This window comes from Bubalus kerabau, chromosome 10 (genome assembly GCF_029407905.1).
Source record: "Bubalus kerabau isolate K-KA32 ecotype Philippines breed swamp buffalo chromosome 10, PCC_UOA_SB_1v2, whole genome shotgun sequence".
In the NCBI taxonomy this organism is placed as follows: domain Eukaryota; kingdom Metazoa; phylum Chordata; class Mammalia; order Artiodactyla; family Bovidae; genus Bubalus; species Bubalus kerabau.
Window position 1 is genome coordinate 36,496,214 of NC_073633.1, and position 288,358 is coordinate 36,784,571.

General features: G+C 37.6%; 2 long non-coding RNA genes across 35 annotated transcripts; one reads left to right on the top strand and one right to left on the bottom strand.

Annotated features, from left to right (window-relative positions):
- Nucleotides 1–27,525: 27,525 nt before the first annotated feature.
- LOC129621181 (uncharacterized) lies at nucleotides 27,526–187,761 on the bottom strand. 33 transcript variants are annotated; one of them, XR_008699049.1, is made up of 6 exons: nucleotides 187,614–187,760; nucleotides 187,324–187,395; nucleotides 186,642–186,717; nucleotides 185,018–185,104; nucleotides 182,728–182,855; nucleotides 73,235–73,252 (listed from the first exon to the last, which is right to left on the bottom strand). It is a non-coding gene; the product is annotated as an uncharacterized LOC129621181 (long non-coding RNA). The 33 variants fall into 33 exon arrangements; XR_008699061.1 differs by lacking the exons at nucleotides 73,235–73,252; nucleotides 182,728–182,855 and adding exons at nucleotides 77,404–78,266; nucleotides 99,021–99,141 and having other exon boundaries at nucleotides 187,614–187,761; XR_008699045.1 differs by lacking the exon at nucleotides 73,235–73,252 and adding an exon at nucleotides 77,408–78,266.
- A 40-nt stretch (nucleotides 187,762–187,801) lies between these two features.
- On the top strand, nucleotides 187,802–203,412 carry LOC129621182 (uncharacterized). 2 transcript variants are annotated; one of them, XR_008699073.1, is made up of 3 exons: nucleotides 187,857–187,947; nucleotides 189,699–189,850; nucleotides 203,082–203,412. It is a non-coding gene; the product is annotated as an uncharacterized LOC129621182 (long non-coding RNA). The 2 variants fall into 2 exon arrangements; XR_008699074.1 differs by lacking the exon at nucleotides 189,699–189,850 and having other exon boundaries at nucleotides 187,802–187,947.
- Nucleotides 203,413–288,358: the final 84,946 nt, after the last annotated feature.

Below are 288,358 nucleotides of genomic sequence, written 5' to 3' on the forward strand. Positions count from 1 at the left end.
CCGAGGGATTCACAGGGGTTGATTTTGGAAGTGATGTATAGAGCACAATAGCACTAAAGAACCTGTTTTTGACCTGTTAAGCAATTAAGTTGTTAGAGTTTTGTAATATTCATGTTTATAAAATCATGCCTTTGTTTATAATACATTTATTTGTAAAATATTACTCTTCATTTCTCTTGCATATTTGCTGCAAATTGAGGGGAAAATGGCAATCATTTTACTGGCAGCATCATAGACTTTCATTACTATTGTAAACATCACTGTTGAGAACGAATATATCATTACTAATTATTGAAGATGCATGTTTCACTGAATGTTACACAGTAGTTAGCTGCAAAAATAATGAAAACCTAAGTCTTCCTTCCAGCAAAATACCCTAGTATAAATTATTTGACCTTCAACTGATTGGTAATCTGAAAGCTGTAAAGAAATCTGTAAGTGTTTTATAGAATTGTTTCCAAATAGAAAAAATAACAATCAGGAATCAGAACTTAGTAAAATTCTCCACACTGCCTGCTAACTCAGTTTTTTTATCTGCTTTACAGTTATTTCAGGTTTCTCCTACTTTCTTCAAGTTCATACTCCAGCCTCTCAAAGAACATGTTCAATTTATAATTCTGCCAAGGCATCTTCACCTCTCGCATCTTCACCTCTCCAATCTTGATCTAAGATTATATCCTCTTACTCAAGGCAGAAAATAGCTACCTACTCCTCAGATCCCATGTCTAACCCCAAGCCAGTCCCTAATTTCCTCAAAGACTTCTGTCATAGTTCACATTTATCTTCAGCCTCAGCTTTCACCAGCACATTGATGTTTTTATTTCTTTCTTATTTTAAAATTTCTCTACCTTCTGCATCACCACTTCACTTACCTTCACAGATTAAGTTTTTGAAAGAACAATGTCTATTACATCCCTTACATTACCATCTCTTTATTCCTAATACACATTGCGTTATGGTTTCTGACACCATTAGTCCTAAAACATTAGCTTCACCACCATAGTAAGGACATTGTATGCTTTTCAATTGTTGCCCTGGCTATAATAGAACTGGAAAAAGTCACTCAGTTCTTGGAGATCATGCTTACTTTGGGCTATATGATTAGTGCTGACATTCTTTCCCAGTTTTTCTCTTACTTCAATGTCCTATGACCTCCTCTACTCATCTTTAAATGCTCTTCAGTCTCTATTTTTACCTTTTTTCTTACTACATAAGTTACCCTTCAATGAACCCATCCATTTCTGAGATTAATGGACTAATTGACTTCACAGATATATTTGTTGAGTACTCTCTGTATGCCAGTAAGCTACATACCTCCATCGCTAGTCCTGACCTCATTTCTGACCTCCAAACCCATTTCATATTGCAGTCATCCTATTTCATAACAACATAAAAAAAGCCAACAGGTACCTCAAGTTAGTAAGCCCTTAATGAATGCAGGCACAGAATAAAGATTCAACGATTGCTTACTGCTGCTACTGCTAAGTCGCTTCAGATCAGATCAGTCGCTCAGTCATGTCCGACTCTTTGCGACCCCATGAATTGCAGCACGCCAGGCCTCCTGTCCATCACCAACTCCCGGAGTTCACTGAGACTCACATCCATCGAATCAGTGATGCCATCCAGCCATCTCATCCTCTGTTGTCCCCTTCTCCTCTTGCCCCCAATCTCTCCCAGCATCAGAGTCTTTTCCAATGACTCAACTCTTCGCATGAGGTGGCCAGAGTACTGGAGTTTCAGCTTCAGCATCATTCCTTCCAAAGAAATCCCAGGGCAGATATCTTTCAGAATGGACTGGTTGGATCTCTTTGCAGTCCAAGGGACTCTCAAGAGTCTTCTCCAACACCACAGTTCAAAAGCATCAATTCTTCAATGCTCAGCCTTCTTCACAGTCCAACTCTCACATCCATACATGACCACTGGAAAAACCATAGCCTTGACTAGACAGACCTTTGTTGGCAAAGTAATATCTCTGCTTTTCAATGTGCTATCTAGGTTGGCGATAACTTTCCTTCCAAGGAGTAAGCGTCTTTTAATTTCATGGCTGCAGTCACCATCTGTAGTGATTTTGGAGCCCCCCAAAATAAAGTCTGACACTGTTTCCACTGTTTCCCCATCTATTTCCCATGAAGTGATGGGACCGGATGCCATGATCTTCGTTTTCTGAATGTTGAGCTTTAAGCCAACTTTTTCACTCTCCACTTTCACTTTCATCAAGAGGCTTTTGAGTTCCTCTTCACTTTCTGCCATAAGGGTGGTGTCATCTGCATATCTGAGGTTATTGATATTTCTCCCAGCAATCTTGACTCCAGCTTGTGTTTCTTCCAGTCCAGCATTTCTCATGATGTACTCTGCATATAAGTTAAATAAACAGGGTGACAATATACAGCTTAGACATACTCCTTTTCCTATTTGGAACCAGTCTGTTGTTCCATGTCCAGTTCTAACTGTTGCTTCCTGACCTGCATACAAATTTCTCAAGAGGCAGATCAGGTGGTGTGGTATTCCCATCTCTTTCAGAATTTTCCACAGTTTATTGTGATCCACACAGTCAAAGGCTTTGGCATAGTCAATAAAGCAGAAATAAATGCTTTTCTGGAACTCTCTTGCTTTTTCCATGATCCAGCGGATGTTGGCAATTTGATCTCTGGTTCCTCTCCCTTTTCTAAAACCAGCTTGAACATCAGGAAGTTCACAGTTCACATATTGCTGAAGCCTGGCTTGGAGAATTTTGAGCATTACTTTACTAGTGTGTGAGATGAGCCCAATTGTGCAGTAGTTTGAGCATTTTTTGGCATTGCCTTTCTTTGGGATTGGAATGAAAACTGACCTTTTCCAGTCCTGTGGCCACTGCTGAGTTTTCCAAATTTGCTGTCATATTGAGTGCAGCACTTTCACAGCATCATCTTTCAGGATTTGGAATAGCTCAACTGGAATTCCATCACCTCCACTGGCTTTGTTCGTAGTGATGCTTTCTAAGGCCCACTTTACTTCACATTCCAGGATGTCTGGCTCTAGGTCAGTGATTATCTGGGTCGTGAAGATCTTTTTTGTATAGTTCTTCTGTGTATTCTGCCATCTCTTCTTAATATCTTCTGCTTCTGTTACATCCATACCATTTCTGTCCTTTATCGAGCTCATCTTTGCATGAAATGTTCCTTTGGTATCTCTGATTTTCTTGGAGAGATCCCTAGTCTTTCCCATTCTGTTGTTTTCTTCTATTTATTTGCATTGATTGCTGAAGAAGGCTTTCTTATCTCTTCTTGCTATTCTTTGGAACTCTGCATTCAGATGCTTATATCTTTCCTTTGCTCCTTTGCTTTTCGCTTCTCTTCTTTTCACAGCTATTTGTAAGGCCTCCCCAGACAGCCATTTTGCCTTTTTGCATTTCTTTTCCATGGGGATGGTCTTGATCCCTGTCTCCTGTACAATGTCATGAACCTCAGTCCATAGTTCATCAGGCACTCTATCAGATGTAGGCCCTTAATCTATTTCTCACTTCCACTGTATAATCATAAGGGATTTGATTTAGGTCATATCTGAATGGTCTAGTGGTTTTCCCTACTTTCTTCAATTTAAGTCTGAATTTGGCAATAAGGAGTTCATGGTCTGAGCCACAGTCAGCTTCTGGTCTTGTTTTTGCTGACTGTATAGAGCTTCTCCATCTTTGGCTGCAAAGAATATAATCAATCTGATTTCAGTGTTGACCATCTGGTGATGTCCATGTGTAGAGTCTTCTCTTGTGTTGTTGGAAGAGAGTGTTTGCTGTGACCAGTGCATTTTCTTGGCAAAACTCTATTAGTCTTTGCCCTGCTTCATTCCGTATTCCAAGGCCAAATTTGCCTGTTACTCCAGGTGTTTCTTGACTTCCTACTTTTGCATTCCAGTCCCCTATAATGAAAAGGACATCTATTTTGGGTGTTAGTTCTAAAAGGTCTTGTAGGTCTTCATAGAACCGTTCAACTTCAGCTTCTTCAGCGTTACTGGTTGGGGCATAGACTTGGATTACTGTGATATTGAATGGTTTGCCTTGGAAACGAACAGAGATCATTCTGTCATTCTTGAGATTGCATCCAAGTACTGCATTTCGGACTCTTTTGTTGACCATGATGGCCACTCCATTTCTTCTGAGGGATGCCTGCCCGCAGTAGTAGATATAACGGTCATCTGAGTTAAATTCACCCATTCCAGTCCATTTCAGAGTCGTGTCCAACTCTGTGTGACCCCACAGATGGCAGCCCACCAGGCTCTGCCGTCCCTGGGATTCTCCAGGCAAGAACACTGGAGTGGGTTGCCATTTCCTTCTCCAATGCGTGAAAGTGAAAATGAAAGTGAAGTCACTCAGTCATGTCCGACTCTTCATGACCTCATGGACTACAGCCTACCAGGCTCCTCCGTCCATGGGATTTTCCAGGCAAGAGTACTGGAGTGGGTTGCCATTGGTTCTCCAGAATGATTGCTTACTGAAGGAATTAGTAAATTTCCCCTGACTCATCCCAGGAATTTTAGAATACTCAGAATCACAAGACTCAATATTAATGAAAGAGAAAGGGTCAAAGTATATAAACACATGTTTAGTTATTTAACTTATATGCAGAGTACATCATGAGAAACACTGGGCTGGAAGAAGCACAAGCTGGAATCAAGATTGCTGGGAGAAATATCAAAAACCTCAGATATGCACATGACACCACCCTTACAGCAGAAAGTGAAGAGGAACTAAAAAGCCTCTTGATGAAAGTGAAAGAGGAGAGTGAAAAAGTTGGCTTAAAATTCAACATTCAGAAAATGAAGATCATGGCATCTGGTCCCATCACTTCATGGGAAATAGATGGGGAAACAGTGTCAGACTTTATTTTGGGGGGCTCCAAAATCACTACAGATGGTGACTGCAGCCATGAAATTAAAAGATGCTTACTCCTTGGAAGAAAAGTTATGACCAACCTAGACAGCATATTGAAAAGTAGAGACATTACTTTGCCAACAAAGGTCCGTCTCGTCAAGGCTATGGTTTTTCCTGTGGTCATGTATGGATGTGAGAGTTGGACTGTGAAGAAAGCTGAGCGCCGAAGAATTGATGCCTTTGAACTGTGGTGTTGGAGAAGACTCATGAGAGTCCCTTGGACTGCAAGGAGATCCAACCAGTCCATTCAGAAGGAGATCAGCCCTGGGATTTCTTTGGAAGGAATGGTGCTAAAGCTGAAACTCCAGTACTTTGGCCACCTCATGCGAAGAGTTGAGTCATTGGAAAAGACTCTGATGCTGGGAGGGGTTGAGTGCAGGAGGAGAAGGGGACGACAGAGGATGAAATGGCTGGATGGCATCACTGACTCGATGGACGTGAGTCTGAGTGAACTCCGGGAGTTGGTGATGGACAAGGAGGCCTGGCGTGCTGCGATTCATGAGGTCGCAAAGAGTCGGACATGACCGAGCGACTGAACTGAACTGAAATAAGCCTCAGATGAGCACAAGGTGCATATTTTATGGCCTTGCAATTTAAACATATGTCAGTTTCTAGTTCCACCTCTTGCCAACTAGGTAACCATAGATAAAGTACTTGATTCATTCATTCAACAACAAAATGGATTATAATACCGACCTTACAGAGTTTTGTGAATATAAAACAAGAATATGTGGGGTTCACCTAATACATAGTGCCTATAATTAAGCAGGTTCTCAGTAAATGGCATCTATGACTATTTCACTTATGTAAAATATTCACCTGTGCAATTCTGACTTTGGCTCTAAAAGACAAATATGTACTATACTAGGTCCTTGAAAGCTTCAGAATGGAGTAAATATTATTAAACTTTTGGGAGTTACCATTGGATTTTGTTGGTTATTTGAGAATTGTTGGCTGCCTATTTATTATATTATTATAATCTCTATTATTTACTCTGTAAAAATTTAAATAACAGTAATGGTAGTAGTAATACAAATGATAATACCTTCTACTTATTGTAAATATCCCATGGGTCTTTCTTCATGTTTAGATTATCTCTAATGCATGATAGAAACTACAAGGAGGTATTGTTGCTTAGTATTTTATGAAAGAGAAAAGAGGTTCAAAGAGATAAGTGAGTTGATGTCACATTTAATAAATACGGGATAAGATTTTAGTCTGGCTGTTTTGACTCAGAGCCTGTGCTTTTTCCAACAATATATCGCATTGTCTCGGTGACTATTATGCTTCTCTCATACATCTTTACTCTAACTGAAGGGCCTGATTCTGATAACTCTATTTTAAGCTATGTATGAGCTAATGGATTGTAGCCAGGGGGCCAAGATTCAGGTGGGTCAAGGTCTAATGGAATCTGTCCTCTAATCTGTTTCCAAACCCTTCTAACAACCCAAGGCTGGATTGTTCCATTGGTTTGAATGTTTTCTTGTGGGTTTCCAAATCTTGTGCCTTAGTAGCTCTGATTAACTAGGCCATGGGAATTCAAGGAAAGAGGCCCTTTATCTTTTTCTCCATGACCAGTTCAAGCCTTTTCGGGGACAGAAAGCACCATGCTAGAGGGAGTGGTTTAGGATTACAACATTAATCTCTGATCTGGGCCAGGACTGGTGCAATAACCTGGCCCCTAGCTCCAAGCAGGGTTTTTATACCTTGCTTCCTTGAAATTCTCCAGGGCATGTTCCTCTATGTCCCCAGATCACTGAACGCTTAATTTCCCTGATCTTTGACTTCACTAGGGTATGACCTATCTGAACTATGGTGTCCTGAACTTACTTCCTGGCTGTAGTGTGCCAGGACACACACAGCTTAACCCTTTCACTCCTAATCCATCACTCACTGAGTACAAAGGTCACTAGTCTGACAATTGAAACATCTCATTCAGAGTCCCAAGTCTTTCATGGTTATGAAAAATTTTCTAATTTCTTTGTGAAAACTAGAATTAAAATAATTATAAAACTGTATATAGTGATCAAACTCTATATATTAAAAAAAATCTAACCAAATTGTAGATAAGTAACACATTTATTTTTATAAGGTAAGTTATACATGTTTGATATTCATTTTCACCATTTATGATAGCTAGAGTATAAAAACTGCTTGCATTTTTCCTACAAGATTCTCATATACATTTTCCATGCTAAGTACAGAAAGATACTTATTTACAAAGTACACAATTATTAGTCCCCTCTGTGTAAATTTAATAAGCATATTTGAAAAGTTAATTAAAATATACTTTATAAACATATTTCATAACGGCATTTACTGCAATGCATGCTTTTAAAACTTGACTTCTTTAGATAATCTTGTTTTAGATAACAAGACCTATGAATGTGTAAACTAATTTTTGAGAAATCCCTGTCTTCTGAGAAATCCCTGTGGGTATAGAAATTTGATGACAAATGGTTGAAGATATGTTTTCTGTTTTAAATCCCAAGTAACAGCTACTTATATTAAAGAATATTCATTATTGTTTAGTTTGTAACAGTAAAACAGAAAATAGTCTAAATGTCTAACACATAGGACATTTTATGTTTTCAAAGAAAATTTAGTGTCAGTGATTTTTGTTTTTTGCATTTTCCAAGTTTTATGTGAATAGCATAAAAACACTGTGGGTAGATATTAAAGCACGGTACCTAGTAATGATTTTTTTTTTTTTGCTTTATGATTTGATTTTTTTCAGTTTTGAGGATAAAGGGATATTAAAAGTCTGTATAGCTATGATCTTGTTTAGGAAGTCAAACCCAAACCAAAACAAAATTAATCAAATGAAGACTAGGATTTGTTAAAAATCATCTCCATTTGTGCAACAAATGTTTCATCTAAAATTTCTCTACATACATATTTCAATTCCACCTAGTTATCTGGAATTTAGTCTGAAGTTAGCCAAAATTTAGAAGAAAGTTCTGAGATAAGTCTCCATTGAGTGACAAAATAGGCGAATTCTGACATGACTTAAAAGGAGCACAAGAACAAAAAAAAAGTCCAGAAGTAGTAACGAGGATGCATTATGTAAAGTGTTGAAAAAACAACCAGATGGTGTGGAGGTTGGCAGAATTCACTTGTTTTAAGTATAGTGTATAACCTGAAATGTCAGTGGCTCTGGGGAGCTCCATATTGGCAGGACAAGGTTGACTTGAATTTATGAAAAGGTTCCTTTCCTATTGTTTCCAGGAATGAGTATGATTTAAGTGCTAATAATATTATAAGCATCAAACTACAGATCAACTGTAAATTTTATAAGCAGCATGATTCACTGAAAGAATGCATATCCTGAGGAGCCTAGATCTTAAAAAATAAAAAAAAAGTAACCGGAAATAAAAAAATAAAACAGAACATTTGTTAAAATCATTTACGTATACTTTTATAGAGGTTCTAAATCGGCACCAACCTCCTTGACTTTGAAGTACATATGATGTGGAACAACATTCTATATAGTATCCTGCTTGAATTAAAGTTTAGGATTCAAATCTTAGCAATTATGTGTCTTAAATGCCTAGTACCTAGAGCATAATGTGCATACATCTGTTTTGTACACATGTACAGTATTAGCACATTTTGAACACATATTTTCATCTGGAAATTTAATAGGCTTCAGGAAAAATCTGGGTGTATAGGACAAAGAATGAGTGGAGAGGAAAGAGAGAGTTGAGAGCTAAGAAGGAACATATTTTTTTCTGGGAATTTTCACATGGAAGGTATAATATTATTTCCCTGCTGAGATCTTGTCATCCTTTCTTTTTACTCCATAAATTCTTCAGTCTATTCTGGTTGAGTTTCCCTTTGAAGGCCACCCAGAAGCTCTGACCTGACTGGCAATGGGGAGAACAGCTGACTTAAAGGCTCTCTCAGAGAAATGTAAAACAACGTGGTTTATACTGCAGCACTCGGGACTCGGGTCCTTTAAATGGTAAAGATTACCAGACACAAGTCTGGAGTGTAAATAAGCTTTCAGACCTTTGTTTGCCTCTTAGCTCACCTTCTCTCTCTGTATTCATGGGATGCTGCTTCTAATACAGAAAAATGTTTTTAATGGCTTGATATAAGTTGATACATTTCTGAACACAATGATAGAGGCAATATTGAGAAATACTTCAAAGTGCAGCCTCCAGGGCCAGATGACCTGGGTTCAAATCCTGGCTTGGCCACTGCTTAGTTCAGGAAAAAAAAAAAAAAATTGTCTCTCCATCTCTCAGTTTATTTATGGAAGTAAGAATTACAAGGCAAGTACATGTTTCACAGAGGAGTTTTGCAAATAAGCTATTAAATATAAAAGATCTGGAATATAGAGAGTCCTCAATAAACAGAGGTGTTTATCCTGTTACTGTGTTTTCTATCTCTTCTCTGTTCACTTTCATGGACATATCATTCTGAGGTTAGAAATTCAGTCTGTGGCCACAAGTTTTACCTCTCTAGAAAGCATCTTGCAATAGTCACTTTCTTTTCATAATTGATTTGAGCACCAGATAACCTGAGACCGTTTCGATAGTTAATATTTTCATGCTGGTTTGCTTTGTCCAGAGACAAATAGATATTTTAGAGGGGTGAGAAAAAAAAGAACACTTGATCAGAATGTCCCAAGGAAATATAGCATTTGCATTGCTGTGACTTCAGGGCAAGCTGGCAGCCGTTTTGGAGCCAGATCCAACTTTTCCAGAAGGCATTAGGTCTTAGGAAAGCCAATGCTGCTGCCAGCGCACAGCTAGCTCTATCGGGAAGCCTCTTTGATGACTCATACCTGTACGGTTGCAGCTATTACTACTGAGAATCCACAATTTGGGTCAAAAAAAGTGGTTTCTAGAATTTATCTGGATAATCTAATATTACCTTTTAGTTTTTTATGACATGCATTATTTTTTTCATTACTTGTCTCAGAATTTATTTTTAAAATTTCTGTTTATCATTGAGAGCAGTCACAAGATAAAAGGATCTGTGTCATTATCTCAGAACTATTTCTAGTATGTTTGGAATGTAAAGGAGGGATTAAGAGATAGAAGCTAATGTTTTTGTGAGGTGACTATATTCCATCCAATCCTTTTAATCTTCATAACAAATTGATGAGGGAACTCTGAGGGTCAGAGAGATGAACTGACTTGCCTAAAGTCTTCCAATTCATAATAGTCAAGTACATTCAGGTCTGCAGGACACTAAATGCTCTTTTCATCTCACCTTCCATGCCACCAGCCAACCCATCAAAAAGTCCTGAGTCCTAGATCTTCAAAAGTCACAAATCCAACTACATTTCACCAGCCCTATACTATACTCATCTAAACCTTTATCATCTCTTGCTTGGGTTACTGCAAGAGATTCTTGGCTGGTCTCTGCTCTACCTGTGCTCTGTCAGCGTCTATTCAACATAGAGCTCCAGTAGAACCTTATCTTGATCAGAACAAAACCCAAAGCCTTTCTTCTGGCATGGAATAGCCTACATAATTCAGCTCTTGATAAGTCCCTGACTTCATATTCTGCAACTCTCTCTCTCAAATAGTTGACCTCTTTGTGTTCTTTCTATCATATTCTTTTTTTACAATAAATATTTTGATTTGCTGCTATGGGCTAAATTTATTAAAAATGTTACAAACTTACTTTCTGATGTCAGATGAAGACAGAGGATAGGAATGATAAATTTGAGTGTGCTGGGGTAGAGAGAGAAACATTTTCCCTCTACCTTAAAAGATAGAGGCTATGGAGAACGGTAGGAATGGATTCTGCTAGCCTTGAGACAGAGAAAAACAGAAAGATGTAACATTTTAATCTTTGTATTCTATAGCCAATGAGTCTACTATAAAAATGCATGACATTTTTCTCACTCAATTTTTTAATCAAATATCATCATTAGAGAGGACTTTTCTTACCATTCTGTCTTAATAAGTATGACTTGCCATTACTCTCAAACCTCCTACGTGCTTCATTTTTACCCCAGTTTTACTTGATATTGCTTTAACTTGCTTACGTGCTCATCTGTCTCAGCCACTAGAATGTCAGCTCCATGAGGACAGGGACTTGTCTGTCTTGCTCATAACGGATCCCAAGTGTTTATAAGAGTTCCTAGCACCTGGAGGTGATCAGTTATATGAGTAAATGATCTGAAAGGAATTTGGAGTGAGAAATGGGGACAACAAATGGGAACCAAATACTTAATTTCATCTAGATGAGTTAAGGGAGTTGCTCAAGCTCAATGTCTTATTTATGGGCAGAACTAAGACTAAAACCTTCTCAGTTCATAGTGCACTGATCTCTATACTGTAACAAGATACTGTCTTTATAATAACTTAGTATATTAATAGCATACAAGATAAAAATTTCAAAAGTCTCTTCTGCAGTAAAAATGTCATCCTTATTTTTAATAATATTTAAATTTGGAGTTCATACTTTAATATTTAGGGTACTTAGGATGGCTTCATCACAGAATATGTCACAGAAAAAGGAAATAGAAAATTCATGGCCCTCCTCAAACATATAATCGGAGAAGGCAATGACACCCCACTCCAGTACTCATGCCTGGAAAATCCCATGGACGGAGAAGCCTGGTGGGTTGTAGTCCATGGGGTCGCTAAGAGTCGGACATGACTGAGTGACTTCCCTTTCACTTTTCACTTTCATGCATTGGAGAAGGAAATGGCAACCCACTCCAGTGTTCTTGCCTGGAGAATCCCAGGGACGGGGGAGCCTGGTGGGCTGCCGTCTATGGGTTCGCACAGAGTCGGACATGACTGAAGCGACTTAGCAGCAGCAGCAGCAATGTGAATAATATATAATGTTATGCCCTCTCTATAATGACAAGAGAATATGAAAGCGGATATAGGGATAAATGAGTTTTTTATTGGTCTGGATTTTCTCTAGAGAGCAACTATAAACTACTTTGATTATCGTCATCATCATCATCACTACCATCTATTGAACACTTGTTCAGCACTGAGCATTGTACTAGATATCTGACAAGTATTTGAATCTTTAATTCTCACAATAATTCCACATGCTCAATTTATTGGTATAGAAACTAAGGCTCAGAAAGGACACATTACGTAGCCAGGAGGTGACAGAACCGTATTCAGATTCAGTATCTGACTGCAAAGCTTTAATGCATCCCACTATTTCATAAGATAAAAAATAATTTCTTCTTACGTGTCCTCCCAAGCACTTCAGTGATAGCTATATCATAGATGCTTAAAATATTAAAAATAAAATTTAGAGTTCAAAAGACCTCTAGAGATCATCTTTCCAGGAAGGAATCTGTGACTCACCCTTTGGAGTACAACTTTGAGGAATATCGTATTTCTTTAGAAACAAAATTGTCCAGAGGATCAAGACCTCTTCACTGTTTGTTGTTTTTCACTTATACCATGGCCCTTTTGTGTTGACTGGTATGAATAAGATGCTCATAAACATGTTAAATTATAAATATAGTTGAAAATATTGGATTGTATCTTGAATGTCTAGGTCATTTTCATTTAGTAGAATTCCAGTTCACATCCTTCTATCTTCCACACAGAGTAACCCAGAAAGCTTAATCTCAATCAGAAAAAAAAAAAAACATTACTATAAAATTGTACCCTCACCTCAAAGACTCACCCTTTGTAATGGGTCAAATGATGCCAAAAAGTCTACTTATGTGTTGTATATCTATTTACCCATATATTATACATAAGCACATACACATAATATGACAATACATCCTATGTGATACAACGACTATGTAAATCAGAATGGTGAAAATAAATCCACTTAAAATCTTAGGCAAAATTAACATTACAAGAGAATTGTGGTGACATTCATAAGTTCATATTTGCTTTCCAAAAATATTCATCCTGTAAATTGTAAAAAGCACTGGTCCAACCAAAAGATTATGTACCAGGTAGGGATGCCAAATGCAGTTCACTCAAAGCAATTACAGTAAAAGTTGTGAGTTTTACTACTGCTTGGGGAATACTTTACACATTTACTCTTCCTCTATGAAAGAAACTTGTGCTATGAAACCACTGGCTTCTCTATGCAAATGGAAAATGTAGGATACCTGAGGAAAGGGTAAAAATTCAGTTTAATTTCTATGTGAGCCTGGTCAAGTAATTTTAAAAGTCAAGCAGATGTGGGATAAAAGTAAAATAAAAGGCTTCTCATTTCTGAACAGGCTTTCCTTAGCATTTTCTTCTTAGGGTATAATCTGATTCATAGCGGGAACATACAGTACAGTTAACATTCAACTTTAATTGCAATGAGGTGACAACAGACTGGGTAATGAGTTGTTTATGAGTTGTAGATGTGTTTACAATGAGTTGACAATGTGTTGGATAAAGTGTTCTTCTAAAGTTGTAGATCTATTTACAGTGAGCGGTGGGGGATGTTCATTAGTTGTCGATTTGTTTGTTTACATTGTTTTCGATTTGCAATTGCTATGAAACAAATTGCACACTGATGAAGGATGATTGTTTGTGCGCCTTAATGATTTACTGGAGTAGCTTGTCTGAAAAAGTACTTAACTCGGCCTCATCTGTCAGTTTCTACTGCAAAAGCTCCGAGTCACAATAGTTTTATTAGCATAGCATGGGCCATTTGTAAGAACATTATGCATCTGAGAGATCTCAGGACTTTGCTATTCAGCCCATTGTATTTGGGCCAGCAGACCTGAACTGAATTCTTTATGCTCAGCAAACATTTATATCTTTCGTAGTTATAACATGATTAATAGTTGGTTCTCAAACTCCCAGCTACAGAAAGAGTTTTACAAATTTTTTGTAACTTAAGGTACTGCTAATTTTTAATCTTATCTTTGATTCCACTAACTTCTGTAAAAAACCTGTTTTAAAAAGACCAGATTGATTCGAGGGTTGCAATACAATTTAATAAAATGTATTTTAACATATTGAGGGACAAAAGAGTAATTATGGCCCCTATATTTAAAAATTCACAAGTTTCCAGTTCAATCTGCATCAATATGTATTATTTTTACATTTTATGTGTTTAATAGCTTTTATTGATAGAAGGGAAGAAAAAAGAAAGTGAACTTTATCCATGTCTTTATCATCTCAAAATTCACTCCATGTCCCCTTATACATGAGTAGACCTATGTGTATTCATATATGGGAGCTGATGTACCCTGAGCCTCATTTATATTCCTTTCATACATTACAATAAATAAAGTCATCTTTTAATAATTTGAGTGGAAGAAGTTATGAGTCAGATTTCATGGGTCAAGCCCAACTAAACTGTAGTCTTCAAAGCATCAAGAATAAAATATTATGGTTAAATCCTGGAATTATAAGAAGAAAAATAGAGCTAAAATAGAGACAAAAGAAGCTACTAAAATCAAGAATAATATGAATTTAATAAATGGTAAATAATATTAATTTCAAATTTTCAAAATATATATACCTTATTCACTCTATATAAAGGACACAAAAGTAGATTATTTTTATCCCCATTTTACATATAAAGCAACTGAGACCATAAATCTATGTTTTTATGCAGAAATTGATTTTTAAATGCTGGCTTTAATTTTTTTAAATATATGGAGCAACTTCTTATGGAATATCTTCATTTTATATGTAAAGTATGTCATATTATAGAAGCCCAGTGCCTTTTTGAAACTGTAGATAGTACAGGACTGGATTGTAAACCCAAATATTTTGATTCCAATCTGATGTGTTTTTGTCACCCCCTGTTCTATTTTGTTTTTATTATTCAAGAAGTAAAATCTCAAAACATGAGCCAACACTTTTTCTTGTTTAAGTCATAGATAGGGATCTAGTGTTTTCTTTCTCCTCCTGCTGCTGCTGCTGCTGCGTCGCTTCGGTCGTGTCCGACTCTGTGCGACCCCATAGACGGCAGCCCACCAGGCTCCCCCGTCCCTGGGATTCTCCAGGCAAGAACACTGGAGTGGGTTGCCATTCCCTTCTCCAACTAGTATGTTATTTTGTTATATTTCATTGGCCTCTATTTGAGAGTATTTACTTAAAGAAAAATTAGGAAACTTGATGAAATTCCACAAAATTGATGTTCTTCCAAACTCTGGACCCTCACTTTTAAGGTACCCCAAACAGAAGGACATATTAAGTCTAGTTTTTATGTTTCATATGAGGGTCATGTTTTGCTTCCATACCTGAAGTCAGGTTCATCGACATCGTTTTCCATGTTTAATAAGGAAAATGAAGACATTTTAATTGCCTAAAAACTTTAGTAGGTATACCAATCAATTATTTCAAAAGATAAAATCCAAAAGGTCCTACATGCTAAATTGGACTTTTGATTTCCATATTGGGGTCCTCATTTACTAGCATCAGTGGTGCCAAAGAAAACAGAGGAGACGACATTTTCCTCTCTCAATGTGCCATTTACCACTGTGAGCCTGAAGAAATAAATTCTTACTGCTTTGCAACATGCTGACCCTAAAACAAATCTGTCATTGGAAACTAAAGAAAAGGCACTGGACGAAGTGCTGAGGTGTTGCTTCCAGGGACTCATGTTAGCATATTCATGTAGGAAAAGATTTCATCTTGGAGGCTTCTGTTCATCTATCCAGATACTTTGCAAGTAAAAATGCATGAAATTTAAACCAGCTTTTCACATGGCCATTTTTTATGGCAGGCCATTTCAGCAGTGTAACAGGGGTAGACACCTATAAATGTATAATGTGATGGATTCAATTGTAATGCAGCCTGGATACATATGGAGGTAGTGTTCGCCCTTCAGTGCAAATCCATTTTTATGTCAAAAGGAATCCATTGAAATTAATAGGGCATTATCCAAGCAATAAGTAACACTGTATATACAATGCAAAAATTTTTAGCAGAAAGACAAGTTTTCTCTAAATAATGTGAAAAATTTACTGTGCAAAGAAATAGTAAGTTCATGCATAAAGAATAATGCATTAAGAAACAGTAAAGCTTTTAATATACTTAGAAAAAAACAGGCAGATAGATGACCAATATCTTTAACCTTTATTGGAAAAATATCAACTAGCAAAATGTATTTCCTAAACCCACATTTATTTTGGATACAACGTTCAGGTTATTTTTTAAAATATTAGCGAATGCACCAATGTCACTGTGTATACTTTCACTGCATAATGCAGTTTACTTTGCTGACTGAGAAATTATTTCATTCATTCATTAAAGAAATATTTTGGTGTTCCTATCATGTGTCAAAAAATATGTTAAGAGAATAGACTAATAAACAAGAGAGACATGAGTATTACATTCATTGTTTAAAGGGTGAACATTTCAATTTCTGAATATGATTTCTGAACTTTCCTCTGAAGCATTATTTTTTAATGTTGAATTATTCCTGTGTGTCTCTTGACTATTTTCATATTTCACCTTCTTATACACAGTTTTTCTTTAAAATGATATGCTCTCATACTTTGTTCTTAAAGTAATTTTTATCACTTTATCTACTGTTCAATGTGCTCTATTTTCCTTTTCCCATTACCAAGAAGTGTTTTCTTACCATAAGGAAGATAACATGTCCAATCCTCAGCAAGCATTCCATACATATTAATTTCTCCACCCCACCCCCAATATGAACTACTTGTTCCTTAATTCCTCTTGTGCTTTATGTAATTCAGTGAAAAATCATTAAAGGGATTTGAGAACTGGGTTATATTCACATACAATCAGTAATTTTTACTTTTGCTGTCAGTATAAAGTCATGACAGCCAGTGGCCACGTACCAGATCCAGGAGTCACTTGGTTAGGAAAACTTGGCAAATATTATCTATAGCAAGCAAGTGCTCAGGAAAAGGAAGGCTACAGACACTCAAGAATGGGAAAGGCCAGTGGCTTTGGCTAAGTACTGAATCTAGCTCTTAGATAGGGTCAAGTAGGAAGCCCAGTCTTTATCAGGCGATCCAAACCATATGAGGAAAAACACAAAATATTAATTGTCACAAATAAGCCAGTTTGGCACAGGATCCTGAACCTGAAGAACCAAAGAAATGATAAATTCTCCCAATGTAGATTGATTAAATATCCAGTATCTCAGAGCTAATGGTGCATAGGAAGGAGGGACCCTAGGAGGAAGGAATATGTTCTAGGCAGCAGGACAATAGATTATAGCTGAAGCTCGCTAAACATTCCTTTTAAACAAACTATACAGATTGATGGGTGTGATCTGAGTGAGGATAGACATATATGCCTCACTTTCCTTCTCAAAGCTAAATAAAGACTCATAAGATGTGTGAAGTGTCCATCACCTGGGCCTCGCATGTATTAGGATCTTACCAGCTATTTAACCATTGAGCTCCAGGGCAGGTGCTTTTAGGAATAAGGAGACTGGGCATGAACACGTTCCAGCCTTGTTAACCTCTTGCAATTTGTTGGTGTTGTTTGGTTGCTAAGTCATGTCCAACTCTTTGTGACCCCCTGGACTATAGCCTATCAGGCTCCTCTAGCCTTGAGATTTCCCAGGCAAGAATACTGGAGTGGGTTGCCATTTTCTCCTCCAGGGGATTTTCCTGACCCAGGGATCGAACCTGCATCTCCTGAATTGACAGGCAGATTCTTTACCACTGAGCCACCAGGGAAGCCCTTGATTTGACTAACATGCAATGTATTTTCAACTATTTTGTTGTCGGGAGATTGGTTTTTGGAACCCTTTAACTACATTTGTTGACCTAAATATCAAATATTATTTAGAATGAATAAAACTTATTATGTACTGGGTAAAGGATAAAATGGATACAGCCTTACTTCTTTGAAAGAGCAGTTATGCCACCTGCACTCCTGTGGGCCACGGGCTGAACAATGGGACCACTGGCTGATTCAACCAATTCATGCTCAGCAAAGCCCTGATAGGGCTCTGCTCATGAACAGACATGTATTTGCTCTAGCTCTCAGACCTTTCTAGCAAAGCTATAAAAGAAGTTTATGTGACATTTCCTACACTACATAGGACAATTGAAAAGAAAAATTATCCACTCCTAATAAAATGATATTATACACAGCCCCAAAATGTCCATGAGGGATACACAATGTGCAAGACAGATCCTTTGCAACAGTCTGGATAAAAAGTCAAAGATGCATCATTTTAGAAAAAGGCAACTTGTTTTTTCATTTTAAAGCTGTGTTAGATAGAAGTGGTTTCCCTGCTGGATGAGATGTGAGAAGTTTAATACGTATGAAGGAAGAGAGACAGAATTTAGTTCTAAGTCCCCCATTTGCACAGAGCTGTGTTGTTCAAAGTAAGTTTAAGAATTACCTGGATATCTTATTTAAAGAAAAAAAAAAATAGGCATTTTCAGCTCCACCTTCAGTGATTCTGATTCAGTTGTTCTGGACTTTAACTCAAGTATCTGCATTTTTGATAAAGCACTTTTCAGATGCTATTTTAAGGTAGATGGTTTGTGGGGTCATATTGTAAGAAATTTCCCTGGTGGCTCAGATGGTAAAGTGTCTGCCTAAATGCGGAGGACCCGGGTTCAGTCCCTAGGTTGGGAAGATCTCCTAGAGAAGGAAATGGCAACCCACTCCAGTATTCTTGCTTGGAAAATCCCATGGACGGAGGAGCCTGTGGGCTACAGTGCATGGGGTCGCAAAGAGTCAGACACTACTGAGCAACTTCACTTTCTTTCTTTTTATTGTGAGAAACACCAGCCTAGAGTCTTGGTGGGGTTGATTCCCATCTGTGAACAGTGCAGGGCACACTCCTCACAGTGGTTTGAAGAGGCTTCCTAAAAGTCTCACTAATGGGTATTGTTCTAGAAATATTTTTAGTTCTATCTTAGGAAGGGAAGCACTTGTAACCACACAAATTTTCCCAAATGAGTCAACGTTAAATTCTTTATTGAAAATATAGAGTGAGGTTTCAAGTGACAGCAAATCGGAATTAGAGAAAAAAAAGATATATCATCATCCCATTCTAATAATGGAGACCTCAATAAGTACAATATTAATAATAAAAAAGGAAGTAGATTTTCAGGGATTTTACTGCAAGAAGAAAGATCTAGAAGTAGAACAGACTATTTATTTGAATTTTCCTATACCCTTTAAATATCAGCTATCTTGATGTTACAGAGACTGACCTTTTAAGAAGTGAAAAGGCACCAAAATGCTATACACTATATTGAAGCAGTTTATCAAAATGTCACCCAACAGTTGATGCCAATTGCTAACAAGATATTGTGTTTCCTTATTTAATTGGCCAGCTTACCTAATTATGGCTGTCTTTGGATATCTATTGATGGGCTCTTTAAGAGAAAAGAGAAAGCATCATTTGAGGCAATTTCATGTAAATACATGAAAAAGGGAGGTAAAGTAAAAGAATACTTCCAATGAGAATTATTATTAGATAATAAAATTTACCTGTTTGCATGGATTCCTAATTTACAGAAACACTTCCATAACATATCTAACACAAAACTGGATAGCTGCCAATTACCCATGTGGCTATACCTTCCAAAAGTTATCTTGGCATATAACTCAGCAGAAAAATAGGAAGTACCCTGGAAATTACTCACAAAATGTGAATTCCACATGTCAGAGTCAGTGAGCTTTGGATGAACTATAAAGAGTTTTCATTATTTAGGTCTATGAAAGCAAAGGAAACAGAAATATATCCAATAATGTAATGCAACGGAACCAGGAAATTTATAAGAAGGTTTAATCTGTGGATTTAATTTAAAATATTGGGCCATGTTCAAACTGCAATGTTAAAAACATTATTCCTAGCTATAGTGGTGATCATTTAGAGGTCAGGAAGAGTAAGATGTCAAACTTCCCGAGTTTTTTAGACAAAGGACTTTTAATGAGTCCTTTCCCTTAAGCTTTCCTTGTTCTTCTCTTATGTGGACATGAAAGTCAAAACCTTAACACATTCCACAATCCACGGAGAGACTGCCCCATGCCACTTATCTTAAATACTGTATTAATTTTATTTATTACCCCTATGCTGAAGCTTTAGTTAATTAATTGGGATTAGGTCAACACATGCTCTGTAAAAATGCTAATAAAATATTTCAAATCACAGAGAATTAGACATAATTATATCAAAACTCTGCCCTGGATGCTATCACCATCACAGTATTCAGCTTTGGGAGATAACAGAAAACATCTTAGAACATTTCTTAGAAGCCTCATATTTCAAATACTCTTTGGATCACAAATTACTTGAGCTTTTGTGGAGAAAATACTGAGTGAATACACTGTGTTCTTCTAGCTTGCTGACATGCAGACTGTACCACTGATTGGTTCTTTGATTTGTCTGACTGTTTTAGAGCAGTCAGAAGCTCAGGTGGGATAATGGAATTTCATGTTGGGTTTGTAAACACATGACCAAAAGTCAGAAGATAAACACGCCAAAGCTACTTGAAAATACTGTAAAACTGACAAAGAAGGTATCCATGGGTTGATATCTCAGATTATTAAGGATAAAGAATTTAATCAAAGTAGCATTTCTTAATCACTGTAAAGCATCTGCCTACAATGCGGGAGATCTGGGTTCAATCCCTGGGTTGGGAAGATCCCCTGGAGAAGGAAATGGCAACCCACTCCAGTACTCCTGCCTGGAAAATCCCATGGACTGAGGAGCCTGGTAGGCTACAGTCTACGGGGTCGCAAAGAGTCAGACATGACTGAGCGACTTCACTTCACTTCATTTCAGTACTTTTTCTTGAAAAGTCACAATGAGAAAAAACACTCAAGTAACACTTTAAAACCAGTTACCAAAATTCTGATTAGAAGGATACATTTGCTCTAGTGTTCCCTGAATATTAACATCTTAAGATAAAATTATTTAAAATGAAAACACAAAACAAAATACAAAACCCATGACGTGCTGTGGTCAACTCCAGCAGCCAAGATGCATTTGGGCCATGACCTGAATGAGCTGAGCAGCTGCAGTGATCCAGTTTATTTCATTTCTGAAAAATGTGTAGTACTAAACCTCAAGAGGAAATTAATGACATAAACAAAACCAGTTAAAATTGTGTAGGCTGCTAAATTAGCAATGTAACAAAAACAGCAACTGCCTGAGGACATCCTTAGAGAGTATGGAGGCTTAAAGCTTGGACCCAACACCATCGTCTGGAAGGCATGATAGACTAAGAATTTACACTGAGACTTTTCTCTAAAACTACCTAAGAATGCCAACTGCTACTGGAAAAGGTCAGTTTTCATTCCAATCCCAAAGAAAGGCAATGCCAAAGAATGCTCAAAACTACCGCACAATTGCACTCATCTCACATGCTAGCAAAGTAATGTTTAAAATTCTCCAAGCCAGGCTTCAGCAATATGTGTACAGTGAACTTCCAGATGTTCAAGCTGGTTTTAGAAAAGGCAGAGGAACCAAAGATTAAATTGCCAACATCCTCTGGATCATCGAAAAAGCAAGAGAGTTCCAGAAAAACATCTATTTCTGCTTTATTGACTATGCCAAAGCCTTTGACTGTGTGGATCACAATAAATTATGGATAATTCTTCAAGAGATGGGAATACCAGACCATCTGACCTGCCTCTTGAGAAACCTGTATGCAGGTCAGAAAGCAACAGTTAGAACTGGACATGGAACAACAGACTGGTTCCAAATAGGAAAAGGAGTACGTCAAGGCTTTATATTGTCACCCTGCTTATTTAACATGAGTATATCATGAGAAATGCTGGGCTGGAGGAAGCACAAGCTGGAATCAAGATTGCTGGGAGAAATATCAATAACCTCTGATACGTAGATGACACCACCCTTATGGCAGAAAGTGAAGAAGAACTAAAGAGCCTCTTGATGAAAGTGAAAGAGGAGAGTGAAAAAGTTGGCTTAAAGCTCAACATTCAGAAAACAAAGATCATGGCATCCGGTCCCATCACTTCATGGCAAATAGATGGGGAAACAGTGGAAACAATGGCTGACTTTATTTTTCTGGGCTCCAAAATCACTGCAGATGGTGACTGCAGCCGTGAAATTAAAAGATGCTTACTCCTTGGAAGGAAAGTTATGACCAACCTAGACAACATATTAAAAAGCAGAGACATTACTTTGCCAACAAAGTTTCGTCTAGTCAAGGCTATGGTTTTTCCAGTGGTCATGTATGGATGTGAGAGTTGGACTATAAAGAAAACTGAGAGCCAAAAAATTGATTCTTTTGAACTGTGGTGTTGGAGAAGACTCTTGAGAGTCCCTTGGACTGCAGGGAGATCCAACCAATCCATCCTAAAGGAGATCAGTCCTGGGTGTTCATTGGAAGGACTGATGCTAAAATTGAAACTCCAATACTTTGGCTGCCTGATGCGAAGAACTGACTCATTTGAAAGACCCTGATGCTAGGAAAGATTGAGGGCAGGAGGAGAAGGGGACGACAGAGGATGAGATGGTTGGATGGCATCACCGACTCGATGGACATGGGTTTGTGTGAACTCCAGGAGTTTTGATGGACAGGGAGGCCTGGTGTGCTGCGGTTCATGGGGTCTCAAAAAGTTGGACATGACTGAGAGACTGAACTGAGACTGAGACTTTGGAAATCAGCATTTTGCTTGAACCTAAAATTATTTTCTTTGTTTCCCCCATAAGTATAACCACATATAGGTTGCATTGTAAAAAAGAAATATTCATTCATTCATAGATAAAACTTTTCAAGTTTTATAAATTATTTTATATAGTTAAAATGAGATCATTTACACATTGTGGTTCTAAAAATGGTGAATTTATTCAAACTAGTTCTTTGAACATTGTCTGGGTGCAAAAATGATATTTCTATCTGTCTTTAGTAGTAAGATTCTGTATGTTGCTGCTACTTTTCTAAAAAATTAAAAAGAGCTAGTAGCTTACTTAATAGTTTTCAAATATTCAAATTAACCATGAAAGCAGCTTCAAGATGAGCTAGCAAAATATAATATGATTTAAAAAGAGTTAACCCAGTTTACGCAGTAGAATTCCAACCTCCTGAAGACCCTGGGTGTGGCTGGGGGGGCATATAAATAATACAGTTTTTTATAGAATAGGTGTGGAATGGTGTTATGGACTAAACTGTGATGCCTCAAAATTCTTATGTTGATACCATAACCCCCAGTGTGACTATTTGGAGATAAGATCTTTGAAGGAAGCAATTGAGGTTCAAAAGATGTCATAAGAGTGGACCCTAATCTGATATGACTGGTATCCTTATAAAAAGAAAGACATCAAGGATGCGCAGGACATGTGAGGACACAGATAAGTTGGCTATCTATAAGCTAAGGAGAGAGGTGTCAGGAGAAATAAAAACTGACTTAGCTTGATCTTGGACTTCCAATCTCCAGAACTGTGAGAAGAACAGTTACATTTAAGCCACCCACTTTGTGGCAGCTAAAGCCCACTAGGATGGATTTCATGGGTGATTCCCATGTAGTCACAAATGGCCATTTTCCCCCCTTTTATCCAGTATGCGGTGCCTCTTGTCATGCCTTCCATGCCGTGTCTTTCACAATGTGGTTGGTTGCATTTTTATGGCCATGTGATAGCAGCTGGTGCTTTTGTCTTGTCGCCTGTTGTCTCCACATTGACGATTTGAGTACCAAACTCCTAAGCAGCTACAGTGATGGCCTGGGCTGCTTCCGCAGCCGTGACCCTGAGGAGATGGAAAATGTCTTCTATTTTATGGAATGCAATTTGACACCAAGTCCATAGTGGGGCTTCCTGGTGCTCTGTTTGTTTGTTTTGAGACACTGAAGTGAGACATGATTTTTTATTTGCCTTATTCTAGCTGAACTCTCCCTAGAACTCTGCCCCCAAAATCTGAGTAAAACCGGAATTTTATGTTTCCAACTTAAGATCCATCTCAGCACTGTGTTATAACCAAACCAAATGCTACTCCAAAGCATTAAAAATATTTCAGATCTTTAAAAAAAAATCAAGATTGAAATATAACATAGGTACAATATAATTCGATATTTTTATGTATTGCAAAATGATCACCACAATAAGTCTAGTTAATATGTCACCAGAGAGTTACAAAATCTATTTTTCTTGTGATAAGTATTTTTAAAGTCTGCTCTTGTAACAAATTTCACACATGCAATAGAGCCTTATTAACTATATTCACCATGCTGTGCATTATAATCCCAAGTCATTTATTTTTTATCTGGAAATTTGTACCTTTTTACCCATTTGCTCAAGCCCCCTTTTTTTAGATTCCCCAGGTAAGTGAAATTATGCAGTACTTGTCTTTATCTGACTTACTTCACGTGGCATAATGTCCTTAAGGTCCATCTGTGTTGTCCAAATGGGCAGATTTCATTTTTTATTGCTGAGTAATGTTTCTTTGTGTGTATGCATGCCTCATTTTCGGTATGCATTTATCCACTGATGGACACTTAGGTTGTTTTCACATCTTGGCTATGGTAAGAAATGCTGCAGTAAACATGGGGGCTGCATTTTTTTTTTCAAATTAGTGTTTTTTGTTTTCTTTGGATTAAATATCCAGAAGAATTGCTGGATCATATAGTACTTTAATTTCTGAGGCACTTCTGTGCTGTTTTCCATGGAGGCTGCAGCAATTGACAGTCCCACCAACAGTGCATTGGGGTTCCTTTTTAATCTGTATCCTCTCAGTGCTTGTCATTGCTTTACTTTTTGATAATAGCCATTCTGACAGGCGTGAGGTGATATCTCACCTTGCTTTTTGATTAACATTTCCCTGATGATTAGTGATGTTGAGCATCTTTTCGTGTACCTGTTGGCCATCTGTATGGCTTCTTTGGAAAATGTCTGTTTGTATTCTCTGTCCTATTTTTCAGTTGGGTAGTTTGGATTTTGTCTGTTGAGCTGTATGAGTTCTCTATATTTTGGATATATACCTCCTAGCAGATACAATTTTCTAATAATTTTTCCTATCTGGTAAATTGCCTTTTCATTTTGTTGATGGTTTTCTTTGTTGTGCAGAAGTCTTCTAGTTTGATATAGTCCCACATGCTTATTTTTGCTTTTGTGGCCTTTGCTTTGGTGTCAAATCCCAAAAAATTCATTTCCATAGACCAATATGGTTTCAGGTCTTACCTTCTAATTAATATTTAATTCATTTGAATTAATTTCATGTGTAGTGTGAGAGATTGGTTCAGTTTTATTCTTTTGTATGTGGCTGTTCAATTTTCCCAGTGCCATTTATTGAAAAGACTGTCCTTCCCCTATTGTAAATTCTTGGATCACTTGTCATAAAGTAACTAACTGTGTATGTGTAAGTTTATTTCTTCTGGGCTCTCTGTTTCACTGCTCTGTGTGTTTGTTTTTATGCTAACACCATACTGTTTTGATGATCATAGCTTGCAATATAGTTTGAAATATGAGCCTATAAAGACTCTAACTTTATTTGCTTTGGCTATGTGGAGTCTTTTGTGAATTCTAACAAACTTTTGAATTGTTCATTCGATTTCTGTGAAAGACGACAATGGAATTTTGATAAGGGTTGGTTAAAACTGTAGATTGCTTTGGGTAGTTTAGACATTTTAACAATATTATTACAAGCCATGAACACATAATATCTTTTAATTTATTTGTGACTTCACTATTTTTTTAAATACATATTTTATAGTTTTCAGAGTACAGGTGTTTCACCTTCTTAATTAAATTTATTCCTAGGTTTTTATTCTTTTTGATGCAATTGTCAATTGGATAATATTTTGAATTTTTATTCTGAGAGTTTATTAGCATATAGAAATGCAATAGAGTTTATATATTGGTTTTGTATTTTACAATTTCACTGAACTTGTTGATTTGTTCTAACCGTTTTTGGTAGGATCTTTCTGTGTTAGTTGCTCAATCCTGTTTGACTCTTTGCAACCCCATGGACTATCACCAGGCTCCTCTGTGGATGGAGTTCTCCAGGCAAGAATACTGCAGTGGGTTGCCATTTCCTTCTTCAGGGTTTTTAATATTTAATATGAAATCATTTGCAAATAGTAGCAGTTTCACTTCTTCCTTTCCAATTTGGATGCCTTTTATTTATTTTAATTTTTTGTCTAATTGTTCTGGGTAGGACTTCCAATATTATGTTGAATAAAAATTTCAAGACTGAGCATCCTTCTTTGTTCCTGATCTTAAATGAAAAGCTTTTAACTTTTCACTTTGGAGTATGATATTAGCTGTATGATTGTCATGTGCAATCTTTATGCTGAGGTACGTTCTCTCTATACCAACTTTGGTGAGAGTTTTTAATACATGGTTTTGAATATTTTCAAATGCTTTTCTGCATCCACTGAGATGATCATATTACTTTTATCCTCTGTTTTGTTAATGTGGTGCACCACACTGTTTTTGCAGATGTTAAACCATTCTTGCATCCCAGGAATAAATCCCACTTGATCATGGCATGTGATTCTTTTAATGTATTGTTGAATTTTGTTTGCTAATCTTTTGTTGAGGGTTTTTGCATCTATGTTTTCTATGTTGATAAGGGATATTGGCTTGTAATTTTGTTTTCCTGTCTAGTTTCGATCACAAGGTAATGCTGGCCTCATAAAAAGAGCTTGAAAGTGTTCTTTCCTTTTCTATATTTGGGAAGATTTTGAGAAGGATTGGATTAATCTTCCTTTAAATGTGTGGTAGAATTCACCAGTGAAGTTGGTTCTGGACTTTTGTTATGGTTTGTTTTTGATTAATAATTCAGTTTCCTTACTAATAGTATGTCCATATTTTCTATTCATGATTTAGTCATGGTAGGTTGTGTGATTCTGGGAATGCATCCATATCTTACAGGGTGTGTAGTCCCTCAGTATCAGTGATAAATCTCTTAATTGATTTCTGATTTTACTTGTCTTCTCTCTCTCTCTCTTATTGAGTCTTGCTTGTCAATTTTATCTTTTCAAAAACCCAACCCTTAGTTTATCTTACGTATTTCTACTCTTATCTCTGTTTCCTTCCTTTTACTCACTTTCTCACTTTGAGCTTAATTTATTCTTCTTTTTCTAGTTCTTTACGATGTTAAGTTAGGTTGTTTACTTGAGATTTTTCTTGTGTCTTTGAGGTTACCATTTATTGCTATGAACTTCCCTTTTGGAACTATTTTTTACTACATCCCATAAGATTTTGCATGTGTATTTCCATTTTAATTGTTTTAAGATTTTTTAATTCTTTTGAATTATTTGACCCATTGATCAGAAACATGATTAATTTCCACATATTTGTGAAATTTCCAAATTTTCTCTTATAACTCATTTCTAATTTCATGCCATTGTGGTTGAAAAAGATACTTGATATGATTTCAATCTTAAATATATTAAGACTTGTTTGTGGCCTAACTTAAGATCTATGCTGAAGAATGTTATGTGCATTTGAGAAGAATGTATATTTTGTTACTTTTGGATGGAATGTTCTATATTCATCTGTTAAAAACAATCTGGCCTAATGTGTTGTGTAAGGCTGATGTTGTTTTGTTGATTTTCTATCCAGATGATATATCCACTGATGAAAATAGGGTATTAAAATTTCCTGCTATTATTGTATTGTAGTTTATTTCTCTCCCTATTTAGGCCTATTGATTTGCTTTACATATTAGGAGCTCCTGTGTTGCACATCCTCATATCAAATTGACCCCTTTATCAGTATGTATGTCCTTCATTGTCTCTTATATAAGTATTTATTTGAAAGTCCATTTGATCTGATATAAGTATAGCTACCTCAACTTTCTTTTTGTTTTCATTTTCATGAAATAATTTTTTCTTCCCTTCACTTTGTGTGTGTCCTTACATTTGAATTAAATCTCTTGTAGGCAACATATAGTTCTTTTCCTTTTTTAACCATTCAGCCACACTGTCTTTTGGTTAGAAAACTTAGTTCATTTACATTTAAAATAATTATTGATAGATATTTACTTATTACCCTTTTGTTAACTGTCTTCTGTTTTGTAGTTCCTTTGTTCCATTCCTCATTTGCTCTCTTCCTTTGTGATTTGATGATTTTCTGAGGTGGTATGCTTAGAATTCTTCCCCTTTTCATGTATCTACTACAGGTTTTTGCTTGTGGTTACTATGAGATTGAAAGTCTTTCTTGGCATCTGCTAAAAAAAAAAAAAAAAAGATTAAAGGGGAAAAGTATATCACAAAGTACACTATAAACCTTCCTAAAAATCTTTTCCACTCACTTATGTACCAGAGTTTAATACCATGTGGTAAGTGCCCTGTTTAATAAAGAGTTTACATAGTATCCTGAGACTACTGTCTTAGAAAGAGCAGCTTCGAGGTTGGCTGATATCTATGACCTTGGATTTCAGAAAAGTTCCCATTACTCTTACTGATAAGAGTGATGGCTCACTACATTTAAACTGTTTCTATAAACAATGTTGTTTGTGCCAAACACCTGGGTTCTTTTGGGGAGTCTGTAATTTTTTTGTTTTACAAGTTAGGCAGAGAGTACCTACATGACTCAGTTCAGTTCAGTCACTCAGTCATGTCTGACTCTTTGTGACCCCATGAATCACAGCACGCCAGGCCTCCCCATCCATCACCAACTCCTGGAGTTCACTCAAACTCATGTCCATCGAGTCAGTGATGCCATCCAGCCATCTCGTCCTCTGTCGTCCCCTTCTCCTCCTGCCCCCAATCCCTCCCAGCATCAGAGTCTTTCCCAATGAGTCAACTCTTCACATGAGGTGGCCAAAGTATTGGAGTTTGAGCTTTAACATCAGTCCTTCCAATGAACATCAAGGACTGATTTCCTTTAGAATGGACTGGTTGGATCTTCTTGCAGTCCAAGGGACTCTCAAGAGTCTTCTCCAACACCACAGTTCAAAAGCATCAATTCTTCAGCACTCAGCTTTCTTCACAGTCCAATTCTCGCATCCATACGTGACCACTGGAAAAACCATAGCCTTGACTAGACGGACCTTTGTTGGCAAAGTAATGTCTCTGCTGTTGAATATGCCATCTAGGTTAGTCATAACTTGCCTTCCAAGAAGTAAGTGTCTTTTAATTTCATGGCTGCAATCACCATCTTCAGTGATTTTGGAGCCCCCCGAAAATAAAGACTATCCCCCAGTAAAAACTCTGGGCACTGACTTTCTAATGGGTTTGTCACTATTGATGTTGCAGTTTGTTGCTGGAGGAATTAAGTGCACTCTGCTTGACTCCATTCAAAGAGGACTCATTAGAGATTGTGGATGGTTTCCTCTGGACTTTGCCTCATGTGTGTTTTCTTTTTCCTTGTTTTGCTTCGTGTATTTTCACTGTAAAAGAGCACTGTCATGAGTACAACTATATGCCTAATTCTTCTAACAATCATCAAGCCTGGGAGTAGCCTTGGGGACACCAAACACATGTTCTAGTCTCTCTTCTTCTATACCTGTTGAAACTTGAGCTGTGTTCTTCCAATTCTACAGTCCTTTTAAAACAAATCAACTGATTAAATGACATCAGCAAAAATGGAGTAGAAAACTCAAAACTCTTCTTCTACAAAAGCAATGATTGGGTTTATGGAATCTAATCAAAATATAACTCAATGAGGAGAATGCCCAGTGAACAAAGAATAGCTATGTTTCAGTAAGACAGTTTTGCAGTCTTTAACTTAGTTGTTCCCATCATCTATTCTCCTTCAGAATGGATTAAAAAAAATGATCCAACTACATGTGTGTTAGTCACTCAGTCATGTCTGACTCTTTGTGACCTCATGAACTTTAGCCCAGCAGGCTCCTCTGACCATGGAATTCTCCAGGCAAGAATACTGGACTGGGTTGCCATTTTCTTCTCCAAGGAATCTTCCCGACCCAAGGATGAAACCCAGTCTCCCATGTTGCAGGCAGATTCTTTACCATGTAAGCCACCAGGAAAGCCCACCAGGGAAGTGAAAGAAATATGTGATTCCATTGTGTATCTGTGCATGCACATGTGCATAAAGCCATTACAATTACATAGCTCCAGAACATTTTAATTACCCTAAATGAAAGTCATACCTATTAAGCAGTCAGTTCCCGTTCTTCTCCTAACCCTAATCTCATAGAAACCACTGATTTTCATTTTTTCTCTACAGATATATCTAATTCTGTACATTTCATTTAGATGGAACCATATAATATATAGCCTTTTTGTTCTGGCTTCTTAGCATAATGTTTTTAAGGTTTGTTTCTGTTGTATGTATTCTTTTTCAATGGCTTCATTCCCTTTTATGGCCAAATAATATTCCATTGTATAGACACATGATATTTTGTTTACCCATTAATCAGTTGATGGACATTGGGTTGTTTCATAGATATACTAAAAGTCATCAAATTGAACATTTAAAGCTGGTTAAAATAATAAAATTTATTTTTTATGTATTTTATCCCTACATAAATAAGTCAATTTAGTTTCTCTTAGCTTCTTTCAGTTATTTTCTTCTTCTAATCAGGATTCAATAATCACCATAGATTTTTAGAAATCTAATAATAATAGTAATATTACTGCTAACATTTTGGATACAAATTCTGAGATATGCATTCTTTTTATTTTAATCCAATCAAAATAAACCTCAATAAAGTAGTAATGTCATCCACACTGAGGCAAGACCACATGCCAAGTAAGCAGCAGAACTGGGATGCAAACTAAGGAAAACCTGCATTCTGAATCGTTTTGTTTATAGTTCTCTCTTCCTGGGCAAGGGAATAGTGGTGAAACTTTGTGTATGTTTAATACTTCTTCACACTGTCATGCTACAAAGGCCTAAGATTTGGGTCAGAGAATAATCTGAAGGATCACCTCAGAGATTTGGTAAAATTGATCATTCCTTTTTGATACCAAACGTCTCTGGAGCAAGTTTGTGTACAAAATGTCTATCATCCCTTAGAGCGAACTCCTTCACTTGGTATAAACCTTGGAGGTGAGAGTCATTTGACCAATGGATTTAGGTTCTAAATTGTCTTAATTTAGGAGGCTATGGTCAGAAATATTACACCGAACTGCTGTCAGGGATCCTATTGTTTTACCTTTGAAGTTCCCAGAATCACTAGGCAGGAATTTCAGAATTTTTTTTAAGTATAAAAATGCCCAACCACATGTATATCAGAGAGAGAGAGATTGTGTGGTGGGGGTAGGGATTTAGGGAAAACGTTGAGACATGGGCTAAGCAGAGGGAGAATTTAGCCTACTGTACTTAAAAGGTATACTTAGACATGCATTCTATATGAAGAAATTATTCTGTTTTTTTAAGATAAATGGTCAAATAAGAAAAATGTAGGGAAAATATCAGGGCACAGTAAAAGCAAGTAAGATATAAACGCTGGTGTGACTGGGATGCTTCCCTGGTGGCTCAGGTAGGGACTGGGATAGAGGGCAGGCACAGACATTTCTACAATGCATGACCTTGAGTAACTTATATGAATTCTAAGTTCCCTGATTTATAAACAATGAAGATATGAGAAATATGTATGCATATGAGAAATAACAAACTTGCATTCAAACACAATGCCTGGCATAAAGAAGATACTGCCCCTCGAAATGCACAGTATAAAAATCAAACTTGAGAAGGGGAGGCATCACTAACCTACACCCAAGTTAGACACTTTCTCAGACCACGAGGGCCTAAGTATGATGCTCTTTAATGAATACTTATCATGGGAGACACAGTGATACAAAGAGTGTGAGGGACACTTAATACAAAATACACAAAAGTAACTCATGTTAAGAAAAGTGGGAGATGTATGCTACAAAACCTGCATATCCAATAAGTGCTTTAGAGGAGAAAGCTATTATGTCCAGTTGGGGAATCGGGAAAGGCTTTCTAGAAAAAGTGGAGAATATAAATAGGCCCAAAGTAGTGAGTATTGCAATTGAGGCCACTACTTGTACAAATAAATGGTGAAAAGCAAGAGTCTTGAGTAGTTGATTTTGGCCAGAGCTGGAAATTTTTAAATGGAAGATAAAGAGGCAAGGAAGAAATGCATCTCAGGGCAAAATTCTGGAGAGTCTTTCCTGCTTGGCAAGTGTTCAGGCTTTATCAAGAAAGCAGGGCTGAGAGCTTGAGCTTCAAGTATCAGCGAGTTGAGAAAAATGGTAAAATGGACAAAGACTTAGCACATGGGATACCCTTTCATAAACTCAATATTCTATACATCTGACCTTGCTCAATTAGGATCCCATGAATCGGATTTCTGCAGTCACAAGAATTATTTTTAAACCTGCAATGCTCGACTAAGAGTATACTTGGGTTACAATTGAATATATAAATTGGATGCTGAATTAGACATAATCTCTTCCATTCCTGAGATTTTTTTTCTCCTATGAAGCAAATATTTATAATTGATCTTTCCTTATTTTTATTCACGAGCTCCATTTGGCACCCGTGTGAAATTCTGGTGATGTTTCTGTCACTTTTAATGATGCAGCTGAAGTGAAACATTTACTTGGTAAAATCTGTAATTAACCTCTCCTCACTGCTCTGCCTCCTGAAAGTGTGTCCACAGGGCAAGAGTGTGGTTCTAGAAGGCTGAAGTAAACTATGTAATAAAGTTTAGAATTAAAATCTGCCTCTTAACTAATTAAAATGGTTGTGTTTTCTGTTTGTTTTCTGCCCATGCATCTCTCTTCACTTATGCTGACTGTCATTATTACTAATTTCAGTTTCTGTAATCTTTCTTCTCTCTTATACACAGTTTATAAACCAGCTCCCCTGTTTTCATGTCAATGGGAGAAAATACAAGTACAAATAATACAAAGGTCATTTGCTTTTAGTTTGGGAATATTTTGTTAAAAGAAGACTTACTGCTTAATTTTATTTTGCTTAGAAACATGTAAATATTTATTAGCATTGTCAAAAAAAATATCAGCTGAATCGTGGGACAGTGTAACAAGTACATAGATTAGGTACTCTGCTGTGAGGCAAGGTGGACTGCTGCTGCTGCTAAGTTGCTTCAATTGTGTCCAACCCTGTGTGACCCCATAGACAGCAGCCCACCAGGCTCCTCTGTTCCTGTGATTCTCCAGGCAAGAATACTAGAGTGGGTTGCTATTTCCTTCTCCAATGCATGAGAATGAAAAGTGAAAGTGAAGTCACTCAGTTGTGCCCCACTCTTCGCGACCCCATGGACTGCAGCCTACGAGGCTTCTCCGTCCATGGGATTTTCCAGGCAAGAGCACTGGAGTGGGGTGCCATTGCCTTCTCCACAAGGTGGACTAGCCATAGACTAATAACCTATAGAAAAGTCACTAAGTAGGTAGATATTTAAGAGCTAATCAGAAATTTATGTGCCAAGACATAATATTACTTTATTTGGATGACTTTTTTTAAACATGTAGTTAACATATATTTGACATTCCCCTCTCTAAATAGAATATGATAGACCTCCAGTTCTGAACCATCAGGTATGGGAAAGTACTGAGAGTAGACATCCACTTGCATCTGCCCAACTACCTAAGAGATACTGTCACATGAATATTATCTTATTATCTCTAAATCATCTTGTCTGAAACTGAGCAAAAAAGTCTTCCTAAAAGCTACTGGCAGTTTCCATCTCCTGGGTATCCAAACTTCAGATCACTTTGCATTATTTTCCCTTTTCATCAATCTGTGCTGAAGAGGCACTCCTTTTGCATCTAAACTTGAATTCAGAATCAACAAATGTTGTACTATGAAGTATAGATGAGGACAGGGTTTCCAGTTCCACATGTAGGGAGTTTAGACATTGCTACTCCACCCTAACAAGTAAAAAGCTGAACAGACTGAAAAATCAACAACTCTTCTAGCATCTGCAAAAGATGAGAACAAAGGGAAAACAGCTCCCCCCAAAATTGGAGATACCAACAGGTGAATATATAGACTACAACTTAATCAAAGCAGACACTCATAAGTAGAAACCACTGAGGTAATGAGAGCCAGGTAGGAAAAGCTGAACTGTAATTTACAAATTCTGAAAGAGATGGAAACACCAGACCACCTGACCTGCCTCTTGAGAAACCTGTATGCAGGTCAGGAAGCAACAGTTAGAACTGGACATGGAACAACAGACTGGTTCCAAATAGGAAAAGGAATATGTCAAGGCTGTATATTGTCACCCTATTTAGTTATGTGCAGAGTACGTCATGAGAAATGCTGGGCCTGGAGGAAGCACAAGCTGGAATCAAGATTGCTGGGAGAAATATCAATAACCTCAGATATGCAGATGACACCACCCTTATGGCAGAAAGTGAAGAAGAACTAAAGAGCCTCTTGATGAAAGTGAAAGAAGAGAGTGAAAAAGTTGGCTTAAAGCTCAGCATTCAGAAAATTAAGATCATGGCATCCAGTCCCAACACTTCATAGCAAAACAATGGAGAAACAGTAGAAAGAAACATTGGCAGACCTTATTTTTGGGGGCTCCAAAATCACTGCAGATGGTGATTGCAGCCATGAAATTAAAAGACGCTTACTCCTTGGAAGGAAAGTTATGACCAACCTAGACAGAATATTAAAAAGCAGAGACACTACTTTGCCAACAAAGGTCCATCTAGTCAAGGCTATGATTTTTCCAGTAGTCATGTATGTATGTGAGAGTTGGACTGTGAAGAAAGCTGAGTGCTGAAGAATTTATGCTTTTTAATTGTGGTATTAAAGAAGACTCTTGAGAGTCCCTTGGATTGAAAGGAGATTCAACCAGTCCATCCTAAAGGAAATCAGTCCTGAATATTCATTGGAAGGACTGATGTTGAAGCTGAAACTCCAATATTTTGGCCACCTGATGCAAACAGCTGAGTCATTTGAAAAAACCCTGATGCTGGGAAAGATTGAAGGCAGGACGAGAAGGGGACAACAGAGAATGAGATGGTCAGATGGTATCACCAACTCAATGGAGATGAGTTTTAGTAAACTATGGGAGTTGGTGATTGACAGAGAGGCCTGGTGTGCTGCAGTCCATGGGGTCACAAAGAGTAGAACATGACTGAGTGACTGAACTTACTGAATTTACAAATTACTAGAAGTTCAGTATAATAACTCTGAGTTAAAAACTCCATGGGAGACTCCCACAATTTTGTGAGATCTACCTCCAGGAGCTTGACCAGGTTCCCACAGTGAATACTAGAGAAAAATCCTCTCATGCTTCTGTAGAAGGGGAAAGGAAACCATTTGGAAATGTATATTATAAATATAAATATATGAGATTGTTTATCAGGGAAATACAGATGGTCAGCCAAATGAGAAAACATAAATTATATCATTTCTTATATAAGTGATACAAAGTAACCTATAATCTTGGATATGTGATGTTGTATGTATATGGAGCCTAAGAAATGAAGGTCCAAGTATAAGAACTAGATATTAATTTTCCACCACACACATATAATCTCCACAAGCATCTCTATTTTGTTGAATGCTGTATCCCCAGTCCTTGGTGCAACGTCTGATGCAGAATAAACACTCCTGAATTGTTGTCTGACTAACTTTCATGAATAAATCACTGTCTGGTAGGAGCACAGACCACTCTTCATGGTTCAGTCATTATGGTTGACAGCAAAATCCATGAAAACTGAGATGGAAAATCTAGAGACCTAGAGTAACACAGTGAGAGTGAGATTGGTGAATTCTGTAGTACACTGGAGAAAAGTCTTGAGTATATAATTTACTTGACCCAAGATAAACGTTACTTTCTATGTTATAGACACAGTGTTACCAGATATTTTGAATCTTTAGTAAAAGTTGGCCTTAAGGATTGCTGTTTAAAATATCCTAAAACCTTAAGTACTGACAACTAATTTTTAAAATATTTAAATATGCTGCAGGCCCATAGTATTTCTAACAGTATGAATTTTGTTGACTGCTTCCCATGGTGTCATTTAGTGTACTTCTCTTCTCTGTTCTCTGTATTTCCTGATTAGTGGTAGTTAGGTCTGGAGGTTTGATTGAATTCAGGTTTGACTGTTTTTCCCCCGGTAAGAATACTTTTGGTAATGTGCATTTCTGTCAGAAACCGCATCATATCTGATATATATATTTTTTAATCTGATGTTTGCATTAAGAGTTGAAAATGGTGATATTCTAAATCTATCCTTCCTTCTTCTATTGGTTGAAACATCTCTATCAGGGAAAACTTTCCTTGTCAACTCAAATAACTTTGTACCGGACATACAAGATAAATGCTTCCTTTCCATTTTTTTTTTATCAGTTTCTAAAATAAAAAGTTATTTCCCTGGAATGTTTCTAATATTAGAAAAGACAAGTTAGCTGTTTTAATATTATCATGGTCTCATGGATTTAAGTATAGATTTATGCATTAGTTGTCTTTGCATGATGCTCCTTATTGATGCTCAAAATGTTCTATGTAGGAAAATGGGAGACTTTTTCAGTTGGTTTCTGAAATTTTTGTTTTGTTTTAACATGACTCTAATAATGATGAGGAATTTTATTTTCTAGTGATGAAATATTTCACTCAGATTGTCAATTTTCTCACTTATCACTATGACCTCTTTTATGAGTAAATTTGAGCATCTTTTCATATTGTTGAACACTGTTTGCATGTCATTTATGTTTATTGTCTCTTTATATATAAAGCTTTCCTTTCTCTATGGTTGTTGATCTTTTGCTAATCTCTTTTTAGAAAATTAAAGAGTTGTTTTCATCATGTTTAGGCAGGCCATCAAAATGCAACAACATGGCCCCAAGCTGAAAGATAATATTTCCATTACATATCTTAAATGACTCAGTATTTGAAAAGTACATAGAGATCATGTAACATATTCCAGTATAAGACTGCTTCAGGAATTCTGCTCCATAGAAGAAACCAAATTTGGCCCAACTCTACCATAAAACTACTACTATATGATTAAAATCTGAACGAGCTTCTGTCTTCAATGGCTTCAACTCTGACATTTTCCTAAAAATTCTCAAAATAGGTAAGATACCTGTGCCTGTTTCTCAATCAGTCTGAAGTTCTGTAATGCCCAGTGGCCCCACATTTCAAGTTTGTCAGTGTATCCAAAGTAGCACATGTTCTCAAAGATTGATTCAGGCAAGCCAAACCCTTTAGAGGTTTTTTTGTTTGTTTGTTTTTAAATTTCCTTTCTTTCTTTCTTTTTTTTTAATTTTATTTTATTTTTATACTTTACAAAATTGTATTAGTTTTGCCAAATATCAAAATGAATCCGCCACAGGTATACATGTATCCCCCATCCTGAACCCTACTCCCTCCTCCCTCCCCATACCATCCCTCTGGGTTGTCCCAGTGCACTAGCCCCAAGCATCCAGTATCGTGCATCGAACCTGGACTGGCAACTCGTTTCATACATGATATTTTACATGTTTCAATGCCATTCTCCCAAATCTTCCCACCCTCTCCCTCTCCCACAGAGTCCATAAGACTGTTCTATACATCAGTGTCTCTTTTGCTGTCTCATACACAGGGTTATTGTTACCATCTTTCTAAATTCTATATATATGTGTTAGTATACTGTATTGGTGTTTTTCTTTCTGGCTTACTTCACTCTGTATAATAGGCTCCAGTTTCATCCACCTCATTAGAACTGATTCAAATGTATTCTTTTTAATGGCTGAGTAATACTCCATTGTGTATATGTACCATAGATTTCTTATCCATTCATCTGCCGAGGGACATCTAGGTTGCTTCCATATCCTGGCTATTATAAAGAGTGCTGCGATGAACATTGGGCTACACGTGTCTCTTTCCCTTCTGGTTTCCTCAGTGTGTATGCCCAGCAGTGGGATTGCTGGATCACTTTAGAGGTTTTTAAGCTAGAATGAAAGCTCATTCTTTTACAATGAGGGGGGCATATAAACACACATGCACACAAATTATATATACACACATACATATGTATTTAAAACCATTGACCAGAATATACTTCTTTCTATCCCCTATTTCAGTAACAGAGTTCTAAAGGGTCCCAGATCAGATCAGATGAGTCACTCAGTCATGTCCGACTCTTTGCGACCCCATGAATCGCAACACGCCAGGCCTCCCTGTCCATCACCAACTCCCAGAGTTCACTCAGTCTTATGTCCATCAAGTCAGTGATGCCATCCAGCCATCTCATCCTCTGTCATCCCCTTCTCCTCCTGCCCCCAATCCTTCCCAGCATCAGAGTCTTTTCCAATGAGGCAACTCTTCGCATGAGGTGGCCAAGGTACTGGAGTTTCAGCTTTAGTATCATTCCTTCCAAAGAAATCCCAGGGCTGATCTTCAGAATGGACTGGTTGGATCTCCTCGCAGTCCAAGGGACTCTCAAGAGTCTTATCCAACACCACAGTTCAAAAGCATCAATTCTTCGGTGCTCAGCTTTCTTCACAGTCCAACTCTCACATCCATACATGACCACAGGAAAAACCATAGCCTTGACTAGATGAACCTTTGTTGGCAAAGTAATGTCTCTGCTTTTGAATATGCTATCTAGGTTGGTCATAACTTTCCTTCCAAGGAGCAAGCGTCTTTTAATTTCATGGCTGCAGTCACCATCTGCAGTGATTTTGGAGCCCCCCAAAATAAAGTCTGACACTGTTTCCACTGTTTCCCCATCTATTTCCCATGAAGTGGTGAGACCGGATGCCATGATCTTCGTTTTCTGAATGTTGAGCTTTAAGCCAACTTTTTCACTCTCCTCTTTCACTTTCATCAAGAGGCTTTTTAGTTCCTCTTCACTTTCTGCTGTAAGGGTGGTGTCATGTGCATATCTGAGGTTATTGATATTTCTCCCAGCAATCTTGATTCCAGCTTGTGTTTCTTCCAGTCCAGTGTTTCTCATGATGTACTCTGCATATAAGTTAAATAAACAGGATGACAATATACAGCCTTGATGAACTCCTTTTCCTATTTGGAACTAAAAGGTCCCAGGAGGAAGCAAAGGACATACATAAAGTGGGTACTTGAAGAACATATAGTTGGAAGTCTCTTTAAGTAAATGTGATCAGGACTTAGGGATGATGAGCTGAAGAAGAATCCAAGAAGTATCTCAGCATAATGGTCAGTATTCCTGTATTGGCCAGGAAGGTCAAAGGGAGCTAGCTGTGACCAAAACCTGGCACGATCTGTAGCCTTTGAAGAGAGGCCACCTGACAGGAACTACAGCTTTAGGTCAAGGACTGCACCTTGACTTCTCCTCCTGACTCCCTTCACCACCTGGAACACTTCCACCTCTATCCCACTGAGACCAAGAAGAAGTTTGAATTACACAGAAGTCCTCATATACAGGCTGAGGAAGGTAGCATCCTGGGAAACAGAGCAAGGCAGAGAAGAATGGAACCTGGATCTGGAGGGGCAAATAAAGTTTGTTCAGTTCATTGAGGCTGAGCCCATGGAAATCCTAAGTGAATATTTATTGATGACATGGAAAGGCATAGAGAATGCTTCCTTTCTCAGAAGGCTCCTGTCCTTCCACATTCAATATCCCTCTCTCTGACACTGTTCTTAAATGTTTGTAGTCTCCAGCTCATCTGTTTTCCAGACTTCTTTCAGACCAACCCATCTATGCTCACACCTTTCTTTAGGTCTCAATATGACTGATTCTTTTCTGGTTTCTAAGTTCATTACATTAGAATGAACTTAGTTAAACCTCATCAGCTAAAGTTGAGGTTGCATTCTCATTACATAAATTGGGCATAGGCATTCTTGAGAATTTTTGGCCATGTATCCCAGTGTCTTGGGTGATTTTCTGCAAATAGCTATTACAAACATTTGAACATTTCTCTTAATCTTAGATTTCTATGTTCTTGTAGGGGAGAAGAGGCCCCCTTATAGATTCTAATATTCTTCTGATACTGTCAAAGACTTAAAGACCACCCTCTCCCCATTAACAATAGATGTTTATATCTGTATATTTATCCCATGGCATAGTTTAGTAAACAAAAATATTGACATAATAAAGAGTAGGTGCTGAGCCTGGCAAGCTCTGCTCTAACTTTGTATGAAAGAAACAAAAGAGTTAGTAGTCTAATTACAGTGTCAGAATGCTGAATGCACCTGAAAATTATACAAACCACAAATGGAAAGGATTTATTTGAAAATAGGTTTGGGAAGAAGGAAGAAAATTATATTTTCAAAAGAATCACACAAGTTTTATGTATTGAACAAAACTTACCTGAAAGACAGTAAAAACATTTTGGCAAGACAGACAGTGATTTAGATTTAATATTTCAAGCACAAATAAGTCCTAGGAACAAGGAAGTTCAGGGAAGCTTTTCTAAAGTTAAAATCTGTGTGATTATCCATGTTTCAGAAATGATTAGGGCATAACTTGTAGTGGGTAATATGGAGATGGGAAAAAAATATGGGTCTCTTTGTTGTATCTCATACAAAGGTGCTGATAAGAAAGAGGTAACAAGAAATGACTGCAGGTGTCAAAGGAAAACAAAAAAGATGGTAACGATGTAGAAAATAATGAAAAATTAAGGAGTGGCAGATTGTGGAGGAGAAGTGCCAACTTTAATTTCTGACATATCCACCTTTAAGTTTTGGTATTTAATCTAATTGATGTTTTTCAGGACAAAACTAAAGCTTCATAACTGCAAAACAATACATTATCAAACTGAAAGCAGACACAATTAAGTTGGTAAAGTGTTTCTTTTGAGTATATGAATTCCCTAAAGTGAAAAAGAGAAACAAGTCTGTAAATATGCTTAGGAGTTACCAACCCTTATGGCAAAGAGTAATCAGAGAATAGCAGTCAGAGAACTAAGGTCAAGAGAGTAATTTATCATGGAAGTCAGGAATGGGAATGCAATGTCAAATGCCCAGAAGAAAAAATCATTGGTTTCCAAACAACAGACCATAAATATAATGCAGGCTTCCATTTCTGAAGCTTTGTTTCCTGTACTAAATGCAACATTAAGATTTATTAAATACGTTGCATGCACATAAAATAATTAAGTCCACCCAATAATTACTTGGATGATAAATCAATCACCACAACATTCAGTATGGATTTTGCATTGTAAAGTCTATGAAGTATTACATGTAAGCAATCAAATTCTCCTGAATCCTGATCAATTAATATATTTGTTTTTTTCTGAAAAAATTTAAGCAATTTGATATGTTACATTTTGAGAACATTCAATGTAAATAATGGTCAACAAATGAGAGCTACACCTGGATAATTTGTTTTGCTGTGGTGATTATATGATATGCTTCACATATTTTAGCTTTTGAAAAGGCAGTTTTGACTACAATTTTGTGTATGTATGAAAGTGTGATGTGAGTGTGTGTTAGATCATAAAATGAAATATGTTAAATTTCTCTTTTGGTAAAAAGATCTTGAAGATAAACAGTTGAGATTCTGTTCCTAGTCATTATTCAAAGAATGCTTGTTTAGAACTCAATTCTCTACATATATGTTTCTGTGTGTGTATTTAAAGGAAGAGTGTTCTTCAATAAGGTTTTCCAGAACTATGTTGTCATAAATAGCAATATAGATGTAAGTGGGATCAAGCTTCATTTGAGAACATCAAAGACTATATCAGGAAGCCAAGTGCTGTTAGATTATTATTCAGCATACTAAATAAGCATCCATTGTAAAGTACATACACTGACTAGAATTGCTGCTTCAATGAAAACAGTATGGAAAAGTTAATGAATATCACAGTCTTCAATATGGAAAATATTCCAAAGCAAGATTGGAATAAAACTCATTTCCAGTCAGGTTGAATTAAGGATAAATGTATGTACTCAAATATAAGTTATATAATTTAGCCCATGTACATGCTTCTGAGCTTATTAGCCTATGAATGTCAGTCTATTAGTTTAAAAAAATAGATTTGAGGAAGTTAGATCATAAGCTAAAAAGGAAGGAGAGATTCACATACAATATTATTGTGTGTGTCTCTCTCTCTCTTTTTTTTTTTTTTTTTTTACAAATAAAACTATGCTTTTAGAAGCATGGTTCCAGTTCTTCACCTAAAGGTATTCTACTTTACAGATATTTGCATTCTTTATTATACACTAAAAATGATTTTTTTGTTTTTATAAGTTCAAAAATAAAACACATTTAAAAGGAAGTTCAAAAATTTAAACACATTTAAAATTTGGCATCTGAAAGACTGAGGAAAAATTTTTTTTATCTTGAAAGGAATGTGTGAAATTAAAAGTCAGTTTCTGATGCCCTGTGTTAAGATTTTATTGCCATCTACCATTTTTATTTGTGTTGTCTACAATGAAAGTGGGAAGTTTCATTTATAAAGTCAAATTGTTATCTTGCTGCTGGTAACATACATTGATACAGTCAGTTTGTAAAGCAATTTGGCAATATATACAAATGACCTTAAAAATGTTCTTGACCCAGTAATTTTAATTCTGATAAACAGTTCTAAGGAAATAATCCCAAACATGCAAAATGCTTTATATGCAGATGTTTATTGCTCTACAGTTGTGGAAACCTCCAAAAATAACAAAGAGAGCAAACAATAGAATGATTAAGAAAATGTTTACATAGAGTCGGTAGAATTATATTGGTCATTAATTACTATAGGTTTAAATACCAGGCAGTAGCTTAGAAATTCTTATGATTTAATAAATTTAAATGATAAAAGCACTATAAACCAGCATCAAAAATAGTGATTTAATAGATATGTGTTGATGAATGAATGAATGAATGATCAAATGAAATGACTGCAGACATATCAGGCACACTATTGTTTCTAGGCACTTCTATCAGTAGAGGTAGAAAAATTAACCGCTAACTTATTGTATAGTAAATTCACTACAAGTTGGGGACAAACACCAAAATGAAATTTGCAGAAATAGAGAAAAGAATAATTAAATATATTTTTTCAGTCTTTAATAAAGTTTTGGTACTATTTTTTACTGCTAACATAAAATTCTAAAACAGTTTAAAAGTTTTATACACACATCATTGTCAACAAAAAGTCATTGATGGCCTTATACTAAAATGAAAAATTCTTTTTCATATGTATTTTTCTTTTATTATTGTGGCATAATTGACATATAACACCACATTAGTTTCAGACATACAACGTTTATGTATATTGCAAAATATACACAAATCATAGTAAGTCTAGTTATAGCGATCATCACTGTTGTTTAGTTACTAAGTTATGTACAACTCTTTGTCATCTCATGGACTGCACCATGCCAGGCTTCCATGTCCTTCACTGTCTCCCAGAGTTACCTCAAACTCATGTCCATTGCGTTGGTGATGCTATCCAACTATCTCATTCTCTGTTGCTCCATTCTTTTCCTGCCCTCAATCTTTCTCAGCATCAGGACCTTTGCTAATGAGTCAGCTCTTCTCATCAGCTGGCCAAAATATCAGAGTTCTTCAGCTTCAGTATCAGTAATTCCAATGAATATTGTGTTGATTTCCCTTAGGATTGACTTGTTTAATCTCCTTGCTGTCCAAGGGACTCTCAAGAGTCTTTCCCAGAAACACAGTTTTACAGCATCAGTTTTTCAGTGCTTAGCCTTCTTTATGGTCCATCTCTCACATTCATACATGACTACTGGAAAAACGAATAGCTTTGACCATATAAATCTTTGTCGGCAAATGGTGTCTCTGCTTTTTAATATACTGTCTAGGTTTGTTATAGCTTTTCGTCCAAGGAGCAAGCGTCTTAATTTCATCACTGTAGTCACTGTCCACAGTGATTTTGGAGCCCAAGAAAATAAAATCTGTCACTGTTTCCACATTTTCACCATCTATTTGCCATGAAGTGATGGAGCTGGATGGCAGGATCTAGTTTTTTGAACATTAAATTTTCAGCCAGCTTTTTCACTGTCCTCTTTCACCCTCATCAAGAGGCTCCTTAGTTCCTCTTTGCTTTCTGCCTTTAAGTGGTATCATCTGCAAATCTGTGTGTGTGTGTGTGTGTGTGTGTGTGTTAGTCACTCAGTCGTATCTGTCTCTTTGCGACCCCATGTACTGTAGCCTGCCAGGCTCCTCTGTCCATGGGATTTTTAGGCAAGAATAATAGAGTGGGTTACCATTTCCTTCTTCAGGGGATCGTCCCAACCCAGTGATTGAACCCAGGTCTCCCACATTACAGGCAGACTTTTTACCATTTGAGCCACCAGGGAAACCCTTTCTGATATTTATCCCAGCAATCTTGATTTCAGCTTGTGATTCATCCAGCCTAGCGTTTCACACAATGTACTCCGCCTATAAGTTAAACAAGCAGGGTGAAAATATACAGCCTTGACGTGCTTATTTCCCAATTTGGAATCAGTCCGTTGTTCCACATCCAGTTTATACATACTAAAATTGTTTTTCTTGTGATGAGAAGTTTTAAGATTTACTCTCTTAGCTCTTTTAAATACATAGGTTTTATTAGCTACAATCACTGTGCTGTACATTATATCCTTATAACTGGAAGTTTGTACATTTTGACTGTCTTCACAATATCTCCACTCCCTAACTCCCCAGCCCTCACTTCTGGCAACCTCCTATCTGTTCTCTGTATCCACGAGCTTGCTTTTTTGTATGTTATTTGGGTTTGTTTGTAGACACCAAATATAATTAAGATCATACAGTAATGTCTTTTCCCATCTCAGTAGCATAATACTCTTACCTTCAGTGGACACTTAGGTTATTTCTATATCTTGGCTATTATAAACAATGTTGCAATAAACATAGTAGTGCATAAATCTTTTTCACTTAGCATTTTGCGTTCTTCAGATGAATACCCAGAAGTTGAATTTCTGAATAATATGGTAGTTTATTTTCATTTTTGAGAGAACTTCATATATTCTTTTTCATAATGGACACAATTTATATTCCTACCAGTACTGCTCAAGCGTTTACTATTTAATACATCCTTTGCAACACTTTTCATTTCTTGGCCTTTTGACAATAGCCATTCTAAGTAATGTGAGATGATATCTCATCAGGTTTTGCCTTGTATTTCTCTGATGAAAGTGAAAGTGAAGTCACTCAGTCATGTCCAACTCTTTGCAACCCTATGGACTGTAGCCCATCAGGCTTCTCCTCCATCAATGGGATTCTCCAGGCAAGAATACTGGAGTAGGTTGCCATTTTCTTCTCTAGGGGATCTTCCTGACCCAGGGATCGAACTCAGGTCTCCCACATTGCAGGCAGACTCTTTACCCTCTGAGCTACCAGGGAATCCCTGATGATGGTGATATTAAACATCTTTTCATGCACTTGTGGCCATCTGCATGTCTTCAATGGAAAAATGTCTACTCAGATCCTCTGCCCAATTTTTATTCATATTGTGTGTTTTGTTAGCAATTAAGTTGCTTTTATATTTTGGATATTAACCCCTTATACATGATTTGCAAATATTTTTAGTAGATTGTCTTTTTTATTTTATTGATGGCTTTCTTTACTATGTAGAAGCTCTCTAGTTTGTAGTCCCATTTGCTTATTTTTGCATTTCTTGCCTTTGTCAAGTCCAAATAATCATCAGAAAGATCAATGTCAGAGAGCTTACTGTCTATATTTTTTCTAAGAATTTTAGGCTTTCAGGTCTTACATTCAAGGAGTTATTTTTGTGTATACTGTAAGATAATGGTCTAGATTTATTCTTTTTCATGTGACTGTCCAGTTTTCCCAACACCATTTATTGAAAAGACTGTTTTCCCATTTTATAGTAATGGCAGCTTTGTCATGACCTCTAATTTTTTCTATCTTAAGATTGCTTTGACCGTCCAGAGTCTTTTTTGATTCCTACAAACTTCAGATTGTTTGTTCTATTTCTATGAAAATGTCACTGGAATTTTGATAGGGGTTGCATTGAATCTGCAGATTGCTTTGGGTAGTATGGACATTTTAATAATATAAAGTTCATCCCATCCTTTACCAATGAATAGCTTTCAATTTATTGGTATCTTTTTCAAATTCTTTCATGAATGTCTTCTAATCTTCAGTGTATAGGTCTTTTACCTCTTTGGTTAAAATTATTCTTGGATATTTTTTTGGATGCAATTATAAATTAGATTTTTTTAAATTTTTCTTTCTGAAAGTTCATTATTAGTGTATAAAAATCCAAGAGATTTTGTACATTGATTTACTATCATTCAACTTCACAGAATTTGCTGAATCTAATAGTTTTATGGTTAATTCTTGAGTTTTCTATATATATATTATCACATCATCCACAAATAGTGACAGTTTTACTTTTTCCTTTTCAATTTAGATATCTTTTGTTTTCCTTCTTTTATTGCAGAGGCTAGAACTTTGAATATTATGTTGATTTAAAGTAGTGAAAGTGGGCATCCTTGTCTTGATCATGACATTACTGCAAAAGTTTGTAGCTTTACATCATTGAGAATGATATTATCTAAAGACTTGTCATATATGTCCTTTATTGAGGTTGTTCCCTATAGTCCTACTTTGTTGACTGCTTTTATCATAAATGGATGTTGAATTTTGTAGAATCCTTTTTCTTCCTCTATTGAGATGATCATTTGCTTTTGATCTTTCATTTTAACGTGGTATATTATCTTGATTGACTTTTGCATATTGAAGTATTCTCACATCCCTAGAATAAATTCCTCTTGATCATGGTGTGGGTTCCTCTTAATGTATTGCTGAATTCAGTTGGCTAATATTTTATTGAGGATTTTTGCCTCTCTCTTTATCAGGGACATTGACTTTTTTTTTTTTCCCCCTTGTAGTAGTCTTATCTGGTTCTGGTATCAAGGTAATGCTGACCTCATAAAATGAGTTTGAAAATGTTCTTTCCTCTGCTATTTTTGGGGATGAGTTGGGAAATGATAGCATTAATTCTTATTTAAATGTTTGGTAGAATTTATTGGGTGGTCCTGGGCTTTTGTTTGTGAGAAGAATTTGAGTACTGATTTAATCTCCTTGCTAATAATCCATCTGTTGAAGTTTTCTATTTATTCATGATTTAATCTTGGTAGTTTGTATGTCTCTAAGAATTTATCCATATCTTTAAGGTCGTCCAATTTATTGGTGTATAACTGTTTATAGAAGTCTCCCCTGTTCCTTTGTATTTTTGTGGTAACATCTTTTCTTCCATTTCTGATACTGAGTCCTCTTTTTTTTCTTGGTGAATCTAGATAATAGTTTGTCCTTTTTATTTATCTGTTTACAGAACCAGCTTTTAGTTTCATTGATATTTTCTGATTATTTTTAGTTTCTTTTTTTGGGTCTACTCTTATTTTTTTTACTTATACTAATGCAGGGCTTTGTTTTTCTTTTTCTAGTTCCTTATTGTTCTAGGTTGTTCATTTGAGATTTTTTATTTCTGGAGGTAGGGGTTTACCTGTAGGAACTTCCCTCTTAGAACTATTTTGATGCACCATGTAAGTTTTGGTATGGTGTATTTCCATTTTTAATTTTTGAAGGTATTTTTAAAAAATTCTCTTTTGATTTCTTGACCAGCTGGTTGTTTAGTGACATGTCATTTGTAATCTCCACTTATTTATGAGTTTTTTAAAATTTCCTCTTTTAATGATTTCTAGTTTGGAAAAGATGCCTGATTCCTTGATATAATTTTAATTTTAAATTTTCTAAGGCTTGCTTTGTGGCCTAACATGATCTATCCTAGAAATATACCATGATTACTTGAGAAGAATGTATATTCTGTTCCTTTTAGATGGAATGTTCTCTGTCTGTTAAGTTGCTCTGATCTAATTTTTTTAAGGACAAAGTGCCTTGGTATGTTTCTGTCTGGATGATCTATCCTTTTATGAGATGGGGTATTAAAAGCTCCCTACTTATTACATTGCTGTCTACTTCTCCTTTGTTAATATTTGCTTTATATATTTAAGCACATAAATATTTACAAATGTTATATCATTTTGTTGAATTGATCCCTATATCATTATGTAATGTCTTTTTTGTTTCTTATTTCAATATTTATTTTAAACTCTATTTTGTTTGATATAAGTATAGCTATCCCAACTTTCTTATGGTTTCTATTTGCACAAAATACTCTTTTCATTCCTTCACTTTGTCTTTGTGTGTCTTTACATCTGAATGAGTCTATTGTAGGCGTCATAGAGAAGGGTCTTGTTTTCTTACCCATTCCGTTACTCTGTCTTTGGACACTTTACATTTACATTTAAAGTAATCATTGATAGGTAAGAGTGTGTGTTTGTATGTGTGTGAGTGAGCGTGTAAGCATGCAGTCGTGTCCGACACTTTGCTTGCCCTATGTTAATTGTTTCATGGTTGTTTTGTAGTCTCTTGTGTTCCTTTCTTCATGTTCTCTTCCTTTGTAGTTCGGTAATTTTATTTTGTGTATTTGCTATAGGTTTTTGATTTGTGGTTACTGAGAGTCTTACATATAAAAACTTAAGTGAAAGCATGCTGAACTATACATTTCAGTCCCCTCCCATGATTTATGTTTTTGATGTCACATTTTACATCTTTAAAATTTGTGTATCTCTTTACTAATTATTGTAGTTACAGTTATTTTTTAGCTACTTTTAAAGTGTCTTTTAACTTTTATACTAGCTTTCTAAGGGATTAATTCCCTGACTTTACTATGTATTTAACTTTATCAGTGAGATTTACACTTTTATATGTTTTTTGTTAGTAATTAGCATCCTTTCTTTTCATCTTAAGAAGTCTCTTTAACATTTCTTGTAAAGCCAGCTTAGTGGTGATGAACTGCTTTAGCTTTTGCTTATCTTGAAGCTCTCTATCTCCTTCAATTCTGAAAGTCAGGTATTCCTGGCAGAGTATTTTTTTTTTTTAATAAGATTTATTTGAGTGTAGTTGCTTTACAATGTTGTTAATTTCTATTGTATAGCAAAGTGAATTGGCTATACATATATCCCCGCTTGGAGAAGGCAATGGCACCCCACTCCAGTACTCTTGCCTGGAAAATCCCATGGACGGAGGAGCCTGGTAGGCTGCAGTCTATGTGGTCACTAGGAGTCGGACACGACTGAGCGACTTCACTTTCACTTTTCACCTTCATGCATTGGAGAAGGAAATGGCAACCTACTCCAGTGTTCTTGCCTGGAGAATCCCAGGGGCGGGGGAGCCTGGTGGACTGCCGTCTATGGGGTCGCACAGAGTCGGACAAGACTGAAGTGACTTAGCATAGCATATCCCCGCTTTGTTGAATATCCTTCATATTTAGGTCACCACAGAGCATTGAGTAGAGTTCTGTGTGCTATACAGTAGAGTCTCATTAGTTATCTATTTTAAACATAGTATCAATAGTGTATGTATTCTACTTGGAAGTTTTTTCTTTTAGCACTTTGAATATATTGTGTAACTCCTTTTTGGCCTGCACAGTTTCTACTGAAAATCTGCTTATTATCTTATGGGGATTCCCTTGTACATAACAATATGTCTTCTCTTGCTGCTTTTAGGATTCTGTCTTTAAATGTTTACATTTCAATTGTAATACGCCTTGATGTGGATGCCTTTTGTATTCTTTAGCTCTGTGACTTCTGTTTAGTACTTTCTTATATTTTATGGCTCTTTATTTAACTTCTCCTTGTGCTTATCTATTCTTCTCCCAAGTTTAGTGGACACCTTTATGACCATTATTTTTAACTCTGTATCAATAAATTATTTCCAATTCATTAGGAAGTTTTTTTTTTTATATATTTTGATATTTTCTTTCATTCTGTGTTGGTTTCTCTACACTAAATAAAACAGCCACCTCTCCCACTCTTGAAGGACTCCTATTCCTCAAGTAGGAGATGAACCTTGTTCTTTAACCCTGCTGCTGCTGCTGCTAGTCGTGTCTGACTCTGTGCGACCCCATAGACAGTAGCCCACCAGGCTCCCCCATCCCTGGGATTCTCCAGGCAAGAACACTGGAGTGGGTTGCCATTTCCTTCTCCAGTGCATGAAAGTGAAAAGTGAAAGTGAAGTCACTCAGTCGTGTCCAACTCAGCGACCCCATGGACTGCAGCCTTCCAGGCTCCTCCATCCATGGGATTTTCCAGGCAAGAGTACTGGAATGGGGTGCCATTGCCTTCTCTGTCTTTAACCCTACCCTATAAAATATGTGTGTGTGTTAGTCACTTAGTCGTGTCCGACTCTTTGCAACCCCATGGACTCTTTGCCAGCCCACCAGGCTCCTCTGTCCATGGAATTATCCAGGCAAGAATACTGGAGTGGGTCGCCATGATCTTCTCCAGGGGATCTTCCCAACCCAGGGGACAAATCTGGGTCTCCTGCACTGTGGGCAGATTCATTACTGCCTGAGCTACTAGGGAAGTCTCCCTACATCTTGCTTGTCTCAAAACATTGAGATTGTCCAGAAGTCTATTTTATTTTAAATGGCTCCCAGTATTTGAGGGTATGCCAAGACCTGCATGTGTCCCAAAGGGGAGAATCTCAGTCAGCACCTATATTCAGACTGATTGGAAGTCACACTCTCAGGCAGTAACTTTTGAAGAATGTATTAATATATATGTCTGTGTTCAGTTGATCAATCTTGTGTAGCTCTTCATGACTCCATGAACTGCAGCATGCCAGGCTTCCCTGTCCTTCATTATCTCCCAGAGTTTCCTCAAACTCATGTCTATTGAGTTGGTGATGCCATCCAACCATCTCATCCTCTGTCACCCCCTTCTCTCCTGCCCTCAATCTTCCCCAGCATTAGTGTCTTCTCCAATGAGTTGGCTCTTTGCATCAGGTGGCCAAACAATCAGAGCTTTTCAGTTTCAGCATCAGTCTTTCCAATGAATCTTTAGGGTTGATTTCCTTTGGGATTGACTGGTTTGATCTCCCTTCTAGCCAAGAAACTCTCAAGAGTCTTCTCCAGCACTACAGTTTGAAAGCATCATTTCTTCAGTGCTCAGACTTCTTTATGGCCCAGCTTTCACATCTGTACATGAATACTGGAAAAAACATAGATTTGACTATATGGACCTTTGTCAGTAAAGTGATGTCTCTGCTTTTTAATATGGTGTTTAGGTTTGTCATAGCCTTTCTTCCAAGAAACAGGCATATTTTAATTTTATGGCTGCAGTCACCATCCATAGTGATTTTGGAGCCCCATTGACTCCCCACATATTTGCCATGAAGTGATGCATCATGAAGTGATGGGACTAGATGCCATAATCTTAGTTTCTTGAATGTTAAGTTTTAAGCCAGCTTTTTCACTCTCCTCTTTCACCTTCATCAAGAGGTTCTTTAGTTCTTCTTCACATTCTGCAGAGGGTAGTATCATCTGTATATCTGAGGTTGTTGATACTTCTCCTGGAATTGACTCCAGCTGGAGTTTCATCCAGTCTGGCATTCACATGATGTACTCTCCATATAAGTTAAATAAGCAGGGTGACAGTATACAGCCTTGACATACTCCTTTTCCAATATTGAACCAATCTGTTATTCCATGTCTGGTTCTAACTGTTGCTTCTTGACTTGCATACAGGTTTCTCAGGAGGCAGGTAAGATGGTCTGGGACTTCCATTTCTTTAAGGATTCTCCACATTTTGTTGTGATCTACACAGTCAAAGGCTTTAGCGTAGTCAATGAAGCAGAAGTAGATGTTTTTCTGGAACTCCCTTGATTTTTCTATGATCAAAATGATATTGGCAATTTGATGTCTGGCTCCTCTGCCTTTTCTAAGTCCAGCTTGTACATCTGGAAGTTCTTGGATGAGCTACTACTGAAGCCTAGCTTGAAGGATTTTGAACATTTCCTTGCTAGCATGTGAAATGAGTGCCATTGTGTGGTTTGAACATTCTTTGGCATTGCCCTTCTTTGGGATTGGAATGAGAACTGACCTTTTTCCAGTCCTGTGGCCACTGCTGAGTTTTCCAAATTTGCAGGTATATTGAGTGCAGCACTTTCACAGAATCATCTTTTAGGATTTGAAATAGCTTAGCTGGAATTTCATCACCTCCACCAGCTTTGTTCATAGTAACTTCCTAAGGCCCACTTGACTTTACACTCCAGGATGTCTGGTTCTAGGTAAGTGATCATACCATGGTGGCTATCTGGGTCATTAAGTCCTTTTTTGTATAGTTCTTCTATGTGTTCTTCTCACCTCTTCTTAATATCTTCTGCTTCTGTTAGGTCCATACCATTTCTGTCCTTTATTGTTTCCTTCTTTGCATGAAATGTTCCCTTGGTATCTCCAGTTTTCTCCAAGAGATCGCTAGTTTTTCCAATTCTATTGTTTTCCTCTATTTCTTTGCATTGTTCACTTAAGACGGCTTTCTTAGCTCCCCTTACTATTCTTTAGAACTCTGCATTCAGATGGATATATCTTTCCTTTTCTCCTTTTTCTTTTGCTTCTCTTCTTTCCTCAGCTATTTGTAAGGCCTCCTCAGATAACTATTTTGCCTTGCTACATTTCTTGTTTTTGGTGATGGTTTTGGTCACTGCCTCCTATACAATGTTATGAACTTCCGTCCATATTTCTTCAGGCATTCTATCTATTCAATCTAATCCTTTGAATCCATTTGTCACTTCCACTGTATAATCATAAAGGATTTGATTTAGGTCATACTTAAATGGTCTAATGATTTTCCCTAATTTCTTCAATTTAAGTCTGAATTTTATCATAAGGAGTTCATGATCTGAACTACAATCAGCTCCCAGTTTTGTTTTTGCTGACTGTATCAAACTTCTCCATCTTCAGCTGCAAAGAATATGATTACTATGATTTTGGTATGACCATCTGGTGTAGAGTCATCTCTTGTGTTGTTGGAAGAGGGTGTTTGCTATGACCAGTGCATTCTCTTGGCAAAACTCGGTTAACCTTTGCCCTGCTTCATTTTGTGCCCCAAGGCCAAGGTCTTGTATGTCTTCACAGAACCATTCAACTTCATATACAACCATTCAACTTGTGTGTGTGTGTATATATGTACACACACACACACACACACACACAATTCTGTGACACCATAAGTATAAGCTCACTAGCCACCAGAGTTGGCATTCTATAGGTGTTTACTGGCTATAAACAGAAAAATTAAGGCACCAGACAAGGGCATAATCTGCTTTCTTGAAGATATTGGTGAGCTGGAATAAGGCAGAGGGAGAGCACCAAGATAACATCACTGGTCTTTATTCCCTGAGAATATCTCCTCCAGTTTCCAGATGTAGACCAAAGTAGAAACCTTCCCTTTAAGCTAAAGCAGTTGGACAAAAAAAAGGCCTCTCACTGAACGATGGGCTGTGTTTCAGTCTGCTGTGCATGCAGTGTCCTGGGGGTGTTACTCAGTCAAGAACTCTCTCCCTGATTGTCACAGTCCTTGGGGACCTGGGAATGGCCAACACACCCATGTGACCAAGAGCAGTCCCGTGTGCAGCACCCACTAAATCTGGGTCACCAGATCTAAAAACTGGGGCTGCAAATGCATGTAAAAGTTTTTCTCCAGGAGATACTTGCACTCTGGAGAATGACAGAAAGACTGTAAAGATCGTACCCATCTTCTGAGATCTGAGGAGACCCCTTGTGTTACAGCTATGAATATATGCTAATAGGTCTCTTTCTCAGAAAGACTAGGTTTCTCAGACTGTTTCCTCTTGCTGTGTCCTGGAGATGGTAGTCATTAATATTTAAAACTCTTTCTCGGTTGACTAGAGTCCTGTGGGACCCTCATGTGTAATCCCTATGGCCCACAAGAATCAGAAGATCTAGATGTGTCCTGAGGGTGTCAGCTACAAAAATTGGGTCCCCATAAGAGGGTACAAGTTCCTTTCTGGGAGTGTCAGCAAGATAGACAAAGGCAGAGGGAGAGTATAATGACGGCGCCTGCCAGCTTGTATCCCCAGAGATTACTGCAATTGGCCCTTAGATGTGTGTTAAATTAGATGCCTGCCCCTCAGGCCAACACTTGAAGATAATCATATCAACCCCTTTCACATAAAGTCTGGGTGCCTCAATTGGCTGCTTCTGCACTGGGCCCTGGGGGAGTGAATCTGAGCTTGTGAGCCCTTTAAAAGCCAATTCTCAGTTCACTATAGCCTTTTGTGTCTTCGGGACTTGAGCCTTGCTGGTTTTCAAAGCTAGACGTTTTGAATGATCCTCTTTCAGATGCAGTCCTTAAATCTGGGAGTGCTGATGTGGAGTTCAAATCCAGCTCTTGACTTTGAGTTTCCTCCCAGCTGTGGCTGGCTGTGCTAGGAGTAGGCTTTATAGCGTGTCAACCTCTTTATATGTGTCAACCTCTCCTTCCCACTTTGATGTGGATTTTTTCTCATTTACCTGATGTGTAGAGAAGACATTCAGCTAGTTTTTAGGTTTTTTCCCAGAGAAAATTGCTCCACATGTACCTGTAGATTCATTGTGTTAATGGGAGGAGATGAGTTCATGATCTTCCTAAGGCACGTCCTAAACCAGAATCCTATGAATGAAGATAATTTCTTTTAATTTCCAGAGTATTTTCAAAATATGTCTCTTGTACATCTTTTGCCTATAAGAGAGGGAACTAGTGAAATTTTTTTTGTATATAAATCTAGTGATAAACTGAACTATCTTCATTCAAGTCATTTGTAACCTCATAACTAAACTATGAGATATCTAATTAGGTAGACAGGTCTATAGAGATCATTAGTGTAAGAGGTACGTGTCCCGTTAGAGTTCTCCATCACTGACTTTTGTACTATGGATGATATCTTGTCTTTATGTTATTTATGTTTGTTAAAAGCCCTGATAGTCACTGGATGATATTTTATTGGCCTATTGTAAATAACATCTTGTCCAAGTGATTCTCTCTTCCAATGAGAAACATGAACACATTTAGGAAACCACTGTGTATCTAAGGACCCAAACATTGCCTGAATATTCTAGATGCTACTAATATTATGTCTGAAATTATAATATAGTTTCTATCAATAATCATTTTTGTTTTTTGGCATACTCAATATTCTAATTAGAATTAAACAATCATAAAAGAAGTTATTCATGTAATCAACCTTGAGCTTCTCTTTCATTTGCAATTATAACTAGAATGACTATATAACTTTTTAGGCAAAATGAAATACTTTTTAGAGTAAATGGAGAAACTGGTCATAATTATTTGGGGCCAGCAAATATAAATTGGGAATGTCCCAGGTAAGTCCGTATGATCACCTTAATCGTAATGGTTAATATAAATAAACTTACAAAAACTCATTAACTTAGTAATTTTAAAAGTCTTTGGTTATATTAATTAAACTACAATGAAAATGTTTTCTAAGCATATTTATGATTTAATTACATACTCTTTTTATTATTATCATGATGATTCTATAGGATGGTCTATGACAATATATCAAATTCTACTTATAAACCAATAAAAGTGTTCAAATCATGAGAATATAAGCTCATAGAATCAGAGAGCATACCTTAGAACTTACCTAATGTTTTTAATTTTCAGATAGGAAAACAAAGATGTAGGAAATCAAAGTAAATAGCCCAATGATATATATAGTTTATTAATTGCAGAGCCAGAGATCTATCCCATGTTCCCTAATTCTTAGTTAAAAAATCAAGTTTTTGATCACACTATGGTTGAACTTTGAACAACTTGGGGGTTAATCCACATACATCTTATATATAGATGGTCCTCCATATCAACATTTCCTCTACATTCATGGATTCAACCAACCACAGACCATGTTCAGTTCAGTTCAGTCATTTAGTCATGTCTGACTCTTTGCAACCCCATGAACCAGAGCACGCCAGGCCTCCCTGTCCATCACCAACTCCAGGAGTCCACCCAAACCCATGTCCATTGAGTCAGTGATGCCATCCAATGATCTCATCCTCTGTCATCCCCTTCTCCTCCTGCCCTCAATCTTTCCCAGCATCAGGGTCTTTTCAAATGAGTCAGCTCTTCGCATCAGGTGGCCAAAGGATTGGAGTTTCAGCTTCAACATCAGTCCTTCCAGTGAACACCCAGGACTCATCTCCTTTAGGATGGACTGGTTGGATCTCCTTGCAGTCCAAGAGTCTTCTCCAACACCACAGATCAAAAGCATCAATTCTTTGACAGTCAGCTTTCTTTATAGTCCAACTCTCACATGCATATGTGACTGCTGGGAAAACCATAGCTTTGACTAGACTGATCTTTGCTGCAAAGTAATGTCTCTGCTTTTTAATATGCTGTCTAAGTTGGTCACAAGTTTCCTTCCAAGGAGTAAGCATCTTTTAATTTCATGGCTGCAGTCACCATCTGCAGTGATTTTGGAGCCCAAGAAAATAAAATCTGACACTGTTTCCATATATTTGCCATGAAGTGATGGGACCAGATGTCATGATCTTAGTTTTCTGAATGTTGAGTTTTAAACCAACTTATTATAATTATGTCGGAGAAGGCAATGGCACCCCATGCCAGTACTTTTGCCTAGAAAATCCCATGGACAGAGGGGCCTGGTAGGCTGCAGTCCATGGGGTCACTAGAGTCAGACACAACTGAGCGACTTCACTTTCACTTTTCACTTTCATGCATTGGAGAAGGAAATGGCAACCCACTCCAGTGTTCTTGCCTGGAGAATCCCAGGGATGGGAAGCCTGGTGGGCTGCCGTCTATGGGGTCACACAGAGTCAGACACAACTGAAGTAACACAGCAGCAGCAGCAGCAGCAGCATTATAATTATATAATTGTAACCAATATAATTATATTGGTTAGAATATATCTAAAGAACAAAGAGAAACAATAATGTAAAGATTAAGGAACATAAGAAACACATAGGACACACTGAAAAATAAAGAACATATTATAATTGGAGTCCAAATAGGATAAATGAGAAAGGAACATATACAGTATTTGATGAAACAGTACATGGGACATTTTAAAGTAATTTTCTTTTTTTTTAATTTTTATTTATTTTTTAACTTTTTTTAAATTTAAATTTATTTGTTTTAATTAGAGGCTAATTACTTTACAATATTGTATTGGTTTTGCCATACATCAACATGAATCCGCCATGGGTGTACACGTGTTTCCAATCCTGAACCCCCCTCCCACCTCCCTCAGCTAGTAACAGCTTGTATGTATGTGAGGAAAAGCAGTAGATCACCTGAAATGTCCGACTCTTTGCAACACAATGGACTATACGGTCCTTAGAACTCTCCAGGCCAGAATACTGGAGTGGGTAGCCTTTCCCTGCACCAGGGGATCTTCTCAACCCAGGGATTGAACCCAGGTCTCCCGCATTGCGGGCGGATTCTTTACCAGCTGGCCACAAGGGAAGATCACCTAGGGGAAGATTAATTCTAACCATCCTAGGCGCTTCGTGGGTGGTGCTAGTAGTAAAGAATCCACCTGCCAATGCAGGGGATGCAAGACACATGGGTTTGATCGCTGGGTTGGGAAGATACCCAGGGGCACAAGATGGCAACATACTTCATGATTCTGGCCTGGAAAATTCCATGGATGGAAGAGCCTGGCAGGCTACATTACGTGGGGTCACAAAGAGACATGACTGCATGTCTGCGCACACACACACACACACCACACACACACACCCATCCTAGAAAGCTGAACAACATTTAACTTTGTAAGCCAAAGCTCTTTCCTGAAGTCTCTTGTTTCTCATGTGAGAACTTTTTCAACAGGCTGCCTCTTCTTAACTGACAATCTATGGCAACCCATTTTTAACATTACTATTTCTATACCCACATGTGTAAAGGATATATTTGGTGGTGAGATTTTAGAGTCCAAAGTCACTTATGAGAGTTAAAACAATGTTTCAGAAAGCTCATGTTAAAAAAAAAAAGCAACAAAACAAATTAGTATTTTCATATTCAAAAATATCTAGTTTTCCAGGAATATGCCTTTTTAAATTGAATTTTTATTGGACTTTTATGGTGGTTCAGTCACTAAGTGGTGTCAGACTCTGCAACTGCATGGACTGCAACACACGAGGCTTCCCAGTCTTTCAGTATCTCCCGGAGTTTGCTCAAACTCATGTTCATTGAGTCTGTGATGCCATCCAACCATCTCATCCTCTGTTGCCCTTTTCTTCCTGCCCTCAATCTTTCCCAGCATCAGGGACTTTTCCAATGAGTCACCTCTTCTTATGAGGTGGCCTAAGTATTAGAGCTTCAGCACAAGCTGACTATTCAGGGTTGATTTCTTTTAGGATTGAATGGTTTGATCTTGCTGTCAAAGGCATTCTCAAGAGTCTTCTCCAGCACCACATTTTGAAAACATCAATTCTTCAGCACTCAGCCTTCTTTATCGTCCACTTCTCACATCAGTATATGATTATTGGAAAAACCATAGCTTTGACTATACAAATTTTTGTCAGCAAAGTGACGTCTCTGCTTTTTAATATGCTGTCTAGGTTGGTCATAGCTTTTCTCCCAAGGAGCAAGTGTCTTTTTAATTTTGTGATTACAGTCACTATCCACAGTGATTTTGGAGCCAAAGGAAATATAATCTGTCACTCTTTCCACTTTTTCCCCATCTATTTGCTATGAAGTGATAACACCAATGCCATGATCTTAATTTTTTGAATGTTGAGTTTTAAGCCAGCTTTTTCACTTTCCTCTTTCACATTCATCAAGAGACTCTTTAGTTCCTCTTTGCTTTCTGCCATTAGAATGGTATCATCTGCATATCTGAGGTTGTTGATATTTCTCCTGGCAATCTTGATTCCAGCTCATGACTCATCCAGCTCAGCATTTCCCATGATGTACTCTGCATCTAAGTTAAATAAGCAGGATGACAATATACAGCCCTGATATACTCCTTTCCCAATTTTGAACCAGTCCCTTGTTCCATGTCTGGTTCTAACTGTAGTTTCTGACCTGCATACAGGTTTCTCAGGATGCAGGTAAGGTGGTCTGGTATTTGATCTCTTGTTCCTCTGCCTTTTCTAAATGCAGTTTGTATATCTGGAAGTTCTCAATTCACATACTGTTGAAGGATTTTTTCAAATCCTAGTTTGAAGGATTTTGAGGATTACCTTGCTAGCATGTGAAATGAGCACAATTATATGGTAGTCTGTACATTCTTTGGCGTAGCCTTTCTTTGGGATTGGAGTGAAAACTGACCTTTTACAGTCCTGTGACCACTGCTGAGTTTTCCAAATTTGCTGGCATATTGAGTGAAGCACTTTCACAGCATCATCTTTTAGGATTTGAAATAGCTCAGCTGGAATTTCATTACCCTTAGTAGCTTTGTTCTTAGTAACGCTTGCTAAGGCCCACTTGATTTCAAATTCCTAGATGTCTGGCTGCAGATGAATGACCACATCATTGTGATAATCTGGGTCATTAAACCCGGTTTTTTTTGTTTTTTTTGTTTTTGTTTTTTTTTTACAGTTCTTCTATGGATTCTTGCCACTTCTTCTCAATCTCTTCTGCTTCTGTTAGATCCTTTCCATTTCTGTCCTTTATTGTGCCTGTCTTTGCATGAAATATTCCCTTAGTATCTCCAATTTTCCTGATGTGAACTTTAGTCTTTCTCATTCTATTGTTTTCCTCTATTTCTTTGTATTGTTCGCTTAAGAAGACTTTCGTATCTCTTCTTGCTAGTCTCTGGAACTCTGCAGTCAGTTAGGTATATCTTTCCCTTTCTCCTTTGCCTTCCAGTTCGCTTCTTTTCTCAGCTATTTATAAGCCCTTCCTCAGTCAACTACTTTGCTTTCTTGTATTTCTTTATCTTGGGGATTATTTTGGTCATCACATCATATACAGTGTTATGAACCTCTATCATAGTTCTTCAGACACTACAACACAGTTCTTCAGACACTGTCTACCACATCTAATCCTTTGAATCTATTCGTCACGTCCACTATATAATCATAAGGGATTTGATTTAGGTTAAACCTGAATGGTCTAGTGATTTTCCCTACTTTCTTCAATTTAAGCCCGAATTTTGCAACAAGGAGCTCATGATCTGAACCACAGTCAACTCCAGTTCTTGTTTTTGCTAACTGTTATAGATCTTCTCCGTCTTTGGCTGCAAAGAATATAATCAATCTGATTTTGGTGTTGATTGTTTGGTTATGTCCATGTGTAGAGTCTTCTCTTGTATTGTTGGAAGAGGGTGTTTTCTTCGACCAGTGCATTCTTTTGGCAAACCCTGTTAGCCTTTGCCCTATTTCATTTTGTACTCTGAGGTCAAACTTGCCTGTTACTCCAGGTGTCTCTTGACTTCCTATTTTTGCATTCCAATACCCTATGTTGAAAAGGGCATCTTTTTTGTTGTTGTTGTTGTTAGTTCTAGAAGCTATTAGAGGTCTTCATAGAACCATTCAGCTTCAGCATTAGTAGTTGGGGCATAGACTTGGATTACTGTGATGTTGAATGGTTTGCCTTGAAAATGAACAGAGATCATTCTGTTTTTCTTTTTTTAATTGAGGGAAAACTGCTTTACAGAATTTTGTTGTTTCTGTCAAACCTCACTATGAATCATCCACAGGTATATATATGTCCTGACATTGTACTCAAGTGCTATATTTCAGAATCTTTTGGTGACAGTGAGGGCTACTCCATTTCTTCTAAGGGATTCTTGCCCACAGTAGTAGGTACAATGGTCATCTAAATTACATTCACCCATTCTCATACATTTTAGTTCATTGATTCCAAAAATGCCAATGTTCACTCTTGCTATCTCCTCTTCAACCATGTCCAGTTTACCTTGATTTATGAACCTAGCATTTCAGGTTCCTATGCAATATTATTCTTTACAGTATTGGGCTTTACTTTCACACCAGACACATCTACAACTGAGCATCATTTCTGCTTTGGCCCTGCTTCTTCATTCTCTCTGGAGCTATTTCTCTACTCTTTTTCTATTAATTTCAGTTATATAGAAAACCATTCAGTTATACATATACATATTCCAGTTTTTCCAGGTTCTTTTCCCATATGGGTTATTATAAAATATTGAGTAGAGTTCATTTTATATTTTATATATAGTAGTGTATATGGGAAAATAAAAAGATCTTCACGACCCAGATAATCACAATGGTGTGATCACTGACCTAGAGCCAGACATCCTGGAATGTGAAGTCAAGTGGGCCTTAGAAAGCATCACTACGAACAAAGCTAGTGGAGGTGATGGAATTCCAGTTGAGCTATTCCAAATCCTGAAAGATGATGCTGTGAAAGTGCTGCACTCAATATGCCAGCAAATTTGGAAAACTCAGCAGTGGCCACAGGACTGGAAAAGGTCAGTTTTCATTCCAATCCCAAAGAAAGGCAATGCCAAAGAATGCTCAAACTACCACACAATTGCACTCATCTCACACGCTAGTAAAGTAATGCTCAAAATTCTCCAAGCCAGGCTTCAGCAATGTGTGAACCGTGAACTTCCTGATGTTCAAGCTGGTTTTAGAAAAGGCAGAGGAACCAGAGATGAAATTGCCAACATCTGCTGGATCATAGAAAAAGGAAGAGAGTTCCAGAAAAACATCTACTTCTGCTTTATTGACTATGCCAAAGCCTTTGACTGTGTGGATTACAGTAAACTGTGGAAAATTCTGAAAGAGATGGGAATCCCAGATCACCTGATCTGCCTCTTGAGAAATTTGTATGCAGGTCAGGAAGCAACAGTTAGAACTGGACATGGAACAACAGACTGGTTCCAAATAGGAAAAGCAGTTCATCAAGGCTGTGTATTGTCACCCTGCTTATTTAACTTATATGTAGAGTACATCATGAGAAACGCTGGACTGGAAGAAACACAAACTGGAATCAAGATTGCCGGGAGAAATATCAATAACCTCACATATGCAGATGACACCACCCTAATGGCAGAAAGTGAAGAGGAACTCAAAAGCCTCTTGATGAAAGTGAAAGTGGAGAGTGAAAAAGTTGGCTTAAAGCTCAACATTCAGAAAATGAAGATCATGGCATCTGGTCCCACCACTTCATGGGAAATAGATGGGGAAACAGTGTCAGACTATTTTGGGGGGCTCCAAAATCACTACAGATGGTGACTGCAGCCGTGAAATTAAAAGACACTTACTTCTTGGGAGGAAAGTTATGACCAACCTAGATAGCATATTCAAAAGCAGAGACATTACTTTGCCAACACAGGTCCGTCTAGTCAAGGCTATGGTTTTTCCAGTGGTCGTGTATGGATGTGAGAGTTGGACTGTGAAGAAGGCTGAGTGCCAAAGTATTGATGCTTTTGAACTGTGGTGTTGGAGAAGACTCTCGAGGGTCCCTTGGACTTAAAGGAGATCCAACCAGTCCATCCTAAAAGAGCTCAGTCCTGGGTGTTCATTGGAAGGACTGATGTTGAAGCTGAAACTCCAATACTTTGGCCATCTCATGTGAAGAGTTGACTCATTGGAAAAGACCCTGATGCTGGGAGGAATTGCGGGCAGGAGAAGAAGGGGATGACAGAGGATGAGATAGTTGGATGGCATCACCGACTTGATGGACATGAGTTTGAGTGAACTCTGGGAGTTGGTGATGGACAGGGAGGCCTGGTGTGCTGTGATTCATGGGGTTGCAAAGAGTCAGACATGACTGAGCGACTGAATTGAACTGAACTGAGTGTGTATTTATCAATCTCAATTCATCCCACGCCTCTTCCCCACTTGGTAACCATGTTTGTTTTCTACATCTTTTTACTCTATTTATGCTTTTCAAATAAGTTCATCTGTACCATTTTTCTAGTTTGTACATATTAGTAGTATTATATGATATTTGTTTTTTCTCTATGACTTACTTTACTCTGATAATCTCCAGGCCTATCCATGTTGCTAAAAATGGCATGGCATTACTTCTTTCTGTTTTATGGATGATTAATATTCCACCATATTATACAGGAATCCCTCAGAAAAAATGGAGTAGCTATCATGGTCAACAAAAGAGTCTGAAATGCAGTACTTGGATGCAATCTCAAAAACGACAGAATGATCTCTCTTCATTTCCAAGGCAAACCATTCAATATCACAGTAATCCAAGTCTATGCCCCAACCAGTAACACTGAAGAAGGTGAAGTTGAACAGTCCTATGAAGACCTACAAGACCTTTTAGAACTAACACCCAAAAAAGATGTCCTTTTCATTATAGGGGACTGGAATGCAAAAGTAGGAAGTCAAGAAACACCTGGAGTAACAGGCAAAATGGCCTTGGAATACGGAATGAAGCAGGGCAAAGACTAATAGAGTTTTGCCAAGAATGCACTGGTCATAACAAACACCCTCTTCCAACAACACAAGAGAAGACTCTATACATGGACATCACCAGATGGTCAACACCGAAATCAGATTGATTACATTCTTTGCAGCCAAAGATGGAGAAGCTCTATACAGTCAGCAAAAACAAGACCAGAAGCTGACTGTGGCTCAGACCATGAACTCCTTATTGCCAAATTCGGACTTAAATTGAAGAAAGTGGGGAAAACCACTAGACCATTCAGGTATGACCTAAATCAAATCCCTTATGATTATACAGTGGACGTGAGAAATAGATTTAAGGACCTAGATCTGATAGATAGAGTGCCTGATGAACTACGGAATTAGGTTCATGACATTGTACAGGAGACAAGGATCAAGACCATCCCCATGGAAAAGAAATGCAAAAAAGCAAAATGGCTGTCTGGTGAGGCCTTACAAATAGCTGTGAAAAGAAGAGAAGCGAAAAGCAAAGGAGAAAAGAAAAGATATAAACATGTGAATGCAGAGTTCCAAAGTATAGCGAGAAGAGATAAGAAAGCCTTCTTCAGCGATCAATGCAAAGAAATAGAGGAAACAACAGAATGGAAAAGACTAGGGATCTCTTCAAGAAAATCAGAGATACCAAAGGAACATTTCATGCAAAGATGGGCTCGATTAAGGACAGAAATGGTGTGGACTTAACAGAAGCAGAAGATATTAAGAAGAGATGGCAAGAATACACAGAGGAACTGTACAAAAAAGATCTTCATGACCCAGATAATCACGATGGTGTGATCACTGACCTAGAGCCAGACATCCTGGAATGTGAAGTCAAGTGGGCCTTAGAAAGCATCACTACAAACAAAGCTAGTGGAGGTGATGGAATTCCAGTTGAGCTATTCCAAATCCTGAAAGATGATGCTGTGAAAGTGCTGCACTCAATATGCCAGCAAATTTGGAAAACTCAGCAGTGGCCACAGGACTGGAAAAGGTCAGTTTTCATTCCAATCCCAAAGAAAGGCAATGCCAAAGAATGCTCAAACTACCACACAATTGCACTCATCTCACACGCTAGTAAAGTAATGCTCAAAATTCTCCAAGCCAGGCTTCAGCAATGTGTGAACCGTGAACTTCCTGATGTTCAAGCTGGTTTTAGAAAAGGCAGAGGAACCAGAGATGAAATTGCCAACATCTGCTGGATCATAGAAAAAGGAAGAGAGTTCCAGAAAAACATCTACTTCTGCTTTATTGACTATGCCAAAGCCTTTGACTGTGTGGATTACAGTAAACTGTGGAAAATTCTGAAAGAGATGGGAATCCCAGATCACCTGATCTGCCTCTTGAGAAATTTGTATGCAGGTCAGGAAGCAACAGTTAGAACTGGACATGGAACAACAGACTGGTTCCAAATAGGAAAAGCAGTTCATCAAGGCTGTGTATTGTCACCCTGCTTATTTAACTTATATGTAGAGTACATCATGAGAAACGCTGGACTGGAAGAAACACAAACTGGAATCAAGATTGCCGGGAGAAATATCAATAACCTCACATATGCAGATGACACCACCCTAATGGCAGAAAGTGAAGAGGAACTCAAAAGCCTCTTGATGAAAGTGAAAGTGGAGAGTGAAAAAGTTGGCTTAAAGCTCAACATTCAGAAAATGAAGATCATGGCATCTGGTCCCACCACTTCATGGGAAATAGATGGGGAAACAGTGTCAGACTATTTTGGGGGGCTCCAAAATCACTACAGATGGTGACTGCAGCCGTGAAATTAAAAGACACTTACTTCTTGGGAGGAAAGTTATGACCAACCTAGATAGCATATTCAAAAGCAGAGACATTACTTTGCCAACACAGGTCCGTCTAGTCAAGGCTATGGTTTTTCCAGTGGTCGTGTATGGATGTGAGAGTTGGACTGTGAAGAAGGCTGAGTGCCAAAGTATTGATGCTTTTGAACTGTGGTGTTGGAGAAGACTCTCGAGGGTCCCTTGGACTTAAAGGAGATCCAACCAGTCCATCCTAAAAGAGCTCAGTCCTGGGTGTTCATTGGAAGGACTGATGTTGAAGCTGAAACTCCAATACTTTGGCCATCTCATGTGAAGAGTTGACTCATTGGAAAAGACCCTGATGCTGGGAGGAATTGCGGGCAGGAGAAGAAGGGGATGACAGAGGATGAGATAGTTGGATGGCATCACCGACTTGATGGACATGAGTTTGAGTGAACTCTGGGAGTTGGTGATGGACAGGGAGGCCTGGTGTGCTGTGATTCATGGGGTTGCAAAGAGTCAGACATGACTGAGCGACTGAATTGAACTGAACTGAGTGTGTATTTATCAATCTCAATTCATCCCACGCCTCTTCCCCACTTGGTAACCATGTTTGTTTTCTACATCTTTTTACTCTATTTATGCTTTTCAAATAAGTTCATCTGTACCATTTTTCTAGTTTGTACATATTAGTAGTATTATATGATATTTGTTTTTTCTCTATGACTTACTTTACTCTGATAATCTCCAGGCCTATCCATGTTGCTAAAAATGGCATGGCATTACTTCTTTCTGTTTTATGGATGATTAATATTCCACCATATTATACAGGAATCCCTCAGAAAAAATGGAGTAGCTATCATGGTCAACAAAAGAGTCTGAAATGCAGTACTTGGATGCAATCTCAAAAACGACAGAATGATCTCTCTTCATTTCCAAGGCAAACCATTCAATATCACAGTAATCCAAGTCTATGCCCCAACCAGTAACACTGAAGAAGGTGAAGTTGAACAGTCCTATGAAGACCTACAAGACCTTTTAGAACTAACACCCAAAAAAGATGTCCTTTTCATTATAGGGGACTGGAATGCAAAAGTAGGAAGTCAAGAAACACCTGGAGTAACAGGCAAAATGGCCTTGGAATACGGAATGAAGCAGGGCAAAGACTAATAGAGTTTTGCCAAGAATGCACTGGTCATAACAAACACCCTCTTCCAACAACACAAGAGAAGACTCTATACATGGACATCACCAGATGGTCAACACCGAAATCAGATTGATTACATTCTTTGCAGCCAAAGATGGAGAAGCTCTATACAGTCAGCAAAAACAAGACCAGAAGCTGACTGTGGCTCAGACCATGAACTCCTTATTGCCAAATTCGGACTTAAATTGAAGAAAGTGGGGAAAACCACTAGACCATTCAGGTATGACCTAAATCAAATCCCTTATGATTATACAGTGGACGTGAGAAATAGATTTAAGGACCTAGATCTGATAGATAGAGTGCCTGATGAACTACGGAATTAGGTTCATGACATTGTACAGGAGACAAGGATCAAGACCATCCCCATGGAAAAGAAATGCAAAAAAGCAAAATGGCTGTCTGGTGAGGCCTTACAAATAGCTGTGAAAAGAAGAGAAGCGAAAAGCAAAGGAGAAAAGAAAAGATATAAACATGTGAATGCAGAGTTCCAAAGTATAGCGAGAAGAGATAAGAAAGCCTTCTTCAGCGATCAATGCAAAGAAATAGAGGAAACAACAGAATGGAAAAGACTAGGGATCTCTTCAAGAAAATCAGAGATACCAAAGGAACATTTCATGCAAAGATGGGCTCGATTAAGGACAGAAATGGTGTGGACTTAACAGAAGCAGAAGATATTAAGAAGAGATGGCAAGAATACACAGAGGAACTGTACAAAAAAGATCTTCATGACCCAGATAATCACGATGGTGTGATCACTGACCTAGAGCCAGACATCCTGGAATGTGAAGTCAAGTGGGCCTTAGAAAGCATCACTACAAACAAAGCTAGTGGAGGTGATGGAATTCCAGTTGAGCTATTCCAAATCCTGAAAGATGATGCTGTGAAAGTGCTGCACTCAATATGCCAGCAAATTTGGAAAACTCAGCAGTGGCCACAGGACTGGAAAAGGTCAGTTTTCATTCCAATCCCAAAGAAAGGCAATGCCAAAGAATGCTCAAACTACCACACAATTGCACTCATCTCACACGCTAGTAAAGTAATGCTCAAAATTCTCCAAGCCAGGCTTCAGCAATGTGTGAACCGTGAACTTCCTGATGTTCAAGCTGGTTTTAGAAAAGGCAGAGGAACCAGAGATGAAATTGCCAATATCTGCTGGATCATGGAGAAGCAAGAGAGTTCCAGAAAAACATCTACTTCTGCTTTATTGACTATGCCAAAGCCTTTGACTGTGTGGATCACAATACACTGTGGAAAATTCTGAAAGAGATGGGAATACCAGACCACCTGATCTCCCTCTTGAGAAATTTGTATTACTCAAATACAAATTTGAGAATGCAGGTCAGGAAGCAACAGTTAGAACTGGATATGGAACAACAGACTAGTTCCAAATAGGAAAAGGAGTACACCAGTCTGTATATTGTCACCCTGCTTATTTAACTTATATGCAGAGTACATCATGAGAAACGCTGGACTGGAAGAAACACAAACTGGAATCAAGATTGCCGGGAGAAATATCAATAACCTCACATATGCAGATGACACCACCCTTATGGCAGAAAGTGAAGAGGAACTCAAAAGCCTCTTGATGAAAGTGAAAGTGGAGAGTGAAAAAGTTGGCTTAAAGCTCAACATTCAGAAAACGAGGAGCATGGCATCTGGTCCCATCACTTCATGGGAAATAGATGGGGAAACAGTGGAAACAGTGTCAGACTTTATTTTGGGGGGCACCAAAATCACTGCAGATGTTGACTGCAGCCATGAAATTAAAAGATGCTTACTCCTTGGAAGGAAAGTTATGACCAACCTAGATAGCATATTCAAAAGCAGAGACATTACTTTGCCAACAAAGGTCCGTCTAGTCAAGGCTATGGTTTTTCCTGTGATCATGTATGGATGTGAGAGTTGGACTGTGAAGAAGGCTGAGCACCGAAGAATTGATGCTTTTGAACTGTGGTGTTGGAGAAGACTCTTGAGAGTCCCTTGGACTGCAAGGAGATCCAACCAGTCCATTCTGAAGGAGATCAGCCCTGGGATTTCTTTGGAAGGAATGATGCTAAAGCTGAAACTCCAGTACTTTGGCCACCTCATGCGAAGAGTTGCCTTATTGGAAAAGACTCTGATGCTGGGAGGGATTGGGGGCAGGAGAAGAAGGGGATGACAGAGGATGAGATGGCTGGGTGACGTCACTGACTCGATGGACGTGAGTCTGGGTGAACTCCGGGAGTTGGTGATGGACAGGGAGGCCTGGCGTGCTGCGATTCATGGGTTTGCAAAGAGTCAGACACGACTGAGCGACTGAACTGAACTGACAGGTTGGTCATAACTTTCCTGCCAAGGAGTAAGCATCTTTTAATGGCTGCAGTCACCATCTGCAGTGATTTTGGAGCCCAGAAAAATAAAGTCAGCCACTGTTTCCCCATCTATTTGCCATGAAGTGATGGGACCAGATGCTTTGATCTTAGTTCTCTGAATATTGAGCTTTAAGCCAACTTTTTCACTCTTCTCTTTCACTTCATTAAGAGGCTCTTTAGTGCTGCTCTTTCTGCCATAAGTGTGGTATCATTTGCATATCTGAGGTTATTGATATTTCTCCCAGCAATCTTGATTCCAGCTTGTGCTTCTTCCAGCCCAACGTTTCTCATGATGTACTCTGCGTATAAGTTAAATAAGCAGGGTGACAGTATACAGTCTTGATGTACTCCTTTTCCTATTTGGAACCGGTCTGTTGTTCCATGACCAGTTCTGTTGTTTCTTGACCTGCACACAGGTTTCTTAAGAGGCAGGTCAGGTGATCAGGTATTCCCATCTCTTTCAGAATTTTCCACAGTTTATTGTGATCCACACAGTCAAAGGCTTTGGCATAGTCATTAAAGCAGAAATAGATGTTTTTGTGGAACTCTCTTGCTTTTTTGATGATCCAGCAGATATTGGCAATTTAATCTCTGGTTCCTCTGCCTTTTCTAAAACCAGCTTGAACATCTGGAAGTTCACGGTTCACATATTGCTGAAGCTTGGCTTGGAGAATTTTAAGCATTATTTTACTAGGGTCTGAGATGAGGGAGTATTCTTTGGCATTGTCTTTCTTTGAGATTGAAATGAAAACTGACATTTTCCAGTCCTGTGGCCACTGATGAGTTTTCCAAATTTGTTGGCATATTGAGTGCTGCACTTTCACAGCATTATCTTTTAGGATTTGAAATAGCTCAACTGGAATTCTATCACCTCCACTAGCTTTGTTTGTAGTGATGCTTTCTAAGGCCCACTTGACTTCACTTTCCAGGATGTCTAGCTCTAAGTGAGTGATCACACCATCGTGATTATCTGGGTCGTGAAGATCTTTTTTGTACTGTTCTTCTATGTATTCTTGCCACCTCTTCTTAATATCTTCTGCTTCTGTTAGGTCTCTCCAATTTCTGTCCGTTATTGAGCCCATCTCTGCATGAAATGTTCCCTTGGTATCTCTAATTTTCTTGATGAGATCTCTAGTCTTTCCCATTCTATTGTTTTTGTCTATATCTTTGCATTGATAGCTTAGGAAGGCTTTCTTATCTCTCCTTGCTATTCTTTGGAACGCTTCATTCAAATGGGTATACCTTTCCTTTTCTCCTTTGCTTCTCACTTCCCTTCTTTTCACAGCTATTTGTAAGGCCTCCTCAGACAACCATTTTGCTTTTTTTGCATTTCTTTTTCTTGGAGATGGTCTTGATTCCTGTCTCCTGTACAGTGTCACGAACCTCCATCCATAGTTCATCAGGCACTCTATCAGATCTAGTCCCTTAAATCTATTTCTCACTTCCACTGCATAGTCATAAAGGATATTATTTAGGTCATACCTGAATGGTCTATATGGTTTTCTCCACTTTCTTCAATTTCAGTCTGTTTTTGGCAATAAGGAGTTCATGAACTGAGCCACAGTTAGCTCCTGGTCTTGTTTTTGCTGACTGAATAGAGCTACTCCATCTTTGGCTACAAAGAATATACTCAATCTGATTTCAGTATAGACCATCTGGTGATGTCCATGTGTAGATTCTTCTCTTGTGTTGTTGGAAGAGGGTGTTTGCTATGACCAGTGCATTCCCTTGGCAGAACTCTATTAGCCTTTGCCCTGCTTCATTTTGTACTCCAAGCCCAATTTTGCCTGTTACTCCAGGTGTTTCTTGACTTCCTACTTTTGCATTCCAGTCCTATGAGCTCAGTAAAGCTGTTTTCTCCCTTGCTCCTTAAGCAGTAGGGTGTTAATTGTTTCTTCTGTTGCTAGTTTCTGGGTTCCTCACTATTCTTCATTTTTTTCTTTTGGCCATGCCTGTGCCTCTAAAAGTTTGCCTTTCATGAGTGTCTTCATTTGAATGATCTGGGGAAAATTCTGTTTTGTATGGAACCAGACTTACCCAATGAAACACTAATGGGTAAATAAGAGGTTTATAGAAAATAAACCAAATTAAAGAAAGCTGAGCACCAAAGAATTGATGCTTTGAACTGTGGTGTTGGAGAAGACTCTTGAGAGTCCCTTGGATTGCGAAGAGATCCAAGCAGTCCATCCTAAAGGAGATCACTCCTGGGTGTTCATTGGAAGGACTGATGTTGAAACTGAAACTCCAATCCTTTGACCACCTGATGCAAAGAGCTGACTCATTTGAAAAGACGCTGATGCTGGGAAAGATTGAGGGCAGGAGGAGAAGGGGATGACAGAGGATGAGATGATTGGATGGCATCACTGACTCAATGGACATGGGTTTGGGTGGACTCCGGGAGTTGGCCTGGTGTGCTGTGGTTCATGGGGTCGCAAAGAGTCGGATACAACTGAGCGACTGAACTGTACTGTACTGTATTATCTAATATGTGTTTATTTACTTTTAAACATACTGATATTTTTTGAGGACAAAAACCTTTTGTGGTCATCTTTACTCTTATTTTTAAGTGTAAGGCCTACACCTGGGATTGGAGGTGACTTGGTAAAGAGACATGAACAAGGGTGGGACAATAAGAGAGGATAGGCATCAAAGCAAATTTGTGCCTACTTCATATTGTTCTTCAGTGCCATTTTTTACCTTGAGTTTGAGTTGTTGATTTTAGAAGAGACCGAGGGAGAAAATCAGGAAAACCTGGCTGGAGTGCAGGACTAGTGACTGCCTGATACTCCATGGATTCTGTACTATGTAATGCACTAAGCAGACGATTCTCTTTGATGGAGCAACACGCACTTCCTTACTTGTTTGCTTTGTGTAATTTTTAGGACTCATGTCTTTTGTGAAAAAAAGTCACTTAGCATTAAATAAGAACTCAGAAGTTCCATACGTTTTCAAGAGACCTATTTTAGCTTGTTATATAACCCTGTCAGACTTTCCTGCTTATGGCAGTTTGAGGACCTGGTGGCATTTTTTGGTCCCTTTTAACATTTTATCTACATCTTACATTCTGTAGCAAGTTTCTGAACTTGGGAAACCTCTTTAATAATTCAGACTGATTAGCAAAGGCCTAGCATCCTGGTTCCTGTCCTGTCACTGAGAGAGGTCACTTCAGACACCTGGGAAGCCTAGAAACTCATGATGGAAGTAATGAGGCCCCCAAGAAACCCTGGAATGAGACTATAGCCTCTGGCATTTTGGAGTGAGGGGTAAATTCCTGCTCAAGGCTTCTTCGATACACACTTGCAGCTCTGAGGGCATCCCAGGCTCCCAGAAACCTCTTGAGTTATCTCTGGCCTCAGACTGTAGCCCTGGGAGCAATAGTTGTCCTTAAGTGACTGAATAAAAGTGTGTTCTCTCTCATCTCTCCTCTGCTGCAAACCAGGAATGGGCAAGCCATCCTTCCTTCAGTCTCTCTAGTGGCTCGAGTCTGTGTGTTTCTTTCTCTATGATCAGTCTGGATTTGATCAAGTCTGAAAACCCTACATAATGTATGCCAAGCACATTCGTAATCATTTGCATGTAAATCATCACAGATGATGCTTTATAAAGATCTCTAAGATGCCTCTTAATAAGCGTTTTCAAACCTCTTTTATTTTTCTGTAAGCACTCTCTTTAATCTCAAGCTCTGGAAGGTTTGAATTTGGTTTGAAATGGCAAGCCCAGGAATTTTGAGTAGGTTCTGACAGTCCCGAGTTCTCCAAGTCCCACTTTTCGTCTGTCAGAGATTGACTCAGAATCCCTCGGCCAGACGGATGCAGAGTCCCAGCTGTCAACTCACGTCTCCCACTGGTACTTTATACTCATTGGCTTTAAAAACAGAAGTGTTTTCTTGTTTTAAATGTTCATTTACAAACCATTTCTCCTCTCTTGAGTCTCTGCAATGTTCCCGCTGAGGCCTCTATGCTCCCAGGGGAATTTTCCCTGGTTTAGGGATAAATAAGGGGGGTGGAAGAACAACCCTCTTCTGAAAAGCTGTCTCCGCTGACAAGCCCTTCCCCTCAGACCCATCCATTTAGATCAATGAACATTTCACAGGCTTAACCAGTTATCTTCAACAGAAGACAAGGGCATTATGTAACCACACATACAAAGAGGTATGCAACATTAAAAAATGCTTCCCACAAATTTTAAGTAGGAAAAAAATGTGTTTCGTATCTTATGCAATTCCATAGGAATACCCTTATCTCATTCAATTCTTCTTTAAACCAGTCATTCACTTTGTTTTTGTTTCCTTACAATTAAAAAATAATAATTCTACTAACCAACTCGTTTAAGCCTTGTCCTCATTTGTCCTGTATAGTTTTCTATGTGCATATATTCTATATTCATAAACACAAATCAAATATGCAACTGGAAATTTTCTCATTAGAAACATTTTAGGATGTTGTGTGAGTATTTATCTGAATTCAAACATATATGAAACTTGAGTTTTTGTAGCGTCACTGTTACAGTGGTGGTCTGTTATATTTGTGGTCCACAAATATATGCTGAATGAATGAAATGATTGAAACATACCATTTTATGATTTTTTAAAAGTATAGTTTAAATGCTAGTAGAAATATGTTCTGTTTAGGTCTCTGAACTGGCTAGAACACAAGTAACAATGATTATATCAGTAAAAATAATTTAAATTATTAATCATTAATAATTATTATGTAGCTAATACTTAATAGCCCACAAAATTCTTACATATACAATTTTATATAGTTTCATTTTTCATCTTGAGATAGTGGTTCAATTTTTTGCAAGCTGTATTTGTTTTCATGTTAAAGGTATCCAGTTATCTTTTACTACCATTTCCAAGATGTAATTGTGGAATTATTGTTCCCTAAGCCTACTTCCAAAATATCAAAGAAAGCTGATTGAGTTCACTAATTTACTGCACTTTCTGATATATGATAAAATACATGTAGAATATCCCCTTTCTCTTTCAACCCTAGTATATTGGTTCAAATACAGATCAGAATGCTGTAATAAAGAGACTCAACAATTGAGTGGAACAAACGAACTAGAAATCTATTGCCCTTTTGCGTTACAACTCAGAGCTAAACAGTCCAGAGCTGGAGGCTTCCCTTTCTCCACAGGAAATGCAGTGCTCAGGCTGCAGGATTCACCTGGTCATCCTCAGCTGACCCAAGGCAGCTTATCCTGCTGTTGCTATCTCCTAGTCAGGAGAAAGAAAGAATGCATGTAGGGCAGTGTTTAAGGTCAAAACCTCAAAAGACCATTTCTTGACAAACCTACTACAAGCACATAGTCATTAAGTTACATGCTACCTTAAGGCAGACTGGGAAATATGGTGTCTAGCTGACTTGCTACATGCCATGCTGAGACCCAGGTATGGTGGGGAGGTTCTGTAACTAAAATGAACAAGGGGCAAATGGACACTGGAAGAAAATTAGTAGTGTCTGTCACAGTTTGGCCCAACTATCAGTGTATTTGCGGTATATTTTCTTGTTTGGGAGTCAGGATGAGCAGGGGAGGAATCTGGAGAAAAACAAACAAACAAACAAATCCTAAGAGGAAACCAAAGGTAAGAGCTTTGTCCTTAGTGTTCGTTCCATTGTTGAAGGAAAGGAGCAGGGCTGAGGATTACATGGGGAAGGCCACTTGCACATATATCTGAGTCCTCGGGAAAGAGACAGCTAAAAAGTTTTTAACAAGAAATAACACTTTTCACCCAAAGTCAGTTCAGAAAGAGCAATGCAGAGTTAGTTGGATGCAACCTTCCAGGGTCTCGAGATAAGGCACTATTGAGAGGTAGTTCCAATGGTAACACCTGCCTCAGTGGTGCTGGGGCAGCATAAATGGCTTCAGGACTAGATTGTTGGGCTGGACTTGGCATTAGCAGTCATGGGGCAGGGGCCACCTGGAGTCCTGCCTCAGGAGAGGAAAGTAGTAGAGGAAATGAATAGGCACTGTAGATGTTAGTCGCTCAGTCATGTCCAACTCTTTGCGACCTCATGGACTGTAGCCTGCCAGGCTCATCTGTCCATGGAATTCTCCAGGCAAGAATACTAGAGTGGGTTGCCATTCCCTTCTTCAGGGGATCTTCCTGACCCAGGAATTGATCTGGTCTCAGCTCCAATTCCCAGAACCACCATGTTGGAAGATGGTTGATTAGAAGGAATCCCTGGGAGAGAAAGTCAACTCTCAGCTATGAATAACAGTAAAAAGTTACTGTGATGTCATTGGAAAAGTCCTGTTTGTTTTTTATTTACTATAAAAACAGTAAAACAAATTTACACCTCTGTCTACCTCCCTGCAGCAATGTTGACATATGATATAGTTTCTGCTTATCTTATGCCTAGGTGTTTAGTTTCACAAATTCAACAGTCTATAGTAATTGCGTACAGAAAAGTTAAAAGAATAGCATTTACTCATGACTATTTTCATTATTTAATGGACAATGTACAAAATAACCCAAAGGGTAAATGCATTCCTCAAATATATTAACCAGCAGTTTTTCTCTAAATTACAAATATAGGACTCAAAACTATCCCCTTTCTAAAACTGTTAAACAAGCCAAACAAGAGCTACTTCCCCTCTTCATATATTTATAAAATGTCAATTTCTGTCTCTCAGTCCACAGTAACCCTATCTTCAAAGTGACAAGAGAGGCATCTTTATGTAAATGCTTTGAATTATATGTAGTGCAGACTTCCATGTAAGAGTTAAGTTAAAATTCATTCCACGTGTTCTAAAAGTACAGTACTCTAACAGATGAGTTTGGGTGGAAGCAAAATGGTTCAGCACATTTGATTTTCCACTGACTTGATATTTATGTTGTGTATTCAGTTGTTTTAAAGCATGACTAAAGAGTGTGAAAACACTATAGGAATCCATGGGTCCTGAAGAATTCTCTGCTTGGCTGAATTCCCTGAGCTACATCTATATGAATTTTCTAGACCTATTATTTTTTTTTCTCCAAGCCTTTTGAGTGTTTTGGGATTGCAGTGATTGAGGAAAGTGGTCATTGTAAATGACAATTTTCTATTTAAAAACCTTTCAGCAAAAAAGCTTCTTTCTTTCATACAGGTACAGGCTTCCCCAAAAATTTCAAGAAAAAGAAATGAAAAGGAAAATGATTTTTCCATAGGGCAGAAAGATGGCTCAAGGATATATTAGTTGACTTTTATATTTTTATTTCTCTCCTTAAAGCCAAGGATGATTTCTAAATCTTGACAGTACACAGGGAGGGGGCCAGAGGCGGGGGAAAGTAAGCTTGGGCAGTGTGGAATAGATTGTTAGAACTAATTGGCTTTACTTAGGATCAAACTCTGAGCGAAAATGCTGCAGGAGGCTCAAGTCTTATTGCCATTATTTTTACTTAGTATTGGCTTTACCAATTTCCCTGGTGGCCCAGGAGTTTAAGAGTTTGCCTACAATGTGGGAGACACAGGTTTGATCTCTGGGTCAGGAAGATCCCCTAGAGAAGGAAATGGCAACCCACTCCAGTGTTCTTTCCTGGAAAATCCCATGGACCGAGGAGCCTGGCCCTTAGAATATTTAGCATCTTTCACTTGCTGTGATTCTTCCCAGCAAACATTGAACATTGCTGATCATGTGGTCAGCCTTGGATAAGACTAAGTATTAGATTTTCACTCTCCTCTCCCCTTCACCTCCCGCTAACACTCTGATGTTCTCACATTATAATTTCAAGATTTCTCCCTTTTCCCTTTTTTATGCTGGCAAAACCTGCTTTTCACTTGTATTAAAACTGTCAAAACTGCCCAAAGGGAAAAAGTATATGTTTTCCCACTGGTACTGAAAAGAGTGAAGAAGCATATTTTGGCAGTTTCAGTGTAGGTGTGAAATTTTCACACAGCTCTACTAGGGAGGTACACAAGTCTGGCCCTGTTGGAGCATCTGATATTTTGTGGATGGCAGTTTCTTTGAAAGGTATGGCCTAGGGCTAAATTAAAAGATGAGGATTTAGACTAGAAATGATAGCATTCCGTTGAAACAATTGTCATTTATGTGAAAGATGCCGTTGCATATTTAGAAAACAAACGGTGCCCCTTTAAATTTTCCCGATGGCAAGTTTTATTGTAAAATAAAGATCTGGAGTTCTGCATCAAAAATGTAGTTTAACCCATAGAACCCATACCATGATGATGCAAAATATATTAGATTGTGAGGTATTGATTTTACATGAAAGCATATCAGTTAGTGAAATGCAGAAACCAATAAAGCATCACCATGGCTGGTAGGAGATCTCTAGATACAGTTTATTTTTACACTTAAACCAATTATTGGTTTTGCTTCATTTTTTTAAAATGTGACATATATTCTTAGGTTTCTAAATAAATTCAATCAAATCAATTACATCAACTTTATATCCCATATTAAGCAACAGTCTTATATTAGAGTTGACACATTTTGATTAGCACTGTGAAAGTACCAAAACTGGGCTAAAATCTCTGAAGTTTTTCCCAAGGATTTGGTTGCCTGTACAAGAATATAAATATTGATTTTTTATTTTACACACAATTTACAGATTGGCTCATTGCTGATTTTACCTCACAATTGAACAATAGAAATTTATTGAAATGTTTACTGCCCATCTTGATTTCAACACAGTTTTAGAATATTAGGTTAACAATCAAATTCATAGAAAAATGAGCTGTAACTTTTAAATCAAATAGGATATATGTAGTCAATCCTCTATACTTACACACAAGAGTATCTCAATACAATTGAATCCTATTTTAATATATTTAGTATACCTAAAAATTCATGATACATATAAGAACTAGCTATTTCTATTCCTAACAGAAAATATCTAAGAAATACTTTAGATTCAGTCTCTTTTCAGTTCTTACATATTAGGTGATGTTGAATCTTCTCAGATTTATTTATATATATCCATAACTTTTTTTTTATTATAGAATCAATTTTTAAGATATGGGAAATCTCTAATGGAGCAATCTCTCAATATAACACTCAGCCTTTGCTGAATTTTTTTTTTTAAGGAAAAACAGGTATATTTTATAACCACTCAAATTTTAGAAGTGGGTTCTTATGGGAAAATGAAATTCCCCTATGATTTTTTAAGTTAATTCTGTCTCTGGAGCCATAGAGAATGAATCCAGTCCGTATGATTATAATGCAGGTATTTATTGATGTATAACATTCTTTCCCTTGACTTTCTTTAGGCTTAAAGCCCTAGGTTTCTTTAGGCTATTGACCTCGTTTGTAATGTCTTATGGGACATTCATTAACTCTCTTCTCAGAATTTTGAGTTCATTTCAGTCTTCATGTTTCCACCCTAGTGATTTCTCTCTCTTACCAATGTTTCTGTTATCAGATGCTGTTTCCTCAAGAAATTTAAGCCATTTATTCAGATCAAGAAACCAGATAAAACTATGGTCCAGAATTTTGACAGTTCCCTGAACCACTATTTGGGTTCTCAGAACACTGTGTAGATTCTCTTGTCATTGTGCATCTCAGCATTCACCTAATGCAACCATCAAACCAACAACTTAAAAACAAGGCAGGGAATTTCTCAAATGCTCCAAATACCTGCACATCACTACAGATTATGACTGCTTGGATTTAGGGAACATTTTTTTTGGCTGGGGAAACATTCCAATGGGATAGATTAATCTATGTACACCACATAGCTCAGCTGAAACTGCTGTTCAGCATTCTAAATTGCCAGCTCCATCTCCTTTCTGCACAAAAATGCACATTTCTTCCTATAATAAAGATATTTTATAATAGCAATAAGGCAACTCCAGGGTGTATGGTTATCACGAGATAATCATACCCTAGAGGGATTACAGACACTTGGCTGTGCCTCATAACACCCCATGTGTGTGTTTATCTCATGATAACCACACTCGCTTTTGTATCTTATTGCCTAATTATCCATTTCTAATGCAAAATACTAATTTTTTGTCTGAAACAATGTGTGCAAGGATGTATCACTAACAATCACATGAAGATATTGACAAACAATGCTGCTGTTACTCAATATTAACTTCTTATAAGAAAATTGATATACAAGAACATTCTGAGAGTGAGAGAACATTCCAATCCATTTTTGAATGAGCTGCTGCTTAAAAGGACTATGTAGAGGCTTCTGTTTTATCCATTAATACTATAAGATGAATTACACAGTATTTTTCATCTTTTAGACTTGAAAACTAGAGAATAAGCAGGAATTTTAAACCCTGAAAAAGTAAAAAGACACTAAGTTAATTTACTTCCAAAAAATTAGTGGCAGAGATTGATTTTGACTTATTGAGTTATCTAATTTAATTCCTTATGCTGCTTAGTCATTCCTTCACATATATTTCAAATGTCAACCTTTCAAGTTGAAAAATATATGTTAAATTTTATACTCTACAGTAGTATGATTCATACAAGTCTATCAATCTTGAATCCTTTTAAACTAACTTTTATAAAGTGAAATTATTGCCTATGTGATTATTTCCATTCTGCATAGGAATATTTATTATTTGTACATTATATTATTATGTAACAATTAAAGCCAATAGTGGTTACATGTACAGATTTCCTATGAATCTGATCTCAGGAATGAACATTTTCAAATTGTATTTTCTAAAGTTTTATTTATAGATCTTTGACTATATTTGAGACCCCACAAAGATCATTAAGGACTCTTGTATTTCAGTATTTGAGTTAAATCCAAACTATTCTGAGTAAAATAAAGTCTCATTTTTGAGGACTTTTACAGAGGAAGTAATGGTATATTCTTAAAAGTTTATTTCATTTGTGTGTGTGTGTGTGTGTGAATTCATGTGGGCTTCTCTGGTAGCTCAGATAGTAAAAGAACCAGCAATGCAGGAGAACTTCATTCGATCTCTGGGTCAGGAAGATCTCCTGGAGAAGAGAATGGCTACTCACTCCAGTGTTCTTGCCTGGAGAATCCCATGGACAGAGGAGTCTGGTGGGCTACAGTCCACTGGGTCACAAAGTCAGACATGACTGAGTGACTAACACTTTCACTTTCACATATACATACTACCTGTATTTTTAATAAATATTCTTTCAGTACTTGTTTTCACAGAACATGACCATTGTTCTCAAAGCCACTCATATTTTCTTACAAACTCGGTTTCTTAGTTCGTAAATATCACTGGGTCAAATTTGCCTAAGTTTAATAAGCCTGTTTTTTTTATGTTTTGAACTCTCTGGTTCTGGGCTGTGAGACAAGCTGTTGCTCTGTCCCTGGAGTCCTGTTCCAAGGGCACATACTTGAACTTTGATTACTTTGATTTTAGGGATGGATTACGCATCTGCATTTACTAACAAAGACTGCACTAGATCTCAATTCATAAAGAACAGGTAAATACAGCAACAATGATTAGTTACTTGAAGGCAACATTAGATTGATTGTAAGGACTACAGGGTGAAAAGATACTTTAGAAGTTACTACTCTGTTAATAGATGGAAAATGCAATGTTTACTTAACTCTCAATTATTCACTGGCACATAATTAACAGGAAACACTATTTTATTGTTTTAGACACAGGAATATTTTTTAGAACTGAAGGGCATCTTCAGTTCAGGCATCTTAGAGCACATCTATTCCAATCACCTTTATATATAGTCAAGAAAATTTGACATTATCTGTTCTATTTACTTGCTTTTTACTAAGAGCCAGAGAGGGAGATCTTTTAACTCAATAGACATAATTACGTACACCAGAAATCATGTGAGCCTGAAATTAAGCACACTTATCTAAAGCAAACCTTTTTTTAGATTACTAGTTCTGTTTCTTATTCTATCTTTCCTCGGCATGCAACTGGGGAACCATAAAGAGTTGAGTATTCTGAATAGGTGAAAATATAGGACAACATTCCAGGCTTTTGAATGACCTATATTTTCGTTTCATTTAGTGAGTAAAAATTGCCAACATGTAGTTGGAGAAGATTCTTAGAGTTACTAGGTGTTAACCAGGGCTTCACTATTAGACACTAACTGCATTCTGGATACACTAGCATAATTATGCTTTAATGAATTGCCAAAATCATGCCAAAATCATGCGTAAGAAACCAAAACTTTCCTAGAAACCAATAAACACATAAAAAGAACAGTGATCTAAAAGTGAAATAAGACTAGCAAGATAAAAGCAATAAGAAAGTAAATTCTACCTGTGGGGTAAATGCTAATATTAGTACTGGGATAAGAAAAGGAAACTATGCCTTAGGCCCATGAAATAATACAAATAAAATTTTTAAAAAAATAAGTGCAAAAGACTATCTACAAAGAAATGCTTCTTTGAAGAAAACCTAATGTAAAATTGATTTTAAAAATATAAAAATGGAGATGATGCATAAATAGTAATAAAATGGAAAATATTAAATTTAATAGATTAAATAACTGAGAACTGTGAATTTCTTAATAAATTTGAAAATTAGAAAAGTGACATATTTCTAGAAAAATCTAACTTATTACAAATGACTTGAAAAGACATTGAAAAACTACATATTCTATGTTCATTAAAAGATTTGAAAACCAGAACCAGATGATTTTCCTGGAAAATTCTACCATTCAAGGAACATACCATTTCAATCTTATATAAATTTTTTCAGAGGACATAAAAATAAAAGGTACTATAAATCACAGTATAAGACTAGTATAATTCTGAAATAAAAAAGGGAGTTCAAAGTAGGAAAATCACAAGCCTGCTTCATTCATGGATTTATATGAAAATTTCCACAAAAACATAAAAAAAAGTGTGATTACATTTATTACAGGAATTTCAGTGTGATTTAATGCTATTAAATTTACAACTATAATTTACCATATAGGCAGATTAAAGGAAAAAGGTTTATTTATTTTATATTGGAGTGTATTTGATTTACAATGTTGTTAGATTTAGGTGCACAGAAAAGTGATTTAGTTATATATATTGCTGCTGTTGTTTAGTTGCTAAGTCTTGTCTCTTTGTGACCCCATGCACTGTAGCCCACAGGGCTCCTCTGTCCATGGGTTTCCCAGGCAAGAATATTGGAGTGGGATGCCATTTCCTTCTCCAAATTATACACATACATAAATCGATTCTTTTTTAGATAAGTTATTATAGAGCATTAAATAGAGCTCCCTGTGCTATACAGTAGGTCCATGTTGATTATCAATTTTACATATTTAGAAGAGTGTATATATTAATCTCAATCTCTTAATTTATCCCCTCATCACTACCCTTTGGTAACCATAAGTTAACCATAAGTTTGTTTTCCAAGAGTGTGAATCTGTTTTGTAAATAAGTTCATTTGTATCTTTTTTTAGATTCCACATATAAATGATGATATCATATAATTGTCTCTATCTAACTTACTATGATAATCTCTTGATCCATCCATTTTGATGCAAATGGTATATATGTATCCCATCTTTATCCATTCATTCCTCCATAGATATTTAGGCAGCTCAGACTAACTGAGGCAGCCAGGTGTACAGAAAAGTGATTTAGTTGTACATATTGTAAATAGTGCTTCAGTGAAAATTGGGGAGCATGCATCTTTTCAAATAATGGTTGTCTCCAGATATATGCCAAGGAGTGGGACTGCTGGATCATATTTTTAATTTTTTAAGGAATCTCCATTATGTTCTCCACAGTGGATGTGCCAATTTACATTCCCACCAACAGTATAGGAGGGTTCCATTTGGTCCACATTCTCTCTAGCATTTACAGTTTTCAGATGTTTTGATGGCCATTCTGACCAGTGAGGTGATACCTCACTGTAGTTTTTATTTGCATTTTCTAATAATTAGCAATGTTGAACATATTTTTATGTGCTTTCTGGCCATCTGAATTCTATAGATAGAGGAGCCTGGCGGGCTACAGTCCATGGGGTCACAAAGAATCAGACAGAACTGAAGTGACTTAGTAAGCATAGCATGCCTTATTTGGGGAAATGTCTATTTAGATCTTCTGCCCATTTTTTAATTGGGCTGTTATTTTGATATTGAGCTGCCTGAGCTGTTTACATAGTTTGGAGATGAATCCTTTGTCAGTTGCTTTATTTGCATTTTCTTCCATTCTGTGGGATGTCTTTTCATTTTGTTTATTTCCTTTGCTGTGCAAAGCTTTTAAGTTTAGTTAGGTCCCATCTGTTTATTTTTGTTTATATTTTCATTGTTCTAGGAAGTGGAATCAAAAAGATATGGCCAACATTTATGTCAGAGAGTTCTGCCTATTTTCCTCCATCTTATAATATCCAGTCTTACATTTTGGATTTTAATACATTTTGAGTTAATTTTTGCATACAGTATTAGAGAATGTTCTAATTTCATTCTTTTACATGTAGCTGTCCAGTTTTCCCAGCACCATTTACTGAAGACATTGTCTTTTCTCCATCATATATTCTTGCCGCCTTTGTTATAAATTGACCATAGGTGTATGGGTTTATTTCTAGGCTTTCTATACAGTTTCATTGACCTATATTTCTGTTTTGTGCCAGTAACTGTAATGCTTTGATTACTGTGTCTTTTTTCTTTGTTCTGTGGCAATGATGTCTACCATTCTGTTTTCAGGTTACTTATTTGTTCTTCTGCCTCAGTTATTCTGCTATTGGTTCCTTCTACTTTATTTTTCATTTCAGTTATTGTACAGTTCATCTCTGTTCTTTAAATCTTCTCTTTGTTAAATATTTCTTGTATCTTCTTGGTCTTTATCTTCATTGTTTTTCTGAATTAGCTCATCCTTAGTATCATTTGTGTGAATTATTTTTCAGGTAGATTGCCTGTCTCCATCCACTTCACTCAGTTGTTCTTCTGGGGTTTTATGTTGTTCCTTCGTCTGGAACACACTTCACTGCCAACTCATTTTTTCTAACTTTCTGTGTTTGTGGCCCTGAATAGGCTCAAGATTATAGTTCTTCTTGCTTCTGGTGCCTGCCCCCTGGTGGTCAGGACTGTTTAGAGATGGCTGTGGGCTCAGACGTACTTGAAGCAGTCTGTCTGCTTGCTGGTGGGGGGCAGGTGTTCCCATCCTGTTGGTTGTTTTGCCTGAGGCTTCACAGCACTAGAACATTTGGGCTGTTGGCTGGGGCCAGGTGTTGGTGCGATGTGAAAATGGCAGTTTCCAGGACAGCTCACACTAATGAGTACTTCCCAGAACCTCTGCCTCCAGTGTACTCGTCCCTGCAGTGAGCCAGCCACCCTCACCTCCCCAGGACAACCTCCAAGACCAGAAGGTAGGTTTTTCCCAGGTTCGCATGAAGTAACTGCTTCAGATCTTATATTCACCATCCAAGAGTGGCATTTCTGTTTCCCCCAGTCCTGAGGAGTTACTGAGATCAAGCTCCAGTGGCTTTCAAAGTCAAATGCTCTGGAGGCCCCCTCCCTGATGCCAAACCCACAGACTGGGGGATCCTGACATAGGGCTCAGAGCTCTCACTCCTGTAGGAGAACCTCTGTGATAAAATTACTTTCCAGTTTGTGAGACACCCACTCGGTATCTATGGGATTTGACTGTATCGTAAATGTGTCCTTTCTACCATCTTGTGGCTTCTTTATCTTTGGAAGTATTGTCTTTCAGTAGGTTTTCTGTCAATAGTTGTTCAGTTGTTCAGTTAATTGTGATTTTGCATGAGAGGATGAACTCAAGTCCTTCTACTTTGCCATCTTGTCTGGGGATTGATTCTGAGAAAATGATTTTATTAGTTGGTAAAATGAAGCTTATGAAAATCAATATTAATATTTTAATAAAATCTTTTCGCAAACTAGGCAAATAATACCTTAATGGTGAAACATAATCATAACTTACTATGAGGATGGATAAACACTAACATTGATTTTTACCAACATTGTCCTAGAGTTTCTGGCCCACATAATAAGAGGTGGAAAAAAATTACAAGGTTTGGAAAAGAAGAAACAGAACGGTCAATAAACAACTGATTTAAAAGTTTCTCAATATAGACAACTACAGAGGATGTGCAAAACAAAACAATTTTTGGAAGATTAGATGGATTAGTAAGGTTGCTAGATATAAGATTATATAAAGACTCAGTAAGTTTGTACACAGTAGCAAAAAGTAGAATAGTTACAAAGTACAGCAAAAAACAGATGGTAACTAGAAGTCTTTAAAATGGATGACTTTTATGAAAAATACACACAGATAGAAAATCTCAATAATAAAGGGTACTGGTGGGAATGTAAATAAGATACAGCCGCTATGGAGAACAGTATGGAAATGCCTTAGAAAACTAGGAATAGAACTAGTATATGACCCAACAATCCCACTACTGGGCATAAACCCTGAGAAAATCATAATTGAAAGAGATATATGTACCCCAGTGTTCACTGCAGCACTTTTTACAACAGCTAGGGCACAGAAGGGAGAAGGCAATGGCACCCCACTCCAGTACTCTTGCCTGGAAAATCCCATGGACGGAGGAGCCTGGTAGGCTGCAGTCCATGGGGTTGCTGAGAGTCGGACACGACTGAGCGACTTCACTTCCATGCATTGGAGAAGGAAATGGCAACCCACTCCAGTGTTCTTGCCTGGAGAATCCCAGGGACAGGGAGCCTGTTGGGCTGCTGTCTATGGGGTCACACAGAGTCGGACATGACTGAAGTGACTTAGCATAGCATAGCATAGGGCACAGAAGCAACCTAGATGTTCATTGACAAATGAAGGGATACAGAAATTGTGGTATATATGTGCAATGGGATATTACTCAACTATAAAAAGAATGCATTTGAGTCTGTCCTAATAAGGTGGATGAACCTAGAGCCTATTATACAAAGTGGAGCAAGTCAGAAAGAGACACATATTGTTATTACTGCATGCGTATGGAATCTAGAAAGATGGTACTGATGAACCTATGTGCAGGGCAGCAATGGAGATGTAGACATAAAGAACAGACTAAAGGACACAGTGGGGGAAGAAGAGGGTGGGACAAATTGAGATAATAACATGGAAACATACATTACCATATGTAAAGTAGATAGCAAGTGGGAATTTGCTGTGTGCCACAGGGAGCTCAACCCAACTCTGGAGGGGATGGGATGGGAAAGGGGTCTAGGAAGGAGAGGACATATATATATCTGTGGCCGATTCATGTTTATGTATGGCAGAGGCCAGTACAATATTGGAAAGCAATTATCCTCCAAGGGAAAAAAAGAAAAATAAGAGAAGCAGAGGAATCAGTGATCAAATTGCCCTCATTCTCCAGATCATAGAGAAAGCAAGAGAATTCCAGAAAAACATCTACTTCTGCTTCTTTGATTAAACAAAAGCCAAAAAAAATAGTAAAGGGGAGTACCATATTCATGGTTTATAAAAACTCAAAATTACTAAAAAGTATATGATTTTGATCATAATCCCAACAGATATTTTTTAATAGGATAGTGACAAAGAGATACTAAAATGTACAGGAAGGGACTAAGACTGAAGAAAGGGAAACTCCTCCTGAAGAAATGATGAGAGCTTACGCTGCCTGACACCATAAAGCTGTGGCAACTAGGGCAGCATGGTACTAGCGCAGGAATAGATAAATGTGAGAGAAGAACAACCATAAACAGATATATGCATCTGTGGAAACATGATGTACCACAAAGGTGATTTTACAGATCATGGGCAAATGAGCAACTCTGACAATTGTTAATCCATATAGAAATAGCAGCATAGAGGCTTACACAGTAAAATATAAGAAAAGAAGCTCCAAGTAGATTAGAATTAAATGTGCAATTCAAAACTTTGTAGTTTTAGAATAAACTTTAGGAAATATCTTTAAAGACTCAGAATTACAAAAGTTTTCTCTTCAGAAAAATACACACAGATGCTAACTAAAAAATAAATCTTGATAAATATACTTTGATTTTAAGTTTGCTTATTAAAATACAAACATGAAAAGATAAACCACAGACTTGGAGAATACGTAATCAAGGATTCATATCAGTATATCACAAAATCTACTACAAATAAAATATCCCAATAGAATAATGCTGGTAAAATTCACCAAAATGTTAAATTTCAGAAGGGAAATTAGTTTTAAGAGGAAAATGAGGCTTGGGGTCCTGCTGAGTTTCAAGGTAAGAAGTAGACATTATCAATCAGTCTGACCAATAGACCACAAATTGTGGAGATGAAGGTTGCAGGAGGGGACATTTGCTAAGCTTTCTAACCTGGGGATGGGAAAGTGTCAGGGAGCTGAACAGTTTCTAAATCAGTCTTCTTGTTTTGGCCTTGTCTTGTATCTTGGCTCACAACTCTGTTGCCTCCACCTACTCCCAAACTCCTACACACCCAACCCCATTTTGCAGCATGAATTGGCTTGCTTCTCACTGACCTTGCCTTTCCTCATCCCTAGTGGATAATAAGAGTTCAACTTTATAATGTTTTGCTTTGTCAAATGCTATCTTTTTCTCTCCCATTAGCTGGAAATAATTTTTATCCTTTGTGGTTGATTTGGTAAAGGGTTAAGATAAATTCATGTCTAATAGGCCATAATTTCCTTGAAACCCTCTACTTGAAAGTTGTATCTGAATTATCACTAGCCCTATCAGCTGAGGTCTTTAGGCTCTCTGGGCCCCAGTTTTGTGCTATTACTGCAAACAGTGGTCTCTGTGTGCAAGTTTTGGCTCTAGCACTTACTAGTTATTTTAGGCAAGACAAGCTATTTAATTTCTTAGCTGACATGCTCTTATCTACTAAATGAGGCTCTTGCTGTATAACCCACAAAAATATTTTAAGAACAAATAACATAAGTAAGTAAAATTACTGAGCTCTGTAGCGTGTGTGTATTATCTTCCCATTCCCACCAGGTAGAGTAGTAGTAGCACCTAAAGCATGAAGACACCTTGACATTAATTGGCTATATGATTTTCCTGAATTTTCTGGGCTGCTTTCAATTAGAGATTGAATGTCCTTCCCTAAGAGACACAAGACAGAGAATTTGGAAGACTGAGATACTTGCCTCTTGAGATTATGAATCCACCTTTCTTTTTTCTTTGAGGATTATCAACAGCAGCTTTTAACATAACTGAGAAAAGCTTAAATCAAATGAAACGATCATCTATTTTTTTGGACCCCTCTTCGGGACTGCCATACAATATCTACTGAATTTGGCACTGGGGCCTGGATGACCAACAGTTTGGTGATCTGATCTCTGTCTCATTTCCAATATGCTAAATGTTATATTCTCAATCCCAGTGCACTGCTTTAGTTTATTTATAGGGAAAAAGAAGGGGTGAGATTGGTCCAGCCATGAATGAATATGAAATCTTGGGAGGCTGGACTCATAGTGAGAAAATAATGCTGGCATTAATCCACTTAGAATTGCACAGTGCTCCACCCACCCCAATGTGGATTGGTTTAACACCCTTTGTTGGTGTTATTTGGCCATTCCCTTCAAATGCTAATGACCAGCTAGTTTAACATCCTTTATTGGTGTTATTCTGACAGTCCCTTCAACTGTGAATGAATAGCTTGCTTTGTTTCCATAGACAGGGAAGCCAAATAACTTCAGGGCCTAGAAGCAAATTATTTTTCTGGTATAGACTGACCCTGAATGATGAATTGGGCTCTATGGTGGCTGTTTCACTGAAGACTGGGATTTCCCTACCCATCGCAAACCAGGCCAAAAGGAGCTAAACCATTTTCTCCTCATTATCACCTCATTAAGCTCCCCAAGCCAGTGCAGGGTTGGGGTAGAGGCCTGCTACAGGTAGCTTAATGAGTTTCTTATTTATAGGCCCCTGTGCTGTTATGCAAAAGCTTGTTATTCCCAGGCCTAGAGTATGGCGCTTTCTAAAGGGAGTTGAGAAATGCAATTATCAAGCATGTTAGTATGGGCCTCACACCACTTCTTGGCCACTTCATCAACAGTAAATAAATATATTTGATCTGTAAAATTTGATATTGTGCTGTGGTGTTTATCCCAATTTTCCTGTCTTTTTTTCTTCTATCAACACAGAACAGATGCTGCCCCAGATGTGGAAGATGCAGATGTTTGCCAGTTTCAGAATAACTCCAAATTCATAACTGTATATGGCATTCTACAGACTCCTCAGTTTGAGTTTGAGGAGAAATGTTGTCTCCCTCCCAAAAACGTTTAAATGTTTTTCTCCTGCCTTATATATGACTTGAAAGTCACATTTAATTAAGTGAAAAGCAGTTGCATTTTTAGTTACCACAGAAAGACACACAAAAAAAGCCTTGCATAATTAATATGCAAATATACAAATCAATGCTCCATATTTTGAGTCTTCAAAAAAAATTTACTAAACATTCAGGCATTGGACATTTACTTAGCGCTATGGCGTGCTGCGATTCATGGGGTCGCAAAGAGTTGGACACGACCGAACGACTGATCTGATCTGATGTGTCTGGTATTGAGCAAGATACTGACAGGATGTAAAAAGTTAAAACACAAGTCATTGTCACAGATTAAAGAAATGTATCATCTGAAGAGGTCCTAGCAGTTGTAACTTAAATGTATATAGAGACATATGTTTATTCAGGTATATTCATATAAATGTGTACGTATATATATTTATCCACAAAAATATTAAAGAAAGCAGAAATTAATTTTAAAGGAAAATAAAACTTGACCAATAGAAAATAGGTCAAACAACAGGTATGGCATCTGTTGTCATATAAAAATATAGACCTCTGATGTCAGAGCAAATGCCACATGCTGCTGCTGCTAAGTCGCTTCAGTCGTGTCCTACTCTGTGCGACCCTGTAGATGATGGCAGCCCACCAGGTTCCTCCGTCCATGGGATTCTCCAGGCAAGAACACTGGAGTAGGGTGCCATTGCCTTCTCCGAAATGCCACATAAATGGACCCAATTAAAAGGGGGGAGAATCTGGCTGTATTCAAACGATTATAAACAGTTAGTTAAGCAGACACAAATAGTTCAAATATATGAATGCCTGTTATGGATAATATGGAGTATACAGAAATGCATACTATAAACCTTTTCATCTTGTCTGGGACTAAGCAGGGGTAAGGTAGGTACATAAAAGCAAATAACACTGTACAGAAAATAGCTCATTAGAGAAGTTAAAGAAAATGCTAAAATAAGTGCCAGGAGAAATTCTTCCAACTTAACACACAAATGAAAAAAAGGAATGGATATGTTAAAATTTGAGTTTAGATTTAATAGGATGGGAAGGTTTCAACAGAGTGGTTGTTTTAATATTTCTACACAGGACAGACTTAGCAGCAACATGTGGTTGTTAGGAGCTTCAGTGATAGAGACTTGTCTTGAAATTATCTTTTCAGTGCCAGTTCCGTATTCTCACTTGGGTTTGAAAATGTGAGTGACTACATTGGGTTAGAAAACTTAAGGTGACTAACTGGCCAGAGGACATGGTTAAGAAAGTGGTTAAAACTCATTGAACTCTGTACTACTGCTACAAACAAAATCAAAGGTGCAAGATTTCAGGTCACATTCAGAAAATACAGATTAAATTTTCCTAGTCAGAACTTGAAGTATATGTATAATAGTGCAAGATACACATTAAAAAATAGATTAAAGAATGAGAAAATGAGGACTAAAGAAAAGATGGATCAGTAAAGCAGGTGAGAAATTTCAGGCTTTGGTCTCTAGGCAGTATAAAAGCATTTTTTCTTCCTCTGTTTGTTTGTTTATTTTCCCCTAAGCAATAGGACAGAATGACCAGATGGTTACTATAGAAGTGACTTGATGGATAGCTGGAAAATGGAAAAACTGAAAGCAAGGAGGTCATTTAGGGGCCTATTCAGTAGTCCAAGTTTAGGTGAAAAAATGAATTTATAGGTAAGGTAAAAAGACAATGAATTCAAGACGAATTCATCAGAGTTTAGAGTTAGAACATTAAGTTGGTAACTTAGTTTGAACACTGTCATGCTGAAAGTTAGTGCGATCAAAGAATAACTAAAATTTCAAACTTGGATAATTATGAGAATGTTGTCCTTGATTAACAGTGACAGAACTGTGAAAAACTACAGGTGTTTTGCTTCAGAATTTAGTAGTGAGAATGATGATAATTCTTTGGACAATTAAGGTTGGAAGTTCAGATATCTTTTATAAGAGAACACTTTCTAACACCATACACAAAAATAAACTCAAAATGGATTAAAGATCTCAACGTAAGACCAGAAACTATAAAACTCCTAGAGGAGAACATAGGCAAAACACTCTCTGACATACATCACAGCAGGATCCTCTATGACCCACCTCCCAGAATATTGGAAATAAAAGCAAAAATAAACAAATGGGACCTAATTAACCTTAAAAGCTTCTGCACAACAAAGGAAACTATTAGCAAGGTGAAAAGGCAGCCTTCAGAATGGGAGAAGATAATAGCAAAAGAAGCAACTGACAAACAACTAATCTCAAAAATATACAAGCAACTCCTACAGCTCAACTCCAGAAAAATAAATGACCCAATCAAAAAATGGGCCAAAGAACTAAATAGACATTTCTCCAAAGAAGACATCCAGATGGCTAACAAACACATGAAAAGATGCTCAACATCACTCATTATCAGAGAAATGCAAATCAAAACCACTATGAGGTACCATTTCATGCCAGTCAGAATGGCTGCGATCCAAAAGTCTACAAGCAATAAATGCTGGAGAGGGTGTGGAGAAAAGGGAACCCTCTTACACTGTTGGTGGGAATGCAAACTAGTACAGCCACTATGGAGAACAGTGTGGAGATTCCTTAAAAAACTGGAAATAGAACTGCCTTATGATCCAGCAATCCCACTGCTGGGCATACACACTGAGGAAACCAGAAGGGAAAGAGACACATGTACCCCAATGTTCATGCCAGCACTGTTTATAATTGCCAGGACAGGAAAGCAACCTAGATGTCCATCAGCAGACGAATGGATAAGAAAGCTGTGGTATGTATACACAAAGGAATATTACTCAGCCATTAAAAAGAATACATTTGAATCAGTTCTAATGAGGTGGATGAAACTGGAGCCTATTATACAGAGTGAAGTAAGCCAGAAAGAAAAACACCAATACAGTATACTAACACATATATATGGAATTTAGAAAGATGGTAACAATAACCCTGTGTACGAGACAGCAAAAGAGACACTGATGTATAGATCAGTCTTATGGACTCTGTGGGAGAGGGAGAGGGTGGGAAGATTTGGGAGAATGGCATTGAAACATGTAAAATATCATGTATGAAAGGAGTCACCAGTCCAGGTTCGATGCACGATACTGGATGCTTGGGGCTGGTGCACTGGGACGACCCAGAGGGAGGGTATGGGGAGAGAGGAGGAAGGAGGGTTCAGGATGGGGAGCACAGGTATACCTGTGGCGGATTCATTTCGATGTTTGGCAAAACTAATACAATATTGTAAAGTTTAAAAATAAAATGAAAAAGAAAAGAATATCCAGCAGGCAACAGAAAATTGTAAATGTAGTTTTACAAATAATTGCTGCAATTAGAATAAATAAGATTACTAAGACAATATAGAAAGAAAATGGAAAGTGGAAAAATCAATTAGGTACATTGTATGTGGGGAGGAAAGAGAAATTTGAAAAAATACGAAGAATCAGGATTGTGAGAACGACAGTGGATTAGTTCATTTTTGCAGTAGTTTATGTAAGAGGAATATTCAAGAAATAGATGGTAAGCAGTGTCAAACATTCTAAAAAAAGTCAGGCTTAAGAATTGAGAAAAATAATCAGGGATTTGTTGAATAAGTGGTGAGAAACAGATGGTAAGAATTGAACAGCTTAATATTAACTTTTCTCTATATATGTAAATATATGTTTATTTACATATATAGACCATTTCATCCCAAAGCAATAGAATGCATTCTTTTCAAATGCACATGGAACAGTCCTTAAGGTAGATCATATTTAAGACCATAAATTATGCCTTAATAAATTTAAGAAGATTGAAATTATATCAGGCCTCTTTTCCCAACCATAATAGTATGAGACTAAAAATAAATTATGAGGTGAAAACTGGAAAATATACAAATATGTGGAGATTAAAATTCACTGATAACCACTGGGTCAAAGAATTAAAAGACAAGGTATTTCTTGGTTTAAGATGAATAAAAATAAAAATACAACATACCAAAACATATGGGATTCAAAAGAAAGCAATTCTAAGAGGGAAGTTCATAGTGATAAATGCCTTCATTAAGAAATAAGAGACATCTCAAATAACATAACTTAATGGCTCAAGAACTAGTGAAACAAGAACAAATTAAGTGCAAGGTTAATAGAAGGAAGGAAATAAAGATCAGAATGGAAGTAAATAGAGATTGAAAAGACATTAAAAAGATCAATGAAACTAAGAGCTGTTTCTTTGAAATGAGCATCAAAATTGACACCATTAACTAGACTCACCAAACAAAATAAAGGACTCAGAATCAGAAATGAAAGGATATATTACACCAAAACCACAGAAATACAAAGGATGAGAGAGAATAAATAATTATACATCAACAAGTTGGACAATCTACAAGAAATAGCTAAATTTCTAGATGCATACAACCTGGCAAGACTGAGTCATCAAGAAAGAAAAAATATGAACTGACTGATTACTAGCAAGAAGATTTAATCAAATTAAAAAAAAAAAACTTCCCAGCAAATGAAAGCTCAGGACCAGATGACTTCACTGGTTAAATGTTTGGTAGAATTCAAACAATTAATAGAGAGTCTCTTTAAACTCTTCCAAACAATGTAAGAGGAAAACAACACTTTCAACCTCATTTTACAAGACTAGATTACCCTCATACAAAACCAGACAAGGATGAAACACACACACACAAATTATAGGCTAATATCCCTGTGAAGTATAGGGGGAAAAATATCCTCAACAACTATTAGCAAATCAATTCAATAATACATTTAAAAGATCATACACCATAATCAAGTGGGATTTATCCCAAGGATGAAAGAATGGTTCAACATCCATGAATTAATCAGTGTTATTTACCCCCATTAACAAAATGAAGGATAAAAATTACATGGTCATCTCAATAGATGCAGAAAAAGCAACTAAGTTCAACATCCATTTATGATAAAACCTCTCAACAAAGTGTGTATGGAGGGAATGTAACAACATAATAAAGCCCATATATGATAAGCCCCCAGCTAACATCATACTCAACTATGAAAAGCTAAAAAGGTGTCCTCTAAAATTAGAATCAAGACAAGGATGCCAACTCTCACCACTTCCATTCAACTGAATGTTGGAAGTACTAGCTAGAGCAATTAGGCTAGGGAGGAAAAAAAAAAAAAAAAAGCATCCAAGTTGGAAAGGAAGAAGTGAAACTGTTGATTTTGCAAATGACATGATATATATTCAAAACCCTGAAGACTTCACCAAAATAACTGTTAGAACTAATCAACACATTAAATTCATAGGATATAAAAGCAATATATGGAAATCTGTGTTATGTCTATATACTAAAAATGAATTATCAGAAAGAAATTAAATTGCATCAAAAATCATGAATATATAAGAATAATTTAGCCCAGGAGGTATAAGATCTGCACACAAATTGTAAGAGGAAATTATAGGGAAAAAAATGGGAAGATATTCAGAGTTCATGGATTGAAGGTTTAATATTGTTAAAATCAGCCAGGAATATATAGTGGGGGAAACGGAGAGTCTCTTCAATTAATGGTGTTTGGAAAATTGGACAACCATGTACAAACGAATAAAACTAGACCATTATCTTATATCATTACACAAAAATCAATACAAAATGTATCAAAGATTTGAATTTAATACCTGAAACCATAAAATTCCTAGAAGAAAAATAGGTGGTAATCTTCTTGACATTGATCTTGAGAATGATTTCATGAATTTGACACCAAAAGGCAAAAAACGCAAACTAAACAAGTAGGACTATAACAAACTAAAAACTTGCACAGCAAAAGGAACTATCAACAATGAAAAGGGAAACTTCTGAATGGGTGAAAATATTTGCGAATCATATATCTGATAAAGGGTTACTATGCAAAATATGTAACAGACGGATAGAACTGAATACTAAGAAAACAATTTAAAAAGTGGGCAGAAAATCAAAACAATGAAGTAACACCTAACAGTGGACAGAATGGCCATCATTAAAAGTGTACAAAAAACAAATGTTGGAGAGGTTATGGGGAAAAGAGAACCCAAGCACTAGTGGGAATGAAAATTGGTGCAGCCAGTATAGAAAAGAATATGGATGTTCCTTAAAAAATACAAATAGCGTTGTCATATGACCCAGCAATCTCACTCCCAGCTGTATCCAGAGGAAACTCGAATCTGAAAAGATATATGCACTTCCCTGGTGGTTCAGAGAGTAAAGAATCTGCCTGCAATGCAGGAGACCTGCGTTTGATCCTTGGGTTAGGAAGGTCCCCTGGATAAGAGAATGGCTACCCATTCCAGTATTCTTACGTGGAAAATTCCATGGACAGAGGAATCTGGTGGGTTATAATCCATGGAGTTGCAAAGAGTCTGACACAATTTAGTGACTAACACTTTCACTTTTCACATTCATAGCAGCGCTGTTTACAATAACCAAGACATAGAAACAATCTAAATGTTTATCAACTGAGGAATGGATAAAAATAGATGTGGTTATATACACACATACACACACAGGTACAATATTACTACTGAGCCATTAAAAAAAATAATAATGTCATTTGCAGCAACATGGATGGACCTAGAGATTATCAAACTAAGTGAAATATGTCAGAAAAAGACAAATAGCATATGATACCACTTATATTTGGAATCTAAAATATGACACAAATGAATTTATCTACAAAATAGAAACAGACTCATCGAGAATCAACTGGTAGTTGCCGAGGGGGAGAGGGGTGGAGGAGGGAAGGTATGGGAGTTTGGGTAGCAGACGCAAACTATTATATACTGAATGGATAAACAAGAAGCTCCTACTGTATAGCATATGGAGCTATGTTTAATATCCTGTGATAAACCATAATGGAAGAGAATATGAAAAAGAATGTATGCAATGTGAAGTCAAGTGGGCCTTAGGAAGTATCACTACGAACAAAGCTAGTGGAGGTGATGGAATTCCAGTTGAGCTATTTCAAATTCTAAAAGATGATGCTGTTCAAGGGCTGCACTCAATATACCAGCAAATCTGGAAAACTCAGCAGACTGGAAAAGGTCAGTTTTCATTCCAATCCTAAAGAAAGGCAATGCCAAAGAATGTTCAAACTACCGCACAATTGCACTCATCTCACACACTAGCAAAGAAATTGCCAAAATTCTCCAATCCAGGATTCAAGAGTATGTGAACCATGAACTTTCAGATGTTCAAGCTGGATTTAGAAAAGGCAGAGGAACCAGAGATCAAATTGCCAACATCTGTCGGATCATCGAAAAAGCAAGTGAGTTCCAGAAAAAACATCTACTTCTGCTTTATTGAGTATGCCAAAGCCTTTGACTGTGTGGATCACAATAAACTGTGGAAAATTCTGAAAGAGTTGGGAATACCAGACCACCTCACCTGCCTCTTGAGAAACCTGTATGCAAGTCAGGAAGCAACAGTTAGAACTGGACATGGAACAACAGACTGGTTCCAAATAGGAAAAGGAGTACATCAAGGCTGTGTTTGTCTTATTTAATTTATATGCACCCTGCTTATTTAACTTATATGCAGAGTATATCATGAGAAACGCTGGGCTGGAGGAGGCACAAGCTAGAATCAAGATTGCCGGGAGAAATATCAATAACCTCAGATATGCAGGTGACACCACCCTTATGGCAGAAAGTGAAGAAGGACTAAAGAGCCTCTTGATGAAAGTGAAAGAGGAGAGTGAAAAAGTTGGCTTAAAGCTCAACATTCAGAAAATTAAGATCATGGCATCTGGTCCCATCACTGCATGGCAAATAGAAGGGGAAACAGTAGAAACAGTGGCTGACTTTATTTTGGGGGGCTCCAAAATTACTGCAGATGGTGATTGCAGCCATGAAATTAAAAGACACTCCTTGGAAGGAAAGTTATGATCAACTTAGCATATTAAAAAGCAGAAACATTACTTTGCCTACAAAGGTCTGTCTAGTCAAGGCTATGGTTTTACCAGCAGTCATGTATGGGTGTAAGAGTTGGAGTATAAAGAAAGCTGACTGCTGAAGAATTGATGCTTTCCAACTGTGGTGTTGGAGAAGACTCTTGAGAGTCCCTTGGACTGCAAGGAGATCCAACCAGTCCATCCTAAAGATCAGTCCTGAGTGTTCATAGGAAGGATTGATGTTGAAGCTGAAACTCCAATACTTTGGCCACCTGATGTGAAGAACTGACTCATTTGAAAAGGTCTGATGCTGGGAAAGACTGAAGGCAGGAGGAGAAGGGGACGAGAGAGGATGAGATGGCTGGATGGCACACGGACTCAATGGACATGAGTTTGAGTAAACTTCGGGAGTTGGTGATGGACAAGGAGGCCTGGTGTACTGCAATCCAAGGGGGTCAAAAGAGTCGGACACCACTGAGCGACTGAACTGAAATGAATTACTGAATTGTTTTGCTGTATGTTAGAAGTTAACACAATATTGTATATCAGCTATATGTCAGTAAAGTAAAAATAAAAAGTGAGCAGAGAGTCTAAATGGATATTTTTATAAAGTAAATGTGCAGATGCCAACAGTTACGTGAAAAGATTCTAAACATCACTAATCATGCAGGAAGTGCAAATCAAAGCCACAGTAACATGTCTCACATCATATCTACTAGAACTAGACTATCATGAAAAAGAGAAAAATACGAAGTGTCAAGCAGGCCTTAGGAAGTATCACTATGAACAAAGCTAGTGGAGGTGATGGAATTCCAGTTGAGCTATTTCAAATCCTGGAAGATGATGCTGTGAAAGTGCTGCACTCAATACATCAGCAAATGGGAAAACTCAGCAGTGGCCACAGGTAAAGGTCAGTTTTCATTCCAATCCCAAAGAAAGGCAATGCCAAAGAATGTTCAAACTACCGCACAATTGCACTCATCTCACATGCTAGTAATGCTCAAAATTCTCCAAAGCAGGCTTCAGCAATATGTGAATCGTGCACTTTCAGATGTTCAAGTTGGTTTTAGAAAAGGCAGAGGAACCAGAAATCAAATGGTCAACATTCACTGGATCATCAAAAAAGCAAGAGAGTTCCAGAAAAACATCTATTTCTGCTTTATTGACTATGCCAAAGCCTTTGACAGTGTAGATCACAATATACTGTGGATAATTCTGAAAGAGATGGGAATACCAGACTACCTGACTTGTTCTTGAGAAACCTGTATGCAGGTCAGGAAGCAACAGTTAGAACTGGACATGGAACAACAGACTGGTTCCAAAAGGGAAAAGGAGTACATCAAGGCTGTATATTGTCACCCTGCTTATTTAACTTATATGCAGAGTACATCATGAGAAACGCCGGGCTGGATGAAGGACAAGCTGGAGTCAAGTTTACCAGGAGAAATATCAATAACCTCAGTTATGCAGATGACACCACCCTAATGGCAGAACGTCAGGAAGAACTAAAGACCCTCTTGATGAAAGTGAAAGAGGAAGTGAAAAAGTTGGCTTAAAGCTCAGCACTCAGAAAACTAAGATCATGGCATCTGGTCCCATCACTTCATGACAAATAGATGGGGAAACAGTGGATACAGTGGCTGACTTTATTTTTCTGGGCTCCAAAATCACTACAGATGGTGACTGCAGCCAGGAAATTAAAAGACGCTTATTCCTTGGCAGGAAAGTTATGATCAACCTAGACAGCATATTAAAAAGCAGAGACATTACTTTGTCAACAAAGGTCCGTCTAGTCAAGGCTATGGTTTTACCAGCAGTCATGTATTGATGCGAGAGTTGGACTATAAAGAAAGCTGAGCACCAAAGAATTGATGCTTTTGAACTGTGGTGTTGGAGAAGACTTGAGAGTCCCTTGGACTGCAAGGAGATCCATCCAGTCCATCCTAAAGGAAATCAGTCCTGAATGTTCGTTGGAAGGACTGATGCTGAAGCTGAAACTCCAATACTTTGGCCACCTGATGCGAAGAGCTGACTCATTTGAAAAGACCCTGATGTTGGGAAAGATTGACGGCAGGAGGAGAAGGGGACAACAGAAGATGAGATGGTTAGATGGCATCACTGACTCGATGGACGTGAGTCTCAGTGAACTCCAGGAGTTGGTGATGGACAGGGAGGCCTGGCGTGCTGCCGTTCATGGTATCGCAGGGAGTCAGACACGACTGAGTGACTGAATTGAACTGAACCAAGTGTTGGCAAGAAAAGGAAACCCTTATGCACTGTTTGCGGTACTGTAAGTTGGTGCAGCCACAGTGGAAAACAGTTGGATGTTCCTCAAAAAATTAAAAATAAAACCACCATATAATCCAACAGAAGTATACCTAATAGGTCTTAATGACTGCTGCTGCTGCTGCTAAGTCGCTTCAGTCGTGTCCAACTCTGAGAACCCAGAGATGGCAGCCCACCAGGCTCCCCCGTCCCTAGGATTCTCCAGGAAAGAACACTGGAGTGATCTTGCCATTTCCTTCTCCAATGCATGAAAGTGAAAGTGAAGTCACTCAGCTTGTCTACTTGAAAGTTACACAATCGTGTCTGACTCCTAGCGACCCCATGGACTGCAGCCTACCAGGATCCTCCGTCCATGGGATTTTCCAGGCAAGAGTACTAGAGTGGGGTGCCATTGCCTTCTCTGCTTAATGACTGAGGTATTCACAATGGTGTGGTCAGTCACCTAGAGCCAGACATCCTGGACTGTGAAGTCAGTGGGCCTTAGGAAGCATTACTACAAAGAAAGCTAGTGGAGGTGATAGAATTCTAGCTGAGCTATTTCAAATCCTGAATGATGCTGCTGTTAGTGTTCCATTCAATATGTCAGCAAATTTGGAAATCTCAGCAGTGGCTATAGGACTGGAAAAGGTTGGGTTTCATTCCAATCCCAAAGAAGGGTAGCGTTGAAAAATGTTCAAACTACTATACAATTTCACTCATTTCACATACCAGCAAAGTTATGTGCAAAATCCTCCAAGCTCAGCTTCAGCTGTATGTGAACCAAGAACTTCCAGATGTACAAGCTGGGTTTTAGAAAAGGCAGAGGAACCAGAGATCAAATTGGCAACATCTGTTGGATCATAAGAAAGAAAGGGAATTCCTGCTTCATTGATTATGTTAAAGCATTTGACTTTGTGGATCACAACAACTGTGGAAAACTATTAAGAGATGGGAATACCAGACCACCTTATATATCTCCTGAGAAATCTGCATGCAGGTCAAGAAGCAACAGTTAGAACCTTACATGGAACAACCAACTGGTTCAAAAATGAGAAAAGAGTACAACAAGGCTGTATATTCTCACCCTGTTTATTTAACTTATATGCAGAATACATCATGCAAAATGCTGGGATGGATGAATCACAAGCTGGAATCGAGATTACCAGGAGAAATATCAACAACCTCAGACATGCGGACAATATCACTCTTTACGGCAGAAAGTGAAGAGAAACTAAAGAGCCTCTTGATAAGGGTGAAAGAGGAGCATGAAAAAGCTGGTTGAAACTCAATAAAAAGGGGGGAAAAAAAAAAAAACAAAACTAAGATCATGGCAAATATGCTATGCTATGCTACGCTAAGTCACTTCAGTCGTGTCCGACTCTGCGTGACCCCATAGACGGTAGCCTATCAGGCTCCCCCATCCCTGGGATTCTCCAGGCAAGAACACTGGAGTGGGTTGCCATTTCCTTCTCCAATGCAGGAAAGTGAAAAGTAAAAGTGAAGTCGCCTAGTCGTGTCCAACTCCTAGCGACCCCGTGGACTGCAGCCTACCAGGCTCCTCCATCCATGGGATTTTCCAGGCAAGAGTACTGGAGTGGGGTGCCATTGCCTTCTCTGTCATGGCAAATAGAAGGAGAAAAAGTAGAAGCAGTGACAGATTTTCTTTTCCTGGGCTCCAAAATCACTGTGGATGGTGATTGCAGCCATGAAATTAAAAGATGCTTGCTTCTTAGAAGGAAATCTATGACAAACGTAGACAGCATATTAAAAGGCAGAGATATCACTTTGCCAATAAAGGTCTGTATAGTAACAGCTATGACTTTTCCAGTAGTCATGTATGGATGTGAGAGTTGGACTATAAAAAGGCTGAGGGCTGGAGAATTGATGCTTTTGAACTGTAGTCCTGGAGAAGATTCAAGAGTCCCTTGCACTGCAAGAGATCAAACCAGTCAATCCTAAAGGCAATCAGCCCTGAATATTCATAGGAAGGACTGATGCTGAAGCTCCAATGCTTTGGCTACCTCAGTGGCCAACTCATTGCAAAAGACCTTGATGCTGGGAAATATTGAAGGCAAAAGGAGAAGAGAGTGGCAGAGGGTAAGATGGTTTCATAGCATCACCAACTCAACAGACATGGATTTGAGCAAACTCTGGGAGATAGTGAAGGATAGGGAAGCCTGGAATGCTGAAGTTCGTGGAGTTGCCAAGATGTGGACATGACTTAGTAACCAAACAACAACAACATAATCTAGCTATTCCACCCCTGGATGCTTATTCAAAGAAAATGAAAAACACTTACTCAAAAAGCCTTATGCTTGCCTATGTTCCCTGTAGAATTATTTACAATAGCCAATGTATGGAAATAACCTAAAGCCTATCAATGAATAAATAGATAAAGCAAGCATGACATATGCAAGTAGTGGAATATTATTTGGCCATAAAAGAAGGAAAAGTTGGCAACTGTGACATCATGGATGTTGTCTCAGGAGAGAGTATGGCATGTAAAATTAAGTCAGAGAAGGACATATGCCATATGATCTTAATTTTATGTCAATTTTGAAAAGAAAACCCATAGAAACAGAACAGATTGGTGGTTTGAGGGGACAGAGTGGGGGCAGAGTGTAGATATGTTGAAATGAGTAAAGGAGATCAAAAGGTATAAACTTCCTGTTGTAAAATAAGTCACAGGGATATAACGTACACTATGGTGATTCAAGTTAACAATGTATTACATATTTACAAGTTGCTACGGGATTTAATTAAAACAGGAAAAAATGAAAAATATAGTTAGATAATTCAATTCACAAATATTACTAATTGCCTTTCATGTAACTACTAAACATTACACTCGAAAACCAAATTCTGTCACACTGCAAGTTAACAATACACTAATCACAAGAAACATACCTTAAATTTTAACATAGAGAACAGTTAAAAGGATAAAAAAATTACCAAACATTTTCTTTTGGAAAGTTGGTATAACTACACAATTTAGTATCATTTTAAGTAGAATTTAAGACAAGATATAGTACAAAAGGAGCATTTAATAACAATGAGGGGTCCTAGATAATCTAGGATGATATAATAATTCTATATTATACACGAATAATATAGACTTAAAAAGCAAAAACTGATAAGAAAAAACAATCCACAACCTTAATAGGAAATTTTAAAACATCTTTCTCAATAAGTGATAGAGCATGAAAGGAGAAAATAAATACAAATTTTGAATACCAAGATTTGTTCTAATTGATAGATATAGAATCCTATATCCAATAGCTTACAAGATACACATTATTTTCAGGAGTAAACAGAACATATACCAATACAAAATATTCAAATTATATAGAGCATATTCTTTGATCATAATTATAATCAGTAGCAAAATGTCAATGTCAAAATAACCAAAATATTTTGTTTAAAAAAAAGCATACATTAATGAAGAAATTTTTTAAAAAAGTTTTTTTGAAAGATGAATAAAAGTAATAATCATCTGAAATACAGGTTTTATTGCAAAGGGGAAAAAGTACAAACAGCTTTAATAAGAAAGAAAAATGGAGTATTCCTCTTGAAGTACAGACATAACAAAGATTATTCAAGGATATGATGAGCAACTTATCAATAAATTTGAAAAATTAGATGAATAATTCCCTTGAAAAACATATTGCCAAAATGGACAAAAGATAAAAGGAGAAAACTTCATAGTTTGATATCTTTTAAAGAAACAGAATATTGAATTTACAATCTTTCCACAAGGAAAATGGGCCCAAATATCTTCATAGATAAATAATTTCAAATATCTAAAGGAAAAATAGCATCAAACACAATTCTTCCCAAGGATAGAAAAAGAATGCTTTCCAACTCATGAGAAGAGTATAACAGGGTAACCAAAACCTGACAGAACATTAAAAAACTTGCATATAACCATGTTAACATATTACGGGGAAAAAATCCTACAGTTTCAATAGATCCAGAAAAGTCTGCGACAAAATCCAAGACCCCTTCATTATTTAAACACACATACATCAACCAACTCAGCAAACTAAGAAATCATAAGGAACTTCTTTTACAATTAAAAAAAAAAACCTAGAAACATAATGCTTCTATTAAATGCTATACTAGAGGTCCTAGTCAAGAAATAGAAATGAAAGGTATAGGGAGGGCAAAACTTTCATTTAAAAGTTTGAGTTGTAATATAACAGTAATGTATTGCTAAGAAAGTAGATCTTAAATGTTCTCACTACAGAAAAAAATAGTAATTATATAAGGTGATATAGGTGTTACTAACCCTACCACCATGATCATTTCACAACATATAAAGATATCAAATCATGCTCTACACCTTAAACTTATACAGTGTTATATGTCAATTACATCTCAATAAAGCTGGAAAAAAATAAAGGGATATGGAATGGACATGTGGAAATAAAACAGCAATTATTTACACACAAAAAAAATGTTTGTTTTCTTGAATATCAAAACAAAACAAAACACGAAAACCAACAGGATTAAAATCAAGTGAATTTACCAAGATCCCTGGCCACAAGGTACATTTCTCTTATGTACCAGTTGCAGACATTTAGAAAATGGAATTTAAAAGCAACACTGCTTCCAAGAGCATAAAATAAAATACTAGGAATAAACCCACATGAAAAACATGAAACTAAAAAGACATGCAAGTCTTCTGCACAGAAGATAAAAAATTTCTTAGAAAAATTAAAGAGGACTAAACAAGTGGGAAATATGAAGCATTTATAGATGGAGATTATAATTTGGGAAAACTGATACCCAATCATAATCTTAGAAAATTTTATTTTGTGGATACTGACATTCTAAAATTTTTATGGAAGCATAAAGGACCAAAATAACTAAAATAAACTCAAGAACATATTCAGAAGATTTGCATTACAATTTCTACTACCACATATAAGACTTCTAAATCTACATAAATTAGAAGGTTCACTAGATGGTCACTACCAAAATCAGATTAATATATTCTTTGTAGCCGAGGATGGAGAAGCTATATACAGGCAGCAAAAATTAGACCAGGAGCTGAATGTGGCTCAGACCATGATCTCCGTATTACAAAATTCAGACTTAAATTGAAGAAAGTAGAGAAAATTACTAGGCCATTAGGTATGACTTAAATCAAATCTGCTATGATTATGCAGTGGAATTGACAAATAGATTCAAGGGATTACATCTGACAGATTGCTTGAAGAACTATGGATGAAGTTCATAACATTGTACAGGAGGTAGTGATCAAAACCATCCCTAAGACAAAGAAATGCAAAAAGGCAACAGTCGTCTGAGGAGGCCTTACAAATAGCTGAGAAAAGAAGAGAAGTAAAAGGCGAAGGAGAAAAGGAAAGATATACCCATCTGAATGCAGAGTTCCAAATAGCAACGATGGATAAGACAGCATTCCTAAGTGAACAAGGCAAAGAAATAGGGGTGGGGAGGGGGAGTAGAATGAGAAAGACTAGAGATCTCATCAAGAAAGTTAGAGATACCAAGGGAACATTTCTTGCAAAGATAAACACAATAAAGGACAGAAACAGTATAGACCTAACAGAAGCTGAAAAGTGAAAGTGAAAAATCACTCCGTTGTATCCTACTCTTTGCAATTCCATGGACTATACAGTCCATGAAATTCTCTAGGCCAGAATACTGGAGTGGGTAACCTTTCCCTTCTCCAGGGGATCTTCCCAACCCAGGGATCAAACCCAGGTCTCCTGCAAAATTAGACCACGAGGGGTTTATATCTGATTACATCTGATAGATTGGATTGCAGGTGGATTCTTTACCAGCTGAACCATAAGGGAAGCCCAAGAATACTGGAGTGGGTAGCCTATCCCTTCTTACTGACCAGGGATCGAACCAGGGGTCTCCTGCATTGCAGGCAGATTCTTTACCAACTGAGCTATCAGGAAGACCTAACAAAAGCAGAAGATATTAAGAAGTGGTGACAAGAATACACAGAAGAACTACACAAAAAAGATCTTCATGAGCTGGATAACCACAATGATGTGATCACACACCTAAAGCCAGATATCCTGGCGTGTGGAGTCAAGTGAGTCTTTGGAAGTTACTACAAACAAAGCTAGTGGAGGTGATAGAATTCCAGCTGAGTTATTTCAAATCTTAAAAGATGATGCTGGTAAAGGGCTGCACTCAATATGCCAGTAAATTTGGAAAACTCAGCAATGGCCATAGGACTGTAAATGTCAGTTTTCATTCCAATCCCAAAGAAAGGCGATGACAAAGAATATTCAAACTACCACACAATTGCACTCATTTCACATGCTAGCAAAGCAAAGTTCAAAATTCTCCAAGCTAGGCTTCAACAGTATGTAACCAAGAACTTCCAGATGTAGAAAAGGATTTAGAAAAGGCAGAAGAACCAGAGATCAAATTGCCTGTTGGATCATAGAAAAACCAAGAGAATTACAGAAAAACATTTACTTCTGCTTCATTGTCTATGCTAAAGCCTTTGACTGTGTGAATCACAACAAAGTATGTAAAATTCTTAAGGAGATGGGACTATCAGACCACCTTACCTGCCTCCTGAGAAACCTGTATGCAGGTCAAGAAGCAACAGTTAGAACCAGACACGGAACAAAGGACTGGTTCAAAACTGGGAAAGGAGTATGTCAAGGCTGTACATTGTCACTGTGCTTACTTAATTTATATACAGAGTACATCATGCTAAATGCCAAGCTGGATGAAGCACAAGCTGGAATCAAGATTGCTGGGAGAAATATCAATAACTTCAGATATGCAGATGATATTACCCTTATGGTAGAAAGCATAGGAGAACTAAAGAGTCTCTTGATGAAGGTGAAAGACGAGAGTGAAAAATCTGGCTTAAAACTCAGCATTCAAAAAACTAAGATCGTGGCATCCAGCCCCATCACTTCATGGCAAATAGATGGGGAAGCAATAGAAACAGTGACAGATTTTATTTTCTTGGGCTCCAAAATCACTGTGAACAGTGACTGCACCCATGAAATTAAAAGATACTTGCTCCTTGGAAGAAAAAATTCTGACAAACATAGACAGCATATTAAAAAACAGGGACATTACTTTGCCAACAAAGGTCTGTCTAGTCAAAGCTATGGTTTTTCCAGGAGTCATGTATGAATGTGAGAACTGGACAATAAAAAATGCTGAGCACCAGAGAACTGATGCCTTTGAACTGTGGTGCTGGAGAAGACTCTTGAGAGTCCCTTGTACAGGAAGGAGATGAAACCAATCAATCATAAAGGAAATCAACCCTGAATATTCATTGGAAGAACTGAAGCTGAAGCTCCAATAGTTTGGCCATGTGATGTGAAGAACTGACTCATTTGAAAAGACCTTGATGCTGGAAAAGATTGAAGGCAGGAGGAGAAAGGGGCGACAGAGGACAAGATGATTGGATGGCATCTCCGACTCAGTGGACATGAGTTTCAGTAAACTCTAGGAAATAGCAAAGGACAGGGAAGCCTGGCATTCTGCAGTCCATGGTGTCACAAAGAGTTGGACACAAATGAGTGACTGAACAACAACAACAATTGGTAAAAGGATAAACAGACCAATGGGACGGAATAGAGTCCAGATAGACTTGCAAATATGTAAGCACTTGATTTATAAAGTTACTGCTGAAAAGTTTCTAAACCAATGTCTGTAAAATTGCCATTGTCTTAAAGGTTTCCCTCATAACTCCACTGGTAAAGAATCCGCCTGCAATGAGGGAGACCTGGTTTCAATCCCTTGGTTGGGAAGATCCCCTGTAGAAGGGAATGGCAACCCACTCCAGTATTCTGGCCTGGAGAATTCCATGGACCATATAGTCCATGGGGTCACAAAGAGTTGGACATGACTGAGCCACTTTCACTCTAAATGCTAATATATCTAATATTCATATTAGTTTGAAAGATATTGTCATACCATTTTACAAACAAGAAAAATACAAATTTTATCTCATTTTAAAGTAAATTCTCTATTTTTCTAAATATTGAGAGGACTTTACAATATTCTCACAACAAATCAATTTTGACATTTTTTTAAAATTTTCATTCAATAAATTGACAATTGATTATCACATTAGTCCCTAAATATATGTTAAGTGAGATTTACTGGCATATTATAATAACTTTAAAGAGATTATATGGACATAACTGAATTGATATTTAATTTCTAAGACATTGCAAAATCTCATTATATTAATTTCTATATTCACATAAGAACATCAAAATGTTAAACTTATTTACCTCCAGAGAAAGTCTAAGAGGTTGGATCTTCCTAAATATACAGTTTTCATACATAATACCATCTTGAAAACATTTGAACTTCCTAGAAACCACAGGGAAAGGAATAGTCCTCCAACATCTAAACCAACCACATTCCCTTTAGAGTAAAATAATTTTCTAAGAAAATGTTTCTTTCTGTAACTACAATTAAAATATAAACATATCAGCCTTGCTCTTAGTGTAGCTATCTGATCTTTCTATACTTTTGTGGGAGGTTGAGGCAAACATTCTCTGAAGAGTCAAAATTGCTTCGACCTAGAGATAGAATCTCCGGGAGATGTAATAGGCTGACGAGAGAGACAATCTTTTGGTAGCATATAGATATAGCTGAATATCAATTACTGCAGATGGTGATTGCAGCAATGAAATTAAAAGACGCTTACTCCTTGGAAGGAAAGTTATGACCAACCTAGGTAGCATATTCAAAAGCAGAGACATTACTTTGCCAACAAAGGTTCATCTAGTCAAGGCTATGGTTTTTCCAGTGGTCATGTATGGATGTGAGAGTTGGACTGTGAAGAAAGCTGAGCACCGAAAAATTGATGCTTTTGAACTGTGGTGTTGGAGAAGACTCTTGAGAGTCCCTTGGACTACAAGGAGATCCAATCAGTCCATTCTAAAGTAGATCAGTCCCTAGGTGTTCATTGGAAGGAATGATGCTAAAGCTGAAACTCCAATACTTTGGCCACCTCATGTGAAGAGTTGACTCATTGGAAAAGTCTCTGATGCTGGGAAGGATTGGGGGCAGGAGGAGAAGGGGACGACAGAGGATGAGATGGCTGAATGGCATCACCAACTCAATGGACATGAGTTTGAGTGAACTCCAGGAGTTGGTGATGGATAGGGAGGCCTGGCATACCGCAATTCATGGAGTCGCAAAGAGTTGGACACTACTGAGCAACTGAACTGAACTGAATGTCAATGAAAATTTAGAAAATAGAACAGGTTTCTTTTCAGTTGAGAGTTACAAACAGTATTCTCTTGTATCTTCCTGGTGTATCACAGTAAAAAGGAGATAATTTTGAAATTTCTTCAGCCAATAAAACATAGAAAGTATACAGTAATATTACAGGAACAAATGAAAAAAGCTTGTATGATTTTTAAAAAAATCAAAGAATTACTAAAACAAAGAAATCACTATAATTATACAGTATTTGATTATTATTATCAGAAATAATATTTTGAAACATTTTTGTAAGCAAATCTCAGAAAAGTTTGAAAGCAGATTTTGTGGAGGCATTTTTCCATAAGCAATTTGTCATCTTATGTTGTTTTGCCTACACTGTGGTCTCAGGCTCATATCCTAAGGGAAACATGTAGTGCTACATCTTCAGCTTGATATGAGCTCTAGTGCCTCACCATGGGGCTTCCTTGGTGGCTCAGCTGGTAAAGAATCCTACAATGCCGAAGATCTGCATTTGATCCCTGGGTTGAGAAGATGCCCTGGAGAAGGGAACGGCTACCCATCCCAGTATTCTGGCCTGGAGAATTCCATGGACTGTAATAGTCCATGGGGTCGCAGAGTCTGACACAACTGAGTGACTTTCACTTTCACCTCCCCACAGAGATGGGTATTTTCTGCCTGCCAAAGGAGTCTAGGGAGAGATGTCAGAGCAAAGGACTGATTCAGCACATCTGTAGAAACTGAGGCTAGAGTTTCCCATTCAAAATTGAATCAGGACTCGATGATAAGAAATTCACAAAGCTAAAGTTTGAAGAGAACTGACCTCGAAACAGATGCTGGGCAACAGATGTCACCGGGGCACTTCTAATCCTGGGGCTTGCTGCCACTGGGCTGCTGATACACATTATCCCTGTCAACTCAGTAGGATTCAGCTATTCAGGCAGGAATCTTGACTTGAGCTCTCACTCCACCATTTATTATAGGATCTTGGGTGAGCCACTTTCCTTCCCTCTAAACCTCAGTTTCTTTAAATCCAGAATCAGGATTAAAACAGCTGTCATAATTATCTTGGGGGATTGTTCTGAAACAAAATATATAATGAGGAGCATTCCTCAGGACTTCTCTATAAACATGATCTTTATCTTTGTACATCAGCTACTGTGGAACAGGTCTTGAGGTGGGGAAGAAATTGAGTCAAAACACCTGGGTTTAAGTTTTGAATCAATTACTAATACTCTGGGTCAGATGGAGTGATAGGCATTTAGGATAAAGAGGTGAGAAATTACTGGGGCTTCTTCAAGGTGAAAAGTATAGACTACATAATACCCATGAGTTTCCAGAGTCACTCCATGCAAAAGCATGTATGCACGTCTACCTTGTTGAGTCAGAGCTGAACCCATGTGGTTTGCTTTGGACAATAAAATATGAATGGAGATTGTATTATTTCTTCCTTGCAGAAATGTTAAGTTTCAGCCTGTAGGTTGCCTCTCACTCTCTTACTTTTTCCACGCTTCTCACATTATGGAAAAATGTAGAGATCCCTCAAAATAACACCCAGTATATACATGGCTTGATCAAGGAATGCATTTTAAGGGCTCTAAGGTTTTAGGATTTTTTTCTACAGAATAATCAAACTTAACTGATATAACAATGAAATGATATTTTCATGAAGCTAAATTTGTTCAATTTAAAGAACTGGACTTTATTCTGAGTTTATATTCTTCCTACATTTTTTTTTCTGTGATAAAATATCATTTCCTGTATGAAATGATTATCACTCTGTTAGGGGTAGAATTCCAAAATGTTGGAATTATGCAAATATTAATACAAAAATAAATAGATACAATAAAAATATACCATATGACTGCCAGTTTAGGAGAGATTAATCCCAGTTACTGCCAAAGTATGCCTTCAAAAGATTTGCTCATTAAGCCTATGTCATAGCACTTCAGATTTTCTATATGAGAATACAACTCAATTGGGTTTTGCATTGGGAATCATGGTAGCTTTAGAAACACAGTCTCTGAATATTGAGAATATTACTGAGAGGATCTTCTATGGATGGAAGAGGTTATCAGATGGTGTGTACTAGGTGGCTGCCTTATTATGTAAAGGGATTTCAAGGCCATATTACAATTCACTACCTTCAAACACGTGCTCAAGGATTGTAAATGGTATAAAAACTGGTCTGTAATTCCTATATAATTAAAAGGCTTCTGATCGAATACCTGGGGAATCCCAGGGACGGGGGAGCCTGGTGGGCTGCCGTCTATGGAGTCCCACAGAGTCGGACACGACTGAAGCGACTTAGCAGCAGCAGCAGATCAAATACCAAACAGTCCAAGACTCTTTGAAAGAGGTTTTGGACCAGAAGACTCAATTTTGAGAAAACTAAGATAAATTCTATATGTACATCACAGACTGTTATGACATCAACAGTTTCCCATAATGAGTGGATTAGACTGAAGGTGAGGAATGAAGAGAGGGAATAAGAAGGTTGAAAATTGTCAGAGTGGGTGCACCTTGTCATTTGCCAGTTCAGAATTATGAAGGCCTCCCTACAACCCTGCTGAGTCTTTGCGCTGCTAATTCCTTGAGTTTTATTTTTCTTTTAGCCTTTCTTAGGTAGCTAATCAAAAACAAAACAAAACGCTCTCCAACATGCTAAACAACTGTTTCTGACATCAGAAAGCATCAGAAAAGACCCTAAACAGTTGTCTAATCCCAGAGGAAGATCTTGCTTAAGTGGAGAAGTGCTTATAGCAGAAACCTTGGAAATTTCAGGGAGTGGTGTTTTATTGTCAGAACTTTCGATCAAAGTGCAGCCAAGATCCTGGGAGCATTAAATAAAAATTACCAACAAGCTGTCTTCAGTTCACTCCACTGAAAGGAAGGGCAAATGCGAGCAAGTGGTGTTTGTACATCAGTCAAAACTCTGACAGCTACCCTGTGAAGTCTGACGGGCTGCCATGTGCTCAACTACCTAAGATACTCTTAACTGAACCATAAAAAGACAAATAAATTAGTAATTGTATCCCTCCTGTCATTGTCCTTTTTCATGAACTTCTCAAGCTGTTGGTTAACATTGTCTGGAATGATTTATCAATAACTTCTTCACTTTATTATATAAGACAGAGACACTTGATTTTTTTTTTTCCAATTTCTTTTTTGAATTGATTTAAGAAAATGATACAGATACTGCCAGTTTCTGGACCTCTCCTTTGACTTCCTGCTCTGCCTCCTCCCATTAGGAAATCAAACTGGTAAGATTAACATAATCTTTCTTGGAATTGACTGATCTTTTTAAATAGATCCCATGATAGACATGTGTAAAAATCAATAACAGACTCCTCATTTGTCAAAGCTAATGACTAAACTCATTTTGAAGTTCAATAGTGGTTACTGAAGAGTGGCCACACATTATATATCTAATCCTGTAGGTCCCTCCACTCATTCTGCCAAATGGAAAAAAGGAAGCTTTGTTACTTGAGGCACAATATAAAAAGCTCGTGTTTCCATTTTATTTGAATACGTTCATTTTTCCTCCAAAGCATGACCACTTCTTGATTGTTCAAGCTAATAAGTTAGAGAAAGAAAATGAAGAATCAATCTTAACCATTTGTAATGCCTCCTCCATTTTAAAACCAATTTGATTGTAAGTTCCTTCAATTATAATCTTAACTCCTTGAGGTTATGGGCCATGTCTTACATATTTTTAATATCCCCAGAGAGATGAACACAGCAGTTGGGTCACAGGTTAGCACAAAATAAAGATTTGGTTGAATTAAACAGAATGAATTATCCAATATCTTGGTCCATGGCATAGCCGTTATCTCAGACCAGACAGTCATATCTACTATGAGAGCAAAAGAGGCAGATTTCTAGCAGACCCTTCTTTTGATAGATGCCCTGCATCACAGGGTCGTTTAACCAGTGTTTGTTTCTGAGGTGGTGTTACCTCCCACAAAACTTTCCCTCAATTTGCAAAAGGGTGAAAACGGACAAGTTTTAATATAATGCCCTCCTCCCTTTTAAGCATCATCTGATTACAGGTGTATGCCAGCAACAAAATATCCTAAAATCCAGAAGAGAGATGTGGATGAAACACATGTAGCCCCTAATGAACTAAGATTAGATTTTCTAGTTATTAATAAAGGCAACATCTTATATCTGCATAATGCTTTCCATAGATTCTTTACATATACCATTTCATTTCCCAACTCCATCTCAGGATACTTAATAAATATTTCTTTCATTTCCCTAGAAATTCCAAATTGTGGTTTACTGTTTTTATTCCTTATTTCATCAGTGAGTTGCCTTTTCCTGGGCTCCAAGCTGTATATTGCATTGCATGCCCATTGGACACGGCCATCTCATGGAATCAATAGGTCAGATACAATTTGAAACTCCCTAGGTAATGGATTTTTAAAACTGCTTGAGGGTGGGGGAGAGAGACAGGAGGAAAAGGAATCCACAGAAACAATAACTGAAGTGGAGTGATACATTCATGATGGGAGCTGGAGAACTCCTGTTCTTTATAATAGCTTCTCAGGGGAGAAGCAGCCCTTTTCCAGAAGGAGGTGTCCTGGGAATAGCAGAGCCACTGCCATTCCATTCTTTTGATGAACAGAAACCTTATCAGTGCAATTCCCCTTGAGAGTTGAAGGGAGAAGGAAGGAGTTTAAAGACTTTTGAAAAATGTGGGTTGCAAGCAGAGGAAAGCCCAGCATTTGGCTGGTTCATTTGGAATATCTCTTGCAAAGGGGGGGATATCCTGCCAAATTTAGGGCCCTTTCAGAGCTCACAGATACTGACAGCTGATCTGAGCTCTGTGCATGAGTTTGTTCTTGCCAAGGGAGAGAGGGAGCAATGAAGTGAAAAGGTTGTTGAATGAATTAAATACAAAGTATAAAAACAAAAATGCTTGCCTTCAACAATATAAATATCACAATGTGATATTTTTCAATTGCAGGTGTGAAATGAGGATGTCAAAGCATCAGTCATTAAATAATAAGTAGCATAAATTATTTTGACTTTAGAGTAAGACACAGACACCTTGCAGCTTCTAATTATTTTTCGAAGCTCAAAGTATTGCATGGCCCGCTCGCTCTCATTGCCATGAGACTCAGAGATTGGAAAAATCAAGGAAGCAGGTGAAACTTATGTCTCACATCCTGGGATAGTGGCATTTATGAGACAAAATAGGCGTTTCCCCCCATTCATGGAATCCTCAAAGCCTTAATTAACTGATGGCATAGGAGGAGCAGTCTAAAGCCATTTCATGTCCAACAACAGGCTGTTTATATGGTACCAAAAAATCTGAGTTTTTAATGAAAAGCATTGTGGTGTTATTAATACCTCTCATTTTATTCTGTGTATTTTTAATATATATATATATATATATATATATATATATATGTGTGTGTGTGTGTGTGTGTGTGTATAAACCACAGTGGCTTTATCAAATGAAGGGTCTGTTTCCTGCTCATGGCCATGTTCACCATGGGGTGGTGGGGGTTCTGTTCTTTGTCACCACACAGAGAGCAGGGCAGGCCTGATGGAAGCTCTACTGAAACATTTACCCCATGGTTACTGAATCAGAGGAAAGAGATGATAAGACTCATGTGCAGGCTGTCGATGTTTCACCTTAAAGTGACATGTTCAATTTACTCACGTTTTGGTGACCAAAGCACAAATCATACCTACTTTTTTTTTTTTTTTTACAAAGGCTTATTACGGTATAATTGATACACCATAAAACTTACCCATTTTAAGCATGCAGTGATTTTTAGTAAGTTTACAGAGCTGCATGCCCTTTACCTCAATCCCATTTTAGAACATATTTCTCATCCCCAAAAGATTCTGCACATTCATTTGCCAATTCTCCATTCCTACTCTAGGCCCAGGCAACCAATGGTCTCCTTCCAATCTCCATAGATTTTCTTTCTCTAGGCATTAAAGATAAATAGAATAAAATAAATGGCCTTTTTCATCTGGCTTTTTTTCAGTTAGTATAATGTTTTTAAAGTGCATTCACAACACGATGTGTATTAGTAACTGTTCCTTTTTAATTGCTGAGTAGTATTCTACTGTACTAATATTTTACATTTTGTGTATCCTTTCACCCACAGATTGACATTTAGAATGTTTCCACTTTTTAGCTATAACAAGTAATACTGCTATCTTTGTATACAAATTATTGTGTGGAAATATTTCCCTTTTATTAATACAAAGGAGCATTTAATAGTGTAATAAGATGGGCAAATTTTTATTCTCCATTAATTCCTTTTAAGGCGACTGTAGTTTTTGAGAGACATGTGAATAAGAGTTAGGGTAGAGGTTTATTCGAACTTCCAACCTTAAATCCACTGCTGCCTGGCATCAAGACTTCCCCAAAAGAAAAGAAATCAGAGAATCTGGACACTTCCTCCGGGAAGAATGTAAGGGACAGGTAAGGGACAGTTGAGACACCAGATAAGGGATGGCTGAAAAGAAAATTGGGAAAGGAAGGCAGCCATAGCTAAGATGGAAATTTGTAAATAAATTATGCACTGTGATATGTATATTAAACAACTAACTTTGTCGCTCAGAAACTCTGGTAACACCTACATTTTTCAGTAAGATTTGTGTGTAGGCAGTTCCTTTGGAAGGAACTCCAGTGGGAACTGACTTTTATGTCAGTGGATATAGTGGCCATTTTTGCTTATGTACCAAAAATCAGTAGTCTCTTGTTCTCCTTTCTTAACAAAATCCAGATTTCATTCTGGCGTCCATCCTTCAATCACAGTTCCTGTGCTTGTGGAAGAATAACTCCATACAGTACCTTCTGTTTTCCTGCCCATAGTTGGGGCTTCATAGTGGGCATGTAATCTTGGTAGCACTAGTGATAAAGAATCCACCTGCTAAGGCAGAAGATACAAGAGACGTGGTTTCAATCCCTGGTTCTGGAAGATCCCCTGGAGTAAAAAATGGCAACCCACTCCAGTATTTTTGCTTGAACATTCCATGGACAGAGGAGCCTGGTGGGCTAGTCCACGGGGTTGCTAAGAGTCGGACACAACTGAGCATGTGCTGTTCCTCCTCCTCCTCCTCCTAAACTTATCTGGTGCAGTCAGAATGAGGGTTAGGAACTTTGCTGGAATTCTAAGAGGAAAATCCTCTCACATGGGCTTGAACAAATGATAATGCAGCTCTGGTTGTGTCCTATAACCCTGAAGGAGTCAGGCTTAGATGAAGCTTATACTTGAATAGCAGAGCACAGAGGTAATGATGTGCAGATGTTGGGTTAACTAACCTTCACTTCTCAATTCAGTTTTCCAGATAGGTAATTCAGGAAAGCACCTTTAATATTTAAGCCTCTTATAGTTTGAGTTGGAATTCTTATTATTTGCAACATAAAGATCCCAAACTGACATATGTTTAGAGTAAAACTATACACAGTACAAGGTTGTAGTAGGCAGAAGCCATGGGGCCTTGAAATTATAAATTTTCAAAATTAGCAGATAATGTAAGCTGTGGAAATTTTCTGGATTCCAGGTCAATTTATACCCTGAAATCCAAAGGGCAGGAAGGCCCCAGCTGATATATAGGTTACATTCATTTCTTTCTCACAGTGTTTTTGAAACCAATCTGGAGTGGACAGTGAAGAGCTAAAAATACTTTGACCCATCTCTGTGTTACCTGGAGAGCTGTACTCTTTGATCCTATATAGCAGTAGGCACCTTCTAAATGGAGAAAATCAGAATGTGCCAAAGTGACAAGATTTGTTTCCCTCCCCAGCTGTCTGACTAAATGAGTCTCCTTGTCCTGTTTATTGGAGAATCCTGTGCACCTATCTTAAGACCGCACTTAACACCTGTACTCATCATGTGTTTACCTTCTTATCACCCAACCGAACTGAGAATCCTTGAGGATGAAGACTGTGCTACTACTCTATTTTTAGCAACTAGCAAAGCATCAGAACAGTACTGGGACACTCAGTAAATTTGCAGAACTAAATGAGTTTACACACCTATATTACTTCTTCAAAACCATAGTCTCTCTTATAAGAGACAGCCTCATTTGAGAGTGGAAAGAGAAACAATGCAAAAAGCTGTGATTGGTAAAGTTAATGTATTTCTCAGAGAAGGCGATGGCACCCCACTCCAGTACTCTTGCCTGGAAAACCCCATGGACGGAGGAGCCTGGTGGGCTGCAGTCCATGGGGTTGCTCAGAGTCAGACATGACTGAGCGACTTCACTTTCACTTTTCACTTTCACTTTTCACTTTCATGCATTGGAGAAGGAAATGGCAACCCACTCCAGTGTTCTTGCCTGGAGAATCCCAGGGACGGGGGAGCCTGGTGGGCTACAGTCTATGGGGTCGCACAGAGTCAGACATGACTGAAGCGACTTAGCAGCAGCAGCAATGTATTTCTACGTCAGCTAGTAACTAGAAAATCTGAATAAAATTTGGGGAAAAAAATTGTTTGAAGTCAGCAGGGAGCTTCTGGGGAGTTCACAACTTGAGGGAACAAAATTCTAGAGTTCACTGAGGTGATCCCTACAGTCTGCTTACTACTTTTCTCCTTGAGACATACGACAATTCTTAAGCAGTACAGGATAGAAGGCTGAGAAGCCAGGAAAAAAAGTAACTGCTAGGAGGAGAAGTATAAACAAAGTTTTAATGACCTCATGGCATTAAGGAGACAAAAATTAGAATTAGGATTTAAGATAACCAGGATTTGAGAGACTAGCATCTTGGAGAAAAGAGAGGTATAGGGAAGTAAGCTTGACACTCCACGCTAGTTTCCCTTTTGAATAATTGGATAATTCTTAGTTGTGTGGTACAAAAGGCAACCAAAAAAACTCAGTAAAACTTGTGATTGTTCTCAGTGCTTCAAAGAGAAAAATGTGAGTTCAGGGCCCAGCAAATATGAAAGGCCCTAATAAACACTCTAGAATCTCATTTGGGGCCCCTGGGGGCCTTCACCCTAGGAGTTGAGGTGAAATAGAGGTAGGATTGATATTAGGAGCTCTGAGACTCAGTCTGAAATCAAATCATTTTCCCACTGTATTTAGATGTCTACTCTACTCTAGTTGCTTACCAGAAAAAAAGGGAATCTTCCATACTGAGAGATAACACCCATTGTCTGTAATTTCTCAAATACAAAGTCTGTCATTCAACAAAGATTACCTAACATACCAGTAAAGAGGACCCAAAAAAAACATTGACAGTAGAAACAGACCTACAACTAACTAAGACACTAGTTCAAAATGACTGTGGTTAATTCGTTCAATAAAAATGGATAAAATGATGAAGAATTTCACTATATATATTTGTATATATATAATCTGTAAAAATATTTCAGTGAAAATTCTGAAACTGAAAAATGCAGTCACTGAAACTACAAATTTAACATTTTCTTTGTCCAATCTGATATTAAAGCCAAAAGAGATGAGTATAAAGTATCCAAATTCACACATCGAGAGTAAAAAAGAAAGAAGGTACAGAAAGTATCAATGGAGATAGATGGAACATGTAAGAAAAGGTCTAACTTATCAATATATGCAATTATAGTCCCAAAAATGTAGGAGACAGAAAATGGAGAGAATCAATTTTTAAAGAGAATGGGCAAGAATTTTTCAGACCTAACAGAAGTCATTATGTGAAAGATTCAGAAGTCCATGACCATATATATAAATATATATATGTATATATATATATGTATGAAAGTCATTCAATCATGTCTGACTCTTTGCAACCCCATGGGCTATACAATCCATGGAATTCTCCAGGCCAGAATACTGGAGCCTTTCCCTTCTCTAGGGAATCTTCCCAACCCAGGGATCTAACCCAGGTCTCCCACACTGGAGGCGGATTCTTTACCAGCTGAGCCACAAGATTTGGACAGAGGAACTGGTGGGCTGCCGTCTATGGGGTCGCACAGAGTCGGACATGACTGAAGTGACTTAGCAGCAGCAGCAGAGGGAAAAGTGCACAATGCCTTCAGAGGAGCAACATTAAGACTTATAGCTGGTTTCTCAACAGCAATGATATGATACAGAAGACAACAGAGTACTATCTTCAAAGTACTGGAACAAATTAAAACTTCAAGTTTAGGATTTTATATCTGGTGATGATAATCTTCAATAGGAAGACAAAAATAAATTTCTAGGCACACATGTACAGAGAGAGCTTATCTCCAATATATCCCAGTTGAAGTAAATACTAAAGGGAATTCTTTAAGTAAAAGGAAAAAATGTTCCTATATTAAAACTCCAAGATGCAGGAAGGGATGACAATAAACAGATATGATTAAAATGTGGTATAATGACTGCAAAACAATTATAATGATGTCTTGTGAGATCTGAGATGTATTTATAATAGAATTGAAGTGCATGACAAAAAAAGCGATGAGAGGAGTGCCCTAAAGGTTTTAGCATTACCTGAAAAGTGGCTAAAAATTACTAATTTACAAAGCAGGTGAGATAAGCAGAAAACTAATATAAGATGATAGATTAAAAATTAATAACTACATCAAATGTAACTGGACAATAAATGGTAAAGTAGATTTTATTAAAAAAAATATATATATATGGCCCATGTGAGAGGTGCATCTTAAGTACAAGGATGAAAGTAGGGTGTTGAAAACAAGAACATCATTAAAACAATATCCAAAAGAAAGCTGAATCAGACAAATATCCTAGGTAAGATTCAATATCAAAATTAAAGGGGAATATTTCATAATGATTAAGTTAAACCTATTTTTTAAAAAAACAGCTAAACCTATAAGAAAAACATAACAATTCTAAATTTTTATGTACCTAATAATGTAGCTCCCAAATATTTAGGCAAGATTCAACAGTAAAATAAAAGCAGGCATATTTTATAATGATTAGGAGTTTGATTTACAAGGAGAAGATACATATTCTAAGTTATGTATTTTAATAATACAATTTCAAAACATATAGGGCAAAAAACAAAAGAAGAAATAGAAAAATCTGCAATCCTATTAGAAGACTATCAGTACTGAAAACATGCGACAATAAGCAGACAAACAATTCATGTGAAAATAGAAAATAACAAATAACAAAATTAACCTTACTGACACCCAGAAGGCACTCCTGAACAATGGCAGGGTATTCATTCTTTTCAAGTGCACATGGAATTTTTTTTACCAAAATGGATCGTACTCTGGGCTATGAAACAAGTCTTTCAAAAATTCTGAGAATTAAAATTATAAAGAGCATGTTCTCCAACCACAGAACAATACGATTGTTTTGGGGGGAAATGACTGGAGCCCACTCACTGTTGGTCACCACGGAGTGGCTGAAACTAGATATGGTTGAAGCATAGAGTCTGAAAAGGTGCCTAAGGATGCATCCAATAGGCTTGGGTTTTTCTGTGCACAAGTATTTTTAGGTGTTGGGGTGAATATTCATCATCTATTAACACTATCAGTTAATGGAAAAGGATAGAATAGCTGGACTAATCAAGGAGAACATGAGATTCATGCATAACACACACACTGCTCTTAGAATAGTGGGAGAGCAGGTAGAGTTTGGAATGGCTCACCAAAGCATATGTAATTCTATCACTCAGGTTAACCCTTTATTACTCTACCTTGTCTACTTGAGTGACTGTAAATGAGACACCAGCACCTAAGCTCTGCTGGATATAAACAGAACTGGACTGGTTCCTTTTACTCCCTCTTGCCTTTTTAAAAGGGGTTCCCTGGTAGCTCAGATGGTAAAGAATCTGCCTGCAATGCAGGAGATCTGGGTTTAATCCCTAGGTAGGGAAGATTGCTTGGAGAAGGGAATGGATAATGACTTCATTATTCTTACCTGGAGAATTCCATGGATAGAGGAGCCTGGTGGACTACAGTCTATGAAGTCACAATTAAGTTTGCCCTTTCAACGTTGGAGGCTTAGAAGGTATTTTTTGAAAGGTAGGGAAAGAAGTCTAAATGTTACTAATTCAGAGTGTGGGCTATGCAAGTTTTCATTCTATTACATTTAATCAAATAATTTAGGGTTAATTTATGGAGACCTGACTCTTCCCACAAAGCCCATTTAATCTGTTTCCCAACTACCAGTTATTAATAAAAAATGAATAATTAAAATGTAATTTGAAAGGGTTGAAATAAAGGAATGTTTAACATGAAGGGAAGCAGAGAGAAGCTGGTGAGAAATTCCTTGAGGCTGTGGGAGCTGTCAGGGAAACTTTCATTTGAACTGAGTCCCAGAAATTGATTAGGACTTTATAGATGGGTCTGAGCTTGTAAAGGAAAAGCAGCTGGCTACAAACAAGGGCACAGGCATTTGGACATCATGAAACATTCAAGGAATGGTGAGTCAGGGACTTGTCCACTGTGGGTACAGCATAAAGTGAATAATGGTAAGGAAGTGAGCAGAAAGAGATGTTGAGTGTAGATATGGAGAGTCTCACATAACTCGTTAGCATATTTGCATGTTACTCTCCCTGTAAATAGAGTCAATAGAGGTTTCTAGGTGGGGAAGAATCATGATTGAAGCAAAATTTTCCAATAATAATTCTAGTTACAGTAAGGAGGATAGAGTGAGGAAAAATTAGAATCATGATTTATAGGCAAATTTCAGAAAGAGACAAGAATTTAAATCTTAGCAGTGACAGTGGAAATAAGCAGAATGAAGGCTATTTGGGATCATTTTGAAGGCAGGATTAAAGAACTTGGTAACTAAATAGGGTGAGTGAGTGAAGAAAGTCAAGAAAAGTGTAGCATGGCCTCCAGAGTGGATAGAGATACTATTTGCCCACATGGAGAATCCAAGAAAAGGGTGAACTGGCAAAGGAGGTACCAGAAAGAGGTCTTGTGTCACAAAAGCTATACAGGTTACAACAGAGGTATTTTTTAGAAAGTGATGGAGTGATCTCTTCTAGGTAATTTATCCCCTAAGCTTAAGCATCATTAGAATGACTTTAATATGAAGTTTATATTGGGATATACATAGAGATTTTAAAAGATAGGGATGGTAGAATTGAAAAGTCATTAGATTGTAAATCAGAACTCATAGTCTTCATCAGCCATTTGGTTGACCTTGGAAAAATAACCTGATCTCCACAAGCAACTATTTTGTAATTTACGGAAAGAGTAAAAATGTTCTCTCTTCCCTTCTCCCACTGTGTGTGAGGATAATGGTGAACTTTTAGTGAAAACTACAAGTTGTAGAAAAGAGTCAGACACATCTGAGCATGTACTGAGAGAGATAAGGTGTAGAACAACTGATTCGGATAATATTTTGTCATTTGTTAGTTTGATAATTAAAAACAAAGACTTGAAACACATAGAACTCTGCTCAATGTTATGTGGCAGACTAGATGGGAGGAGAGTTGGGGGAGAATGGATACATGTATATGTATGGCTGAATCCCTTTGCTGCTCACCTGAAATTATTACAATATTGTTTGTAAATCTGCTATAGCCCAATGCTTTGCCAACAAAGGTTCATATAGTCAAAACTATGGATTTTCCTATAGTCATGTACAGATATGAGAGTTGGACCACCAAGAAAGCTGAGCGCCAAAAATTGATGCTTTTGAACTGTGGTGCTGGAGAAGAATCCTGAGAGTCCCTTAGACAGCAAGGAGATCAATCCTAAAGGAAAACAACTCTGAATATTCATTGGAAGGATTGATGCTGAAGCTGAAGCTCTAATACTTTGGCCACCTGATGTGAAGAGCTGACTCATTGGAAAAGACCCTGATGCTGGGAAAGATTGAGGGCAGGAGGAGAAGGAGGCGACAGAGGATGAGACGGTTGGATGGCATCACCGACTCAACGGACATGGGTTTGAGCAAGCTTGGGGAGATGGTGAAGCACAGGGAGTCCTGGTGTGCTGCAGTCCATGGCGTCACAGAGTCAGACACCACTTAGCAACTAAACAACAACAATACCTCCATACAAAATAAAAAGCTTTAAAAAATTTAAAACAAAAGACTTGATTGAAAACTTCTCAAAACATTTGCAGGGAAAGGGATTTAAATTCTATCGACGCTTTAGTCACAGTGGGGGTTTTCTCTCTGTAATTTCTGAATACAGCAAATCTTTCCTTTGCTCAAATATTAAATCTATGAGGCTACAAAAGTAACATTACACATGGTATACATTATAAAAACAAACTCTGAAACATTTGTCTGGGGCAAAATAAAAGAAACTGAAAAATTGAAGATGTCAAGCATTTTTACTTAATGCGAGATATCCCCATTATTTCTTTTCCTTTTAATAAAGTTCACACTTAGTTGCTCTCTTGAAAACCAATTCCTCCTAAAGCTTCTCTCTTCATCTTTAATATGACTTTTCTCTGAAGCTCTCATTTCTATCCAGGCAGCATTATTACATATCTTACAAAATCGAACATTAGAGATTAATTACATATGAAGTATATCTGATGGCTCTGGGGTTTCTCTGGGTACCAGTGAGCGCTACCCACTGGTGTCATAAAAGCTGTGTAAATTTAATTAAAATGTAGCTATTTTATTGGGTTTACTATGCAAGTAGGGCCTCTGGTCTATAAAGAAAAAAATAATTTAAAGGAACAAAATACTTTGTGGTGAGGGACAGGCAGCTAAGAGCAGCTGAAAAGAGAGAGGAAAAGGCTTACAAAGAGAGGAAGAACGTTCCCTGTGGAATAGTCACTCCTTCCAAATTCACCAAGCCTCTTTCCAAGCACTTCAAGTCAGAGAAAATCCCAAGTGCATTTTTCAGCCCTTCTTGGTTGTTTATTCAGAAAGCCCCAGGGAATCCTAAGCAGATACTTGTCTACTCCGTGGTGATTCATTTGGCATTTCATTCTCCCAAATAGCTAACTGATCCATTCTACCCTTACTTCTCAACCTCATGGACTGTAGCCTGCCAGGCTCCTCTGTGCATGGGATTCTCCAGGCAAGAATACTGGAGTGGGTGGCCATTCCCTTCTCCAAGGGATCGTCCCCATCCAGGGATTGAACCCGGGCCTCCTATATTGCAGGAAGATTCTTTACCATCTGAGCCATCAGAGAAGCACTTTTCCCTGGTACTTCTCTAATACTGAGTAAACTTGAAGAGCTGACAGTGCCAAATTCAACATTGAGAGTCTAACCAGGAGACCCATTCACAACTTCTAAGCTTCACTGTATACAGCTATGAGGAGTGGGTCAGGGGTTTTGAGTCTCTGGAGGGATAACTTTCTCTGAACTCCCCAGCAAATTAGGCTGTCTCTATTTTGCATACAAATATGCAAAATACTTTGCCTGACAAAAATTCATATACTCAAAGCTATGGTTTCTCCAGTAGTCATGTATGGATCTGAGAGTTGGACATAAAGTCTGAACATTGAAGAATTGATGCTTTTGTGCTGTGGTGTTGGAGAAGACTGTTGCGAGTCCTTTGGACTGCAAGGAGATCCAACCAGTCAATCCTAGCTATTTCATTGAGTTTACTATGCAAGTAGGTCCTCTGGTCTTCTGAATAAAATACTCTATGGCAAAGGGATAGGCAGCTAAAAATAGCTGAAAAGAGAGGAAAAGGCTGACAAAGAGAGGGAGAAAGTTCCCTGTGGAATAGTTTCTCCTTCCACTTTTGTCAAGCCTCTTTCCAACCGCTTCAAGTCAGAGCAAATCCCAAGTGAAATTCCTGACTATTCACTGGAAGGACTGATGCTGAAGCTGAAGCTCCAATACTTTGGCCACCTGATGCAAAGAGCCAACTTAATCAAAAAGACCCTGATGCTGGGAACGATTGAAAGTAGCAGGAGAAGGGGACGACAGAGGACGAGATAGTTGGATGGCATCATGGACTCAAAGGACATGAGTTTGAGCAAGCTCCAGGAGATGGTGAACGACAGGGAAGCCTGGAATGTTGCAGTCCATGAGGTCTCAGAGTCAGACATGACTGAATGACTGAACAATGACTATTTTGTATTCAAGTAGATAGTGGCCACAATGTGTTCTAAAAGTGGGAAGCAAACATTCTGTAAAATACCTCTATAAAAGTAGCACAGGACCTGTGCTAATCCATTTGGAGGAAGTGTGTAATAACAGTAATGATGACTAACATTTATTTCACGTTCAGTTCAGTTCAGTTCAGTCGCTCAGTCGTGTCCGACTCTTTGCAACCCCATGACTTGCAGCATGCTAGGCCTCCCTGTCCATCACCAACTCCGGGAGTTCACCCAAACTCATGCCCATCAAGTCGGTGATGCTATCCAACCTTCTCGTCCTCTGTCGTCCCCTTCTCCTACTGCCCCCAATCCCTCCTATCATCAGAGTCTTTTCCAATGAGTCAACTCTTTGCATGAGGTGGCCAAAGTACTGGAGTTTCAGCTTTAGCATCAGTCCTTCCATACTATGTGCATATTTAGCATACTATGTGCTAAATATGCACATAGTATGTCTAGCCCTTACACTGTACCACCACACTGTAGCATAGAGAGTATACGTTTTTAAATGAGATGGAAATGATTTGAATGCTGGCTCAGTTCCTTTCTGGCTCTCTGAATCTGTTTCTTTCTAAACTTAATATTTGGCTGGCAAGTTCTAAGTAATGCTTAAGGATTGAGCACACGCACATAAACATCATATATTCTCACACACACACACCCCTCTGTAACACATTATCTGGCACAAAGTAGTGATGGGAGTTCCACAATATTAGTTTTAGTCTTCAGGAAGACTATTTGGATCTTAATATTATTTTGAACAAAATTCTCTAAGGATGGGAATTTTGGGATTTGGGGATTTCTCCACTGGTTCATGCTGCTGCTGCTAAGTCGCTTCAGTCGTGTCCGACTCTGTGCGACCCCATAGATGGCAGCCCACCAGGACCCCGCGTCCCTGGGATTCTCCAGGCAAGAACACTGGAGTGGGTTGCCGTTTCCTTCTCCAAAGCATGAAAGTGAAAAGTGAAAGTGAAGCCGCTCAGTTGTGTCCGACTCCTAGTGACCCCATGGACTGCAGCCACCAGGCTCCTCCATCCATGGGATTTTCCAGGCAAGAGTACTGGAGTGGGGTGCCATTGCCTTCTCTGGTAGTAGTTACTCAGATCAGATCAGATCAGTCACGCAGTCGTGTCCGACTCTTTGCGACCCCATGAATTGCAGCACTCCAGGCCTCCCTGTCTATCACCAACTCCCGGAGTTCACTCAGACTCATGTCCATCAAGTCAGTGATGCCATCCAGCCATCTCATCCTCTGTTGTCCTCTTCTCCTCTTGCCCCCAATCCCTCCCAGCATTACAGTCTTTTCCAATGAGTCAATTCTTCGCATGAGGTGGCCAAAGTACTGGAGTTTCAGCTTTAGCATCATTCCTTCCAAAGAAATCCCAGGGCTGATCTCCTTCAGAATGGACTGGTTGGATCTCCTTGCAGTCCAAGGGACTCAGAAGAATCTTCTCCAACACCACAGTTCCAAAGCATCAATTCTTTGGTGCTCAGCCTTCTTCACAGTCGAACTCTCACATCCATATATGACCACAGGAAAAAGCATAGCCTTGACTAGATGAACCTTTGTTCGCAAAGTAATGTCTCTGCTTTTGAATATGCTATCTAGGTTGGTCATAACTTTCAGTTCCTACCAGTGTTTAATTAATTTTATATTATAGTTATTTGTTCTATCCAATACAAAAATATGGATCATGTGAAAGAAATCATTGTATTTTGTTAAGAAAGTCAGCATTTCTCTCATTTGGAATGCACCAGGATACCCTGAATTAGAACACCTCTTAATCCAGTTACCGTGGTGTGTGAGTAAAAAGAGGGAATGGGTAAAAGAAGTGTATTTCAACATTAACTCGATGTAGGGGTTCCAAGTCAGGGTGTGATGTAGAAAGATCCTGAACCTACCTCCTCCTATAGACACACTGAATCCAGAGCTACATGTGGAAAATGTTTCTCTGGGGAAAAAACTATAAAAACCAGCTAAGAAGGTCCCACCCAGAGTTTCTCTCTGAGGACTGAGGGATTTGAAACCCACACTGGGCACCCCAGCTTTTAGGACCTGCACCTGAGAGATGAGATCCCCAAACATCCAGCTTTGAAAACCGAAGGAGCTCATGACCCAAGGCTATAGGGAACTGGAGAAATGACTGTTACAGGGGCGATGTGCTCAGGCTCTCTCCTCCAGAGCTCAGCACAGGAGCAGCCTATTGAGAGGTACCCAGACTTGTGTCAGAGGCTTATTTGCTTGATCTAATCTAGCACACACCTAGGGGCCTCCTGGGGTACCCTCTGGGGAAGGAGGCTGGCAGGCACCATTTTTGTCCTCTTTGCTCACCAGTACCACCAGAAAGGAGCTTGTGCCCACCTCTGCTGCCCCAACTTTTGTGTCTTCCACTGGTGATACCTCTAGACCACTTGGTTCTGAAGGCCAGTGGAGACTATGCTCGTGGGTCCCACAGGAGAATAACCAACAGAGAAAGATTCTTAAGTGACGACTACCCTCAGAGCACCCCAGGAGGAAACAGACTCAGGACCCTAGTCTCTCTGTAAAGGGACTTCTAATAGCTTATCTCCATAGTGGCAGGCTTCTGATTAAACACAGGTGGGGCTTCCCTGGTGGCTCAGATGGTAAAGAGTCTGCCTGCAATGCAGGAGACCTGGGTGAAATTTCTGGGTTGGTAAGATCCCCTGGAGAAGGAAATAGCAACCCACTCAAGTATTCTTGCCTGGAGAATTCCATGGTCAGAGGAGCCTGGCAGGCTGCAGTCTGTGGGGTCACAAAGGGTCCGACGTTTCTGAGTGACTTCCACTTTACTTTGGCTGACTTAATCCTTTGCAGAAATCTCCAAGTGCGGGTGATTTGTTTTGTTTTGGTTTGTTTGCATCTCCCTTCGCTGTGATCCAGAGAATGTATATCTGATATCTCTGGAGGGTGCTTTACATGCCTCTAGGTAAGCTTGCCTTCCTGCGTCCCATGGGGCTGTAACAATTAGACAGCGAGTCTCAGCCAGCTATCAGTCCTGGGGCCCTGCACAGACAGCACACTGAAACACATCCTCAGTATTTTTGCAAAAGAGGCCTTTTGCTTGTCCAAGAGCTTTGGCTTGAGAGGAAGGCTTCTGTTTGGCGCACAGCTTGGGGCCTGCACGGGTGCACGCTGGGGCCAGGGGAGCCAAGCTCTGCATGCTCTCTCAGCTGCCCTCAGGTCTTTTCCCCTCCCTGAAAAGAACTCAACAAACATACACCAACATACACAAATGTCTAATCATTGTGTTCTATATCTGGAACTAATATGTCAATTAGACATCAATAAAAAATAAATGGGTTTCCCAGGTGGTGCTAGTGGTAAAGAGCCCATCTGCCAATTCAGGAGACATAAGAGACTCAAGTTCAATCCCTGGGTTGGGAAGGTCCCCAGGAGAAGGGAATGGCAACCCACCCCAGTATTCTTGCCTGCAGAATTTCACAGAGAGAGAAGCCTGGTGGGCTACAGTCCATAGGGTCACAGAGTTGGACACAACCAAAGCAACTTAGCATACACGCACACACACACACAAAAGAAATAAAATTTTAAAAAATGTAATTAGGTCTTACTATGACATTCTTTTTTGATCAGAATTACTTTTGTCCAGGATATTTTTTTCTTTTGTTCTTATAGCTGTCATCCCCAATGCTGGAAAGTCTGTGTAGTCTCCTCTGTCCTTTTTTCACACATGTAATACACAGCAGTCACAAGGAACTCTTATCCCGTGTGAGGTCAGGAACTGTCCCAACTCGGAAGGCTCTGGAGTAAGGACTGAGGGGTGTGGGTGTGGGCAAGACTGGAGAGAGGAACTGAGGTAGGGTCTTTCTGCTCATACTACAGATGTTGATGTAGTTGGAGAAAGTGGTCAAGTCCCTCTGAATTATTCTCTGCAATTCGTAATTCTCCATTCTTGGATATTTAATTTCTCAAACTTTTACTAGTCTCATTTACTCTATTGAGGCCATTTCTAAGTTATCTATACCTTAAATATTGGGGAAGTTATTATTTTTAGCACATCTAAGTCAACAGTGACTCTCAGAAGCTTTGATTTATTTTTAGGAGGACATATTTAGGACACAGAAAAGATTACAGTTATAACTTTTTCTAAATGAATTTGAAAACTCCAAACTAAGACTCTCTCATTGCAATTTAGTGTTCGTAAGTAAGTGTTAGTCGTTCAGTTGTGCCCAACTCTTTGCGACCCCATGGACTGCAGACCACCAGGCTCCTGTGTCTATGAGATTTTCCAGGCAAGGATACTGGAGTGGGTTGCCATTCCCTTCTCCAGGGGATCTTCCCAACCCAGGGATCAAACCCGGGTCTCCTGCACTGCAGACAGATTCTTTACCGACTGAGCTACAAGAGGGTACAAAAAAGCAGATCTTCCCTTCTCCCCGCCTAAAAAACTCACATATAAAAAAATTAATTAAAAACACACAAAGTAAAGTGTTAGAAGAAAATGGTTTCCATGAGCTTTGTGTAACTACTATTTTCCACTAGGCACCATTCCTTTAATTTAGATACGAATTCAAGAACACATCATCTAAATTTTAAAAATTATATGATTTTATCTGAAATAAAAAGCAGTAAGCATCTAGCCACTATAGCACAATAAAATTACATTTTGTTGTATTTCTCTGCCCAAATACATATATAAATTATCAATAAAATATAAATATAGAGCACCAAAATACACAGCCAGATTAAAAAGGAAAATAACTTTGCAAAGTAAAAGCTTAAAAAATGCAAATCAACGAGAGTCTGAACTCCCAGTCTTGCTCTGCTCCAAGGTAAGAAGCAAGTGATGATGAGCATTCTAACATTCTGCGTTGTAAACAAGACTGCTTAGAGACAAGGCTTTCTGGATAAAATAGGACTGAAAAAAAGTTGCTGGACATTAGCTAGAGCTAAGGCTTTTTAACAAGGCAGGCTGGGAGTGAGAAGGTAGATACATTCTTGCAACAAGGCAGTGGTCAGAGAAGCCTAGATACCAGCCTACTGACGGAAGCTATATTATCCTCAGTGAGGGAGATAGGAGCTGCATTAGGTCATCACATAGTCTTGGACACATATGGGCTGAGGATGGAAGGCTGGGTAAATGCTATGCTAAACCATCTGCGACATAGATAAAGGGACAGAACAAAATACAAGGGAAATTTCTCTCACAAACCAAATTCCAAAACAGGAAAAGACCTAACCCTGCAATAGATGTCCTGGTGCCTTGCCTCCATCTCCGTCCTCTCACTGCCTGAGTGTCCATTGGTGTGACTTTTCTTTTTTTCTTATTCTTTTTTAAATTTTATTTTTAAACTTTACATAATTGTATTAGTTTTGCCAAATATCAAAATGAATCCGCCACAGGTATACATGTGTTCCCCACCCTGAACCCTCCTCCCTCCTCCCTCCCCATACCATCCCTCTGGGTCATCCCAGTGCACCAGCCCCAAGCATCCAGTATCGTGCATCGAACCTGGACTGGCAACTCATTTCATACATGATATTTTATATGTTTCAATGCCATTTTCCCAAATCTTCCCACCCTCTCCCTCTCCCAGAGTCCATAAGACTGTTCTATACATCAGTGTCTCTTTTGCTGTCTCGTACACAGGGTTATTGTTACCATCTTTCTAAATTCCATATATATGCGTTAGTATACTGTATTGGTGTTTTTCTTTCTGGCTTACTTCACTCTGTATAATAGGCTCCAGTTTCATCCACCTCATTAGAACTGATTCAAATGTATTCTTTTTAATGGCTGAGTAATACTCCATTGTGTATATGTACCACTGCTTTCTTATCCATTCATCTGCTGATGGACATCTAGGTTGCTTCCATGTCCTGGCTATTATAAACAGTGCTGTGATGAACATTGGGGTACACGTGTCTCTTTCCCTTCTGGTTTCCTCAGTGTGTATGCCCAGCAGTGGGATTGCTGGATCATAAGGCAGTTCTATTTCCAGTTTTTTAAGGAATCTCCACACTGTTCTCCATAGTGGCTGTACTAGTTTGCATTCCCACCAACAGTGTAAGAGGGTTCCCTTTTCTCCACACCCTCTCCAGCATTTATTACTTGTAGACTTTTGGATCACAGCCATTCTGACTGGTGTGAAATGGTACCTCATAGTGGTTTTGATTTGCATTTCTCTGATAAAGAGTGATGTTGAGCATCTTTTCATGTGTTTGTTAGCCATCTGTATGTCTTCTTTGGAGAAATGTCTGGTGTGACTTTTCAACACTTGCATTTTTTTTCCTTTTGCCCTGCCAGCTTGCAGGATGTTAGTTCCCTGACAAGGAATCAAACTTACACCCTCAGCAGTGAAAGCATGCAGTCCTAACCACTGGACCACCAGCGAGTCCTGCATTTTATTATTTTAGTTTCCCTACTGTCTCTGAAGCCTGCTTTGTCCATTGGTCTGATAAACTAAAAGTGGTGTAAAGCTAATGCCTTCTAGGCACATCTTTACACTGACTAAAGGAAATTTGTGCATAAATGTTCTCACAATATGAGTAAGATAACACTGAGAGGTCTATTGTATACTCAATCCCAAAATTTTCCTAGTGGAAGTGACCTCTAGCTACACACAGGGGTCCTGACTTGGTGATGCCTCGTTTTATTGCCTGTTTCCTTCCCTGTCTCCCTTCTCCATTAATCTATTGTCTATTGGTGTGACTTCACTTTCCAAATAAACTAGTTGCATTCAGTTTTGTTTTGTTTTTTTCTTAAGGTCTTCTCTATGGAGAATACAAACTAAGGTGGACGCTGAGAAGATTAAGCCACAAATATTAGCTGAAGAAGCCTATATTGTCTCCAGAAGTTAATATGATGAAACAGTCTGAAAATCTTTAAAATAAATGTTTAGTGCCCACATATAAGTGAAGTATAATTTCTATTTTAAAAAGCAACAACATGAAACAAATAAAAAGGCAGACATGAAGCAATCAACAAAATATGAAACAAATTCTATTAAAAATGCTGGAAAGGAGTTATGCAGCCTTCATAATCAAACACTAAATGATGTAGTAACTTGGCACTGGAAAAAATTAGTGAATTAAAAGAGACATTCACCCAGAATGCAGCATGCAAGATACAACAAAAAGGAAGGCAGGTGGAGTAGAAGATAGGAAAGTCATGGAGGACAGATTGTGATGTGCAGTCCTAATTTCTATCATATTATAGTTTCAGAAGAAGACAACAGAGGAAATGGCACAGAGGAAATTACGGAAGAAATGAGAATTTACCAACTGTCCTAAGATCAAAAGTGGATTCAAAGTAATAAGCAGGGTAAATATAAGTATATAATTAAAAACAAAAAACTCTGGAACAGCAAAGTTAAATTGCAGAATAGACAAAATTATTTTAGAAGCTACCAGATTGAGGGCAAGAGGAGAAGCGGGGGACAGATGAGATGAATGGATGGCATCACTGACTCATTGGACATGAGTTTGACCAAGCTCCAGGAGGTGGTGAAGCACAGGGAGGCCTGGCGTGCTGCTGTTCATTGGGTTGCAAAGAATCAGATACGACTTAGTGAACAACAGCAGCAAGACAGAAAGGGTCGATACCCTACAAGGGAAACGTATGTGAACTGACAGCAAACCATTCAAACATAATAAGGACAAGTATCATATGAAACTGCTTGTATGTAAATCTAAAGAAAATTACACCAATGAGCTTATTTATGAAATAGAAATAGACTCATAGACATAGAAAAAAATTTATCGTTACCAAAGATGAAAGGTCGGAAGGGATGAATTAGGAGTTTGGGAGTAAAATATATACACTATTATTTATAAAATAGATAACCCACAAGGGGCTATTGTACAGCATAGAAAACTATATTCAATACCTTTTAATAACCTATAATGGAAAAGAATTTAAAAAGAATATGTATGTATTAATGCATATACATACATATATAGCAAAGTAACATATATATATATATATCTCTCTCTCTCAGATCAGTCACTCAGTCACGTCCGACTCTTTGCGACCCCATGAATCGCAGCACACCAGGCCTCCCTGTCCATCACCAACTCACGGACTTCAATGAGAATTACGTCCATCAAGTCAGTGATGCCATCCAGCCATCTCATCCTCTGTTGTCCCCTTCTCCTCTTGCCCCCAATCCCTCCCAGTATCAGAGTCTTTTCCAATGAGGCAGTCTCTGCATGAGGTGGCCGAAGTACTGGAGTTTCAGCTTTAGCATCATTCCTTCCAAAGAAATCCCAGGGCTGATCTCCTTCAGAATGGACCCTTGCATTCCTATACACTAATAATGAGAAAACATAAAGAGAAATTAAGGAAACAATTCCATTCACCATTGCAACGGAAAGAATAAAATACTTAGGAATATATCTACCTAAAGAATCTAAAGACCTATATATAGAAAACTATAAAACACTGGTGAAAGAAAACAAAGAGGACACTAACAGATGGAGAAATATACCATGTTCATGGATTGGAAGAATCAATATAGTGAAAATGAGTATACTACCCAAAGCAATCTATAGATTCAATGCAATCCCTATCAAGCTACCAACAGCATTCTTCACAGAGCTAGAACAAATAATTTCACAATTTGTATGGAAAAACAAAAAACCTCGAATAGCCAAAGCGATCTTGATAAAGAAGAATGGAACTGGAGGAATCAACCTACCTGACTTCAGGCTCTACTACAAAGCCACAGTTATCAAGACAGTATGGTACTGGCACAAAGACAGAAATATAGATCAATGGAACAAAATAGAAAGTCCAGAGATAAATCCACGCACATATGGACACCTTATCTTTGACAAAGGAGGCAAGAATATACAATGGATTAAAGACAATCTCTTTAACAAGTGGTGCTGGGAACTCTGGTCAACCACTTGTAAAAGAATGAAACTAGAACACTTTCTAACACCATACACAAAAATAAACTCAAAATGGATTGAAGATCTAAACGTAAGACCAGAAACTATAAAACTCCTAGAGGAGAACATAGGCAAAACACTCTCTGACATACATCACAGCAGGATCCTCTATGACCCACCTCCCAGAATATTGGAAATAAAAGCAAAAATAAACAAATGGGACCTAATCAACCTTAAAAGATTCTGCACATCAAAGGAAACTATTAGCAAAGTGAAAAGACAGCCTTCAGAATGGGAGAAGATAATAGCAAATGAAGCAACTGACAAACAACTAATCTCGAGACTATACAAGCAACTCCTACAGCTCAACTCCAGAAAAATAAATGACCCAATCAAAAAATGGGCCAAAGAACTAAATAGACATTTCTCCAAAGAAGACATCCAGATGGCTAACAAACACATGAAAAGATGCTCAACATCACTCATTATCAGAGAAATGCAAATCAAAACCACTATGAGGTACCATTTCACACCAGTCAGAATGGCTGTGATCCAAAAGTCTACAAGTAATAAATGCTGGAGAGGGTGTGGAGAAAAGGGAACCCTCTTCCACTGTTGGTGGGAATGCAAACTAGTACAGCCACTATGGAGAACAGTGTGGAGATTCCTTAAAAAACTGGAAATAGAACTGCCTTATGATCCAGCAATCCCACTGCTGGGCATACACACTGAGGAAACCAGAAGGGAAAGAGACACGAGTACCCCAATGTTCATCGCAGCACTGTTTATAATAGCCAGGACATGGAAGCAACCTAGATGTCCATCAGCACATGAATGGATAAGAAAGCAGTGGTACATATACACAATGGAGTATTATTCAGCCATTAAAAAGAATACATTTGAATCAGTTCTAATGAGGTGGATGAAACTGGAGCCTATTATACAGAGTGAAGTAAGCCAGAAAGAAAAACACCAATACAGTATACTAACACATATATATGGAATTTAGGAAGATGGTAACAATAACCCTGTGTACGAGACAGCAAAAGAGACACTGATGTATAGAACAGTCTTATGGACTCTGTGGGAGAGGGAGAGGGTGGGAAGATTTGGGAGAATGGCATTGAAACATGTAAAATATCATGTATGAAAAAAAAAAATTGTATAAAAAAAAAAAAAAAAAGAATGGACTGGTTGGATCTTCTTGCAGTCCAAGGGACTCTCAAGAGTCTTCTCCAACACCACAGTTCAAAAGCACCAATTCTTCGGCGCTCAGCCTTCTTCACAGCCCAACTCTCACATCCACACATGACCACAGGCAAAACCATAGCCTTGACTAGACAAAACTTTGTTGGCAAAGTAATGTCTCTGCTTTTGAATATGCTATCTAGGTTGGTCATAACTTTCCTTCCAAGGAGTAAGCGTCTTTTAATTTCATGGCTTCAGTCACCATCTGTAGTGATTTTGGAGCCCAGAAAAATAAAGTCTGACATTGGTTCCACTGTTTCCCCATCTATTTCCCATGAAGTGATGGGACCAGATGCCATGATCTTCGTTTTCTGAATGTCGAGCTTTAAGCCAACTTTTTCACTCTCCTCTTTCACTTTCATCAAGAGGCTTTTGAGTTCCTCTTCACTTTCTGCCATCAGGGTGGTCATCTGTATATCTGAGGTTCTTGATATTTCTCCCGGCAATCTGATTCCAGCTTGTGTTTCTTCCAGTCCAGTGTTTCTCATGATGTACTCTGCATATAAGTTAAATAAGCAGGGTGACAATATACAGCCTTGACGAACTCCTTTTCCTATTTGGAACCAGTCTGTTGTTCCATGTCCAGTTCTAACTGTTGCTTCCTGACCTGCATACAAATTTCTCAAGAGGCAGATCAGGTGGTCTGGTATTCCCATCTCTTTCAGAATTTTCCACAGTTTATTGTGATCCACACAGTCAAAGGCTTTGGCATAGTCAATAAAGCAGAAATAGATGCTTTTCTGGAACTCTCTTGCTTTTTCCATGATTCAGCAGATGTTGGAAATTTGATCTCTGGTTCCTCTGCCTTTTCTAAAACCAGCTTGAACATCGGGAAGTTCACGGTTCACATATTGCTGAAGCCTGGCTTGGAGAATTTTGAGCATTACTTTACTAGCGTGTGAGATGAGTGCATTTTTGCGGTAGTTTGAGCATTCTTTGGCATTGCCTTTCTTTGGGATTGGAATGAAAACTGACCTTTTCCAGTCCTGTGGCCACTGCTGAGTTTTCCAAATTTGCTGGCATATTGAGTGCAGCACTTTCACAGCATCATCTCTCAGGATTTGAAATAGCTCAACTGGAATTCCATCACCTCCACTAGCTTTGTTTGTAGTGATGCTTTCTAAGGCCCACTTGACTTCACATTCCAGGATGTCTGGCTCTAGGTCAGTGATCACACCATCATGATTATCTTGGTCGTGAAGATCTTTTTTGAGCAGTTCTTCTGTGTATTCTTGCCATCTCTTCTTAATATATATATATATAACTAACACAACATTGTAAATCAACTATATTTCTATAAAAAGTAAAATGTAATAGAGATCAGATGATAATGAAAGGATATCTAAAATTCTGAGGGTACTAATTATTCAATATTATAGAGGGAAAAAATTGCATACAAAGATCATGAGTGTATAGCACTAGCAAGATATGATACAGAGGCATAGGCTTATAGAAAAAAATCACAAGCTTAGTAACATCAATAAATGTGTTCTCCTCAAAGCCCATTATTCCATAAGGAGACTTGAGTCATACACTTCTTGAAGAACCATGGACAGTGTTCCAGCACAGCAGTACTGACTTCATTCTCTTAGATTATTTATTAGGAAGTTGAAGTAGAGGGCAGGGTGGCAGAGAACCCCTAGTCAACACCATACAAATGGGCACTTCCTGGCTCAGACGTGGCTTTGTCAGATGTTTCTCTCCTCTCTCTCTCTATATATATATATATAAAATATATATTTATATATATACATACACATACATACATACATGTGCATTCATGCTAAGTTGCTTCAGTCGTGTCCAACTCTTTGTGACTCTATGGATTGCAGCCTGCTAGGCTCCTCTGTCCATGGGATTCTCCAGGAAAGAATACTGGCCTAGGTTGCCATGCCTTCCTCCAGGGGATCTTCCCAACCCAGGGATTGAATCTGTGTCTCCTGCAACTCCTGCATTTCAGGCTGATTCTTTACTGCTGAGCCACCGGGAAAGCCCACATACATACACACACATATATATTTCAGCCACACAAAGACCAAAATATTTACCATTCACAGATTCCCTGCTACCACCTGAAAAGCCAAATACTCTGAAACTACCGTTCTACTGATTTTCACCTAAACATATGGACAGTTTTGCTATTTTAATGTATTGATCAGCTAGCAAGAATTCTCAAAGGTAAAAATGGAAATATGAACCCAGAGAGGCAGGCAGAGAACAGAAGCCTACTTTTACTCTGGGTCTTACTAAACCTGGGTCATCTTGAGCTTTAGTTTTCAGGCCTTCAAAGGACCTGAAAGATGGTAATCAAAGCTTGTTTCAGATGAGTACATAGGTCTAAGACCATGCAAGGTATATGCTCAGTGTAAGGGATGATGGGAAATAAACTGCCTTCTTTTACCATTACCAAGTGAATACACATTATTAAAAAGTTGGAAAAGGATAGTTAAGTGCCAAGCCCTTCAGGTATGTAGATTCCACACTCAAACTGCTTTTAATTACCTTTCAAATAATAGTGAAAGCAACATGTTCTCATTTTATATAAAACAGCTAGCCCTTCCATCATAAACAATCCTGCTAACCCTCTCCTTAAAATAAAAAGAGGTCTAAAGTCCAAATTTGCTAGATTCTTTCTGGAGGATGTTTTTGCTTTTCTAATCAGTAAGAATTCTACCTTGGTATTCTGTAACTTAAAATTAAATGATGACTCTAACCATAAAAATATGCTTTATATAAAATACTAGGGAAATGAATGGTTTCCCTCTGAAAACAACCTAAAAATTATGTAAGTGACTCCTACACATCAGGAAAATGAGGGGGAAAGTCCATATCAAAGTGCATAGGAGAGGCAAAGATAAAATCTTGCTATAATTCTACCCCCAGTGCAGTGACCACTACAAGAAGGAACTCAAATCACAGAGCTTCTCCCTGAGGAGTGAAAGGTTTGAGTCCCACTTTGGACACTTCATCTTTTAAGAACTGCACTTGAGAGATGAGCCCCTAAAACATCTAGCTCTGAAAGCCAGTGGGCTTGAATCTAGAAGATTTAAAAGGTCATGGTAAATTGAGAAATCATTCTTAAAGGGCTCATACATGGATTCATCTTCCCAGGGCCCACTGCAGAGTGTTTAAAAAGCATCAAGACTGTATGTGAAAGAAGGGTATTTGCTTATCCTAAAGCACCATCCTGAGAGCCAGGCATCTAATTTAACAAAACACTAGACTGCATCTAATTTAACAAAACCAACTGTGGTCCTCTCCAGGGATGAAGGCTGGCAGGTTCCATCTTTGTACTTTCCCTCAGACGTATTGCAACTCTCTGGTACCTCCAAGAAAGGAGCTTGGATCTCATCTGGCACCCTGATATTTGTAGCTGCTACCAAGGATATGTCTAAGTCATCTTTACATTGCCTACAAAAGGTTCACTTCAAATGTGAAAACACAGGGACTGAAAGTGAAAGGATGGGAAATGATATTCCAAGAAAACGGACACCAAAGAAAGCTGAAGTAGCTATACTGATATCAGACAAGAGAGATTTTGAAACAAAGAGTTTTATAAGAGACAAAGAAGTTATAACATTATGGTAAAGAGAGCAAACAAGAAGATATAAGATCTTAAAATATTTATGTATCCAACAAAGGAGCACCTAATTATACACAGCAAATACTAACAGACCTAAAGGGGGAAATAGACAGCAATTCAATTATAATAGGATAATACTCCATTTTTCTCAATACATAGTTCAATCACATAGATATTAGTTGAGAAAACATTGGCCTTAAACAACATATTAGACTAGAAGAACTTCACAGATATATAAAGAACATTTCATCCCAAAACAACAGTATACACATTCTTCTCAGGCAATCATGGAGCGTTGTCTAAGATAGATTATATATTAGGTCACATAAAAGTCTTAATATATTAAAGATGATTCCAATCATATCAAGTATCTTTTCCAACCATGATAGTATGAAACTAGATATCAATTACAAGAAGAAAACTGGAAAATTCACCAATTTGTAGAGCTTAAAACATACTACTGAACAATCAACAGGTCAAAGAAGAAATCAAGAGAAATTAAAAAATTTGGAAACATGGAAATACAATTCATCAAAACATGTGGAATGCAGTAAAAGTAATCGCAAGACAAACATAATAATGAATGCCTATTTAATACCTCCAGAAATAAGACAAATCTCAAATACAAAACCTAAACTGACATCTCAAGGAACTAGTAAAAAAAAAAATAAGATATAAAAACCAAAGTTAATGGAAGGAAATAACAAAGATCAGAGCAGAAATAAATATAATAGAGATAAAAAAGATAAAAGAAAAGGTCAAAGACTAAGAGGTGGTTCTTTGAAAAGGTAAGTAAAGTTGACAAATCTTTAGACTCACCAAGAAAGCAGCAAAGAATCATATAAATTTAAAATTAAAAAAATGAACATTACACCTGAAACCATAGAATAAAAATAATTGTAAGAGACTAGTATGAACAATTATATACTAACAAATTGGACAACTTTGAATAAATAGATAAATTACTAGAAAAATACAATATACCCAGACCAAATGATGAATAGAAAATCTAAGCAAATTGATTACTTGTAAGGAGATTGAATTGGTAATCAGAAATCTCCCAATAACAACAAAAAGTCAAGGACATGAATCACTGGTAAATTCTACCAAATATTTACAGAAGAATCAATACTAGTCATTCTCAAATTCTTCCAAAATATAAAAGAAGGAACAGTTCAAAATCATTTCACTAGGCCAGCATTTTCTTGATACAACAACCAGACAAGGATCACACTCTCACTCACTCACACACACACACACACACACCAGATTGCAGGCCAATATCCCCAATGGAAATAGAGACAAAAATCCTCAAAATGAATATGATAAAGTATTAGAAAATCATACACTATGATCAAGTAGGATTCATTTCAGGGATTCAAAGAAAGCTCAATATTTGCAAATCAATTAATTTTATATACCTTATTAACAAAATGAAGGGTAGAAATCATATAATCTCAATAGGTGCAAATAAAGCATTGACAAAATTTAATATTCATGTACAAAAAAATTCTTAACAAAGTAAAAGCCATATATCACATGGCCACAGCTAACATCATACCCAATGATGTAAAACTGGAAGCTTTTCCCCTAAGAACAAAAACAAGATGAGGAAGCCCACTCTCACCACTTCTATTAACATAGTATTAGAAGTCCTAGGAGGAGTAACAGGGAAGAAAAGGAAATAAAAGCCATCCAAATTGGAAAGGAAGAAATGAAACGATCAATATTTACAAATGACATGATGTCATATATTCAAAACTCTAAAGGCTTCACTCAAAATTGTAAGAACTAATCAACAAATTCCAAAAAATTACAGGGTACAAAATCAATATATAAAATCTGTTGTATTTTTATATAGTAACAAACAGAGAATTTTAGAAAGCAATCACATTTACAGTTGCATCAAAAATAATAAAGTACACGGGAATAAATTTATCCAAGGAGATGAAAGACATATACACTGAAAACCATAACAGATTTATGAAAGAAACTGAAGAAACAAATAAATGGAAAGATAGTCTGTGTTCATGGATTGGAAGAATATTCTTAAAATGTCCATACTTCCCAAAGCAATAGATTGACTCAATGCAATCCCTATCAACATTTCGATAACACTTAACAAATATAGAACAAATAATCTTACAGTTTTTATGGAACCATAAAACAACCTGAATAATCAAGGCAATGTTGGGGTAGAATAACAAAGTTGGAAGCATCACGGTCCTTGATTTCAAACTGTATTGTGAGGCTATAGAAATCAAAACAGTATAATACTGGCATAAAAACAGACACTGAAATCAATGGAATAGAATAGAGAGCTCCAAAATAAACCCACACATATATGATCAATTAATTCATGACAAAGGAGTTAAGAATATACTATAGGTAAAGGAATGTTTATTCAATAATATTCGTTATAAGTAACAATTTTTTGTTATCAATCAGCAATATTTGGAAAACAGGACAGCTACAAGAAAAAGACTGAAACTGAAACACTATCTTTCACCATATAGAAAAATTAATTTAAAATGGATTTAAAACCTAAATATAAGATCTGAAACCATAAAACTCCTGGAAGAAAACAGGGTAGTAAACTCTTGACATTGGTCTTGGTGATGACTTTTTTTGGTATCTGACACCAAAGGAAAGGCAACAAAAACAAAAATAAACAAGTGGAATTACATTTAACTTAAAAGCTTCTGCACAACAAAGGAAACCATCAAGGAAAATGGTAAGACAGTCTACTGAATAGCAGAAAACATTTGCAAATTATATATCTGATAAGGGGTTAATTTCAAATCTGTATAAATAACTCATACAACTCATTAGCAAGAAATAAACCATCTAATTTTAAAATGCATAGATTTGAATAGATATTTTCAAAAGAAGACATACAGATGGCTAATAGGTACATGAAAAGGTGCTTAGCATCACAAATGATCAGGGAAATGGGTATCAAAGCCACAGTAAGGTATCACCTCCCATCTGTTAGAATGGCCATCATCAAAAAATAGAAGAAATAACAAGTGTTTGTAAGAACCTACAGAAAAGGAAACTCTCTGCACTGTTGGTAGTTTCGACTAAAAGAAAAGATGTATAACTTGAGAGTTGCGAGTTAAGTTTTATTTGGGGCAAAATGAGGACTGCAGCCCGGGAAGCAGCATCTCAGATAGCTCTGAGAGACTGCTCCTAAGCGGCAGTGGGGGAAAGTCAATATAAGTGCTTCTCTAGATAGGAGGAGATGCAAGGATTGAGATCATAAAATCTGTTCCTAAAAACATCCAACTATCTAAAGATTCCCTGGAGCACGGAGTGCCTCCCTCCACCCTGAACTCCCTCAGGGATTGCTGAAGGTCACAGCTATAGCAGCATGGGGCTGGATCTCCATGGAGGCAGACGGCAAATGCCTGTGTTGTTCAGTTGTTGGCAATGCTCTTGGTAAGTGCCAATTTGTAGTTGACAGTAGGAATGTAGATTGGTGTAGCTTTCATGAAAATTGTATGGAGGGTCCTCAAAAAATTAAAAATAGACCCTCCATATGATTCTGAAATTCTACTTTTGTGTATATATCTGAAGAAAATGAATATTCTAACTCAAAAATACATACATATGCCCATATTCATTGCAGAATTATTTACAATAGCAAAGATACAGAAACAACCTAAGCATCCATCAATGGATGAATGGATAAATAAATTATGGTTTATACCTACCATGGATTATTTTTCAGCCATAAGAAATAAATGTTGCTAATTGCAACAATATGGATGGAACTTCAGGGCATTATGCTAAATGAAATAGATCAGACAGAAAAACACAAACATTATCTGATTTCATTTATATCTAGAATAAAAATTAAATGAACTCTTGAAGACAGAGAATCAGATAGGTGGTTGCCAGAGGCAGGGGTTTGCGGTTTCTGAAAAGTGTGAAGGGAGTTAAAAACTGCTATCTTTTAATTACAAAATAAGGCAGGGGGATTTAATGCACAACATAGTGATTAGAGCTAACAATATTTTATTGTATATTTGAAGGTTGCTAGGAGATTAGAACTTAAAAGTTCTCATAACAAGAATAAACAAATTTTATAATTTTGTATGGTGATGGATGTTAACTAGACCTATTGTAGTGGCCATTTTACAATACATAAAAATACTAAATTATTATGTTGTATATCTAAAATTAACCATATGTTAATTATAGCTCAATAAAAAGTACATATGAGAGAAATTAAAATACTGTTAACAAACAGGCCATCTTAAATAGAGATAAGATGTTTTAAGGTCCTTGTATTGTGCAGGAAATAAGTAAACCTTGACTTAATGCATTCTAAAAGATAGAAATTTGATGGTATAAATCAGTTTACTAAAATTAGAGGATTTTAAAAATGGAATGATATAATGTATTTGATCTATTCATAAAAAGGCAAGAAGGAGAAAATAAAAACAGTGGATCAAATAGAATGCACAAAATAAAAATATCAGTCATATAAAATATGTGATTACATTTAAATATTTAAAGAGCTTTATTTATTATAGTACTATAATATTTATTATAAGGATTATTTATTTTAAAAGTAAAGTCTAACAGAAATGAAAATATTAAAAAAAATATGATATTTATAGAGGTCAATCTAAAATATAAGGATACAAAATGCCTGAATATACAAAGTCTAACAGGACTGAAAAAATAAAAAGCTATATGATATTTACAGAAGGGCAATCTATACAAAATGCTTTAATATAAAAGTGTTAAAAACTAACAAACATAAAAAGTCACAAATGTAGAAAACAAACTTATGCATACCAAGGGGGAAAAAGGAGGAGGAATAAATTCTGAGATTGGGACTGACATATTCACAATACTAAATATAAGATAAATAACTAATAAGAATCTACTCTTTAGCACAGGGAGCTCTACTTGATACTCCGTAATAACCTACATGGAAAAAGAATTTATAAAAAAGTGGATACATCTATATATATAACTGATTCACTTTGCTGTACAACAGAAAAACATTATAAATCAACTATTCTCAATAAAAATTAATTTAAATAATGAAAGTGTTAAAGAGCATATAAGACACATAATTATCCAAATAAACTCCTCATAGATACGTTGTATCAGACACAAGAAACTTTAAGGTAGGAGCTGCTGCTGCTGCTAAGTCGCTTCAGTCATGTCCAACTCTTTGCGACCCCATAGAGGCAGCCACCTGGCTCCCTCCTCCCTGGGATTCTCCAGGCAGGAACACTGGTGTGGGTTGCCATTTTCTTCTCCAGTGCATGAAAGTGAAGTCGCAAAGTCGTGTCCGACTCTTTGCGACCCCATGGACTGCAGCCTACCAGGCTCCTCCGTCCATGGGATTTTCCAGGCAAGAGCTTCGGAGTGGGTTGCCATTGCCTTCTCTGACTTTAAGGCAGAGGGAAATAAAAATTCACTTTATTAAAAATGTATAAGAATTCTAAGCTTTATGAAGCAAATCATATCATGTAAAAACTGACAAAACTACAGAGAGAATCTGATTAATTCACCATCATAGTTGGATATTTTAATACATATTTCTTAGTAACTTATGGATAAAATAGGCCAAAAAAATCAGAAAGAGAATCTGAAGAAACAAGCAACCTTGATTTTATAGACACACAGAAAATTATACACTAAAAATAGAAAAAGAAAAATAGAAGAAAATTATACACTACACCGGTAACAGATATTCCTTCTAAGCACACAAAACATTTATGAAAACTGATTATAAACATAGCCTTAAAGAAATCATAACAAATTTGTTTGACCATAGTGCAAGGAAATTAGAACTAATAAGAAAATGATACTAATAAAACAAAACCCACACTGTACTTTTGAAAATGAATGAGTGCCTTCCTAAATAATTCATGAGTTAGATCACAGGATTTTAAAAATATTCAGAATGGAATAGTGAAAATACTTAATATTATAATTAATGAAATACAGCCAAATTAGTACCTTTTCATAAAAGAAAAGAAGAAAGTCTCAATCAGTGAGCTAATTACGTACATTTTATATCTTAGGAAAAGAAGTGGGGGTGGGGATTAAAAGAAGGAATAATACATAGCAATAAAAAAGAGAACAAACTACTTACTATTACTTCACAACAATCTGGATGTCTCTCATAGATATAATGTTGATTAAAAGCAACCAGGTGCAAAAGGTTATGTACTGTATGATTTTATTCCATGAAGTTCAAGAGCAGACAAAATGAATCAGTAGTGATAACAATGACAGAAATTTTCTCTGAAGAGAATAACTGGAAAGGGGCGCAAGGGAACTGAACTGTCTGAAATGTTCTGTCTCTTGACCTGGATGGTGGTTTCACAGATATATTCGTTTGTAAAATGCATTTGACTGCATATTTTACATTTGTTCACTTCACAGTATACATGCTATACCTCAACAGAAAGGCTTAAGAAAACAATGAAAAGTAATTTCGGATTGAGACATATACACTATTGCTACTATGGACAAAATAGATAACTAATGAGAACATGCTGTATAGCACAGGGAACTCAATACACTGTGGTGACCTGAATGGAAAGAAGTCCAAAAGGGAGGGGATATGCGTACATGGACGGAGGAGCCTGGTGGGCTGCAGTCCATGGGGTCGCTAGAGTAGGACACGACTGAGCGAGTTCACTTTCACTTTTCACTTTCATGCATTGGAGAAGGAAATGGCAACCCACTCCAGTGTTCTTGCCTGGAGAATCCCAGGGATGGCGGAGCCTGGTGGGCTGCCGTCTATGGGGTCGCACAGAGTCGGACACGACTGAAGTGACTTAGCAGCAGCAGCAGCATATGTGCATGTATGGCTGATTCATTTTGCTGCACAGCAGAAACTAAAACAACATTGTGAAGCAACTATATTCCAATTTAAAAATTAATTTAAAAAATGAATCTAGAATAGAGACAGTAAAGCCACAAGTTTTCTAAATAGAAAATGAAATATACAAGCATTAAAGTAGATTGACCAAGAAAAATGAGAGAATAAAACAATTTTAAGATAAAAGAGTATACAACTTAGATGATGTATTTAAAAGAGAAAACGTGAACATTAAATATAACTTTTTAGCAATACACTTGAGAACATAGATGAAATTAATTTTTAGAAAAAGTAATGAGAAAATAGAAAATCTGAAGATTGTATAATTAGAGTTGTACTAAAAGTTCACTTTGGTCATATGCTACTGCCAAATATTAAACAAACATTCAACCAAAGCCAAGGCAAAATTCAAATAAATTTATCACAGAACAAATTTCTGGAATATAGTAGTAAATCTAAAATTTATTTGAAATATTTGTTTCTGATACCAATTATAGTGTCAAACTTTCATAATTGGCTAAAGAACAGTAATTTGTTTTTAGGGTCAGTTGCCATGTAGCCAAGCTATTGTATAGTAGTGATACCAAATATGCTGTTTTTCCAACTGGCATATTTAAAAACATAACAAACTTCTTTATAGCTGGCTGAATATAATAGAGGAAAAAGTTTTTCATAAAATATTTTCTAGTAGTAAATTCACATGTGGAATTTAAAAATTGCATAAATTTTTTTAAAGAACTTCTTATACTTTTAGCTACTAAAATTTGTAATGAATCCATGACTATCATTTTTACAGATATTTTCTTTTACATTTTTAGACTCCATAAAAACCCTAGAATCATCTTAAATTACATTCAAGCCAAGTTTTATTAGCAAGAATAAAATTTCTCTAGCATATTATTTTCTTCATATTATTTGTTTATTTATGTGTACACACATGGATTAAAGTTTGTGTTATATTGAAGTTTTATTTTTTATACTATTTATAGCTGATAACATTTATATTCTATTTACAATCCATTTGTTGATGGGAATTATGACAAAATAAATAACTTTCCAAGATTAGGATTAAAATATAATCCAATATCCACTGTTCCCCCTTATATTAATACTTAACTTTTTAAAAGCATAATTTGGATCAAAATAATCTTATTAAATTCATATAGTGGCTTTTTTTTTTTTTAAATATATGTTCAGTTCAGCCACTCTGTCATGTCCGACTCTTTGTGACCCCATGAATTGCAGCACACCAGGCCTCCCTGTCCATCACCAACTACTGGAGTTCACTCAAACTCATGTCCATCGAGTCGGTGATGCCATCCAGCCATCTCATCCTCTGTCATCCCCTTCTCCTCTTTCCCCCAATCCCTCCCAGCATAAGAGTCTTTTCCAATGAGTCAACTCTTCGCATGAGGTGGCCAAAGTACTGGAGTTTCAGCTTTAGCATCAGTCCTTCCAAAGAAATCCCAGGGCTGATCTCCTTCAGAATGGACTGGTTGGATCTCCTTGCAGTCCAAAGGACTCTCAAGAGTCTTCTCCAACACCACAGTTCCAAAGCATCAATTCTTCAGTGCTCAGCTTTCTTCACAGTCCAACTCTCACATCCATACATGACCACAGGAAAAACCATAGCCTTCACTAGATGGGCCTCTGTTGGCAAAGTAATGTCTATGCTTTTGAATACGCTATCTAGGTTGGTCATAACTTTCCTTTCAAGGAGTAAGCATCTTTTAATTTCCTGGCTGCAATCACCATCTGCAGTGATTTTGGAGCCCCCAAAATTAAAGTCTGACACTGTTTCCACTATTTCCTCATCTGTTTGCCATGAAGTGATGGGACCAGATGCCATTATCTTCATTTTCTGAATGTTGAGCTTTAAGCCAACGTTTTCAACTCTCCTCTTTCACTTTCATCAAGAGGCTTTTGAGTTCCTCTTCACTTTCTGCCATCAGGGTGGTGTCATCTGCATATCTGAGGTTCTTGATATTTCTCCTGGCAATCTTGATTCCAGCTTGTGCTTCTTCCAGCCCAGCGTTTCTCATGATGTACTCTGCATAGAAGTTAAATAAGAAGGGTGACAATATACAGCCTTGGCATATTCCTTTTCCTATTTGGAACCAGTCTGTTTTTCCATGTCCCGTTCTAACTGTTGCTTCCTGACCTGCATATAGGTTTCTCAAGAGGCAGGTCAGGTGGTCTGGTATTCCCATCTCTTTCAGAATTTTCCACAGTTTATTGTGATCCACACAGTCAAAGGCTTGGCATAGTCAATAAAGCAGAAGTAGATGTTTTTCTGGAACTCTCTTGCCTTTTTGATGATCCAGCGGATGTTGGCAATTTGATCTCTGGTTCCTCTGCCTTTTCTAAAACCAGCTTGAACATCAGGAAGTTCACAGTTCATGTATTGCTGAAGCCTGCCTTGGAGAATTTTGAGCATTACTTTACTAGCGTGTGAGATGAGTGCAACTGTGCAGTAGTTTGAGCATTCTTTCGCATTGCCTTTCTTTGGGATTGGAATGAAAACTGACCTTTTCCAGTCTGTGGCCCCTGCTGAGTTTTCCAAATTTGCTTGCATATTGAGTGCAGCACTTTCACAGCATCATCTTTCAGGATTTGAAATAGCTCAACTAGAATTCCGTCACCTCCACTAGCTTTGTTCGTAGAGATGCTTTCTAAGGCCCACTTGACTTCACATTCCATGATGTCTGGCTCTAGGTCAGTGATCACACCATCGTCATTATCTGGGTCATGAAGATCTTTTTTGTACAGTTCTTCTGTGTATTCTTGCCACTTCTTAATATCTTCTGCTTCTCTTAGGTCCATACCATTTCTGTCCTTTATCGAGCCCATTTTTGTATGAAATATTCCCTTGGTACCTCTAATTTTCTTGGAGAGATCCCTAGTATTTCCCATTCTGTTGTTTTCCTCTATTTCTTTGCATTGATCGCTGAGGAAGGGTTTCTTATCTCTTCTTGCTATTCTTTGGAACTCTGCATTCAGATGCTTATATCTTTCCTTTTCTCCTTTGCTTTTCACTTCTCTTCTTTTCACAGCTATTTGTAAGGCCTCCTAGAAAGCCATTTTGCTTTTTTGCATTTCTTTTCCATGGGGATGGTCTTGATCCCTGTCTCCTGTACAATGTCACGAACCTCATTCCATAGTTCATCAGGCACTCTATCTATCAGATCTAGTCCCTTAAATCTATTTCTCACTTCCACTGTATAATCATAAGGGATTTGATTTAGGTCATACCTGAATGGTCTAGTGGTTTTCCCTACTTTCTTCAATTTAAGTCTGAATTTGGTAATAAGGAGTTCATGATCTGAGCCACAGTCAGCTCCTGGTCTTGTTTTTGCTGACTGTATAGAGCTTCTCCATCTTTGGCTGCAAAGAATATAATCAATCTGATTTTGGTGTTGACCATCTGGTGATGTCCATTTATAGAGTCTTCTCTTGTGTTGTTGGAAGAAGGTGTTTTCTATGATCAGTGTGTTCTCTTGGCAAAACTCTATTAGCCTTTGCCCTGCTTCATTCCATATTCCAAGGCCAAATTTGCCTGTTACCCCAAGTGTTTCTTGACTTCCTACTTTTGCATTCCAGTCCCCTATAATGAAAAGGACATCTTTTTTGGGTGTTCGTTCTAAAAGGTCTTGTAGTACTTCATAAAACCATTCAACTTCAGCTTCTTCAGCATTACTGGTTGGGGCATAGACTTGGATTACTGTGATACTGAATGGTTTGCCTTGGAAACGAACAGAGGTCACTCTATCATTTTTGAGATTGCATCCAAGTACTGCATTCCGGACTCTTTTGTTGACCATGATGGCTACTCCATTTCTTCTGATGGATTCCTGCCCACAGTAGTAGATATAATGGTCATCTGAGTTAAATTCACCCATTCCAGTCCATTTTAATTCACTGATTCCTAGAATGTCAATGTTCACTCTTGCCATCTCCTGTTTGACCACTTCCAATTTGCCTTGATTCATGGACCTGACATTCCAGGTTCCTATGCAATATTGCTCTTTACAGCATCGGACCTTGCTTCTATCACCAGTCACATCCACAGCTGGGTATTGTTTTTGTTTTGGCACCATCCCTTCATTCTTTCTGGAGTTATTTCTCCACTGATCTCCAGTAGCATATTGGAGATGTTAGTTCTTAACTATTTGAATGTTTATATTGATGGTGAATGCTAGGATGGGTCTAAAAGTTGTTTTAACATTCATCATTAATATAAATGTTCAAATAGATATAAACATATAAGAGGAAAAAATAGCTAATATATAAGGAAGAAATATATATTTCTAGAATGCTTATCTACATGAAGATTTGTACTTTTATAGAAAATTGAATATCAACTTGTTTGTATTGAGACAGTTTTTCCTCATTAGATGCATGGAAATGATGCCTGACCACATGATCATTGATGATGCATAAATTCTAGTTTGCACATTTCCTATCAAAGTAGTATTTGTCTTCTGAGGTTTCCAGAGGTTGAGAAAGAAGCTAAATAGCGACTTTTAACCAAATATTAAGACTGAGGTCAAATTTAGCATATATGTAAATACTAGTAAAACAAAAATAAACAACAAAAAACCCTCCCAAAAAAGAAAACACTAGTCTCAGATTTTTCTAAGTCTATCTAGTAATGAAGGAACAAATAATCTTAAAGTTACACACACAATTAAGGAATACAGAAAAAGAAGAAAATGTCCACCATATTTTATGAAACTAGAACAAATGATGCAGAAAATAAAGAAGTATAAAAGATATAAGTATTGGAAAAGAAGAAAATGTATATTATTGACAAATAATTTGATTGTCAACACTCTCCCAAAGGAATCAATAGGTAATTTGTTAAAATTAAAATTTATATTAACAAATTTCTTAGATAACAAATCAATTTCATTTCTGTTTACAAAATGCAAAAATTAATTCATAAAATAGCAAGTATTTATAAAAGATAAAAAATAAAAGGATAAATATTTTTAAAATGTGCAAGCCCATTATGGAAAAAATATAAATTTTACTGTAAGAAGTTCTAAAAACAGAGATATATTATGAAATTACATCACTTAATATTGGAAAAATGTTAATTTTCCCCAAATTAATCTATGGATTCAAGTTGATCCAATAAAAGGCCAATAGGGTGTGTGTGTGGGAGAGGAGAGAGAGAATGAGTCTGGGAAATACTTGAAAACTGATCTAAAATTTATGAGGAAGAGTAGAGACAAAAATAACACATTGTTCCTGAAGATGATGACTTTTAGGGGAATTGTCTTAGCAGACATCCAACTTTATACTGTATTATTTCAATGTGGTACTTTTTCAGGGATATAACAATTAAACAGAACAAAAAATCTTGAAATAAAGTAGAGCTATGAATATTTGATTTATGGCAGAGTTGGTATTGTAGGTAAATATGAGATACATACATTTTTCAATAAATAACTTGAGAGACACTTGGCTATACAAATGAAAAGAAACTTGATTCTTATGTCATTCCATAACTAAAAATCAACTCCAGGTGAATTAAAACTTAAATTGTGAATGCAAAATTGATGAAAATTTTAGGAAACAATAAGAGAATGTTTTTCTGTCCTCAAGGTAGGGACGTATATTTTGAGCAAGATACAAGAAGTGTTCAAGGCAAGGAAAAAGTGATATTTTCAACAACATGAAAATTAAAACCTTCTAGTTCATCAAATTATACTAAAATTGAGTAAGTAGACTGGGAGGAAATACTTGTATTAATAGCACAAAACAATCAAATGATTCAGATCTAGAACTCTAGTGAATCACTAAGAAAAAAGGGAATCCAAAAAAGGCAGAAGACTTTGACAGGCACATCCCTAAAAAGGAAAGTAAAAAAGCCAACATGCTTTAAAAAGATAAACAAATTCATAAATAACTAGAATATATTGTTTCTAATGTGATTGAGGAGAAATTTCTATACACTGCTGGTGGGAGTATAAATGGGTACTAGCAATTTTATCGGAGAAGGCAGTGGCACCCCACTCCAGTACTCTTGCCTGGAGAATCCCAGGGACTGGGGAACCTGGTGGGCTACAGTCCATGGGGTCGCTGAGTTGGACACGACTGAGCGACTTCACTTTCATTTTTCACTTTCAGGCATTGGAGAAGGAAATGGTGACCCATTCCAGTAGTCTTGCCTGGGGAATCCCAGGGACGGGGGAGCCTAGTGGGCTGCCATCTATGGGGTTGCACAGAGTTGGACACGACTGAAGCGACTCAGCAGCAGCAGCAATTTTATAATAAAAAGCACTTTGGCATATATACTGGAATTGAAAACCACTCTCACCTGTGACTTAGATATTCGATTCCTAGATAAAGGAATATATAGAGAATATAGATATAGGAATATAGAGAAACTTCTGTATGTGAAGAAACATTTACATAATTCATATTCCTTTATAGTAGGAAAATAAAGCCTAGATATGACTCAAATGCTATATCATATTTATGCAATAGAATACTATACAGCAGTGAAACAAGGATGGGAAACAAGATAAATAATTCAGCAGGATAGTATTGAATGACAGTAAATCACAAAATATGACTGATAAAGATATACATTGTACAATGTGTGTTTACATTATCCTAAGTTCAAAAATACACAATAAATAATACCTTGTTTAGGTTGTAATATGTGTGGTAAAAAATCACAGAAAATGATTACATTAACCCAAAAAGAAAGGAATAGTAATTATTTCATGGTTGAGAGGATTTGGAATAGGGGTGGAACACCAAGGGACATTCAAAGGACACACAAAAGCCTTGAAAGAACATTCCATACCTAACTGCTCAAAACACAGATGCAAGAAACAATGACAAAGTTGAGTTCATAATATTAAAAGCTATGTTCATGTCAAAGTTACTATAAACAAAGACACTAAAAATAAAAATATTCGTAATATATCTTATAGGTAAAGGATTGATCTCTAATATTTTAAGAAATCTTGAAAATAGAAGAAAATAGAACTAAAAACCTTAATAGACCAATTTGCCAAAGATATAAACAAGACAATATTTTGAAAGCTACTAAAATAGTTCTTCAATATATGAAAAGATATACAAACACCCTCACAAGAGAAAGTAAATTAAAATCACAAGGAAACAATCAGATTAGCAAAAATTTCAAAGTATGAAAACACTCTTTTAGAGAAAGGCTGTGGAGAAACAGGCACTCATAATTTGCTAGTGAAAAGATCAAGTTTTCTTATAGAAGATTTGGCAATATCTACCAAAACTATTTGGGCTTCCCTCATAGCTCAGTTGGTGAGGAATCTGCCTGCAGTGCAGGAGACCCAGGTTCAATTCCTGGGTTGGGAAGATCTCCTGGAGAAGAAACTGGCAACCCACTCCAGTATTCTTGCCTGGAGAATCCCATGGAAAGGGATTCTGGCAGGCTACAGTCCATGGGTTCCCAAGAGTTGGACACAATTTAGCAACTAAACCAGCACCACTACCACCAAAACTATTTAACTTTAATCCACTAGTGCCAATTCTGGGATTCAGCCTAAAGATACATTGCTAAACACACACACACACACACACACACATAAACTTGCATGGACAAAGCTCTTTATTGAGCATTATTTGTAATTTCAAAGGACTATAAACAATGCGATTGCCTATATATAGGACAGTTGTTGAATAAACATGATTGTATTTTATTTCTTGAGAGTATTATGCAACTGTGTAAAAGAATGAGAAATACCTGTATTATTTTATAATGCTATGATAAGAAAAAACATAAAGGAAAGATATATGTAAGAAAAAAAGGTGGAATAAGAAAATATGCCTATGTCTGCTCATATATGCAAAATTGAGGGGTGAATTAAAAACTACAGATACAGATGATCTACATGAGATGGATGGAATGGGCAGATAGACATTTCTCTGAGTATATATTTTTGCATAGTTCTTATTTTTGGAATCACGTTACAAATATAACTAACAAAAATGTATATAACCTGAAAGGATAAGGGAGAAATCTCCAAAATGAAAAATAAACAGAACCAAATGGACCAAACTTAATCTCAGGTTAATAGTATAACTACAGTGAGGGGGAGTGGGGACATAAGTATTTCTGCAATAGTATTTGGGCTACACGTCCTCAAGCTAAAGACAAAAGAATTATAAACAAATGTTAAACCCTCTTGGTAATCTTCTTTTCTCCTACAGAGTTATGAATAAGCGATTTTGAAATTACTTTCTATGTAATCTAGGATTTAGTAACATAAGTAAATATACTGTGGACAATGAAAGACAGATAGCTCATTGTCCAAAGGAAAAAAAATATGGAAAGGGGAGAAGCTAGGATAAACCCAGCAGAATTGGGTTGAGATTAGAGTTATCTGAATGAACTCATGATTATATGTGTGTGTAACTTATAATACATAATGAACTACATATTTGTGCATATACACTGAATTATGTATGTTCATATATATCCTTGGGGCTTCCCTGATGGCTCAGATGGTAAAAAATCAGCCTGCAATGCAGGAGACTCAGGTTCAGTTACTGGACTGGGAAGATCCCCTGGAGAAAGGAATCGCGATCCACTCCAGTATCCTTGCCTAGAGAATTCCATGGACAGAGGAGCCTGGCGGGCTATAGTCCGTGGGGTCACAAAGAGTCGGACACAACTGTGCGACTACATTTTCACATATGTGTATCCATACATATCTATTTCTCTATCAATCTACATATGTGCCTATCTACTATATATAGATTGATAGAGAAATAGATGTGTGTATATGGATTTGCACACACATAAGGAGAGAAAAGGCTGTGTAGGTGGATATGTGTTATACATATGTATATGTGTGTATACACACATATATTTCCTAGTTCTGTTCACCAAGAGTACTAATAGTAACTGGAAGCAAAAAGCATGCGTTGTATTCAGAGCTTTGTTTCTAAGTATCATTCTCTTCACTAAAGAAAAGAGGCTATCTTTGAGGAATGGCTGATTTCAGGGCTGAGGAAGTACAAAATGAACTTAAAATGTCTCATTGTGGCAGAGAAAAAGGAAGTATTCAAAAATGATGGAGACATATCTGAAAAGCCTATATGATTACAGTTAGGTGCATTGAGTCTCCAGCATTTTTAAAATGGTTTAGCTATAAAAATGTCAGATTTTGAAGTATTATAAATCCAGAATATCCCCTTTGTATCTCCTTCCTTCCCTTAGCAATGGGGCCTTGCCATGGATTTAAAACTGACAGGAGCCAGAACTGAACTGATGCAATGAATCTGGTACAAAGAATTTTGTTACAAAAAATGAAAACTAGAATTATGATTTAACATTGAGAACTGGAGCTGATCTAGGAAATTATCCTTCTTAACTGTTACATAAACTACTGGTGCCTCAGCATCAGCTAGGGACTGGCCAGTTTTGGTAGAGAACCATCCTCCCAATTCCAGTCCTCTCCTCTGATTACACTAAAGCCCACTGCCCATCCCATTACGAACTCTACAGTTTTACAGGACATGAAATAAAGTTACTACGTTTGTCTAACCTCACATCACTAGATCACATCAGAGCCATAATCACAAGAAAAACCTATTAAAACTGAAATAGGATTGCCTTCCTCACTTGGGGCCATTATTATAAGGCTTCCTTGATCATCACTTTACCAGCACTGGTTATTCTGTTTTGTCATTTATGTCCCAATAGAAGCCACCAAGAGTGAACAGAGCTGATAGAGAAAGGAATTTGGAGATGATGTGTCTTGGACACACAAGTAATTTATTCTTACACATAAAGTTGTAACATAATAAGTGGAATCATGAATTCTCAAATCAGGAAATCCTGGGTTTCATATCACTTTCACATTTACATTTGTGTGACCTCAAGGGAGTTACCTGACTTGAAAGAAACTTGAAAGCCTGAAAAGATCTTTAATGACTCCACTCCTCACCCACCCAAGTCATAAAGTGGCTACTCTATCAGGTGCTTAGAAAAAGCTTATTTTTTCTCTTGCTGCTGCTGCTGCTAAGTCGCTTCAGTTGTGTCCAACTTTGTGTGACCCCATAGACGGCAGCCCACCAAGCTCCCCCATCCCTGGGATTCTCCAGGCAAGAGTACTGGCGTGGGTTGCCATTGCCTTCTCCAATTTTTTCTTTTAATTCTCCCTTTATGCTCACTCACTCAGTTGTGTCTGACTCTTTGAGGTCCCAAGGCCTGTAGCCTGCCGGGCTCCTCTATCCATGGAATTTTCCAGGCAAGAACACTAAAGTGGGTTGCCATTTCCTTCTCCAGGGATCTTCCTAACCCAGGGACCGAACTCATGTCTCCTACATCTCCTGCACGGACAGGCAGATTCTCCACTGCTGAGCCACTTAGGAAGCCCCGGGGAACCTCCCTTTACCTCTGAGCAACAGTCTTGTATAAATAAATCTTAGCTTTGAATGCAGCTTTTTGAAGGCAGTTTAAAACTAAAGCATCAAAAACAGAGCAGAAGATTTAAAACACTGAACCTCTTCCCCTACATTTCAAGAGTTACTGTTTTGTCTCCATGTCTCTTCCCATTTCCCTAAACTAGAATCTTTTTGCCATTTGGGATTCGATAAATTTGTGAATATATCCAAAATATTTTCCTTAGATGTTGTAAAATAGACTATGTTCCTTAAATATCAACTAGAAAGGGAGCTATTACATTGTACAGGCACCTCTATTTGTGTTTCTCTAAAAATTAAGAAATTCTAATTTATCTGAAATTTCTTTATTCATACAGCTGGTTACTATGTGGTAGGGAGCACCAGTTAAAAAAAACAAATAAAACAATCCCTTAGGGTCAGAATCCCAAAGAGTTTATTACAGAAATTTCAGGAAAGAAACATTTACACAAAGACAATGCTACCTTAGTTCTCCTTATGGTAATAAGATTATTCTCCTCAGCCAAGCTAATAAGTTAATACCATCAATATTTCCCCAGCTCACCATTAGATTAAGTATCTTTATCTTCCAATTAACCTGCAATTATGTGTCTTAATATCTGACATTCTCTTGGATTTTGGTTAATCCATACAATGCCAATATTTAAAGATAGGGTCCCCAGGTCAATCAGCTAGAAACCATTCCCAGAAGTTGATGCTAATCAAATTTGTTCATGCAATTCAGTGACTATATTGCCATGATAAGTTTTAGAACAGATGTTTGACACTAAAGAAAGCTCTTTAGAGTAGAATTTAAATCCCTTTTCTGTGATAATGACAAAGGTTATTAAAATACACTTTTTTTGGTGACCTAATTAAGGCACTCGATCAAAAACAATCAAAATAGCAGCCTCCTTATAGCCTTCCCAAGAATGAGGTTTCTCAGCCTCTCAGTGTAACCCTGATGAAAGCACAGCGTGAGAAATGGATGAAATTATGATCTAGGCTGAGAAATTAGCCTTAAGCACTTGTTAATAAAGGCAAATAGAATTTTACAAACCAACATATAAACTTTGTGAGGTTATTTTATTGCTTTCTGCACCAAGGTAGATTGATATAATTATCTCCCTTATAGTCTTATTTAATTCATTTTTTAAAATCTTGGTTGATGATAGGAGGTCTAAAAATTAGAACAGACTGAATCTGGCTATTCTTTTAGCTCTACGCAGTTTGATCCTCGATTAAGTGTTTTTTCTCCTGAACGAAATACAAATATTCTACACCCCCTACACTCACAATTTTCTGCAATAAGAAATTATTATGCTGATTTTCCTATAGTATTCCTTTTTGAGGTGAATAGTGGGGAACACACACACACACACACACACACACACACATTCACTCTTTTTTCCTCAATGTCCAAAATTTAGCATTCTATTAAACTAGCAATTTCATGTTTAAAGTAGGCATTGAAATATGAAGTGCAAAACACTTGAATTTGATTGCTTCTCTTACTTAATTAAAAACTGGAAAACTAAGGAACATTGAATAAATAGTCTAAAAGAGTATCTTTCTGAAAAGCTAGTCTTTCCCCTAAAATGTTTTGAGTATAAGGCATTGATTAGATTTTTTTAATCTTAAAATTTTTTCAATCCATCCTCATATAGAAATTACAGGTGCCAGTAAACTTATCTCACATGCCATTATGATGAATTTCAAGTGTATTCTCATTTGTTCTCTGTAGTTGACATTTTGAATAAAACTATAAAAAATCTCAAATTTGAATATTGTATTGGTTAATCAGAAAGTTTTCCAGTACTGCTAGCATCTTTTGTTGTTGTTTTAATATGATACTGGGTTGGCCAAAAGGTTTGTCTGGTTTTTTTTTTTTCTGAAGGATGGTATGGAAAAACCCAAACAAACTTTTTGATCAACCCAGTATATTCATAGAAAGCTAGACTCAAGAGTATATCACCATAAAATTATCATCAGGCTAATAAAGCTCCTTATAGCATTTACTAATCGAAACGAAGATATGGTCCCTTATAGACTAACCCTTTAGACAACATGTGAACTAAAGTTTCCCTGCATGGTTCATAATCTTTTCAACCAGGTATGAAATGCTATAATAAAAAAAAATAAATTAGTGACAGTCTTCACTGTGACATCCCATGGTGAAAATGAAATTCAACTTTCACTAAAAAAGCCTCTTTACCCCTCCACTATCTCCTCTACAGATTCTAAACCAGAGCTATTTGACCAAAGCTGTCAGAACGTATGTGAAAGAGCTGCACCAATAGCACATCTGTGAAAAGTTAAAATAGGCTGTATCAATTAAAGGCGCATAACCACAGGTCACCGTATTCTACTTCCAGGTAGAGTTAAAGCCAATCTTTCCTTTTAAGGATATTAATGATGCAAGTGTTCATCTGCACACCAAGCAAATTTGCTGCTGGCTTATATGTTTAATGAAAATTTCAGAATGAGGGTGAGATCTATATCATTAGTAAAAACAAATTCTGTAAAACACAATCTTGTAAATGAGCTGTAGCTTTAAAAACATATACTATTGCCTATTCCAAAAAGGACCTTCCCAAGATCAGATGCCTATTAGAAACCAGAAATGTTAGACATCTGTTGCTGTGTTGCATGAACGCAAAGACAGAGATATATTAATACCATATGTGAAGGAATAGGATTCCAAAATTCAGCTTTGCTGGTATTTCACAAAATAAGTTGCCTGGTTTATAGAATAAATAAAAATAAAAGATATATGTCTTTAAAAAAAAAAAAGAAAGAAACCTCCTCTTAAAAAATTAAGCCATACTTCTATCAAATAAAATGTGTCTTTATATAGGCAAAATATTGTAACAGGTTTTTACAAGTGGCTTCTTGAAGCAGAGCACAATTATAAGTACAATGTATATTCAAAGGCAAATGCATGAGAAAATACTACTAGTAAAAAGTGACTCCTGAGTCAGATGCTTGGGGAGGGGGGTGATGAAGACCAAAGCTGAAAGTGGATGTCATTTTGTTTGTTATTATTCTGGCAGTTTCTGACCCTTCTTAAGTTCAAGGGTGATCAAAATTTGCCGCACAGAGCACAGTCTACTCTGTGGTCCCCCTCAGAGGTCAACAGATGGAGTATCATTAACAAGCTGTAGTATTGACTCTGCCTGAGACCTATCAGCTTAGATTGTGACTGCAAGTTCAGTGACTGGCAAACCAAAACAAAAAGTCTTCCAATGACCAAAAGAAAGCCCCAAGTTTTGAGGAACAGCATTCATTCTTCTGACAGAATAAGTACATCACCAATTCTTTCATGACATAACAGGGAAAATATCAACCTTCTCATTTACAAGTCACACTGGTGGCAGGGCTGGGGGGTGGGGTGTCACATTTGTAATGAGAATTGGATCCTCTTAGGAGGAAAAAAAAAAAGGCAAAACATTTGAATTATCTTGGCAGTGGTCAAAATGAGGAAGTGGCTAAGGCACTATCCAATTTAGAAGAGCTCACTAACCTTGTAAAGCATTGATTAATCTAACTAATCTTATGTAATCACATTGCTTCTGAAGTAATAACTAAGCCTATCTTTAAGAAAGGAGAGGGTGGCTCCCTTAATCAGTTTATAGCAATAATTTCCCAACAGGAAAATAGTCTTAAGGGGTAAATATCTCAGGGAGTAGATGCAGTAACTAGATCTAGAGTCAGTAGAAGCAAGAAGTCTATACTCATGAAATTAAGGCCAATATATTACTAAGGGACTCTTCTGGAAATGAGACAAAAGGAGGAATCACTGCCTTCTTGGGGTGTGTGCAATAAGGTCTCTGCAGGAAAAGAGAAGGTCTCATAAGAAAGCTTATGCCCTAAGGACTTTGAGACAATTCCATCTATTCCCAGGGACATGGAATATTTTCTACCATCATTGTGGAACTTATAGGAGAACATACTTGCAAAGAATCAGCAAAAGGATCACAGAAACAGTTTTATGCCAGTGCCCCAGGATCATAGTCATCAGGAGATGGGAAGTATGACTAAAGTCCTTTCAGTAGAAGCTCATACCAGGAAAGAATCATAAACTCTAATTATGTTCAATGTGACCAAGTATACATGGCAAGTAGCAAAGAGAGAAGTCAACCTGCTCGCCTTGATTAATTTCACAGAGCTTTTCTTTACATGATGTACAACTCAGCTTTTCAGTACTTATGCTGAAGTAACAAACCTCTCAAATATCAGAGATTTATACCAACAAAACAGTGACTGCTTAGGTTAGATGTTGGCTGGAGATAGCTGACTATCTCTGCTCAGCAACTCTAGTCAGAGAGGTATCTTCTTTCTGGGTCTGTGCTGAAAGAGCCGTTTCTGTCAGAGGTAAGCCTTCTTGTTGCAGAGGAATAACAAAACCATGTGGTGGCTCTTTAGATCTCTGCTTTTGTTTCATTGTCCAAGTAAGTCATATATGTCAACTACAAATTGACACTTGTCAAGAGAATTGCCAGCAAGTGAACAACAGGGGCATTTGCCATCTGCCTGGATGGAGATTGAACCTTGTGCTGCTGCAGGTGTTGACCTTCAAAACCTCCTGAGGGAGTTCAGGATGGAGTGAGGCACTCCAGGCTCCAGGAAATCTGGTGGGACCTGACTTTAGATACATATTTTCAGGAACTGATACCATAATCGGAGAAGGCAATGGCACCCCACTCCAGTACTTTTGCCTGGAAAATCCCATGGATGGAGGAGCCTGGGTGGGCTGCAGTCCATGGGGTTGCTAGAGTTGGACACGACTGAGCGACTTCACTTTCACTTTTCACTTTCATGCATTGGAGAAGGAAATGGCAACCTACTCCAGCGTTCTTGCCTGGAGAATCCCAGGGATGGGGAAGCCTGGTGGGCTGCCATCTATGGGGTCGCACAGAGTCGGACACGACTGAAGTGACTTAGCAGCAGCAGATATCATAATCCCAATCCTTGCTTCTCTTCATATCTAGAAAAGCACTAAATCCCTTCATGATGACATCAGCTCCTCATGGCTAGCAGAAAACCTTTTGTAAAATGAGAACTTAATTGTATTGAACTCCCCCTTCACCAAAATCTCATATATAATGACCTTCCCCCACTGCCTCTTTGGAGCAGTCTCTTAGAAGTAACTGAGGTGCTGTCTCCCAGGCTGCAGTCCTCATTTTGCCCCAAATAAAACTTAACTCACAACTGTAATGTCGTGCATGCTATTTAGTCAACATACAGCTGCATCTTCACAGCAGGTAATAAGGATCACACAGCAATGGACAGGGATGAGTAATGCTTTCACAAGGAGGAGAGTATTGGGGAATAGCAACACAGTCTTCCACAATGGGAACTTTGAATGTGAACAAGAATCATCTTGACTTTAACAACTGGACACACCAATTTCAAAACAATCTATGGGGATAGAGATGGGCAAATAAACAACCAAGATATTAGGAACAACTTTTGAAAAAATACTTTAAAACAAAGAAAATATCTGATGAATCTACAAGTAAGTTTTTCTTGATGTTAGATATTATGTCATTCAAAGGATACTTCTGAGAGTAAAGAAAGTTCAGGTAAACTCAGACGAGTCCCAGTCACCAAGAGAGACCGCTGACTTAACCTAGTCAAGTTGAGTGATATAGACTCCACAGTCTACGCTAGGCTAATATTAAAGACTTAATTAGCTACAACCTAAATGGGTGTCTGGGGAGGCCTTACAAATAGCTGTGAAAAGAAGAGAAGTGAAAAGCAAAGGAGAAAAGGAAAGATGTAAGCATCTGAATGCAGAGTTCGAAAGAATAGCAAGAAGAGATAAGAAAGCCTTCCTCAGCGATCAATGCAAAGAAATAGAGGAAAACAACAGAATGGGAAAGACTAGAGATCTCTTCAAGAAAATTAGAGATACCAAGGGAACTTTTCATGCTAAGAGGGGCTCGACAAAAGACATAAATGGTATGGACCTAACAGAAGCAGAAGATATTAAGAAGAGATGGCAAGAATACACAGAAGAACTGTATAAAAAATATCTTCACGACCAAGATAATCATGATGGTGTGATCACTCACCTAGAGCCAGACATCCTGGAATGTGAAGTCAAGTGGGCCTTAGAAAGCATCACTACAAACAAAGCTAGTGGAGGTGATGGAATTCCAGTGGAGCTATTTCAAATCCTGGAAGATGATGCTGTGAAAGTGCTGCACTCAATATGCCAGCAAATTTGGAAAACTCAGCAGTGGCCACAGGACTGGAAAAGGTCAGTTTTCATTCCAATCCCAAAGAAAGGCAATGCCAAAGAATGCTCAAACTACCACACAATTGCACTCATCTCACATGCTAGTAAAGTAATGCTTAAAATTCTCCAAGGCAGGCTTCAGCAGTACGTGAACTGTGAACTTCCAGATGTTCAAGCTGGTTTTATAAAAGGCAGAGGAACCAGAGATCAAATTGCCAACATCTGCTGGATCATCAAAAAAGCAAGAGAGTTCCAGAAAAACATCTACTTCTGCTTTATTGTCTATGCCAAAGCCTTTGACTGTGTGGATCACAATAAACTGTGGAAAATTCTGAAAGAGATGGGAATACCAGACCACCTGACCTGCCTCTTGAGAAACCTGTATGCAGGTCAGGAAGCAATAGCTAGAACTGGACATGGAACAACAGAGTGGTTCCAAATAGGAAAAGGAGTTATGTCAAGGCTGTATATTGTCACCCTGCTTATTTAACTTATATGCAGAGTACATCTTGAGAAACACTGGGCTGGATGAAGGACAAGCTGGAATCAAGATTGATGGGAGAAATATCAATAACCTCAGATATGCAGATGACACCACCCTTATGGCAGAAAGTGAAGAGGAACTCAAAAGCCTCTTGATGAAAGTGAAAGAGGAGAGTGAAAAAGTTGGCTTAAAGCTCAACATTCAGAAAACGAAGATCATGGCATCTGGTCCCATCACTTCATGGCAAATAGATGGGGAAACAGTGGAAACAGTGTCAGACTTTATTTATTTGGGCTCCAAAATCACTGCAGATTGTGATTGTAGCCATGAAATTAAAAGACGCTTACTCCTTGGAAGGAAAGTTATGACCAACCTAGATAGCACATTCAAAAGCAGAGACATTACTTTGCCAACAAAGGTTCATCTAGTCAAGGCTATGGTTTTTCCAGTAGTCACATATGGATGTGAGAGTTGGACTGTGAAGAAAACTGAGAGCCAAAGAATTGATGCTTTTGAACTGTCATGTTGGAGGAGACTCTTGAGAGTCCTATGGACTGCAAGGCGATCCAACCAGTCCATTCTAAAGGAGATCAGTCCTGGGTGTTCTTTGAAAGGGCTGATGCTAAAGCTGAAACTCCAGTACTTTGGCCACCTCATGCGAAGAGTTGACTCATTGGAAAAGACTCTGATGCTGGGAGGGATTGGGGCAGGAGGAGAAGGGGATGACAGAGGATGAGATGGCTGGATGGCATCACCGACTCAATGGACATGAGTTTGAGTGAACTCCAGGAGTTGGTGATGGACAGGGAGGCCTGGCGTGCTGCAATTCAGGGGGTCACAAAGAGTCAGACACGACTGAGCGACTGAACTGAACTGAACTGAATGAGTTGAAATATTAAATAAAAATATATCTTACGCTGCCTACATTTCAGGTTAAAAAAAGCAAATAATAAAATACATTGAAGGAATTAGCATGTTGTCTTAGTTTATTAGAAATTCTGCTAAATTCCCTCTGTCTACACTACAATAGATGGTGGTGACCTAGGTCTTGGGGGAAAAAAAAAATAGAAATGAAATTCCCCAGTAACCATACGCATAATCTATATCACTTTAAAAGAGGAATTTAGATGAGGATCTGCTTCAGAAAATTTGAAGCCACTTTTTAGGAATTATTTTTAAGCATTAGTTTTAACAGTTAGTCAGAAAATGCAATAAGCTACTCTTCCCTCTGGGCTTCCCTGGTGGCTAAGTGGTAAAGAACCTGCCTGCCAATGCAGGAGCCACAGGAAAAGCGGGTTCAATCTCTGAGTCAGGATGATCCCCTGGGAAAGGAAATGGCAACCCACTCCAGTATTCTTGCCTGGGAAATCTCATGGAGAGAGGGAGCCTGGTGGGCTACAGTTCTTGGGGTTACAAGAGTTGGACATAACTTAGTGACTAAACAACAACAACTCTGTTCCCTGAATTTCTAGTTAATCTAATTTTATGTTCTTAAAGCCTAACAGAAATAGGTTAGCATATATTCATACAAGTGTGAGAGAATTTATTATTTACATCAGACATTTGGTCATTCATTATTAGAAAGCTCTTTAAGACCTACCAAATGTGATAGTCACAGTTTCCTAATTTGTAAAAGGATATTAGGTCTTGTAAGTACCAAATGAGATAATTATGCAAAGGTTTAGAACAGTACCTGACACCAAGAAAATACTTGATAAATATTGGTTATTTTAAAAATAATTTATCCATCCATTTAACAAACATTACAGCTGGTTCTTACAGTCAACTGGGCCAGTTGTTGGCAGAGGCATGAACATATATGAGTGAGCAGAAAACTTGAACTGAATGTAAGAGAACTTTCTGTTCTCCTTGAAATTATCTTTTCTAAAAGATCCTTTCTCGATGTCATAACATTTCTTAATCTGGACAACTGATTATTTCTCAACCTTAAGCAAAATGTTTTAAGAAAAGGATTATTAGAAAATCCTGCTAAATAGATACAAATAAAAACTAAACCTTTTGTATAAATACCACTATAATTCCCTAGTGTCCTTTCTGGCAGATAACTGCTTCTAAACCCAATACTTTAAGAGCTGTTTATTTTCATTGAGAGAGAAAGTAATCGTAAGCAGTAAAAGGCAAATGCATTTAACTAAAATTTAAGAAGCACATTTTTTGTCTGAAGTGATTCATTCTTCTCTAAACTAGAATAAATCGATGGACTATGTTGACCACCTTCCTACTTTTATTGGAGGCACAATAAGAGGATTTTAAGATGAATAAGGAAACATTCCTTCCTTCTGGAAGCTTAGAATCTAATCCAAGGGTTATTTTTCCATGTGCAAATTTCCAACTAGAGTAAAATTTAAATTACTTGCAATTCTCTGAACCTTTCATGTTCTCTTACAACCAGGGGTGTCCTGGTTAACTTGCTTTCTGAAAACAAATTAAAAACCTCTAGTTTGTAATGTTTGTCAATATCCATGATATATATACTCCCAGCTTGCTTTCAAACAATCAACAGTTGAACAAGTAGCTCTTAAAGTTCCTGAATATTTCACAGTAACTCTTGTGAGGCTGCACAGCCCAGCTCAGCATCCTACTGTGCCCACCTCTATGCCTTCTGCACTAACAGAGCTTAAAACTCCCTCTTCCTTCCAGCCTGGATAATTTCTATACAAATGTTAAGCTCCTCCCTGTGTCCCCCCACCCCACCCCCCTGCTTCCCTGGTGTCTCAGATGGTAAAGAATCCACCTGCCATGTGGGAGACCTTGTTCAATATCTGGATTGGAAGATCCCCAGGAGAAGGGAACAGCTACCCACTCCAGTATTCTGGCCTGGAGAATCCCACAGCAGAGGAGCCTGGCAGGCTACAGTCCATGGGGTCGCAAAGAATCAGACACAATTGAACGACTTTCACTTTCACTGTCATATTTGCTTCAGTATGTCTTTCCCAAATCATTTAGTTGAGGGTTTTGTTTTCTTCCTTTATTCTTTATTTCTCCTCCAGGGCTCTGGACTCAACACAATACTTATCAACACTGTATTGAGAACACTTCTTTGTGTTCGCAGCCTTTTCCAGGGAACTGTGTCAGAATCTTGGACTTATCCCTAATTTCTCACTGCTGGGCACACTTCTTTCTAGTTAGATTACATCAACATGTGTATGGAAATAAACACCATGGCAGATGTACCATATACCACTGGAGTTCAAATAAGAGGGATACCGAACAGTGATCAGGAAAACTCTCATGTGACAGATGACACTTGAAGACAGGTTTCAAAATGTGTAGAAGTCCCAGGATAAGGCTATGGGGCATCAGGGGAAAATGAATCGTCCAGTAAGAGAGGATTGTCAGCTATATGAGTGAAAGTTTAGTAAGAATTCAGTCTGCTTGGATTCAAAGGGTTGGGTAAGGAAACTGCATTTAATTTGGTAAGCAATGGGAAATTACATGATTAGATATAAACTTTAGAAAGACTATCTGACAGGAGAGTGAAGGAGAGACTGTTATAAGGAAAGAAGAGGTAGAGGAACATATGAAAAATAAGGAAAATTTAAATTTGGGGTTTTTAACGAAGATATAGATTAGAAACATTGAATTTGAGAGATGTAATGTAGCTAGAAGTCACAGAGCGGAGGTATATCAGCTTCAACTTTTTTCCTTTCAAAAACAAATCAATAGTAAGCAGACAGATCAAACAACAGAAAGAGTGAAATTATATATTTCCTTGGCCTTCAAATCATCTCTTTCCCTCTCTATTTCAACTTTAAAAAACCTTTAGCTCTATATCATAAATGAAAAATTCTTTCTCTACCACAGGGGTGGTAGTAATAACCAATACCACTCTCTTTACTTTCAATATTTCAGCAAAAGAAAATGTATATACTTATTAATAGAGAGTGATTTTTACATTTAAAAAATGACATACAAACTGTCATGCTTTGCATGTCCCAAGTACTATGGAATAAATTTTTTCCATCAGTCCTTTAAAAGCATTATGTGAAATGAGATATCATTATATATTGGTGAATCTAAAAATAAGTTTATAAACAAAAATCAGAATCATGAATCCAGCTCTAGGTTATAAAAGCCAGATGACATAAGTAGTAATTCTCCTGTAGCATACCATGTAATTACTAACAAACTGTTTTCCTTGACTTGATCATAAGCTTGCTCTTCAACGCAAATCTATGTCTTTTGTTTTAATCTCTAATGAGTAGGCCACTTCTGAATTACAAAAACCCCAAAACAAGGGGTGCTCTATCTCAATTCTTACTACATCTTTAGAGACTATCAACATAGGAAGGCTACCTTTCACAACGTTTTCTCTTGTCAATTATTTTAATTTTTCAAGTTTAGGATTATGACTAGCTCCCAGACAATAATGGGTGAGTTTATGATGTCATAAAACTAAGATATATATCATGTGGATTTCTTTGGTAGGGGTACATATTAAATAAAAGGACTCTAATAAATCATTAAGGCCTAATGCCTTTACACAAATCACAAAACCCTGGATAAACAAAACTAAAGCCTGCTGGTACTTGGTGCTAGTATAATTTCTACCAGCTTCTCTCTTTCCAGAGTAGAAAGAAAATGAGGATTATCGTGGGTCCCTCCTGGCCTAAAGCTTCTTCAGCTATCACCTCCTTTTTGACCCTACTTTGGCTCTGTATCATATGTATAAAAATATTCATTATTCAATGTCATATGGCACTGAAATGATTTTATATCTGTTTTCTCTAAAAAAATGGGAGGTTGTCATTTTGTTTTTGCAGATCTCAATGCCCTGAACAATGCAGAGCCTAGCACACAGTAGGCCCTCTATAGATGCTTGTCAAAATGAACTAGTGTGTGCTCACATTGAATTTTTGCTGTTTCACATTTATGCATGTATAAAACACAGCCACTTTTGTAGACCAATTACCCAAAGTGCTAGGGAAAAATATGGACCATTCCTTTATGAAACCATAAATGCTCATTAGTAAACTGGATGATACTTAAAAGGCAACAACACAATGTGAAGTGTGGCAATATACAGACATCATCTTAATGCACAGCCTAGGTGTAGAATTTTTGAGGTTAAGGCTGGATTTTAATATATGGATAAAATATCAATAGGAAAGAATGCACCAATATCTTTAAAATGCAATTAAAGATGTATTTGTGTCAAATTGCTGCAGTGAGCTCAAGTTAGATAACAGTGAAAATTTCAGTTTGTATCATCCTATCAAAAGGTCCTAGTATGAGGGCAATCCTGAAGGCTATGCTTTTAATCACAAGAGATTGTGGTAGAGAAATGTTTTTCTATTAGGAGGACAAAAGCATAATAACTCTTTCCAACAGGGATGTTGAATATCAAGCCCAAGAAAAAACTCAAGGAATAAATTGGACAGTTAATTCAGTAAATGCACACCTGCTGAAAAGATGAGTAGCCATAGAATCAAGTATGTAAAGATACTGCCTCCTAAATAGGTTTTGAGGTTTCCAGTAGACAGTACAGTAGATAATATTTCCCTTACAATTAGGCCAACAGGGTAACTAACTGCTTATCCTATTAAGACGACAACCATGTTATCCAATGGATACTGTTCAGGGGGAGAAGGAGAGGAAAGGAGCCCCCTTCTGGGTAGCACTTCTACAGGACAATTCATTTGTGTAAGACCCAGTTACTCATTCAAAGCTAGTATTCAAATCACCATTCTTAATTAAAACTGTTGGCTGGAGTGACTAATCTGTGGATGGTTTTGAGTTGCTGCCAAAGATATATTTCCAGGAGACAGGGGAATGGGGGAGCAAAAAATAAGCTTTATGGGAAGAGAAGCTCTTTTCCCATAAATGATAAATCAATCCATTATATTTGTGATAATCAATGCCCTGGATCCTCTTCATGTCATGGTGGGAAGAAGGAAAACCTTAGTGGCTAATCATTATTAATTCATTCATTGCACTAATATTAATCATGAAGAGCTAATGTGATATTAATGTGACTGTAATGCAGGCTTCAACAAGAATTTCACTCTAGAATAGAAACACAGTATAGATTTTGTTTTCTAACTTAGTTACCTAACAAGTGCTTTTTAAAGATTTTAAGGGAAGAAGGAAACATCTGACAGGCTCTTGACCTGAGTATGGAACCAGGGGGAATTATACTGAGGGTTCACTCATAGATTTCCTGGTTGGCATAAGGGTTGTCGGAGTCAGTCAGCACTTCTGACGTTGAAATGTTCTTCCAGGAAATACGTGTTGCGGACTGCTGGGGCAGCAGTCGCAGCACGGTCAGGTTTCTCGGAATAGAATCTAATCCCTAATGGTGCCTGTCATTTCTTGAAAGGAGTTCGAGGGGGGATGAACAAGTAGGGCAATAAAGCCTGACTTCCAATTTTGAATTTAAGAACCTTTTCTGGAATGACTTTAGTCCAGTCTCTTCAGACGTGTAATAGGATTCACTTCTGAAAAGGCAAAAGCAATCTCAATTCAATAGAGTCAGTGCTTCAGAAATCAAGGAAAACGTGATCAATGTCCATTCCTGCTGTCTTAGCCCTAGGGCAGGCCACCATCTTATTGGAAAAACTCAACAGCTGGGTGATCAGGCAAACACTTGGGGTGGTAGAAGCAAATAAGGTCCAACACAATCTGACTCACCTCACTTATCTCTTACTGCTTGCATGAAAGGAGCAGCTAAGAACTCCTCACATGAATCACATTGTTTCTCGCCTCCTTGCTTTGTTCATGTCAACTTCTCTGCCTAGAATCCCCTTCTTTCCGATCCACAGACTAGCTTCCTCCTCCTATTTTAAAATTCCAGTCCAGCATCCCTTCCTCCAGGAAGCCTTCTCTGCTACTTCCTTCTCCTGACTCATTTCTATGCTTGCTGAAATTTCTGGGTGCACATTTATTGGAATCCATTCTTCCCCTAAACATGAATTACTCAACACGTAGGTGTATTTCTTATTTATTCTTTCTAACCTCAGCACTTAACTGAACACCTGCCACATAGTAGAGAACTCAAAAATGTTAAATGAGCAAATTACTGGAATACATGAACAAGTATGTTAGCAATATGTTTGAACATAAATCTTTCATTTTAAGATTTATGTCATACTAGGCACATCAGTAAGTGCTCACATAATATTTTCCAGCATACGTCTTCAATCTGTTGACTGTTTTACAATTTCTTCATCTTTTTTTCTTAGTAATCCCTAATGTCACCCTTTTTCTAATTCCGACAAGTCTCTGCAGCCCAGGGTAATGTTACACTATTAATTTCATCTTTTCCAAATTTCATCTTTTCTTCTGAGGGTTATGTTTGGGAGAAAAATCTTATGGATGTTTCTTCCTGATGTAATCTATGATTTCTCCATCTACAAAACTGAAAAACTAATAATAATTAGAACTAAGCCTTGTGACACGGTGTGACAGACCAGAGGTGTTGCTGTAAAGTCATGCTACTAAACATCAGGCCTCTTCCTTTTTCATACCTCTGACAGATTTTGATATATTTTGGAACAAAATAGAAGGAGGGATTAAAGAGAGGGATAAAATATTTTTCTCCTTCGGGTCAGTGTTCTCCTAATTTTCCATTATATACATGTATAACTTCCCACAAGTTTATAATTTCATGGATCCTCTTTAGGCTCCTCAAATTTGACACCTCTAAAAATCTGGAGATCCTCAAACACTTTTCTTTGTTCCCTATGAAAGTCACCCATGGTGGCACTGTCTCAGTGATGGAAGGCTAGAGGTCTTAGTCCATCATGACTTCCTTTCAGTTCCTACGTGTGCGCATCTGGAGTGCTATCACTTCCACTTTCAAAATCCCTTTTGAATATTTCCTTTCTTTCCCAGCTCCAGGGCCTCTGTCTTCTCATTTTTCATTCATCTTATGCAGTAGCTCCTGAACTAGCCCTGCCTTCCAGGCTCCCCTCCCTCTTTCATGTCCTCCCCACTCAAAAACAGTTATTTAATTACATCATGCCCCTGCTTAGGACCTTTAAGATGCTCAGTATAGGATTAACTCTGAAGTCCTTAGGGTAATACTCATGGTCTTTTCCAATCCATCCCCTAAACACACTTCCAAGTTCATATCATGGCGTTGAAACTCATTCTCTTTCCTCTGGTCACATTTGGAATTTCAGTAGCTTATACTGGCTCAGTGGTAAAGAATCTGCCTGCCAGTACAGGAGACAAGGTTTGACCTCTGGGTGGGGAAGAACCCATGAAGAAGGAAATGGCAATCCACTCCAGTATTCTTGCCTGGAAAATCCCGTGGACAGAGGAGCCTGGAAGTCTACAGTCCATGGGGTCACCAAAGAGTCAGGCATGACTCAGTGACTAAACAACAACAAATAACAAAAGTTTATACTGAGGATGGTCTGGGAAGGCAGGAATTAAATATTTGTAAAGGGCCAAGGGTTATGCTGGGTCTTGTGTGTGTTGTCTCCTCCTATTCTACAAGAACTCCATGAAGAACCTATTAACTTCTTCTATTTTAAAAACGAAACAGCAACAGCAACAAACCATGGCCCAGAAGAGTTCCATTCCACGTTTCCTAAATGATTGAGGCGGCATTCAACCTGAGATCCACCTGTCTCTACGGTCTTTCCGTGATACCATGCTGACTGGAATTCCTCAGAAGTGTTTTTTGTCTGCACTTGTATGCTCTTTTCAAGGGGATTTTCTTCTCTCTGTAATATCTGTGTCCATTTTTCCTATTCTACCTGTTAATCTGTTTATATTTAGCTTTTAGCACCTATATTTCATATAATTCTTTTTATGAAATTTGCTTCCTTTTCTTTTCTCTCTTGATGCTTCACACATAAATCTGTCCTATTGCTTATTTCATTCAATTGCAATTGTAATTACCAAACTGTGCCATTTTCAATGTCAAGGAGAACATCTTACAAGCATTTCTTTGGAATCCCACACCTTATATAAACATCTGGCACATAAGAGCTTTAAATATACTTTAAGGTAAGTGTGAGTGAATGAATGTGTTTCTAAAATGAAGGTATGAGGTTCATATCTTTCTCTGAAAATTCAGATGTAAAAGACATAAATTTCATTTATTACATTTCTAAACCAATTTTTGACCATCTTAAATCTTCCTCCAAGTCTCCATCCTACTGGACTGATGATAAATTTAATTTTGTCAGTTGGGAAGTCCTCAAATCTACAAATTTTATGAGGTGCATGAAAGTTGGCAAACAGAATAAAAACTCTCTTTTTAAACTCCATTATGGCTGCCTTAGGTTTTTCCACTCTCCAACCTACATGTCCCTGTGGACAGGTCATCCTGCTAAATTGTGTCAAGCCTCAACAGGGCAACTTTCCTGAGGTTGAGAAATCTAGTACCCGGAGTCATGCACTATATGCAGGACTTGGTCATCCCGCTCTGAGTTTCTGCCCCTGCAGCACACTTGTTCTTGGGGAATATACACTCTCTCTACCTACTTGCACAGCCCATCTCCTCCCCAGTCAAGCTAGAGCTTGCCTCTACCACTCCCCTCAACATAACCCTTTCATAGAGGTTATGAGCTGAAGCTTTCAGAAAAAGAGAAAACAAGCAAGAGTCAAGGTTTGTTCAGCTGACTTCTGCTTTAGACCCCAGAACACAATCACTGAATGAAGTAAGCAAACACAGAGGCCTTAGCTATTTTCTTTAAATGAGAGAATAGGGAAAAGGGAATAGATGTTTGAGAGCGCGTATTCTTTCTTATTCCTCTCAACTGTGAAAGCACAAGTTCATATCTTAAAAACATATCTTGCCATAATGTCTATACACTTGTTTAGATACCCTGTTGTATATCATTTGAGGGGGAATGGCTGTCAAGTGTAATAGTTTAAACATGAACTCTGGAGCCAGTACTTAATATTCAAATTCCTGTTCTAATACTTAACTAGCTTATCTGTGTCTCTATTTACCAACTTATAAAATACAAATAATAACAGCACCTTCTTCATGAGGCTGTGTGACTGCTGAATTAGCTCATGTATACAAAGTCCTTACAATAGTGCCTTGGCACATAGTTAGTTCCATATATGTGTAAGTTAACACTTCTGTCACTGTATTTTTTAGTGAATAATCCAGTATCTGTCTCAAGACATTTTATCTCTGATAGCTCTTCTAAATACTAGTTCAAATTTCCAAATGGATGCTGAAACTATTTCTAAGTGTTTGCTGACATTGAAACTCACATATTAAAACCAAAACTATCATTCCATCCAAACAAACTCTATTCTCATCAACTTTATTTTTTTTACTTTTCCAAGGCCTTCAAAGCAAGTCAGTGAATCCTATTGAATCTCTAATCACTTCCATTTTCACCATCACCACTAGTTGAGACCCAATTACAGTAAGCCCTCAGTATTGCTGGATTCCACGTCCAAGGACTCAACCACAGATATAAAACATTCAGATAAAAGTCCAGAAAGTTCCAAAAAGCAAACTTTGAATTTCCCAGCCTGGCAACGATTTACATAGTATTTACAGTGTATTTACAACTATTTACATAGCATTTACATCGTATTAGGTATAAGAAATCTAGAGATGATTTAAAGTATACAGGAGGATGTGTGTAGGTTATATGCAAATACTATGCTATTTTATTTAAGGGACTTAAGCATCAACACATTTTGGTATTTGAGGGGTCTTGGAGCCAATCCTATAGGGATGCAGAGGGATGACTATACATACATATCAGATGAAACAGTATATTAATTTCTTCTAATTAGAAAGTATTTTAAACTGAATGAAAATAAAAACACAATATTATCAATTTTTAGGATGTCATTTAAACAGTACTGAGGGGAAAACATATAACACTAAATACCTACATTCTAAAAGAAGAACACTTTCAAATTAATGATTACATCTTTAATAAATTATAAAAAGAGGAACACAAAAGGCCTAGAAAAGTCAAAACAATCTTGATAAAGAACAGAGATAGAGGAATCTAAAAAAAAAATACAACAAACATGAATAAAACAAAGAAAAAGCCAATTTACAGATGTAAAGGACAAACATGATTATCAGTGGGGAGAAGAAAGAAGGGGCAGAATAGGATTAGGGGGAAAAAAGTTATTATGAGATTACATGAAATCATCTGTGTGAAAACTTTTGAAAACTGTAAAGCATTATAGAATTTAAAGAATCTTTTATTCAGTTAAAAAACCATTAAAATAAAAACAAAGTTAAACCAAGAGGAGGTAAGTGATAGTAGAGATCAGAACATAAATCAATTAAATAGAAAACAAAAATATCAATGAAACAAAATTCTCTTTCTGTGGGATCAACAAAAGTGATAAACTTTGAGTCAAAACAGGAGTAAAAGAGAGAAGCACAAATGACCAATATCAAGAATGAGAGAATGATCTTCACTACATATGTGACATATTAAAGTGATACAAAGGAAAGGTTGTGAATAATTCTATGCCAGTAAATTCAATATTTCAAAGGAAATGAACCAATTCTTTGAAAAGCACAAACTACTAAAGCTCATACAAGAAGAAACAGATAACCTGAACACCTGTATATCCATTAAGATTGATTTTTCTGTTTAAAATATTTTTTTCTCAAGAAAATGTCAGGCCCAGATGGCTTCATTGATGAGTTCTATCAAATATTTAAGAGAGATAAAAATACCATTTCTACATAAATTCTTCCAGAAAATTGAAGGAATGCTTCAATTTTATTTTACGAGTCTATCACTGCCCTTATATCAAAACCAGAAAGAAACAGTATGAGAAAAGAAAACAATACCAATAACCTCATTTACATAAAGGTATGTTTAAAATTACATAGATCTATAATTACAAAGATATAAAAATATTCTATACACAAATTTAGCAATTCAAATCCAAAATATATATATATATATATAAAGGGGATAAAATGAATCATGAAAGGTAGGGTTTATTCAGGAATGCAAGTGTGGTTTAATACTCAAAAAAAAAAAAAATCAACATAATCTACTGTATTAACAGGCTAAATGTGAAAAACTACTATGATCTTCTTATTAGGTATAGAAAAAACATTGAAAAAAAATTCCCTTGTGGCTCAGCTAGTAAAGAATCTGCCCACGGTGTAGGAAACCTAGGTTCGATCCCTGGGATGGGAAGATCCCCTGGAGAAGGGAAAGGCTACCCACTCCAGTATTCTGTACTAGAGAATTCCATGGACTGTATAGTCCATAGGGTGACAAAGAGTCAGACATGACGGAGCGACTTTCACTTCACTTCACTGACGCCACCAACATACCACTTAGCGGTGGGAAACTGTGCTTTCCCACTTAGGAACAAGACAAGAATGTCTTTTTCAACTTTATTCAACATTCGCTTAGAGGTTCTAGCTAGTATAACAAGGAAAGAAAAGGCATCTAGGTTGGAAAGGGAGCAGTAACACTAGCTTTATTCACAGATGACACAACTTCCTATGTAAAAAATCCACTGGAATCTATAAAAAGGCTACTAGAACCATTAAGTGAGTATAGCAAAGTGATAGTTTACTAAATCAATAGTCAAGTAACACTTTTATTTTTATGTATTAAGAACAAACAATTGGAAATTAAATTTTAAAAACTACCATTTACAATAGCATCAAAAATATAAAATATGTAAGGATAATTTAACCAAAAATGTGCATAATCTATAGCCTGAAAATTACAAAATGTCACTGAAGAAAGTAAAGGTGATCTAATTAATTAGAGAAATTTACCTTGCTTATGGATAGGAAAATGCAATCTCACCAAGATGTCAAATCTCCCCAAACTGATCCACAGATTATCTAGACAGTGGTGACTATTTTAACTTCTCTTTGACAAGGATACTCATGTCATGAACATGCATCTGTCAAAATGTACCAAATTTTACACTTTAAATTTGTGAAACTTCTTTACAAGGGCTTCCCTGGTAGCTCAGCTGGTAAAGAATCTGCCTGCAGTGCAGGAGACTCCAGTTCAATTCCTGGGTCAGGAAGATCCCCTGGAGAAGGGATAGGCTACCCACTCCAGCATTCCGGCCTGGGGAATTCCATGGACTGTGTAGTCCACAGGGTCACAAAGAATTGGACACGACTGAGTGACTTTCACTTCACTTCTTTACAAGTCACTAATAACCTTAATAAAGCTGTTTAAAAAAATTTCAAAAACCTTTCCAATAGCTCTCCATAGTTCTCATGTGATAAAATGCGAGGTTTTTAGTGGGAAAAAAAATGAGCTTTAAGGTTTTCCTACCAGCTAAATCACTTTCACTTCTTTGAGTATGGGTTCTCCCATCTGTAAAGCAGACATAATGTCTGGCTGAAATGATTGTTGTTATAAGTAATTATAACATCCTATTTAAAGTGTCTAGGATAGTAAATGATATCTAGTTTTTAAAATACCTTAAATGCAAGGTATCAAGTGTAAACAATCATCGGCGATTGCCTTAGAGACCTGTCACTATTTAAAAAGAAGAGACTAGGGCATAAAAGAACTACTGTACATTCCTGAGTTCACATTCTGCCTAGGGCTCGTTCTGAGTTTATGTCAGTTAATAATTTATAGAACTTTATGCTACATACAATTTTAAAACTTGTGAATGATCACAATGAAGTCCATGATTTGGTAACAATACCTGAACTTTCATACCCTTTCCTAGGCAAGTATTTGTTCACAAAATTACAACCTTATCTATTGAGAGGTAACTCTTGCCATCAACTTTTTAAAAAATGTATGAATCTCAACCTAAACCAAATTTGATAGACCATAAACGCCACTTGAAATGCACAGTTTTTCTTTAAAACTTAACATGTATCTCTGAACTTCAGCAGTTGAGTGTAACTAGGTTTACGACTATGGGCAAGACCATAACATTTCTAGATCTCTGTTTCTTCATTTTTATAGAGCAAGGCTTGGATTATATGACTTCCAAGATCTTTTTCTGCTTTCAAAATGAATTGCTGGGATAATATATGATGAATTATTTGAATTCTTGAGGATTATGAATTGATCTTGGATATTTTGAAGCATATTGTTGAATATTTAATTTTATAATGATCATTAAAATACATCTGTGTTTTATCACAGAGCATTATTACAAGCTTATGGAGATATTTTCTTTTTTGGATAATTTGGATCAGCAGAAAATTCAGAGCTCTCAAAATTGGAGAAAGACTGGATCCACTGATACCACCTTCATAAAGTCTGAAGATTATCATTGTTTTAAAATAAATGCCAGTGAAAAGGGCCAAAGAGTGGTATGGATTGGATTATACTCTAGTTACATTAATTGCTTTTTTTTTCTTTTTCAAGTATACACATTGAAAAATAGAAAATATTTTTTTAGTTTGTTGTACTTGGAATATTTACTTCAGAATACTCAGTTTTACTCTATCTCAGAAGATGGCAGGATGAAGTGTATTCATGTTAAAGCTGGATTTCTCAATAGCCTGCATTTTATTTTGGTTTACAAATTTTGGAAAAGAAAATGAACATTGGGAAATAGGATTGATTTGTGTGCACATTTGTGTGTTACTGCCAAGATTTTAAAAGAAAAATAATAGCCAATAAAATAGGCAATTTTGTTGTCCATTTGTCTCATACCTAAGGTTTTATCTTTAAAAAGCCATTGTTCTTTGTCTACTTGCCTACTTGCCTAATACATGTGTGTATGGTAAAAGCTGTAAATATGCTTTGCTAAATATAATGCTATAGGAATTCACAACAGAAAATTTAGACATAATGGTGTCTCTACTACTTTAAGAACAATATCAGGGATAATGAACTTGCATATTAGTAAACAAAAATACTCCTGTACTTTTACATATCCACATTTGTATGTGGTATGTGTGTGTGTGTATATATATATATATAGAGAGAGAGAGAGAGAGAGCGAGCGAGCGAGCGAGCGAGGCACACAGACATACATACACTGAGAATATTTTAAAAGAAACTTGTCAAAATCACAATAGAAGTTGAAGAGAGCACTCACAAAATTTCCAAATCTCTGGATAATACCCAGAATAATTTTTTTAAGAAATGGAAAAATAATTATAAAACATATTGTGTTAATAAATCAGAAAAGGCGCTTGAAATAATCTCATAAAATGTTATAGCTTAAATAATGCCCTTCATCAGTATTCTTTGTTTAACATTTTATGTTTATTGATAAATGAAGATGCATTTAAATAATTCAAAGAAAACATTAGCTGCAAGCAAGGAATTAATAATTGATAGGACTGGAAGGACTCTTTTCACTTGGGAAATAGATAATATTAGCTTAATGTGGGGCTGTAGGAACAGAGGAAATGTAATGGATCTGCCTGCTTTAAACTGATGATGGTTATTGTGGTCTAAAAGTTGCTACAAAGGCAAAAGCGGGACAGCTCGGCAAGTGCAATAGATTTCACTCATAGGAGCTGACAGTGCAAATTGCGGTCTGATGTGTCAGATTTATACATGGGAGGAGACCTAATGATCATGACATAGACTAAGGAGATAAGAAAAAAAAATAAAATGCGAGTTAACCATAATTGGAAAATGGAAAGAAAAAAACCCTTTGAACATATCATGATGTTAAAAATAAGAAAAGATTTTACTTTTCTCCATCACTATGTTTGAGGATGGAGGCCAGTTAGAATGTAGCTACCTTGCTTTTGATCAGACACCCATCATAAGGTTTGAGTTAGATTCTCACGGCAATTCAGGCAGGGGCTCCAGCTGCACATGTGCAATGCCAGCATCTTTGGAGGGTCATGAGAGATGAACACCCTCAGAGAGAAGAGACACATATGTTGGCTATTTTCATCTCACCTGTATTTGTCCTTCTCCAAATATTAAAGAAAATTGAGTCATACACATCTGGGAGCTCCGGAGGCCATTAATTTTGCTCAGTCTTCTCCCTCTCCACTTTCACTCCCACTATCCGGGAGAGAGAGTTATTTTTGAGTGTGCCCAGGTAAAGTTCAGATTACTCCCTGGTAATTCATCTTTTCCATTGGGAAGGATGCCTCAATTTTCTAATCTGGCATAATTTAAATGTATGTCTTTAATAGTTATATTTAACCCATCTTGGCCCAAAAGGACCTCTAAATACAATCAGTCATTTCAGAAATCATCCCTCAAATTTGTCACTTTTGCTTTAAAACATTAATTTCCAAAAAAGGCAAATTTGGAATTAGTTTCAAAAAATTATCTCTAAAAAAAAAATTATCTCTGTTAAAATTTCAGCCACTTATAAAGTCTATAATGTGGAATTTCAAGGTTTTGTACACACTCAATATTAAGGAAACAACTATACATATTTTGATTAAATCTTAAAGATCAACATCCTTCTCTTCTCATTCCCACTCTTCACACAAAACTCAGAAAAGAAACCATATAAAGAAAAGAAAGGCAAAATAAATCTATATTTTTCCCCAAAGTTCAGTTTCTTCATTTGAAAAGGAAAAAGAAGTACAATAAAGTCATATCGTCAGACACCTCCCCAGGCCCCAGGCAGGCTAGATAAAAGGGTGAAGTGAGCTAGATGAAGAGGGGAAACCAAAATGAAGAAAGAGTGAGCAACTAATGTTGCTTAAGAGCTCTAAGTTATTGCCATGCACAAATATGGATTAAGTATTGCAATGTATTCGATTTTCAAGAGAAACAAGAAATGTGATTTTTATTCTCTGTATGGCATCTCACAAGCTTGAAATGTGAGACCAAATTCAAATAACTTACTTGAATTGGTCCATGTTATACAGAGCAAATAGATGTGCCAGCATGACCATAAGTCAAGGGAGGGAATCCAGCCAGAAACTCTGGTGCATATTGAATGGGCCTCTTGCCTTCTCATTAAGGCATGAACTCACTTCCACTAGAAGTCTCTCATTTGTGCAGACTAAAATCTCTCACTTTCATCATTGCTTTATTTTGGAAGCCAGTTTTCCTGTGGTCAGCAGACACCAGGCTAATTAGAACTTTATGTGACATTGCATTTTCAAAGTTTTTCTTAAAATTAAGTTTTAAACTGATTATGAAGAATATGTGCTTAGTGTTGAAAGCACAGAAATCATCCATAATTCCACCATCTCAGAGCAACCACTGTTAGTAGCTTAGTGTATTGCTTTTTCTTTTACTTTCCTATATATGTGCATGAAGTTTTTGTATATACTCAATTCTATCAATTCCTGGGTCAGGAAGATCCCCTGGAAAAGGGATAAGGCCACCCGTGACAGTATTCCTGGACATCCCTGATAGCTCAGATGGTAAAGAATCCGCCTGCTATGCAGGAGACCTGGATTCGATTCATGGTTTTGGAAGATTCCTTGGAGGAGGGCATGGCAACCCAGTCTAGTATTCTTTCCTGGAAAATTCCCAGGAACAGAGGAGCCTGGCGGGCTACAATTCATGGGGTTGCAAAGAGTTGGACATGACTGAGCGATTAAGCACAGCACACAGCAAGAGAACATTACATAATTTCTTTTGGTTATATCTTACAGATTTAATTTATAGTATATAGTAACTAAACTCATAATGTATATTTAGTTCTGTTGCAACACTTTTTCAACATTATGAGTTCTGGTATACATACTAAAAGCACTTTTAGAAAAGGATATTATTGATTGCATAGCTTTTTAAAATTTTTCTAAGACCTAGATCTGATTCCTTAATAATTGGAATTGAAATAAGAATAATTGAAATACTACTCAGACATAAAAAAGAATAAAATTGATAGTTACAAAGACATTAATTGACTCAGAAGGTATTATGCTTAATGAAATGAGTCAGACAGAGAAAAACAAATACTGCATGATATCACATGTGGAGCTAAAAAAATTAAACTAGCAAACTTAACAAAAAGAAACAGACTCACAGATATAGAGAACAAGAGATAAGCAAGATAGGGACAAGAGATTAAAGTATAAACTCACTGCAGATGGTAACTGCAGCCAGGAAATTAAAAGATGCTTGCTTCTTGGAAGAAAAGTTATGACCAACCTAGACAGCATAATAAAGAGCAGAGACGTTACTTTGCCAACAATGGTCTGTCTAGTCAAGGCTATGGTATTTCCAGTAGTCATTTAGGATGTAAGAGTTGGACTATAAAGAAAGCTGAATGCCGAAGAATTGATGCTTTTGAACTGTGGTGTTGGAGAAGACTCTTGAGAGTCCCTTGGACTGAAAGGAGATCCAACCAGTCCACCTTAAAGGAAATCAGCCCTGAATACTCATTGGAAGAACTTATGTTGAATCTGAAACTCCAATACTTTGGCCACCTGATGCAAAGAACTGATTCATTTGAGAAGACCCTGATGCTGGGAAAGATTGAAGGCAGGAGAAGGGGATGACAGAGGATGAGATGGTTGGATGGCATCACTGACTTAATGGACATGAGTTTGAGTAAACTCTGGGAGTTGGCGATGGACAGGGAAACCTGGCATGCTGCAGTCCATGGGGTCGCAAAGAGTCGGACATGAATGAGTGACTAAACTGAACTGAATATAAAATAAATAAACTGCATGGAAATATTATAAGGTACAAGGAACATACCCAATATTTTATAACTATAAATGGAGTATAACCTTTAAACATTGGGAATCACTATGTTATACACTTCAAATTTACATAATATTGTAAATCAATTCTACCTGTATTAAAAAATATTCTCCTGAAACCTAGATCTGATATCTAAATAATTATCTTTGTTGAGGCCAATAAGTTTTATGCTAACCAATGAGGAAGCAAGTTAGAATTGGTGTAGGTCATTATGGCATGTTATGGACAAACAGCTTACAGATGTACAGGACAAATTTGAGATCAATTAGGGAGCAATAACAAAGAATGTTCAAACTACCACACAACTGCATTCATTTCTCATGCTAGCAAGGTTATGCTCAAAACCCAAGTTAGGCTTAAGTACATGACTGGGAACTTCCAAATGTACAAGCTGGATTTAGAAAAGGCAGAGGAGCCAGAGGTCAAATTGCCAGCATCCGCTGGATCATAAAAAAGCAAGATAATTCCAGAAAAGCATCTGCTTCATTGACTACTTTAAAGCTTTTGACTGTGTGGATCACAACAAACTGTGGAAAATTCTTAAAAGAGATGGGAATACCAGACCACCTTACCTGTCTCCTGAGAAACCAGTATGCAGGTCAAGAAGCAACAGTTAGAACCAGACATGGAAGAACGGACTGGTTCCAAATTGGGAAAGGAATACGTCAAGGTTGTATACTGTCACCCTGCTTATTTAACTTATATGCAGAGTAAGTACATCATGTGAAATACTGGAATGGATGAAGCACAAGTTGGAATCAAGATTGCCAGGAGAAATATCAACCTCAGATATGCAGATAATACCACCCTTATGGCAGAAAGTGAAGAGGAACTAAAGAGCCTCTTGATAAAAGTAATAGAGGGGAGTGAAAAATCTGGTTTAAAACTCAACATTCAAAAATCTAAGATCATGGCATCTGGTCCCATCACTTTATGGCAAATAGAAGAGGAAAAAGTGGAAACAGTGACAGACTATTTTCTTAGGCTCCAAAATCACTGTGGATGGTGACTGCAGCCATGAAAAAAGATGCTTGCTCCTTGGAAGAAAAGCTATGACAAACCTAGACAGTGTATTAAAAAGCAGAGATATTACTTTGCCAACAAACACCCATACAGTCAAAGCTATGGTTTTTCCAGTAATCATGTATGGATGTGAGAGTTAAAGAAGGACCATAAAGAAGGCTGAGCACCCAAGAATTGATGCTTCCAAACTGTGGTGTTGGAGAAGACTCTTGAGAGTCCCTTGGAATTCAAGGAGATCAAATCAGTCAGTCCTAAAGGGACTCAGTCCTGAATATTCATTGGAAGGATGGATGATGAAGCTGAAACTCCAATATTTTGGCCAACCCGGACGCAAAGAACCAACTCATTGGAAAAGATCCTGATGCTGGGAAAGATCGATAGCAGGAAGAGAAGGGAATGACAGAGGATAAGATGGTTGGATGGCATCACCGACTCAATGCACATTAGTTTTGAGCAAGTTCCAGGTGATGGTGAGGGACAGGGAAGCCTGGCACATTGCAGTCCATAGGGTCACAAAAGATTGGACATGACTGAGCGAATGAACACAAAAGGAGATCGCTATTAGTCAGGTACTCATTTCCATTCTGAGCTTTCCTATTTCTTAATAATATGTTTATTGATTCACCTATTCTTTAATCCACACATACTTTCATTTTTCTGGCTTTATTTTTAATCTTGCTTTTGGTGTTCCAGATGCTACACTATGTTTTAGCAATACAGATACAAATATGACACAAACCCAAACTCTCATTAACTTTTTTAATAGAGGACACAGTTAAGGAAATGTATAACTAAAATGCCATATAAATGCTATAAGTGAAGACCTCAGAGACTTAAAGATTTCATTCTTTTTCCTTTGATACATATTTTTAAGTTGTAAATGCAAATCGAGAATGGCATTGAAACATGTAAAATATCATGTATGAAATGAGATGCCAGTCCAGGTTCGATGCACGATGCTGGATGCTTGGGGCTGGTGCACTGGGACGACCCAGAGGGATGGAATGGGGAGGGAGGAGGGAGGAGGGTTCAGGATGGGGAACACATGTATACCTGTGGCGGATTCATTTTGATATTTGGCAAATCTAATACAGTTATGTAAAGTTTAAAAATAAAATTAAATTAAAAAAAAAAAAAAAAAAAAAAATTTTTAGTCTCTAGTTACTAGTTTTGAAATTTACTACTCAGCTCTTGATCATATATTCATTATCATAAGCATTAAAAAACACTTACAAGTTCCAGTTAATTTATGTTTCTATACATACCTTGCAGAATATCCATAGTCTCTGTGCTCAAAGAAGTTGCATTTTAGGTAACACTGATGTTAAATGGTACTGATTCCAAAAAGTTGACTCCTTCAGACTTTTACAATTTCCAAACTTTTAGAATTTTAAATGTATTATAAAAGAATGAAATGACCAGTTACTATTGTTTTATTCAAGATTTACTTTGTTGCCTACTTAAGTGTCTTACCTTGTACTGATAGGAGAGGAATGCATTTGTTCCAGCTGAGAACAGATACAGGTTAAAACTTGGAAAGCCTGTGCCCAAGAGCCCAGTAACTGAGTGTCAAGATTGGCAGCTATCTAAACTGGGAATGGCTAGAAGTGTGAGCCTTTTGTATTCTGTTCAGGCTGCTACACCCAAATGCTACAGTCTGGGTGGTTTATGAACAACAGAAATTTATTTCCCACAGTTCTGGAGGCTGGAAGTCTACATCGGATTTCCAGCATAGTCATATTCTGGTGAAGGCCCTTTTCCAGGTTGCATACTACCAACTTCTCAACTTCTCTGTGACCTCATGTGATAAAAATAGGGATGGGAGTGACATGGGGTCTCTCTTATAAAAACAATAATCCCACTTCAGGAGGGATCCAATCTCATGACTTAAGAACCTCTCAAAGGTCCCACATTTTAATACCATCCCATTGGACATCAGGATTTCAACTTATGACTTTGAAGGAGACAAAAGCATTTAGGCCATAGTAGAGCAAGAGTGCACAGTGAGAAGATCAGGACTAAAAGAGGAAATCAGATAGCCAGACCTCACCAGGTAGTATGGCGGACTCTGTAGGGGGAGCAAAGGCATATACACTCCAGGATTCAGATACCATTCTGCTTGATTACTGAGTACCACCCTCCACCAATTTTTTATTCAGCTTGCAGCGCTTTCTGTACCTTGTCAAAAGAACAAAAAGCACAATTTGGTTACTGGTTTTAGAACTTCCTACTGTTGATTATGTAATAAAAATTGATATTAAATATGATCTGCAGATAAAAGTTTCAGAAGCCCAGACATTTGCTGTGCCTACTTATTTGTAAAGCAGGCATAGCACTTCCTAAGAACCATACTTACAAGCTGTTTTAAGAACTATCCGTACTTAAGGAGTTTGAAATTTAAAAGCTTAACTTAAATGTTAAATAAAAATTTAACTTTTTATTAAGAATATATTCAGAAATAAACCCACACACACATAATCAGTTTATAACAAAGGAATCAATGCAGAAAGGACAGTATCTCCAATTAAAGTGTTGGGAATATTGGAGAACTACATACAAGAAATGAAACTTCACTACTACCTCACACCAAATATATACAAAGAGTGGATTAAAGACTTGAGTGTAAAACCTGAAATCATAAAATTCCTAGAAGAAAACAAAGGTGGTAAGCTCCTTGACATTGGTCTCTGCAAGGATATTTTAGGTTTGACATCAAAAGACAACAAAAGCAAAAACAGATAAGTGGGACAACTTCAAACTAAAAAGTTCTTCACAGAAAACAAAACCATCAACAAAATGAAAAGGTAAATATGGAATGGGAGAGAATATTTGCAAATCTTATATCTGATGAGCATTTAATATCCAAAATATATAAAAATGCATACAACTCAATAGCAGAAACAATCCAGTTAAAAAATGGGCGCAGGATCTAAATTGGCATTCTTCCCAAGAAGATACACAGATGGCCAAAAAGCACCTGAAAAGATGCTCAACATCACCAGGGAAATGCAAATCAAAACCATGGTGAGCCATCACCTTACAACCTAGAATGGTTACTATCAAAAAGTCAAGTAATAACACATGTTGGCAAGGGTGTGCCAGGAAGGGAGCCCTCAAGCACTGGTAGAAATGTAAACCGATGCAGCCACTATGGAAAACAGTATGGAAATTCCTCGGAAAATAAAAATAGAACTACTGTATGGTCAACTTCTGGATATTGATCCAGAGAAAATGCTGATGCAGCCACTATGGAAAACAGTACGGAAATTCCTCGGAAAATAAAAATAGAACTACTGTATGGTCAACTTCTGGATATTGATCCAGAGAAAATGCTGATGCAGCCACTATGGAAAACAGTACGGAAATTCCTCGGAAAATAAAAATAGAACTACTGTATGATCAACTTCTGGATATTGATCCAGAGAAAGTGAAAATACTAGCTCAAGAAGATATGCATCCCTATATTCACTGCAGCATTATTTACAATAGACAAGATATGGAAGCCACATGTGTCTATCCATGCAGGAATGGATAAAGAAAATGGGGGACACGCACATTTATTATTCAGCCATAAAAAAGCAAGAAATCTTGCCATTTACAACTACATGGATAAAACTTGAGGGGATTATGCTAAATGAAATGTCAGACAGAGAAAGACAAATATTGTATGATCTCACTTTTGGGTGGAATCTAAAACACAAGTTCACAATCATCACCACCACTCCCACAACAATAGAGCTCATTGATAATGGAGACTGATCTTTCTCAGGGAGATGTAATAAGTCAGGGGGTGCCAATACAGCATGGTGACTATACTCAATAAAACTTGTATTGTGTATTTCAAAGTTGCTATGAGACTAGATCTTAAAAATTCTCACCTCCAGAAAAAAATTTTCTAACTATGCGTGGTGTTGGATGTTAACTAGATTTATCATGGATGTTAACTAGATTTATTATGGTATTATTTCACAATATATGCAAATGCTGAATCAATACACATATATGCACCTAATATAATGTACACCTAAAACTAATGTACAATATTTCAATTATACCTCAATTCAGAAAAGTTTATTAAGCCATCTCAAAGTCCCATGGATGGTGGATAGTAAATAAACAGCCCCCACCTTCTGCTTACCTCCAAACTTACTGATGAGAAAAGACATGTGAAACAAATGGAAAATAACACAAGACAAGGAAAAATTGCATCATTAAGGTCTAATACCTCATTCTACTCACTGGAACTTCTCTTTACAGAGACATTTGGTACATAAAGAAATTTGTTCTAGGTAAGCCATGGTAAACATCTGAATGTGGTAAAGTTGTGAAAATACTCTTACCTCAGTTCTTTATTCTTGGATGATTTCAAACTGATTGAAAGTGGTCTGTTCTACAAGCAAATCCTCATTTCTCAGCTCTCACTTTGCCTGGTGGGTTAAGTCAGGACATGTTAGGTTAACTACTGCTAGCAAAGAGGAAAGAAAGATAAAGGATAATACACTAAAACTGAAGAGCAGAATTCAAAGTGATATCAGAAATAACCAATCAGTGGGAATGCACTGAAGTAACTCTTGAGTCGAATCCCCTACAGACATAAGGATTCCTCACACTGCACACACTAAGGATGGGCTAAGATCACAGGGATCGCCTGAGTTTGAAATCCCAAGTAACTCAGATTCTTGCTCACAGCTGCTCACCAGTCCTTTTGTCTACATTCAATCGTATGTATGTATGTGTGAAAAAATCTCAGTCATGTCCCACTCTTTGTGACCCCATGGACTGTGCCTGCCAGGCTCCTCTGTCCATGGGTTCTCCAGAGAACCCATGGACAGAGAATACTGGAGTGGGTTGCCATGCCCTCCACTAGGGGATCTTCCCAACCCAGGGATCAAACCCAGGTCTCCCGCATTGCAGACAGATTCATTACCGTCTGAGCCACCTGGGATGGTAGGCATGTATATAACGATGGGCTGCAGAAACCGCAGTGGCAGAAGGCAACTTTCTTCCCCAGCCAATATGAATCCTCTCAACACAACATTGAGCTGGATGAGCCAGCAATGACAGTAGACACATACATCTAGGATTTTGTTTTTTTAACTATATATACTGCTTTTAATAGCATGATTACAGCTGTTAAGTGATGCCTCTAGACTGAAGAGGACTGCAATGAGAAGCACCCCAGCCAAGAGGCATGGGAGCAGCATGCTCTTCTCATTATTGCCAGTTAGTAAGGACAGAACATATGGTCACTTCAGAGGTGAGTTATCAACCAACCAACAGGAATCCCAGCCAAGTTTCCCAGCCAGATTCCTTCTTTTAAATTCATTTATACTCTTTTTATTTCTTCTTCTCTCTTATTTTGAATTATTGTTGTTGTTGTTTTTTCTTTCCTAATGGGGGCAGGATATATCTTAGGAAACTCATTTCCAACCGGAAAATAACCTAGAAATAAGTGCTCAGAGTGACACCCTGCCCGTAACCTACGGACAGTGAACAGCTAGCAGCTATAACTAAACAACGTTGTCCCTGGCAATAGAACAGGCAGGCCTGGTATCAATTTGGTTCTAATGTTCAGTAGTTGGGTGGTCTTAGGGAAGTCATAGAACCTTATTTTACCCAAGAATCTTCAGCTATAAAATGAGTAAGCCCCATCTCAAAGTCTGCTGTAAGGATTAAGTAAAACAGCAGCCCTGGCAAGACCAGCGCTATGCCTGCCTCTGGCATGTAATCGAGAAGGACTGTTATTGATATTAATCTTAAAATGGTTTTTTTCTTTTTTTAATTTTCTGGTGACAATATAGAGCTTCAGAGAATTCTGACTGTAACTAAGGGGCCTTAAAGTGAAAGCAATTCCATTTTCTTTTCTCTAAAATGAAGAGAGCTCCTAGAGATGACCAGCCCAGCAGTCCCTGCTCCCTCATGGACCCACTCCCTTCCCTAGCTGAAGAGTTAGACCACACTCACCTTGGTGGCAGCCCAGCAGATCCAACCTTTGCCATTGGGGTTGATATTCATTGGCACCAGCCCTTCCACCAAGTAGCTGAGAGGGTCAGAGGAGAAGGAAATCCTTTATTTGGTTTCAGAGACCACTGATGACCCAAATGACTACAGCTGGGAACATCCCTGGGGTCCACTTTTAGCTGTTCCTGCTTATCTTCCTCCTCACCTGGAACCTTTCGAATGCTTCCATTTCTTTAGACTCTATGCCTATATCACTATTTTCCACCCTCCCAATATATCTTTGAAGATGTTGCTGTTAAGTTGCACTTTTGTTTGTGTGAGATAGAGAGACACATTGTTTGTTCTTTATAAAAAGCTTAAACAAGGTAAAAAATGTCCTTAGAAGGCACTGACCCACTCCCGTCCTGCAAGTTCCTGGGGTCAGATATTTATGTCCTCCATCCCCATCCTCCCCTTGTTAACAAAAAGGAAAAATTTGAAGAGAAAGTATATATAATAATTACACTAAAAAAATACATTAAACAATATTAAAACCCCAAATAAGAAAAATTCAGAACTGTCAGCACCATTTACCCTATTTTCTGACCCCTCTACCCTCTCCCACCCCAACACCCCTCTCCTCGCATTCTCCCACACCTCCTGACAGAGTCTCTCACTCCCGCAAAGCTCTGGTCACGTGACTCACCTTTGGTGACTGAAGGAGACCTCAAATGGGTGGGCTGGGTGAGGACAGGGGCGCAGGACACTGGAGGATGGGCTGGGGAGAGGGGAGCATCAGGCAATGAGATGCTAAGAAACACCCTGACTACCAAAGAACTACACAAAATAATCGACTGTCTGAGCTACCAGGGAAGACTCTAAGCAAAAATACCTAGTACAATTCCTGTTTCATAGTAATACTTAGCAGACCAATAAAAGTATTGCAGCAAGGTTTCTACAAGGTAATGTAACCAAACCAAGCTTGGGCCCACTCACTGGCACACAGTGAAGCCAATCTACTGAAGGTTGCGGTGAAGGAAAGTGCCGCGTTTAGTACAAGGCCAGGCAAGCAGTAAGTGCAGCTCAGGCTCAAAAGACTCGAACTCCCCAATGGCTTTCAGGTTTTTAAAGACAGGGTGAGGGAGAGGGTTTCAGGGTATGCGATCAGCTAATGAACATTCTTCTGATTGGCTGGAGATGAGGTAACTGGGAGTCAACATCATCAACCTCATGTTTAACTTCTCCCACCTGGTGAGGCTTTCAGTATCTGCAAAACAGCTCAAGGGTATGGCTCAGGATATTCTCTATAGTCTTTGAGGAAGAACTAAAGGTACTTGACTTGGTTGAATGGCTAAACTATTACTATTTTGTCTTGCTTGACTCTTTTCCTTTGTGTCTGCATTTCCTCACTTCTATCATTAAATTTGCTCTTTGGGATTGCAAAAGGTCTAGGTGAGTACAGTTTTTCTACAACAAGAGGCATACAGAGGACATGGAGGGATCTGTCCCAGGAAGGCCTCATGGGGTCCTGCTTGGTTACAATCCCCCATGTTTTGATACTCCTCAATCTTGAGGGAGAACAGGTATGGGACGAGAAAGGGAATAACGTTTTTAATAAAGCGGTTAATCATGAACTTTGCAGAGCAACTCAATTTTAGGGAGACTCAGTTTCAATAAATTCTGTTAAGTCACTAGGCTGTGTCTGACTTTTTGAGAGCCCATGGGCTATAGCCTGCCAGCCTCCTCTGTCCATGGAATTTCCCAGGCAAGAATACTGGAGTGGTTTGCTAGGCCCTCCTCCAGGGGACCTTCCCAACCCAGGGTTCGAACACTCATCTCCTGCATTTGCAGACAGATTCTTTACCACTGAGCCACCAGGAAAGCCCTTCAGTAACTTCTACTCATGTGTGAATGTGTAATGTAGACATGGAAAAAAGAAAGCTAAAACATAAGAACTCTGTCATATTTTAGGGCTTCCCTGTAGCTCAGACGGTAAAGAATCTGCCTATAATGCAGGAGACCTGGGTTCTATCCCAGGGTTGGGAAGATCCCCTGGAGAAGGGAAAGGCAACCCACCCCAATATTCTTGCCTGGAGAATCCCATGGACAGAGGAGCCTGGTGGGCTACAAAGGCTACACGGGGTCACAAAGAGCTGGACACGACTGAGAGGCCAACACACACACACATGACGTGGAAAAGCTTGCTATAAAGACTTTCACAGTACCATTGTTCCTCATCTTCTCCAATTATGTTACAGTCTGTACAAGCAAAAGAGTGAAAAAAAGGAAAAGAAAAATACAGTATTTACTTATACAATCATCCTTCAGGTACCTGTAGGGTGTCTGTTCTAGGACCCCTGGGATATGCAAATTTGAAAATATTCATTTCTCTTATATAAAATGGCATAGTATTTGCATATAACCTATATACATCCTATGTATACTTTAAATCATCTCTAGATTACTTATAATACCTAAGCAATGTAAATGTTATGTAAATAGTTGTAAATACAATGTAAATGCTATGTAAATAGTTGCCAGGCTGGCAAATTCAAGTTTTGCTTTTTGGAACTTGCAGGAATTTTTTTTTTTTTTCTGAATATTTCCAGTCCACAGTTGGTTGAATCTGCAGATGTGGAAGTCACAAACACAGAGGGCTATGCTATTCAAGGTTGTTACCAAGTACACACATGTGCACATGGATGTGCACACACACACCAAAGTAAAACACTTTAAATGATGATGAAATTAGGGTAAAAAAAAATTAGGGTAAAAAAACATAAACAAAACAAAAAGTGAAATTAATTTATGGACTGCTCTTTGTAAAGTTTTCTTTCTACGCTGGCTAGAGGAGGACCACAGGTTTTATTTTGAGCTTGCATTATAATGGAATAAGGCAGCTAGATTTTAGCTACCCAGAGTTATTCTTGCCTCTCACATGTTCAGTACCAGTAGAGATTGTTTTTATATTGGAAGCTCCAAAGCAAATATCACTACCTTCCAACACAGAATATAGTCTACAGAATTCCCACTTGGTTAAAATTTTATAATGCTTAATTAAAAATATTCTGCATCCTTTAGAAAAATGAGAATGCATGTAGAACAGTTGCAGTCTGAGATGGCCAGAAGCAGGGAGAGGAGAATGGAGCTCAGCTAGCTGGAAAGCGTACACCCCCAAGTTCTGCTCAGCTCTGCCCCATGGAAATGTGGGCCAGTGTGGCCAGCATTTATTGGTAAGTTCTTTCAATTCCAAAGATTACTTAGTTTGGTTTCTCAGATCCACTTTTTCACTGGGCAATGAGCCTAATTTTTAAAAAGTAAGTAGATATAGAAGATGATGATAAAGTCAACATTCCAAACAGAATAAAAAAGTGTCACTTCTGTGTAAAAGACAGTAGAAGTTAGATAAAAATAATTTTTGAGTTTACAAATAAGTATTGGGGAGGATGTGGAGAAAAGGGAACCCTTGTACATGCTGCTGGGACTGTAAACTAGTACAGTTGCTATGGAAAATAACCACTCTAAAAAATAAAAACTAATTCAAAAAGATACATGCACCCCAATGTTCATAGCAACATTATTTGCAGTAGCCAAGATATGGAAGCAAGCTAAGCATCTATCAACAGATGAGTGGATAAAGAATATGTGATACCACACATACACACACACACACACACACACACACATAATATTGCATATGCTTGCATGCTAAGTCACTTCAGTCATATCCAACTCTTTGCAACCCTGTAGACTGTAGCCTGCCAGGCTCCTCTGTCCATGGAATTCCCCAGGCAAGAACACTGGAGTGGGTTGCCATTCCCTTCTCCAGGGGATCTTCCTGACCCCAGGGATCAAACCCACATCTCTCAGATCTCCTGCATTGGCAGGCAGGTTCTTTACCACTACTGCCACCTGGAAAGCCTACAGTGTAATGTTGTTTGTGAATGTGAGCTAAATTGCTTCAGTTCATGTCCGACTCTTTATTATTCAACCATAAAAGAATGAAATTTTTGCTATTTGCAATGATGTAAATGGACTTAGAAGGTATTATGCTTAGTGAAATATGTTAGACAGGGAAAGACAAACACTATATGTTATCATTTATATGTGGAATCCAAAAAATAAATCAAAGGTGTTTAATAAAATAGGAAAACTCACATAGAAACAGAGAACAAACTAATGGTTACCAGTGGAGAGAGGGAAGGGTGGAGGACAAGATAGTGTTAGGGGACTAAGAGACACTAATTACTATGTGTAAAATAAATAAGCAACTAGAAATATTGTTTAGTGCAGAGAAATATAGCCATTGTTTTATAATAACTTTAAATGGAGATAATCTGTAAGAATATTGAATTACTCTGTTGTACATACACCTGAAACTAATATAATATTGTAAATCAACTATTCTTCAATGAAAATTTTTAAATAAAAACAAAGATATTGTATATTAAAAAGTAAAAAAAATGTTTTTGAGAATGCTCCCTTCCTTGACATGATTACTAAGGAGACAACAACCAAAAGCATGCATTGCTGCTAAGTCGCTTCAGTCGTGTCCGACTCTGTGTGACCCCATAGATGGAAGCCCACCAGGCTCCTCCATCCATGGATTTTCCAGGCAAGAGTACTGGAGTGGCGTGCCATTGCCTTCTCCAGAGCATGCATTAATAGAGAGCTTTTAAGTTTTGAAAGATGGTTTCCTTCACTGGGATTATCAAACTTTTTTAGTAAAGAAGCACAAACAGCAGACAAAAATTAATGGTTAACACTGAAGATCCAGGAGTACAGACCAAAGTAGGTCCTCAAAAGTAAGAAAATTCTTTGAAATCTTACATTTCATCTCAAAAGTTCATGCAAAATTCATGACATAACTGTGTTTGTTTTAATTAAATGTCCAAATTCAAAACAATTTCAAGTATTCTACAAAATCTTATAATAAAACTGATGCCCTGGGAAGATGCAGTGTTTTTATCCTGTGGTTTCAAGACCTGTCCCCACTGCTATACGCCTCCCAGAAGGATGGGGAGCCCATTTGAGGGTCAGGCAGCTGTATAAATTCCTCCAAACCTCATAATATCCTTTATGTGGATGAGTAAGTGATATTCTTGTTCCTTTTAGCAGATACAGAAAGTTAGACTTAAGGAAATGAAACGCTAACCTCTTGCTTCTCGTTAGTGATGACTGTGGACCTAAAATCCAGGTCCTTTAATTCCATGACTTCTTCCCATTTGGAACCTCCAAATTCAGTTTCTACCAAATTTCAGTCCACGCTTTATGTGGCTGCTATTACAACTTAAGGTGCTCTTCCAAAGCTTGGAGATGCAACTTTTATCTAAAGAATTCCAGGCAATGAGACAGTTTTGTTAATTCTGTTTTATTTTCAAAATGTCTTTGTGTCTGATAGAGGCTAGTCAACATGTATGTCAGGAATCTGATGTGCTGAGAAGCTCTGCTTTGCCATATATTTGCTGTCTGCTGGTTTTGTTCACAAATGTGAAGCAAGGGAGTCATGTCTTGTGTTGCAGTAGTGTCTGTGTTATAGATTGCTGACAACAGGTAATGAAAGTTGGACCTATTCTTTTAGATGACTGGTATTAAATGGAATGGCTCTTTGAGAGGTACCAGTTCTTTCTAACTGGTGGTCTTTTGAAAGAGGCTTTTCCAAACATGTTTGCCTTCTGAAAGAGTATTAGATGCAGGCAGTCTATCACTCTTTCCAATAGAGAAGATGGATTAGTTTCGACTGACTCTGTGTAAGAAGCTTGGTTCTGGTCCAGCTGGCAAGAGCATAAAGCAAAGTAATTACTTGAAAGTAAAAAGGAAAGAAAAGGAAAAAATAGATATTGTATCCAGTATCCTCCCTGTTTACTTAGGATTCCAAATTTCTTTTGAATTAAAAAAAAAAATCCTTTTAGGGCCAAAAAATAAAATTCCATAGTATCCCAGTGGAAACCCCTCCAATAGTGGTTTGGGTGTTAATAGTGGTGTTCATTATTTTTCCTTTGAAAATATTTATCGAAATCATAGTAATTAATTTTATACCAGACTCTCAGAATCTACATGGACTCTTGAGACAAGTGAAAGCATTAACTATAATGGAAAATGTGAACACCATTCATTTCTTGAGACAACTGCTATTTAATATCTGAGCTACCAGGAAAGCCCATTTAATATATAAACTATATTAACTCCATAACCCCTTCTATAGTGGTGAAATTCTAGATAAACAGTTGTCAAATAAATATATGTCATAAATATATAAAATGTTAAAATGAAATTATAAAATATGATTGTTTTATAGTTTTAAAGGGAGCAGAAGAGCAAACAAGTAGCTTAAAATCTCAAAACATTTTAGTTGGACAATCTAGTTTATATAAATACCCTTGAAAAGCAATTAAGAACAGGGAATACAGTTCCTAATTTATAATTATCAGAAGTGAGGCAGAGGTTTCATGACTTTTTCAAATCACCCATCATAGGCTTATTCAGAAATAATGTTATAGCTGGCTTATTCACACACTACTAAGAATTTTAGAATTTGGTGAAATAAAAAAAGAAAGAAAGAAACATGTAAGGGCATTGAAGGAAGGGGGAAAAATGCTTGAATGGATTAGTTTTCTTCTCAATGATTACCCTTTCCTCAGTTCTTCAGGATTAAAAATTTTAAAAACATTTTCATATTCAAGTAACTATCCAAACTATTTAATACCATACCAAAAAAATGCCTCTTAGAAAGCAGGTCTCAAGAAAATACACTTTTCCATTTTCACATTGTTCTTCATGATTCACTGCAGCTTAGGCTCTTTCCAGTGGCAAGCTCTACTGAATAGGAAGATAGCTGGAGAGGGATTCCACCCTACCCACAGATATTGGGCAAAGAGACTTATCGTTGGGTGACGGCTATGTGAAGAAGGACTTTAGACAGCATCCGCCTGTGTCTGAACACACAACACGGCAGTCAGGTATGCTTCTGCACAGGACTTAGAATTTGTGAGGAAACAGAGAATTTCTATACAGTCCAAGCCCTCAGTACTCAGGTTTAAAAGCATGGGATTTTCCAGAAATCACAGTTTTGTTGTTTAGTTGCCTTTGGGACCCCATGGACTGTAGCCCTTCAGGCTCCTCTGTCAATGGGATTTCCCAGGCAAGAATACTGGAGAGGGTTCCCATTCCCTCCTCTGGGGCATCTTCCCAACCCAGGGATCAAACTTGAGTCTCCTGTATTGTCAGGCGGATTCTTTACCACCTAGGAAGCCCAGAAATCACAGTAGCATGTGTTACAGAAGTACTCTAGGGAGAGCATGCTGAAGATGGTAGGGAAATTATTCAGCAACTCCTACCGCTTAGACACTGACTGATTGTAAAAAACCGCCAACTGCAGGAGGGTCCAGGAGCTCCCTTGCTGATCCAAGCTTCAACTCTTAAGTCTGGATTGAGAAAGGTCAGAGAGTCTTAAGGGGCTGTGGTTGTAAAGGGGTAAAGCAGTAGCTATTTAACAAGTATATAAAAATATTACAAGGTTGTAGTTATTAGTACAGCTATGTCAGTTCATGCCACTGAAAAGCAGCCCTAGTATTATGCTGTAATATTATTGAGTGATTTGTTTTCTACTTTGGTTAATTTGTAATCTAATTTTAAGTTTTCAATGGGAAAATGCATTTTGAGTTCTGTTTGCTACTTACACATTCTACTTTACTATATATACACATGAACTTTTGAAACACAAACTCATTTTATATTGGACATCATCTGTAACATGGATATTATATCATATTACCATCTGTGGTCTTCTCAAGAGATATATTTTGAATAATAATATATCTTAAGCTCTTCCCCTAGCCAAATGATAACTGAATGTCTACATAGCCTTTTAAATATAACTTATGCTTCTTAAGATTTAAAAATGAGGTCTCAGGACTTCTCTGGTGGCTCAGTGGCCAAGACTCCATGCTCCCAGCAGCTGGCCTGAGTTCCATCTCTGGTCAGGGAACTAGATCCCACAGGCCACAACTAAGACCATGAGCAGCCAAATAAATAAATATTTTTAAAATGAGGCCTCTATTCAGCTATTTCAGATTTTCAGATTCAGAGTTTATTCTAACTTTTGGAATCCTCATTAGATAAATGAGACAAAGTTGTGCTGTGGTAGAGGGGGCCCAACTTGATGTAAAAGGAGACCAGCAAAGGGCCTTGTGAGATTGTGACGCTCTCCTACTTCACTGAGGTCCGCATGTCTGATGTTTAACAACTCCCTTTCTCTGGACCCACCCGGTCCAATCCAGGAGCCACTACCCGCATGTGAGTATTTATTAAAATTTTAGTTCCTTAGTCATATCAGCCCCATTTCAAATATCCATTAGCAACATATGGCTAGTGGCTAACATACTGGACAGCACAGATGCAGTCCTATTTCATAGAAGAAAGTTTTATTGGATAGTTCTGGTCCAGAAGTTTATTATATCTTACTTTAATTTCTCTCACTTAGAGTAAAAACATTTCATCTTTTTTCTGTCTCCAGAGGAGGGAGAAATAGTTTAGCTGATCAGTCAAAATTTATTTTCAGGTTTCTAAAAATGATTATTGTCATGTTTCTCACTTGTGTGCTTTTAAACAAACTATTCTACAGAAGGACCACCATGGGTCCTTTTATTCCAACACATGGTGAGATTCTCAAAATCCAAAGTTTTCTATGCCTTTATTTTGCAATTATAAATCTGAGATCTGCATTTAATTCTCTAACACAAATCTAACGTTAAGTGTTATATTGTGCCTCTAGGAATCTCCCTTAGAAAATTTTCTGTTAAAAATAAAATGACACTGGCTTTATAACCATTCCTCCCAGTAAAAAAAAAAAAAAAAGAAGAAGAAGAAAAGAAAAGAAAGAAATCAAAATGAATATTTAGGTAATTTTCTTATGTTGCCCAGATGCAGATCCACTAAAAACAAGGAAAAGACTTTAGACCAAATTCAAGTTTTCGTAGGTAGACACTGTTTTCATGGGTAGACACCTCCAACATTCTCCTAGACATCACTCTGACTGCTGAATATGATTTGGTCATGCCTCAGTGGAGAAGGCAATGGCACCCCACTCCAGTACTCTTGCCTGGAAAATCCCATGGATGGAGGAGCCTGGTGGGCTGCACTCCATGGGGTCGCCAGGAGTCAGACACGACTGAGCGACTTCACTTTCACTTTTCATTTTCATGCATTGGAGAAGGAAATGGCAACCCACTCCAATATTCTTGCCTGGAGAATCCCAGGGACGGGGGAGCCTGTTGGGCTGCTGTCTATGGGGTCGCACAGAGTCGGACACGACTGAAGCGACTTAGCAGCAGCAGCAGCAGTAGCAGCAGTGATGTTTTGACTAGACTATAGTACACTATACAAACCAGATAAAATCTAAGGAGAAAAGTCCACCCACTGTTTAATCTACATGATGCCAAGCTCAGGTAAGATCAGTTGTTTCATTGGGTTGACCGATTCTTTAGGCAGCATCTATCTTATCTGTGAAGAGATGTTACTTAGAAACTAGCAGCCTCTTAGTGTCCCATTTGTATCACCAGATAAAACAAGTGACAACAGATTTCTCCTTTGCAGTGATTTTATATATACCTTTTGGTTTTATCACCTGCAATAGGAAACTTTTCAGAGTGTTAATTCAATTCTTGTTCCCTTTGACCCTGACAGACAGAATTGCAGATAAAGGTGTGTTTTTATACTTTCGACCTTGGCTCCAATAGGGGCTGAGATGGCAGTGGGCTTGAGAACACTACTGAAAGGATTTTTTGCCAAGCTGGTTGGCATTCTGTATGCTTGTAGTGTATTGATGCAGTATTTGCTTTGGCATCATGAGTGCTGTCCTTCTCATTTTTTAAATGTAGCTATTAAGAATGCAGCTTTTGTTTATTTTTATACCGTTAGAAGAAAAAATAAAAATGCCTTGATACTTACAATCAACGGATGTGATATGCCAGGGTAAATCCCTTAAGCTAATTTTCCCTTTATAATATTTCAGTTTTAGTTTTAAAAAGTCATAGCTGTTTATTGTTTTTTATAAAGTCCTGTTTAAAGTAAAGATAGGGATGTTGAAGATAAATTATATCAATACTACCAACTCAATTTCTGGAATGTAGCTAGTCTAGATAAACCAGGCTTTTGAATTTCCTTTTCTTTTTTGGTCTTAATTTTGTTTCTGACCCTTAAAAAATCTATCATCTCCAAAAAAATTTTTGAGAAATTTTTAAATTCTTCAGATCACTTCTGAAGCCAAAGATAAAACTAGCCAAATTGCTCTCAAAATATTAATACATTCACTGATGTTCTGATCAACTCTTTTTTTAATTGTGTATATACACAATAATGAAAATTATTTAATCAGATTTTCTCATGTTTAGAAGAGCAAATAAACTTAGATTGTGACACTGCAAGGGATAAATTGTTGCCAACAATCAATTGCTAAATTTTGATCACCTTTCTTGCTATAATTCTCATTTATAAGTCTGTTTTCCATTCTTGCATTATCTTATTCCTGGAGCATATAATAATCTTGTAAACCTGACTAGATTCCTATATTCATCTGCCTATGAGATCTGCGTAAAAAGTATTTCTTTTTACATATTGCAGATGGGCTCCTATCTAAAATGTTAAAAGGTTGTGTATTGTACAAATCTGTCTCTAAGGTCAGATTCAAAGCTCCACAAGGTATGTACTCAAGTGGCTTCTTCCGGTCCATAAGAGCAGACCTGGGCTTTATCCAGCTTGCCAGGAATACAAGTACTGTTCAGGAAAATGTGTTGAAATTTCTCATACTACCTATAGCTGTTGATGGAACAAAACCCCAGCACCCACCAATCCCCACCCTCAAATCTTTATGTGATATGATATGAGTGCATCATAATATTTCCTCTATGTAAAATCCCTTCTTTTCCTTCATTGCCTTTTTATATCTTCCAAACCATTCCTTTAAGAACCACCTCAAATGTTTCCTTTTCCAGAAATCTCTGAAGTCCGTTTTAGTATATTTACAGCATGTATTACCTTCTACATTATGTTATACCTCTTTGTAAGTTTGCCTTAATTACCCTGCTAGATTTTAAGTTCCTTTGTGACTGGGAATTGTGTTATAATAATTTTTGGTTTACCCATGGTGCCTAATATAATATTATTAATTAGACAATAAGCAAACTCTGTTCTCTTTGAGACTGTGTGAGAGCTTATTATGTAACATATAACCTAAAAGAATCAATCAAAAGGAATCCTATCTTGTACATTTAGATAGTACCTTTCAAATGCCTATATTCTTTTACGTTATAATTGTACAATACCTTTCATCAAAGTCTATTGTTTCTCTTTACAACTGAAGAGCCCATGGATTGTCAGACTTACTCCTGAAAAGAGTAAATTTCCAGAGATCCTACTTGGAAGACAGGTCATTTCAGGAAAGAAACTCTTTTTATTCTGTGTTTACCCATCTTTCACTTAACACCAAATATCTAAACCCATAAGGGATTGTGTAACACACTGCACTAGATGGTTAAGAACTTGGGTGTGGCAGCCAGATGGAATGAGATTCAAATACTTATCCTACCATATCCTAGCTGTGTGAAGTTGGACACAGTACTTAACTCCTCAGAGCTTGACAAATAGGGCTAAGAGTACCTGATGTAACATAGATAAACATTTAGCCCTCTACCTGTCTGGCTTTAGGTTTTTAATAAATAGTAATTATCATTATTCCAAGTATAAAGCTGGGTTAGCAGCAGGGAGGAAAGAACATACTGGATTAGGAACCATAAACTACAGAGATTGGGGTGATTAGAATGTGAATCGAATTGGGAAGATCTAGTCAGACCTCAAAACAAAACAAAGAAAAACTGTTGAGATGGAAAAATGAAATAAACAGAGGAACAACTCAGAATAGCATGCTAAGAAATCTGTATTTGTTTCAAAAAGTTAGAGTTACATGATACAGTTCCCTGAAGTGGGTGGCAGATGGTATTTAAAGTCTGAGAGCACATGCAAGAGAGTCTGAGGAAGGGAGACATTGAGGCTAGGAGCCCTTGGAAGTGTGGCAGTGACTCAGCCAGTGACTGTGAGGATGCTGATCCTCAGAAACAAGAGAGGTAGTGTTCAACTGAAATGACACTGAAGAGGAAAATCCAGTAGGACTTGGAAGCCTCTGGAATATGGGGAAGGATATGGGCAGGTTAGATAAGACCTTTAGAGAATGCTGACCCCATAAATAGAAATAGGCTGATTGGGAAGCAGACTTATTTTTGCAACAGGATTTGTCTTAGTCTGTTCAGGATGCTATAACAGAATATCATAAATGAGGTGGCCTATAAACAACAGAAATTTATTACTCACAGTTTTGGAAACTGGGAAGTCCAAGATCAAATTGTTGGCAGATTTAGTGTCTGGTGAGAGCCCATTTTCTTGTTCATAAATGGCCATCTTCTTGCTGTGACCTGCAAATTTGGGAGGGAAATCAACCTTCAGCATACAGCAGGATGTTAACTTCACTTTTAGGCAATATCAGTTTGAGTTACAATGAGATGATGAGTAATGAATATTGTTTAGGTCTGAAATAGAGGAATCTCTAGCCAGAAGTAGGTTTTAGGTCACTCCAATGAAGAGTACTGTGGGGTGAGTCCCAGCAACCAGCTTCTCTTACTCCATAATTGTGATTCAGATCTGCTTGAATTTCTGAGCCTCCCTAAACCACAATAAAGCAAACATGTTTGCTAAAACCTGTCTCTTGAAAGCGTTTATCACCATGTTTGTTGTTGGTTAGTTGCTAAGCTGTGTCTGACTCTTTTGTGACCCCATGGACTGTGGTCTGCCAGGCTTCTCTGTGCAGGGGATTTCCCAGGCAAGAATATTGGGGAGTGGGTTGCCATTTCCTTCTCCAGGGGTATCTTCCCAACCCAGGAATCGAATCCACATCTCCTGTTTGGCAGGTGGATTCTTTAGTGAGCCACCAGGAAAGCCCATCACATTTACTTAATTAACATTCACAGCACCAAGAAGCATAATAATGGGGAATAAAAGAGGCAACATTTCCAATATTCCCAGAGTCATAACATGGTTTTGCAGTAGTAGATCCAAACAGACTGGAATTTTGCAATAATCATATTCACATGGTAGGTCTGGTCAGAGCAGAGTTTCTCAGCTGAGGGTGATGTTGTCCTCCAGGACACCACTAGAAAGGTCTGGAGACTTTTTTTTTTAGTTTTCATAATTGGGGGAGGGGTGCTACTAGCCTCTAGCTGGTAGATTTTGCTAAACTATCTACAATGCACAGGATGGCCACCCACGACAAAGTGCCATCTGGCCCAAGATGTCAATAGAGCCGATGCTGAGAAAGCCTGAATTTATAGTGACTTTCAAGCAATTTACTCTATTGGGATATGTCTTACACTTCTTTATATACTCAGATACTTTGTGGAGTAAATATTTGTTCATTTCTTGTTGATGGGTTGATTGATACACTGAAATAAGATCCCACGTAGATGTATTTACCCTCAAGGTTTTCCTACAGCATAGATGCTAAGGCAGAATTTACTCTGCTTCTGGCTCTGGAAATTGGCAATGTTATATAAAAGACCAAGGCAATATTCCTTTTCTGATTTTATGTGCAAAACCAATATTCCTGCTCCTAGTTTCTTTATTCAACAGGTTTACATTCTGTTTAAAAAAGAAAATAAAAATTTTAATAATGTTAAGGATCTTATGAAGAATGCTGTATTCAGAATTCCATTGAGAAAAAAAAAAGAAAGAAATAGATTCAGAATGTCAGTTTGCCCTTAAGTGATGTATTAGCTACAAGAAATCTCATTACAATTTGATGCCTGAATCCCTTGAAGGAAAGATCTTACATTGTGAAGGTAGCATATGTGTCATGTGATGTAAGTACTTACTTTTATTGAATAGGTAAGTATATAATAGCTAAAAGCCCCATAAATCAGCTAAATGTCCTCTCAATTTATAGAGGATATTTGATCTGAGAACATTACTGTCTGGTGAACGACGGGGAGGAAAAGGAGACACGAAATGCAATAGAGATGGATATGGTGGGTAATTCCTTTGGATTCAGAGTATCAGATTTCAAGTCACAAACGGACGACCTGCACTGTTTCTGTACTGTCCATAGACCGCCCAGGCATTTTAAAAATTTAAGACTTGCATATTAGACTTGGTGAACAGGGAGTTACATGCATATAACCAAATCACTCCAGAGAGACATCCAAAAATAACGGGAGAGGATGGATGCAGTATAGATATATTCGAGGAAGTCATTTTTCATTGGACTTTTTATTTAAGCAAATTGAATGGTGATGAAAGAAAAAAGCAGCTATATTTGGTCAATATCTGTCAGACAGCCTTTTAGGCAGGGAAAGGAACTGCTCTGTCTGGCAGTTAGGAATGAAGGACAGATCTCAATAGCCCAGAGGGTTAGCTGGCACTTGCAAGGGTCAGAGGAGGGAACTGGATTATCTTCTCTTTTCCCATAGAAGGGGTGGGGGACAATTTCATGTCAATCATGGAAATTCTTCAACCCTTTTTCTGTAAGTTTTTGCTTTCTAGCAGGTATAGGTTCTTATATGTTAAAAATCTCATTCTTTGGCCTTTCGTAATTAGAATTTCACTTGCTTTCCATTTTCTGTCAAATACTTGAATGAGAGATCTAAAGCTACTTTTTTCACTTGCTCATTAACTTCCTAAACTGTGATATCTGGCTCTCAACCCCAAGACTAATACCACTTTCTAGTCACCAAGGGTCTCTTTTCAGGTAGTGGAAGCACTGAGTGTCAAGAATAGAAACTTTGCCCCCTAACCATATCTAAACACAGTTGTCTTTTTGGTTGTTTATCATCTTTATAAACCACTCTGAAGATCTAAATAGTACTGAAAATTCTCCTGGTTCTCCACATTCTCTGACCACTTCTTTCTCCTACTCTAGTTTCTTTTGAACTTCCCAACACAAAGCATGCAGGTTCTGAGTTCATTTAAAAGAAGCTTCAGATATGTGTGCCCTCAAGCAGTTTCTGATCTCATTAGGGAGACAAGCCTACTATGTGAAGCAAAAGAACAAGTCAACATATAAATGAATGCAGGATCACCAGAGAATTCCCACACCTTTCCCACAATAATATTTAATAAAGGTGAATGGATGGGTGGAGGGACAATGGATGGATGAATGAATTAATGAATAATTGTATAAAGGAAGCCACAGTAGTCCAGAAAACTTTGGGAAGATTGAAGGAAAGTGCATGAAAGAAATTTTAAATTGGCCTTGAAGAGAAACTAGAATAGAGAATTGAGAGAGAGGAAACCTTCTGGGCAAGGGCAATAGAATTAGCAAAGCTTTGGAGATAAAAATAAGAATAGATTGTTTCTGGTGCTCTCTCAGCTATAGTTTTTTTCATCTGTACAATGGGGTTGATAATAGAAATCACTCTATAAGATTGTTAAATGAGTTAATGTTTATAAAATGTTTTTGTAGTGCCAGGCACAGAACAAACATTCAATCAGTGTTCCATCGTAATTAGTACATCTGGAGAAAATGAGACTTAAAATATCTATTTACAATAAAATATTCTAAGCAGTTATCTGCTAATAATAAAATGTACATAGTTCTATAATTTATTACTCTAAGGAATACTGGAAAAGCACTGAAGCATTTTAGGAAACAAGAGGATACTTAAAAAGACCGTGTTCTTACCTGTTGCTGCTTACCTTCAATAATTTAAAGTATATATTATTTAAAAGTGCTGCTCATGTAGTAACCTTTACTATGATAAATTCGGGTATTAGCTGCTTCTGAACTTTTGAACCTGTTGTGGGATTGAATCCACAACCAATACAGAAATGTTTCTTGTCATTTTATAATTCATGAAGTTAAATACCTTCTGCTTGCTATGGTTATTGAGGGAAAAGGTATTGAACTGGTAGGCCTGAACTCCAAATGGATCTTTCATATACCTAGAAAATGTTGATTTGTGAAAGCTCGGTTGTACATCTTCTTGGGTTTAAAACCAAGTAAGATTTATACTGTGGCAAAAACTGCAGTGTAGCCCAGCCCTGCCCTCTGATTCTGAGGCTTCAGCTGTTTGCTGGGGCCTATTTTTTTCCTCTCCTTTTATCCCAAATTACTTTTCCCCACAATTAATGTTACATATCACATCCAAATATCAAAGTATTATCATCAGTTCAGTTCAGTTCAGTCGCTCAGTCATGTCCGACTCTTTGCGACCCCATGAATCGCAGCACGCCAGGCCTCCCTGTCCATCACCAACTCCCGGAGTTCACTCAAACTCATGTCCATCGAGTCGGTGATGCCATCCCGCCATCTCATCCTCTGTCATCCCCTTCTCCTCCTGCCCCCAATCCCTCCCAGCATCAGGGTCTTTTCCAATGAGTCAACTCTTCGCTTAATTTTTTTTTTTTTTTTTTTTTCATTCCAAGTTCCTGAGGGCTTCCCTGATGGCTCGGTGGTAAAGAACCTGCCTACCAGTACAGGAGACACAGGTTCAATCCCTGATCTGGGAAGACTGTACATGCCATGGAACAACTAAGCCCATGAGTCAAACATTGAAGCCATACTCTGGAGCCTGGGAGCCTCAACTACTGAGCGGTGTACCGCAAGTACTGAAGCCCATATGCCCTAGAGCGCGTGCTCTGCAATAAGAGAAGCTACCGCAGTGAGAAGCCCATGCACCACTAGAGAAAAGCCCGGGCAGCAATTAAGACCCAGCATGGCCAAAGAGAAAAATAAATAAATTACGAGTTCCTAAAATCTCACTTAGCATTGATTTATTCATCAGATACACTCTCTATAACAAGCTCCCCAGGTGGCTCAATGCTAAAGAATCTGCCTGCCAATGCAGGACACATGGGTTCAATCCATAGGTCAGGAAGATCCCCTAGAGAAGGAAATGGTGACCCACTCCAGTATTCTTCCCTGGGAAATCCCATGGATAGAGAAACGTGGTGGTCGACAGTTCATGGGGTCGCAAACGAGTCAGACTTGACTTAATAACTAAACAATGACAAGGACACTCTATAACAGGCAGGTTGCTAGGTGGTAAAAGCATAAATACAAATATAACATGGCCCCTAATTTTCAGGACACACCCTCTGGCGTGGCGGAGACAGAGGCATAAGTTAAGTGATATAGTTAACTGCTGAAGCGCAGACGCTGGAATTGCCCAAGCTGACGGAGTCGGGGAAGACTCCAAAGAAGAGCTGGAATTTGAGCAGATTCTAAAAGATGGAACGGAGGAAGACATGTATGTAAAAGACTAGAATTGAATGGTGACACTTTCACTGAGGTCTGGAAGAAACTGGAAAGAAATGAGGTTGTAGAGATAGGTAGGGCTGAGGTTGGAATAGGCACACTGCAAAGGGCTTTGCATTCCTAAAACAAATGTGAAATTTCATAAAAAATTTCTTTTCCAAACTGCTTCATTCCATATATGAAGCTTTGACAATTCCATCACTATGTTCAACACACTAATTCTTCTGATACTACAAGTGCTTTATAAGTTTCATGTGATATAAATGTGTATTTTAAAAGTTTTTTTTTCTTTTTAGAGTTATAATTGACATACAACATCATATTAGTTTCAGATGTACAACATATGATTCATTTATGCTTTTATTTACTTCACTGCTATTTTCTGAGACAGTTTAATCAGCAAAGTGTGGTCAAACTTGGAAATTACTTAATTACGACTCTGAATAACATTCCACTTCCTTCATGATCTATTAGAATAATTCAGTAATTACCTTGACCTTTATTTCAGCACCGAATGTTACTATAACCAGAAAAGTGTGTTTATAAATAAAAACAGAAAGTCTATTAACTTATCTTCACAAGTGTTCTCATATCTATCTCCATTTAAACCCCACTTAGATTTATGGCTCTTTTTTATCCAGTCAAGTAATATCCTTGTCACTTTTGATATTCCATGTTATCCCCATTTGCCAATTCCTTCTCAGACTTTCCTCCACATTCAGCCATTTGAAATATCCTCATCTATTTATTAATGTAACCTTTACTGAACTATGTTCATCAGTTTATTAGTATATCCTGTATTGAATACATATTAATACATATTTATTAATATTTATATTTTATTGAATGCCCACTATGTGCAAGGTACAGTTAGGTCCTGAAGTGCAAATTTAATAAGGCTTAGTCCTGACTTCAGGTTGATTATGGTCTAGTGAGGAAGCAGACATTAAAGAAGTGGTCCCATGAAAGTGAGACAGATCTACACATGAGGAGAGGCATCTGGATTACAATCCTGGGAGACTTTTGAGCAGAATTTAAAAGAATGGCTTAAAATTGCTGAGGGTGCAAGTGATGGTTGCACACAGTCCCATGGACCTATGAGAAGGATGCGGCTCTTCTGCATCAGCCTCTACTTGATTATACCCAGAGGAAATACAGCTGGAACAGAAACCACACAAAATTCCAAATCAGCCAACTTTTAGATCATATCCTAACTTTTAAATCTTTGCAGCCAACAAAATCCTTCAATTTCCCAAAGGAACAAAGTAGGGGATAAAAACAAGATAATATTAATGGCAGTGTGTTTTCATCTGTTTTTATAGTATCCAGAATGACTTGTTGTTCAGTGAACAAGTAAGGGGACAGGTAGGTTAGACTAAATTGCATCTGGCCTCCTGAAGTCAATCGGTTTTGTTCTTACCCAGTATCTCACTGCCTTGTGATCAGAGGATGCATGTTGGATACCATGTAATATGGATAGGCATAGAGAAGCCAAAAGGGCCCTGGGGATTTTAGCCCACTGTCTTCCAGATTTCTTTCTTGCCAGCATCAATCTCTCCTAAACTTCTGTTAAAAGGGAAAAATATAGAGACAGTAATATTCTCTAAAATGCCTTTAAAATAATTTTAAAAGCATTAAAAATAAAAAGACAAATTTGTGGGGAATAAGGGCAAATAGTTTGTAAACTTATAGCAGAAACAAATCTGAATTTTAGTTCTTACATGTTTTACATAGACTGAAAGGAAGAAACAAGAGGAATTTCATCACATTTAATTTTAAAAAAACTATATTTACATGGGCCTGGGATTTTTCTCACCCTCAAGCCTTTTTTGAGTATTTACTGTATTCCAGGTACTAGATTAAATTCTTTACATAGACAATCTCATTCCAACTTCACAATAATTTTATGAAGTAAATACTAGCAGCATTTATGGCTACCTGATGCAAAGAGCTGACTCATTAGAAAAGACCCTGATGCTGGGAAAGATTGAAGGCAGGAGGAGAAGGGGACGACAGAGGATGAGATGGTTGGATGGCATCACCGACTCAATGGACATGAGTTTGAGCAAGGTCCAGGAGGTGATGAAGGACAGGGAAGCCTGAGGTGCTGCAGCCCAGGGGTTACAAAGAGTCAGACATGACTAAGCTACTGAACAACAATAACAAAAATACTAACAGTATTCCTAATGAGGAAACCGAGTCCCAGTTAGGTCAAGAATCTTGACCAAGAGATTTGGCCAATTAGTGCCAGAATTAGGGTTTCTACTTAAGCATACTATTTTCAAAAATCTTGTTTTTTTTTTTTTTTTTTAATCCTAACCACCTACTCTCATGATTCACTTGCAACATTTGCCATATTCTCTGTGCATTTCAATTTTTAACCTATCATTTTGCCCTCATATCTGTAAATTTTCACTCCCAAAGAACATACATTTACCAGATCAGAATTTGATATTTTTATTATCTTGAGGAACCTTTAACTATTTACAAGGCAAATTTATTTTATCTAACTAAATACATAAAATGCATTAAGTATATATAAAATATCATGCAAACACATAGGAGAGAAGTGGCAAGGCATTCATTTCAGAACAAATGAAGCACTTTTCAAAACTCAGAGGCTGAGGAAGGAGAATACGATGAACGTTGAGAATGCCTCTCAGCTAACACCATGGGGCATCCAGGTGGTAAGCCCTGTCTGCACATTGGCTGGATGCCACCCCATTGGTAAACCATGCTTTGTAAGTTACTGAAAATCCTAAAGGGCCAGATTTTGTTGGGAAGCCCAAGCTTTGAATTTCTTAGCTCATGCTTCAGCTACTGAGGGCTGAAAATACATTTGAATCTCACTGAGAATGAGTTTGGGGTAACACTGTGCTTTTATTTCTACGACCAAACTAAGAGCTAATAGGAATGTATGCCTTGGATGAGAAGAGTCTGCAGGAAACAGCAAGGGAACAAAAGGCAGCTACATGGAGCTAGGGTTCTGTACTTGTCCCTAAGATAGTAGCTTTTGTGAGGCTCTAACAAAACATTGTATTAAAACAAATAAATTAACATAAGACATTCATGAAGAGTGGTTATTTGCAGTACAAAGTGGATCTACAGCTGAGGCTGTTTGGATGCTTTCTTTCTGTTTCAGTTATTCTATTTTCAGCCCCAACTCTCTGCTCTGGTTTTTGTGGCTGTGACTGGGACTCTACAAACTATGTTTCTTGTTAATTTGGTTAATAAGAGGCACTAAAGATGAGTTTCCTGGGTGGTGCAGTGGTAAAGAATCCATCTGCCAATGCCAGAGAAGCAGGGGATGCAGTTTTGATCCATGGGTCAGGAAGATCCCCTGGAGTAGGAAATGGCTACCCACTCCAGTATTTTTGCCTAGAGGAGAGGAGCCTGGCAGGCTACAGTCCATAGGTCACAAATAGTAAAACACAACTGAGCATAAGCACACAGATGCACAAAGAAGGGTTTTAAGACAGGAGGATGAGGGAAGGAACTCTATATTTGCTTGTGAGAGCTACCTGAGTTGCCTGAGCAATGACCCTTTTTGGCAACAGGCTACACACTCCCATATATACACACATATACATATGCATATTTACATACAGAGAGAGCGCTCTAATGTACTTATATTAACCAAGCTGGAATCAAGATTGTTGGGAGAAATACCAATAACCTCAGATATGCAGATGACACCACCCTTATGGCAGAAAGTGAAGAGGAACTAAAAAGCCTCTTGATGAAAGTGAAAGAGGAGAGTGAAAAAGTTTGTTTAAAACTCAACATTCAGAAAATGAAGATCATAGCATCTGGTCCCATCACTTCATGGGAAATAGATGGGGAAACAGTGGAAACAGTGTCAGACTTCATTTTGGGGGGCTCCAAAATCACTGCAGATGGTGACTGCAGCCATGAAATTAAAAGACGCTTACTCCTTGGAAGGAAAGTTATGACCAACCTAGATAGCATATTCAAAACCAGAGACATTACTTTGCCAACAAAGGTCCATCTAGTGAAGGCTATGGTTTTTCCAGTGGTCATGTATGGATGTGAGAGTTGGACTGTGAAGAAAGCTGAGTGCCGAAGAATTGATGCTTTTGAACTGTGGTGTTGGAGAAGACTCTTGAGAGTCCCTTGGACTGCAAGGAGAGCCAACCAGTCCATTCTAAAGGAGACCAATCCTGGGTGTTCTTTGGAAGGACTGATGCTAAAGCTGAAACTCCAATACTTTGGCCACCTCATGCAAAGACTTGACTCATTGGAAAAGACTCTGATGCTGGGAGGGATTGGGGGCAGGAGGAGAAGGGGATGACAGAGGATGAGATGGCTGGATGGCATCACTGACTCGATGGACATGAGTTTGAGTGAACTCTGGGTGTTGGTAATGGACAGGGAGGCCTGGCGTGCTGCGATTCATGGGGTCACAAAGAGTCGGACACAACTGAGCGACTGAACTGAACTGATAATTGTAATCTGTTATAATTATCATTTTTTAATTTGGAATAAAAATTAAACTCCCTAGAGACAAGTTAGTTTATTTGTGACAAAGGGGGATTCTTCTATATTTAGAGATGAAGACTCCAACAAGTTTCTGGATATTAACTTGTATTTACAAAATAGTATATATAAGAATTAAGTGTAAATAAAAAAAATGTATGGATTGAGTTCTCTTTACATTTCAAACAGTTTGAGAAATGAAGGAAAAACGTGGCTACTGTAGACTTATTCTTTCCATCATCCTTGAAAAGAATAAACTAAGTAATGAGCAGTGTAGATCATCTATCAGATACAGTCTACTGGCAAGGAGTCCATAGCAGAGGTATGGAATGTGCCTCACTAGCAGGGCTACATTACTACTGGCAGCATTAAACGTTGGCTGTGTCCCTGGTGTGTCTATGTATCGTGATATGAATTAACATGTCCCAATAGCATTTGGCAAGGTAGCTTAAGAAATGCATATTGCCTTGTCACTTAGAGAAAAGGTGTTTTATATTTTATTTTTAATATAGAAAAAATGTTTGCCAAGTTCCTAAGAACAACAGAAAATGTTTTTATTCCAGAACTACAATTTTTAGGAGAAAATTTTATTAGTACATCCATAGAAAATGATATGATTTACATTTGTCAAAATGAACAATGTATTTCTTTAACCTTTTAAAAAATCATTAGTCATCTGCTTTTTGATACGTTGTTTTTTCAAATGACAACAACATTTCTTCATTAAGATTTGATGGCAATAATATCAATAAACATTTAACGAATACTGAAAAATCTTACTATGGGGATGAGCTTGGTAATGATGTCAGAAAAATAAGCAATAAAGCAATGGTTACACATCAAAATTAAATTGCAAATACATTAAATGAAAATGATCAACAAAAGGAAAAAAAATTATAAATCAGTTAATATTTCATGTTGATGTCAACTTTCTGTGTCATATTTAATTTTTCTAGAGGAGTTTCTTAAAGCAAATTCTGAAATTAAATGATCTAACAGGAATTTTTAGATAAAGATTGACAAGGGATTTCCTAGACTTTGATTTTGAGCTTGTATCCCCAAATGGTCCTGGTGGCCCTATAACCAGCCCTACCAGGACTTTGGTTCAAGCAGCAAATCTGTGATAATATGAGAAATGGAAAAAGAAATATTGTCCTGGAAAATATATTTTTCTAGACAAGTCTATTTTTCTCATGGGATGATGGAATTTCCCAATATTGTGGTGATAATTAAATTATTACTGAAATATTATCCTTATGAGGGCCCCATAAGGGTTTGTAGTAAGAGAAAAATGCATTGAAATAATTAGTACCAAATTTCCTTAACTCTTTTCACATTTACCTAATGTGATGAAAAAGCTATCTAGGTTTAAACAAGGGTAGGAAAATAAAATTGAATAAACAGCATTTATTTATTCACTCTATTCATCTATTCATTCTGTAAAACGTTAGTCAACATCCACCATGAAGGTGAATGTCTCTTTTTCTGAAAGCATTATTTACTGAGTATTTCCAATATGTCAGGCATCTTGCCCACAAAATGGTACAACATGAAAGAGCTAATGTCCCCTGCATATAAGTTCATAGTCTGATGAACATTTTCTTCTACTGGTACCAACGTTTTGGCCTTCATCATACCTCCTGCCAAGAGGCACCATTATATTAAAGCAAGCCAGGCATTCCATGATTTCATAATATGCGGTGCTCTTAGAGGAAGGAAGTGAGGTTCAACAACCATGAATAGAACCTCACAACTGGGAAGCACTGAGAGCCTACTCCATAAATACTTGTACATTGTTTAAGAAATTCTTTAAAAAGAATTTCTTTTTTAAAAAAGAAATACAGCATTTACAGCGAAATATTCCTTGGCCCAAGGGGAAGAGACTACAAAAGAAAAAGAAGCAAGAAAGCAAAACTTGGAAAACACTCTTTAAAAAAGATAAAGAAAAGAAAGCAGAAAGAAAAAGTGAAAAAGTGTTAGTGGAAGATTCTGCAGATGAATGTTATATACTCAAATTGGGAATGATAGTCAAGTCCCCAGAAAGAACTGGAAGGCCATTCTACTTCACTCCACTGTATCTGTAGTTCGACTTACCCACAAGTCTTATTTCATTTCCATTATGAAAAACCTAGGGTAGCTGCTGCATTATACGATCCTCATCAGTCACTGACATGGCCCTCGAGTAAATAATGATCTCTTGTGCAGCATGATGCTGCTGCCAGTAATGAGCATGTAATAGTGATATATTAGCATGTTAAATAATGACATGCAAAGTTACAGAGTATATGTTGATGTCATGTCACTGCTAACCTGCTACTTGCACTAAATTTGTCATTCTCAACGTAATGTGTTGTTCCAGATGGAAAATTTAATTTTATCTGATTTCCCCCATTCACTTCCAGCTCTGGATAATCACAAACCACTTTGGGCTCTCTCCTGTCTCCCTACTTTTGTCACCTCCTTTAATCACTCTATCGCTAAGAAAACCAGACACGTAGTTGGCAATGGGCACACAGATGGACAAAGGAAAAGTCTTCTCCTGGAGACCCCACACTTACTTTGAAGTCTGCTCATCTGGGAGAAATCTAGGTCCAGAACCATATTTATATTTGTTATGCAGGCAAAGCAGCAAAAGATCTTGGAGGGCAGGGATGGAGAAACATATGGTAAGGCTGGCTACTCTGGGTCCCTGGTGAGGTGGTGAGGCATCTCTGATGGAATGAGCTTTCAAAGTCATCAGGAACTACAACACAAAGAGTGTGCCACATCACACCATCTGGAAAAAGGCCTTCAGAGTTCAAAAGAAAGGAAAACAGCTTAGCATTCAATCCACAACTAAAGTTCAGCTGATCATGAAAAGTTACAGGCTTAAGATTAACCCCTCTGTGATCAAAACTGCTATGTGAAGTCTTTCATTGAAAGAAAGCTTGATCAGGCTGTAAACCTCTGAGTAAAACACAAGCTGCCTAAGGAGAAGAATTTTGCTTTGTATTAGTAAATAATAATATTATCATTCAGCTTATTACTTCATTTCATTCTTACAACAAATACATGAATTGGGTTAAGACTTCAGTGATGAGAAAAATGAAGGCAAGTGATATGCCCAATGTTATAGCCATAGCTTTTGAAAGAAGGAGACCCAAGTGTCCTGTGGTTTGGCTTAGTTTTCTTTCTTATATGCTATTTCATCTTGCTGCTTAAAAATTAATGGAAGTGAGGATAATTGTAAACAAAGAAAGAGCACTTGCAGATGGTGTGTACTGGAAATTAGATTTTATGTAAATCCCTGTGCAGTGTACAAAGACTTTCCTTCTATGGGCAAAACAACCTATGTCAAAGAGTTAGTAAAATGAATTAGAGCAATTTTCTTTCTTATGGAAGCACCCTGTTTTCAATAAAACAGCTGTAATAGATCACCAAATGCAAAAATTATCTTCTGGATATTTCAGACTCAGAAAGCTAAACATATATACAGAATGTATAGGTGAGTGTTTCTTCAATACGTGAGAGGCATACAAACATGGTAAAAATAAGAATGGGTATGATTGTTTTAGATAGCATTCAAACTTGGTATCAAATACTGATGGTGATCATAGTAATAAGTTTAATTTGTGCTTATTTTTCAATTCTTAAAATCATGCCAAGTGAAAAATCTCAATATGCTGATACTTTTAAACCTCTCTTCAAGTTCAAAAAAAATTTTTAAATGAAATGAGAGCAGGCTTTAGCCCACAACCTTTAGCAGGAAAAATCATCCAGCTAGAATTTATTACTTTGTATTTTCTTTTATATTTAGCTCTTATTTTGAGTCACTAAATATTAATGCCTATTTACAGAAATGACATAAAGTTTCTTTGTAAAATATTCATTTAATTTGCAATGGAACTGGTTAACAATACTGGGTAATAATTATATAATATGGTACTGAATGAAATTGGGGAAACCTTGATGTTGGTTCATTTTTGTCAGAACTTAAACTCAAAATAAATAGTTAGGGATGCCTCCTTGACCTGTAAATGTTATCCTTTGAAAATAGGAAACTTAGAAAGGAACTGAAACCTGGGAACTGGCCTGGCACTCTTAAGCGGACAGTGGTATAAACAGAGATTGAACATAAACAATTTCACAAAATACCAGCATGGGAAAAGGCCACTCTGTGACCACAATGGATCAAGACAAAAGACTAAACCCACAAAAATGACCAAGAATATCCCCATTCTGGGTGATGTGAGTGACTATTCCTTTAGCCTCACTTTATTCCGCCCATCATCTAGCTAAGATTTATGAAAATACTCCAGCATAGATTTATCCCTGCTTCCTAAGACCATTCAATCCCATGCAAAGCTTCACTTCCTTAAGCCTGTCCCAGGTCTACCACAAGCTTAAAGCCCAGAAAGTGAAAGTGAAAGTGAAGTCGCTCAGTCCTGTCCGACTCTTTGCAGCCCCATGGACTATAGCCTACCAGGCTTCTCCGTCCATGGGATTTTCCAGGCAAGAGTACCGGCGTGGGTTGCCATTGCCTTCTCCAGGAAAATCCCAGAAGTCCTGCCTAACACCTTCAATCTTAGAGGTCCATAGTGTGTCTCCCTCATTGTAATAAGCCAATAAACTGAACCACGTTTAGTTAGAGGTGTGCGTCTACTCCTTGGCTTGAGGGCATTGACATACTGCAGTAATTGGGTTTAATGGTCCCTCTCAAAAATGAATCAAAATTTGAAATTCTCCCTAACCAGAAAAATAATATTTATTTAAAACATTTGTGATTATTTACAATTGTAATCCCATTTTAGTCCATCCAGTAAACCAATTAAAACTTTGAAACAGACCACAATTTCAGAGTTGACCTCACACTCTAACCCATGTTGGTCTCTTGTCCCTCTCAAAGCATTTCAGTTGAGAATATCAACAATGTGACAGTAGCTAGCAAAATAATAAAATAGTTACAATGCTACCATTTTTGCTTGGCAACACATCAAACTCTGTGATAGATGCGTTTCCCCGTATCTTATCTCATCAAACCATTATTACAACCTTCAAAAATAGATATTATTATCCCATTTAACAGGGAAATTGAGACTGGAGAAATCAGGTAGTTTGCCCCAAATTACTCACCCAATATAATGGATAATCTCAAGGTTTATGATAGTTCTATTATCCTTTTCTGTTTCATAACTAGGAAAGTCAAGTTCAAACTTCAAAACTGACTAAGAGTAGGAAATATTATTATGTCTTAACCTAAAATTTTATTAATATTTACATTTTAATATTATAATATTTGAATATTAATAATTAATGTTAAAATGATATTCTTCTTTTGAATTGTCTAATAAAAGGAAGTGAAAAATACTCAAGATGTAATACTAGATCCATGTAAACAAGATTATATAAACTGTTTTTTTCAGAGAAAACTCATTGCTTATATATAGCAGAAATATTAGTAGGGAAATTACTCAAGATAAAGATATTAATTGATGGCAGAGGACCAGATCCATTGACTAAAGACTTTGCTTCTTTGATCCCCTCAAAATTTATTTTGTGATCCTTCTTCAGTGGGTCTTATTAGTTTCAAGAAGCTGTCAATTAACCTGAATTGTTAACTATTTCCAGCATATAGTACTACTTCTCCTAAAAATAGTTTCATCTCAATAGAGAAATCATGAACAACAACATGTTATTTTATGACTCAAAATAATCAGTCTTAAAACATAAAATATTATTTTGTTTTCACAAACATGTAATACATAATTCATATGTTCCAGGTCTACACTGGTTCACCTACATGATTTATTTTATTTTCTCCCAACCTCTGTCATACAGATAATATTATTCCCATTACAGAGCCTTGAAACACTAAGTAATCTACTCAAGTTCACACAGATAGCAGATGGCAAAACCAGGATGTGAGACTGAATTTCAGATCTCACAAGAGAAGCTGGAGAGTGGAAAAGTAGGGAGGTCTCCAAAGGCCTATATAGGAGGGTTTCCTGATCAAATGATCCACAGAGAACACATAAGAAGGCCCAAACCCGGTAATGCATCTTTTCTGCCACGTGACCTCACTGTACTTTAGCTGGCATGGTTGATGTGCAGCAGAGTAAAACTTAGGGGAGGACGCCATGAAAGTACGTAGTGCAAAGCTCAGTGAAAAGACTCAACAAGTTCTAGTTCCCTTAACCCTGGCATATGGGAACTATATGTCTTAGTGCTGACTCGTCTGTCTGTCTCAATGCCAGGAAACCTGAATGTGCATTCCAGAATGTATTTGGATACATTGCAAACAAATGTCAGAGCAGGCATTATACCCCCCACTAATGTACATTTGCAGGTCAAGAGGGTGATGCTGGAAAAGATTAATCCCTTGCTGAGTATTATCCATCAGAATGCTTTTAAATGCTGGCATATGGGCAGCTAATAGATTATATATCATAAACACAGCTGTTGGAAGAAAAATGGCATTTCACAAGTCATACAGTTAAAATCTTTAATCTCCAAAAGTATCAGAACAAGAGCAGGGGGAGGGGCAATGAAGGATGAAAATAGAGCTTTTCTCGGAAAGGGTTATCTGTCTCCTGGATGGTACACTTTGATTACTGTTGTGTACAGGTCCCTCATACTGAGCTCTGGGTAAAGGAGCATCAGAAAGGACTGCTTCAAGATGAGCAACATGTGGCAAAAGGAAGATGGGTTTGACAAGGGAAGAAAAAAGAAAATTTTATCTCAAATTTGTGTTTTTCCATAATATATATAGATTGTGTGACTGATTGAATATATATACATACGTATATATATGTGTATGTGTATATATATATGTAGCACTGGGAACAATAGCAAAAGTCTGCCCATACTATATATTTTTAATAGTATTATATAAAAATTATAAAGAAATATCAGTAATATGACTCTATATTTCAGAAATAAAAACATAACATTCTGTTATTTGCTTGTCCATTTTTCTAAGTATTTGTACATGTATATATGTTTTCCCACAAACTACAATCTTTCAGTATATACTATTTTCTACATTATATTTTTGGCTGCATAGTATTTTGCCACTTGGATATAGCATATTTTAATGCAATAAATGTTGTTCCTTATTCTGGTGATTCCTAATTTTCAAAATTAGAAACAAATATCCTGTACATAAATCCATGTGTGCACCTCTGCAATACGACCTCACCTTAACTAATTATATATGCAATGACCCTATTTCCAAATAAGATCATATTCTGAGGTACTGGAGGGTAGTAAATATTTCAACATATGAATTTGCTGGGGGCACAAAATTCATCCCATGACATCAAACAATTTACAATAAACAAGTCTTGTTCCTTTGACTAGCATGCCTATCTCCCTAGCAAAAGTACACTCTTTCAATGACTATAGTTTTTTATTCTAATATTTGATGGGGTAAGTCATTTTGCTAACTTATTCTTCTGAAGAATTTTTCTACACAGTCTATGCTTATTTTACCATATGAATATCAGGACAGTTTAGTCAAGTTTCCAAAACATTATGCCACTGGGATTTTTATTTTAACATTGTAGAATTTACTGGTTAATTTAGGGTACAGTTGCATTCTGATAATGTTGATTCTTCTTATACAAGAAAATGGTGTTTCTATTTATCCAAGTTATTATTCATGATCCTCAGTTGCATTACAGTTTTCCTCATCTAATCTCTGTACATGTTTTAAGTTTATTTCTATGTATTTGCTGTTATCATTGTGAAAAGAGTATTCTTCATTTTGTTTTCTAGGTGGTTATTGCTGATATGTAAGAAAAGCATTGGGTTTGTTGGATATTGACATTGTTATCAGCCTTATATTGAATGCTCTTATGGACTTCCTTTGATTTTCCAGATACACAACCAACCACCTACATTAACAAGTATTTCTGGGTTTTACTTTTCTCCTTACACTTTCTAGGAAGCCTTTCTAGGTCTTGGCTTTTTGTGTGCTTTTTGTTGTTGTTGTTGTTAATGTGTTTACTTTTGTGCAGCCGATTATCCTGAGTAATCCTTTTAGAATTAGTTTGTGGATGGTAAAATTTACAAATCCTTGGACATCTCGGAGTATTTTTATTCTTCATACACACTTGAATGTTAGTTTGTCTACGAATACAATTCTAGCTTTACCACTATCTAGCACTGTCAATCAGAGAAGGCAATGGCACCCCACTCCAGTACTCTTGCCTGGAAAATCCCATGGGTGGAGGAGCCTGGTGGGCTGCAGTCCATGGGGTCACTAAGAGTCGCACACAACTGAGCAACTGCACTTTCAGTTTTCACTTTCATGCATTGGAGAAGGAAATGGCAACCCACTCCAGTGTTCTTGCCTGGGGAATCCCAGGGACGGTGGGCTGCCATCTATGGGGTCTCCCAGTCGGACACGACTGAAGTGACTTGGCAGCAGCAGCAGCAGCACTGTCAATATGATGTCTGATGCCAATCTGATTTTCTTTGGGAACTTCTAGAATTGTCTCCTTGCCCTTATAATTTTGAACTGTGGTCAAAATACATGTAGATGTATAGGCCAGTTTAGTCCATTCTGTTTACATTTGGTGTTTTTTTTTTTTTTCCCCAAAATAAAGATAAGTGAGTTTTTTTCAGCTATAGAGTTTTATTCTGTTTATTCATTGACTATATCTTATGTGGATGTTGAATACATATATTTTACAGAAATTTAATGTTGAAATGTATAATTTGGAATGTATATATGTGCATATATAATTGTGAATGCATATATATGAATGTTGAATATATAATTTTGCCATATTTAAGTTTATTATTGGTTAAGTACATATATATTAAGTATATGCTTCCTTGGTGGCTCAGATGGTAAACCGTCTGCCTATAATGTGCCAGACCCAGGTTTGATCCCTGGGTTGGGAAGATCCTCTGCAGAAGGAAATGGCAACCCACTCCAGTACTCTTGCCTGGAAAATCCCATGGATGGAGCATGGTAAGCTACAGTCCATGGGGTCACAAACTGTCAGACACAACTGAGCGACTTCACTTTGATGAGTTTGGAAAAGTACATCCTAGCAAGATATATATTTCTGCTATGAACTAATTTGTGTTCCCTGAAAATTCATATAGAAGTGAAAGTTGCTCACTCGTGTCCAACTCTTTGCAACTCCATGGATCATATAGTCCATGGAATTCTCCAGGCCAGAATACTGGAGTGAGTAGCTGTTCCTTTCTCCAGGAGATCTTCCCAACCCAGGGATCAGACCCAGGTCTCATGCACTGCAGGCAGATTCTTTACCAGCTGAGCCACCAGGGAAGTCCTGGTTTACTGAAGCTCTAATCCTGAATGTAATAGCATTTGGAGATGGGTAAGAAGGTAATTAGATTTAGATGAAGCCAAATTAGAGATACCAAGGGAACATTTCATGCAAAGATAGGCTCGATAAAGGACAGAAATGGTATGGACCTAACAGAAGCAGAAGATATTAAGAAGAGGTGGCAAGAATACACAAAAGAACTGTCCAAAAAAGAGCTTCACTCCCAAGATAATCACGATGGTGTGATCACTGACCTAGAGCCAGACATCCTGGAATGTGAAGTCAAGTGGGCCTTAGAAAGCATCACTACGAACAAAGCTAGTGGAGGTGATGGAATTCCAGTTGAGCTATTCCAAATCCTGAAAGATGATGCTGTGAAAGTGCTGCACTCAATATGCCAGCACATTTGGAAAACTCAGCAGTGGCCACAGGACTGGAAAAGGTCAGTTTTCATTCCAATCCCAAAGAAAGACAATGCCAAACAATGCTCAAACTACTGCACAATTGCACTCATCTCACACACTAGTAAAGTAATGCTTAAAATTCTCCAAGCCAGGCTTCAGCAATACGTGAATGATGAACTTCCAGATGTTCAAGCTGGTTTTAGAAAAGGGAGAGGAACCAGAAATCAAATTGCCAATATCCGCTGGATCATCGAAAAAGCAAGAGAGTTCCAGAAAAAACATCTACTTCTGCTTTATTGACTATGCCAAAGCCTTTGACTGTGTGGATCACAATAAACTGTGGGAAATTCTGAAAGAGATGGGAATATCAGACCACCTGACCTGCCTCTTGAGAAACCTATAAGCAGGTCAGAAAGCAATACTTAGAACTGGACATGGAACAACAGACTGGTTCCAAATAGGAAAAGTAGTACGTCAAGGCTGTATACTGTCACCCTGCTTATTTAACTTATATGCAGAGTACATGATGAGAAACGCTAGACTGGAGGAAACACAAGCTGGAGTCAAGATTGCCGGGAGAAATATCAATAACCTCAGATATGCAGATGACACCACCCTTATGGCAGAAAGTGAAGACAAGCTAAAAAGCCTCTTGATGAAAATGAAAGAGGAGTGTGAAAAAGTTGGCTTAAAGCTTAACATTCAGAAAACTAAGATCATGGCATCTGGTCCTATCACTTCATGGGAAATAGATGGGGAAACAGTGGAAACAGTGTCAGACTTTATTTTGGGGGGCTCCAAAATCACTGCAGATGGTGACTGCAGCCATGAAATTAAAAGACGCTTACTCCTTGGAAGGAAAGTTATGACCAACCTAGATAGCATGTTCAAAATCAGAGACATTACTTTGCCAACAAAGGTCTGTCTAATCAAGGCTATTCTTCCAGTAGTCATGTATGGATGTGAGAATTGGACTGTGAAGAAAGCTGAGTGCCAAAGAATTGATGCTTTTGAATTGTGGTGTTGGAGAAGACTCTTGAGAGTCCCTTGGACTGCAAGGAGATCCAACCAGTCCATTCTAAAGATCAGCCCTGGATGTTCTTTGGAAGGAATGATGCTAAAGCTGAAACTCCAGTACTTTGGCCACCTCATGCAAAGAGTTGACTCATTGGAAAAGACTCCGATGCTGGGAGAAATCGTGGGCAGGAGGAGAAGGGGACGACAGAGGATGAGATGGCTGGATGGCATCACCGACTTGATGGACGTGAGTCTCAGTGAACTCCAGAATTTGGTGATGGACAGGGAGGCCTGGCGTGCTGCGATTCATGGGGTCGCAAAGAGTCGGACATGACTGAGCGACTGAACTGAACTGAACTGAACTAATGAGGGTGGGGCCTCATGGGATTAGTACCCCTTTAAAAAGAGGTATCAGGGAGATTGCTTCCTCTCTCTCTCTACCCAAACATGTCAAGCAAATATCATGTGAGAACACAGTGAAAAGAAAGCCGTCTGCCCAGGAGTTTAGCTGCCTTAAAATTATTCCATATTTTTCACCTGCACACCACTCCTAGGTTATCCTCTCAGCCCTAATTCAAACTGTTCACTTTCCTCAACAAACTCATTCTTACTGTGTTCTCAACCATTCAACAACCAATGAGAACTTACTTTATTAAGCCTATAATGCACTCGACTAAATGCTAAAGTGACAAGGAAATAAAAACAGAAAATCTTAAGCAACCGTTCTGATAGAAAAGAAAGACATACACAGGGAAAATTAGCCAAAATTATCTGATCATTAGAATCACCTGGGATGATCGTTTATAACACAATTTTCCAGGCTCTGTTCCTAGAGAGTGTAATTCAATACTTTGGTTGAGGTTGTAAGATGGGAGGCAGGGGCTAAAAATCTTAGTGGTTTTCAACAACAGTTATATATGCATAGAATCACCAGGAGAACATTTTAAATATATCAGTACTGGGACACTATCCCAACCCAATAAAATCAGGATGTCAGACGTACAACCTATGGCATTGAAATCATACACATTTTGGCTTGAATCCTGGTTCCACCACTTAAAATCATGTCATTGAACAAGTTACTCCACTTCTGTAAATAACAGTTTTGCTTTGTTTTAATCTTCAAATGGGAATAGTGATGGTTATAACATTGGGTTGTTATGAGGTTAAATGAGATAAGGAATGCAATGCTTGATATATAGTAAATATCTGATAACAGTACCTAACATTTATTAAACATTTACTCTGTGCTTGACACTGTGTTAAACACTTTACATGAACTGAAACAACTGTTATATTTTTATCTGCAATTTGTCAATTAAGGAACCAATGCATGGAATAGTAAAGATACAGTTAAACAATTAGTTAACAGCACTTGTGACTATCACATACACATCAATAAATAGTAAATATTTTTATTTACTAATATTGTTGAAGAATAATTATCAGACAATCTGTAATAAATGTCAGATGAACAAGTTGATATTCTGATATGAGTTTTGAGTTTTATGAGCTGAGTTGGGTCCTTTTATTCTAGGCTTCTCATGTGAAATCTTTCCAAATTAAAACCCTGATAAAGAATGTCTATTCCACCTGCCTCTCCCAACACTTTTCCGGCAAAGAAACTGAGTTCCTTGAAAGTTTGTTCATGGGACAAAGTTCCATGTTACAGAAAATCTCCACATGAACTGTTTGGTCAACCCAATAAAATTATGCACACCTTGATCAAGTCTCCCTGACTATCTTAATGACTTTATGAAGTCCAATCAATTTCTCTTGCCTCAAAACAGATGGCAGAAGTCTATGGAATGCTGGTTACCCTCAGCTGACGGCAAAATCAAGGTTGAGCTGCCAGATGGAGCTTGGCACTGTTTAAAGGAACAAATAGGCCAAAGTTCCTCTCTGCCACAGAACCTAGTCTTTGCGCTTCCTTTCACATTTTTTTTCAACATCTATTGTATTCTTAAAAATAGAAACACATGTTTCTGCCAGTCCCTCCATGGGATCCCAGATGAAAAACCTCTAAAGGAGAAAAACAAAATGCAATTTGAATCAAAGTCTGTGGAACTTCCCAGACACACCAAGCCAGGGCCATTAGGACGCAGCGGGTAAGATGCTGACAGCCCACCAGCAATGAGACCACAGGATCTGCAGCTAGGAGGACTTCTGCAGTCCTCCTCTACCTACCAGACTTCTCCCTCCTCTTCCCCATGCTTGCATTTGCCCTAATTGAAAAGATCCTTCGGAGATGGCTTCAGTAGAGCAGAATTGCTGTTCCTTACTCAAAACTTAACCCTATCTTTCCCCCATGGCTTTGGCTCTGGATTCTCATTCTACTTTGGGCAGTGAAAGTGTTAGTCGCTCAATTGTGTCCAACTTGGCAACCCCATGGACTGTGGCCTGCTAGGCTCCTCTGTCCATGGAATTTTCCAGGCAATAATTCTGGAGTGGACAGCCATTCCCTTATCCGGGGGATCTTCTGGACCCAGGGATTGAACCCATGTCTCCTGCATTGCAAGCAGATTCTTTACCATCTGAGCCACCAGGGAACGAGTGAAATCCACGTGACTAGAAGTAAAGATACAATGAAAAATTATGAAGCTTTCTCTCTTCTTTGATGCTAGGTTTCCTCCCTGTACCTTTATGTTCCCAGTTTCTTAAAAGCTGCTCCCAGGGGAGAAACTAACACTCTCTATTACATTTATTGTTTGCCTCTTTCAGAGCTCAGAGTTTAACAGCCAGGCAGAGGGTGCAGCTTACATGGTGGTATTTCAAACATCAGTAAAATGGTGAAGGTTATTTTGCAGCACTCCTGATACCATACTTTGTGAACTTTCCTGATGGAAAGTTGATGCAAACTGGATTTTCATAGCAATTCACCTTGACCATATTCAGATTTAGCAAGAGGTTCTGCTGATGGAGGTTGGTCATTAGCTGTGATATTGTTTACCGCTGTGTGTTAACATAAACTAAAATCCTACTCACTTAATGACATTTAAGCCCTCAATAACCTAATCCTGTGCTATTTTCCCACTACTCCTTGTGATTCAGCCAACCTCTCAATTGTTTATTTTCCATGCTTGTTTCAGGTTTGCAGTCTTCATGCCCTCCCTCAAAATTAGAGTCAGCCTGGCATAAGGGCAAGAGCACTCAACTCAGATGGGGCTGAGTGGGGAACATGGCTTAAACAAATTAAGTGATTTATGCAATATGATAGCTATATGACTTTGAGCCTTTAGCTTAATCATCTGTAAAATGACACTTCCAACTGTGCAATGTTCTTAAAAGGGTAATGTAGGATGTAGAGTGACTATATACAGATAGGGCACTCAATGAAGTTATCTTTTCTGAATATGAAAATTTTATTCATCCTTCAAGTTGCAGCTCAGGTAACATCAAAAGTGTTCACTGATCGCCTCCACTGGGATGCAAATTTTTCCCTCTTTTCAACTCCTATCTTACTTTGCCCTTATCTATCTATTGTATGGTGAAAACATCTTTCTATCTGTACAATATGGGACCTTGAATTGACATTCATATTGTGGCATGTGTAAAGATAAAGGGCAGAGAACTCCCCTGGGGAATCTATGTGATGGTTGTCCTATGTGGGGGCTTCTCTTTGGAACAGAAAGAAGAGTAATCTCGGGCCCTTGCCAATTCCCTGTACCTAATTATGTATTCTTGTGTTTTTTTCCCACTGAAGACTGTCCAAGATTGTACAGATGTCAGTGCCCGCAAAGCCTGATTAGCACCTGGGGAGAGAGAGGGAGATGAGTACTGTGGAGGGACCCAGAGCTGAAGGAGTTGTGTTGATGAAAAACATCATGAGATTGGGAATAAGTATGCTATTTGGGATCTGGATAATGAAGTGTGGCAAAAATTGCAGTGTGTCCATAATCTATAATTATCCTGACAAAATGAGGATTAGCAGAGATCAAGAAGGTGCCCACAGAACCCTTGGCAGGGTGACTGGCATTCTCTTGGTGGACAGTGATCTCAGTAGCCACTTTTCATCAAGTCAAACACTCCTCTTTAGAGTGGCAACCTCTGAGCATCTTTTCTATCACCCTCCAGCAGCTTCAATCTCACCTACTGTTATTTGAGTAGGTCAAATAACTTGTCACTATGTGACATCTTCTTTGCCTTTCCTTACCACCCTCCACCTCCCATCCTAAGAGTCAGGGGGTTTTATCTGTTGTGCTGCTGCTGCTGCTGCTAGGTCGCTTCAATTGTGTCCAACTCTGTGTGACCCCATAGAGGGCAGCTCATCAGGCTCCCCCGACCCTGGGATTCTCCAGGCAAGAACACTGGAGTGGGTTGCCATTTCCTTCTCCAACGCATGAAAGTGAAAAGTGAAAGTGAAGTTGCTCAGTCGTGTCCAATTCTTAGCGACCCCATGGACTGCAGCCTACCAGGCCCCTCCGTCCATGGGATTTCCAGGCAAGAGTACTGAAGTGGGTTGCCAATGCCTTCTCCGTTATCTGTTGTACTCATCACTTATCCATAGAAGAAAGTGGGTCCTTGGCTTCCAGGAAATATTCATTAATTATCTAAGGAATGAATGAATGTGATGACTTCTCAAGGAGCTTCATAAAAGGAAGACAATGAAAAGGGCAAGCTAATGTGGAAGAGGAAAGGCAGGTAGATGCCTCACGGTAACTGAAGCTGTCAACTCAGTTTGTGAATACATGGGAAGTATTCATTCAGCTTTCCTAGAAGTGCTGGAGGGGACACTGTCTGGAGTTCCCATGGCAGCAGGTGGGTGATTTCAGCCTTCATTGACTAGAGAGGACTACGAGCAGTTAGGTCTCGGGTATTCCTGAGTTGTTTTTGTGAATCTTATCTTCTCTCTTAGGCTCTTAGGAAAGCTGAGAAACATCCTCAAATTTCCCAAAGGACCTAATACAGGGTCTCACAAACTTAAAGAACTGACTTTAAAGAAATAAACAATGATTACCTGATTTTGTTCCGCCTAAACAGAGTATGTGTTAGAAATAAAAAACATAATAAACTAGAAATGCTCAGTCATTATAAGTATCGAAATTTTTCAGTATCTGATATGGTACTAAAGGTTTTATTACAAACTCTTAAAGAGATATCCAGTAGAAGGTAAGAGTTCTTTGCTGTGAAGTCTAAAACATCTCCTCTTGGGGCTTCCTTGGTAGTCAAGGTGTTTAAGACTCTGCTCTCAATGCAGGGGGCATAAGTTTGATCCCTAGTCAGGGAGTGAAGATCCTGCATGCCACCTAGAGTGGCCAAAAAATAATAATAATAATTAAAAATAAAACTTCTCTTCTTGCCACAAAATGAAATGGTACACAAATGCAGATAAGTATAGCTGGTAACTTAGCAACCATAAATATTTACAAATAGTCAATTTAGGCCCCATCAAAATATCAGGGTAATTATTGGCAAATTGTATATCACACAAATGCTTTGAAATCAGCATTTCAAAGGCAAAAGGAATCCTGTTGTGGGTGATTGCCACAGCTGCTTTTGACTGCTCCTGGAAGTGTCTCTCAGTCTCTTGGGTTTTGTTGAATTGAATTGATGTGACACAGTGTGTAGTTTAACCTACCATGCTCTATCACTAAGCTCTTCCATTTGGATGTCATGCCATGGTAGCCTCATTAACAAGCTGCAGAAACTAGAATTATTTACTAGATGATCACCCTCAAAAGAGAGTCAATAACTTTTTTAAAAGGTGAGGAATCTGGAAAATCGTGGTAGTCTAATTTTTTTTAATACACTCTTTCATGAACTATATACGAAGATGTTTTATATTAGATACTTTTAATATTTCTCAGTATTGGTTTCAAAGATTCTCTAGTAATCTAATTGAAAGTGAATGTGTCTGCTTTTTTAAGGGAAAGAAAAGAGGAATGGAGAGAGGGAGGAGGAGAGAGAACCAGAAGAAAGACTGAACATATATGCAGAATGAATAAGAGTTGGTGGAAAAATTAGTACTAGACTTGTCCTTTATTTTGTGACTCTGAGTGATGCCAAAATAGGCGGGCAAAATAACTGCATGATGTGCCGATTAAAACTTAAACTAGAGACAAAGGGATCAACTGAGCTTCCTACTGACCTGATTGGGAGAAAAAAAAAAAAAATCAAATTGCATTACAATTAAATTTGAATTCAATTGTATACACCTTATCCTTACAAATTCTTTTTAAAAAATTTAATTTCTAGAAGATCTTAAAATCAAAATGTATTCTAATTCTCCATCTGCTATCTTGCAACTCCTGTACAATAGAGCTTACAGTTGGAGCCAATTTATTTTGCAGTTCACAGTCTTTCAAATTCTTGGAGAGAAGAGGTTTTTTCTGCCAAGATTCACACCAAAGCAACTTGATAGTCTTGCCCAAGAAGGATCAAATGTGAAACTAGATGACAGTGAAAATTGCGCAATGCGCCCTTCTCTGTAGCCAGTCAAGTGCAAAGAAATTTGCGTTGTTGCACTTGCGAGGCTTTTCAAATGTGCAGAGAAAACAGTTGAGCACAGGGCTTCTGGCCTGCAGCGTTGCCTCACTAACCGTTTGTTTTCTCATCTAAAACTCTAGAGGGAAGAAAGAAAAGGCAAGCATATCCATCCCACCCCTCCTTTTTAAACGGGGTGGCCATGCCAGATATTCTGAGTAACTTATTCAGCCCAAGGCTAATAAGCTGAACAACTTGTTTTGGCTACACATTCCTCATCTCCATATGGAATTGCCTGTGCGAGTTTTTTGGACTATTATGTGGTCAAAGGGAGGATGTTAGATAAAAAAAAATCCTCAGCACTTTCCTTTTCTCTCATATAAATCCACTTTCAAGGCTGAAGTAAACTGCATGAATTGCCCAAATCCTTAGGCGGAAGACATCACAGAATATCACATAAGCACCATCTTTAATAGGTTTGAAGGCATGCCTCTTAAATTGGGCTAAATTTGCTGATAAATCCACCATAGCTAACCTTGCCTACTCTGAACCTAGCCTGGAGCCTTCTTTATAAAGAAGGCATATTTTCACTGAACCAAAGTAAATCTTAATTACATATTTGCTTACCATGGAGAGCCATTTTGCTTCTGAATGGGAGGCTGTCACTGATAGAAGGTGGAAAGTGGGTTGATGTGATGTATTTTACAGAAATCTGTTAAAAAAATATAAATAAAGAGGAAAAAAACACTCCCAAAATTTCAGATAGAGTAAGGTAGTTTAGAATTTAGCAGACTTAGGTATTGAATGTTCTTTATGCCACATATCTTCCCAGGGAAATGTATCAAAATATTTTCTAATGATTCTTCAATATCAAATAGGATCCTTCCTTAACGGACTGATTCAGGAGTTCCTATGTAGAACTCAGTTTTCTCCTGTTCCTTAAAGGTAGGTCCATATATAATTCTGAAAGTTACTTCAAACTCCAGAGTGGGAGATTTTTATTCTTTAATATTTATTTATAGTTTTCTAAAAAGAAATTAGAGGCTCTGCAATGAGTCAACAGGCTTCAGAAGGAGGCACTGTTCACTCATTCACTCATTCATTTACTCAGTCATCCATTCAGAAAACATGCGTTAAGAAGTTTTAAAAAGCCAGTCACTGGGACATCCCTGGTGGCTCAATGGATAAGAATCTGCCTGCCAATGCAGGGGACACAGTTTTGATCCCTGGTCGAGGAAGATTTCACAGGCCTCGGAGCAACTGAACTGATGCACCACAACTACAGAGCCCACGTGCTGCGACTGCTGAAGCCGGCGTGCCTGCAGCCTGTGCTCTGTAATAAGAGAAGCCAGCACAGTGCGAAGCCCACTCACCGAGATGGAAGAGTAGCCCCTGATCATTACAATCAGGGGAAGCCCAAGCAAAGAAACGAAGACCCAGCACAGCCCCCCCAAAAAGACAATTACTGACCAAGGTGCTGAGGATTTAAATATGCATAATTACAATAATAATGCTATCAGAAAGTCCATTCTCAGTGTGTGGCTGCTTTGAAAATCCAGGCTGAGTAACCATCCATGATGCCAACTTCCTAGAGAGATTATATAGTCAAAGGCCATTGATATACTTTTCACCTTCCAGTTCAAAGCTCACAAAAAGTACAGGTAAACATATAGGTCATGAGGGAAATACTCAAATATTTCTTTTGTGTGCTTTGCTTTTGAAGATGTTCATGTGAAAGATAACTCTTATAGGGAAAAACAAGAACAAAAAATTGTAGAAGTTAAGAAATTCTTTTAAATCAAACACCCATAAATTCCTCTAAGGATGAGATTAAACATTACAGACTCTATAGTGTTTCTTCAGAATCAAAACCCTGTTCTTTCTCCAGAGGAGCCACAACTCTGATTTTTTAAATTTTATGTGAATGATATCATACTATATGTTTTATTTTGCATCTGATACTTTTTTTTAATGTTATATTTTTAAAATTAATCCAGGATTTTGCATTAGTTCTAGTTCGTTCATTTTCATTGCTGCATAGTATTCCATTGTATGAATTGAACACTATTTAGAATTCTGCTGATGGGCATTTAGGGTGCTTCCAGTTGTCTGTCTATTACAAATACTGATACTAATGCTAGAATTGCTGGGTAGAAGGCAATGGCACTCCACTCCAGTACTCTTGCCTGGAAAATCCCATGGATGGAGGAGCCTGGTAGGCTACAGTCCATGGGGTCGCTGGGAGTCAGGCACAACTGAGCAACTTCACTTTCACTTTTCACTTTCATGCGTTGGAGAAGGAAATGGCAACCCACTCCAGTGTTCTTGCCTGGAGAATCCCAGGGACAGGGGAGCCTGGTGGCCTGCTGTCTATGGGGTCGCACAGAGTTGGACATGACTGATGCGACTTAGCAGCAGCAGCAGCAGCAGAGTATGCTTACAGTCAACTTTAATATATATTATCAAACTGAATTCCAACTAAAGAAATCAAATTTACACTCTGACAAGCAGCTTGTGGGTTTCGGCTGCTCTATTTGCTCACCAACATTGATTTTGTTGTTTAGTCACCAAGTCATGTCCAACTCTCTGTGACCCCATGGACTGAAGCATGCCAGGCTCCTCTGTCTTCCACTATCTCCCAGAGTTTGCTCAAATTCATATCTATTGAGTAGGTGATACAATCTAACTATCTCATCCTCTGCCTCCCCCAACAATGGTATTGTTAGACTTTAAAATTTTTAATTAATCTGAAGGGTGCAATCCATTCTTTTACAGCACCTTTCAAAGGTTGTGAGGTGTTCTCACTCATATTTAGCTCTCTGAGCCATTGATAATTTTTGTGTATAAGATGAGAAAAGGTCCAATTTTATTTTTATATGAATACTCAATTCCAAATATTTCACTTATGAAGTCTTTTATTTTTTCACTGATCTACTATGTCAAATCTGTTATGTATCATATTTGCAAGAATCCCTTTATTTGGCCTCTCTTTTTCTTCCTTTAGGCCAATTCACAGTGTCTTAGTAGAGTTTTAAGTTTTCATATCTGGAGTACCAACTTCCCCTACTTGTTTTCCTTCTTAAACATCTTAGCTACTCCTGGCCCTTTATAGCGATACATATATACTTTAGAACCAGCTACCAAGGACTAAAAAGAAATCCTCCTGGCATTTAACTGAGATACATATGATACACTTGAGATGCATTTGATGGGGCTACACAAAAGCCTCAGCCTCTATGTTCCAGTTCAAGACTAACCTGAGGCTCATGTGAGCTCAGGACCTCACTGTAGGGACTGGCTGACAGCTTTGTCTTTGCTGCCTCACGGTTCATCTCCTCCCTTTCAGTTCTCATTCCTTCACTCACCCACAGGTGATGATCACAAGCACTCTTCAATAAACATCCTGTCTACAAGTCTGTCTCAGAATCTGCTTCCTGAAGAATCCAATCTGTGACATAGATTAAATATTTAATTTGGATTTGAATTTTTTTCTCTGCCTGCTGTACTGTCTCTAGCTCTAAAATCTGTGGAGTTTCTGAGCACTTTGTATTCCAACAGGAAATCCTACACAATATTGCTCCTGAACAAAGTAAAACATGATACACAATGTGCTACATTCCACGACTTCACTAACTTTATCATACATCTCATTGCACAGAAGCTGCTTACATAGAATGGAAATGGATGCTGCAAATCAGAAACAATATATGATGTTGTTTCTTTTATAGCTATATACCAAGCAACTGGAAACCAAACACTGAATACAGAAGTAGTGGCTTCTACTTGTCCAAATAATGATTCATTAACTCTTTTAACCCTATCTGTCTTGATTCTATTGATTTAGAACTTTAGTATCTCTGAGATGTATGCTTCCGCCATGGAGCACTAACAAGCTGATATTGAAATCCAGCAATTTTGGAGTCTTCTGTGCCAAAAGGCAAATGGCAAATTAAAGGATTGTAATACTGGCTAGGGGGAAAAGCCTAACTGTCAAAGGAAATTTTTTTTTCTTTTTTTTTTTTTTAAATTTTATTTTATTTTTAAACTTTACACAATTGTATTAGTTTTGCCAAACATCAAAATGAATCCGCCACAGGTATACCTGTGCTCCCCATCCTGAACCCTCCTCCCTCCTCCCTCCCCATACCATCCCTCTGGGTCGTCCCAGTGCACCAGCCCCAAGCATCCATTATCGTGCATCGAACCTGGACTGGCAACTCGTTTCATACATGATATTTTACATGTTTCAATGCCATTCTCCCAAATCTTCCCACCCTCTCCCTCTCCCACAGAGTCCATAAGACTGTTCTATACATCAGTGTCTCTTTTGCTGTCTTGTACACAGGGTTATTGTTACCATCTTTCTAAATTCCATATATATGCGTTAGTATACTGTATTGGTGTTTTTCTTTCTGGCTTACTTCACTCTGTATAATAGGCTCCAGTTTCATCCACCTCATTAGAACTGATTCAAATGTGTTCTTTTTAATGGCTGAGTAATACTCCATTGTGTATATGTACCACCGCTTTCTTATCCATTCATCTGCTGATGGACATCTAGGTTGCTTCCATGTCCTGGCTATTATAAACAGTGCTGCGATGAACATTGGGGTACATGTGTCTCTTTCCCTTCTGGTTTCCTCAGTGTATATGCCCAGCAGTGGGATTGCTGGATCATAAGGCAGTTCTATGTAACTTCCATACAATGGAAAGTGTTTACACATAACCAGCAGATTTCTGAAATGCCTCTTTGTATGATGACATCTAGCAATAAAAAGTTACCAAAAGGTACTTCAAGTCTAAACAAGCCAGATTATCATACTGCAGTATCCTTTAAATAAATACTTTCAATGCTCAAATATTCCAGGATCACTTTTTCTTAGAACAAGAATCCTGACCAGTTAGAAATATGTATTCCAGCCGGATAAGGCAATGATTTACTGGGTTTAAAATATAAAAATAAGATAATGTTTTTCTAGTTAATTCACAGAATAAAAATCTTCAATTTAAATATATTAGATGTGCCAGAAGTGTTGAGGTTAGGACCACCATTTTGAGCCTGTTTCATATAACTTTCCCACCATGAAGCTACAGACCCTAGAGCTTCTGTGAAAGGGCATTTCTAGTCTCACACTGCCTAACATTTTTAAGTGAATTTCCACACAATATCTTCTCTTTTTTAAAAAAAATTATTTTTATAAATTGACTATCACTTGAACTTTCTAACTTATTCTCATATACCTTTATCTAGTAATTAGAGTGAACATTTGTACATTAGACTGTATTTAAATAGAAAAGCTGTTAGCAACAAAATGTAAGGAAACAAAATCTTTTTCCCTAGTGGTAGAGGTTTGCTCAGTCTTTACTAAAACATGTAGCTATCAGATAACTGTATCATGCCCCATAACCATCAGTAACAGAGCAGATTACCCCTGTGCTAATCATCTGTTCCCAGCCAAATGGTTTGTTAATTCACCTGATTGCTAGCATTCTGATTATGATCTCTTGACATATGCTTAACTTCAGTGAAATTCCAGTCACTGTTTTATATTAGATAATTAATTTACTAAGCATGCTGTTATAAAATATCCTACTCTAAAACTCTATTTTCTAGTTGTAGGTCATAGGTTTAAGGTCTGATATGGGTAGTAGATATTCTAAATTTAAACCAAATTGACAAACTAGACATTGATAAATCACCAGGACCAAGTGACCTCCGCTAACAACTTAGGGGAAAAACTCACAGTGAAAGTATTGAACTTATAGCTCAATCTATAACCTGTCATTCTAAAGTGTCTGGGCCAGAGGTCAGTCAGATTGCTAATGTAACTCACATCTCTCAGTGCATTCTGGAATGTTAGAGCTAATGAGTGTTTTCATTAATAAAATGGTAAAATACATAAAAATCAATCAGCCCCCTGTTATATTATCAATAACTAGTTATTATATTTACAAAATCATCAACAATGGCAACCACAAACAAAAATAAAACAAACAATAATTCTATTAGCCCAAGGAATTAATTGGAAAACTTGTGAATTTGTAGGAATAAAGTTATAAATATTTTCTGGGAAATATCATAGTTTAAGAAAGAAATTTAATATTATCAGATGTCAATTCTGAAACGAATATGTTTACACACAGTCCAATTCCAAACAAAACACAGTGTTAATTTTTGGTTAACTTTCCAGAATAATTTTTTCCTAAAAACAACTTGACTTAAGTATATTTCTTATATCAGAAATTTCACTCATTACAAGTCACAATCTAATCATTTTTAGTAATCTTTACTTACTACTGAGTGAAGCCATCAACTTAAGTTTTAAAACATTCTATCACCCCCAAAAGATTCCGCATACCTATGTACAGGTCATTCTTACTTCCACCTGTAGCCCCCATTAACCACTAATCTTGTTTCTTCATCTATATATTTGCCTTATGGGAATACCAGATCACCTGACCTGCCTCCTGAGAAATCTGTATGCAGGGCAGGAAGCAACAGTTAGAACTGGACATGGAACAACAGACTGGTTCCAAATCAGGAAAGGAGTACATCAAGGCTATATATTGTCACCCTGCTTATTTAACTTATATGCAGAGTACATCATGAGAAACGCTGGGCTGAAGGAAGCACAAGCTGGAATCAAGATTGCTGGGAGAAAAATCAATAACCTCAGATATGCAGATGACACCACCCTTATGGCAGAAAGTGAAGAAGAACTAAAGAGCCTCTTGATGAAAGTGAAAGAGGAGAGTGAAAAAGTTGGCTTAAAGCTCAACATTCAGAAAACTAAGATCACAGCATCCGGTCCCATCACTTCATGGCAAATAGATGGGGAAGCAATGGAAACAGTGACAGACTTATTTTGGGGGGCTCCAAAATCACTGCAGATGGTGACTGCAGCCATGAAATTAAAAGACGCTTACTCCTTGGAAGGAAAGTTATGACCAACCTAGATAGCATATTCAAAAGCAGAGACATCACTTTGCCAACAAGGGTCCATCTAGTCTAGGCTATGGTTTTTCCAGTAGTCATGTATGGATGTGAGAGTTGGACTATAAAGAAAGCTGAGGGCTGAAGAATTGATGCTTTTGAACTGTGGTGTTGGAGAAGACTCTTGAGAGTCCCTTGGACTGCAAGGAGATCCAACCAGTCCATCCTAAAGGAAATCAGTCCTGAATATTTATTGGAAGGACTGATGCTAAAGCTGAAACTCCAAAACTTTGGCCACCTGATATGAAGAGCTGACTCATTGGACAAGACCCTGATGCTGGGAAAGATTGAAGGCAGGTGGAGAGTGGGATGACAGAGGATGAGATGGTTGGATGGCATCACCTACTCATTGGACATGAGTTTGAGTAAGCTCTGGGATGTGGTGATGGACAGGGAGGCCTGGCATGCTGGAGTTCATGGGGTCGCAAAGAGTTGGACACAACTGAGCGACTGAAATGAACTGAACTGAACTGAGACATTTCATTTAAGAGAAAGCTTACATTATGAGATCTCTTGTACCTAGCTCTTATTAGCATAATATTTTTGAGGTTCAAGATTGGGCACCATGCACTAGTACTGTTTTTATTGCTGAATAGTACTCTACTGTATGAATATTGCTCTAAAATAATTGTGAGATTACCAATCAAATAAATGTTAAAAGAACCAAATCTTTTTGAAGTTGCAGAACATATGGGAAGCTTATCCATATGACATTATAAATCTACAATAATATAAACAGTGTGATATTATTGCAGGAAATGATAGACATGGTAATAGAGAAAATTATAATGTTATTTAGACATAAGATGCGATATTTATAAGAATTCAATATATAGTAAGAATTTGCCTCAAATCAATTATTAAAATAATTGATTATTCAAGAAGTGATGTTTAGATGACTAGTAAACATAAAAATAATCTTAGATTCTAATTGCATGTCTGATACCATAATGACATTAATCACAATTTAACAATTCAAATGTAAAAAGTGAAATTATAAGCATACTAGGTGAATATTTATACAGTCTTTAGGCTCATAGCAAAGGCAGAAACTATTTAAAAAAGAATTAATATATTACAAGTTTTAAATTTATGCATGGCCTAAATTGTATAAATTGCCAATGACAAAAAGGAGAAAACTTTACAGAATATAAATGTCTAATAAATGGTTCATATTTCTATATGTAACACAAAAACTATTTGCAACACACTTACAAAGAAATTCAGCCCTAATGTAAAACACATCAAATAACAATGCCAAAGAAAGTTCAAACTACCGTAAAATTGTGCTCATTTTATATGACAGCAAGGTAATGCTCAAAATCCTTCAAGCTAGGTTTCAACAGTATGTGAACCAAGAACTTCCAGATGTACAAGCTGAATTTAGAAAAGGCAGAGGACCAGGGAACAAACTGTTAATGTCCATTGAATCATAGAAAAAGCAAGGAAATCTACTTCATACAGCAAGAAAACACCTACTTTTGCTTCATTGACTATGCCAAAGCCTTTGACTGTGTGGATCATGTCAAATTGTGGAAAATTCTTCAAGAGATTGGAATACCAGACCACCTTACCTGCCTCCTGAGAAACTTGTATGCAGGTCAAGATACAACAGTTAGAACTGGACATGAATCAATGGACTGGTTCCAAATTGGGAAAGGAGTACATCAGGGTTGTATATTGTCACCCTGCTTATTTAACTTATATGCAGAGTACATCATGAGAAATGCTAGGCTGGATGAATCACAAGCTGGAATAAAGATTGCTGGAAGAAATATCAACAGCCTCAGTTATGCAGATGATACTAGTCTAATGGCAGAAAGCTAAGAGTAACTAGAAAGCCTCTTGATGAGAGTGAAAGAGGAGAGTGAAAAAGCTGGCTTAAAACTCAACATTCTAAAAACTAAGATCATGGCATAAGGTCCCATCACTTCAAGGCAAATAGATGCGGAAATAATGGGAACAGTGAGAGACTTTATTTTCGGGGGCTCCAAAATTACTGCAGGTGGTGACTACAGCCATGAAATGAAAAGACACTTGCTCCTTGAAAGAAAAGCTATGATAAATCTAGACAGTCTGTTAAAAAGCAGTGATATCATTTTGCCAAAAAATTCATACAGTCAAAGCTATGGTTTTTCCAGTAGCTTTTCTCACATCACGTACAGATGTGAGAGCTGAACCATAAAGAAGGCTAAGGGCCGAAGAATTTACTCTTTTGAATTGAAGTGCTAGAGAAGACTCTTCAGAGTCCCTCAGACAGCAAGGAGATCAAACCAGTCAATCCTTAAGGAAATCAACCCTGAATATTCATTGGAAGGACCAATGCTGAAGCTAAAGCTTCAATACTATAGCCACCTGATGTGGAGAACTGACTTATTGGAAAAGAACTTGTTGCTGGGAAAGATCAAGAGCAGGAGGAGAAGAAGGTGACACGAGATGGTTGCATGGCATCTCTGACTCAATGGACATGAGTGAAGCAGACTCCAGGAGATAGTGAAGAACAGGGAAGTCTGGGGTGCTGCAGTTCATAGGGTCGCAAAGAGTCAGACACTACTTAGTAACTGAACAACAACAAAAGAAAATGAGCAAGGAATGACAAAGAACCAATAGAAATAAGTTCAACCTTATTACAGTGAAAGTGGAAAGGAAAATTATAATGAAATGCCTCTATCAAATAATATTTGATATTTGAAAGGATTTTTTAATGCTAATCCCTGGAATTCACTAGGATGTGAGCAGCAGCTACTCTCATATTCTTTTAGTAAGAGTGTAAATTGTTATAAACTCTATGGAGGTTATAATGATCTTAAATTCTAACTGCATATCTGACAATATAATGATATTACTCTCAAGTTAGCCCAAATTCACCCTCTATGGAGGACAAGCAGAAAAAATTTAGTAAAAACTCATACAATGATACATACTATGACTCAGCAAGTCATTGCTAGTATTTTGAGGATAGTCATGAGTAGTTGCTTATAATATACAAATATAAAAGGAGTATCAGTTCAGTTCAGTTGCTCAGCCGTGTCCAACTCTTTGTGACCCCATGAATCCCAGCACGCCAGGCCTCCCTGTCCACCACCAACTCTCGGAGTTCACTCAGACTCACGTCCATCGAGTCAGTGATGCCATCCAGCCATCTCATCCTCTGTCCTCCCCTTCTCCTCCTGCCCCCAATCCCTCCCAGCATCAGAGTCTTTTCCAATGAGGCAACTCTTCGCATGAGGTGGCCAAAGTACTGGAGTTTCAGCTTTAGCATCATTCCTTCCAAAGAAATCCCAGGGCTGATCTCCTTCAGAATGGACTGGTTGGATCTCCTTGCAGTCCAAGGGACTCTCAAGAGTCTTCTCCAACACCACAGTTCAAAAGCATCAATTTTTTGGCACTCAGCCTTCTTCACAGTCCAACTCTCACATCCATACATGACCACTGGAAAAACCATAGCCTTGATTAGATGGACCTTTGTTGGCAAAGTAATGTCTCTGGTCTTGAATATGCTATCTAGGTTGGTCATAACTTTTCTTCCAAGGAGTAAGCATCTTTTAATTTCTTGGCTGCAGTCACCATCTGCAGTGATTTTGGAGCCCCGAAAAATAAAGTCTGACACTGTTTCCACTGTTTCCCCATCTATTTCCCATGAACTGATGGGACCAGATGCCATGATCTTCGTCTTCTGAATGTTGAGCTTTAAGCCAACTTTTTCACTCTCCTCTTTCACTTTCATCAAGGGCTTTTTAGTTCCTCTTCACTTTCTGCTATAAAGGTGGTGTCATCTGCATATCTGAGGTTATTGATATTTCTCCTGGCAATCTTGATTCCAGCTTGTGCTTCTTCCAGCCCAGCATTTCTCATGATGTACTCTGCATAGAAGTTAAATAAGCAGGGTGACAATATACAGCCTTGACGAACTCATTTTCCTATTTGGAACCAGTCTGATGTTCCATGTCCAGTTCTAGCTATTGCTTCCTGACCTGCATATAGGTTTCTCAAGAGGCAGGTCAGGTGGTCTGGTATTCCCATCTCTTTCAGAATTTTCCACAGTTTATTGTGATCCACACAGTCAAAGGCTTTGGCATAGTCAATAAAGCAGAAATAGATGTTTTTCTGGAACTCTCTTGCTTTTTCCATGATCCAGTGGATTTTGGCAATTTGATCTCTGGTTCCTCTGCCTTTTCTAAAACCAGCTTGCACATCAGGAAGTTCATGGTTCACATATTGCTGAAGCCTGGCTTGGAGAATTTTGAGCATTACTTTACTAGCATGTGAGATGAGTGCAATTGTGCAGTAGTTTGAGCATTCTTTGGCATTGCCTGTCTTTGGGATTGGAATGAAAATTGACCTTTTCCAGTCCTGTGGCCACTGCTGAGTTTTCCCAATTTGCTGGCATATTGAGTGCACCAACTTCTTATTATATTTTTATACTCCAAAAGGAGTATAATATACTATAAAAATATAATAAGAAATTACTCAATACATTATAATAAATGCATACAACTTAATTCTCTTTAGTCAATAAAATGATGAGAAAGAATTATATGGCATGACATGACAAGTTGCTAAAAAATATTATTTCACAAAAGCAGATTTTAGAACAGTTTTTGCTATATGATCCCATTTTGTTTCAGAAAAAGGAATAAAACTTTTCAAAACATGGATAAGTGGTAGAGGAAGACTTATTTAGTAGTGATTATACTCATCATAATTTCTGTTGATGGTAGGCCAATTTTTATGTTTAAAATGAATTTAAAATATGTTATTTGGCTCATCTGTATTTTCTAAATTTTCTCTAAGAGACATTCATTACTTTTATCATCAGTTATTATTTTTTAATAAAATTCTGTTTAAAAGTATATTCATTTTCTTGGACAAGTGTTTTGAATCATAATAAACAATAAGTTTAATGAAAATTAGATAAGAAGTCTAAGGAAAGCCATCATGGAATATCTCATAGGATGTAAATAGGCATTATTAAAAAGGAAATTAATTTCAATTTTCAAAAAATTAGAATTATATATCAGTGATCTTATTATAATCTTTTTTCTTCTCCCTCTAACTGGCTTCTGCCCTCATTGTGTTTTTTACTATATACTATATTCCTTACTAATATTATCTGCCCTTGGTTACTAATAATGGATTCAATTTCCTGACTGAGAAAAATGGTAAGAAGACAATGGCCTTTTAAACTTGACGCCCCCCAGATTAGTTCCCTCACTCTTGTTCTTTTCATTAAACTTTGAAGAACATGCCATACATTCGACTGACTTCTACCGTGTGTATGCCTTCTCAGTCCCTTGCAATCTGGCTTTAGTCCTGAATATTCTAAAGCAACTTTTGTCACCAAGTTTACAAATGCTCTTCTAAATACCAAATACATTCAAAAAACTCCAAGCCTCAAGGGAAAAGGTTTTCCCTTAAACATTTCAATTCCCCTCAAGCCCCAAGCACAGTCTTTTCATTTGTGGTAAATCCACCTTTGGCACCAGGCATCATTTTAGTTACTAGAGATACAAATCAGTAACAGAGTAAGAAACAGAATGCATTCTGGCTCTCATAAAGTTTGTATTCAGCTATCATAACATCTCTTTGCTGTACCATAACTTTGTCAACAAAGATCTGTCTAGTCAAGGCTATGGTTTTTCCAGTGGTCATGTATGGATGTGAGAGTTGGACTATAAAGAAAGCTGAGAGCCGAAGAATTGATGCTTTTGAACTGTGGTGTTGGAGAAGACTCTTGAGAGTCCCTTGGACTTCAAGGAGATCCAACCAGTCCATCCTAAAGGAGATCAGTCCTCCGTGTTCATTGGTAGTACTGATGTTGAAGCTCAAACTCCAATACTTGGGCCACCTGATGCGAATAGCTGACTCATTGGAAAAGACCCTGATGCTGGGAAAGATTGAGGGCAGAAGGAGAAGGGGACAACAGAGGATGAGATGGTTGGATGGCATCACTGACTCAATGGACATGGGTTTGGATGAACTCTGAGAGTTGGTGATGGACAGGGAGGCCTGGCGTGCTGTGGTTCATGGAGTCACAAAGAGTCGGACACAACTGAGCAAATGAACTGAACTGCTTTTACCTATTTTTTCTGTCGTTGAGAGGATTAAATGAGATAATATATACAAAGTTCTTGGTACACAGTCTATAATTCAAACTAAGAGCTTAATCAACAGTAGCAAACATCCAAACGCTATAGATACTATGACCCAGGGTGAATTTGCTTCTCGGAAAGTGAGAGTGTGCTTGTATTTCAAAACTATATTTTACATTTGAAATCACAATTTATTGTGATTTTATATTTTTACATTTGAAAATAAAAATATTTTATAAAAAATAAAAAATATATTTTACATTTGAAATCATGCCACCTTCATGATTGACTTTTCCATGTCTCAGTTTTAGATCTTGTCTATTCAAGGCTTTCCTGTGTTTCAGCACAGAATTAGTTACCGGAGTCATAGAAATCAATAACAGACAACGCTTGTCCTCAATGGGCTCACTGCAATGTTTACGGTAAAAGTAGTCATAATGCAACTTAAGAAGCATAATTATAGTTATTCATCTTACAGATATGAGCTTATGCTTAACCTTTTAAAATCAAATGAATTCCCAAACTCAGAAAAGCCATTTTATCAAAGCAAATAGGCATTGACACAATATGAGCTGAAGATTGTACTTTGCCCAATATCTTCAAATAATATTTGGAAGAATTCAAGGTATAAACAAAAATGCATTTCTCAATATTCTAGCATAAAAGAATTTACCTCCCAAAAGAGCAAAAGAAGTTTTTATCAAGGATACTGGTTCACCAACACTGAGAATTGATAGGCTCTTCACTAAAAATCGGAATTTAGAAGATATACATGAAAAGACTATGAAAAAAATCACAAATACCAATATGCATATTTGTGGGATTTGAGATATGTAGTTGATGCCTTTAGCTTTCTAAGGTTTTATAGAAACAGAATTGGGAGAGATTCTGTCTGCAATGTCTGTATTCAGAGGAGACATTGCAACCCATTTAACATCTATAATAGGTATGTATTTTGAGATCTGAATATGTCTAAGAAACAAGTTTCTTTCCAACTCAATAGGTAGAATACTATTTATTCTAAAGAGAAGAGGGAATTCTTTCTTGAATACTCATGACTATTTTGTATCTGGTCAGAAAAGTATCAGTTATTTTCAAGGCCTAAGCCTGAAAATAAGTTTTTCCTCACACTCAAACCACCAGATTACAAGTGGACAAGCAAAACCATCATTTGGCAGATAAAACACTTTGGCAATATCCATGTGTGTTCAAGTGTGTGTGGGGAGGGGAGTGGGGTGGGGGGGCATAGATGTATGTGAGATACATGCAAACATGCCCCAAATGACAAAGTCCCTGGGTCTTTTTTCTTTATATCCTCAGTGCTTTCCCCATAGTCAAGAAAAAAAAGTGAATCAATGGATCAGCAAATGAATAAATGAAAGGAGAATATACAAGTGATGTGTATGGCCAGTGAGATACAATTCTTCATCAGTTTGTTATTGAAATAAACATGAAGTGATTAAGCCACATGTGGGTTTCCTCATAAAAGCTAGAGGCCAAAGAGAGAGAGAGAACTAGGCTTTCCTGGTGGCTTAGACAGTAAAGAATCTGCCTGCAATGCAGGAAACCTGGGTTCAATTCCTGGGTCAGGAACATTCCCCAGAGAAGGAAATGGCTACCCTCTCCAGTATTCTTGTCTGGAGAATTCCATGGATAGAGGAGACTGGCAGGCTACTGAGTCGGACATGACTGTGTTAGAGAGAGACTAAAACACACAGAAAAAGAGAAGTAAAGAGAGACTAAAACACACAAAAAAGAGAAGTAGAGAGAGAGAGATTGAAGTTTAAAATGTTTGTGTTGTTTCCAGGAGTTTAACTTGGCAACACCGATTAAATCAGTGAACAGCCAGTGTTGAACAGCCAGTTTAATTTTGGATTAGTGTAAATATGGGTAGTATCATTGGTTTCTACAAGTACATTTGGAAAACAAGTATTTTTGTTGAATAAATTTTCTCATTTTTCCACATTTTTTAAACTTTCTCTCTTTTTCATACTTTTAACTTTGCACAGATAGGTAGGAAATTTTTAAATGCATTCGTAAATCATAAACTTTTTTTTGCTATCACCTGTATAAATCAAAATTAAAAAAAAAAAAAACACAAATTCACTGGCCATTAACTTAATAGTGTCTACTGAAGTTAGTTTCAACTGATTATCATCATCAACTTAGAATTTTCCAGAAAGATTAGCTAAGAGTGAGGGTGAGGGTAGACAAAAAGATAGGAAGCACTATGAACAAGAAAAAAGTGGAAAATACTTTGGAGCTTTACTGAGTGCCAATCTTTATAGCATGGCTCAATTTTATGCATTAAAACATGTTTGGCCCATGGCCTCATCAAGGAGAAAGCAGTGGATCTTTAGATTCCAGTCATAAACCCTATGGAAGAGTTTCTTTGCTTATCTTCCAAAGATCATTATCACAAAAGCAGACGCTTCTTCAAAACTCAGATATCACTGGGGACTTTTAAGATTTACTTGCAAAATATAAGCAATGGATAGTCAGTTTGCAATTGCTCCCAAATCCAGTGAATTTAAATTTACTGAGTTCTGCATTTCAAGTCTATGAAGGCTGCTTGCAGCACTGTTTCTGTCCCTGTGAAGGCTACAGCTTGTCACAAAGCTCCCATGACACGCCGTCGTCTTCCGTTATCATCCTTGCTCTACAGCCTGTATTCCTGCATCACAAACCACCTCCTTGGCTTGCCAACCTGGTCATCAGAAGAGGCACTGCTGCTTTAGTGTCACTTTTGAACCAAAAGGAAAGAGCAAAACGAGCCCTTCCACATGGATGTTTTGGCTTGGATACAGGACACTAGCTCAAGTAAAATGTCACTGCAAATAGCGCAGATCAGTGTAAACAAATACTGCCTCCCCGCCTGGTGTAAAACATCCACAGATAAGGCTAAGACTATCAAATGCTGCTTTGGGACATGCTTTTGTCTCCTTCATCTTTAAGCTCAGAGCTCAATCCAATTATCCACAAATTTAGGTTCTGTTCCTGATTTATGTATACTAGGGTTGGAGGGTTGTTGTTTTAAAAATATTTTCGGTATGACAAGTTGAAAATTTTAGCTCGTAAGCTAAGATTACCTCAAAATAAATATGTTAAGTAAATCCACAAGATACAAATGCAAGGATTCTTGGCATACAAGAAAGTTAAAATATAATTTTTTCACAAGGAATTGACATTATTCATAAGATTCTTTACATTCTCACCATTTATTTTGAGAATGTCCAATTTGTGCATTTTTCATCAACTTATACTGTTAAGTATAAAGTGTTTCCCCCAAAAAAGGATTCCTGAAAGATTCTTGAAATTGCCTTCTGCGGTTTCCTTCCTCACTGGAGCTAACTATAAAATCCTTACACTGTGTAACTAAAATGCTAGATTCTTTCCATAATTCATATTGATTTTTGCATAAAAGGCCTATTCTGAGCTCAGAACTACATAATCAAACACAACCATCAGTTTCTGATGCTAAACAAAATTATCCCTTTGGGGGAATTTATTCACACCTTCTCTGGAGATAAAGGGGAAAATAATCTTCTCACTTCCTGAAACATTATAGCTTTACATTAGATAAAATAGACACCTCTATCTGGAGTCAATTTCCATGTCAGGTAAATCAAATAGTCATAGCTCCACAGTAAAGAACTAAATTTCATCTGTAAGTCAAATTTCTAGACAGTTCCTGAGGCTTTTAAACCTTCAAATACCCAGAGAAGGAGGTGGTCATGAAGGAGCTTATGAAAAGTGACATTTTTCCCAGGGAATTTTTATCTCCTATTAGCCAGATGCTGTCTCCTTCATGTCAGTTCCTCCCTAAAACAAATCAAGACTGCCAAATTAATCTTGGGAAGAATTTCTCTTTGTAGAAGGTATAATCCTAAAACCCTATCACTTCCTCTCTTTCTCATCCAGTGTTGCTTTGGGGAGCAATACACAAGCTCATCTCCTCCCAGCCCCCTCGCTCTGCCCCCACCTCCCTGGAGACACCTACATTGCCTTTCCCCCTCTTCTTGGTACACCATGAACAGCTTTAACACTTGCTGTTGCCCCCTCTTCCTAAAAGTTTTGTCCTTGTACATTCAAATTGGGGTTTTGTCACACTGTCAAAGTTTTAGCTGAGCTGTCCCTGTGCTAGGGACACATTCTCTGATCACACATCAAAAGTGGCTTCATCAGGAATTTCATGTCTTATCCCTTTGGTTTCATTGACTTCAAAATAGTCGTCATGATCTGAAACTAATTTGCCTGTTTCCTTGTTTATTATCTGGTTTCCCCATTTCCCACTGGAATAGAAGCCCTATGAGAACAGGGTTTTTACTTGTCCTCTGTTGTCTTCTGGGCTTCCCTGGTGGCTCAGCAGTAAAGAACCTGCCGGCAGTGCATGAGAGGCAAGAGACACAGGTTCAATTCCTGCATTGGAAAGATCCCCTGGAGGAGGAATTGGCAACCCACTCCAGGATTCTTCCCTGGAGAATCCCATGGACAGAGGAGCCTGGTGGGCCACAGTCCATGGGGCTGCAGAGAGTGGAACACGACTGAGCACGCACACTGTTGCCTTCTAGGTCATGGTCGGTGCACAGTATATTTAACAGACCAGAGACAGAAGCAGATTCGATTGTGTCTGAGAGAGAAATATTACATCCTTAGCCTCCTAAGTCTCCTTCTCCCAACCCTCTTTGCTTTCTCACACAGATCATGAATTTCTGTCTCTGAATTGTGCAACATCCTCAAACCACTTGCCTCACATTTAGTCTCCACACAGTGAACACTAGGTCCCAACCCTGCATTCCATTGCTTCTCTACTAGATTGACATTCCCTGATTCTCCAAAGAATATTCCTTCTTTTCAAGAAACATACAGAGCCTGAAATGCAAGTTACTTAACAGGCACCATGGCTCATGACTTCCAAATATGGCATCCAAACAGCCACGGAGACTTGTCTAAATGATATCATATCTCCCAGAGGCTGGGTTTGGGTTTGTTAACTTTAAAATGAGAGGCAGGTTTAAAGATTAACAATTTGCTTGGATAAAGAAAAAGGGAAAAATATAATTAATCATTTGCCTGTCCCCCAACACTAGTTTACAAAACCATGGTGCAACTTTATTGAGCTCAAAATGGAAGGGTGGCAAGGTTAATATATAGCTTTAGACCTCACGGTTTCATTAACAAACACATTACAGGCTGTAAAGCTGAACTGACATTAATGCTAGGCCCAAACAAAGTAAATAATTACTGGCTTGGCAAATGAGGAAGTACTTGCAGAGTTTGTTTACATTGGGTTTTTGGAAAATTCATGTTGGCAACAAGTCAAATACAGTTTGACTAGTAATTGTGACAATTGCTCACAGATGCTGCTGGAAGAACAACAAAAGAATGGATTTATGGCTTTTCTCTCCCCCTACATTTTCCCCCTTTGTTGCCTTTTTTTTTTTTTTTTTTTTTCCTTTACCATTTTGGATCAATAAAGAACTTGCAGCCACAAAGATAAGTGGCTTACATGGCAGATGGGCTTTGGAATGTTTAAAAATCTCATGTTGCATTTTGTCTCTTGGCCCTAGATTGGAAAAGACACAGCTGCATTCAAGCTGCAGTCATAAAATCCATGCTCCTTGAAAATGCTTATGGGTCCTCTCTATAGAACAGAGTTGAGATGAAGCCTGTGTAGAAATTTTCCAATAGAAAGAATGGGGTTTGTTTTGCACTGGTGCAGTGTTAATAAGCCACTGAGTTCATAAGACCTAAGAAGAGAATTCTAGCTGAATAGGATCCATTGCATTTTCCCTAGGTTGACTGGAAAAGTATGAACAGGAATCAAGGAATAAAACAACTCACCAAACTGGAAAATGGTTCTGCAGAGCAATTGAGGTCTGTGAGATATATAATTTGAAACAATTTTTGCTGCCCTCATCAAAGATCAGTATTTTGCCAACTAAAAGCTCATACTTCACACACACACACACACACACACACACACACACACACCTTAGTCCTTCTAAATACTTGAATCTAAATCTCTTTATTCCTGGAAGATAGAATTTCAATGATATAAGGTATAAATGCAAAGCCTGGATCTTTCTAATTCCATTTCTACTAACTTCAAGTAGTAAGAGCCAGAATATCTCGGGATCTTATAGTGCTTTACTGAATCATTCAACATGAGAAACTAAAGCCTTCATTATTATTTAAGTGCTTTATCTAGATCCATAATCTTTGTGATATCAAAGCTATATCCATTGTCTATTCCAACACGTTGTTCCATCATTCTCTAAATCATGTTTCTCTTACTACTCCTTTGGGTGATCACTGCATAAAACTGTATAAAAGTAGATTTTCTGCTAAATAACTAAAGTAGAAAGGAATATATGCTCCAATAGGCCTTCTTTTAACCATTTAAATACTGTGTTTATTTGTCAATAATATGCCCAATTCTCATCATCCAAGTTTTCAGATTTTTATTACCTCTAATCTTGAAACTCTAAATATCACTTAGGGAAAAAAAAAAAAAAACCCTCTTACTGTGATACCAAATTTTAGTTGAAACCCCAATAGCTATATTATTTTAAACTCTAAAATTTCCTATCATCTCCCAACTTTATTATTGCCTGGACTTCTCTGACAGTAGAATTGAAGATCCCAGGCAGGATCTTTGACTCATGTCTGGATCATCATTGGCCAGTAGCACAAGGCCAGTGATAAAACTCTGATGTCCCTGAATAAACTTAATCTAAGTATTACCAGTGAAACTTTCTGATACACTTCTTAATTCTAGGCTAACTATCAAGAGTAATGATTCGGGGTAACATTCTACTAAAGAATGTGTCATACATGAGTAAGATCATTACATGCTGTGCTGTGCTAAGTCACTTCAGTTGTGTCTGACTTTGCTATCCTGTGGCCTGTAGTCCATCAGGCATCTCTGTGCATGGGATTCTCCAGGAAAGAATACTGGAGTGGGTTGCCATGCCCTCCTCCAGGGGATCTTCCCAAGCCAGGGATCAAATCCGAGTCTCTTACGTCTCCTGTATTGGCAGGAGACGTAAATCTTTACCACTAGCGCCACCTGGGAAGCCCCTTGGGTCATTATAACAGCCTCTAGCTTGTTTGCCTCTAACTTTTCACTTTTCAAATTTTTTTCCCACATTACAGTCAGCCCCAGATTTGATCATGGTGTGTCACTGCTTAGAATTCATGCTGTGTCGCTGCTTAGAGTATCTTACTGACTACAGAATCATGTCCACATGCCCACACATTTCTTTGAACGCTGACACAGCCTAACCTTGACTTGGTTTTAGCTATCTCCAACCCTATCCCATTGTCATCCTACTGGATGTTCCCTTCAGGTGAGCTTGGCATTTTCTTAAGAAACACTGCATTGTGCCTGACTGAAGATGCAAGCAAGTGAGAAATTGCTCTTGTAGGTTTCCTTAACCATTGGGCTCTTTTGCTATCACAAAAAAATATATTCTTTTACTCAAGACCTAGTAGGCTACATTAAAGATTTTAAACACTTTTCCAATAAAATTTTTGGAATTTTAAATTTGTGCTTATATCATAAGGCCAGAACATATTTTTGAAAAAATAGCAGTTTATACAAATTTGGAAAATTCACTGATTCAATCTTATCTGCTGTCTGATCAAATCAATAGTTTAAGCAATGATGGCACTAGAAAATAGAACTCAATATATACAGATATAGATACAAAATTATATAGATATAAATTTCAGCCATATAGTCATAGAATGTTACCTCTCAGGGTAATGTTTGTTAAGTTATAAAACTGACTCATTGACTGCTCTAAAGTTATACTGTTGAATAACTTAAATGGAGAAAAATTAGAATTACAACCACAGCCAAAAATGGATACATTAGAGGTGAATTTGCAAGAAGTAAAAAAGAAATAGAAAGCAGTTATAAGGGGAGCACTTAAATTAGGTATGAATGGTTTACACTATTGATTAAAGCATTTTAAAAATCAATAAAAGAACACTTTGCACCAAGTACCTTTCAGGAACCTTAGGAAAGACCATTTCATTCAGTTCAAAGGTTAGACGCCTTTGCCTTAACAGGTAAAAAATGTGGCTCCATCTCCATTTCAAGTCTAAAATCAAGTGTTAATGGTTTGTGCTAGTAAATTTTTTAAGAAGCAAGCTATGTTCAAAAAATGCAGTATCTAATATAAAGATTGTATTATTTTATCTATTTTATTATATGTATCATATCTTCTATCATATTCAGTTCAGTTCAGTTCAGTCGCTCAGTCATGTTCAACTCTTTGCATCCCCATGAATCGCAGCACGCCAGGCCTCCCTGTGCATCACCAACTCCCGGAGTTCACTCAAACTCACATCCATCAGGTCAGTGATGCCATCCAGCCATCTCATCCTCTGTCATCCCCTTTTCCTCCTGCACCCAATCCCTCCCAGCATCAGAGTCTTTTCCAATGAGTCAACTCTTCGTATGAGGTGGCCAAAGTACTGGAGTTTCAGCTTCGGCATCATTCCCTCCAAAGAACACCCAGGGCTGATCTCCTTTAGAATGGACTGGTTGGCTCTCCTTGCAGTCCAAGGAACTCTCAAGAGTCTTCTCCAGCACCACAGTTCCAAAGCATCAATTCTTCGGCGCTCAGCTTTCTTCACAGTCCAACTCTCACATCCGTACATGACCACTGGAAAAACCATAGCCTTGACTAGATGGACCTTTGTTGGCAAAGTAGTATCTCTGCTTTTGAATATGCTATCTAGGTTGGTCATAACTTTCCTTCCAGGGAGTAAGCATCTTTTAATTTCATGGCTGAAGTCACCATCTGCAGTGATTTTGGAGCCCCAAAAAATAAGTCTGACACTGTTTCCACTGTTTCCCCATCTATCTGCCATGAAGTGATGGGACCAGATGCCATGATCTTCGTTTTCTGAATGTTGAGCTTTAAGCCAACTTTTTCACTCTCCTCTTTCACTTTGATCAAGAGGCTCTTTAGTTCTTCTTCACTTTCTGCCATAAGGGTGGTGTCATCTGCATATCTGAGGTTATTGATATTTCTCCCAGCAATCTTGATTCCAGCTTGTGCTTCTTCCAGCCCAGCATTTCTCATGATGTACTCTGCATATAAGTTATTCTATATAACTTATTGAATATACTCTATAGAAAGTACTCTATCATATTATATGCTCTTTAAGGGAGTTCTAGATTACATAAATCCAAAATTTAATATTGTATCCCTTATACAAAGTGGTCTTCCCTGGTGGCTCAGCTGGTAAAGAATCTGCCGGCAATGTGGGAAACCTGGGTTCGATACCTGGGTTGAAAAGATCCCCTGGAGAAGGGAATGGCAACCCACTCCAGTATTCTGGCCTGGAGAATTTTCATGAATTGTATAGTCCGTGGGGTCACAGAGTTGGACATGACTGAGCGACTTTCACATTTACTTTATACAAAGTAGGCTAACCATGCATATTTTGAGTTGGACCATATGCATTCAAGAAGTCTTAGATCTTCTCAGACTTTCTGTTTCTCATTTATCAGGCATTTCCCCCTTCATTAAGGAATAGGTTTCAGAAATGAACTACACTTGGTTGCAGGTATGTTTCTCTCAATCGTGTTACCAGGCCATAAGCCTATCACAAATGCAAATCACTAGGAACAGGGGACTGGAAGTCTCTGATTGGCTACCTGGTCCTGAGCCCATCTTTAGAATGGTAGTGGTGATGGGTGTATACCCAGCAAGCCGACAAGGGGTTATAAGAACCCATTTGTGATAACACTACCACATCTATTTAACAATAAACAAACCAAGGACAAGAACTTTAACCACTTTCTTTTCAATTTCCCACAGAGTACATTTAAAATACACTCTCCTGATCATAGATTTAGCTGATATAGGTCACTACCAGGACTGGCCTTGATATAGGGAGATACTGTTGGGTTAATAAAAAGAAGGATCAGGGGGAAACCATAGCAGAAGCTTGTTGCCCAAAATCTATTATGAAAGCTAGTTACATAGTTGTGAAGACTATTAAAATGGGGTCTTGCCTGTTATCTAATCTTAGTTAAGACCCTAGAGTCAAGAAATCTAAGCACCTTCTAATCTAAAATAATATGCTGGAAAAAATAAAATAAAATAATATGCTGGGACTTTCTAGGCATCCACTGAAGAAGAAAGCTGGTGAACCCTAGGCGTCAACCACTCCAGGAAAAGCCTGTACCTTCAGTTTGATGAGACAAGATGACGGTTGATTCCCTTGGTAAGATGTGACCTCAAAGAAGACTTGTGTGGTCCTGGACTCTGGCCAAGATGAACATCTACAGAGAAAAGTGAATTCAACAAATAAAATCTGTGGGAGCAGTCTTCTAGAAGTCAGATACCAAGTCATAAGCAGACACCCAAAGGATATAGCACCAATGAATCCAAGAGGACCCAGTCAGAAGTCTCAGGAAATGTGTGAATGTATGTGTACACATATGCATGTGTGTATGCCATCTCCAAAAAGACTCATGAAAGAAGATAAGAATTTGAGCATTCAGTGACCCAAAGGGCACCAATGCCAGTTGATCAAATACACCAGTCAAACAAGACACTTTCTGTTTCAGACCTTTGTCTCTGTCCTCATTCTCAAACCTTGGAAAAGGCAGCAGAATCATCAAGTATTGGTAAGAATGGATAGAAAGGTGAGTGTGTGTGTGCTTAGTCAGTCATGTCTGACTCTGCAGTCCCATGAGTGAAAGGGGTTGGGCATAATTAAAACCTATTCTGTGTCCAGCCTGAACTGAAGAGGCAGGGAGTCAAAACTCCCTTAATTTGCATTCGATTTTGTTATTTAACATGAGTGTGGACTATACTTTCTATTAATTAAATAAAGCATCTGTTTATTAATATCTGAGAGTAATCAGAAAAGCTGGACAATCTGCAAAAGATAACTCAGAGGTAGGGAAAAAATGAATAAACATAACACTGAGTGATGCAGAGGAAAATAACACATTTTTATTTTTATAATTTCATCTCTAACAGACCAGTTCCATAAACTTATTTATTTCTTAGCTTTGCCTCATGTTTAAAAAGTACTGTTAAAAAGTCATGTGTGTTATCTATGCTGGGTCATTGTACCGGAATTGTTAGGACTTCATAAGTTGCAAAAGAAATCCTCTTCAAACTAAGTTTTAAAAGAAGAGAATGACCCACATAAGTGAAATGGTTTCATGTAGAAGTGGATCCAGGGGCTTAAGTGAATCATCAGTACTCTCTTCATCTCTGCTTTTTTTTTTTAACATGGGTAAATTTTTATATATATTCAAATTTTTCCATTATATGGTTTAAAAAAAAAGATAATAAGATACAAGAAGAAGGAGGAAGAAGAAGTGACGGGGTGGGGGAAATTGAAAGGGAAAAGGAGAAGGAGAATAAATTCCTAGGTTTTTGCTTGAGCAATTGAGTAACTGATTGTGCCATTACTGAGCTGGTGAAGAGAATGGGCAGATAGTTAAACAAGAGGTTTTGCACAGAAAGAATTTAGTGAGAGACAAAGTGAAAGATAAGTGGATTTATTCAAATACAGAAAGAATGACAATCCACAGACAGAGTGTGGACCATTGCAGAGGGTGAGTGCGGCAGCTTCATTTCTGTTTTTTTAATCACTGTTTTTTTTTTTTCTCTTCTACTTCAGATGTGTTTCCACCTTACAACCTTGCATCTGTTACTCTCCTAACAATACATATCAAATACTAGAGAATTCTTTTGTCCCATATACCTGTCACTAATACAATCATTAGGAACAGGGGACTGGAGGTTTCTGACTGGCCACCTGGGTCTATGTCCACCTCTAAGATGATGGTGGAACTGGTGGCTCTGTGATCAGCATCCCAACCATGGCCACCGTGGGTTGTGGAGAAGTGGTTACTCAGAAGAAAAGAAAAGTGATTGCTGTAACCAGAGAGGAAGGGGGGTGAAACAACAGAGGTCTCTTACAATCATCCAAGCTTATTAGTGTTTATTAGAGTGGATAGCTAGCCAGCTGTGGGTCTAGTTTTAAGCTTGGATTTCTGCCCTCGATGAGTAGAAATATCTAGGTGGAAAACAGAAGAAAAGATTGTAACAAAATTCCTGCATTTTTATGTTCCATAATGATTTTTAAAATAGGTTCACAATTTACACACTTCCCTTCTAGAAGTGAAACCTACCTCCTTCCTCTTAAATGTAGGCTGGACTTCATGATTTGCTTTCAATGAATAATGTTGTGAAACCATGAAAGTGATGCTATTTGACTTCTGAGGCTAGATCATAAAAATAATAGCTTCTGCAAGTCCCTCTCTCTTGGATCGCTCACTCAGAAAGTCAGCTGCAGTGTCACAAGTACTCGGGAATGTTGTAAGAAGATTCATGTCTGATCCTCTCTGAATTGAAGCCTCTGCTAGTAGTCAACAACATCTTGCCAACCAACCTGTAAGAAGCTGATCCACCCAGTCAAGCTTTCACCAGACTGCAACAGGTGACCTGTGAATATCATGAGTAAACCTCCCAAGGGACTCCATACTAATCACCCACTCCAAAATTCTAAACCACTCCCAAAATTCTGACCCATAGAAACTGTGAGAATAATAAAGGTTTATTATCATTCTAAACCACTAAGTTTGGGGGGTCATTTTTATGTAGCAATAGTTAAATAACACATGTCTACTGAGACGATAATAGATGCTCAAATGCGTGTGTTTAAACATGTACAACAGCTATCTTTGCTATGGGATTTCTCAGAACCTCAATATGCTAATATAACTGCGTATTTACAGAGAGACAAAGACAGACATAGTATGCAATTTCTCAAACTTCTTTGTAAATGCCTTTCTTTTTGAAACACCTAATAATATCTCCAAAACGCTTATGTTCCTAGCACATTTGAAAAACACTAGGCTAGAAGCATATATTAGAGAAGACGAACAAGAGATTTTTTCCTTTTTTGCTTCTTAAAGAGCAACTTAGCATCTTAGGCAGAATCTGAAAAATAGATTAATAGGGCTAGGATTAGGGAGAGGAAAGTGAGGTACTCACCTCAGGGGCAAAATTTAAAGAAAGGTTAGTGATCAAAATCAATAGTTTTACATAATATTTTTAAATGAAAAATAAACCCCCACATGAATAAAATACCAAATTTTTAAATAAAGACAGGTATTGTTCTATTTATTTTATGATCCTGCATTACTGTATAATGATTTACAATCAGTCTTATTTCTGGCCCATGGCAGTGATCATGATCCCCTCCAGGCAGGTTTATAAGGGTTCAGATCAGATCAGATCAGATCAGTCGCTCAGTTGTGTCCAACTCTTTGCGACCCCATGAATCGCAGCATGCCAGGCCTCCCTGTCTATCACCAACTCCCGGAGTCCACTGAGACTCACGTCCATCGAGTCAGTGATGCCATCCAGCCATCTCATCCTCTGTCATCCCCTTCTCCTCCTGCCCCCAATCCCTCCCAGCATCATAGTCTTTTCCAATGAGTCAACTCTTCTCATGAGGTGGCCAAAGTACTGGAGCTTCAGCTTTAGCATCATTTCTTCCAAAGAAATCCCAGGACTGATCTCCTTCAGAATGGACTGGTTGGATCTGCTTGCAGTCCAAGGGATTCTCAAGAGTCTTCTCCAACACCACAGTTCAAAAGCATCAATTCTTCAGTGCTCAGCCTTCTTCACAGTCCAACTCTCACATCCATACATGACCACAGGAAAAACCATAGCCTTGACTAGATGAACCTTTGTTGGCAAAGTAATGTCTCTGCTTTTGAATATGCTATCTAGGTTGGTCATAACTTTCCTTCCAAGGAGTAAGCGTCTTTTAATTTCATGGCTGCAGTCACGATCTATAGTGATTTTGGAGCCCAGAAAAATAAAGCCTGACACTGTTTCCACTGTTTCCCCATGACGTGGTGGGACTGGATGCCATGATCTTCATTTTCTGAATGTTGAGCTTTAAGCCAACTTTTTCACTCTCCTCTTTCACTTTCATCAAGAGGCTTTTGAGTTCCTCTTCACTTTCTGCCATCAGGGTGGTGTCATCTGCATATCTGAGGTTATTGATATTTCTCCCGGCAATCTTGATTCCAGCTTGTGTTTCTTCCAGTCCAGTGTTTCTCATGATGTACTCTGCATATAAGTTAAATAAACAGGGTGACAATATACAGCCTTGACGAACTCCTTTTCCTATTTGGAACCAGTCTGTTGTTCCATGTCCAGTTCTAACTGTTGCTTCCTGACCTGCATACAAATTTCTCAAGAGGCAGATCAGGTGGTCTGGTATTCCCATCTCTTTCAGAATTTTCCACAGTTTATTGTGATCCACACAGTCAAAGGCTTTGGCATAGTCAATAAAGCAGAAATAGATGTTTTTCTGGAACTCTCTTGCTTTATCCATGATCCAGCGGATTTTGGCAATTTGATCTCTGGTTCCTCTGCCTTTTCTAAAACCAGCTTGAACATCTGGAAGTTCACAGTTCACATATTGCTGAAGCCTGGCTTGGAGAATTTTGAGCATTACTTTACTAGCTTGTGAGATGAGTGCAATTGTGTGGTAGTTTGAGCATTCTTTGGCATTGCCTTTCTTTGGGATTGGAATGAAAACTGACCTTTTCCAGTCCTGTGGCCACTGCTGAGTTTTCCAAATTTGCTGGCATATTGAGTGCAGCACTTTCACAGCATCATCTTTCAGGATTTGGATTAGCTCAACTGGAATTCCATCACCTCCGCTAGCTTTGTTCGTAGTGATGCTTTCTAAGGCCCACTTGGCTTCACATTCCAGGATGTCTGGCTCTAGGTCAGTGATCACACCATCGTGATTATCTGGGTCGTGAAGATCTTTTTTGTACAGTTCTTCTGTGTATTCTTGCCATCTCTTCTTAATATCTTCTGCTTCTGTTAGGTCCATACCATTTCTGTCCTTTATCAAATTCATCTTTGCATGAAATGTTCCTTTGGTATCTCTGATTTTCTTGAAGAGATCCCTAGTCTTTCCCATTCTGTTATTTTCCTCTATTTCTTTGCATTGATCGCTGAAAAAGGCTTTCTTATCTTTTCTTATCTCTTCTTGCTATTCTTTGGAACTCTGCATTCAGATGTTTGTATCTTTCCTTTTCTCCTTTTATAAGGGTTAACCATGTGCAAAGAGATTAGCTAGAGTTTAAAATTTTCTCCTAAAGTTGGTGCTGCAGATAGGCACATTTAATTCTGGAGTCTCTTACGCAGGATTTATGATATTATCCACAGTCCCTGAGAAAAGGGCATATAAGACAACAAGTTGTGATGTAAGGGAAATATCCAGAGCCACTAAAGAAATGGAGCCTAATCAGCAGAACTGAAGACACTGTGGACCATCCTGGGCAGCAAAAATGTATAAAATTCCTAGGATGGATAAGGAGAGATGAGATGCTTGTGCTCAGTTGTGTCTGACTCTTTGAGACCCCATGGACTAGCCCACCAGTCTCTTGTCCATGGAATTTTACAGGCAAGAATACTGGAGTAACTTGCCATTTCCTTCTCCAGGGGATCTTCCCAATGCAGGGGTCAAACCCAGGTCTCCTGCATCTCCTGCATTGGCAGGCTGATTCTTTACCAGTCGCTTCAGTCGTGTCCAACTCTGTGCGACCCCATAGACGGCAGCCCACCAGGCCCTGCCATCCCTGGGATTCTCCAGGTAAGAACACTGGAGAAGGTTGCCATTTCCTCCTCCAATGCATGAAAGTGAAAAGTGAAAGTGAAGTCACTCAGTCGTGTCCGACTCTTAGCAACCCCATGGACTGCAGCCTACCAGGCTCCTCCGTCCATGTGATTTTCCAGGCAAGAGTACTGGAGTGGGGTGCCATTGCCTTCTCCCACTTTAGGCAACACCAAAGAAAGATAGAGGAACATAAGGGAAAAATAATTTTGCCCAGGTCTAGTTTTGCCTATGTCTTCTATGTTAATTCCTTCAACTGCAACGGTAGATTTTCCTCTATTTGTTTGTTAATTCATAAACTGAAACTTTCTACACTGAGATTTTTAATTTTTTTCAAATATTTGTCTTTTTCTTTCCTTTCTTACATTTCCTTTGTAGAGGCTGGAATGCATTTCACACAAAGAAATTAAGAATAAATTGGTTACTCACTTGTTTTCCAGATTGGAAAAAAAAAATGCATTTTTACAATATAAAAGGATCTTTCTAAAACCACCTCCCAGATATAAATTACATCTGCTGGATCCTGTTGCTATGTGGTTGATAAAACAGAAACTGATTTTCCTAAAAATGGTGGCATCTCTTCAGATGCTGGTTCTCTAATTCCCAAAGCAGCACAGTATGTCTGAATGTTAATTTGACTTATTTTAGATCTGTTTAGTCAGCCCTTAAAAATTTCCTCTTTGGTGAACACTGCATAGTGAAGCATAGGATTCCTTGGCTTACCTTTTCTTTTTTTCAAATTGAAGGAAGCCTGAGCATGGTGACAGAAAGAGTTTTCATGCAATTCATGCTGCAAATGACAGTGCATATACTTTTCAAGCACATTCTGGCCTCCTCTACAGCCCCTCAGCACTGTGGCGTCTAATTTTTCATCTTTACCATATGGAACAAATCTCCTTTCAAGCAAATGTCAAATCTATAATAATTAGTCAGTGCTGTTCATTTCTTCTTCCAACCCATACTGACCTCTTGCTGGGTAGATTGAGAACTAGTTTTAATGTCAGGTGTTTGTGAAAGCGTCTCTCAGCTTTTCTTATTCTTCTCTTTGATCTTTTTTTTTTTTTTTAATTTCATAATAGGAATGCTCCTATAACTCGGGAACTGACAACATTTTTCTGTAAAGGCCACAAAATAAAAATGTAAGCTTTTGTGTTCATATGGCATCTGCAATAATATTCAGCTCTGCCAATGTCATGCAAAAGCAGTAATGGATACAATTAAATGAATGGGTGTGGCTGTGTTCCTAAACACAGCAAAATAGGCAGATGACGTGGATTCAGTCCCTGGGCTGTAGTGTACTGACCCTGCTATACTTTATGGCTCTGAACTTGGACAAAATGAAGAGGCTCATGGGAAGAATTCTCTTTTATCAATTTTCTATTCTGTACCAAAAACTGATTTTTAACAAGGAGATGACCATCTAGGAGCTGCTAGACACTGAGGAACGAATTTTCTTTTATCTTTTCTTTTAAGGCAAGCTCTATAGTCTGCCTGGTTTGAAGCACCCACAAGTGAATGTTAGTTGTCATTTTTTAATGATAGCTTATAGTTCTCTCGGTAAGAAGAATAAGCCAGAGGCAGAAAAAATTGTAAAGACTCATTCAATTGAAAACCTGAGATGAGTTGCAATTGGCAAAATGGCTAATAAAATAATAAAGCATCTTAAAACATAGGATCAAGAGACTGGGAAGTGATAGTCCCTCTTGACTAGGAATTTATATGTGTTTAGTTCTTAATTCAGTCCCGGTGTCAAGAGTTGGAATATCATTGACAAACTAAAACAGGTTTGGAAAAGACTAAAAGAAGTTCAATGACTTGAAATCATCTTGTATGTGGAACAAAGAAAACCAGGTTGTTTAGTCAACAGAAGAGAAGATTCATAGGGAAAACAGTACTTTTCTTCATATATTTGAAGGGTTGAATTTAGAATAGGGAGTACATTTCCTTAGTATGATTTCAGAGGCTTTAAAAACCAAAATGAGAAATTTTTAAGAAAAGTCTCAGCTAAGTTTTTAATAAGAGTTTTCTAAGAAAATTGAGGATGAAAATGACTATGTTGAAAATGGTGGAATTTCTTCTTTTTAACTAGAATATGGTAGATACATTGTGGAGGAAATTCATTAATCAGATGGGCCATTTTAACAGGTCAATGATTCCTACTCATAAAGTTTATAGACAAGGAATATATACACACAGATATACTTTTAAAAAATAAGAAACTTAAAACCTGCTTACTTTTTATAATGCCAAGGACCTTCAAACCAAAACTGATGATCAGTATCATTTCATAAAATAAACTATATTTTAAATAAAAACATTAGCAGACATAATAATAAAAGTAAAGCCAGTCTTCAAAAATAAACAAAAAAAAATTTTTTTTTAAGGATAGTTCCTAACTTCATCAGATAAATAGCTAGTTAAGTCAAGAGACAACATGGGTTTTAATTTCCTCACTTTGGTACAGAAATGGTAAAACCTCTGTCCTGAATAGCATCAGTCCCTTGATTATCATCTAGGAATTACTGAACATTTATAGTTCTTTCCAATACTAAGACTTTGAACTTCTGAGTGTATCTGACAATACCAACATAAGAACTGGGTTCTTCTTCCATGCACATAGTAGTGATTTAATAAAAGTAAAGTTACTTTTAAAATGCTCTGCAATGTGAGTTTATTATTCTAAATTATTTCATCTACACACAAGTGGAGACATGCTACACCATGGTACATGCTACAAAGCAGAGCTTTTAAGTGCTTTGCTATCCTTGTAATATAACTAAAATACAAAACACCATAACTTGATAATAGTTATATAACAACTAGTTATTGTGGATTAAAGTATGTCCCCTTCTTCCCCCACCCCTCAAAACAAACAAACAAAAAAAAACCCTAGCAAACTAATGCAATAGTCTTGATAATTTCAGAGGCAAAAAGAAAACTCCATTGGTAATATGAAATGAACAATAGGCTTATGCAGGAAATTTTCTAAAAATACTTAACATTTTAAGATAACTTAACTAACTTATATTCTCAACTAAAATTCTAACAAGTTACAAGTAATGTTCAGAAGACTGGTCCCTTTGTAAAACTCTGTCTCAAGCAATTTTGTTCCTTTCCTCCAATTTTTCTCGGAACATATATTGTAATATTCTTTGTACAAATGATTTCGTGAAACATTATTGTGAATTCATTCAATGCATTTCTGGATTTTGTTTCCCTAAAAATCACACACACACACTAACCCTGATAAGAGTAAGGCATAGTGAACAGTGAGAGGGGCAAACCCTGCACCAGCTTCTACTCACTGCTATGTCAATGCACATAAATTCTAATTTGTAACACCCCTGCAGTTCCATTGTATGGCTCCATTAGTCTATGCATGAATTATTCACACATGATACATCATTATGGCATCAGAACCATTTGTGATATCAATTCACACTATTATAAAACAGGTAATCTTCAACTGTCCAACACAGATGTGTTAATTAGATCTCCAAGAAACTTTGCTAGTCAATCACTTTCTTAAAGCCTAGCTCTGGCTTCACCTTGTCCAATAAGCCTTCCAATCACTCTATCCTGTATTCCTATTTTTCATTTTCAGACTATACATGGGATATCTGACACTTAATAGTTTAAATTACATTTCTTTGTGTTGTTCTTTTTTTTTTTTTTTTTGCTTTTCAGATTTAACTCTTCTGGGCCTGAATATATTATTTGACTCTTAAGGAAAGGAACCACTATATATTGCTCTTTTATAATTTCCACAGTACTTCACAATACTAGGCATATAGTAGTCACTCAGTCATATCTGACTCTTTGCAACCCCATGGACTGACTATACAGTCCATGGAATTCTCCAGGCCCAAATACTGGAGTGGGTAGCCTTTCCCTTCTCCATTGGATTTTCCTAACCCAGGGATCGAACCCAGGTCTCCCTCATTGCAGGAGGATTCTTTACCAGCTGAGCCACAAGGGAAGCCCAAGAATACTGGAGTGGGTAGCCTATTCCTTCTCCAGCAGATCTTCCCAACCCAGGAATCAAATCAGGCTCTCCTTCATTGCTAGCGGATTCTTTACCAACTGAGCTGTGAGGGGAGCCCAGGGATATAGTAAGTTTTCAATAAATATAAATTGATTTGTTTAACTGCCATACAAATAGATGTAATTCACAAATTCTTAGATGCTGGGCTACTTGGCTTAGCAGATTTCAACTTTTTGAATAATCATGTTTGTTTTATTTTGTCTTTTTTATTTCTATTAATTTTATGAAGAAATAAACTGCCTTATGTGCAATATTATAAAATATGATTATTGTGAGGTTAAAGTAATACAGGTAAATTTTCAAAGTATAGTAAGTGACACAAAATAAACAATCATTGTATCATTTTCATTACTAATTTGCTACTCTACAATTTTTCAGGGCATCTAATAATGGGAAATTACTAGCAGAATACTTAATAAAGTATAAAAGCAATTTACAAGGGATATTTGCAAATTTCAATCCTATGTACATTATTGAAAGATAATACACATACCAAAACATGCATTCTCCTAGTGCACAGCCCTAAGGAATGGTCACAAAGGGTATATACCTGTGGAACTAGCAACCAGGTCAGGCAACAGAAGAATATCAGCACCCCAGAAGCTCCTCTAATGCAAAATTCAAGCCCCTACCCATAACTTCTACAAAGTAAAACCAGAAAAAGTCATTATTTTGACTTATTATAGCATTGATTAATTTTTCCTGCTTTTGATTTCTACCCAAATGGAGCCACACCCACTCTTTTATGTTACCTGTCTTTTTATAATTTTAGCCATTTTGGAGCATGTGTAAGAAATCTCCAAGTAATTTATACTTCCATGCCGCAACTGAGAAATTCTCAGGTCTACTGGTCATCAGGTAACCCTCTTTTGTAACTGCCTACTCAAATATTTTGTCCATTTTTCTACTAGGTTGTTTTTCCTTTCTTAGAGGTTTAAAGATATTCTTTGGGTATAATGTGATCACTGATAATTTAAATTTATATCTTCCATGCTGCATCTATTTTCTATTTGATCTATATGTTCTATGTTTATTTTTCTCTTCCATTATCTTCCTTTAGATTAATCCCACCATATTAATGTGTTTGTTATGTATTATTGTCTTTTTTGTGATCTTAGATATTGAAATATCCATCCTTGACCTGGGGTAGACTACTACCAATAATTAGTTTTAACCTTTTCCTAGCAATGCTAGAACTTTGGAATACTTTTATTTATCTCTCTTTCGCCTTTTGCATTTTTGTTTACTTCGGGACTTTTTTTTTTTTTTCTAGTTGAAAACTTATATTAGTATTTGTTTTACTGACGATCTGTTGATGACAACATCTTTCAGCTTCTGAGAAATTTTCACTAATAATCAGAGGCCTTTTTAAACTTTATTTTTACTGTTTTACTTTCACTGTTGAATTGTAGTCAATTTTATTTATTTTATTTTTGTTGTTGGTGGATAATTTAACATCTTTTTCTTTCAGCATTTTCTATTTTCTGAACTTCCACAGTTTGTATTGAGAAGTCAACTGTAAGCTTATTAGTATTTACAGCTACTGCCTTTAAATTACCTGTACTCTTTTAACATTTTTCTCTGTGTTTTTGGTCTTTAACCATAAAATTATAGTATGCCTAAGTCTTGTTTTCATTATTTTGCTTGAAGTTCACTTAGCTTCTTGAACTTACAGGTCTTTATCATTCATCAGTTTTGGAAAATTCTCTACCATTAGCTTTTCATATGCAGCTTCTTTCTTATTCTCCTCGCCTGCTTTTATTTTTTTTTAACTTTATTTTATTTTTTTTTTGAGGTTTTACTTTTCTCTTTTTAATTAATTATTTTAATTGGAGGCTAATTACTTTACAATATTGTAGTGGTTTTTGCTATACATTGACATGAATCAGCCATGGGTGTACATGTGTTCCCCATCCTGAACCCCCCTCTCACCTCCCTCCACATCCCATCCCTCAGGGTGATCCCAGCCCTGAGCACCCTGTCTCATGCATCGAACCTGGACTGGCGATCTATTTCACATGATATATACATGATTCAATGCTATTTTCTCAAATCATCCCACCCTCGCCTTCTCCCAGAGTCCAAAAGTCTGTTCTTTACATCTGTGTCTCTTTTGCTGTCTTGCATATAGGGTCATCGTTACCGTCTTTCTAAATTCCATTCAGTTCAGTTCAGTTAAGCCGCTCAGTCGTGTCAGACTCTTTGCTACCCCATGAATTGCAGCACACCAGGCCTCCCTGTCTATCACCAACTCCCAGAGTTCACCCAAACCCATGTCCATTGAGTCGGTGATACCATCCAATCATCTCATCTCATCCTCTGTCGTCCCCTTCTCCTCCTGCCCTCAATCTTTCCCTTTCAAGCATCAGGGTCTTTTCCAATGAGTCAGCTTTTCGTATCAGGTGGCCAAAGTATTGGAGTTTCAGCACTGATCTCCTTTAGGAAGGACTGGTTGGCTCTCTTTGCAGTCCAAGGGATTCTCAAGAGTCTTCTCCAACACCACAGTTCCAAAGCATCAATTCTTCGGTGCTCAGCTTTCTTTATAGTTCATACATGACCACTGGAAAAACCATATATATGTGTTAATATACTGTATTGGTGTTTTTCTTTCTGAATTACTTCATTCTGTATAATAGGCTCCAGTTTCATCCACCTCATGAGAACTGATTGAAATGCATTCTTCTTATTAGCTGAGTAATATTCCATTGTGTATATGTACCACAGCTTTCTTATCCATTCGTCTGCTGATGGACATTTAGGTTACTTCCATGTCCTGGCTATTATAAACAGTGCTGCAATGAACATTGGGGTACATGTGTCTCTTTCAGTTCTGGTTTCCTTGGTGTGTATGCCCAGCAGTGGAATTGCTGGGTCATATGGAAGAAGCACAAGCTGGAATCAAGATTGCTGGGAGAAATATCAATAACCTCAGATATGCAGATGACACCACCCTTATGGCAGAAAGTGAAGAGGAACTCAAAAGCCTCTTGATGAAAGTGAAAGAGGAGAGTGAAAAAGTTGGCTTAAAGCTCAACATTCAGAAAACTAAGATCATGGCATCTGGTCCCATCACTTCATGGCAGATAGATGGGGAAACAGTGGAAACAGTGTCAGACTTTATTTTTCTGGGCTCCAAAATCACTGCAGATGGTGACTGCAGCCATGAAATTAAAAGACGCTTACTCCTTGGAAGGAAAGTTATGACCAACCTAGATAGCATATTCAAAAGGAGAGACATTACTTTGCCAACAAAGGTCCATCTAGTCAAGGCTATGGTTTTTCCAGTGGTCATGTATGAATGTGAGAGTTGTATGGATGTGAGAGTTGGACTGTGAAGAAAGCTGAGCGCCGAAGAATTGATGCTTTGGAACTGTGGTGTTGGAGAAGACTCTTGAGAGTCCCTTGGACTGCAAGGAGAGCCAACCAGTCCATCCTAAAGGAGATCAGTCCTGAGTATTCATTGGAAGGACTAATATTGAAGCTGAAACTACAATACTTTGGCTACCTGATGCAAAAAGCTGACTCATTGGAAAAGACTCTGATGCTTGAAAGGGAAAGATTGAGAGCAGGAGGAGAAGAGGATGACAGAGGATGAGATGGCTGGATGGCATCACGGACTCGATGGACATGGGTTTGGGTGAATGCTGGGAGTTGGTGATTGACAGGGAGGCCTGGCATGCTGCCATTCATGGGGTCGCAAAGAGTTGGACACGACTGAGCGACTGAACTGAACTGAGCTGAACTGATGGCAGTTCTATTTCCAGTTTTTTAAGGAATCTCCACACTGTTCTCCATAGTGGCTGCACTAGTTTGCATTCCCACCAACAGTGTAAGAGCGTTCCCTTTTCTCCACACCCTCTCCAGCATTTATTGTTTGTAGACTTTTTTGATAGCAGCCATTCTGACCAGCGTGAGATGGTACCTCATTATGGTTTTGATTTGCATTTCTCTGATAATGAGGGATGTTGAGCATCTTTTCATGTGTTTGTTAGCCATCTGTATGTCTTCTTTGGAGAAATGTCTGTTTAGTTCTTCGGCCCATTTTTTGATTGGGTCATTTATTTTTCTGGAATTGAGCTGCAGGAGCTGCTTGTATATTTTTGAGATTAGTTGTCAGTTGCTTCATTTGCTATTATTTTCTCCCATTCTGAAGGCTGTCTTATCACCTTGCTTATAGTTTCCTTTGTTATGCAAAAGCTTTTAAGTTTAATTAGGTCCCATTTGTTTATTTTTGCTTTTATTTCCATTACTCTGGGAGGTGGGTCATAGAGGATCCTGCTGTGATTATGTCAGAGAGTGTTTTGCCTATCTTTTCTTCTAGAAGTTTTATAGTTTCTGGTCTTACATTTAGATCTTTAATCCATTTTATTTTTGTGTATGGTGTTAGAAAGTGTTCTGGTTTCATTCTTTTACAAGTGGTTGACCAGTTTTCCCAGCACCACTTGTTAAAGAGATTGCCTATTCTCCATTGGATATTCTTGCCTCCTTTGTCAAAGATAAGGTGTCCATAGTGAAGTCGCTCAGTCATGTCCAACTCTTTGCAACCCCATGGACTGTAGCCTACCAGGCTCCTCTCTCCATGGGATTCTCCAGGCAAGGATACTAAGTGGGTTGCCATTTCCTTCTCCAGGATGTTCTCCTGCTTTTTGAAGCGACAGTTACAATGTATTCAAGAGCTTTGGAAATTGCCCTACATGTCTCTTACGCTCTTTTCTGTATTTTCAATCATTTTTCTCTTCATATTTCAATTTGGATATTTTCTATTAGGCAGTCTTCTAGTTTACAAACTCTGTCTTCTGCTGTGTTGAACATTTCATTGAGTTAATTTCAGACATTGTGATTGCATCAGATATAGAATGTCCTTTTATTTCATAGATTCTAATTATCTATGAAATAAGGTGAAAAGGGGGAGAGTTTTACTAGATAATTTGCATATAGACATGGTAGAGGTTAAGGATGAGCTTATCTGCCTACTTGCTTAATCCATTGTTTCAGTTAGGCAGTGTAGAAGCTTATCAACTTGATCCAATTAGGGAGTCAGCTGATTTCAGTCTAATTTTGGTTCAATTCTTCTTTACATGGCATAGCTCACAAGGGCTCTCAAGGAAAGCCTGGTTTGTTACCAGACCTCTTTCTCTGGACGCATGTGATGTCTTTATCTCTCTACCATGATTCTAAAGAAAGCTCTGCTCTGTTTTTCTGCTTTTTCTTAGCTATTTATCTTTCCACATCCCAAATTTCAGAATTCAGCATAAGTGTTAAGGGGAAAATTGACCATGAATTTGGGGTTTCACGAGTTTCCAGCTTTGTTAATGCAGTCCTGCAAAATTGCCAAATGCACTGTGGACTTCTCAGTCTGACAGAGGCTACTCCCTGACTGAGCAAAGCCCAAGAGCTTAGCTTCTTGTGCAGATACAGACTGCAAATATAACCAGAGTAAAAGAAACTGCAGAATAAGCCCACTAGTCTATGGCTCTCCCCACTCCATATTCTTAGTTCCCTTATTACTTATTATTTTGACAAATCTCTGATGTTCTTAAACATATGATCTTTTAATTAATCTATCTTTTCTAGTTGTTCTCAGTAGGAGATTTGGTATGGAAACAAATACTCCATTTTGCTTTTATTATTATAGTCCATAGAGTAATATTTCTGATTCAATTAAAAGATCTATTTATTAAAATATACTATTTAATTTCAAAATTTGGTAGGTAAAATCAGCTCATGTGAAAACAAATTGTTGATGAGAAATGTACAGTGATAACAAAAGTCTTTTTAAATTAGAAAATGCTTCAAAATTGAAGGAATGTTACACATAAATTTGATAAAACCAATATCTAAAAAATTTTAATACTATCACTCACTCATACAAAGCAGAAAAGGAATCTGCAAAGGTAAGTAATTATTTTGGAAGAAGACTATCTTGTACGTTTTCTGAATATATTAATAATTCAGGTTTTCTAGATATTAAGAAAACTGGATGATCTGTGGACTTAGCATTTTAAAATAACAATTGAATGTGCTTATAAGTATTTTTTCAGAATAGGAGATATAGTCAGAAGTCTAGATATAAGACTAAAAGATTTTATTATTATTTTAAAACACAATCCATGGCTAAACATAATTGAAGTAGATGTAGAGTTTTGATTCTTAATTATTTTCAATATCTTTATAAAATATCACCTAAATTTTATGTTATGTTTTTAGTTAAACTAAATTTGAATGAATCATGTTCAAACTCAATAGCAAAAACTTTGAGCTCCAAATCAGAAACCTGTCAATGACAGTATAGTGGTATCTGACCATCAATTACCTTTTATTAGAATACTATATTAGGTTTGCTAAGTATAACAAGAAAAACATCATAGGTCTACTGTTTTCTAAAAATCTCAGAGACAAACTATGAAGGCTTCAAGTGTGACATTCAAGATTTGGTAAATAATTCAAATATTACTGTTGAAGCCAATGAGTCCTCAATTAGGTCTAAAGTTCCCTGATGAACATTTTCTTGGATTCTATGATCCAATAAACTCTTTTCACATAATTGAATTTTCTGTGATTTTCTGTCACTTATGAAACAAATTCAGAGATCACACAAGAAAAAGCCATATCAAGGGGGAAAGAGACTGCATCTCAGAACCTAAGGCCTAAGCATCAATTATCAGGAAAAAGCTGCTGATAACTTTCAGAATTAGGAAGGACTTGAACAACAGTTAGATAAATTGTGTTTGTTTGTGACTGAAAGAGGGGTGGATCCTTTGATGTATGGATTCCGGAACTGTTGCTGACTCGACCCTTTTTTTTTTCCACAGGACATTTCTGCTCCCAAAACTGAGAATCCCTCTGACCTTGACAAAAATTTATTCAGAGGGCATTTTGCCTAGCTATTAGTTCAGTCTGGGGTAGCAGTTGCTGCATCTGGTAATCTTCGTAACCTTGGCCAGCTTGATTGCTAGCAGAGAATTCTAGCAGGGTTGGGAAAAGGAAACAGGATAAATATGGTGAGAATCAACACTGTGCTGAAAATATTTTGGTGCTCTTAAACATCACCAAATCATTGGCTCTGCCATTTTCATTCTCTCTCAAGATATTATTTTGTGACTGTTACCTAACCACACGATGCAAAGCAAGAAATGTGGAGATATCAAAGAAGCACTTTGAGTTATTAAGATCATTTTAACTCAACTTAAAAAGATAAAAATATAAACATTTTAAATTTCATTTTAATGCCCTTAGTTGGGCTTTTCCTGGAACTGGCAATGGAAAAGTAGACTTGCAAATCTGACTTCAAAACACGTTTTTAAAAACTATTAAAAAAAAAGTCACCAAATTCTTAAATTTATTATTGCATTAACATATTTATTGACCTATCATTTCTTTTTACTACAGCTCCTCCAGGAACACACAGAATAGTCAGAAGAGCAGGGAGATATAGTGTAGAGTATTGTGTTCTGTTTTTGACTTGTCAGGGATTAGACTTGAGGCCTTGAACAAGTTATTTAATCTCTCTGAGTCTTGATATCTTCTCCTAAGTATTGCAGAACTTGATACCTGCTCCAAAGAGTTATTTTAAAGATTATTTAAGTTAAAAAAGTGTGATAGTATAAGACTATACAAAATACATGTTAAAAATGGAGGAAACTGGGTAAGGAGTACACAGGATATATCTATGCTATTTCTTATCATCGCAAGTGATTCTATTTCCAAACAAAATATAGATTCCTAATTAATGTATGTTAAATGCCACTTGTCCGTTTCCCCTTTTCCAAACACACACACATAGATATCTTTGTGGCATGACATAGATACAAGAAAGCCTCCATAAACATGCATTTTATTAGTCTTTAAACACAAAATTCAAACATTTAAATAATTTTGCCATATTATTTAGCAATACATGAAATATGAGGTATAGACAAGAAATTTGGGAAATAAGAAAAGGCAGTTTTTACAATAATCTAGTCATTAGGAAATTGATAGAAGATCTATAGGTGCAGAATGAATGCCACATGTCATTTATATTCATACCTTTTAGAATTATATTACTAATATTTTGGCTACCTGATGTGAAGAGCTTATTTTCTGGAAAAGACCCTGATACTGGGAAAGATTGAGGGAAAGAGAAGAGGGCAACAAAGGATGAGATGATTGGATGGCATCACTGACTCAAAGGGCATGAGTTTGAGCAAACTCTGGGAGGTAGTGAAGGACAGGGAAGCCTGGTGTGCTGCAGTTCATGGGGTCTCAAAAGTCAGGCATGACTTAGTGACTGAACAACATCAACAATAGTTGAATGCTTCAGTTCAGTTCAGTTCAGTTGCTCAGTCATGTCTGATTCTTTGCAACCCCATGAATTGTAGCATGCCAGGCCTCCCTATCTATCACTAACTCCCGGAGTTCACCCAAACCCATGTCCATCAAGTTGGTGATGCCATCCAGCCATCTCATCCTCTGTCGTCCCCTTCTCCTCCTGCCCCCAGTCCCTCCCAGCATCAGAGTCTTTTCCAATGAGTCAACTCTTTGCATGAGGTGGCCAAAGTATTGGAGTTTCAGCTGCAACATCAGGCCTTCCAATGAACACCCAGGACTGATTTCCTTTAGAATAGACTGGTTGGCTCTCCTTGCAGTCCAAGGGACTCTAAAGAGTCTTCTCCAACACCACAGTTCAAAAGAATCAATTCTTCAGCACTCAGCTTTCTTCACAGTCCAATTCTCACATCCATATGTGATCACTGGAAAAACTATAGCCTTGACTAGATGGACCCTTGTTGGCAAAGTAATATCTCTGCTTTTGAATATGCTATCTAGGTTGGTCATAACTTTCCTTCCAAGGAGTAAGCGTCTTTTAATTTCATGGCTGCAGTCACCATCTGCAGTGATTTTGGAGCCCAGAAAAATAAAGTCTGACACTGTTTCCACTGTTTCCCCATCTATCTGCCATGAAGTGATGGGACCAGATGCCATGATCTTAGTTTTCTGAATGTTGAGCTTTAAGCCAACTTTTTCACTCTCCTCTTTCACTTTCATCAAGAGGCTTTTGAGTTCCTCTTCACTTTCTGCCATAAGGGTGGTGTCATCTGCATATCTGAGGTTATTGATATTTCTCTGTGCCAAATACAAAGCTATGTACTTAAGTCACAGTATCTCATCTAATAGTCAAACCAGTGAAGAACTGTTACTTTTCACCTATTACAAATGTAGAAATTTCTCAGTGATGGTAAGTAATTCCCAGCATCAGATAGCCAGTAAGTCACAAAGCCTGGGTACAAATCCAGGCAGCCCATTTTCAGGGTCTAGTGCTCTTTATATTGTACCACTTCCCATAGGAAGGCCATCTTGGATCTCCCCAATTAAATGGCATCCCCAAAGCACTGCTGATGCCCACACATTTGATGCCCCTTGATAGCTGCATGGACCATATACACGGTATGTAATACATCCTCAGACCCTCTCCTGTAAAGGTTTTAGGGGACACTGAGCAGGCAAAATGAGAACCTGGGTATCCTGAAAGGATAAAAAGTAGACACAAAACAAGAATGAAAAGGACCGAAAATGAAGAGTGTTTCCCACAGCATCATGAGATTTTGGAGTGAAAGGAATAAGACTATTGAAACTCAAAAGTCACTCTGTTCATGAGTCAGAAATAACATCTATGGGTCATATATGACCCACTTGAAGGTCTTCAAATAGATCCATGCAGGTTAAAGAAGAATATTAATCCTGAGAATGCCCAGCTCTTTAAAAATGAGGGCCATTCCAGTATATGAATAAACTATGTTTCCTGGAATGAAAGGAAGAGAAAATACCTCACAAGTTCCCCCCAATTTCAGGATGGACGAAAGTCAGTTGAAGGATAGGATAGGCAGTTTTTAACCATAAGAAGTAGGTCTTAAGCATAGTTTCCGCACTGTTTGCTTGAGACCTGAGTGATGAGCAACTCGGTCCATGGTGCATAATAAGGTTCTTAGACTCACCTTGTGGTGAGCTGGGGAAATGGTGAGGATTTAGATAGACTAGTTAAATGAATGTAGTAAGAACATACTGTGCCTATAGATTAAACAATATTTTAAACCCTAACCTGGGGAAATCTGAATAAGATCAGTGGACTATACTAATGTCAGTATAGTGGTGATGATATAAATGAGAATTCTGCAAGATGTTTAAAATAGGGGAAACTGAATAAAGGGTACACAAGATCTCTCTGTATTGTTTCTTAAAATTGTATATGAATCTATAATTCTAATAATCTATCATTATTTCCAAATAAAATATTCAACTTAAAAATACAAGTTCCTGATTGAAGTATAAGAGGCCAGTCCTTAGAATAGTAATAAATATTAGTGAAATGATGAATGGATGAATTGTTGACACAGCCACTATGAAGAGCTGTATGGGAGTACCTTAAAAAACTAAAAATAGAGCTACCATATGTCCCAGCGATCCCACGACTGGGGATATATCCAGAGAAAACTGTAATTCAAAAATACACGTGCACCCCAACATTCATTGCAGCACTATTCACAAAAGCTAGGACATGGAAACACCTAAATGTCCATCAACCGATGAATAGATAAAGAAGATGTGGTACATATATACACAATGGAATATTACTTAGCAATAAAAAGAAATGAAGCTGGATCATTTGTAGAGTTGTGGATGGACCTAGAGTTTGTCATACAGAATAAAGTTAAGTCAGAAAGAGAAAAACAAATATTGTATATTAATGCATGTATGTGGAATCTAGAAAAATGGAACAGATGGACCTGTTTGAAGGGCAGGAATAGAGATGCAAACATGGGGAACAGTTGTGTGGACAGGTAGGGGGAGGAAGGGATGAACTGGGAGATTGTGATTGACACGTGTGCACTGCCATGAGTAATACAGATATCTAGTGGGAACCTGCTGAATAGCACAGGGCTCAGCTTGGTGCTCTGTGGTAACCTAGATGGGTGGGATGGGGGTGGGGTGGGAGGAAGGTTTAAGAGGGAGAAGGGTATATGTGTACCTATACTGATTCACTTCTTCATACAGCAGAAACAAATAGCATTGTGAAGCAACTATACCCCAATAAAAAATAAATAAATTATTGACATCAGGTTATTTTGTGTTTTGCTTTAAGGTCACCTTATAAAAATTGTTTATTTTTATCTTCCCATTATCATCATTCCTGGGCTATTGGAATAGCTCTCAAATTGGTCTGGTTTGCAATGTCTACTTTGTGCATGACTACCAGACACTTTTTTTCTAAAACACAATTTTGATGACTCCTCTGTAACACTTAAGAATACCAGTGATTTCTTATTCAACCTAGTATTCAGAGTTTCTCTCTTTCTGTGTTCTTGTCCCAATATTCTTTATTAATTTTCCATTCCAGGCAAGTGATTAAACTTCTTATTTTAGTTTACTTATTTTACTTATTTTAGTTTAGCCTTAAGTTTACTTTCTTCTACAAGCTTTCTATTCAGACACACCTGGACTCATTCCTCATGTTGGCTGTTATTTGCTAAGTGACCTCAGGGAAGTTCCTTATTCTTCCAGTTTTAGTTTATTCATCTGAAAAAGGGGTATACTCATAATTACATCCAGAACATCATGAATAATAAGATAATATATTTCTAATTCCTAACATGATACTTATTATGTACAATTTTGGTAAAGAGTCATATTTCTTATGATTTTTTTTATCTTATAATTAAACTTCTCAGTCCCTTTCCTGCCCACTATGGTCCTTTTCTAAGATCATGGCATCTGGTCTCATCACTTCATGGCAAATAGATGGGGAAACAATGGAAACACTGACAGACTTTATTTTCTTCAGCTCCAAAATCACTGCAGATGGTGACTGCAGCCATGAAATTAAAAGATGCTTGCTTCTTGGAAGAAAAGCTATGACCAGCCTAGACAGCATATTAAAAAGCAGAGACATTACTTTGCCAACAAAGGTTCATTTTGTCAAAGCTATGGTTTTTCCAGTAGTCATGTATGGATGTGAGAGTTGGACTATAAAGAAATCTGAGTGCCAAAGAATTGATGCTTTTGAACTATGGTGTTGGAAAAAACTCTTGAGAGTCCCGTGGACAACAAGGAGATAAAACCAGTCAATCCTAAAGGAAATCAGTCCTGAATATTCATTGGAAGGACTGACACTGAAGCTGAAGCTACAACACTTCAGCTACCTGATGCAAAGAACTGACTCATTTGAAAAGATCCTGATGCTAGGAAAGATTGAAGGCGGGAGGAGAAGGGGACAACAGAGGATGAGATGGTTGGGTGGCATCACTGACTCGATGGACATGGGTTTGAGCGAGTTCCAGGAGATGGTGAAGGACAGGGGAGCCTGGCATGCTGCAGTCCATGGAGTCGCAAAGAGTTGGACATGACTGAACAACTGGACTGACTAATTGATGGTCCTTCTCTCAGTGTACTTTTTACCTACCAGCTTGCACTAACTTTTCTATCACTTTTATCTTTGAGAATCATTTATTTAGGAAAAAAATCTATTATTAGAGAAAGAAATTATTTTTCTTAAAACATTCCAGCACCATCTTTTTCTGCAGTAAACCCCTTACAGTTCAACCTCACCCACACATAATGTCAATCCATAAAGTAAAAAGTGCCAGCACCCCCATCGGATTGAAATCTGATAGGAACAGGAATCACATATTGGTGTGTTCTTTCAAGCAGGTTGTGGTTGCTGAATGAATAGCATTGAAAAAACATTGAGACAGCCACTCCATTCTCCAGTATCATCATGTGACCTGCTTTAGGGCTATTTGAAGAGATACTAATGCACTATGACCACATAAATCCAAAGAATGGTTCAGATGTAAATGGTGCTTGTGTGAATGAAGGAATTGAGGTCTCCCGATGTAGGAGCTATACGTTGAGATAACTAAAATAATATTTAATTGTCCTCTTAACTGAAATAAGACCAAGAGATGGTCAATCCTCCTCTTTATTCTTTCCAGGCTATCATGTTCACATACCTTTTCCTCTTCTGAGTGAAAGAAAGAAAGGACGTCACATCATGAACTCTTTCTCAACCTAGACATCCTGCTACTTTTCCAGAAGTTGAGAGGAATATGAAGGCACAGAACAGAGATGCCTTCAGAGAAGCTTATGTTATTTTTTTTTAAGCCACTGATGATGTCCTATAACCCAGGGATGAAGAGATGGACTGTGCTTCTAGGAGGGGCATTTTGCAAGAAAAAGGCTCTGACTAGTGTTGAGAGACTGGGTTCTGCCACTGGCTGTGCCGTCACTGACTCCATAGCCTTAGATGTTTTGATTCTCCTCTCTGGGTCTAGGTTCTTCACACGTAGAGTCAGGGATTTAGACTGAGCTACCTCAAAGTCTTTCAGCAATGACATTATCAGCCTTAAATTTTTGGTCCTTGATTATGTATAAATTACCAGAGGAGTCCATTCTGTTTCACATGAGAGGAAAATAAAGAAATCCTCATAAGCTCAGTTATGAATTTATTAGTTGAAAACAACTGAAGAGAGAAGTATGCGCTAAACTGTGTCTGACTGTTTGCGACCCCATAACTGTAGCCTGCCAGCCTGCCATTTCCTCCTCCAGGGGATCTTCCCAACCCAGGGATCGAACTCATGTCTCTGGCATCTCATGCATTGGCAGGCAGATTATTTACCACTGAGCCAAATAGGCTTCCCAAAGAAAGAAAAGGTAAGGCTAAAAGGAGATGCATAATACAAATGCATTACCTGTGGAGCAGAACAAGATGATATCAAATCAGTTAGAAGTGTTAGACATTAGGAATTCATGCTCTGCTCATAAGCAGCTGGAGGGCTTCTCTGAGAGTAGTATGACAAACAGAGAACCTTGATTTCTGGCTTGGAGGAAAAGACTGGCTTCCTTCCATAAACATTAAAATGTTTCTGCAATGAGAAATAACCTTGAGCCTGGGGAGCCACATGAAGCAAAGTTAAAGAGTGATCAAAGAGGCACGAGGTGATTTTTTTCCCTCCTGTGATGTCCAGGAAGAAGTTGACTCTATAGATTGCTCATTTACTTGTTCACATTTCGAGATTGTGTCTTCTCCATCAAGGCATTTGCAAAATGCATATGTCATGATGTTCAATCCCTTTATGATCTTCAGGGCAGTGCTTGCTGGAAAGTAACAAACTCCCCATCCTTTCAAAGAACTTAATTCTGTTGTCAGGTTTTTCTTCACAAAACATCTTGGCAAGAACTGTGGGAAAAAGATTATCCAAAGGAACAGTGGATGGCAGTATTGGTTTGCAACTCCAAAGCAGAAAGCAATGAAAACTACTATTTTTTTTTTTAAGAATAAAAGCAGCATATTCTCAATCTTCTGAAAGAGGCTCACATGGGCAAGAGTCTAAACCTTGAAAAGTTCACCTTTGCAGTTTCAAAACTTTTTAAAGCAACTACACCAGATAATTTGAGAGTCTTGCATTATAAAATGTGGAGAAGAAAACATGATGACCCAGCAAAAATGATGGCCTCTTTTAATTCAAAGTTTACAAAATCATCTGAGTTTCTAAATAGCAGTTATTATACAGAACTAGCCAGTCAACAGACAAAAAACACAAGAGGTATTTAAAATACAATAGCAATCCTATGTCTTTTGTGGGGTAGAAGAATTTAGATTAAAAGAAAGAGAGGCCAGGATGGAAAGGGGAGTAGGATGGAATACAAATGGGCAGCTTGTTATGAATTATTAGTGATGAATATACATGTTTCAGTATTTAAATGGAATGTGTCCAATAGGGATACAGTTTATTATTTTTGTCTAATTCTTTTCCTTAACGAGGATTTCATATCTGCCTTTGTACACTGCTTTGAACACATTTGTTCATGTATATGAACAAATGAATTCCTAAATTCATTAACACATGCCTTTGAGTATGCAAGAAATGCAAGGTTTTAGGGATAACAGGTGCCCTAGGAGGGAAATAGATGTGTAAATAGAAATGCCACACAATATGGTAAGTGATAGCTAAGTGGTTTGTGGAATTGTCTCACTTGGTGGAGTAAAGACAGGACATCATTTTTCTTTTTCTCAAACCATTGTCCTTTTCAGTATGTCAAATTGCCCTATCCTTTAGACATGTACTAAACCACATATTAGCAGATTTCAAACATTTCCAGTTATTAAAGTTGTAACTTCATTTTCAGCCAGTAGTCTCTTGAAAGCTATTTTTTAACCACACTTAAATACTCATATAGCTAAGCTTTATGGCTGCAGGGATCTGAAGAAGGAAAGGGTAGGTTTGCTTTTCTACTTCTTCTTTCTTCTCCTTGACCTTATTGGAGGGGCTGGAGGTCTTCATGATCTTCTCTAGGACACATGCTCCATCCGAGACATAACTTCTTTCACTTTCTATTTTCCAGGCCTAATTCTATGGGCATCTTTCCCGGTTGCCTATCTCTGTTTTTCTGGCTGTTTGGATCTCTGCGTGCAGGCATTAAAGCAGATCCAGCTGAATTTCTTCCAAACATTCCAGCTCCTATCCCCAACCATAGAACTTCTTTCTGAGGCTTTTGACACAAGCTTCAGGCTTCTGGGACTCCCCATTGACCTTTGGGGAACTCACACACTTTTGTGTATGACAGAGGCCACTCCATCTCTGTTCCTTTGCTCTGGGCTGTCATCTCACTCTTGTGGTTTTTGTCCTGCCCAGATAGATGCTGAGCAAATGAACAAGTCAGTTGTCCAGCCAAATGACCAACTGAGAAATGAGATGCCAATCACTGTTCTTGTAGGCATCCTCAACCTTCTGGACTCCTCTCACAGAGCTCTACATTATAAAGACTATACCTCCAGAAGTGATGGCACATGGTATTAGGAAGTATAAGGTGCTGCTGCTGCTACTCCTGCTGCTGCTGCTAAGTCGCTTCAGTTGTGTCCAACTCTGTGTGACCCCATAGACGGCAGCCTACCAGGCTCCCCCGTCCCTGGGATTCTCCAGGCAAGAACACTGGAGTGGGTTGCCATTTCCTTCTCCAATGCATGAAAGTGAAAAGTGAAAGTGAAATCATGTCTGACTCTTAGTGACCCCTTGGATTGCAGCCCACCAAGTTCCTCCGTCCATGGGATTTTCCAGGCAAGAGTACTGGAGTGGGGTGCCATTGCCTTCTCCAAATTATTGGATAAGGAATAAGAAAAAAAGGGGGCTGAGTGTATATGTTACTTGCTCAGTCATATCCATCTCTTTGCGACTCCATGGACTGTAGCCCGTCAGGCTCCTCTGTTCATGGAATTCCCCAGCCAAGAATTCTAGAGTGTGTTGCCATTCCTTTCTCCAGGGATCTTCCCAACTCAGGGATCAATCCTGAGTGTCCCGCATTGCAGGCAGATTCTTTATCGTCTGAGCCACCAGGGAAACCCTGAGGATGCTGCAAATTCAACAGCAGTGGAGACTTTGTAGATAGTGACATCATTTTCTAAGACAGCAAAGAGGGCACAGGAACATTTTGGGATGAAAATGTTAGTTTTAGACATAAGATGATGGATATCCATACAGGAATGGACTAAATGGAATGCTAATTAGAACTAAAAAAATAAATCAAAATGACAACATATATTGGAAGATATTCTAAATTCAAATGAATATGCAATAAGAAAAACAAGAATAGGGTGGGCAGAATTCTGAAATTTCTAATTTTTAAGATTTCTGAAAGATCTTGGGATGTCCACGGACTAAATGGAACATTATGAGAACTGCTAAACAAGATCAAATTCAAAAGCATTCCAAAGAGCGATTAGGAAACAGAATTTTTTAAGTTTTTTCAAGTTAGCAGTCCCAAAATAACAGGAGAAAAAGGCTGGTCAGATGATAAAAGAAATGAGGAGAAACTATTCATTTCAAAATAGCTTACTTTTAGACTTTTTTAAGAGTCCATTTTAAAAGGCAACAAATACAGAAATGGGCAATCAAAACACCATAAAGATATTATAAATATAATTTCAAATACCCATGAGCAATTCAATACTTGGGAAAATACACAATTTACAAATCACTGATTGTTTAAAAAAAGAAAAAAAGAGGGGGGATTTGAAGGTACTTTACAAATCTCATTCAGTGTCTTCATTGCATAGAGGAGGAAATCAAACCCCTGCCTATATACATGAATTACATAAGTAGTGAGAGAAAGAGGTTCAGGATAATTAAAATCTCCTGAGTCCAGGATCAGATTTTCCACTAGCCTTCTGCATCACCTTCACCTACCATTTTAAAGTATCACTAACGGCCACTCTTAGAGACCCATGAGGCATCTTTTAGATGAACCAGTCCAATGGCTTTCTAAGTTTTTTTTTTTTTTAGAGTAGTTTTAGTTCTACCATAAAATTAAGTGGGAAGTATAGAGATTTCCCATTTACTTACCCCTTGCTCACACACATACATAGTCTCCCCCAATCAACATCAGTTCAGTTCAGTCTCTCAGTCATGTCCTACTCTTTGCGACCCCATGGACTGCAGCACACCAGGCCTCCCTGTCCATCACCAACTCCCAGAAAACTCATGTCCATTGAGTCAGTGATGCCATCCAACCATCTCATCCTTTGTCATCCCCTTCTCCTCCTGCCTTCAATCTTTCCCAGCATCAGGGTCTTTTCAAATGAATCAGCTCTTCGTGTCAGGTGGCCAAAGTATTGGAGTTTCAGCTTCAACATCAGTCCTTCCAATGAACACCCAGGATTGATCTCCTTTAGGATGGACTGGTTGGATCTCCTTGCAGTCCAAGGGACTCTCAAGAGTCTTCTCCAACACCACAGTTCAAAAGCATCAGTTCTTTTGCACTCAGCTTTCCTTATAGTCCAACTCTCACATCCATACATGACTTACTAGAAAAACCATAGCTTTGACTAGATGGACCTTTGTTGGCAAAGTAATGTCTCTGCTTTTTAATATGCTGTCCAGGCTCGTCATAACTTTCCTTGAAAGACTCTTAAATTAAAAGTAAGCATCTTTTAATTTCATGGCTGCAGTCACCATCTGCAGTGATTTTGGAAGCCTAAGAAAATAAAGTCTGCCACTGTTTCCACTGGTTCCCCATCTACTTGGCATTAAGCGATGGGACTGGATGCCACGATCTTAGTTTTCTGAATGTTGAGCTTTAAGCCAACTTTTTCACTCTCCTCTTTCACTTTCATCAAGAGGCTCTTTAGTTCTTCTTCATTTTCTCCCATAAGGGTGGTGTCATTTGAATATCTGAGATTATTGATATTTCTCCCGGAAATCTTGATTCCAGCTTGTGCTTCATCCAGCCCAGCATTTCTCATGATGTACTCTGCATATAAGTTAAATAAGTAGTGTGACAATATACAGCCTTGACGTGCTCATACACTCACCAAATGGTACGTTTTATCTTTTACCCAGAATGAATCTATATTGGCACATTATAATCATCTCAAATCCATGGTTTACCTTAGGCTTCCCTCTTGGTGTTGTACATTCTACAGGCTTGGACCAAAGTACTATTACATGTATTTATCATAATATCTTACAGAGTATTTTCACTGCCCTAAGAATCCTCTGTGCTCTGCCTACTCATTTCCCCACATTCACCCTAACTCGGACAACCCCCTGATCTTTTTGTTGTCACTGTAATTTGCCTTTTCCAGAATGTCATATCATTGGAATCATACAATATGTAGCCTTTTCAGATTGGCTACTTTCACTTAATAACATGCATTAAGGATTCCCAATGGCTTCCTTTTAAAAAAAAAAAAAGGTGAAAAAAATCTAGGGAGTCTTCTCAATCATGCCCATCCTGGATTCCACATGACATTAGAAATTCCTAAATGATGTCACCAACCCACTGACTTGATTACATAGAAAACATTGGTCAAGTCTGTATCCTTTAGGAAGTTCACACAGACATTTCTGAAAGATTAGTTTATATATTATTATGACAAGTCTCTATCCCTACTGTTTATTAAAAATTATATTTCTAAGTAAAATGGAGGGTTTAGTAAATTACCAGCAGAAGTAGTCCTGATGGTCCTTCTTTTATATTTGTATCATTTAATAAAAGAAAGAGCTTTCTATAATTCTTGATTATGTTGTTACATGGCAAGAAAAATAGTAAATGTGGCCCCAGGACTCATGATTATCACTGATTCTGTCAAAAATTTGAATTATTTAGATAACAATAAAAGAGTAAAATACTTAAGAATGCCACAAGTGGCTGCCTCCTTTGATTTTTGTATGTCTATTTGGTAATTCAATTCTACAATGTAAATAGTTGGCAGCAGCAGTGTTGTGTGCTAAATATCTCATTACAAAATGCTAGAAAACTAGAGAATTACTGACAATTAAGGGTTGGTACACACAAGTGGCCAAAATTACAGTTTACCAAAGAATGATAATTGCTGAAGAAGATAGAATTGATGCATATAATTGGATTTGGTCATTTAACTTTTTTCATGTGTTTGCATTATCTCAAATGGATGCATGCAGTTGCTATACAAATTAATAGGCATCATTTTTTATCCTAGCTTCCCTCTCCACACCTTTGCCCCTAACCTTCAGCCTCTACACTAAGAGTTTTCACTTTCTGTTTGACATCTCTATTCATTTTTTCTTTTCCTTTCTGTACTCTATGATAATATTGGTGACATAGTTAGATGGCAAATTTTCAAATGCAAGACAGTTATAATTATTTACATTAATATATATATAATGGACTAATACTTGATTATATTTGATTACTGACCAGTGGCAAAATAAAACTTCAAAGTGTGGTGTAAGACCTGAGGTTGTATTAACATTCATAACATTGTAATATTTATTCTTTTATGAGTATCATCAATTAATCACTGCTTCATTTGTTCTCATCAAGATTATAACTGTTTTTAACATTTATTGCAGAGAACAGACTAATGTTTTCAAGAAAACACATAAATAACTGCCCATGTGACAAATTTAAAAGGTGTCATAGACAGCATATTGCAGAGGAGTAAGAAAACAAAAATTGTTGGAGAAGGCACAGGTTATTGAGATAAGATAATAATCTTTAAAAAAAAATGCTGATCTTCATATTTTTTAACTACCGTTTTCTACTAAGATGAGTAAGACTCAATGTTAGCAGTGTAGGGGAACCAAAGAATGCTTCCTTATACTTGCCAGTTTGCATAGCTGATTTCATATACCTGATTAATTCTATCACACTTCTGACAACTACAAAATATTTCTCTATTATATCTAGATGATTCAAAACTTTGGAAAACAACTGAAATTTGAATGGATGAGATAAATTGACTCTGTCTCCAAGAACCCTGAAATTATGTGTGCAAAGAGCATCATGTTTAAAAATGTCTTCTGCACACCTGAAATCTTGAAGCCTTTTTTCCTGCAAAGTCTTGTTAAAATTTGAAGTTTCCTGGAATGAATAAAATTTTAATCCCTTCAAAGTCAACTCTAAATGGGTGGAAAAGAAGCTACCAAGAAGGAGGATAGAATGCTGATAGATACAGAGAGAGTTGGAGATTGTTGATTTGGCCTTTAGGATGGTGTAAGTGGACCATAGGGATTCATCTCCTGTAAGTGCTCATTTCAATGTTTTGCATCTTTGCTCCTAAATGAAGGGCATAGCCTCCTCCAAAGTGTTGTTTAAGATGCCATTCTCATGGCTTCTAATCACTAAACCTTAGGTGTTTTCACTCAATTTACTCCAGCACCACCACCATTCTTCTCCCCTAAAAGTGAAAGAAAATAAACTTTTATGTCAAATATCACTTTGCTATTTCATCCCAGGCTTCCATTAATATCAAAAAGAAATAATTTAAATCCGTCATTAATTTTACTTTAAGACTATGTACCCAAAAATGATGCTAATGATTTCATTTTCTAAGTGTATTATATTTTTGCTGTGCTCACTTTTGTGATTTAAATATAATTGAAACAGTTACCAAGATAGTGAAAGGGCACTCAGAGGAGGGAAGATAAACTATATATATATATATATATATATATATAATTCTCATTCTATTTGGCAAATCTGGCATAACTGAAACAAGTTACACAGGTAGAAGAAATAAAGATCACTTGAGATCTACCCTAAAAAAAGTCAAAATATGTGCATATTCAACAGGAAGAGATGCAACAAGTTAGGACTGAAAAGCTCTCAGTATATGATTTTCTTGAACATCCTAAATTGGGCTACATTATTAGAGATTATGTTCACAAGCTAGAAAAGACTTTCTTCACACCACTTATAAAAGCATATAGTTAAAACACTATTTTGCCACAGATTTACCAAAAAAAAAAAAGTTTAAAATGAGAAAAATAAATATCTTTGATTAGTGGGATTAAACCATAATGAAACAAATACATAACTAAATGTAGCTTGAATAAGTGGAAACTGAGGAAGGGTATGACTTAGTCAATCATTTTTTGAAAGGAACACAAAAGTGGAGCAATGGAGTAAGGGAACACTCAACACTGCGTATTAAGAGGTATTTTCTAACACTGATGTTTGTTGGACTCTGGAAAAATCACCCTTTCAAAGGAAATGGTGGAAATCCTTTTTCTTACTTCATTTGAACTGGATTGGATCATGCTTTCCCTCTGGGGATATAGTTCTATTTGGACAGACCATTGGTAGATGATTCTCATAAATTGTTTTCACTCCTGATTTCTTTGAACCAGAAATTCTAGGGCATCGGGCCATAGATTCTAAAAATAATTTCCCCTTCAATATGTTAACTCATTTATCTCTTCTCTCATCTCTATGATCTACTTTTGAAAGCAATATAAAAGAAATGTAGTACTATTTCATTATTTTCACAGAGTAAAATAAACCAAATAAATAAAGGAATTTCAAAAAAGTGCATTTTTGGTTTGACATATTCTTGGAATAAAAATTTACACCTATTAAATAAGAACTAGAGATTTGACTATTGTTAGGAAAATATTTATCATAAATATAATTCTAAAGTGATATAGAATTTAGTTCTAGCTACAAAATTATCTATCAAACTAATCACTCAGAAAGGCCTCCATCTAAATATTGTTATTATTACATAATATTTCTGGTGAAACCTAAAATTTTTTTGTACATACTTAATAAAAATATTTATTATTTATACAATTTTATTTATAACTAATAGAAGCATAATATATAAAATATTCATAGCTTATATAAGTATTATCCATTATTTTTATAATAGTGATAATAATTTTGGCATCTAATAAGCTAAGATGCTATCAATGTACTAGTTACAAAAAGCTATGTTATTTCCTTGGGCTTTATAAAATTACATAACTTTTCAACATAAATAATAAGAAACTTTCAGAGACACAAAAAAGAAATTTTGTTGGTTTTGGAACAGATTACAAATTCTGTGTGTTGAAATAAAAATAGCAAGTAGTATTCCCACATTTGCCCTTCAACCTAAATTCCAGGGCTATGGTGTGTGAGAAAAGGAGATTTCTCAAATATAAGAAATATGAGAAATTCTCAGGTAAGACAAGTAATTTTGACGAGGTCAGCATTACCAAAAAAACTTAGGACCCCAAATGAAGGATCACATCTTATAACTAAAAAGCAATTGACCAAGATTTAACATCTATCTGTGTTGCTGGTACAGAAATTGTCTGGAAAGCCACTGTTCATGTCTTCTTGTTGACCACCCTGAACCGAGAACTTTTGATCATTCTAGGCAAAGAATAGGCTTGCTGACATAAAATGTTTTCATTATACCTGAACACAATGATGCTATTTGCCTGCTTTTTAAATGAAATGCTCAGTAATGTAGGGGGCTTCTGTTTACCAGCTGTACTGATGAACTGGATTTATTTAACTGTTTTTATCAAACTGACCTACATTACAACAACAGATAATGTTTTAATGAACAAAAGCATCATCTTTTTGAGGCTTTGCTTTTCTATGAAAAGAGAAATTTATGTTCAAAGATTCTACTTTCCCTTACTTTTTAAATGTAAATATGTCAGAGATATATTAAAGTAGCATTCGATATAGACTACTATTTTTAAGACAAAGTTGTCATTTGACTCCTGGTGAATTGCTCATAAATTCAGGACTGAATAAAGAGATCAGATTACATTAAATGCATTTTGGTATCTATAACTTTCTGCAATGAATTAAAACTGGCTGATCGTGTCTCCAGTGCATTTCATTTTCCGTTGATTCATGTACTGTAATATAACCTTCAAAATTCCCTTATGCCAACAAACTCACTCAGATATGCTGAGTGCAAGAGGATATTAAAGTGGCTATAAGATTGAAAACTGAATGAAGGCACCAGATAATGCGGTAGAGGTATAATGAAAGTGTGAACAAAGCAGGTAAATATAGAAATTACTGTTCATATAATCCACTGTTGAATTCAATGGAGAGTTTATCTCCCTGCCAAATATATATTAATACCAAACAAATTGGAAAGATCAATACACCAAGCCTGTTTCATTCTTATTAAAGTATTTTTCTCTTTGAGATTAAGCATAAGTAAGACATGTCATTCTCCTTTGGAAAAGGTAATATTTCCCCCAATAGGAATTTAGCATTCAGGTATGCTCAGATTCCCAGCTCTGAGAAACTCACATCGGATGCTTTTCTTCCACTCTTTAAAACTGAAGTTACAAAAATTATCTTTTATATTTTCCTGAGCACAAGCTTTTTGTGTCTGCATTGTGAAAGCCAATCCATCCTTTAAAGGCTGTTTAAGCTGGCAAAAAAAAAAAGGGGGGGGGGATTATAACTGAGCTAGGAGACTCTATTGTTTCAGTAGTAGCAAGAGTTATGGATGAATGCTTTCAACAGAAGTTAAAAGAGATAATGAGTCTTTAATGATACAAAATCAGAGCCTTGGTGCCTAGTGAAGCCTGACACAGGCTCCAGCTTGTAGCTAGTAAGCGAACCTCATTCGCTATCTTTTATAGGCCAAAAATACCCACACAGTGCTTCCTTGGAAAATTGTATATCCCTTAAGATAGGATCAGTGGTGTTTGTCTGTTAGATTAAACTGTTCTGAGATGCAAATCAAAATAGAACAATAAGCCTATATTCTATTCCTCTCCATACCTCTCTTTAAAAGTTTATGGTAAATACATCTCCACCTTCAATGAAGCAGCTTCTGTTTTATTCCAGACTTTTTTTAAGAGCAACTTCCTTTTATTTCTCTTCCTCTTCACCAAAACTACAAGTAAGAAATTCCAGAGTCACCTGCTTGGGCAAACCCTCTTCTATGCTGACCAGATGGTAGATTATTTGGCTCAACTGAGAGAGATTTTTGTCCACCAAGTATTAGGAAATAGGTTTGGATGTCAGCTGTGTAAATGTTAAGTCCCAGCCAGAAACTTCTGGGGAGCAGTGAGGAAAAAACCTCCTTCTCCATGAACACAAGCCAGGCTCCTTGATGTTAAATCAGATTTGCTTCTGAAAGGATTGGCATGTCTGATATGGTTAGGAAGCTTCAGTTGTGCTGATTATAAATTAAAATTAAGAAAAACAGATTGATCGGGAAAATAAGAAACATAAGGGCACATTGCTGCACTCTACTCTTTGCAATGATGCTTTAAAAGTGATGGATATGGGAATTATTTATTGTAGGAATCCTAACTAGGTTATTGTATAAGATTTGCTTGCTATCATCACTGTATTAAGGTGCCAAAATCAGTTACAGAAATGAAGAAAGGAAAACATCAACATAACTTGACTTGGTGTATATAAATATACATGCATTTTTCTTTCATTAAAAAAAAATGTTCATGGGCATGAGTGAATCAGGTAGCTAGGGGAAAGATGGGATTATGAAGGCAAATAGTCCATCATTTAGTAAAAGGACTGAAATTATTCTGCTGGTTTCTTTTAGGAAAGACATTCACTTTAGTTTTCCTCCTTTCTCATTCGATTCCCCCCTATTCACATTTCTAGTCACTCACCTCCTCAATTCTAGACACGTTGGTGCAGGAAAGAAATGATCATTAAGTTAAAATATAGAAAAGCAATCTGTAGCATCTCTTTATCAGATCAGTTGTGTCCAGCTCTTTGAATCCCCTGGACTACAGCCCAGCACTGTTCTCTCTCCATGGAATTTTCCAGGCAAAAATACTGGAATGGGTTGCCATTTCCTCCTCCAGGAGATCTTCCTGACCCAGGGATCGAACTCTCAACGCTTGTGTCTCCTGCATTGGCAGGCGGATTCTTTACCACTGAGTCACCAGGGAAACCCATATTTAGAAAAGTTAAAATGTACAAAGGGAGGGAGGAAAAGACAAGTGTGTGTTGCTTTTTTTTTTTACTCCAAGTTACTATTTCAAGTCATGTTATTATTGAGACACAAACGAGCAATAATTGTTGATAATGTGGGCATAATTTTAAGGATTGATTAATTTTAACTTTATGATAATGAGGTTTCTCATCTATTACCTGGCATTAGTGCCAAATATGACTGTAAATAGATGAGTATATTTGTAGAAAATCTATCCTATCATTACCAAATAATTGGAGTTTCTTCCTCATAGAAAACTGTTAAATAGGAAAATTGTTATAATTATGCCCATCATGCCAGCTTATAATACTTCCAGGAATACAGAAAATACCAAGTGATGACATAAAAATTCTGTGTCCAGAAAGAGCCATCACTTGTTTTTCCCCATCCCCTTCTTGAGATTCTCTCCAGAACACTGGACAATATATAAGACCTTGTGAACTGTTTGTTTCCTTTTATCAGTAAGCAGGGCATATTGAGTGCTGCATTCAATATGCCAGTAAATTTGAAAAACTTGGCAGTGGCCACAGGACTGGAAAAAGGTCAGTATTCATTACAATCCCAAAGAAGGACAATACCAAAGAATGAACCAAGTTTGAACCAAAGAATGTTCAAACCACTGCACAGTTGCACTCATTTCACACTCTCGCAAAGTAATGCTCAAAATTCTCCAAGCTAGGCTTCAACAGTATGTGAACTGACAACTTTCAGGTGTACAAGCTGGGTTTAGAAAAGGCAGAGGAACCACCGGTCAAATTGCCAACCTCCACTGGATCATAGAGAAAGCAAGGGGATTTCAGAAAAAAAATCTACTTCTGCTTCATTGACTTCACTAAAGCCTTTGACTGTGTGGCTCACGGCAAACTGTGGAAAATTCTTAAAGAGATGGGAATACCAGACCATCTTACCTGTCTCCTGAGAAACCTATATGTAGGTCAAGAAGCAGCAGTTAGAACCAGACTTGGAAAAACTGGTTCAAAAGTGGGAAAGGAGTATGTCAAGGCTAAATACTGTTACCCTGCTTATTCAACTTATATATACAGAATACATCATGCAAAATGCTTGGCTGGATGAATGACAACCTGGAATCAAGATTGCTGGGAGAAATATCAACTACCTCAGATATCCAGATGATACCCCTCTAATGGCAGAAAGTGAAGAGGAACTAAAGAGCCTCTTGATGAGGGTGAAAGAGGAGAGTGAAAAAGCTGGCTAAAAACTCCTCAACATTAAAAAAAGATTATGGCATCTGGTCACATCACTTCATGGCAGAAGGGAAAAAGGTAGAAACAGTGACAGATTTTATCTTCTTGGGCTCCAAAATCACTGTGGACCATGACTGCAGCCATGAAATAACAAGATGCTTGCTCCTTGGAAGGAAAGTTATGACAAACCTAGACAGCATATTAAAAAGCAAGACATCACTTTGCTGACAAAGGTCCATATAGTCAAAACTATGTTTTTTCCAGCAGTCATATACAGATGTGAGAGTTGGAGCACAAAGAAGGCTGAACATTGAAGAATTTATGCTTTCAAACTGTGGTACGGGAGAAAACTCTTGAAAGTCCCTCGACCGCAAGATCAAATTAGTCAGTCCTAAAGCAAAAGAAACCCAAATTTTCATTGGAAGGACTGATGCCGAAATTGAAGCTCCCATACTTTGGCCACCTAATGTGAAGTACCAACTCATTAGAAAAGACCCTGATCTGGGAAATACCGAAGGCAAAATGAGAAAGGGTGGCAGAGGACGAGATGGTCAGATAGCATTACCAACTCAATAGACATGAATTTGAGCAAACTCTGGGAGACAGTGAAGGACAGAGGAGCCTGATATTCTGCAGTTCTTTGGGTTGCATAGAGTCAGACATGACTTAGTAAATGAATAACAACAACAAATACACCATATGAACAAAGCAGACAAAAATCCATGCCTTACATCTAGATGAGATGGTGAAATCACAGCAGTGGGTAAAATAAAAGAGATCCTTGCTCTATATCTGGAAGAGATAAAAACTCTAATAGGAAAAGATACATACATCCCTTCACAGCAGCACTATTCACAATAGCCAAGACATAGACGCAACATAAGGGTTCAGTGAGATGAATGGATAAAGGAGATGTGATATATTTATACAATGGAATATTGCTCAGCCACAAAAATGAAATAATGCCATTTTCAGCAACATGGATGGACCCAGAGATTATCACACCAAGAGATGTAAGTCAGAGAAAGACAAATATAATATGATATCACTTATATGTGGAATCTCAAAAAAATGATACAAATGAACTTATTTACAAAATACAAACTCATAAAAAACAAACTTATGTTACCAAAGGGAAGGGAATTAAATTATGAATTTGGGGTTAACTGATTATATACTACTATACATAAAATAAACAAGAACCTACTTTCCCTGGTAGCTCAGCTAGTAAAGAATCCACCTGCAATGCAGGAGATCCCAGTTTGATTTCTGAGTCAGGAAGATCCCTTGGAGAAGGAATTGGCTACCCTTTCCAGTGTTCTTGGGTTTCCCTGGTGGCTCAGTCAGTAAAGAATCTGCCTGCAACGTGGGAGACCTGAGTTCAATCTCTGGGTTGGGAAGATCCCCTGGAGGAAGGCATAGCGACCCACTCCAGTATTCTTGCCTGGAGAATCCCCTTGCACAGAGGACATGACTGAGCGATTAAGCACAGAACTGTATAGCACACAGAATAATATTCAATACCTTGTAATACTTTATAACGGAAAATAATCTGATAATGTGTATATGTGTATAACTGAATCACTTTGCTGTACACCTGAAAAATTTTTTAATCAACTATACTTAAATAAATAAATAAGAGAGATTCATGCCGTATGGCACTTAAAGTCTAATGGAGATGACAGCCAACAAGCAAGTAAATATATATGTACATATATACAAAAAGCCGGAGAAGGCAATGGCAACCCACTCCAGTACTCTTGCCTGGAAAATCCCATGGACGGAGGAGCCTGGTAGGATGCAGTCCATGGGGTCGCTAAGAGTCGGACACGACTGAGTGACTTCACTTTCACTTTTCACTTTCACGCATTGGAGAAGGCAATGGCAACCCACTCCAGTACTCTTGCCTGGAAAATCCCATGGACGGAGGAGCCTGGTAGGCTGCAGTCCATGGGGTCGCTAAGAGTCGGACACGACTGAGTGACTTCACTTTCACTTTTCACTTTCACGCATTGGAGAAGGAAATGGCAACCCACTCCAGTATTCTTGCCTGGGGAATCCCAGGGATGGGGGAGCCTGTTGGGCTGCCGTCTATGGGGTTGCACAGAGTTGGACACGACTGAAGTGACTTAGCAGCATATACCAAAAGCAGATAGAGTATGAATGTGTGAAAAAAGGATGGTGTGATAGAAGCATGGTAGAAGCTGTTGTCTAAAATAAGGAGACTAGTGTCTCCACTGAAGCAAATTATTGAAACTGATTATTTTTGCTTTATTCTCTGATCATTGAACTTGATATCCAACCATTTTACTGTTTTTGAGCTGAATAAATCTTAGAGTACTCCTGTTTTCTTTCCTGTTTAATTGACATTTTTTAAAGCTTAAATGCAAACTTTTACTAAGAATCTAATTCTTTCCATCTCTCAGGATCAATTGCCAAATAAATAAACATTTTTTCACTATCGTCCAATATTTCATTTAACAGTAATAATAAACTTTCAGGTAGATAAAGTGAAAGAGTTTGTGTGTGTTTAATCAGAACTTTAATCTAATCAATATACAAAAATGAATTATATATATATATTACATCAGTTCAGTTGCTCAGTCATGTCCAACTCTTTGCAACCCCATGGACTGCAGCACACCAGGCATCCTTGTCCTTCACCACCTCCTGGAGCTTGCTCAAACTCATGTCCATCGAGTGGGTGATGCCATCCAACCATCTCATGCTCTGTCATCCCCTTATCTCTCCTGCCTTCAATCTTTCCCAGCATCAGGGTCTTTTCTAATGAGTCTGTTCTTCGCATCAGGCGGCCAAAGAATTGGAGCTTTACAGTCAGTCCTTCCAATGAATATTCAGGGTTGTTTTCCTTTAGGATTGACTGGTTTGATCTCCTTGCAGTCCAAGGGACTCTCAGTAGTTTTCTCTAATGCCACAGTTGAAAACCATCAATTCTTTGGTGCTCAGCTTTCTTTAAGGTCCAACTCTCACATCCATACATGATTACTGGAAAAACCATATATACATATATAAGTGTATATATACATCCATATGTATATATGTATATATCTATTTCTGCTTTATCGACTATGCCAAAGCCTTTGACTGTGTGGATCACAATACACTGTGGAAAATTCTGAAAGAGATGGGAATACCAGACCACCTGACCTGCCTCTTGAGAAACCTGTATGCAGGTCAGGAAGCAACAGTTAGAACTGGACATGGAACAACAGACTGGTTCCAAATAGGAAAAGGAGTACGTCAAGGCTGTATATTGTCACCCTGCTTATTTCACTTCTATGCAGAGTACATCATGAGAAACGGTAGGCTGGAAGAAGCACAAGCTGGAATCAAGACTGCCTGGAGAAATAACAATAATCTCAGATATGCAGATGACACTACCCTTACGGCAGAAAGTGAAGAACTAAAGGGTCTCTTAATGAAAGTGAAAGAGGAGAGTAAAAATGTTAGCTTAAAGTTCAACATTCAGAAAACTAAGATCATAGCATCTGGTCCCATCACTTCATGGGAAATAGATGGGAAAACAGTGGAAACAGTTG